We start from the raw sequence: 237,943 nt of genomic DNA on the forward strand, positions 1-237,943 counted from the left end.
ACACACACATACTGTAACTTTCACACATGCATTCAGAATTTTACAACTGAAGAACAGAACAAATAGACACGAGATCTCAGGCTGATCACCTGCTAATGTTCTGTACAGAGCAGTCTGAGGCTGCAGGAAGGTTCTCTCTCTCTCTCTCTCTCTCTCTCTCTCTCTCTCTCTCTCTCTCTCTCTCTGTCTCTGTGTGTATCTCCCTCTCTGTCTGTCTGTCTGTCTGTCTGTCTGTCTCTCTCTCTGTCTCTCTCTCCCCTCTCTCTGTCTGTCTGTCTCTCTCCCTCTCTCTCTCTGTCTGCCTCTCTGTTTGTCTGTCTGTCTCTCTGTCTGTCTGTGTGTCTGTCTCTCTCCCCTCCTCTGTCTGTCTTTCTGTCTGTCACTCTATCTGTTACACTCTCTGTCTCTTTTTTCTCTCTCTCTCTTCCTGTGTGTGTCTCTCTCTCTGTCTGTCTCTCTCTCTGTGTCTGTCTCTCTCTGTCTGTCTGCCTCTCTCTCTGTCTGTGTCTGTCTATCACTCTCTTTGTCCATCTGTCTGTTACTCTGTCTGTCTCTCTCTCTGTCTGCCTCTCTCTCTCTCTCTCTCTCTCTCTGTCTGTCTGTGTGTGTCTCTCTCTCTGTTTCTCTCTCTCTCTGTCTGTCTGTCACTCTGTCTGTCTCTCTCTTTTTCTGTGTGTGTCTCTCTGTCTCTCTCTGTCTGTCACTCTGTCTCTCTCTCTCTGTCTGCCTCTCTCTCTGTATGTCTGTCACTCTTTCTGTCTATCTCTCTCTTTGTGTGTGTGTGTGTGTGTGTGTGTGTCTCTCTCTCTGTCTGTGTCTCTCTGTCACTCTGTCTCTCTCTCTTTTTCTGTGTGTGTCTCTCTGTATCTCTCCCTCTTTCTCTCCCTCTCTGTTTGTCTGTCTATCTGTCTCTCTCTCTTTCTCTGGGTCTCACTCCCTCTCTCTCTGTCTGTCTCTCTAGCTCTGTCTGTCTCTCTCTCCCCCTCTCTGTCTATCTCTCTCTGTCTCTCTCTCACATACACACCCCATCTCACCTTACTTTTTTCCTTCTTTCTGACCATTTTATGTTTGTCTTCTTTCTTTAGTTCTTGTTTTTCTTTCGTTCCTCATCTCTTTCTTTCTTTGTATCTTCCATTATTTATTTATTTATTTATTAGTTTGTTTCTTTGTGTAATCATGTATTTAATTAGCAGGTGATTTGTTTGTTTGTGCACTCACTCATTTGTTGATTTCATTTGTTTGTGCAATTATCGATTTAATTAGTTTCCTTCTTTCTCCCTTATTTGTTTGTTGATGTAATTATTTAGTTAGTTAATTTCTTTCTTTCTTTCTTTCTTTCTTTCTTTCTTTCTTTCGTTGATTTGTTTGTCATCATTTTGTTTCTTCATTTCTTATACCCTTTCCTTCCTGTATTTTATTTGTTTGTTTATTTTGTGTAATTACTAATTTAGTTCATTAATTTAGCTCATTTCTTATTTTTCTTTCTTCTTTCCTTCTTTCCTCCTTCCCTCCAGCAGTGTATGTAACCGTGTTTTCTGTTTGTTTTTTATGTGCTCTGTGCAGCGCGTGGCGCTCAGTGTGGAGGATGACGGATTACCCTGAGGTGGTTTTCTCCTCCCCTCCCTCCCTCCTTCCATCCATCCATCCCTGTGTCCATCATTCCACTTGTCTGGGGCCCTTGGTCTGGTGGGGAGACTGCAGCACTGCACAGCAAGGCACAGAGAGAGCTGGACACACACCACACACACACACACACACACGCACTTGCTCTCTGTGGTGTGAGTGCTATGTGACACACACAGTTTGTCCTTTATCGGCTGTGTAGCTCCTCTCACTGAGACTAGAAACTAACACTAACCTGTAGGTCTTCGAGCTCTGCTCTTCATTACTGCATCTCCAGCAGGAACATGACAAAGTATTCCCTTTTAATGACGACTAACTTTATCAAGCACTGCTTCATTAAATAGATGTTGAGTCATTTTATTTCCGGTGTAAACTTGCAAAGTGTGTGGGCTGCAGGGGCAGGTGTGCGTGCGTGTGTGTGTGCGTGTGTGTGTGTGACCATTTTAAGATAATTTTTGTCGAGATAGAGAGCAAATAATTTATAGATACACACTGTAAATGTGTGATGCAGCACTACAGTGTATTACGTGATGTCTGCAGGCAAGTTTTATGTTGTATTTTTTAAAAAAAGCAGAAAATAAGACAATGGTTATGCCGTTCCTTACAGCAGTCTTTTAGCACCACATCAGATGTATTCAGAGGTCTTCCCTACATAACGGATTCAGAAAGAGTTTTAAGGATCTCAAGATTTTAGGATTTGAGGTTAAAATGTGCACGTGTGTCTTTAGAACACCAACAGCAGGGCTTCCGTGACCTGTCACTCCTGAGCTCTTCCCAGCCCAGTCTCACCATCCTGTTCCTGCTCCTGAGCTTTATTCTGCTCTCCAGTTCAGTGTACACCCTCCAGATCATTTAGCGTTCCTTGCCACTGGAACGGCAGAGGTGTGGGAAGGTTTGTTACATGGGGGTGATGGAATTATAAGCAGGATACTGTAGATGTAGCGTGTGCTATGATGGAACACTCGATAGTCAATCATGTGCTGCTTAGAGTATATTTAAATAATCTTGGGTGGCGTTGAGTGGTCAAGTCAAAGTCCCTTCCATGCCAGAATCTGGTCTTCCCAGGCAGTCTCCTGTCCCAGTACTAACTAGTTCTTTGAGGCGTATGGGTGCAGCACCAATCTCCATTTCTATAGCCCTCAGCCTCTCGCTTATAGAGCTACAGTGGGGCGCTAGTCCTCTGGTAACCACAAGAGTTTGACTTCCCTACCCACATCTGTATTGCAGCATGCCTTGCCAGATGGCAGTAGGTACCATTTTTATGATGGTCTTTGATATGATCAACCGTGACTAGAACTCATAATCTCCTGGTCGAGAGACGGACATGCTAACCACTCAGCCAACTCGTGGTGGCATTGAGTGGTATATCAGATATATTCCATTCAGCTGGCATAATATTGAATGAGTCAAAGACAAATCTGAATGGAATATGTATGACAGACCACGAAAAAAAGCCATTATTATTATTATTGTTATTATACGTACACATTCCTTTCAGGTGTTCAAGGCGTCTTTCTCTTTCAAAATTCTCTCAAAATCTTCCATATTTAACAATGCAAACTTGGCAGCCATGTTTGTTTACAAATTGTCACAGTCGCTCGCTAGCAAAGAAGTTTTACATCTCTGACATGTGACATCATGTTGTCTTGACAACCATGCAATATCGTAAACCATATTCAATGCTCATTCTCCACTGGGTAGAGTCACGTAATACACATAGGATAAGTGATATGCTAACAATATTGCATGCTATCAAACCGAATGAATGAAACCTGCTAGAAGGGAATAGAACACATGGTTTTATTCCATCAAAAAAGTGTGCTGTATGTGCATTATATTATACTACATCTTGGTAAAGATCCTCCAATAAGAAGGCATTGATGAAATTTCTATAAAAGCACAGATGTGACTATTTACAGCTGTATTATAAATGATAGGTTTACATAATTACATACATGTCAACCTATACGGAATGTCCGTATTTTATACGGATTTGATTCAATAAACGTAGTATACGGGCGTATAAATAAAGTTGTACGGATTCTTTAAAAAAACTTTAATATTTATTTAGAGCTATAATCAATTCCCACGATGATAAAAGAGCGCATAACATTTACAAACGTACTGTACATCACAGACAGCCAGTAAAGAGTCTTATGAAATCGCGCGTTATCTTGTGGTAGCGAGACTTCGTTCCACTTTTGATCATGCGCACACCGCATTGCGAGAATCCCGCCAACCGTGAAGTCATAGATAAACATAGACGCCGCCTTCTGCGTAGAATCATGCGTCATCCTCGCCGCCATATTGGATGTGGCAAAGTGGAGATTCTTCAGCCGTCTCTGGTATAGCGTCTAGACAGTAGCCGAGAATAAAGATGCCTCATTCATGTGCTGCGTTTAACTGTACCAACAGGTTTGCCGTCCAAACGAGATCACATGGGATTACCTTTCACAGGTGAGACTGGAAAAATACTTTTCATTGTATTTGGTCATTATAGCGTAATTTTACGAACAGATTTTTCTGACTTTGTGGCTAATATGAAGTCTCGCGCATAATAGCCGCTCGGTGAAACCTGTCTCCAAACAACGAAGTATTTCCTTCGTAACTACGCTGATAACACTTTGTGTTTTTGTCAAACATTGGAGCTTTGTATTCATTCTGAAGGTTTATTGTTATTAATATTGAATAAAAAGTAACTGGGATATATCCTTGTTAATTATCATTCAAATTTTAGGTAAATTATTTTAATTTGCATCTTATACAGATTTTATAAGGGAAATACGGATTTTGGAGGTTGGTTATACAGGTTTGATTGACCAAAGGTTGACATGTATGTAATTAGATTTTAGAGTAAAGCGTTAAAGGTACACTATATGCGCCATGCTAGGTAAAAGATAGGCTTATAAACTAAACCCTTAACAATACAACCCCAGTGACAAGGAAAGGCTTTTTCTGAGAGTGGATGATTACTGCCGCCAACTTTGTTGGAGGAGGTTATGTTTTTGCTTCAGTTTGTTTGTTTGTTTGTTTGTCTGTTTCCAACATAACTCAAAAAATAGTGAACGGATTTTGATGAAATTTTAAGGAAAGGTGAGCCATGGGCCAAGGAACAGTTGATTAGATTTTGATGCAAATCCAGATATGTATACGGATTTCAACGTAACTCAAAAAGTAGTGAATGGATTTTAATGAAATTTGGTGTACAGCTTTAGTATTATCCTACGTTCAAGTGATTTGATTTTGATGTTGATACAGTAATATGTGGCTTGGTGGAGGTTTGTTTTTATCTGTTGTTGGTTATAACATATTTTTGTACTCTTTGTTTGATTTCATTCACACAGCATAGGCTTTGTTTTTTCGTTCTGCATCGCTTGTTATAGTCACAATGCCAGCTTGCATTCGTTGAGTAGTGCACGTCAGGGGAAAGTTACCTAGTTAACCAGCTATGAACTGAGAGTTTGTCATGGATTAGGTTTTACATAATGTCCAGTGACTAAACACGTACTGTACAGTGCTTTGCAAAAGTATCCACCCCCCCTTGGTGTTTGTCCTGTTTTGTCGCATTACAAGCTGGAATTAAAATGGATTTTTGGAGGGTTAGCACCATTTGATTTACACAACATGCCTACCACTTTAAAGGTGCACATTGTTTTTTTTTTTTTTTTATTGTGACACAAACAATACTGGTGGTGTAGTGGTTAGCGCTGTCGCCTCACAGCAAGAAGGTCCTGGGTTCGAGCCCCGGGGCCGGCGAGGGCCTTTCTGTGTGGAGTTTGCATGTTCTCCCCGTGTCCATGTGGGTTTCCTCCGGGTGCTCTGGTTTCCCCCACAGTCCAAAGACATGCAGGTTAGGTTAACTGGTGACTCTAAATTGACCGTAGGTGTGAATGTGAGTGTGAATGGTTGTCTGTGTCTATGTGTCAGCCCTGTGATGACCTGGCGACTTGTCCAGGGTGTACCCCGCCTTTCGCCCGTAGTCAGCTGGGATAGGCTCCAGCTTGCCTGCGACCCTGTAGAAGGATAAAGTGGCTAGAGATAATGAGATGAGATGAGACAAACAATACTCCCATCTCTACTGTGGATCTTTGCAGCTCCCTCAGTGTTATCATTGGTGTCTTTGTTGCATCTCTGATTAATGCCCTCCTTGGTTCCTCTCGAGGTTTCTTCCTCATGTCGTCTGAGGGAGTTTTTCCTTGCCACCGTCGCCACAGGCTTGCTCATTGGGGATAGATTAGGGATAAAATTAGCTCATGTTTTAAGTCGTTCAAATTCTGTAAAGCTGCTTTGCAACAGTGTTTATTGTTAAAAGCGCTATACAAATAAACTTGACTTGCCGGCTCTGTGAGTTTTGGTGGGCGGCCTTCTCTTGTCAGGTTTGTAGTGGTGCCATATTCTTTCCATTTTGCTCTAATGGATTTAATGGTGCTCCGTGGAATATTCAAAGTTTGGGATATTTTTATAACCCAACCCTGATCTATACTTCTCCACAACTTTGTCTCTGACCTGTTTGGAGGCTCCTTGGTTTTCATGTTGCTTGCTTAGTAGTGTTACAGAGTCAGGGTCCTTCCAGAACAGGTTGATTTCTACAGACATCATGTGACAGATCATGTGACACTTTGATTGCACACAGGTGGATCTTAATCAACTAATTATGTGACTTATGACGTGAATTGGTTGGACCAGCTCTTATTTAGGGGTTTCATAAGAAAGGGGGTGAATACTTATGCACACTCCAGGTTTCTGTATTTTCATCTTAATTATTGTTTGTGTCACAATAAAAAAAAAAAAAAAACAATGTGCACCTTTAAAACGGTAGGCATGTTGTGTAAATCAAATGGTGCTAACCCTCCAAAAATCCATTTTAATTCCAGCTTGTAATGCGACAAAACAGGACAAACACCAAGGGGGATGAATACTTTTGCAAGACACTGTACAACATATGAACACAGACAGAGCAGCTGACAAGAAAAAAAGGTGAACAGGATGGAGGTATGGTCATGTCCTGACCTGACTTCATGCTGGTTTTCGTTCATGCTGTGCTTGTCTGAGATCTCTGATGAATTTTAAAAAAAAAAAGAAAAAGAAATCTGATTCAACCAGTCAAACTGAGTCACATACCCAGTAATCAGATTTGAATCTACAAACGATTGCAAAGTCCTTTTTTGTTCCGAAATGAAAATGGGAAAACAAACAAAGAGCTTTTTATTTTATAAATTAACCCATGAATGTCTGATTTTGAAATCTTTCCTGCTGAAATCTTTTGTATATAACCTACTGAAGTTCACACTTTTAACCACATTGACTGTTAATGCCTGAGAGATTAATTGTAAATCACAGCGTACTATCAAATATTCACGAGATTGTTGTTTGACATAGCAGTAGAAAAAAGTTGAGTTGATCACATGTTGAGTGCGTGGGCTTCCTGCACATATCTGTGTCTATTAAGATCAGTGAGCACTCGTTTATTTCTGTAACACTCGTCCCTGCATGACCCAGGACAAATGTAAGGAAGTGCTGTAGTCAAGAGATCAGAGTTGTACATACAAAAATAACTCTATATTCAATTCAGTTTTATTTTTGTAACACTTTTTGATGCCAGAGATTTAAGACAAGAAGAGCATGAATAAGAAAAATAGCACAAGGTCAGGAAATGATCTAGTTTTCATTAAAAAAAAAAATGCTGACTAACCAACTGACTGATGCCAGTTGTTGAAAATCACATATACGGGAGTGATTTGGGATGTCGCACACTAGAAGGAGGTACAGAATAAACCTCAAGTATCAACTAGCAATCCATCAATAATCTCAGACCAGGTGAACTGAAGAAGTTTTTTCCTCCCAAACATTTCCCCCACTTTGTGTTGTTATTAATCCCAATTCTTGCACTCAGAGGATTGTGAAAAAATGGAAACAATGTAGTGACCATGACAGACCCCCTCTCATGCTATAGCGACTGTTCCATTATCTGAAAACTACTGCTTACATGAGTAAGCTCACATTCCGCTATCAGCTAGCTTAGTCATTCAGGTACCATACTTCCTTTATTTTGAGCTCAGTTGAATTTTTTTATTAAACATTAAGAAAAAGTGAAAACATTTTCAAATCTAACCAGACGCGTTAAAAAAACTGACGAGGAAAAAGAGGTAGTTAAAGTAAACATAAATAAACTAAAATAAGCTAGCTGGCTTGCCGCTGTGTAATTGGAATAGCTAGCCAGAGTCCAACCAGAGTAACTAGCCAGAGTGTAACTAGAGTAACCATCCGGATTGTAACTGCAGTAACTAACAGAAGTCTAACTGGAGTAAGTAGCCGAAGTGTAACTGGAGTAACTAGTCAGAGTGTAACTGGAGTAAATAGCCGGGTTGTAACTGGAGTAACTTGCAGGATTGTAACCAGAGTTACTATCCGGAGTGTAACCGGAGTAACTATCCGGAGTGTAACCGGAGTAACTATCCAGAGTGTAACTAGAGTAACTAGCCAGAGTGTAACTGAAGTAACTAGCCAGAGTCTAACAGGAGGACATATCCAGAGTGTAATTGAAGTAAATATCCGGAGTGTAACTGGAGTAACTGGCAGGAATGTAACTGCAGTAACTAGCTGGTGTGTCACTGGAGTAACTAGCCAGATTGTAATTGGACTAACGAGCTGGAGTGTAACTGGAGTAACGAGCTGGAGTGTAACTGGATTAAGTAGCTGGAGTCTAACTGGAGTAACTAGCCAGATTGTAACTGGAGTAACTAGATGGATTGTAACTGGAGTATTTAGCCAGATTGTAATTGGAGTAACTGGCAGGAGTGTAACTAGAGTAACTGGCAGGAGTGTAACTAGAGCAACTAGCCAGAGTGTAACTGGAGTAACTAGCTTGTAACTGGAGTAAATAGCCGGCTTGTAACTGGAGTAACTGGTAGGAATGTAACTGAAGTAACTAGCCAGATTGTAATTGGAGTAACTAGTCTGAGTGTAGCTGGAGTAACTAGCCAGATTGTAATTGGAATAACTAGCCAGAGTGTAACTGGAGTAACTAGTCTGAGTGTAACTGGAGTAACTAGCCAGATTATAATTGGAGTAACTGGCAGGAGTGTAATTGGAGTAACTATCCGGTGTGTAACTGGAGTAACTAGCCAGATTGTAATTGGAGTAACTAGCCAGAGTGCAACTGGAGTAACTAGCCAGAGTGCAACTGGAGTAACTAGCCAGAGTGCAACTGGAGTAACTAGCCAGAGTGTAACTGGAGTAACTAGCCAGAGTGTAACTGGAGTAACTAGCCAGAGTGCAACTGGAGTAACTAGCCAGATTGTAATTGGAGTAACTGGCAGGAGTGTAATTGGAGTAACTATCCGGTGTGTAACTGGAGTAACTAGCCAGATTGTAATTGGAATAACTAGCCAGAGTGTAACTGGAGTAACTAGCCAGAGTGTAACTGGAGTAACTAGCCAGAGTGCAACTGGAGTAACTAGCCAGAGTGCAACTGGAGTAACTAGCCAGAGTGTAACTGGAGTAACTAGCCAGATTGTAATTGGAGTAACTAGCCAGATTGTAATTGGAGTAACTAACCTGAGTGTAGTTGGAGTAACTAGCCAGATTGTAATTGGAGTAACTAGCCAGATTGTAATTGGAGTAACTAGCCAGATTGTAATTGGAGTAACTAACCTGAGTGTAGTTGGAGTAACTAGCCAGATTGTAATTGGAGTAACTAGACAGATTGTAATTGGAGTAACTAGCCAGTGTAACTGGAGTAACTAGCCAGATTATAATTGGAGTAACTAGCCAGATTATAATTGGAGTAACTAGCCAGAGTGTAACTGGAGTAACTAGCCAGATTGTAATTGGAGTAACTAGCTGGAGTGTTCAGATTCATATTTCCTAACGCTTTTTATTTCATGACATGGAAACACGGTATGAGAAACAAGTGGCTTAGTGTAATGTAGAGCTTCTGCAGCTTCATCAGTAAGTTAAGCATTAAACATTTCAGACATTTTGGGGGTCACATCACCATGTGTTGTGTGCTGTATGTTTGCCTTAACTGTGAGACTCCGTGTCCACACCTGAGACCAGAATTTCACACTATTTTTACATTTGAATTGTTGCAGTAGAGAAGAATGCTGCACTGGTCAATCTTATATACATGATGTAGAACAAGACGTGCTTCTGGACTCGCACGGCTGTGCTTCAGCTTCATGTTAACAGTTTTCCTTTGCACTGCAGAGGTTTCAACACTAAAAGCAATGGACTGGTGATGATTTTTAACAGTCTTTATGGACTTCTCCTTACTCTTCCTGACTCATACTTCCAATATGTTTTTTTTTTGGACAATATGTCTAATGGTTAGGACGACGTACTTCGAAGATTTTTACAAATCCTACACAAGCAATACAGGGTAATTTTAATACTTGTCTTTCTCCAGATGAGGTCTGGACATGCTGATGTTTTTTTCTATGTGTACATGGTGGTTTTTACTGTTTAGAGATGAGAGCTCTGCGCATTTTGTACGTAGCCTTTACTGCATTACGACATCACTGGGTTTATCAGGTGCTGCATTAGCGGTCGTTCGTCTTCTTTCAAAGGGATACTTGGATCCTTTGAGTTCAATAAGTATGTGGTAGGCGAATACGTATTTATTGTGTGCTTGTCTTAAGTTCTACACCAAGCATTTAGATGTTGACTAATCCCCAAGCCCTCAGTAGACGTCAGTGCTTTCTGTACTTTTACTCTATGCATATCTAAAGGTAATCCCTGCCTTCCTGCAGTGCAGTGCAGGGTTGCACCGTGCTGCTCCTTTCCTCTCTCTTCACATCACATCATTATCATGTCATCGCATCTCATCACATCTCTCACCACTAACGACAGTTTTTAACCCGTCCTCACTTTTCACTCATCCCAGAACGGTTGTTTTTGAAAGGGCTATCTTTTCCCTCCTTTGGAACAACGAGCTGGAAGCTGCCGTGGAACCATGTGGTGCTCCTTCCTCACGGCTGTGCACTCTGAGAGCAGAGCGCCCCCTACTGATCCGCCCTACAAAGCAGTACTGCTGACTTGCCTGTACGCTGGCTCCCTCTCACCCTCGGTCTTTTGTCATCTGTGAATATAATGAACTCCGCTTTGATTTCCCTCGCGAGATCGTGTACTACTTGAACCAATGTCCAGACTCATCTCTTTCTTTCTTTCTTTCTTTCTTTCTTTCTTTCTTTCTTTCTTTCTTTCTTTTCTTTCTTTCTTTTCTTTTCAATGTTGATGTACAGTATCAGGAAGCAGATATTTTCTCTCAAGGAACCGTTTCTTTAACGTGTTCCTAAAAAAAAACATTTTCTACACTGTTTGTTGCACAAACTTTTCGAGAAGCCTTCTGCACTGTGTAAATGATTACATAGGGGAAGGGACAAGGGGGCGGGTGGGCTGTCCACTGGGCGGGAATCAAGATTTGTAAATACCTTTCATACGGCAGAACTTTTGATAATGTTTTAAACGTTTCTGTAAAAAGATGTCTATATTAGTCTCCTGGAAACAGACGAAAGAGTGTAGACCATATATGAATTTATTTGTGCAGTGAAAGCACTGGATTTCTTTACTACTTGATTGTAACTAAAAATTAATCAGCCAAAGTGTTTTTTTTTCTTTTTTATTATAATTTAATTCGTCCCTTAACAGTAAATCATTGCAGAAGTAGGCATCGATGGTGTATTTAATTCTATATAATAGATTCTGTGTTGAAAGAGAGGATTATGAGTTTAATTTATTGGTGCCTTGTTTGTGTATATTTTTCAATAATGTTATTCTCTTTTTATTCCTTCTTCCTGTGTGTAGGGGTTTTGTGGGGTGTAGGGTATTTGGGGTTAACCTAGCAACACTACTTACACTGTATGGGATATCTGTACTGTATGCCAAAATGGTCTCACTCACGTTTCTATGAAAATCAAGCTGTTGATAAATATCTCTATATATTGATATATTAAATTGTTTTGAAAAAAAAAATCTCATTTTGTCTGTCTTTATGTCACAGTGGTCAGATCTGATCAGGGTCAGCACTTCAGGTGGTCTGATCTGAATAATTATGATTGAGTCTAACGTTTTGAGGAAATTATAATAACCCATTTACGTAGAAACCAAATTATCGGTTGGAAAGACAGTTTATCAGTGGAGCATGTGTGTAAGAGGCTGACTGGCTGTGAACCCCCTGGGTGTTGTGTCTGGATCTCTCGTGATGATGGTGGCTCTTTGTCTGGCATTGACAAGAAAATCTCCTGCCGCACACCACTCTAATTTGCTTAATGTCTCTTGTGTGTGTGTGTGTGTGTGTGTGTGTGTGTGTGTGTGTGTGTGTGTGTGTGTGTGTGTGTTGAATGAACAGTAAAACCCCATCTCTCTCTCTCTCTCTCTGTCAGTAGCCGAGACGTTGAGCATGTGTGATATTCATAGGGTTGCCATGGCATTTATGAGGAGGCGAGTCTCCTTTGTTGTCGGGCCTCTCACTTCTCTTTCTCGTTACAGTGAGCATGATGAGACAGGCTAATGTTCTCATGCCATTTTAAAAAGCCTGGCATTGTTCAAAAAGGAAAGTAAAAATATCAAAGTGATTTCCGCAGTGCCATTTAGCATAATACTAATGCTAAGAATGCTAAAAATATGATTACTACTACTACTACTGTATTACTACTACATTATAGTCACGTCAAATCAGCATATGCTTTCAGAATACAGAGCATACAAAAGCACTGAAATTGTTGTGGTCTAAGAAGAGTAATGCTCCTGCAGCTACAAGCAGCATACAAGGCAACATTAAATAGACAGTTGCACACAGGCTGTGGGGGAAAGGTATGGTATTGCACATTTGGACGTCATTTGAATTCTGTAAATTGTGTAATACGATATTGAAAATACAATGTAGTGCCACGTAGTGATATGGAGGTACAGACTGAGTGGCAAAGGATAATTATTTATATTACATAGACACAAGTGTTTTTCATAGGAGCTCCATCCGGGACATGGAGAATCAAAACCGTGACATAAATGTCTATATGTTAGTCGTGAGGAAATTGATGAATTGTTTTGATAAATTTGGGTACTTTTTGTTTGCGAATGTGTCGATGTAATAAAAAGAAAAAATCACACATTGGCTTGAAGATATGAAGTTTATCTTCTTTAGGGAGGCTGCCGAGAGGCCTACAGCAACACTGAAGGAGCTGCGGGAATTTCTGGCAAGTACTGGTTGTGTACTACATGTGACGACAATCTCCTGTATTCTCCATATGTCTGGACTATGAGGTAGGGTCAAAGAAAAACATCCAGGCCTGGCTAAATTTCGCAAAAAAAAAAAAAAAAAAAAATATATATATATATATATATATATATATATATATATATATATATATATATATATATATATGTATGTATGTATGTATATATGTGTGTGTATATATATATATATATATATATATATATATATATATATATATATGTATGTATGTATATATATATATATGTATGTATATATGTGTGTGTGTATATATATATATATATATATATATATATATATGTGTGTGTGTATGTGTATATATATATATATATATATATATATATATATATATATATATATATATATATATATATATGTGTGTGTGTGTGTGTGTGTGTGTGTGTTATGATCTGATGAAACCAAGGTTGAACTTTTTGGCCACAATTCCAAAAGATATGTTTGGTGCAAAACCAACACTGCGCATCACCAAAAGAACGCCATACCCACGGTGAAGCATGGTGGTGGCAGCATCATGTTTTGGGGTTGTTTTTCTTCAGCTGGAACAGGGGCTTTAGTCAAGGTGGAGGAAATTATGAACAGTTCTAAATACCAGTCAATTTTGGCCCAAAACCTTCAGGTGTCTGCTAGAAAGCTGAAGATGAAGAGGAATTTCATCTTTCAGCACAACAATGAACCCAAAAAAGTTTTGGAACGGCCCAGCCAGAGCCCAGACCTAAATCCAATTGAAAATCTGTGGGGTGACCTGAAGAGGTCTGTGCACAAGAGATGCCCTCGCAATCTGACAGATTTGGAGCACTTTTGCAAGGAAGAGTGGGCAAATATCGCCAAGTCTAAAAACTCGCATTTTTCATATGAAATACAGCACGGATTTGAGTGACATATTTAAATAATATTGGCTGGTGTTGTGGGCGGCACGGTGGTGTAGTGGTTAGCGCTGTCGCCTCACAGCAAGAAGGTCTGGGTTCGAGCCCCATGGCCGGCGAGGGCCTTTCTGTGCGGAGTTTGCATGTTCTCCCCGTGGGTTTCCTCCGGGTGCTCCGGTTTCCCCCACAGTCCAAAGACATGCAGGTTAGGTTAACTGGTGACTCTAAATTGACCGTAGGTGTGAATGTGAGTGTGAATGGTTGTCTGTGTCTATGTGTCAGCCCTGTGATGACCTGGCGACTTATCCAGGGTGTACCCCGCCTTTCGCCCGTAGTCAGCTGGGATAGGCTCCAGCTTGCCTGCGACCCTGTAGAACAGGATAAAGCGGCTAGAGATAATGAGATGAGATGAGAATGGCTGGTGTTGAGTGGTATATCAGATATATTCCATTCAAAGTCAAAGTCCCTTCCCACGCGATATGGTGCATAGGGCTGCGTCGATCTCCATTTCCGTAGCCCTCAGCCTCTCGCCTATTACATAGCTAGGGTTACAGTCGGGGGCTGGTCCTCTGGTAACCACGAGAGTTTGACTCCCCACCCGCATCTGTATTGCAGCGTGCCTTGCCAGACGGCAGTAGGTACCATTTTTATGATGGTCTTTGGTATGACCCGACTGTGAGTAGAACTCGCAATCTCCCGATCGTGAGGTGGACACGCTAACCACTAGGCCCATTCGCGGTATATATATTCCATTCAGCTAGCATGATAATGAACGAGTCGAAGACGAGTAGCTGAATGGAATATATCTGATATACCACGAAAAAAGCCAGCCAATAATATGATTATTTTACATACACATTCATTTCGGGTGTTTAGCACGTCTTTCTCTTTCAAAATTCTCTCAACATTTTCCGTATTTAAAGAAGCAAACCTGGCGGCCATGTTTGTTTACAAATTTCACAGTCGCTCGCTAGCATGGAAGTTTTACGTCTCTGACATGTAACGTCATGTTGTCTTGACAACCATGCAATATCGTAAACCATATTCAACGCTCATTGGGTAGAGTGACGTAATACATATAGGATAAGCGATATGATAACAATATTGCATGCTATCAAACCGAATGAATGAAACCCACTAGAAGAGAATAGAACACGTTTTTATTCCCTTGAAAAAGTGTCCTGTATGTACAATAATCACTGATATTTCACGCCGATGATGTCACTTCCAGTGTTTTCCCGCTGACTGGATGTGCGTTGTCAAAATGGAGAACTGGTTCAAAATTAAAATTATTTTGATGAACTTGTGTATTTTTGTGGATGTGGCCATATAATATAAAGGACATTACATGGTGGTGCAAAGATATGAAGTTTATCTTCTCGTGTTGAAAAATATATCACTTTTTATCGCTTCCTTCACTCATGATGTATGCATTCATTTAAGTTAAAAAAAAAAACTCAGTGTGCTTTACATTTAATAGCTTTAAACTATTCTTTTAAATGAAGTGCTGTAATTAATTCTTCAATAATCAGCTCGAAATATCTAATTACTGTGTAACCTATGAGAATAATTAACTTCATAAAGTCCCAATAATTGGAGTTATTCTAGGTTAAACAAATATATTTTAATCTAGATTTTTTTTTTTAAATCCTAACTATTCAATCACTATTTCAGTCAACCACAGGTGTGCTACAGTGGATATAAAAAGTCTACACACCCTGTTAAAATGATCGGTTTTTCTGATGTAAAAAAAATGAGATGACAATAAATAATTTCAAAATTTTTCCCATCTTTAATGTGACCTATAACCTGTACAATTCAATTGAAAAACAAACAAATCTGTTCGGGGGAAAAAACATTCAAAAATAAAAAATGTACAATAAGCTGGTTGCATAAGTGTGCACACCCTTAAACTAATACTTTCTTGAAGCACCTTTTGATTTAATTACAGCATTCGGTCTTGTTGGGATCACACCCGCCATCAATTAAAATGACTCTGATTAACCCCAAATAAAGTTCAGACATTTACTCAGTTGCATCCTCCAGCAAAAGCCAGCGTTCACAGAGAGCTTACAAAGCGTCAAAGGGATCTCACTGTTGAAAGGTATCAGTCAGGAGAAGGGGACAAAAACATTTCCACAGCATTAGATATACCATGGAGCACAGTGAAGACAGTCATCAAGAAGTGGAGAAAATATGGGACAACAGTGACATTACCGAGAACTGGACGTCCCTCCAAAATTGATGAAAAGACAAGACAAAAACTGGTCAGGGAGGCTGCTGAGAGGCCTACAGCAACACTGACGGAGCTGCAGGAATTTCTGGCAAGTACTGGTTGTGTACTACATGTGATGACAATCTCCCATATTCTCCATATGTCTGGACTATGAGGTAGGGTCAAAGAAAAACATCCAGGCCTGGCTAAATTTCGCAAAAAAAAAAAAAAAAAAATTTTATATATATATATATATATATATATATATATATATATATATATATATATATATATATATATATATGTGTGTGTGTGTGTGTGTGTTATGATCTGATGAAACCAAGGTTGAACTTTTTGGCCACAATTCCAAAAGGTATGTTTGGTGCAAAACCAACACTGCGCATCACCAAAAGAACGCCATACCCACGGTGAAGCATGGTGGTGGCAGCATCATGTTTTGGGGTTGTTTTTCTTCAGCTGGAACAGGGGCTTTAGTCAAGGTGGAGGGAATTATGAACAGTTCTAAATACCAGTCAATTTTGGCCCAAAACCTTCAGGTGTCTGCTAGAAAGCTGAAGATGAAGAGGAATTTCATCTTTCAGCATGACAATGACCTCAAAAAAGTTTTGGAACGGCCCAGCCAGAGCCCAAACCTAAATCCAATTGAAAATCTGTGGGGTGACCTGAAGAGGGCTGTGCACATGAGATGCCCTCGCAGTCTGACAGATTTGAAGTGCTTTTGCAAGGAAGAGTGGGCAAATATCGCCAAGTCTAGATGTGGCAGGCTGATAGACTCCGACCCAAAAAGACTGAATGCTGTAATTAAATCAAAAGGTGCTTCAACAAAGTATTAGTTTAAAGTGCTGATGACACGTTTTTGACATCTTTGGCGATGATTTATAACATAAAAAGTAATTCCCGATGATCCATATATTAATTCACGAAGGCGCCTATTTTACAAGTTATGATAAAAACGCGGCTATTTGGGCAAATTTGATGGGGCTGCAGCACCCAGGAGACGGAGGAGGAGCTATATGACGTCAGCGAAAGAACCTTCCTCCTAACTTACCAGTTTATTGTTGATGCGACAGGTGTTCAGTTTGTCATTGTTAGTATTATTATTATACATTATATATATATATATATATATATATATATATATATATATATATATATATATATATATATATTAGTTATTATGCCTTCGCGTTGTGTTGCCGGCTTTTGCTCCAAAACCCACAAGGATGGAGTAAGTTTATTCAAGTTTTCCAGAGATCCCGAGCTGCATGCGAAGTGGGTGAAGCAAGTCAGGCGCACTCGTGACAAGTGGGAGCCCTCACCAACATCCGTCCTGTGCTCTGAACACTTTGATTTGGATTGTTTTGACACCCTTCCCAGCTTAAAGGAATCTCTTGGGTGTTCAGTTCATCACAAACATGTGTTACTACCATCAGCAGTGCCTACACAGTGTTGCCAGATTGGGAGGTTTCCCGCCCAGTTGAGCGGTTTCAAGTGCATTTTGGTGGGTTTTGAACATATTTTAGGCTGGAAAACATCAGCAGTATCTGTTGCCAGATACTGCTGAAGTTTTCCAGCCCAAAATATGTTCAAAACCCACCAAAATGCACTTGAGACTGCCCAACTGGGCGGGATTCCTCCCAATCTGGCAACACTGCCAGTATTCTGGAGGGGGTCTACTAGTAGCTATGCCGGATCCAAAGACAGTCCTCCTGTCAGAACATGTGTTGTGAAACGACATAAGATAAAGGTACGTAGAGCTATAGATTCTACATGATAATCATAAATGTAATCATAAAGTCGGCGTGATATCAGTCATGTATTTGCTTGTGAAAGCTTGCGGCTTTCATGTAACTGCCGCCTAGCAACGAGAGGCAAAGGGTAAAGAGGGTAGGCTATCATAGATTCTATTCCGAAGAGACCAACACAATTCTAGACTCCCAGAAGAGGAAGAGCTAGCACTAGAGAGTTCACCGGCGTTTTCATGCGCCATTTCCATTGAGTAGAACCAGAGTAGAACCATAGGATGTCTATGAGTAGAACAGCCAGTGAACCGCAGCATGTTCTTCCGCTGACGTCACAACATGGCCGCGAGCCACGGACCCAGTTGTCTTGCGCTGTGCAATTAAAAGTTGGATATTTGCGTAACAACAGCTTCTTTTCACGTAATTATAACAGAAATCTAACATGTTTGCCATGTTGTATAGTTTATTTAAGAAATTGCATAGAGTCATGTTCGTGTCATCAGCCCTTTAAGGGTGTGCACACTTATGCAACCAGCTTATTGTAGGTTTTTTATTTTTTATGTTTTTCCCCTGAACAGATTTGTTTGTTTTTCAATTGAATTGTACAGGTTATAGGTCACATTAAAGGTGGGAAAAGCTTTGAAATTATTTATCGTGGTCTCATTTTTTTTACATCAGAAAAACCGATCATTTTAACGGGGTGTGGACACTTTTTATATCCACTGTATATGTAAGAAGAATATCTTTCATTGGCTGAACTGTGAATAACAGTGAAGCTCAAAAACATACGGTAACCCTGCCTCAGTGCTTGTGATGAGCTATACTGCTTTACGAGATCAGCACAATACACCAGCTTTAAACCATTCATAGCTTCAAGCAGTTTCTAAAAGAGATTCATAAACAGGACTGTGTAGTGAGGGTGGAACTTAGTAGGTCTGAATAAGATGTAATATACTCCATATAATAATATACTCTAATAAGATGTAATATAAGTGTCCAGGCTTATTATTTTACAGCGTATTATTCAGGAACTATTATAAATTATTCAGTAATGACAGTGAAGTAACAGGACAGGTTCATAGTAGTTATGAGAATGTCAGAGAATGCTGATTATTCCTGGGAGTTTGAGAGGTAAGTCTGAAAGCATATACGGTTCCAGTCAAAAGTTTGTACACCCCTATTCTACTCATTCAGATGTTTTTCTGTATTGTGACTATTTTCTACATTGTAGAACAATACTGAAGGCATCAAAACTATGATATAACATCTGGAACAGATATGGAATTATGTTCTAAACAGAAAAAAAGTGTTAAACAACAAAATGTGTTTCATATTTTAGATTCTTCAAAGTGGCGGCACGGTGGTGTAGTGGTTATCGCTGTCGCCTCACAGCAAGAAGGTCCGGGTTCGAGCCCCGTGGCCGGCGAGGGCCTTTCCGTGCGGAGTTTGCATGTTGTCTGCGTGGGTTTCCTCCAGGTGCTCCGGTTTCCCCCACAGTCCAAAGACATGCAGGTTAGGTTAACTGGTGACTCTAAATTGACCGTAGGTGTGAATGTGAGTGTGAATGGTTGTCTGTGTCTATGTGTCAGCCCTGTGATGACCTGGCGACTTGTCCAGGGTGTACCCCGCCTTTCGCCCGTAGTCAGCTGGGATACCAGCTTGCCTGCGACCCTGTAGGACAGGATAAAGCGGCTAGAGATAATGAGATGAGATAATGAGAATGAGATTCTTCAAAGTATCCAGCGTTTACCTTGATGACGCTTTGCACACTATTGGCATTATCTTAACCAGCTTCATGAGGTAGTCACCTGGAACGCTTTTCAATTAACAGGTGCCTCGTCAAAAGATAATTAGTGGACGAGTTTCTTTCCTTCTTAATGCATTTGAGATCAAACAGTAAATAATAAAAATGCAGTAAATAGCCCTATTCAACACCACAACTGTAGTGATCCATATTATATCAAGAATCGCTCAACTAAGTAAAGAGAAACGACATCCATCATTATTTTAAGACATGAAGTGACTTTTAATTCACAAAAATAAAGAAAAGGAATTGAATTAGAAAGCGTGTCCAAAATTTTGACTGGTGAGATTATTTTTATTACTGTATATCATGATTCAAATGTAAGTTTCATGCTTTTGTTTGACATTGTGGACATATATAAGGAACCATTTATTACTTTCCTGTAGGTTTAGCTAGTGTAAGGACATGAATTGCCCTCAGCCCCTTTTCTGCATAGTAACTACATGCCCTTTAGTGCCCCCAGGAGGCTTAATGTCATCACACATCCATCCTCGCTTGGCACAGTGTCATTCTCCAGTGCATTCATCTTTGTCATATTGAAATATCACTTTCCTTTTGTCCATGGCCTTGGAGTATTTTCAGGTTACCCGTGTTCCCTGTTGTAATTCGTTCGTTTCAGCCTGATGGGTGACATTTAGATCCCCTTCCCCCACAAATGCACACACATCTGGAGTCATTACACACTGATAAGAGTGACAGAGCATTGGTGAGATGTAGGAACTGTAACACTTTTAAAGTGATTAACCAGGAAATTTTGAAATTACAGGGTTATGAAATGTCATCATTAGCCAGATATATTGGATGGATGTATTAGGAGACGAAAACGAGGGTGGCGCTGCGTGACGTAGGATTCCACACATCGTCTTCATTCCATCCTGGGTCTGAGACGTTTCGCCGAGTGGCTTCATCAAGTAAAGCGAGAAAACTTCACTCCTGGAAAAAGCAGCAAATTGTGCAGCGAGCATTTTATGGAAGATTGTTTTGTGGAGGACTTGGATGAAAAAAATCACTGGGAAGAAACGAGACACGAGGCAGAAACCACAACTGAAGCCAGACACGATCCTGACTTTGTTTCACCACAAAACACAGACACCAGCAGCATATTCACAGTAGCTTTCCTGCATTATACTGTAGCTTCAGGGTCTCAGGTTCATCTCATCTTATCTCATTATCTCTAATTATCCTGTTCTACAGGGTCGCAGGCAAGCTGGAGCCTATCCCAGCTGACTACGGGCGAAAGGCGGGGTACACCCTGGACAAGTCGCCAGGTCATCACAGGGCTGACACATAGACACAGACAACCATTCACACTCACATTCACACCTACGGTCAATTTAGAGTCACCAGTTAACCTAACCTGCATGTCTTTGGACTGTGGGGGAAACCGGAGCACCCGGAGGAAACCCACGCGGACACGGGGAGAACATGCAAACTCCGCACAGAAAGGCCCTCGCCGGACACGGGGCTCGAACCCGGACCTTCTTGCTGTGAGGCGACAGCGCTAACCACTACACCACCGTGCCGCCCACGGTCTCAAGTTCAATCCTGTGCTATTTGTTTGGAATTTTGAGTATGGGTTTCCTCTGGGTTCCACAGTTTCCTTCAAAAAACACACTAGCAGGTGGACTGAAGCTTATGAATTACCCTGACATATGAGCACAAGTATGAATGATTGAATTGTTAATTGAAACGTGTCACCTCACAGCAAGAAGGCTCTGGGTTCGAATCTCATGGCCAACCAGCGTGGAATTTGCATGTTCTCCTTGTGCTTGTGTGGGTTTCCTCCAGGTGCTCTGGTTTCCTCCCACAGTCCAAAGGCATGCGGATTAGATCAGTTAGCTACTCTAAATTACCCATCAGTGTGAAAGTGAGTGTTAAAGGGGAACTGAAGGCAAATATTTTATTATCAAAATTCTATTTATCTCATGGGCGGCACGGTGGTGTAGTGGTTAGCGCTGTCGCCTCACAGCAAGAAGTTCCGGGCTCGAGCCCCGTGGTCGGCGAGGGCCTTTCTGTGCGGAGTTTGCATGTTCTCCCCGTGTCCGCGTGGGTTTCCTCCGGGTGCTCCGGTTTCCCCCACAGTCCAAAGACATGCAGGTTAGGTTAACTGGTGACTCTAAATTGACCGTAGGTGTGAATGTGAGTGTGAATGGTTGTCTGTGTCTATGTGTCAGCCCTGTGATGACCTGGCGACTTGTCCAGGGTGTACCCCGCCTTTCACCCGTAGTCAGCTGGGATAGGCTCCAGCTTGCCTGCGACCCTGTAGAACAGGATAATGAGATGAGATATTTATCTCATTTTATAAAATGTAGGAATGCATTTTTGATCACTATTCTGTCACTGCTATAGCAAGTTATGAGTGTTTGAAATATGCTCTGTAATATATCAGTCCATATGTCAAAGCAACGGCCGTAAATGAGATTCGTTGAGACCTGTGCGAGACATCGTAGGACGGAAGTACAGCGGAAAATCAAAGTGACCAACATCTGCCAACGTTGTCAAAAGACGCGTGCGCCCTCTTTCGAATGCTGATGTAATCAAGCCAGAAGTTTCCCCCGTGTCCAAAATCGCTCTCTACTCACTATATAGGGCACTATATAGTGTGGACGCCATTTTGTAGTGCTGTCCGAAACCTTAAGGCCAATTTATGCTGACAACGCAGTCCTCGCAGACGGTGGCGCAGATAGCGTCTGCGTAGCCCCCCCACCTTCGCAGACGCTCTGCGCGCACCTCCCAAAAATTGTGACCACCGCAGAAGCCTCGCAGACAGCGTCGCAGACAAGAGGGCTCTCATTGGTCCACTCTACATCCGTTGTACACGCACTTCCGCTTCCCTACTTTCCCGGTTTGGTTTGTTTTCACGACCGCCATTTTTAAAAACACGAGCGAAGATGGAGCAGCACGAAGAGCGGTTGATCGAGGAAGTGAGGAAGTACGTACATCTATACGACTCCAGTTCTAGTCATTATAAGTAACCGGAGGATAAACACTCCACTAACCACACCCATCAACTACTCCTAGCGATTTCGCGACTTCGCGCCCCCTTGCGTTGTAGCGGTGAATAAAATCGCGCATGCCTATTACTCCCCGCTCAACGATAAATTACAACTGTCTGCGAAAAGCTGTCTGCGAAAGCCTTGTCGCAAGAGCATGCAGAGGCCTTGAGTGAGGATCATTTACACCCTACATAGTGCACTCAAAGTATCCCATAATGCATCACGAAAAGTAGTGTATAACTGATGGTCACTAACCAAAGCAATATGTCCCATCATGCATTGCGGTCGCGCTGAAAGAAATCAAATTAAAAGTCTCAGATTTGATTTAATAAAAGGCAGTGGCAAAGAAGAAAGTATTCAGCCTTGGTTTAAAAGAACTGAAAGATGCAGGTACTTTGTATTGATTAATGTGGGAAATGCGCTCAGTATAATATGGATTTACATACATGCGTGTGTTTATTATTTTGAAAACCCACCAGCCGACTGATCCGGCACGTTTAATCATGCGACAGTAATGACGTAAACACCAGTGCGATGGACTAGTGTCCGAAAGCGCTTTTTTCATTTAACCAATGGTTCGGAGTCGTATGAAATAATCATCACTGATGAAGCTGGCAAATCTTGAAATTAATCTAAATTGGAATGATATGGCGATCTGGCTGCTGTGTAAACAGTTTTCAAAATGGCGGCGCTGACACTTCACGTTTGAAGTCTCGCACAAGTCTCGTGAAGATCACGTGGATAAGCGACGCCTGCCGTGGACCAAACAAACTACATTCAGCATGGCTAAAAACTGAATAGGCCGATAAGTGTAATATAATATAATATGCCGATATGAGTCACGATATAAGGTTAATAAAAATGAAAACGTAATTGAATAACACATTAATTAAGAAATAAAGCAAGTTTAAATATGACTTCAGTTCTCCTTTAAAGCGATTAACCAGGAAATTTTGAAATTACAGGGTTATGAAATGCCATCATTATACATTAATACAAGATGTTCTAGACAAAAAAAAAATTAAGTGGACTTTAGCTTAAAAAAACATGTTAAAGTTGTAATATCAGTCCGTTGGGCCGTTTCCCCGGGCGCGGCCAGACTGGATTAGCCAGATATATTGGATGGATGTATTAGGACAGGGGTGTCAAACTCAAATACACAGTGGGCCAAAATTTAAAACTTGAACAAAGTCATGGGCCAACATTGAACAAATGAACCTTTTAATATGGACCCAAACAAGTTTTGCTTTAACATTGAATATGGAACAAGCAACGCTTATTACTATACAATATATATAACATTAGTGCAGACATGCTAAATCGAATTTCAAATAAAAAAAAAAACACATCAGTGCCATTAATTTATTAAATGAAATTTAAATAAAAATCGTATGCCTCTTTTCTATTTGCAGCCCTCTGATTTAAATATCAAAATAAACTTTTTCCACAGGCTAATAATTTTAAAAATAAAACAACAATAATAAATCAATCAACCATTCAAGCCCATGCCTTGGAGTAGCAAGAAAAAGTGCATAAAGAAAAGGTTAATTATTGCTCAGTTTGCTACACACTGATCTAATCTGATGTGCCCAAGCCAGATACCTGGCATCTCTTCTTGGATGCTAGTTCATCAGTGTCTGGGCTCAGGCTCTGAGCTGAGGAAATCCTCAGTATCGAGCGAAGGTATTCTTCCTCCCACCTGTCCAGAAAGCTCTGGTTTTCTGCCTTTCTTTTCGCCATTTTTGGGTAGCACGGTGAAAGTTGTAGCGTGAAGTCGCTATGGCAACTGTCCGCTTGTTGTTGAACGTTTGGACGTCCTACTGCGTTTCTGGGTCCTGTCCTGATTGACACGCCAAAACAACAGCAGAGCATTATGGGATTTGTAGTATTAGCGGTGAATGCGATGTATACACAAATCCGAAGAGTAGTCATTTGGGATTGCCTTGCAGGCCAAATTTGGCCCGCGGGCCAGAGTTTGACACCCATGTATTAGGAGATGAAAACGAGGGTGGAGCTGCGTGACGCAGGATTCCGCACGTCTTCTTCATTCCATCCTGGATCTGACACGTTTGGCCGAGTGGCTTCATCAAGTAAAGCGAGAAAACTCAGTCCCCCCAGGATTCCACAGGCCTTTTTTGTGATTGTTGTGGGCTAAAATGTCTGATGTTGCGGGGGGGTTTCCAAAAAATTGCGATGAAAGTTGCAGTGTTTTATAGGTTTTTGTTGCGATTACATTGCGGGAGGAAGTGAAAGTTGTGAGAAATTGTTGCAATTTTCTCTTTTTGTGATTAAAATTGAGTGATATGTTAAATATTAAGTTATTACTGAAAAACTGTTGATTAAAAAAAAACAAAGACACTGAGAAACGGTCCTATAAACAACTTTACCAATATAAAAGATTAGCAGGACTACAAAAATGCAGAAAAATAGGCTTTACTTATCCAAATGCACCTGTTGGTTCAAAAGTTAAAGTGCAGAGAACCTCACAGCACAACATGAAGTTCCCTTAAAATATAATATAAATGCCTCAGCTTTCATGTAAGAAAAAAACTATTAATACTAGTACTGTGTGTAGGCAGTCTCTCCTGAAGACTAAATTAAACAATAATTATAAACTAATAAAATAAATGGCTCAGGCTTCATAGAAGAAAAAAAAAAATTGAACAGAATCTCACAGTATGATGCTGAAGCTGCCGAAACAATGGAAAATAAAATACCATTTTGGCAAAAATGTTGGCATCCATTAATTTCTTGCATTAAGTAAAAAAAAATAATGTAAAGTGCACGCAGTCCTTCACTGTAAACATAACACACTTTCAGTAACAGAATTTAAGCCTATATAAACACTGACTCGCACATGCAGTGTTGCCAGATACTGCTGACGTTTTCCAGCCCAATTATGTTCAAAACCTGCCAAAATGCACTTGAAACCGCCCAATCTGGCAGCACTGCACGCATGCTGCTTCTCTTGAACGTAGACATGGAAGTAAGGCGGAAAGTAGTTTGTCGATGTCACCTCAAGACGACACCAACGATTGGTCAAATTTGCGGGAAAGTTGCGGTGATTGGATATAATTGCAACACCACCCTGAATTCGTGGGGATTGGTTGAATTTGCGTTGACGTTGCAAATCGCAACATCGCGAAATCCTGGAGGGTCTGAAAACTCAACTCCTGGAAAAAGCAGCAAATTGTGCAGCGAACATTTTATAGAAGATTGTTTTGTGGAGGATTTGGATGAAGAAATCACTGGGAAGACACAAGACACGAGGCAGAAACCACAACTGAAGCCAGATGTGATCTCAACTTTGTTTCACCAACAGCACAACAGTACACCATATCACGCATAGACATATAAACATAGACGCCGCATTCTGCGTAGAATCATACGTCATCCTCGCCGCCATATTGTATATATAGTACTAACCTAACCTAGTATTATAGTATTAACCTAACCTGCATGTCTTTGGACTGTGGGAGAAACTGGAGCACCCGGAGGAAACCCACGCGGACACGGGGAGAACATGCAAACTCCACACAGAAAGGCCCTCGCTGGCCACGGGGCTCGAACCCAGGATCTTCTTGCTGTGAGGCATTGATGGACATTAGTGTCTCATCTCATCTCATTAGCTCTAGCCGCTTTATCCTTCTACAGGGTCGCAGGCAAGCTGGAGCCTATCCCAGCTGACTACGGGCGAGAAGCGGGGTACACCCTGGACAAGTCGCCAGGTCATCACAGGGCTGACACATAGACACAGACAACCATTCACATTCACACCTACGGTCAATTTAGAGTCACCAGTTAACCTAACCTGCATGTCTTTGGACTGTGGGGGAAACCGGAGCACCCGGAGGAAACCCACGCGGACACGGGGAGAACATGCAAACTCCACACAGAAAGGCCCTCGCCGGCCCCGGGGCTCGAACCCAGGACCTTCTTGCTGTGAGGCGACAGCGCTAACCACTACACCACCGTGCCGCCATAAAACTTCCTTCTTCATATAATTTCTGATATGCAAATGAGCATGATGATTCAATGAATATGCAAATTAGTCTATAGCAACTTCTAGTGACTTCTTATGCATTCATTCGTTAATTTCCTCTGGAAATGGTGAGTTGAATATTCTAAACATGAAGTATGAAGTCATTTCAAGTAGAATGAAATGTATGCAATGACATTCACATGTGCCAGCTTTTTTCCCCATGCAGTAATTGCACAGGGTTGCTCGCTGCATAATACAGCACAGGAGTGAACTGGAGGAAGAAGAAGAAGCCTCTATTTGGCACATGTACACTCAAGCAGAGTGAAATTCCTCCTCTGCATTGAACCCATCTGAAGCAATGAACACACACACACACACACACACGGTTGGAGTCTCATCACATCGCTCCTGTAGAGGACGGCCCCATGTGGGCAGTTGAAAGTCGTACCTGGAGGACGCTCTGGACACTTACAGTAATGCTTTTATGGCTGAGGACTACAGTTGACTTGCTAACTTTAGGACTGCAGTTGTCATGAACAGTTTTGCACTCAAGTTTCCATCAATGAAGAGTTTATAACATCAACGAAACTGACTTCATGTTCAAACTGTTAATGTTATAATCACGTTGTCTGTTTTCACCCAAATGAGGACGGGTTCTCTTTTGAGTCTGGTTCCTCTCGAGGTTTCTTCCTCATGTCGTCTGAGGGAGTTTTTCCTTGCCACCGTCGCCACAGGCTTGCTCATTGGGGATAGATTAGGGATAAAATTAGCTAATGTTTAAAGTCATTCAAATTCTGTAAAGCTGCTTTGCGACAATGTTTATTGTTAAAAGTGCTGTACAAGTAAATTTGACTTGATTTGACTTGACATACCCAGAGCAGTGGGCAGCTATACTACAGCACCCAGGGAGCAGTTGGGGGTTAGGTGCCTTGCTCAAGGGCACTTCAGCCATGATTCACTCAACTCCCCTCACACCTTTCCTGCCAGTCCAGGGAATCAAACCCATGACCCTTTGGACTCATGGCTGCCCCCCCCATACAGTCGCCCATTAGATTTGTGTACTTGATATAATGTTTGCAGTCTGGTTTGTAGATTAGCTACCTTGCAAATTTTTACCAGGTAACATTAACACACAGCAAGTGTAAATACTAAAGCAAAGCAATACACAGGTGATTTAACTATTCAAAGTCAAGCCGGTATTACAAATGAGCCTATAGTTTATGTTAACACAGTTCTATTTAAACTATTAACTGAAGCTACCTGGGGAGTTCACAAAAATGTGTTAAATGGGGGATAACAACGAAATAAAACAGGGCCAGGCAACACATCAGCAAACTAAGCTCCTGCCACCAGAGGGCGCCAAAGAGCACTGGAAAAGTGACAAAATGAGCCTCAAGGGAGATTGAAATTATTATTCTCATCTCATCTCATTATCTGTAGCCGCTTTATCCTGTTCTACAGGGTCGCAGGCGAGCTGGAGCCTATCCCAGCTGACTACGGGTGAAAGGCGGGGTACACCCTGGACAAGTCGCCAGGTCATCACAGGGCTGAGACACAGACAACCATTCACACTCACATTCACACCTACGGTCAATTTAGAGTCACCAGTTAACCTAACCTGCATGTCTTTGGACTGTGGGGGAAACCGGAGCACCCGGAGGAAACCCACGCGGACACGGAGAGAACATGCAAACTCCGCACAGAAAGGCCCTCACCGGCCACGGGGCTCGAACCCGGACCTTCTTGCTGTGAGGTGACAGTGCTAACCACTACACCACCGTGCTGTATTCTCTAAGATTTCACTGTTCTGTTCGGTTCCGTTCCATTTCCTTCCTTATTTCAAGTGCACAAAAGCAGTGTGAGTGTGAGGACATGGATGCAAGCTGAAGCATTGGACGTTTGAGCAAGTGACAGTATATGAGTGCAGACAAACAGTTTTGAACAGAACCAGAGCAAATCTGCACATGAGCAGGGCCCAGGTTTGGCGGGAAAACTTTGCAAAATGTGTGCGTAAAATGAATAAATAAATAATCGCTCTCTTTTTGAAAGACCACACTCTTGATTAAAGATCTCATCTCATTATTTGTAGCCGCTTTATCCTGTTCAACAGGGTCGCAGGCAAGCTGGAGCCTATCCCAGCTGACTACGGGTGAAAGGCGGGGTACACCCTGGACAAGTCACCAGGTCATCACAGGGCCGACACATAGACACAGACAACCATTCACACTCACATTCACACCTACGGTCAATTTAGAGTCACCAGTTAACCTAACCTGCATGTCTTTGGACTGTGGAGGAAACCGGAGCACCCGGATTGCTCAGTCAGAATGTAAATTCTGACTGAGCCAACAGGTACACATGAAATATACTTTAAATATTCAGCAGTGGTGGCGTAGTGGTTAGCGCTGTCGCCTCACAGCAAGAAGGTCCGGGTTTGAGCCCCGTGGCTGGCGAGGGCCTTTCTGTGCGGAGTTTGCATGTTCTCCCCGTGTCCGCGTGGGTTTCCTCCGGGTACTCCGGTTTCCCCCACAGTCCAAAGACATGCAGGTTAGGTTAACTGGTGACTCTAAATTGCCCGTAGGTGTGAATGTGAGTGTGAATGGTTGTCTGTGTCTATGTGTCAGCCCTGTGATGACCTGGCGACTTGTCCAGGGTGTACCCCGCCTTTCGCCTGTAGTCAGCTGGGATAGGCTCCAGCTCGCCTACGACCCTGCACAGGATAAGCAGTTACAGATAACGGATAGATATTTACCAGCATTGTTGAAGCAAAAGGTCTGTCCGGTTTGGATTTTTAATCTTTGGAGAGTAACACTGACACCCAGTGGTTCGTCAACATTTTACTCAAAGACTGCAGATAACAGGTTCATTCATTCATTCATTTTTACCCTTCTTCTTCTTCTTCTTAATAATCACATAAACTTAGAATGCTCAGTAACACAGCTGTGATACATAACAAAGGCTTGTTTTCCAGGTAAATACGTCCTGAGGATAAACATTTATGATAATTTCAGAAACGTTCTGAAGCAGTAATGTAACGTTCATACAGCTATATTTTCTTTCATGCTGTCGTTACAGTACTGAGGTGCACTGTGAAGCATTTTAAATGAGCAATAGTCTGTTTTTTATTATTATTATTTCTTCCTTATACAAATAACGTGTAAAACTTGAAAATATATAGAACATGATAAAATAATACATGTTTAAGCCATGTCCTCAGCAGAGAAAACCACTCTAGAAAACTGTGATAGTCTGGAGTGCTTGTTTGTGTTTGGATGGGTGTCTTGTCAGGCATTTTACAGACTCCACCCAAAACACCCCATCATAAATCAGCATGAGCTGAATTTGGTGTTGACAGTGATATACGGTGCCTTGCAAAAGTATTCACCCCTCTTGGTGTTTGTCCTGTTTTGTCGCATTACAAGCTGGAATTAAAATGGATTTTTTTTTTTTTTTGGGGGGGGGTTACCACCATTTGATTTATACAACATGCCTACCACTTTAAAGGTGCACATTGTTTTTTTTTTTTACTGTGACACAAACAATAACCAAGATGAAAAAACAGAAGTCTGGAGTGTGCATACTGTAGGTATCTCCCCCCCCCCCCAAGTCAATACTTTATAGACCCACCTTTTGCTACAATTACAGCTGCAAGTCTCTTGGGGTATATGTCTATTAGTTTAGCACATCTAGCCACTGGGATTTCTGCCCATTCCTCAAGGCAAAACTGCTCCAACTCATTCAAGTTAGATGGGTTGCGTTGGTGTACAGCAATCTTCAAATTATGCCACAGATTCTCAGTTGGATTGAGGTCTGGGCTTTGATTAGGCCATTCCAAGACATTTAAATGTTTCCCTTTAAACCACTCCAGTGTAGCTTCAGCAATATGTTTAGGGTTGTTGTCTTGCTGGAAAATGAACCTTCGTCCCAGTCTCAAACCTCTGGCTGACTCAAACAGGTTTTCCTCCAGAATTGCCCTGTATTTAGTGCCATCCATCTTTCCTTCAGTCCTGACCAGCTTTCCTGTCCCTGCAGATGAAAATATCCCCACAGCATGATGCTGCCACCACCATGCTTCACTATAGGAATGGTGTTCTCAGGGTGTTGGGTTTGCGTCACACATGGCATTTCCCATGATGGCCAAAAAGTTCAATTTTAGTCTCATTTGACCAGAGAATCTTCTTCCATATGTTTGGAGAGTCTGCCACATGCTGTTGGGCAAACTCCAAATGTGATTTTTTTAAGCAATGGCTTTTTTCTGGCCACTTTTCCATAAAGCCCCGCTCTGTGGAGTGTACAGCTTAAGGTGGTCCTATGGACAGATACTCCCATCTCCGCTGTGGCTCTCTGCAGCTCCTTCAGCGTTATCTTTGGTGTCTTTGTTGCATCTCTGATTAATGCCCTCCTTGCCTGGTCTGTGAGTTTTGGTGGGTGGCCTTCTCTTGTCAGGTTTGTAGTGGTGCCATGTTCTTTCCATTTTACTATAATGGATTTAATGTTGCTCTCTGGGATATTCAAAGTTTGGGATTTTTTTTATAACCCAACCCTGATCTATACTTCTCCACAACTTTGTCTCTGACCTGTTTGGAGGCTCCTTGGTTTTCATGTTGCTTGCTTAATAGTGTTGCAGAGTCAGGGTCCTTCCAGAACAGGTTGATTTATACAGACATCATGTGACAGATCATGTGACACTTTGATTGAACACAGGTGGATCTTAATCAACTAATTATGTGACTTATAAAGTGAATTGGGGCGGCACGGTGGTGTAGTGGTTAGCGCTGTCGCCTCACCGCAAGAAGGTCCTGGGTTCGAGCCCCGTGGCCGGCGAGGGCCTTTCTGTGTGGAGTTTGCATGTTCTCCCCGTGTCCGCGTGGGTTTCCTCCGGGTGCTCCGGTTTCCCCCACAGTCCAAAGACATGCAGGTTAGGTTAACTGGTGACTCTAAATTGACCGTAGGTGTGAATGTGAGTGTGAATGGTTGTCTGTGTCTATGTGTCGGCCCTGTGATGACCTGGCGACTTGTCCAGGGTGTACCCCGCCTTTCGCCCGTAGTCAGCTGGGATAGGCTCCAGCTTGCCTGCAACCCTGTAGAACAGGATAAAGCGGCTAGAGATAATGAGATGAGATGAAAACAAAACAACAATTTACACCTTTAAAGTTGTGTAAATCAAATGGTTCTAACCCCCGAAAAATCCATTTTAATTCCAGCTTGTAATGCGACAAAACAGGACAAACACCAAGGGGGATGAATACTTTTGCAAGGCACTGTAATTTGGTTTGGTTTGTCAGTAGGTAGAAAAACACTTGTACATACAGAGAAATAATTAAGAACTTTATTTAAAAAAATGTTCACGCATGAAATGTGACAAATAAGGAAATTTAAAAAAAGAAAATTTAGAGGGCACTTATTTAGTAGCACTATGGTCAAATTTTTAATACCACTTAAAAACATACAGAAAACATAAAACAATCGGTCAACTAATATCCTTCAGACATCATGGAATCGGTGTATAAACATTAGAAAACAGTGCAAGGCTGAAACGATAGTGTAATAGTGTTTACACAGGTACACAGAGTACATCAGAAATAAATATTCAGTCTTACATTTCCTCTGGAAGCATGTGCTCAACCGGAACTGTATACAAAATATAAATAGCTATCAAATACAAAAATAAGCACAAATTTTCTTACAAAGAACTTTGTTTTCTTTTTGGAATACTATGAAAAAGGAAGTTCCTTAAATATCTGTTCATGTGGAAAAAGATACAGCGTCGAACAGCCCGTCGTGGAACGCGTCCGATTTTGGGTAATGGAGTTTTGGTTTGTTTACAGACTGTAATTTAAAGAACTTAAAATTACTGTATTGTACAAGCACAGCAAAGGAATTAGATATTAAATATCTCCGTTAAAGCTGTCTGAGATCACTGGCCATGAATATCACTGACCGGAACATTCCTATTTGTCTCGATTTGATTTATAAATATGAGTTGTGTTCTTCTGTTATTGAGGATCCTGATCCTACACAGAGCAATGTGATCGTTACAAAGACGACTTCCGTGAAACTTTGGGCTGTTTAAAGTATGATGCTTTGGGCTATGAATTAGATCAGAATAGCATCCAAGAGCATCGATCTCTTCAAATAAATCCCTGAAATGCAGCTGAATATATCTGCAACTTGTGCATCCTCTCTGAACAGGTTAGACTGCTGCTGCTGTGAGAAACTCCACCTCGGTCTTCGGCTTTTTCACCGGTCTCTCTGAACCCTCCTCGTCCTCCCTCTGTCGTCTAACGGCGTCCGTGTTTGAGCTGCTGATGCTGGGATCAGGGCTGGAATGAAGCTGGGTGTCTGATGCGGTGCGATCTGAGCCACATGAGGACGTGGGATCGACAGAACGGGAACCTGTAGGAAAAACACAAAAAAAACCCCCAAAAACCATCTGATTAGTTGAGGATGCTCACGTCAGTCAGCTGTGTTTAATCCTCTGAATGGTGCACAGGTGCAGTATTAAGTCTGTTTAAATGGAAACCTGGTGCAGTTTTGCCCTGCATGAACAAAGCAGACAGATGCGAGAGAGAGAGAGAAACAGGAGTGTGTGTGTGTGTGAGAGAGAGAGAGAGACAGAGAGAGAGAGAGAGAAACATAGAGAGGGAGAGAGAGACAGAAAGGGGGAGAGAGAGTGCAAAACAGACAGAGAGCAAGACAGTCAGAGAGAGAGAGAGAGAGAAACACAGACAGACAGAGGGGGAAGAGAGAGAGAGAGACAGAAAGAGAAGGGGGAGAGAGTGCAAAACAGACAGAGAGAAACAGACAGAGAGAGAGGGGGAAGAGAGAGAGACAAAGAGAGAAGGGGGAGAGAGTGCAAAACAGACAGAGAGAGACAGAAAGAGAGAAGGGGGAGAGAGTGCAAAACAGACAGAGAGAGAGACAGAAAGAGAGAAGGGGAGAGAGTGCAAAACAGACAGAGAGAGAGAGAGAGAAACACAGACAGACAGAGAGGGGGGAGAGAGAGAGACAGAAAGACAGACAGAGAGAGGGTGAGAGAGACAGCCAGACAGAGAGGGAGAGACAGACAGACAGATAGAGGGGGGAGAGAGAGAGCGCAAAACATACAGAGAGAAACAGGAGTGTGTGTGTGAGAGAGAGAGAGATAAACATAGAGAGGGAGAGAGAGACAGAAAGGGGGAGAGTGCAAAACAGACAGAGAGAGCAACACAGTCAGAGAGAGAGAGAAACACAGACAGACAGAGGGGGAAGAGAGAGAGAGACAGAAAGAGAGAAGGGGGAGAGAGTGCAAAACAGACAGAGAGAGAGAGAGAGAAACAGACAAACAGAGAGGGGGAAGAGAGAGAGAGAGACAGAAAGACAGACAGAGAGAGGGTGAGAGAGACAGCCAGACAGAGAGGGAGAGACAGACAGACAGATAGAGAGGGGAGAGAGAGAGAGAGAGCACAAAACATACAGAGAGAGAGAGAGAGAGAGAGAGACAGACAGAGAGAAACAGGAGTGTGAGTGTGAGAGAGAGATAAACATACAGAGAGGGAGAGAGAGACAGAAAGGGGGAGAGAGAGTGCAAAACAGACAGAGACAGCAAGACAGTCAGAGAGAGAGAGAAACACAGACAGACAGAGGGGGAAGAGAGAGAGAGACAAAGAGAGAAGGGGGAGAGAGTGCAAAACAGACAGAGAGAGAGAGAAACACAGACAGACAGAGAGGGGGAAGAGAGAGAGACAGAAAGAGAGAAGGGGAGAGAGTGCAAAACAGACAGAGAGAGACAGAAACACAGACAAACAGAGAGGGGGAAGAGAGAGAGAGAGACAGAAAGACAGACAGAGAGAGGGTGAGAGAGACAGCCAGACAGAGAGGGAGAGACAGACAGACAGAAAAAGAGAGGGAGAGACAGACAGACAGATAGAGAGGGGAGAGAGAGAGAGAGAGCGCAAAACATACAGAGAGAGAGAGACAGAGAGAAACAGGAGTGTGAGTGTGAGAGAGAGAAACATAGACAGAGAGGGAGAGAGAGACAGAAAGGGGGAGAGAGAGTGCAAAACAGACAGAGACAGCAAGACAGTCAGAGAGAGAGAGAAACACAGACAGACAGAGGGGGAAGAGAGAGAGAGACAAAGAGAGAAGGGGGAGAGAGTGCAAAACAGACAGAGAGAGAGAGAGAAACACAGACAGACAGAGAGGGGGAAGAGAGACAGAAAGAGAGAAGGGGAGAGAGTGCAAAACAGACAGAGAGAGACAGAAACACAGACAAACAGAGAGGGGGAAGAGAGAGAGAGAGACAGAAAGACAGACAGAGAGAGGGTGAGAGAGACAGCCAGACAGAGAGGGAGAGACAGACAGACAGAAAAAGAGAGGGAGAGACAGACAGACAGATAGAGAGGGGAGAGAGAGAGAGAGCGCAAAACATACAGAGAGAGAGAGACAGAGAGAAACAGGAGTGTGAGTGTGAGAGAGAGAAACATAGACAGAGAGGGAGAGAGAGACAGAAAGGGGGAGAGAGTGCAAAACAGACAGAGACAGCAAGACAGTCAGAGAGAGAGAGAAACACAGACAGACAGAGGGGGAAGAGAGAGAGAGACAAAGAGAGAAGGGGGAGAGAGTGCAAAACAGACAGAGAGAGAGAAACACAGACAGACAGAGAGGGGGAAGAGAGAGAGACAGAAAGAGAGAAGGGGAGAGAGTGCAAAACAGACAGAGAGAGACAGAAACACAGACAAACAGAGAGGGGGAAGAGAGAGAGACAGAAAGACAGACAGAGAGAGGGTGAGAGAGACAGCCAGACAGAGAGGGAGAGACAGACAGACAGAAAAAGAGAGGGAGAGACAGACAGACAGATAGAGAGGGGAGAGAGAGAGAGAGAGCGCAAAACATACAGAGAGAGAGAGACAGAGAGAAACAGGAGTGTGAGTGTGAGAGAGAGAAACATAGACAGAGAGGGAGAGAGAGACAGAAAGGGGGAGAGAGAGTGCAAAACAGACAGAGACAGCAAGACAGTCAGAGAGAGAGAGAAACACAGACAGACAGAGGGGGAAGAGAGAGAGAGACAAAGAGAGAAGGGGGAGAGAGTGCAAAACAGACAGAGAGAGAGAGAGAAACACAGACAGACAGAGAGGGGGAAGAGAGACAGAAAGAGAGAAGGGGAGAGAGTGCAAAACAGACAGAGAGAGACAGAAACACAGACAAACAGAGAGGGGGAAGAGAGAGAGAGAGACAGAAAGACAGACAGAGAGAGGGTGAGAGAGACAGCCAGACAGAGAGGGAGAGACAGACAGACAGAAAAAGAGAGGGAGAGACAGACAGACAGATAGAGAGGGGAGAGAGAGAGAGAGCGCAAAACATACAGAGAGAGAGAGACAGAGAGAAACAGGAGTGTGAGTGTGAGAGAGAGAAACATAGACAGAGAGGGAGAGAGAGACAGAAAGGGGGAGAGAGAGTGCAAAACAGACAGAGACAGCAAGACAGTCAGAGAGAGAGAGAAACACAGACAGACAGAGGGGGAAGAGAGAGAGAGACAAAGAGAGAAGGGGGAGAGAGTGCAAAACAGACAGAGAGAGAGAGAGAAACACAGACAGACAGAGAGGGGGAAGAGAGAGAGACAGAAAGAGAGAAGGGGAGAGAGTGCAAAACAGACAGAGAGAGACAGAAACACAGACAAACAGAGAGGGGGAAGAGAGAGAGAGAGACAGAAAGACAGACAGAGAGAGGGTGAGAGAGACAGCCAGACAGAGAGGGAGAGACAGACAGACAGAAAAAGAGAGGGAGAGACAGACAGACAGATAGAGAGGGGAGAGAGAGAGAGAGCGCAAAACATACAGAGAGAGAGAGACAGAGAGAAACAGGAGTGTGAGTGTGAGAGAGAGAAACATAGACAGAGAGGGAGAGAGAGACAGAAAGGGGGAGAGAGAGTGCAAAATGGACAGAGAGAGCAAGACAGTCAGAGAGAGAGAGAGAAACAGACAGACAGAGAGGGGGAAGAGAGAGAGAGACAGAAAGAGAGAAGGGGGAGAGAGTGCAAAACAGACAGAGAGAGAGAGAAACACAGACAGACAGAGAGGGGGAAGAGAGAGACAGAAAGGCAGACAGAGAGAGGGTGAGAGAGACAGCCACACAGAGAGGGAGAGACAGACAGACGGGAGAGAGAGAGAGCACAAAACATACAGAGAGAAAGAAAAAGAGAGAGAGAGAGAGCAAGACAGGGAGAGAGAGAAAGACAGACAGAGAGAAGGGGAGAGAGAGAGACAAAACAGAGAGAGAGAGAGCGCAAAACAGACAGAGAGAGAGAGAGACAGAGAGAGACACAGATAGAGAGGGGAGAGAGAGAGAATGTTCTCAGTCTGTGTTCAAGTGAAACCTAGTGTTTGAATAAGAGTTTCTTACAGGTTAAATCTGTGCAGTTTGAAACCAAATCAAACTGAAATCAAATCAGAAGTATCAGTGTCACTCTGATTGTCTCAGCAAAACAGACACAGATCGCAACGAAAGCACCCTGAAGCGCAAATCTCCTGCTGCATACAGTTTCTGCAACACTTGGGTGTTTTATCCCCTTTTCTTTTTACCTATTCGTCATTCTGCAGAGTCTGTATGAATTTACTTTAGTTGGTTTTATAGTGTACGTTTTGTGGATTAAATGTCTTTAAAAAACAACAACTGTGTTTACTGTGACTGATTTGAAATGGTTTAAATATCACACACATGAAAATGTCCTAGGTGTACAGTAATATAAAACAAATAAAGCAGTTGGGCCCATGCTGCTGCCAGAAAATAATCAGTGACAGCGTGGTGTGATGTGGAGCATCATGGTGCATCATTTTCTCTGTTGTTCCTAACACTGCCTCAGCAGCCTGTCTTTTTCCTCTCTTTCAAAGTTAAGAAGACAAATAAAGCTCTGCTTGTAGCAGAGAAACAGTAAAGAGCACAGTCTTCTGCCCTGAACACTTTCCTGTGATAGAAATCTTACTGAATGTTCAAGTTCTGACACTGGAGACTCCTTCCACAAATGTTAGTAATTGTCTCTTTACAGAAGAAATCACCATATCAATGATTATATGTTTTTTTTTCAATCAGCCTTACAGCCAGCACTACTGTCAGAGCTGCTGTTATAGAAAATTAATCAACACCGATCAGAAGTGAGAATTCATAGCGCTATGGGAGAAGAAAAGTTAAAGCTCAGCCTCACCATTGTGTGTTGTGCTGCTTGCTTCACAATCTAACTGCTGACTACTGCAGTCGGAAACTCCTGTAGGAGCAGCGGCTGCTCGGCTGACCGTCGCGCTCTCCGTCTGAGCCAGTGTCTGCTCTCTGGAGTCCCTGAACACACACACACACACACACACACAACACAATGTCAACTGAACAATCTGTAAAGCAGTTGTCTTAAACAGTGACTGATGTCCACACTCATCAAACTCTGATGAAGCTGATGTTCTTATACTGTATGCTACTTCACGCAGAAGATGGAAACAAAACAAACTAGAGCGGCGACTACAATTATCAACACTTTAATGATCTTTTGGCCGTTGCAAAAGTAGAAAAGACTTTCAATACGTAAATTGTGCATAAATAGTTACTCAAACTTCCACTGGAAAAAAAAAATGAGTTGATTCCCGATTACTTAGCGAATCAGATCACGTGACACCGTTCCACAATTATGTAGACCTTTGTCCACAGTTATCGAGACCTCTGTCCACAGTTATTGACACTGTTCCACGATTATCGATGCCTTTGTCCACAGTTATCGACACCGTTCCACAGTTATCGAGACCTTTGTCCACAGTTATCGATGCCGTTCCACAATTATCTACACCTTTGTCCACAGTTATCGACACCGTCCACAATTATCTACACCTTTGTCCACAGTTATCGACACCGTCCACAATTATCTACACCTTTGTCCACAGTTATCGACACCGTCCACAATTATCGATGCGTTTGTCCACAGTTATCGACACTGTTCCACAATTATTGACACCTTTGTCCACAGTTATCGGCACCGTTCCACAATTATCAACACCTTTGTCCACAGTTATCGACACCATTCCACAATTATTGACATCCAGATTATTATTTATTTTTTAAAAAATCAGTATTTTGTATTAAGTTAACAAAACATAGTTTTTATTTAAAATTTGTTTTACAAAGACTTATATTTAGTACAAAATATCTTTTATATAAATATATCGATGTCGGTGCTTACGTAAATGAGGAAGTAATTCTAATGTTTGTAAACAAATGAACTGATAATGTTTAACCTGCATCAGAAAATCTTTTTGTTCCACTTTCTAAGTATTTTCGTAGATCGCACTTTGTTCATCATTCATTGTTGTTTGTATTCATTTCTAGTTTTGTCGTTTACCAATAAATGTCAACAGGCAATTGACACTGTAACCGCATGAAAATCCAGGTCAAAGGTCGCATGTCATTCCTCGAACCAAAATATAAAATGTCTTCTGATATTGTAATATGTGGTAAATATTTACAACAAACTACAAAAAAATATATATTTTCTGAATGGAGTAGAAAAATCTGAATATTTCAAGCACGTAATTTTTTATATGCTAGGAATCTAATTCTGGTCTAATTCTATTTATTGCAATCGGATTCCAAATACTCGATAAACATTCCATTCTGTTATGAATCAGAAAAAAAACGATTATAAATCACAGCACTTTTATTTTTAAAGTACTTCATCTACTTCAACAATGTTACACAAAGATCGATCCATAACAGTTGTAAATGTCACTTAATTCCACAGGGTGTCGATAATGGTGGACACCGGTGAAAGCGATCACTATTATCGACACCTCACGTGACTTCTCAAACGCGCGTTTAGATACAAAATGGTGACTGTCAAATGAAAGCGTATGAAACAAAGTAGGTTTCGACAAGGAGATCATGAAATGTCGGTGAATTTGATCAGTAAAAACATGTCCATGATCTTTCCACCATGCTTACCTGCGATGATAACGTCCGGGTTTTCCTCAAATTGCTGAAAAAAAATTCCATCTCAGGTAACGAGCTGTGTCATCAGACGACAAGCTCAAAGAGTGAGGAGGGTCTTCTGGTTGATTAACGAATAATAACTGCTGTAACTGAAACTCACCTTTGTAAAATTGTTTTTTATTGGTAAATCGGAAAAGACGTCCATAATTATGGACTGTTGATAATTGTAGCCGCCGCTCTATCGTTTGTTCTAAATTAGCATATAAACCTGGTGCACTTATATTAATGAGACTTGGTATTTACAGGAACAAAGCATTCATCGAGCAAAGAGACCAAAACTCATTCCAGCTCAGAGTTCCTGAGCCCAAGACTCACATTTCATTAGCTTAACATTAACATTGGTTACAGCTGCAAGTGGGTTATTTTGCTTTATCATAATAAAGTTGACAGTTTAACAATATTACAGTACTTACGTTTATGGCTGAAATATATAGTATAAATCTATAAAATAAAATTATTGCACAGAGAAGGAAATGGAAAGCCTTCTTAGGCAGACACTGAGGATAAATAAGGAATCGTAGCTAAAAAGAAGTTAATAAAATAGATTTTTTTTTTTTTGGTGTTGTAAAATAAAATAGCCATGACATTCTTGAATAAAAATGCAGTTGAGTCATAAAACACGCAGTTTAGTAAAATACAATAAATATCAAATACAGTTTTTACTTCTTACATTTACTCATTCATTGGTTTCAGTAGTGATGTCACTAAATGTATTTTATGGACATTACAGAAGGGTGACTTACGTGACACCAGGATGAAGATCAGGTTTTCTCCTCCAGAGTTTTATCTGTTGTACACAGAAATAATAACAGTTCGATCTTTAATATACAAACTTCAGAAAACAGATCAAGTTGTCTTCTGGATTGGTTTAATTTGAAACAAGTCCTTCCTGTCCCAGGCCCTTAAGGCACACTGAGCAGCGCTGATCTCCGTTTCTATAGCCCTCGGCCTCTCGCCTATTACACAGCTGGGGTTACAGTGGGGGCCGGAGCTCTGGTAAACCACAAGAGTTTGACTCCCTACTCACATCTGTATTACGGCACGCCTCACCACATGGCAGTAGGTACCATTTTTATGATGGTCTTTGGTATGACCCGACCACAAGTAGAACTTACGACCTCCTGGTTGACAGGTGGACACGCTAACCACTAGGTCAACTCGCGGTTTTGCGGGGTGGTGTTTGTTTTTTTGGGCTTTTTTAAACAAGCATTAACTCTAACTCAAGATTTAGAAGAAGAAACCAGAATAGACTGCTTTTAATTTACTCCTTTAATCTTTGCTTTTTTTTATTGCAAAACTAATTAACTAACAAAGTTAATTGCACTTATAATTTGAACCAAAAATTTCGGTCAAAATACAGTACTGTGCTTAGGTATCTGGTTACCACGAAAGAAATTTAATTTAAAATATTTAATAGTTACTTTATTAAATAGATATCTTTTTTTAAAACCTAGGGCTGTCAATTGATGAAAATATTTAATCGTGATTAATCACATTATTGTCCATAGATAACTCATGATTAATCGCAAATTAATAGCACATTTTTTATCTGTTCTAAATGTACCTTAAAGGGATATTTTTCATGTTTTTGTAGAGTGGGCGTGGACAAATCTGATTGCTTTATGCAAATGTACGTGGCCAGATCAGGAAGGATAAGGCTGGACACAGCAAAAACAGTTTTCGTGAGTATTTTATTCCCCCACTGCATTTAAAAAAAAAAATAAAGCAGCGTTAACTTTATAATTTTGAGGGTTTCGCACAATTCAGTGTGATCAAAACAATATGGTACTGTGGTGCTTGAAAGTTTGTGAACCCTTTAGAATTTTCTATATTTCTGCCTAAATATGACCTAAAACATCATCAGATTTTCATACAAGTCCTAAAAGTAGATAAAGAGAACCCAGTTAAACAAATGAGACAAAAATATTATTCCTGGTCATTTATTTATTGAGGAAAATGATCCAATATTACATATCTGTGAGTGGCAAAAGTATGTGAACCTCTAGGATTAGCAGTTAATTTGAAGGTGAAATTCGAGTCAGGTGTTTTCAATCAATGGGATGACAATCAGGTGTGAGTGGGCACCCTGTTTTATTTAAAGAACAGGGATCTATCAAAGTCTGATCTTCACAACACATGTTTGTGGAAGTGTATCATGGCACAAACAAAGGAGATTTCTGAGGACCTCAGAAAAAGCGTTGTTGATGCTGATCAGGCTGGAAAAGGTTACAAAACCATCTCTAAAGAGTTTGGACTCCACCAATCCACAGTCAGACAGATTGTGTACAAATGGAGGAAATTCAAGACCATAGTTACCCTCCCCAGGAGTGGCTGACCAACAAAGATCACTCCAAGAGCAAGGCGTGTAATAGTCGGTGAGATCACAAAGGACCCCAGGGCAACTTCTAAGCAACTGAAGGCCTCTCTCACATTGGCTAATGTTAATGTTCATGAGTCCACCATCAGGAGAACACTGAACAACAATGGTGTGCATGGCAGGGTTGCAAGGAGAAAGCCACTGCTCTCCAAAAGAACACTGCTGCTCGTCTGCAGTTTGCTAAAGATCACGTGGACAAGCCAGAAGGCTATTGGAAAAATGTTTTGTGGACAGATGAGACCAAAATAGAACTTTCTGGTTTAAATAAGAAGCGTTATGTTTAGAGAAAGGAAAACACTGCATTCCAGCATAAAGGCCAATTTATGCTGACAACCCAGTCCTCGCAGACGGTGTCGCAGATAACGTCTGCGTAGCCCTCCCACCTTCGCAGACACTCTGCGCGCACCTCCCAAAAATTGTGACCACCGCAGAAGCCTCGCAGACAGCGTCGCAGACAAGAGGGCTCTGATTGGTCCACTCTACATCCGCTGTACACGCACTTCCGCTTCCCTACTTTCCCGGTTTGTTTTGTTTTCATGACCGCCATTTTTAAAAACACGAGCGAAGATGGAGCAGCACGAAGAGCGGTTGATCGAGGAAGTACGTACATCTATACGACTCCAGTTCTAGTCATTATAAGTAACCGGAGGATAAACACTCCACTAACCACACCCATCAACTACTCCTAGCGATTTCGCGACTTCGCGCCCCCTTGCGTTGTAGCGGTGAATAACATCGCACACGCCTATTACTCCCCGCTCAACGATAAATTACAACTGTCTGCGAAAACCTGTCTGCGAAAGCCTTGTCGCAAGAGCATGCAGAGGCCTTAAGAACCTTATCCCATCTGTGAAACATGGTGGTGGTAGTATCATGGTTTGGGCCTGTTTTGCTGCATCTGGGCCAGGACGGCTTGCCATCATTGATGGAACAATGAATTCTGAATTATACCAGCGAATTCTAAAGGAAAATGTCAGGACATCTGTCCATGAACTGAATCTCAAGAGAAGGTGGGTCATGCAGCAAGACAACGACCCTAAGCACACAAGTTGTTCTACCAAAGAATGGTTAAAGAAGAATAAAGTTAATGTTTTGGAATGGCCAAGTCAAAGTCCTGACCGTAATCCAATCGAAATGTTGTTGAAGGACCTGAAGCGAGCAGTTCATGTGAGGAAACCCACCAACATCCCAGAGTTGAAGCTGTTCTGTACGGAGGAATGGGCTAAAATTCCTCCAAGCCGGTGTGCAGGACTGATCAACAGTTACCGGAAACGTTTAGTTGCAGTTATTGCTGCACAAGGGGGTCACACCAGATACTGAAAGCAAAGGTTCACATACTTTTGCCACTCACAGATATGTAATATTGGATCGTTTTCCTCAATAAATAAATGACCAAGTATAATATTTTTGTCTCATTTGTTTAACTGGGTTCTCTTTATCTACTTTTAGGACTTGTGTGAAAATCTGATGATGTTTTAGGTCGTACGTATGCAGAAATATAGAAAATTCTAAAGGGTTCACGAACTTTCAAGCACCACTGTATATGGCAAGCTTCCTAGTGTTACCACCATTATAAGCAAAAGAAGACTGCAATTCTGTAGACATTGCTATCGTAGTAAGGATGAGGAGGTTAGCCAAATGTTGCTATGGGAGCCAACACACGGAAAGTGACCAAGAGGGCGTCCTGCAAGAACATTTGTTGACCAATTGGTTGAAGACTCTGAAATAATGAGGAAAGACCTGCTGAAAGCAATGGAGAAGAAGAGACAAGTAGCCCATGATGTTCATCTGAGGACGCGCCGACGATGACCCTGCCATGTGGTTTTATTAGGAAATCTGCCAGTCTTTTTGGAGAACTTACTACAGTTATTTTCTCTTGGAAGATAAAACCCCACGTTTTTTGCCATAAAACTAGTCTACCACTTACTACGGATCATTACTTGTTAAAACATGCCAGTCCATTGTAGGGTATCTTACACACATACACACACGTGCACATCTTAGGGTAATTTAGAGTAGCCAGTTCACCGACTGGCCTGTTTTTGGAAGGTGGGATGAAACTAAAGAACCACCACGGAGACAGTAACCTGAGGTCAGGATTGAGCTGGGGACCCTGGAGATTTACATCACTCTATTCCAACTATACAAAGCTTTCCAAATTCACCTTATCAGCTTGCGTGGGGTTAAAATCGTTTCCATAAACTCCATCCTCTTGCTCTAATTCACGTCTTTCCTCCTCAGTCCACACTGGCAGCTCATCTGAAGTGAAAGAGAGTCATTCATAAAATCTTGTGTATAATGTTTCCTGAGTACATCACTGATCTCATGCATGTCCGTCTCAGAAACTGCTCTCTCATTTGGGACATTATGGTCAAAAAATAAATTTTCTAATTTTACTATTTTTTTTGCATTTCCCTAACACTCAATGTTTCTTTTGTCATGTTTAATAAGAATAAAGATAGTATCTTGCTTTATCTGGCCTCCACTGTGGAACATTTTTTTGATTACAATTCAAATGCTTTTGTAAAATTGATTTCCATATAAAATAACTCCATCATGAAGAATTAAAGCCCCTCCTTCATAGATGAGTGAAAATATTGAATAAATTTCCTCTTTTTGATTGCTTGGGTTAAAAATGCCAAGTTACGATGACTGAATTGATTATTCACTTAAATATGAATAATATGATACATTTTGGGTATTTGATATGACGAAATAGGGCACAATGGAAAAATCAAGAACACACCGGAAAGATGAGAATAACGGCGGTGGTAAAAGAACAGCGACTGTAGCGGCTGAAGGTCGCGCGGGTCTCTGCTGCGGCGTGCAAGCAACGGGACATCACTACCGCACCGGACGGAGTGCGAGGCGGGGGCGGGGCAAAATGACTGGCCGTAGATTCTATCAAAAGTGTGATCTAAATTGACCATGGTTGAAAAATATTGGCCAAAAATACGCAAACACTACGAAATATGAAAGTAAGATGAAAAAGAAACATTCTATTGCCTTATACTGCAAGACTAAAAATAAAACTGTCAAAACTCACCTTTTCAGCGATAACGTCCGAACAGATCACTCGCGTAACAGAAAGATCGCAAATGGAAGAACGATCAACTTCAAACTGCTGGAGTGGAAAATTCCATTCTACACATGCAAATTGTTAATGTGTGTCCTTCCCCGCACACAAATAACACGCTACGGTAAAAAATAGACCACAACTCATTTTACAGCTCAGAAATTCATACAAGACCAGCTACCATCGTAACATATTCTGTAAGAAACATATTCTATACCAAACTTTCAGCTTTCGTTTTAAAAAACAAAATTGCAGATTTATAACTAAATTTTTATATGGCATAGTGATTTTAAGTTACTACTTTCGGTGAGGTAGTGACCTTGACCCTGAGGCTTTCCGTTTAGATCAAAACACACGATCGTATTGGTTTTGGGTCTGCGGAAAACGGAGTTACAACAGTGATCAAATATTTTGCATGATGTTTTATTACGGTTATGATTATTCTGCGAGCGCACCAATCCTTAGGTGTATAAAGTTACAACTTAAAATACAATTAGTGATAACTGTAGATTTTTCAGTGGACTACAACCTTTTTAAGGGAATGCGATGTAGTCAACCGTTTATCACGTCCCAGATCAAGCCGCCATTTTTCCACAAATTTGCAGAATTTTTGCCAAATTCTGAATAGAGTATTCACATCAAAGATTTAGTTTTATCTCTATTATTTCTTTCATCATTTTATTTCAAATTAAAACCATTCAAAACCGTAAAGTTTATTGACTGTGAGTATATTTAGTGGGGTACCCCCACAGTACCCAGTTTCTGAGACAGACCCAATAATGAACAGAGCGGAAACAGTGCCACTCTAATACAGCTGTCCTGCTTAGTCTTAAATCATAACCATTTCCATTCCACACACGAAGGTAAGAACATTCGATGCTTACCTTTAACAGGCTTGGGGTTCAACCTCAGTCTTTTTAAAGCTTCTTCTTTATTAAAATTGCATTTTATCAACTCATAGAGAGCCTGTAATACAGACAGTAATCAATGGTTTGAGCAACAAAGCATCCAGCTTCTTGATGTGAGGACAACACTGGACATGGAGTCACCTCCTCGTTGTCTTTAATTAGAGGCAGCTCTGGGACGGCGTCCACTCCAGTCTGCTCTTCGACCCGTCTGGAGGCTTCAGCTAAAAATTCAACCACTTCGTTTTCTGGCAGCAACTCCGGGTTCCACAGAAGCTGATCCTCGTTCTCGTATACTAGGATCGCAAAAAAGGGCATACAGCAAGAAGAAAGTTCTGTGAGCGACACGTACACGACAGAAAATAATGTCTTCGCAAGTAAAGTATCCTGGATATAATAAATTTTAAATTAAATGTTATATTAGATTGTAAATCCTTGAATCTGATTGGTCTGTGCTTATTATAATACGTTATCATTTCTACAGTAACGGCTCTTTCACAGAGACTTCTTCTTCTTCTTCTTCCAAAAAAAGTTCAGGTGACCTTCTGATGTATTATCGAACTTGTAGGATAAATGTAGGACAAAAACAGATTTTTAGAATTGAAATGGTGTTCTATGAAAAGACTTTTATTTAACATTTCTGGAAGGAGTCTCCAGTGTCAGCACTTTGTAGCAGAGATAAAGCTGGACTGTTATATTTTCCAGCATGGGAAAGTCTTCAGGACGGAATGCTTTATGATTTCTGGTTTATCGCAAACGCCAAGTTTCAGTCTTATACACTCACTGAGCACTTTATTAGGAGCATCTTATTGGGCAGCACGGCGGTGTAGTGGTTAGCACTGTGGCCTCACAACAAGAAGGTTCTGGGTTCGAGCCCAGCGGCTGACGGGGGCCTTTCTGTGTGGAGTTTGTATGTTCTTCCCGTGTCTGCATGGGTTTCCTCCGGGTGCTCTGGTTTCCCCCAAAGACATGCAGTTAGGTTAACATGGGGCAGCCATGGCCTGAGGTTGGGCTGAAGTGCCCTTGAGCAAGGTACCTAACCTCTAACACCTTCCCGGGTGCTGTAGCATAGCTGGGTATGGGTGTGTGTGCTCATTGCTCACATGTGTGTTCACTGCTTCAGATGGGTTAAATGCAGAGGAGTCAAATTTATTTTTATAGAGCTTTTAACAATAGACATTGCCGCAAAGCAGCTTTACAGAATTTTAATGACTTTAAACATTAGCTAATTTTATCCCTAATCTATCCCCAGTGAGCACGCCTGTGGCGACGGTGGCAAGGAAAAACTCCCTCAGACGACATGAGGAAGAAACCTCGAGAGGAACCAGACTCAAAAGGGAACCCATCCTCATCTGGGTGATAACAGACAACGTGATTATAACATTAACAGTTTTAACATGAAGTCAGTTTCGTTGATGTTAAAACTCTTCATTGATGGAAACTTGAGTGCAAAACTGTTCATGACAACTGCAGTCCTAAAGTTAGCAAGTCAACTGTAGTCCTCAGCCATAAAAGCATTACTGTAAGAGTCCAGAGCGTCTTCCAAGTACGACTTTCAACTGAGGAATTTTACTGTGTGCTTAAGTCTGTGCTTGAGTGTACATGTGACAAATAAACCCTTCTTCTTCTTCTGTACAAATACGCATTCATCCAATTGTCTAAAAAGCCAATCATGTAGCAGCAGTACAATGCATAAAATCATGCAGATGAGCCAGCAGCTTCAGGTAATGTTTCCATCAACCACCAGAGTGGGAGGAAAAAAGTGATCTCAATGATTTTGACCGTGACATGATTGTTAGTGCCAGACAGTCTGGTTTGAGTATTTCTATAACTGCTGATCTCCTGGAATTTCCACACACAGCAGTCTCTAGAATTTACTCAAATCGATGCAACAGAGAAAAAACAAAACATCCATGGATCGAAACGTCTAGTTGATGAGAAAGGTCAACAGACACCTTGGAAAGCCAGACTGGTTTGAGCTGACAGAAAGGCTACTATAACTCAGATAACCACTCTGTACAATTGTGGTGAGCAGAAAAGCACCTCAGAATGTACAGTATGTCGATCCTTGAGGTGGAGGAGCTACAACAGCAGAAGACCACATTGGGTTCCACTTCTGTCAGCCAAAAACAGAAAGCTGAAGCTGTAGCTGGCAAGGCACATCAAACATAGACAGTTAAAGACTGGAAAAATGTAGCCTGGTCTGATGAATCTTGATTTCTGCTGAGGCACACAGATGGGATGTTAGGGTCAGAATTTGGCACCAACAGCATGAGTCCATGAACCCAATCTGTTTTGTGTCAACAGTCCAGGCTGGTGGAGGTGTTGTAATGGTGTGGGGAAAGTTAACTTAGCACACTTTGGGCCTGTTAAAGCTAGACGGCCTTTCGATTTCATAAAATCAGTGAAATTTAGTTCTATCTGAAATTTGGTCTTTGTGATAGATGTTTATTTCTGTAATATCTCACAAAATATCAGGCCGTTCTGTGGCTGGGAAGTTATTTAATTTGAGGGGATTCCCGAGTAAATAATGTGCACGAAATTGCTCGCTTTGCGCAGTCAAGCAGACAGAGGAAGTCCGTGTGTGTGCGCATGCGCAGGTTTACCTTTGACCGTGCACTGACAGTTCCATCACTCTGTCGCTAAACGAACAGCTGATCACACCGAGGTGCTCGCTGACCACCGACATTTATTAGTTTGGTCCTGCGTTTCCTTTCCTTCGCAACATAACGTCTTTTCTTCTAGCTTTCCGTTACTCTAGTCGGTCTTTCACATTTCATTCGCACACTCAGGTCCTCCATTTTTCTCTCCTGTTTCAAATTTGTATCCCACAATGCCTTGCGCAAACGGGGAAAGCCCACCACGTCATGCATCATGTAGTATCTTGAATTGGGTCATGGTGAAGCAGAAAAAAATAGCGGAGAATTTAGGGCCATGTGGCCAATAACTGTTCTATATATTTTTTTTTTAAAGTAATAAAATTGGAAATCTGTGATTCGAATTCAGTAGCTTTCAGTCCACTAAAAAAAATTGGGTGTCTGGGAAAAAAAATGTTATGACCTACATGTGAAAAATCTGAAAGGCAGTCTACCTTTAATACCAATCAATCATTGCTTGAATGCCACAACACATTTGAGTATTGTTTCTGACCATGTGCATCCCTTCATGGCCAAAAGTTACCATCTTCTAATGGCTTCTTCCAGAATGATTATGCACCATTTCACAAAGCAAAATTCGTCTCAAACTGGTTTCATGAACATGACAATGAGTTCAGTGGCTTTCTTAGTCACTGGATCTGGATCCAGTAGAACATGTTTAGGATGTGGTAGAATGGGAGATTTGCAGCATGGAACTGTACCTGAAAAATCTGCAGGAACTGCGTGATGCAATCATGTCAACATGGACCAGAATCTCAAAGGAACATCTGGTGGAATCCATGCTGTGAAGAATTTGGGTTGTTTTGAGAGCAAAGGGAGGCCCTGCCCAGTGCTCGGTGAGTGTACATAATATGCACAGTTCAAAAGCCAGCATCTGTGATGGTATGAGGGTGCATTAGTGCACATGACATGGGTAGCTTGTACATCTGGGAAGGCATCATTAATGGCAAATGATATATACATGTTTCAGAGCAATATGCTGCCATCCAGGCAAAATCTTTTCCAGGGAAGGTCTTCCTTCTTTCAGCAAGACAATGCCATACTGCTTTCTGCACATATTAAAACTGCATGGCTCTGTAGCAAAAGAGTCCAGGTGCTAAACTGGCTTGTCTGCCGTCCAGACCTGTCTCCCATTTAAAACATTTGGTGCATTATGAAGCGCAAAATACGACAAAGGAGACCTGGAACTATTGATCAACTGAAATTGTATATCAGGCAAGAATGGGACAACATTTCTCTTTCAAAACTACAGCAACTGGTCTCCTCAGTTCCCAGACATTTACAGAGTGTTGTTAAAAGCAGATGTGATACAACACCGTGGTAAACATGCCCCGTCCTAACTTTTCTGAAATGTGTTGCTGATATCAAATTCAAAATGAGCATATATTTTTCAAAAAACAATAAAATTTCTCAGTTTCAGCATTTGATATGTTGTCTTTGTACAACCCCGATTCCAAAAAAGTTGGGACAAAGTACAAATTGTAAATAAAATCGGAATGCAACGATGTGGAGGTTTCAAAATTCCATATTTTATTCAGAATAGAACATAGATGACATATCAAATGTTTAAACTGAGAAAATGTATCATTTAAAGAGAAAAATGAGGTGATTTTAAATTTCATGACAACAACACATCTAAAAAAAGTTGGGACAAGGCCATGTTTACCACTGTGAGACATCCCCTTTTCTCTTTACAACAGTCTGTAAACGTCTGGGGACTGAGGAGACAAGTTGCTCAAGTTTAGGGATAGGAATGTTAACCCATTCTTGTCTAATGTAGGATTCTAGTTGCTCAACTGTCTTAGGTCTTTTTTGTCGTATCTTCCGTTTCATGATGCGCCAAATGTTTTCTATGGGTGAAAGATCTGGACTGCAGGCTGGCCAGTTCAGTACCCGGACCCTTCTTCTACGCAGCCATGATGCTGTAATTGATGCAGTATGTGGTTTGGCATTGTCATGTTGGAAAATGCAAGGTCTTCCCTGAAAGAGACGTCGTCTGGATGGGAGCGTATGTTGCTCTAGAACCTGGATATACCTTTCAGCATTGATGGTGTCTTTCCAGATGTGTAAGCTGCCCATACCACACGCACTAATGCAACCCCACACCATCAGAGATGCAGGCTTCTGAACTGAGCGCTGATAACAACTTGGGTCGTCCTTCTCCTCTTTAGTCCGAATGACACGGCGTCCCTGATTTCCATAAAGAACTTCAAATTTTGATTCGTCTGACCACAGAAGAGTTTTCCACTTTGCCACAGTCCATTTTAAATGAGCCTTGGCCCAGAGAAGACGTCTGTGCTTCTGGATCATGTTTAGATACGGCTTCTTCTTTGAACAATAGAGTTTTAGCTGGCAACGGCGGATGGCACGGTGAATTGTGTTCACAGATAATGTTCTCTGGAAATATTCCTGAGCCCATTTTGTGATTTCCAATACAGAAGCATGCCTGTATGTGATGCAGTGCCGTCTAAGGGCCCGAAGATCACGGGCACCCAGTATGGTTTTCCGGCCTTGACCCTTACGCACAGAGATTCTTCCAGATTCTCTGAATCTTTTGATGATATTATGCACTGTAGATGATGATATGTTCAAACTCTTTGTAATTTTACACTGTCGAACTCCTTTCTGATATTGCTCCACTATTTGTCGGCGCAGAATTAGGGGGATTGGTGATCCTCTTCCCATCTTTACTTCTGAGAGCCGCTGCCACTCCAAGATGCTCTTTTTATACCCAGTCATGTTAATGACCTATTGCCAGTTGACCTAATGAGTTGCAATTTGGTCCTCCAGCTGTTCCTTTTTTGTACCTTTAACTTTTCCAGCCTCTTATTGCCCCTGTCCCAACTTTTTTGAGATGTGTTGCTGTCATGAAATTTCAAATGAGCCAATATTTGGCATGAAATTTCAAAATGTCTCACTTTCGACATTTGATATGTTGTCTATGTTCTATTGTGAATACAATATCAGATTTTGAGATTTGTAAATTATTGCATTCCGTTTTTATTTACAATTTGTACTTTGTCCCAACTTTTTTGGAATCAGGGTTGTACTATTTTCAATGAAATATAGGGTTTCCATGATTTGCAAATTATCGCATTCTGTTTTTATTTACAGTTTACACAGCATCCCAACTTTTTTTGGAACTGGGGTTGTACAACAAGAGCTACAGTAAGTTGTTTTGCAGACAATCCACATTAATAAAAAAAAGTTGGCAAATTGCTATGGTATAAGGGGAATAAAACACTATGGAACATGCTGTCCTGTCTTTACTTAATAGATTCTTAAAAGTGGCGATATTATACTTGACAAGATTCATAAAAACCGAGGTAACACGGTTGTATTAGGTCCAAGTTATATCGTGATATATAGTAATTTCTAAATCATTTCAAAATGAACGTCAGAATGGTTGAACGGTGGCTTTCCAACTTGAGATAAATCTCAAAATGAGAAAAAACGAGGTTTTAATTGCTAAGATAAATTTCTTGCAGTTACTTTAAACAGTTTCTAATGATTCGTCTACCTGTTCGCTTTACTATTTCCCTCTTACCTTTTTCATTGTCTTTATATTTGCACAGCTCAGTCGGTGTCTCAGCCTGGTACATCGGCCCAACCTTTACTTCCTGTTTACCCAAAAATAATCAGTTCATTTGCATGACTATACTTAAAACTCAGTTGCAAGTTTAGGAAGTTTGAAAGTTTACCTTCTTCCACTCCTCAGATGGAATATAATCTTCATCCTCAGATTCGTCAGCATCACCTATGAATCAAAAATGGCCATTAAATGGTGTAGGGCTAGGAAGAAGCCTGATGTGGATTCACTTCAGGTAATCAAATGAGAACTAAACAAACCATCAAAGTAGCTGCATGGTTCAGAGCAGAGGAGCTGAGTGGTGCTGTGTGTCCTGCTGCGGTCAGGAGAGTCCTCACTGGACCATCTCTGGTCCTCGTCCTCTCTGTGCTCCTAACATAAACAAGCACACACAAGAGGAAAACTACTTCATTTAGGTTATGCTAGAGTCAAGATGCTTCATACAGGCTCTTTTGTTTTTTTAATTAACCTTGTTTGTCTTAACGTTCCCATGGGAACTGCTGCTCTGGTCATTCTCTGAAACATCCTGTTCTTCAGGTCCTTCATCCTCTGAATCTGCTGCACCGTAGCCATACATTTTTAACAGCTCATGAAGGGGCATTTCTCCTTCCTGAAAGAAACCAGGTACATACAGGAGGGGGAAAAAAATCTGGAGGATTATTACATATAGGTAATGCTTTACATTAAGGTTCCCTTGGCTAATGTTATTTGCTGCACTGGTTAACACTAACAAATGTTAAACTTTAGCATCACTTACACCACTTATCTTATTTTACTCTCAATCTCATTTCCGATTTGTGACTTTAAGTTTTAAAGCATATTTAACCAGCAGATTGACTTGTTACAATCCTAAAAACAGCAAAAAAAAAAAAAATACAGTGCCCTCCACAATTATTGGCACCCCTTGTAAAGGTTAGTGAAAAAGGGTTTAAAAAAAATCCACCTTTTGGTGAAGTCGCTTCATCTCACACTGAAAAAATGAGAAAAATCCAACCTTTAATTGAAATACATTTATTCAGAGGAAAAACAAATCCCTCATCAAGAAACAATTATTTTCACTAATAACACATGTGCCACTAGTATTGGCACCCCTGGAAATGATAGTGAACACAATGTAACTGAAGTGTGTTTCCCATTTAAATTGTACACGTTTGAGTTGATTTGGAGTGTGTAGGAAGCTGTAATTCATGACTTCCTGATTAACTGGGGAACAAATATGAGGTGACACAGAGGCCAAATTCCCTAACCCTGTCTGAAATCGCTCACTCGTTCACTACTCCCTACTCAATATATAGGGAATTACTATATAGAGGACTATATAGTGAGCTCATTGGTAAAATGAAAAAAAAAAAAACGCTTTCGGATACTAGTCCGTCACGCTGGTATTTACGTCATTACTGTCGCACAATTAAAACGTGCCAGATCAGTCGGTTGGTGGGTTTTCAAAAATAATAAACACATGCATGTATTTTTGTGATAAATCCATATTATACTGAGCGCATTTCCCACATTAATCAGTACAAAGTACCTGCATCTTTCAGTTTTTTTTTTTAAATCAAGGCTGAATACTTTCTTCTTTGCCGCTGCCTTTTATTAACTCAAATCTGAGACTTTTAATTTGATTTCTTTCAGTGCAACCACAATGCATGATGGGATATATTGCTTTGGTTAGTGACCATTGGTTATACACTACTTTTCGTGATGCATTGTGGGATACTTTGAGTGCACTATACAGGGTGTAAATAATCCTCACTAAGGTTTTGGACAGCACTACAAAATGGCGTCCTCACTATATAGTGCCCTATATAGAGATCAGGGAGCGATTTCGGACATAGGGTTAGTCATCCATCAACATGGGAAAGATAAGAGAACACACAAACCAAATGAAGGAGAAGTGTGTTGACCTTCATAAGTCAGGGAATGGTTATAAAAATATCTACTCACCTGAAAATGTCCATTTCTACTGTTAAGACAATAATAAAAAAAGTGGACACCAACTGGAACTGTTACAAACTTGCCTGGAAGAGGACCCAAGTTTACTGTGCCTCCACGTACAGTGAGGATGTATTGTGCCTCCACGTACAGTGATGGTAAGAGAGGCAAAAATCCCCAAGGACCAGTGTGGGTGAATTACAAGAAAAAGTAATACCTTGGGGTCTCCAAGTCTCCAAACCCACTATCAGACTCCACCTCCATACCAACAGATTATTTGGAAGATATACCAGAAAAAAGCCCTTTTCTGTCAGTTAACCACATATGTAAGCACCTAGAGTTCACGAAACACTACTACGACTTTGACTGGAACCGTGTTCTCTGGTCAGATGGAACAAAAATGGAGCTTTCTGGCAATAAACACTCAAAATGGGTTTGGTGTAAAAAGAAGGATGGCTATCATGGATTAAAGAAAAAAAAAATTATATGACTGAAAATTTAAGGGGGGGCGGGGTTATGGGTGGATTTTGATGAAATTCTACGGGGGGGTATGGGTGGATTTCGATGAAATTCTGAGAATGGTTAACTTAGAACTGATAACTTTATTATCAATTAATTAATGGATTAATATATTCAATTTATTGCACTTTCTTTCCATTGCTTCCGTATATTTTTTTTTTTTTTTTTGTGGCAAACCACACAAATGCAAGCGCCTGGAATGTTTAGTTTTTTGCACCATGAACTAAATGGCTTTCCATTTTCACCTATTTCGTACAGCCAAGCCCACCTCCACTTGTTTTTTACACCTTTATTGATGGCAGACACATCAGTGCCTTCTTTCATGTAAAGCGCATCCATGCTGCCGAAACCCAAAGCAGAATGACATGCTCCTCTATGCTCGACGTCAATATAGAAAAAAGTTTGGATCTTCGCTTAAATTAAAATTGGGGTTTGACCTTACTTTGTGTTGAATACGACTTCAAAAACAATTCAAGATTTTATTAAGAGAAATATTGTGGCCAACACGAGTGTTAAGTTACCTAAAAGATCACGTGAAGTTGGCTGCTATCTACTTTGCGTTCATTCTCATTTTTCTCCATCATTTCATACGTCAGAAACAGATGTTTTGACGTAATTTAACTTAGTAGGCTATCATTATTATTTAACCGTAGTCTTCTAGACATTTTGACTGTTTGGGGCATTGAACGCTGGTGTATGATTTTCAGGGAATAAAGTTTAGCGCATGTCGGAACATCATTGCGCTCGCAGCCTCCAACTCCTCAAACGTCCTTTAAATTGTGATATAACGTAGGCTATAAGGCACGGTTCTAACATACCTTACACATTGGCCTAACGAAAATAATAATTGTTGGGGCGTCTGCTGATTTGTTAGCTACAAATTTAGGTCTAATTACTTCTGACAGTCTGCAAGCATTGCACCGTCGGGTCTTCAAGTCTGGCTGAAGCAGAGGAGCGGGCTTTCCGGGGTTTATTTTTTCGTTTTTTTTAACATGCTCTATTTCTATATGTCCAGGTTTGAACTAAGTCATTTTGGCAAGATTTAATTTAATACAAAACAGAAATGGTCAGACAAAAGCACGCCAAGCACATGGGAATGTATTTTGCCAATTTTGACAGTGCATGTTTTTTTAATGCCGCACCGTAGACAGCGAACGTTTAAACATGATCAAACATAGGAAATGAACGACACAAAGCATGGCTCAAAAACAAAAAAGTTAAATAAACCCTGATGATAGCTGATGGTGTTGCAACACATCAGTGTTATAACCCAATCTCTACCCAACCACCCGTCATTTTAATTCTCCTCGGATCAGCACCGACCTCACATTTGGCCTTGGGAGAGTTCAGTTGACGGAAATCCGTCACACGACGGAAAACTTTAATCCATGGGCTATAATGAAAAGAACCCGATCCCAACTGTAAAATATGGTGGAGGGTCTGTGATGTTCTGGGGCTGTTTTTCCTCCAAAGGCCCTGGAACCCTTGTTAGGATACATGGCATCATGGACTCCATGAAATACCAGGACATTTTAAATCAGAATCTGGCTGCCTCTGAAAGGAAACTAAAACTGGGTCATTATTGGATCTTCCAGCAGGACAATGATCCGAAGCACATGTTCAAATCAATACAAAAATGGTTCACTGACCACAGAATCAAACTTCTGCCGTGGCCGTCTCAGTCCCCTGACCTGAACCCCATTGAAAACCTGTGGGCTGAGCTGAAGAGGAGAGTGAACAAGAGAGGGTCGAGGACCCTGGATGATCTGGAGAGATTGTGTAAAGAGGAATGGGCTCCGATGCCCTGCTCTGTATCTCCAACCTTATAAAGTGTTATATGAGAGACTCAGGGCTGTTTTACTGCCAAAGGGAGGGTGTAGAAAGTATTAAATGCAGGAGTTTTTGTTGAAAATAATTATTCCTTGATGAGGGATTTGTTTTTCTCTGAATAAATGCATTTATATTAAAGGTTGGATTTTTCTCATTTTTTCAGTTTGAGATGAAGCAACTTCACCAAAAGGTGGATTTTTTCCAAGCCTTTTTACTGATCTTTAGCCAATAATTGTGGAGGGTACTGTGTCTACTGAAATATGAGTCCGTCTCAGAAACTGCTCTCTCATTTGGGACATTATGGTCAAAAAATAAATTTTCTAATTTTACTATTTTTTTTTGCATTTACTGAACACTCAATGTTTCTTTTGTCATGTTTAATAAGAATAAAGATAGCATCTTGCTTTATCTGGCCTCCACTGTGGAACATTTTTTTGATTACAATTCAAATGCTTTTGTAAAATTGATTTCCATATAAAATAACTTCATCATGAAGAATTAAAGCCCCTCCTTCACAGATGAGTGAAAATATTGAATAAATTTCCTCTTTTTGATTGTTTGGGTTAAAAATGCCAAGTTATGATGACTGAATTGATTATTCACTTAAATATGAATAATATGATACATTTTGGTCCAGTGTTCCGCGACCAGGACGAAAACTGCATTGTTCCTCCTGGATCCGAGGTTCGACTATCGGCCGAATTCTCCTCTCCAGTACCCTGGAGTAAACCTTCCCTGGGAGGCTGAGAAGTCTATACCCTTCATAGGGTGCTCGAGGGTTCATGGGAGTTTGCCCAACCAGTCCACATATGCTTTGTGGATCTGGAGAAGGCATTCGACCGTGTCCCTCGTGGTATTCTGTGGGGGGTGCTTCGGGAGTATGGGGTTCAGGGCTCTTTGCTAAGGGCTGTCCAGTCCCTGTACGAACGGAGCAGGAGTCTGGTTTGCATTGCCGGCAGTAAGTCAGACCTGTTCCCAGTGCATGTTGGACTCTGGCAGGGCTGCCCTTTGTCACCGGTTCTGTTCATAATTTTTATGGACAGAATTTCTAGGCGCAGCCAGGGGCCGGAAGGAATTCTGTTTGGGAACCACAGGATTTCATCTCTGCTTTTTGCAGATGATGTTGTCCTGTTGGCTTCTGCAAACCAGGATCTTCAGCATGCACTGGGGCGGTTTGCAGTCGAGTGTGAAGCGTCTGGGATGAGAATCAGCACCTCCAAGTCCGAGGCCATGGTTCTTGACCGGAAAAGGGTGGCTTGCCCTCTCCAGGTTGGTGGAGAAGTTCTGCCTCAAGTGGAGGAGTTTAAGTATCTCGGGATTTTGTTCACGAGTGAGGGAAGGATAGAGCGTGAGATCGACAGGCGGATCGGTGCGGCCTCCGCAGTGATGCGGTCACTTTACCGGTCTGTCGTGGTGAAGAAGGAGCTGAGCCAAAAGGCGAAGCTCTCAATTTACCGGTCGATCTACATTCCAACTCTCACCTATGGTCATGAGCTTTGGGTGATGACCGAAAGAACAAGATCACGGATACAAGCGGCCGAAATGAGTTTCCTTCGCAGGGTGGCTGGGCACTCCCTTAGATATAGGGTGAGAAGGACAGTCACTCAGGAGGAGCTCGGAGTAGAGCCGCTGCTCCTCCACATCGAGAGGAATCAGCTGAGGTGGCTCAGGCATCTCTTTTGGATGCCTCCTGGACGCCTCCCTGGGGAGGTGTTCCAGGCATGTCCCCCCAGGAGGAGGCACCGGGGAAGATCCAGGACTATGTCTCTCGGCTGGCCTGGGAACGCCTCGGTGTTCTTCCCGAGGAGCTGGCCGAGGTGTCTGGGGAAAGGGAAGTTTGGGCTTCCATGCTCAGACTGCTGCCTCCGCGACCCGGTCCCGGATAAGTGGAAGAAGATGAGATGAGATGAGATGAGATGAGATGAGATGAGATGAGATGAGACATTTTGGGTATTTGATATGGTGAAATAGGACACAATGGAAAAATCAAGAACACACCGGAAAGATGAGAATAACTGCACTGGTAAAAGAACAGCGACTGTACCGGCTGAAGGTCGCGCGGGTCTCTGCTGCGGCGTGCGAGCAACGGGATATCACTACCGCACCGGACGGAGCGCGAGGCGGGGGCGGGGCAAAATGACTGGCCGTAGGTTCTATCAAAAGTTCGATCTAAATTGACCATGGTTGCAAAATATTGGCCAAAAATACGCAAACACTACAAAATATGAAAGTAAGATGAAAAAGAAACATTCTATTGCCTTATACTGCAAGACTAAAACAAAATAAAACTGTCAAAACTCACCTTTTCAGCGATAACGTCCGAACAGATCACTCGCGTAACAGAAAGACCGCAAATGGAAGTACGATCAACTTCTAACTGCTGGAGTGGAAAATTCCATTCTACACATGCAAAGTGTTAATGTGTGTCCTTCCCCGCACACAAATAACACGCTACGGTAAAAAATAGACCACAACTCATTTTACAGCTCAGAAATTCATACAAGACCAGCTACCATCGTAACATATTCTGTAAGAAACATATTCTATACCTAACTTTCAGCTTTCGTTTTAAAAAACAAAATCGCAGATTTATAACTAAATTTTTATATGGCGTAGTGATTTTAAGTTACTGCTTTCGGTGAGGTAGTGACCTTGACCCTGAGGCTTTTCGTTTAGATCAAAACACACGATTGTATTGGTTTTGGCTATGCGGAAAATGGAATTACTGTACAACGGCGATCAAATATTTTGCATGATGTTTTATTACGGTTATGATTATTCTGCGAGCGCACCAATCCTTAGGCGTATAAAGTTACAACTTAAAATACAATTAGTGATAACTGTAGACTTTTCAGTGGACTACAACCTTTTTAAGGGAATGCGATGTAGTCAACCATTTATCATGTCCCAGATCAAGCCGCCATTTTTCCACAAATTTGCAGAATTTTTGCCAAATTCTGAATAGAGTATTCACATCAAAGATTTAGTTTTATCTGTATTATTTCTTTCATCATTTTATTTCAAATTAAAACCAACATCACCATTCAAAACCGTATAGTTTATTGACTGTGAGTATATTTAGTGGGGTACCCCCACAGTACCCAGTTTCTGAGACAAACCCATATAGGAGTGACAAAAGAATGTGACCTGACTACAGCTGTCCTAACATTAATAGCCATCTAGTTCATGTTAATTTAAAAAAAATGCCTGAATAACCCCTTAATCCTGGTCTAACCACTGTAATGTTCTTTAACCATGACAGAAGATCCACCCTTCAAGGATCAGGGTCATGTTTCCTGCTGAAAACTGCAGAACCAGTGAAGCACAAAGAGTCTATATGACAATCAGATTCAGAATCACATCTATTAAACACTGTCTTGTAACTCACTCTTGTGAGGTCGTCTATCTCGGCGCTGAAGTTGGTCTCTCCTTGCATCATCTCCTCCTCTTCCATCGTCTGCTCATCATCAAAGTCATGGACCAGCATGTCTGCAGTGGGCTCGAAATCCCTGTCTTGATCCTGCACGCCTGAAACACATTCAGGTTTAACTAGATGCTATTTCTGGTTTTGGACAGCATTCCACATAAAATATCTGTGTTAGCCTGATTAGTAATTATTGTGTTTATTATTAACTGATTGTTATTTCATGATTCAAAACAAAAGTGAATTCAGTCATCAGGATAAAACATGGACTTTAGTAAGACAACATGGGAGTGACTTTAAAGGAACAGTCCACCGTACTTCCATAATGAAATATGCTCTTATCTGAATTGAGACGAGCTGCTCCGTACCTCTCCGAGCTTTGCGCGACCTCCCAGTCAGTCAGACGCAGTCAGACGCGCTGTCACTCCTGTTAGCAATGTAGCTAGGCTCAGCATGGCCAATGGTATTTTTTGGGGCTGTAGTTAGATGCGACCAAACTCTTCCGCGTTTTTCCTGTTTACATAGGTTTATATGACCAGTGATATGAAACAAGTTCAGTTACACAAATTGAAACGTAGCGATTTTCTATGCTATGGAAAGTCCGCACTATAATGACAGGCGTACTAACACCTTCTGCGCGCTTCGGCAGCGCATTGATACGGAGCTCAGATATCAATGCGCTGCCGAAGCGCACATAAGGTGTTAGTACGCCTGTCATTATAGTGCGGACTTTCCATAGCATAGAAAATCGCCACGTTTCAATTTGTGTAACTGAACTTGTTTCATATCACTGGTCATATAAACCTATGTAAACAGGAAAAACGCGGAAGAGTTTGGTCACATCTAACTACAGCCCCAAAAAATACCATTGGCCATACTGAGCCTAGCTACATTGCTAACAGGAGTGACAGCGCGTCTGACTGCGTCTGACTGACTGGGAGGTCGCACAAAGCTCGGAGAGGTACGGAGCAGCTCGTCTCAATTCAGATAAGAGCATATTTCATTATGGAAGTACGGTGGACTGTTCCTTTAAACTCTTAGTGAAGTAGAATAAAATTATCGGGCTGATTATTGCAAATAATATGGATTGTCAATCGTTACCTTTGGTACTTGCTCCACTTATGGAGAGCTGGAAAAGAATAAATTTATAATTATTTTTCGTTTCAAAGAAGAAGAAGAAGTGCTTTATCTGTAACCCACTATACAAATTGCTGATAAAGCAGATACAATCTGTCTTTCAGTAATCTACATTATTAAAATGTAAAGTTTTATTTGAACACCACTGAGATACATTCCCAGACACCAGGTGGTGCCGATCACTCAGTTTGTAAATACTTACTTCACTAAAACTCAAAGTATTCAGCATTATCGGTTTGATATTTACGTGCGGAAAGTTACACGTAATCACAAATGGGTTAAGCGTATGCTTAAAGCTAGACTGCCTTTCAGATTTTTCAAGTGTAGGTCATAAAATAATTTTCCCGACACCCAGTTATATTTGTTTAGTGGACTGCTAGATTTTTCTGGAGTAGAAGTGTTTTTCAAAAGTATCTAGATCACTGACTTTAAACACAAGCACTTGCCTTTAAGCCAAAAAAATTCAGGGTGAAGAAAAATCCATCTTTTTTCATTGCTGTCAAAAGTAACGCAGAATGTTGTAACAAAAAAAAAGCATAAACGTCTTCAATCAAGGGTATTATATCATAAATAAATAAAAGTGCACTGGTGTAAAAGGAATAAAACACTTCAAGGTGTTATTGGGTGACGTAAAAATAATCAACCTGATGCATTTCTTCTGTTAATTCACTACATTTTATCATAAACATGATCCACGTGTAATACACTACGCTACACTATAGGGTCAAAAGTAGCGGACACCTAACCATCACACCCACATGTGCTTATTGAACATCCTGTTCCAGATTTAGTCCCCATTTTTGGTTATAATAACCACCACTCTTCTGCGAAGGCTTTCCACTAGATTTGGGAACATGGCTGTTGGGATTTGTGATCATTCTGCTACAAGAGCATGAATGAAGTCAAGCCCGAGGGTGCAGTCGGTGCGCCAGTTCATCCCAAAGGTGTTCAGAGGGGTTGAGTTCAGTCAGGGCTCTGTACAAGACACTTGAGTTCTTCCACTCCAACCATGGTGAATTGTGTCTTCATTTCGCTTGCTGAGACCCTGGTCACACTACAGCTTGCGATGGGTTTGCGAATACTTGTCGATGAAAAATTGCTAGCATCACCACCAATCGTGTGATGCACAGCGAATGTTCTCTGAGCTTCACAAACTGTTTTTTGGTGTGTCTCCGCCTTGTGAGTGGCCAAAAACATTGCAAAAAATTTCAATGCATGCATTGAAATTTGGTGGCAATGTTTTCGTTGGCAAACTAAACAGTGAGTACTCGCAGATGGGTTTGGGAATACTTCCCAAAGCTCAAGGAACCTTCGCCAAACTGCTTGAGATGTATTTGTCTGGACTCTATATCCCGATGTGTGCAGGAGCCTCAGTGACACAGTGATGAAGTGTAGCCTAACCTTTGCCAAGACTTGAAAAGTGCATTTACATTCGGGGATCCTTCACCTATGTTCATACGGTAACTGGTTGGCCGAAGGGTTCATGGATATTCAGCAAATGTTTGGCGATGGTTAGATGTTTGGACTGAAGATCAACATAAGCAAAACAGAAGTTCTCTACCAACCTGTTCCTCACATTAAAACCCACCAATCCTGGTGGACAATCAGGAGTTGGCCCGTTGCATATATTTTACTTATCTGGGTAGCATAATTAGCAGCGATGAGAGATTAGATGAGGAGTTCAGTCGAAGAATATTGAAAGCAAGCTCGGCGTTAGTAAGACTTCGAGACAGGGTATGAAACGATCACCATGTATCAATCTATGTCAAGTGTCAAGTCTATCATGCTGTTGTGCTTGGCACATTGCTGTATGGCTCAGAATGCTGGACACTATATTGTAACCAAGTCAAGAAATTATCTGCCTTCATGATGCGACACCTCCGACTGATTATGAAGATCTCTTGGAGGAACAAAATTACAAACGAGGAAGTTCTAGACAGAGCCCGCTTTTCCAGTATGGAAAAAATACTCATTCACGGAAACCTTCGGTGGCTCGGTCATGTCCACCACATGGATTGAGAGCGTCTGCCCAGACAAGTCCTCTACTCCCAGCTCTTACTCGGAAGCCGAGGCAAGGGTAGACCAAGACTACGGTATAAAGACACTATAAAACGGAACCTCAAGCATCTACAAATAAATCTTGACTCCTGGCCCTCCTTAGTGGCCGACCGTTCATCATGGAGACGTTGTACTTCAGACTTCTTCCACACAGATTAGGCAGTCTTCGTTGGTCATCAACGGACAGCAGTTACAGATGATACATTTGTGATGGTCACTGACTGGTTGATGCTGTCGTCACGCGTTGTTAAAATCTATTGAACAACACATCGGTGATCATTCTCCAGCCAGACGCCAAAACCCTCAAGCATGCCTCCAAGGAAAAATGGCAGGTCTCCTCAAAAAAAAAAGAAAAAAGCCAAGCATTCACCTGCTGTGTGACCACAACTTTTAGCTCACCTGTATGAAGTACACATTGCCACCAAAACACCTCATTTTCATCAATAACCCATTGCAAGCTGAAGTGTGACCGTAGCCTTCGCGCACAAGGACAGTGTCATGCTGGAACAGGTTTGGGCCCATTAGAAGCAGATTAGTCTTTTTTCCCCCTGAGATTAGGTCTCAGCCAGTTAGTTAGATGGGTTTGATATTGGAATGATTCCAGCCCATGTTCATGAAGTGTCACCCCCAAGATCTGCAGTGCAACCAAACATCAACAAGCATTCTGGACCTGAAGTCCATTTGTCAAAACAGATTTTCACAGCAGGGGGGCACGGTGGTGTAGTGGTTAGCACCGTTGCCTTACGGTAAGAAGGTTTTGGGTTCAAGCCCAGTAGCTGATGAGGGCCTTTCTGTGTGTAGTTTGCATGTTCTCCCTGTGTCTGCATGGGTTTCCCCCAAAGACATGTGGGTTAGGCTAATTGGTAGCTCTAAATTGACTTTGGATGGTTGTTTGTGTCTATGTGTCAGCCCTGTGATGACCTGGCAACTTGTCTGGGGTGTACCCTGCCTCCTGCCCATAGTCAGTTAGGATAAGCTCCAGCTTGCCTGTGACCCTGAACAGGATAAGTGGTTACAAATGATGGCTAGAAAGTTTTCTCAGCAACTTTTCCAAAAGCCATAGCTTAATCTATTGTTTGTTTGGAGTAGCATGGTGGTTAGCACTGTCACTTCACAGCAAGAAGGTCCTGGGTTTGAGCCCAGTGGCCAACAAGGGCCTCTCTGTGTAGAGTTTGCATGTCACCTCACAGCAAGATAGTTCTGGGTTTGAGCCCAGACATGCGGTTAGGTTAACTGTAATCCATCCATTATCCATAACCACTTATCCTGTACAAGGTTGCAGGCAAGCTGGAGTCTATCCTAGCTGACTATGGTGGGGTACACCCTGGGATAAGTCACCAGATCATCACAGGGCTGACACATAAAGACAAACAACCATTCACACTCACATTCACATCTACGGTCAATTTAGAGCCACCAATTAACCTAACCTGCATGTCTGGATTGTGGGAGAAACCAGAGCACCTAGAGGAAACCCACACGGACACGGGGAGAACATGCAAACTCCACAATGAAAAGGCCCTCATCAGCCACTGGACTCAAACACAGAACCTTCTTGCTGTGAGGCAACAGTGCTAACCACTACACCACCATGCCACCAGTTAGGTTAACTGGGTACCCTAAATTGCCCATAGGTGTGAATCCAGTAGAATAAATATAGTATAAATAATCCAGTAGAAGGCAACAGAGAACCCACTACTGTAATTCTTCCCTGTAAACTTGGATCTGCCAGGTGAAGGTGGGACTCCATCAAGGATCTGCTTTGAGTCCTTTCTTGTTTGCCATAGTGACGGATAGCTTGACGGACAAAGTGAGGCAGGAGTCACCATGGAACATGATGTTTGCAGATGATATTGTGATATGTGGTGAAAGTAGAAAGGAGGTTGAGCTGGGTTTGGAGAGATGGAGGTATGCATGGGAACAAAGAGGAATGAAGGTGAGCAGTAGGAAAACAGAATACATGTGCATCAATGAGAATGGGAATGAAAGTGTAGTGAAAATGCAAGTAGACGTAAAGAAAGTTGGTGAATTTAAGTACCTGGGGTCAACTGTGCAGGAAAATGGAGGCTGCGATAGTGAGGTGAGAAAGAGAGTGCAGGCAGGGTGGAGCAGTTGGAGAAGGATTTCGGGAGTCATTTGTGATAGGAAAGTCCCAGCAAAAGTGAAAGGTAAGATGTATAAGACGGTAGTGAGACCAGCTGTGATGTATGGATTGGAGACCGTACCCTTAACGAAGAGACAGGAGGCAAAGTTAGAGGTGGCGGAGTTGAGGTTTGCGATGGGAGTGACAAGGTTGGACAGGATGAGGGACAGCACATGTGGAGAGCTTGGGAATTAAGCTAAGAGAGATGAGACTGAGATGGTATGGGCACATACTGAGAAGAGATGCAGAGTATGTTGAGGATGGAGCTGTCAGGCACATGAAAATGAGGAAGGCCAAAGAGGAGATACATGGATGAAAGTGGCAGGTGTGGTAGAGAATGTATGCAGAAGACAGGGAGACGAAAGAAAGCACAACTTTATTCATCACACACTTGTGAAATTCCTCTCTGCATTTAACCCATCTGAAGCAGTGAACACACACACACCCAGAGCAGTGGGCAGCCATGCTAACAACACCCGGGGAGCAGTTGGGAGTTAGGTGCCTCACTCAAGGGCACCTCAGCCCAAGGCCGTCCCATATTAACCTAACCGCATGTCTTTAGGGGAAACCAGAGCATCCCCACGCAGACACAGGGAGAACATGCAAACTCCACACAGAAAGGCCCCGCTGGCCACTGGGCTCAAACCCAGAACCTTCTTGCTGTGAGGCGACCGTGCTAACCACGACACCACCGTGCCACCCGAAAACGATCTGCTGTGGTGACCTGTCATCGGGAGCAGCCAAAAGAAGAAGAAGAAACTTGGACCTGCCATCAGGCAGAACACTAAAGAAGAGGAGATTTATTGTGTTCTACATATCTTCCAGGTTATTTTTATTGTACAGCACACAAAAACCATCCAACTTGCCAATGTGCTCGCAAAGCAATTATGTTATAATAATTCATGAATCAAATGAATGCAAAAAAAAATTTAAGTCACGTCTGAAAATGCACAATTAAAGCGTGAGTTGAGGATTTTCAACCCAAACCTTGATCAGAACATTTTAAATGAATTGCAGTCTGGTTTCCAAAAAAAACACAGTACTGTCACTGCCACTATGAAAGTCTTAAATGGGTCATTCCATGCCAAATCAACAAATATCTGACAAATTTATGCTTGACCATCTCAGATTTCAATGAAATTTGGAGGGCTCAGAGATACTATTAAAAGAAGTTAATCCCCAAAATTTGAACTTCCTATCTCCAACGGTTTCATAGATACAGGCATTTGAATTTTTCGATTTTTTTGCATTTTGCTCAAAACATACATATTTCAAAGTGTAATATAATCTTTATTATGCAAGATAGAAACCTAAAATTTTGCACAGAGAGACTCAATGTCTTGTACTACAAGCTTCAACTTAGAATTTCAATGGTCATTGTATATTAGATGGTGATTTTAACAAGGAAATTAAAAAGACAAATTTGCATTTTTTGCATTTTTAATTCATTCTGGAAGCTTGCCTGTGGCAGTAATGCTTAAACTAAGAATGTTATTCAAATCTACACAGAAATATCTACCAATTTCAGTTTTACCAAGTCTCCACTATTCCTAGTTTGTCTGTAATAGGGTTTTGAAATTCGCCGATTTCTAAAACATGCCATTTTCAGTAGCATGGATTCCGATGTGGGATGGCAGTTAGGAACTTGTAAATTTTTTTCAGTAATCTCCTAGACCCATATTTTATATTTCCAAGTTTTTGTTCTGTGTCTCTCAAGTATTTCTGAGTTACAGGTGTTTAAAAAATCCATTTTTTCCAAATTCGAATTTTTGATATTATTTCCATTTTATTGATGATTAAGGACTGATAAATACAACTAAATGATTTGTATAGATAAGGAAACATTTTACTTGTGCTCATGTCACATAAATATGGTTTTAAAAATATCATTTTGAAATAAGCTAAATAATATATGAACACTTCACATTTTTCAGTAAATATAAAAACTAAAGAAGTCAGTAATTTTTCATATAAATCACTTAACTTACAATTTCTGTTGTATGTCAGTTTATGGCAGTCAGAATCTTTCTTTAGTCCAATTCCTATAGAACAGGGAGGAAGTTCAGCCATTTCTAGATGTCTAAGAACAAACTCATTTATACTGCTCTCAAATTGAAAGCAACTACAATTAAATTCCCTAGTCAACTATTCAAAATATCCAATCCTTGCAAAGAAACACATTCAGTTAATAACATTGGTAAATTTTCTCAGTGCTCTGTATTACAATGTATTTAATATAATCCAAGCAATATAATGTTATCCGAACAAGTATGCAGTTTACAGACTCTAAAACTATAAGATATGAGCCACCTGTTCTGGTATCAAAGGTCACCTATTGTGCTGTGTTGATATTGATAAGGCTGGCTGTTGACTGGTACACAATAGCTGGTCATTGATTGCTAATGTTACACAGTCTTAGATTAAAATCAATTTACAAATAATTAATACTGAGCATTAATTGAAATTTTATTTAAAATTGAGGAAGAAACATGTCTCCTAACCTACTTGAGCCTTACTGAAGCATTTATTAACCCTCAAATATCAGTTATATGAAAATATATCAAAAATTCGAATTTGGTGAAAATGGATTTTTTAAACCCCTGTAGTTTAAAAATACTTGAGAGACACAAAAATTTGGAAATATAAATTTTGGGTCTTGGGGATTACTGAAAAAAATTTACAAGTTCCTAACTGCTATCCCACATTGGATTTCTTGCTACTGAAAATGGCATGTTTTAGAAATCGGCGAATTTCAAAACCCTATTACAGACAAACTAGGAATAGTGGAGACTTGGTAAAACTGAAATTGGTAGATATTTCTGTGTAGATTTGAATAACATTCTTAGTTTAAGCATTACTGCCACAGGCAAGCTTCCAGAATGAATTAAAAATGCAAAAAATGCAAATTTGTCTTTTTAATTTCCTTGTTAAAATCACCATCTAATATACAATGACCATTGAAATTCTAAGTTGATGCTTGTAGTACAAGACACTGAGTCTCTCTGTGCAAAATTTTAGGTTTCTATCTTACATAATAAAGATTATATTACACTTTGAAATATGTATGTTTTGAGCAAAAAACAAAAAAATCGAAAAATTCAAATGCCTGTATCTCTGAAACTATTGGTGATAGGAAGCTCAAGTTTTGGGGATGAACTTCTTTTAATAGTATCTCTGAGCCCTCCAAATTTCATTGAAATCTGACATGGTCGAGCATAACCTCTTGTTGATTTGGCATGGAATGACCCAAATGATCTCATAAGTGCTACTGAGTCTAAAGAATATTGTGCTGCATTGTTTTTAGATCTGTCAAAGGCTTTTGACACGGTTGACCACTCGGTATTGTGCCAGAGATTGTGGGATATTGGAATGTCTTCAAAAGCTGTCAAATGGTTTGGTAACTATTTGAGTGGCAGAACACAAAGTGGTCAGGTTGATGGTGTGTCCTCCAATCCTTTGTTGACTCAAAATGGTGTCCCCCAGGGGTCCATACTGGGTCCCATTTTATTTACTATTTATATAAATGCCTTGTATCAAAACATAACTGACGCCAACTTTCACTTTTATGCAGATGACACCGTTTTGTATTGTTCTACTTTATCGTTAGCAAGTGCCACAAAAAAGCTGCAATCTGCTTTTAATATTATTCAGAAAAATCTTACTCGATTAAGACTTGTGCTCAATTCTGACAAAACTAAAATGTGTTTTTCAAAATCAGGGAACACAGATGATGTTTGTCAGATTGTTACACAAAATGAGAAAGTGCTTGAACGAGTCTCAGTCTACAAATACTTGGGATTTTACTTGGATGACAATCCGTCTTTTAAATACCATATTGAGTGCCTTACAAAGAAACTCAGGGTTAAACTGGGTTTCGACTATCGAAACAAAAGTTGTTTCTCCTTTAGTGTGAGAAAAAGACTGATACAGGCAACTTTTTTATTGATACTTGTCTACGGTGACATACATGCATGCAAATCTCTCCTCTCTGAAAATGCTGGATTCAGTGTATCATGCAGCATTAAGGTTTGTAATGGATTTGGGGTTTCGTACTCATCATTGCAGAGTGTTGGTTGGCCTTCTCTGCACAATCGTAGATGGGAACACTGGTACAGTTCTCTTTATCAGGCCATCCTGTGTGACTTGCCTCCTTATTTATGTTCTCTTTTGACTCTTAAAGTCACCACCAAAAGCTGTAGCCTCCGGCTTGACAGATTGATAATGTACGCCATTCCTCGTACGCGGACTGTCTTTGGTAAAAGTGTCTTTAAAGCATTTAAAGCGTGGTATAAATTACAGGGTCATCTTAAATTGGATTACTTCCCAAGTATGGAAGATTTTAAAGCTAGGATCAAAGACTAGTTTGACTACTGAATGTCCTCTTACTGAACGCAGCTGGTGATTATAATGTCTAATCTCATCTCGTTATCTCTAGCCACTTTATCCTGTTCTACAGGGTCGCAGGCACGCTGGAGCCTATCCCAGCTGACTACGGACAAAAGGCGGGGTACACCCTGGACAAGTCGCCAGGTCATCGCAGGGCTGACACATAGACATCCACACTCAGTTTAGAGTCACCAGTTAACCTAACCTGCATGTCTTTGGACTGTGGGGGAAATCGGAGCACCCGCACACGGGGAGAACATGCAAACTCCACACAGAAAGACTCTTGCCGGCTACAAGGCTCGAACTGAGGACTTTCTTGCTGTGAGGCAACAGCACTAACCACTACCTCGTCTCCTTATCTCTAGCTACTTTATCCTTCTACAGGGTTGCAAGCACACTGGAGTCTATCCCAGCTGACTATGGGCGAAAGGCGGGGTACACCCTAGACAAATCACCAGGTCATCACACGGCTGACACATATAGACATCCACAGACAACCATTCAGTCAGTTTAGAGTCACCAGTTAACCTAACCTGCATGTCTTTGGACAGTGGGGGAAACCAGAGCAAACCCACGTGGACATGGGGAGAAAATGCAAACTCTGCACAGAAAGACCCTCACTGCCTACGGGGCTCGAACCCAGACCTTCTTGCTGTGAGGTGACAGCGCTAACCACTACACCACCGTCTCGTCTCATCTAGCCGCTTTATCCTTCTACAGGGTCGGAGGCAAGGTGGAACCTATCCCAGTTGACTACGGGCAAAAGGTGGGGTACGCCCTGGACAAGTCACCAGGTCATCACAGGGCTGACACATAGACAACCATTCACACCTACGGTCAATTTAGAGTCACCAGTTAACCTAACCTGCATGTCTTTGGACTGTGGGGGAAACCAGAGCAAACCCACGTGGACATGGGGAGAACATGCAAACTCTGCACAGAAAGACCCTCACTGCCTACGGGGCTCGAACCCGGACCTTCTTGCTGTGAGGTGACAGCGCTAACCACTACACCACCGTCTTGTCTCATCTAGCCGCTTTATCCTTCTACAGGGTCGGAGGCAAGGTGGAACCTATCCCAGCTGACTACGGGCGAAAGGCGGGGTACACCCTGGACAAGTCGCCAGGTCATCACAGGGCTGACACATAGACAACCATTCACACCTACAGTCAATTTAGAGTCACCAGTTAACCTAACCTGCATGTCTTTGGACTGTGGGGGAAACCAGAGCAAACCCACGTGGACATGGGGAGAACATGCAAACTCTGCACAGAAAGACCCTCGCTGGATACGGGGCTCAAACCTGGACCTTCTTGCTGTGAGGTGACAGCGCTAACCACTACACCACCGTCTCATCTCATCTCATCTAGCCGCTTTATCCTTCTACAGGGTCGCAGGCAAGCTGGAGCCTATCCCAGCTGACTACGGGCGAAAGGCAGGGTACACCCTGGACAAGTCGCCAGGTCATCACAGGGCTGACACATAGACACAGACAACCATTCACACCTACAGTCAATTTAGAGTCACCAGTTAACTGAACCTGCATGTCTTTGGGGGGAAACCCATGCGGAGAACATGCAAACTCTACACAGAAAGGCCCTCGCCGGCCACAGGGCTCAAACCCGGACCTTTTTGCTACGAGGCAACAGCACTAACCACTACACCACCCATGATTATAATGTAATGATGTGATTTGCCAATTTGTTTTCACAGTTTTTAATGTTGTTTTTTCCAAATTGTGTATTTTGTGTGGCTCTACTGTGCTGCTCTCTTGGCCAGGATCCCCTTGCAAAAGAGATTCTGAATCTTTAAATAAACGTACAGAAAGAAAGTGATGTTTAAACAGGATAAGACAATGAATATGACTGAGCATGATATTGATAAACAGGAACCATCACACAGCCGAAATAGCTCAGTTGGGAGAGCGTTAGACTGAAGATCTAAAGGTCCCTGGTTCGATCCCGGGTTTCGGCAGATAAACGTGGAAACTTTTCATTTAATTAAACACGAGTATTATTAAAGTTCAGGGTTGAGGAAACTTCCTAAAGGTGGTTTTATATCAGTATATAAACTGCATGTCTGTATATAATTATTATAATAATAATAAATATATCCAAGCTCAGAGGATGGACTGATGTCGTGAACTTGTATGAGTCGCGTTTAGTTTTCAGACAGGGTTGAGGGTCATACTGCGGTTTAATCCCAAATAGCTCATAGATAGTGCACGACCCAGGGTGAAACTAAATTAAATCAACTCAAATCAATGAGAAAAAAACCAAACTTTTCTGGGACTCAATCCTGAAAATAAACTCAGTGTGACTTGCTCGGTGCCTTAAAAACACTCAGTGACGCAGAATTACACTCAGAAATGATCCCCAAATAACACATTTTAATTTAATTTCAAACATAACTAGCTGCAGAACACTATTCTGAATTACTTTTTAACGTGTTGCTCTGGTTAGAATAACCAAAACTAGCCGGTAATGCTAGCCACATCCAAACATGCTAAGAACATCTTCAGACTGCTTTGTTTGTTCCCCCCAGCTTTAAAACTATTATTTACAGTTTTAAAAAATGGTATTAAAATAAAAAGTGAATTAAATTTCCTCTCCAGTGCAACAAGTTCAACACAAACTGCTCATTTGCGCGCTGTCTACAGTTAGCCAGCTAATGCTAACCGTTTCACTCAGCGCCTGTTAACGGTTTTCTTTTTAAATCTAACGCTGCATGCATACTAACATACTAGTTAGTATTTAATAATCATGCGCGCGCACCCATTAGCGCTTATTGTTTAGCACTATTTCAGCATACTATTTAGTACAGTAGTAGTGATGGTGGTGTTTTTTTTTTAATAACTCCTATCTGATTATCCAGGGGAGAAAGTTTGCCAGGAAGGCTTGGAAGTATATAAACTCAGAAAAATAAACGACTCAGAAAGATCTTGTTGCTGTGAAGCACCGAGAAACGACAGTTTTGTCGGTCTATTTGCTTTGCAAGTGTTTATTTATAAGCGTCATTTCTTTCTTACCTCCGCCATTATTGATTATTGTGTGAACCGGTGAAGGAGGCGGAAGCAGGCAGCGCGCGCGCGGGCAACAGATATTCAACATAAAAGTCCGGGTCAACAACATGAAAATAAAATAAAATAAAAGACTTATAAAATAAATAACAGATTTAGTCATAAAATAAATTGTTTAAATCTAGGCTGTGACTTACAGAGGGATATTTAGCATACCAAGTACCTATAAAATAGTTATTCTTTAAATAAAAATAAATTTTATTTTATTTAAATAAAAAAATTATTGCTGGGGGCGGCACGGTGGTGTAGTGGTTAGCGCTGTCGCCTCACAGCAAGAAGGTCCGGGTTCGAGCCCCGTGGCCGGCGAGGGCCTTTCTGTGTGGAGTTTGCATGTTCTCCCCGTGTCCGCGTGGGTTTCCTCCGGGTGCTCCGGTTTCCCCCACAGTCCAAAGACATGCAGGTTAGGTTAACTGGTGACTCTAAATTGAGCGTAGGTGTGAATGTGAGTGTGAATGGTTGTCTGTGTCTATGTGTCAGCCCTGTGATGACCTGGCGACTTGTCCAGGGTGTACCCCGCCTTTCGCCCATAGTCAGCTGGGATAGGCTCCAGCTTGCCTGCGACCCTGTAGAAGGATAAAGCTGCTAGAGGTAATGAGATGAGATGAAATTATTGCTGTCACCACACAGCAAGAAGGTGCTAGGATCAAACCCCGTAACCGACAAAGGCCTTTCTGTGTGGAGTTTGCATGTTCTCCCCGTGTGGGTTTCCCCCACAGTCCAAAGACATGCAGGTTAGGTTAACTGGTGACTCTAAATTGACCGTGAGTGTGAATGGTTGTCTGTGTCTATGTGTCAGCCCTGTGATGACCTGGCGACTTGTCCAGGGTGTACCCCGCCTTTCGCCCGTAGTCAGCTGGGATAGGCTCCAGCTTGCCTGCGACCCTGTAGAACAGGATAAAGCAGCTAATGAGATGAGATGAATATTATTATTAATAAGGGTGGCACAGTGGTTAGCACTGTCACCTCACAGCAAGAAGGTTACAGGTTCAAGCCCAGTAGCCGACAAAGGCCTTTCTGTATGGAGTCCGCATGTGTCTGTATGGGTTCCCTCCAAAGGCATGCAGGTTAGGTTAATTAGTGGCTCACTCTAAATTGACCAAGAGTGTGAATGGTTGTTTGTCTTTAAAGAAGAAACCTTTATTTGTCACAAGCACAGTGAAATTTATCCTCTGCATTTAACCTATCTGAAGCAGTGAACACGCACGCACACACCCAGAGCAGGGGGCAGCCACACTAGAGCACCTGGGGAGGAGTCAGGGGTCAGGTACGCTGCTCAAGGGCACTTCAGCCCAAGGCCGCCCCACGTTAACCTAACTGCATGTCTTTGGACTGTGGGGGAAACCGGAACACCCGGGGGAAACCCACACAGACACAGGGAGAACATGCAAACCTTTATGTACCAGTCTTGTTCATTTATGGCATGTGTATTTTTTATGACCTAATCAGAGTTCATATTTTGTTATCTGATCTGAACTGTGCTGTGAAATGAGTTGCTTATGAGTTGCTTTGTGAGTTATGTACAAAGCCATGATGTATCTGGAATTGTGTGTGATGTATCTATCCACAAAATGTCCCAAATGCTCTGATTTGCAAGAGAGATTCATGACATATTAGAAACATCTCATCATCTCTAGCCGCTTTATCCTGTTCTACAGGGTCGCAGGCAAGCTGGAGTCTATCCCAGCTGACTACGGGCGAAAGGCAGGGTACACCCTGGCCAAGTCGCCAGGTCATCACAGGGACTTCATCATGATGTTTTTAAATATATTTTTTCCCCAAGGCAGCATGCTGGTGTAGTGGTTAGCGCTGTCACCACACAGCAAGAAGGTGCTAGGATCAAACCCTGTAACCGACAAAGGCCTTTCTGTGTGGAGTTTGCATGTTCTCCCTGTGTCCGCGTGGGTTTCCTCCAGGTGCTCCGGTTTCCCCCACAGTCCAAAGACATGCAGCTTAGGTTAACTGGTGACTCTAAATTGACCGTAGGTGTGAATGTGAGTGTGAATGGTTGTCTGTGTCTATGTGTCAGCCCTGTGATGACCTGGCGACTTGTCCAGGGTGTACCCCGCCTTTCACCTGTAGTCAGCTGGGATAGGCTCCAGCTTGCCTGCGACCCTGCACAGGATAAGCAGCTACAGATCATCATCAAAGTGAAGCACAAAGAAGGAGAGTTAGTCTTATGTGCTCATAGACCCAAAATTACCAAATGACACTAGACATGGATTAGAAATTAACATGCGACTTTGACTTAAATGACTAAAATTCAAATTAACAGCCAATACACATCATCATAACATTAGTCATTGGTTCATCCATCTTCAGGAAGTACTTTATCCTGGTCAGAGTAGATCTGGCATTAATCCTTGGAATCCGGGAAATGAAGCAGGGATAACACCTGGATAGGACACCCTCATTCATTCTGTCCTTGTATTGGTGTTACTGAACATAGGCAATCCACGTACACGCATCCACAGAAACACAGACATGGGGAGAACATTTCATTTAAATAAATAATAAAATGAATAAAAATAAAAGTGGCACGGTGGTGTAGTGGTTAGCGCTGTCGCCTCACAGCAAGAAGGTCCTGGGTTCGAGCCCCGTGGCCGGCGAGGGCCTTTCTGTGTGGAGTTTGCATGTTCTCCCCGTGTCCGTGTGGGTTTCCTCCGGGTGCTCCGGTTTCCTCCACAGTCCAAAGACATGCAGGTTAGGTTAACTGGTGACTCTAAATTGACCGTAGGTGTGAATGTGAGTGTGAATGGTTGTCTGTGTCTATGTGTCAGCCCTGTGATGACCTGGCGACTTGTCCAGGGTGTACCCCGCCTTTCGCCCGTAGTCAGCTGGGATAGGCTCCAGCTTGCCTGCGACCCTGTAGAACAGGATAAAGCAGCTAGAGATAATGAGATGAAAAAAAAAAAAACTTCATTGCAGACCCATGCTTGGGATCCAAGCACAAACCCTGGATCTGTACTCACAGCCTTGTCTGGATGTAAACTATTTGGCTTGAATGACCAAAATAAAAGGGTCAGTGAAATTGCTGGATTGGACACAATTACAAAAAAGGAGTTTACATCAAATCTCAAACTAAAAAGGTAACAGTAGATCTGAAACCATGGACCATACTGGACCAATTAGCAGGAAACACTGTAAAAAGTGGATCTGGATGGAAAACATCAGCAATAGAACCTGATGCATTATTTCATATTGTACATTTCCTTACTGTCTACATGAAACAGCAGGACAAATGAACAAATTAACATACACCAGCACCAGTTACTGAAACACTCAGCAGAATACTTCATATGACTCAAGTACTGACTTCTAGTTTCAGCACATTAATGCAGATGTCTAGTGAAACCATCCGCAAGCGTAGATTGAGATTTGCAGGTCACTGTTGGAGAAAAAAAAAAAAAAGGAAATAGTTCACAACCTGGTGCTGCGGAAGCCGAGGCAGACCAGGGAAAACAAACCAGCTCCAAGAAGATACACATACGAACAGAAGAAACTTGAAAGCAGCTAGTCAATGATCAGTTCCGAGAGAGCTTGCTTCGGTAGATAGATGGGTAGGTAATTCAAGTGTTTGGGGGGGGGGAGGAAAAAAAAAAAAGACGAAATCCAACCAATGGAAAACTGAGGTATTTTAATGACATGCATCCATGCAAGCTCGGTTTTACACTGCTGCAATCACTGAGCTCTTGTTGACATGAACAAAATAATAAAATACAAAAATACAAAAAGAAAACCATGATTAATAGAAAAATACAAAGAGTAAATCCAAGTTGTGTCCATGCCTCAAAGCTTTCAGTGCTCTGTGAGGATCTTTAAAGGAACAGTCCACCGTACTTCCATAATGAAATATGCTCTTATCTGAATTGAGACGAGCTGCTCCGTACCTCTCCGAGCTTTGCGCGACCTCCCAGTCAGTCAGACGCAGTCAGACGCGCTGTCACTCCTGTTAGCAATGTAGCTAGGCTCAGCATGGCCAATGGTATTTTTTGGGGCTGTAGTTAGATGCGACCAAACTCTTCCGCGTTTTTCCTGTTTACATAGGTTTATATGACCAGTGATATGAAACAAGTTCAGTTACACAAATTGAAACGTGGTGATTTTCTATGCTATGGAAAGTCCGCACTATAATGACAGGCGTACTAACACCTTTTTTTTTTTAAGATATTTTTTTGGGCTTTTTGCACCTTTATTGGATAGGACAGTGTAGAGACAGGAAATGAGCGGGAGAGAGAGAGACGGGAAGGGATCGGGAAATGACCTCGGGCCGGAATCGAACCCAGGTCGCCCGCATTCATGGTATGGCGCCTTAACCACCTGAGCCACGACGCCCCCGTACTAACACCTTCTGCGCGCTTCGGCAGCGCATTGATATCTGAGCTCCGTATCACTGCGCTGTCGAAGCGCGCAGAAGGTGTTAGTACGCCTGTCATTATAGTGCGGACTTTCCATAGCATAGAAAATCGCCACGTTTCAATTTGTGTAACTGAACTTGTTTCATATCACTGGTCATATAAACCTATGTAAACAGGAAAAACGCGGAAGAGTTTGGTCGCATCTAACTACAGCCCCAAAAAATACCGTTGGCCATACTGAGCCTAGCTACATTGCTAACAGGAGTGACAGCGCGTCTGACTGCGTCTGACTGACTGGGAGGTCGCGCAAAGCTCGGAGAGGTACGGAGCAGCTCGTCTCAATTCAGATAAGAGCATATTTCATTATGGAAGTACGGTGGACTGTTCCTTTAAAAAGAACTATGAACAAAAAATTACACACATGTATATCACTTTAACATCCTTAAGCTTGAAAGCTGAGCATTTACCTGAAGAAGAAAAAAAAAAAAAAAATCCAACCGAGTGATAAATGTTTTAATGTCTATGTGTCTTGCATGCAGGCAAAAATATACGGACTGGATACAGCCGAATTACAGAGGATTCCAGATGTATAACATCTAGATAGCACTGACTGAACTTGTCTTCACAGTTTGACTCAGTCAAAAAGTACCAATGATATTACTGCTGATGTACGTGGGACATACATCTTTGCTTTTTCCTCTCATCACCCAAATACAGTTCAAAAAAACTATGGAAAATTGGAGTTTTCATAAATCTATAGTAAACGTTTCCTTGTTAATCATGAAAAAAAAAAAAGTACCTGTGATCTGTTTAAAGTGCAAGTATCGCATTGTTCACTTTAGAAGAAAACAGCAGAGCACCAAAAAAAAAAAAACCCACACACGTTACTACATGATCCTAGCAGGTGGAATGTCTACACAGACATTTGATACAAAAAAAATAATAAAAAATCATCATAACCCTTCTATTAACAAAATACCAAGAACATGGCACATTCACGGAAACAAACAAAAAAAACAACAACCGCACAATACTGCCATAAAGGACAATTCATATTGTTTAGCTTGATAAGAAAATATAGAAATTCAAGTTGAGCGTACCCCCCCAAAAAAATAAAATAAAATAAAATAAAATGGCTTCAAAATACAGTCTAAATCTCCCATAAACATATGTTTAAAAAAAAAATTGGAGTGCTAAAGCTGGAGGATAAGTCACTATATCCAAAGTTTTTTCTCTTTCACAATATCACCGCCACACCTCACTTGGCAGTTTAACGTGTCTCTTCTTGCTCAGTTCATCAGTCCGGACACGTTTTTGCTCTTCACATTCTGGGTCATCCAAAGCGAAAACACAAAATGATTCGGTTTCCACGGAGCCTTGAGCTGAAGTGCTGCTCATACAGACACTTTCCCTTTCACCTCAAGCTTGTTGATGCTCTCTCCCTGTTTGCTGCTCTGTTCCTCCGTGAACGTTATGTACGAGTAAACCAGACTACCAGCAATACTGAGGAAACACACACACACACACTTGAAATCTTTTCTATCAGGACCACAAAAGTTGTCGATCAAGCTGAATAACTTACCTGATATTCAGACCTATGAAGTTAGTCCAGGAGAAAATATAATCCCCTCCAAACACCATTCCAATATACGTCACTAATATATTCTGTAAACACAAGAAAAAGCAACACATAACAATATACAAAATCTATTACATCACCAAAAGAAAAAAAAAAAAACGAACCAGGCTTACTTTCAGACAGCCAACTATGGTCGTCGTTAACGCCGAGTTGTACTGAGTGCACAGAACAGTGGAGTACATCAAGATAAACCTAAAAACCACAATCACACAAGCATTAAACATCAGGTTTATAAAAAAAAACCTGAAAAACCCCTATACATTCCCCTATTTGTTTATATTAATTTACCCCATGACGCAAGACAGGACGAACTGTCCAACAAATAATGCATCTGACCAGCCCTCGTAATGCAGGGCCTAGAGAGAGAGAGAGAGAGAGAGAGAGAGAGAACCTGTCACTTTCAGCATGTTCACTGCTTTCTGAAGCATAAAGTTAAAAAATACTTCAAGATTTTTATCCAAAACAATATGTGCAGTGGTACACAGTGTCTTGCAAAAGTATTCATCCCCCTTGGTGTTTGTCCTGTTTTGTCGCATTACAAGCTGAAATTAAAATGGATTTTTGAAGGGTTAGCACCATTTGATTTACACAACATGCCTACCACTTTAAAGGTGCAATTTTTTTATAATTTTTTTTTAAATTGTGACACAAGAGATGAAAAAAAAACAAAAAACAAATCTGGAGCATCATATGTATTCACCCCATTTTATATGAAACCCCAAATGAGAGCTGGTCCAACCAATTCATTAAAGGAATACGCCACCCCCAAGTGAAACTGAGTCAGTCCCTGCAGTCCCTAGAGTTAGATGAGTGAGCCAAAGCGTTTTGTAGCCGACCCAGCCATTGTCCTGATCTGGAAACGTCCCGGTTAGCTTAGCGTAGTCGCTGTAATCCGGCGTGTCCAGCTAGCATTGTCATTGCAAAAGTGAATCAAATAAGATTTTTTCTAATTATTTCTCATGACCTGTACATTCGCATCGAGTACACATATCAATGCAAATTAACACGAAGGGATTTACTAGACCAATTTATATCTGGAACTATTTTTGGCCACAGCACAGGCAAAGCACCGCTGCAGGCGCAAAGACACCACGCAGCACAAAGCGTGCAGGGATATATATATATATATATATATATATATATATATATATATATATGAGAGAGAGAGAGAGAGAGAGAGAGAGAGAGAGAGATATGCAAGTACGAATTTTTCATGGGGTGGGATGGTTTGGAACAGGCCATCTAAAATTGGGATAACATTTACCCGGGACAGGTATTTGAGGCGGGTCGTCTAGCTTAAGCTTGATGAGCATTGTTACGCACGCCAGTGTTTCCCACAGAAATTTTGGAGACTATGGGGGCAGCCCATGGGGGAGGTGCGGGGGTTGTTATGATTGATTAAAAAAACAGACACTGAGAAATGGTCCTATAAACAACTTTACCAATATAAAAGATTACCAAGACTACAAAAATGCAGAAAAATAGGCTTTACTTATCCAAATGCACCTGTTGGTTCAAAAGTTAAAGTGCATAGAACCTCACAGCACAACATGAAGTTACCTTAAAATATAATATAAATGCCAAAGCTTTCATGTAAGAAAAACAAAACAAAACTATTAATACTAGTACTGTGTGCAGGCAGTCTCTCCTGAAGACTAAATTAAACAATAATTATAAACTAATAAAATAAATGGCTCAGGCTTCATAGAAGAAAAAAAAAACAATTTGAACAGAATCTCACAGCTGAAGCTGCCTAAACAATGGAAAATAAAATACCAGTTTGGCAAAAATGTTGGCATCCATTAATTTCTTGTATTAAGTAAAAAAATATGTTGCCAGATACTGCTGACGTTTTACAGCCCAAAATATGTTCAAAACCCGCCAAAATGCACTTAAAACTGCCCAGATTGGGCGGGAAACCTCCCAATCTGGCAACACAGGCGGCAGTAATGGCTGCACTCGTGTCGAGGATGTAAACACAGTTGACGCGGCAACGGACATACATGACATAGTGGATGTAATTTACGTTCACAGCTTTTTTTGCTGTCAGAAATATTTAATATTAAATTTTGTGACTCGACTGACAATAGCCGGCGGCATAACAAGCCATAGCCGGCGATTTGCCGCCGGTGACCGGCTACTTTTGAGACCACTGACAAAGTATGCTTGTTTTGGGAATAAAGGAACTTTACTGAAATCTTTGAATCTTTCATTACAATTCAACTCCACCTTACATATCCTAAGTTTACTGTGACTGTTTTCTCAGTCATTCAGAGTGAGCTCCTTCTAGATGCTGTACATACTTGAGACCAGACAAGTGCCTTCAAAAAGGCTATGAGTGAGTGGAGGGTGTTTTAGTGAGGTCTTTTTGGAATGCTGTGAGTTAAGTTCAGTGTTTTTTTTTTGTTTGTTTGTTTTTTTGTGCCTGATCTTGTAAACCCCTTGTACACTGCACTGTTGCTTTGGCGTTGTGTAAGCACTGCAAGTCAAAATGCGTAGACTTTTTTTTTTTGGTGCCTGAGGTCCTGGGGAAGTGGAATCTTAAGAGATGTTTTAATGTTGAAATGGGAAAAAAAATAAATAAACTTGTTGCAATGCTACACGTGTCGTCAACTTGATTCAAGATAGTCTCTGGTCTCATATCTAGAGTATTTTACTAATTACAGGTCACAAAAGGAGAATCTTTTAAGCTAGCAATGCTTAGTTGTAGAATTTAACAATCCTAATATTAGTATATTTATCTTCAATTCAGTTTTTACTGCTAAGACTTTGTCATGAATTTAAGTGAAATACCCTTAAAATGAAATAAATAAAAATGACTTGAATGGCTAAATGTAAGAAGTACGATCTTGTTATAAGAACTATTTTGAGTTAATAGGGGTGTTCACACGGCAACTTTTACTCCGGTGTAGCGCCGGGGCTGCCCCGGTAGAGCGTTCACATGGTACAAAGTTATACCGGTGTAGCCCCTGAAAGCTGCTTAAACCGGTGCAAATCTAACCCTGCTCGGGAGGTGGTTTAAGAAATTTACTCCGGAGTAAATGCTAGTTTGCGGGGCAGCACCGATATAAAATGGGACGTCTGAACGCTACAGGGGTAGACTCGCTACGCGTGAGGAGAGTTGATTACATACGGGCATTGCATAATTTGCATCCTGGTATTTTACGCTTCCAAAATGGCGAATATCAACAACAACAACAGAACTGCGTGTCTTCCAGTGTTGCCAGACTGGGCAGTTTTAAGTGCATTTTGGCGGATTTGAACATATTTTGGGCTGGAAAACGTCAGCAGTATCTGGCAACACTGGTGTCTTCATCCACGTTGTTTTCCCGGTGCTTGGTGATGCCATGACAACTGGGAAAAAGAAGTACATTTTCACGCATATTTAATTTCCGCATTATTACTATCGTATAGCACGGTCGCAAAAACTGCCGTGTGATCGCAAGTGGGGCTGCACCGGTGCTAACACGCTTCTCTCTAGTAAGCAGGTTTGTGACGTGTGAACGCTCCACAAAATTTACACCAGTGTAAGATATATCGCAACAAAATACATCGGTGCAGCATCGATGCAAATATGTGCCGTGTGAACACCCCTAATCAGATCTTGCATAATAAGTTCCCCAATCTTATTTTGGAATTATTTCATCTAAAAACAGGTTAGATTTTTCATCTCACTTTAAGTAATCTTACCAAGTCAAATTTGACTAGTTCCACTGGCAGATTTTTTTTTTCACCTGATTCAAGCAAATATGCTTTGTTTTAATCTTTTATTTCTTATTTTTGAAAGGCCATTTTTTGCAGTGTAACTGGTAGTGTATAAAAAATTATATTTTGTTTAGGTATTACCTAAAAGTGGAGCTCCTGATATGCAAAATGTGTTAGTAAATAATCCCACGTTTTTTTTTTTAAAGCAAATTAAAAATAAGCGCAAGATAAAAACCCATCTACCTTATGTAAATAAAAAGGTACAAATATTCTCCGGTGGTCAAGAGTTTATGAGATACGTTGCCTTGCACTTATGATCAGGCTCCTTGTGGTGGTCCACGGATGTCGTCTGTATGGTTGCGAAAGGCATTTAGTAAAAAATCTGATGCATTACTCTATTCCCTTAAGTATAGAGCTTCGTTCTGCTATTAAACTTATTTCTCAACTTTTTTTTTTATGTCAAGCTTTATATTTTATTCTATTACCAGATAATTTGGGTGTTCTCTCGAAATATATGCTTAAAACTTGCAAAATTAAATCCACCAACAGAACAAGACACTATCAAGCTTGATTCTAGGAATAGGTTTATTAATCTTATATTTGGTTTACTGTAATCTTTAGGAAATGCTAGAGAAATGTGACCATATTCAAGACATTTTCGTTTGATGCAGTTTTTTCCGTGCAAGGCTTTAAAGTACGCTTTGATATTTACTATGTGAACATTAATTATCATTCAAATTTTTTTTACGCCGCTTTGATTGGCCGAGCGAACTGCAAATAACTGCCTACAAGTAATGGTCTGTACATGTGCAGTTACTTCGTACTTTTGTTAAATGTGGCTCGCATCCCGAAATTAAGAGTGAATTTCGGATTTCTCTCTTATTGTTTGACGTGTCGAAAACAAATTGAATAAAACAAAAATTGAACTCTGTTTTCATAAAATATCATAATGACTTGTTCATGTCTCGCAAGCAGACACTAATGGCCCTTTTCCACTACCCTTTTTCAGCTCACTTCAGCTCGCTTCAGCCCGACACGGCTCGCGTTTCGACTACCAAAAAACAGCACGACTCAGCTCGCTTCAGCCCTGCTTAGCCCCTAAAACTCGCACGGTTTTGGAGTGGGGCTGAAGCGAGCCAAACCGTGCCGAGTGAGGCTGGGGGCGTGAGGAGACACTCCCCTGTGCACTGATTGGTGAGGAGGAGTGTCCTCACATACCCCCACACGCCCCGCGAGCACTCTGGGATCTGTAAACACCGTAAACCCGGAAGAAGAAGAATCACGAATTACGAGAATTATGAAGCCTTATGCGCCTTGCCTCATCTATACGCTCTTGCCAGTATCTGTTGGCGTTGTCGGTGACAACAAGCCACAGAACCAAGACCAGCAACACTAACGCCTCCATGTCCTCCATGTGTATTGTTTACTATCCGGGTCGTGAGACTACCGCTTAAAAGGTCACTGATGTCACTGTTTGCGCTGCTTAACGACATCACGTGACGTCCACCCACTTTCGCTAACTCCACCCAATGTGTCCACCCACTTCCAGCCAGCACGGTTCAGCGCGGTTGTAGTCGAAATGCAACTCCAACAGCCCCACTCAGCTCGACTCAGCACGGCACGGCTCAGCCGCGTTTGTAGTGGAAAAGCGGCATAACAAATCTACTCACCGCTAACAAATCACGATATTTTGTTCAGTCTCGTCCAATAATCGCTTCTGAGTTCAGTAAGATTTACGAAATGCTGTAACTTTAGTTTCGCTAACTTGCATGGATTTATCTTCAGTCATGGATTGGGAGGGGGGAAAAAAACCAAAACAAAACCCACCATTCGTCAATGAGGGTGTTAATATTAATAAAATGAACATTTCAACAAATGCTTTGTGGAAATAGTGGCATGAATATACTTTGTTCAAATGTTAATTAAGGAAAACCTCAAGCAAGGCATTACCATAAGTTTAATATACAGTTGTGTTCAAAATAATAGCAGTCCAACATGACTAACCTGATCAATCACTGCTTTTGGTAGAAATTATATTACTACATGGCAAATAATTTACCAGTAGGTGTAGTAAAGTCATAGAAAACCAACAGACCCAACATTCATGATATGCATGCTCCTGAGTCTGTGCAATCGAATAATTAAGTGAAAGGGACGTGTTCAAAATAATAGCAGTGTGGACTTTAATTAGTGAGATCATTCATTCTGTGAAAAAACAGGTGTCAGTCAGGTGGCCCTAATTTAAGGATGAAGCCAGCACATGTTGTACATCCATTTCTCTCTGAAAACCTGAGAAACATGGGTCGTTCCAGACATTGTTCAGAAGAACAGCGTGCTTTGATTAAAACGTTGATTGGAGAGGTAAAACGTATACTGTAAAGAAGTGCAGAAAATGATGGGCTGCTCGGCTAAAATGATCTCCAGTGCTTTAAAATGGACAGCAAAACCAGAGAGACGTGGAAGAAAACAGAAGACTACCATTCGAATGGATCGACGAATAGCCAGAATGGCAAAGACTCAGCCAATGATCAGCTCCAGGGTGATGAAAGACGGTCTGAAGTTACCTGTGAGTACTGTGACAATTAGAAGACGCCTGTGTGAAGCTAGCCAGAAGCCCCCGCAAAGTCCGACTGTTAAAAAAAAAAAGACGTGCTGAAGAGGATACAATTTGCCAAAGAACACATTGACTGTCCTAAAGAGAAATGGAGAAACATTTTGTGGACTGATGAAAGTAAGATTGTTCTTTTTGGGTCCAAGGGCCACAGACAGTTTTTTAGACGACCCCCAAACACTGAATTCAAGCCACAGTACACTCTGAAGACAGTGAAGCATGGTGGTGCAAGCATCATGATATGGGGATGTTTCTCTTACTATGGTGTCGGGGCCATTTATCGCATACCAGGGATCATGGATCAGGTCGCATATATCAAAATACTTGAAGAGGTCATGTTGCCTTATGCTGAAGAGGAAATGCCTTGAAATGGGTGTTTCAACAAGACACCGACCCCAAACACACCAGTAAGCGAGCAGCACCAGGGTTCCAGACCAACAAAATGAAAGTTATGGAGTGGCCAGCCCAATCCCCGGACCTTAATCCGATAGAAAACTTGTGGGGTGACATCAAAAATGCTGTTTCTGAGGCAAAACCAAGAAATGCAGAGGAATTGTGGAATGTTGTCAAATCATCCTGGGCTGGAATACCTGTTCACAGGTGCCAGAAGTTCTCAGAAACCGTGGTTATACAACTAAATATTAGTTTAGTGATTCACAGGAATGCTAAATCCTAAAGATTTTTCAGTTTATACAGTCAATATTTGAGTTTGTAATGAAAAATGCAGACACTGCTATTTTTTTGAACAGCCCAATGTTCATTTTTCTTCATTTTCTGTAAAGTAATTAAAACACTGATACATTTTTCTTCATGTTTTGATGTAGAATATAATGTGCAGTGTTCCCAATGCATGGAAATAAAAACTATTATAAGGATTTTGAGCTTTACTCACGTTTTTAAACACACTGCTATTATTTTGAACACAACTGTATATATTGCAAACTACCTTGCTTTAATTTCATACACATCTCCATGAGTCGCTATATTCACCCTGTTTCTCCGAGTAGGTACAATGGTGGCTTTGTATACGAGCAGCTCGTGCTCCTCTGAGGGAAAGCTTACTGAATAAACTGAGGCCTTGCTGCGAACACACAGCGCTGCATAAAATGAGCCATTCATGGGGTATTCATCATGATTTGAGTCTTGGAATTGGAGTCATGGCGTATGCATTCAAGGTTGAAAGTTAAACTGAATAAAATCTCTCAGGAATGGAGTTCACACACTTTGGGCAATTTGCTCGGAATGTGTTATCAATGCTTGAACAAAACAATCCCAGAAGGGAATTTCTGACCATCAGTAAATAAAACTCAAGCAGCTCTGAAAAGGAAACCATATATGTACAGTTGCGGTCAGAAGTTTACATACAGTGACATGAATGTCATGTCAATATTTGGGCTTTCAGTAATTTCTCTGAACTGTTCTTTTTCTATGGCAGAATGATTATACAGCATACATCTTTAATTAAAAAAAAAATACCCCACTAGAATTTGGTGCACAAGTTTTATTTTCTTTGGGTTTTCTGAAATCAACACAGGGTCAAAAATTTATATATGCTCACTTAGATTATTAAGGCCAAAAAAAAGTAAACTTTGTTTAGGGTTTCATGCTGTTTTGAGCTTGGCTCGGTAGGTAGGGATTTTTATTTTTATTTTTTTGAGAGATGATAAAATAGGGTCGGGTTTTAGAAAAATTTTTTTTACCCATCGATATTAAATTATTTCACTATCACAACACACGTATTTGTAAATATTAGTAAAAATTGTTTTAAATACACAAACTTGTATTCCGTGACATTCTACTTTAATATCACAGGTATCAGCCTTGGAGGTTCAGGATATCTAAACAAGCAGTGAACCATGTCATGAAAAGATTTAACTGAGTTTTGATGCTGTCACAGTCCTGAATTAACTCTGATAAATTGCAGATTTTTTTCTGTCCAAAAATAATATATGCTGGCATCAACAGACCACCTTACCTGGCAACTTTTTTGCTGGGCAGAGAATAATTGGCACGATGGGATGTAGCTCATCTCATCTCATTATCTGTAGCCGCTTTATCCTGTTCTACAGGGTCGCAGGCAAGCTGGAGCCTATCCCAGCTGACTACGGGCGAAAGGCGGGGTACACCCTGGACAAGTCGCCAGGTCATCACAGGGCTGACACATAGACAACCATTCACACTCACATTCACACCTACGGTCAATTTAGAGTCACCAGTTAACCTAACCTGCATGTCTTTGGACTGTGGGGGAAACCGGAGCACCCAGAGGAAACCCACGCGGACACGGGGAGAACATGCAAACTCCACACAGAAAGGCCCTCGCCGGCCACGGGGCTCGAACCCGGACCTTCTTGCTGTGAGGCGACAGCGCTAACCACTACACCACCGTGCCGCCGGGATGTAGCTTTCATCATGATATCAAATGCATTGGTTCATGCTATCTTGTTTGGGGGTTCGGCAGCTGCTTCAGAATCATTTTGTATACATTTCAACTTCAAAACTTTTAGATTCTTGAAAACACCGAACACATTTTTGAGTGGCTGTCTGTACATTTGGTCAGTGTTATCCAAAGTTGTCCATGGCCCTTTAGCTGATTCTGACATCGATATCTCCAGATTTGTTGTTGACAAACATGCAAAGTCAGATTCAATATCTTCAAATGTTTTACGGGTATCCAAAACATGAAATATGTTCAATGCTCCTCCGTGTTTGCAAGAATCTTGTAAAATATTGACAACATTCTCGGCGTCCATCTTCTCGTGCTAGCAACAGCAACTTCCCGTCTCGTATGTAACGTGGACGCTGATTGGTTGGTGCGCTGGAACAGCCTCAATATGGCGCCGGCGACATTCCAGTCTAACTTTGGTGAAATGTTTGATAAGCATTTCGTTTTTATTTGTCAACGTGTATATGTTTTAGAAAATCTGATAAAATAGTTAGATTTGCCAGCTAATTTCAGGGTCGGTCGGGAAACCCGAAACAGAAATTTTTTTTTTTTTCATATTTTGGCATTTAGACATGCACAGTCGGCTCCATTTCAATGGGTCGGTCGGTGAAACCCGAAACAAAGGTAATTTTTTTTTTTGGCCTAATTCAGAGGTGCTGAAACTTCCAAAATGTCTCTTGTCTTGCCAAGGCCGAGGTCTCTTAACTTCCTGTTAGTGATCATGATTGACTACAGCTGATAGCTTCTCTGTGCCTTCATAAAAAGGGTTTGTTTACAGCACTCACTGGACTGACCAACACACAATACAATGGGAAAGTCCAAGGAGCTCAGTGCAGATCTGAGAAAGAGGATCGCAGATGTACACAACTCCAGAATGTCTCTTGGAGCCATTTCTAAAAACAATTGCAAATTCCAAGATCAGTTCAAACAATTGTATGCAAGTTATTGTGAGGTGTAATCACTTTGCCAAGCCACTTTGCTTCAACAAAACCCAAACTGTCACCCTCAGCTGAAAGGAAATTGGTTTGGATGGTCAGGAACAACCTGGGAACCACCGTGGCACAGACCTGCCATGAAGTGGAAGCTGATGGATCACTGTCTACAGTTCAGACCACCATGGACTAAGAGGCTGCTATCCAAGAAATAACCCCCTGCTCCAAAACTGACACCTTCAAGCTTAACTAAAGTTTGAAGCTGACCACACAGACAAAGAAAAAGCCTTCTGGAGGATAGCTATATGGTCAGATGAGACAAAGATTGAGTTGTTTGGCCACAATAACCACCATGTACAGAGGGACACTGTACCAGCTGGTAGTGGTGGTAGGATCATCATGCTCTGGGGCTGTTTTGCTTCCAGTGGAACTGGTTCATTGCACAAAGTGGATGGAATAATGAAGAAGGAGGACGACCTCAGAATTCTTCAGCAAAATCCATCAGAAACTTGAACACGACTTGGGAGTTACAACAGGACAATGAACCCAAACACGCATTAGAACTGGTTGTGGAGGATAAAGCAGGCTAACATTAAGCTTCAAACAAGTCCTGACTTCAACCCTATTGAAAATATATGGACCGTGCTTATAAGTCACGTCCCTGTCAAGGGAAGGGGGAAAAAAAATTAATTGCACACTATGGGTGATAAAAGAGAGCAACTGGACTTGCTTGAAGATTCTTGAAGACGTTTCACCTCTCATCCGAAAGGCTTCTTCAGTTCTGTCTGACTGGTAGGGAGTATCAGGTATTTATCCTCTCATGGATGAAAAGCTCATCTAAGATGTCGTTGAGTCATCCTGTTGGTGTGTCGAGGAGTCATCCTGGCTCCTCTTGTTGGGAATACGCTACATCACGTCAAAAACTCCCAAGATTTTGCTACTAAAGTTGCAGACCTCAAACTAGACTTAGATGAAACCATGGTTTCTTATGATGTCACTTCTCTTTTCACCTGCATTCCCACCACAGAAGCAGTTGAATCTGTTAGAAAATGACTCCTTCAAGACAACACCTTACTGGATAGAACGAACCTCACCACGGACCAGATTTGCACCCTGCTTGACCTCTGCCTGACTACCACTTATTTCCAGTTTAATGAAAGTTTCTACAGACAGAAGCATGGATGTGCCATGGGCTCACCGGTGTCCCCTATAGAGATCTTGCATGTGATGTCTCAGCCGATCCAGATTGTGACAGACGCCATCTTGTAGGTCAAACGCCATATTCCGCCTTCTACTTCTGCTTTTACTTCTACCTTTTCTTCTGGAAAACCCTACTATATACAATTCTACTACAACGGCTGTGGCTACAAGCTCTCCCTACCTGTGCACGGTTTTTATGTTTTTTGTGTGTATTTTTGCGTGTTGCTCGTCTGTACCGGACTTCAGTATCCACTACAACCGTATGGACTTACTGGACATTGGTTTCCAGCAGAAAATGACGGTTTGTAGCGATTTCCATCGCATGCACAACATTCCGGACGAGAAAAAAAAAACAAAAAAACACACACATTCCGGACGAGACCAGATTGCGAGACCAGCGGGGTCTCCGTGGATTGTTATCGGAAGCAAAGCGAAGGAGGCAGCGCCGGGAGCCGAAGCAAAAGCGAGGCTACAGGCAGAGCCGGCCTGTTGACTAAGCTCAGAAAACAGCCACTCAAATCTCCACTGCCAAGCCTCTACCTCTCCAACGCCAGATCCATGTAAACACGGACGATTTGGAATTACCTTATTCTATAATCGGCTGGTCAGTGCTATACTCAATACTTAAGTGACTTACCCATCCAGTGAGGATCATTTTTTTGTTTACAAGATGCCACATCTGAGTCGCTGACAAATCCTGAATTTCTATAAAGATAACTGTCCAGAGATTTATAAGCACGCAGTGCTTCACCACTGAACAGCGAGAGAAAGTTGATGAGGTAATCATACACGTCCGGGTATTCCGCTGGCAGTTCAAAATCCGGCCGTGAAAACTCCGTCCGGAAAGCCATAAGGGTCACAAATCTGTAGATCGTTTATTTTAGACATATATCTAGTTATCTGTTCATTAGAAAAATGAGCCGTGTAGTCCGTTGGTTGAAATTGATCCATTCTGTACACAAGTGCAGCAGTATTCAGCGGTGTTTTTGACCGACACGATGGCGGTTGTGTACTTTCCAGTCACGTGACTGCAAGATCTCTATTGTGGCCAATCTTTACATGGAGGAAGTGGAACATAAAGCTTTGACCACTTTTTCAGGAGTTGCTCCCAGCCACTGGTTCAGATACGTGGATGACACCTGGGTTAAAATCAAAGCCCATGAAGTGGAAGCCTTCTCTAAACACATCAATGCAGTGGATATCAACATCAATTTCACTCGGGAGGACGCAAGTGGGAATAATCTAGCCTTCTTGGATTGTGATGTACACATTAGACAAGACAGAAGCCTTAGCATCGAGGTCTACCGGAAACCCACATACACGGACCAGTACCTACTCTTTGATTCTCACCACCCACTGGAACACAAATTGGGGGTCATTAGGACCTTGCAACACAGGGCTCAGAACATCCCTACAACGGTAGAGGGAAAAGAGAAGGAGCAGAATCACATCAGGAAAGCACTTCAGAACTGTGGGTATCCCAACTGGTCTTTCTTCAAGAGCAGGAAAAGGAACATAACGGACAAGGAGGATAACAGGAACAAACGCAAGAACATTGTCATTCCCTACATTTCTGGTCTATCTGAGAAACTCAGGAGGATCTTCTACAAACACAACATTCTGGTACGTTTCAGACCCAGTAACACCCTGAAGCAGAAATTGGTCCACCCTAAGGACAGAATACCCAGACACAAACAGGACAACGTGGTGTATGCAATTCAGTGCAGTGAGCAATGCACGGACTCGTATATTGGTGAAACCAAGCAACCGCTTTACAGGCGTATGGCTCAACACAGGAGAACCAGTTCCTCAGGCCAGGACTCTGCTGTCTACCTTCATCTTAACAACAAAGGACACTCATTTCAGGATTCCAACGTACGCATTTTAGCCAGAGAGGATCGTTGGTATGAGCGAGGAGTTAAAGAAGCCATTTTTGTCAACCTGGAACGGCCATCACTGAACAGAGGTGGGGGTCTAAGACATAATTTATCAGCCACCTACAATGCAGTCCTTGGCACACTTCCCAGACAACTGAATGCACACCAAAACCCAGCTGTTTTCAGTGGCTCACAGGAGGACAGAGAGAATCAGCATTCCATTGATCACCTTAACGGGCAATCCATTGATCACCCTAACGACTCTCGAGGCCATTCACATTCAGCCCCCAGTGACCCACACCAACAGGATGACTCAACGACACCTTAGATGAGCTTTTCATCCATGAGAGGATAAATACCTGATACTCCCTACCAGTCAGACAGAACTGAAGAAGCCTTTCGGATGAGAGGTGAAACGTCTTCAAGAATCTTCAAGCAAGTCCAGTTGCTCTCTTTTACCACCCATAGTTACTATGACCTGGATGACTGAGAATATTCACAGACATAATTGCACTCTACCAATTCTATCATGAAATATCCAACCAGAATTCTGCCAGAAGCTTGTTCATGGTAAACAAAAATGTTTGGTCAAGGTGAATCTTGCGAAGAGACATTTTACCCAATATTAGGTGTGCTGTATGTATATTTTTGACCCTGTGTTGATTTCAGAAAACCCAAGGAAAATTAAAACTTGTGCATCAAATTCTAGTTTTTTTTTAATTAATTTAAAGATGTATGCTGGACATTCTGCCACAGGAAAAAGAACAGTTCAAAGAAATTAGTGAAAGCCCAAATATTGCCATGACATTCATATCACTGTATGTAAACTTCTGACCAGAACTGTATATGTGACCTCTAAGCAGGGGAGCAGATGGTCCCTCACTGAAGCTGCCAGATATCTCTGGTGATGACGGACTGTTGATGGACGTCCACCAGTCAGTCATTTCAGGTTATTATGGAAGTCCTTCAAGAGAAACTAGTCTACTATTCTTTTGACCTTTAAACGGCTTAAATCAACTGTTCAGCGTGACTCAAAGTCGGCTCTATATTACAGTCTGCTTACCTTGTCCATGTCTCCAGTGACGTGTGCCAAAAGGAGTGTTGGCAGGATCATAAATAAAGCGTTGTAATAGAGTAGACCGTACTTTCCCAGCTCCTGAGGAAGGCGAGACAGGGAAACAGACAGTTATTTATGGTACATTCCAGCATGCAGATGTCATGAATGCGTTCCTCATATCCCCGTCTCCATTTCTGGCACTTCCAAATTAAAAATACACATCTGACTTGCGGATCAACGGTTCTACCCACAAAACACACAAACCCTTCTGTCCATGTCTCCCCTCCTTATTCTCCGAGCTGTATCTTCTTATTCTTAAGCTCAATATGTGAAATACCTGGCTGTATATAAACGTCCTACTTTACAACAGGAAAGGTTGAAAATTAATCTTACGGGGTAGTAATTCAATTCAAAACATTCCACAATCTAGATAAAATGGAGTAAATGGTGAAGAATCAACCTTTTAGACCTATGAATAAAATACATTTCGCTATATTTTGTACCTGACCCAACTACACACGTCCTAATACGGAGTACTGGTATTTGACTCATTTCTGTCTTGTACCATCATTAATAATAATAATAATAATAATAATAATAATTTTCAAAGCATCTCAGTCTCAATGTGCTAACAAAATAATATATGAACAAATAAATTATAACAATAAAAGCATATGTTTACATGTATTAAAATTATGAAAACTAAGATTAGTATTCAAATCATAAGAAAGATGTTCATAATTAATAATCTTGTTCAAAAAGTAAATGACTTGAGACCAGTCTTGATAGTTTCATATGACAAACCCCCCCCCCAAAAAAAAATAAACTCCTTTATACTGACAGATAATATCAATATGGTACCGTCAGTGGCGGCGGCGCTCACTCTGCCCCCATCTAATCCAAAAAGAACGATCTAAAAGTCGGCCACCTTGCACAATAACACGTTGTTGCAAGCTATATACAATCTATATATACAGTTGTGCTCATAAGTTTACATACCCTGGCAGAATTTTTGCTTTCTTGGCCTTTTTTCAGAGAATATGAATGATAACACCAAAACTTTTTTCCCCACTCATGGTTAGTGGTTGGGTGAAGCCATTTATTGATAAACAACTGTGTTTTCTATTTTTAAATCATAATGACAACAAAAAACATCCAAATGACCCTGATCAAAAAAAAGTTTACATACCCCAGTTCTTAATACTGTGTATTGCCCCCTCTAACATCAATGACAGCCTGAAGTCTTTTGTGGTAGTTGTGGATGAGGCTTTATTTTCATCTTTATTTTCTCAGATGGTAAAGCTGCCCATTCTTCTTGGCAAAAAGCCTCCAGTTCCTGTAAATTCCTGGGCTGTCTTGCATGAACTGCGCGTTTGAGATCTCCCCAGAGTGGCTCGATGATATTGAGGCCAGGGGACTGAGATGGCCACTCCAGAACCTTCACTTTGTTCTGCTGTAGCCAATGACAGGTCGACTTGGCCTTGTGTTTTGGATCGTTGTCATGTTGGAACGTCCAAGTACGTCCCATGTGCAGCTTCCGGGCTGATGAGTGCAAATTTACCCCCAGTATTTGCTGATAACGTGCTGCATTCATCTTTCCTTCAACTGTGACCAAGTTTCCTGTGCCTTTGTAGCTCACACATCCCCAAAACATCAGCGATCCACCTCCGTGCTTTAGAGTAGGAATGGTGTTCATCATTGGCCTTGTTGACACCTCTCCAAATGTAATGTTTATGGTTGTGGCCAAAAAGTTCAATTTTGGTCTCATCACTCCAAATTACCTCGTTCCAGAAGTTTTGAGGCTTGTCTCTGTGCTGTTTGGCATAAATTTTTGTTGGTCTACCTGACCGTGGTTTGGTTTTAACAGAGCCCCTGATTTTCCATTTGTTAATCACAGTTTGAACACTGCTGACCGGCATTATCAATTCCGTGGATATCTTTTTGTATCCCTTTCCTGGTTTATACAGTTCAACTACCTTTTCCCGTAGATCCGTTGACAATTTTTTGCTTTCCCCATGACTCAGAATCCAGAAACGTCAGTGGCTGGATGAAAGATGCGAGAGTCTGTCTGGATCCCAGAAACTCACTCAGCTTTTATGCGCACACACTGATTACAAGCAAACAGATCACAGGTGAGGATGCTACCTTTAGTAGCCATTCAAACCCATTTGTGTCAACTTCTGTGCATGTTATCAGGCCAAAATCACCAGGGTATGTGAACTTTTGATCAGGGTCATTTGGGTAGTTTCTGTTGTCATTATGATTTAAAAAGAGAAAACACAGTCGTTTGACAATAAATGGTTTCACCCAACCACTAAGCATGAGTGGAAAAGATGTTTTTATGTTATCATTCATATTCTCTGAAAAATGGTCAAAGAATCAGATTCTGCCAGGGTATGTAAACTTATGAGCACAACTGTAGAAGCGATATCCACCCTAGGAATACCAACCTATTCGCCAGAAAGAATCCAAAACAGCAAGGAATTGACCGAGAAGAAGTGATTTTTGTTGAACTGCTCATTAAGGCTTAATTAGTCCATAACTTCATTAATGATTGTAATTAAGCAAATCTGGGTAGAAGTTATATGCACCCTAGGTACCCCTACCTTCATGCCAGAAAGAATCAAAATCAGTGAAGAACTGAGGGAGAAGTAGTGGTGATGTGTGGAAACTGCTCATTAGGGCTTAATTACTCCATATCTTCATTATTAATTGCAATTATGCAAATTTGGGTTGAAGCCATATGCACCCCAGACCTACTTTCCTGCCACAAAGAATAAAAATCGGTGAAGAATTGAGAGAGAAGAAGCGATTTTCGTGAAATGTGGACGACGCCAGATAGACAGACGACACATGATGGGATAAGCTCATTGCTGGTCAGCCAAATGAGCCAACAAGACATGTTTGAGTATTCATTTGTTCGTATTTGTACCTGTACACTGTGCACAGATTGTTTCTCCTTTTAAAATAAAACTTTCGTGTGCTACCATCTTACTTTCTCTGAGGTACAAATAAATATCACGCTCTTCTGAATGCAAACTACGCGAGAGAATCCGAGATTGTGACGTCACTTACCACATGACTTACCGAGGCTGAGATCTAGTGAATACAGCTTCATAAACAACCCTGAAGATGCCTGAGTGTCAAGGATTTGGATGTAAAAATAAGCCTGAACGTCATAAAGGGAAGTCTGGTTCCCCCAATCCTATAACGGATATTACTCTGAAGGAGCAATTCTGGTATCACTGGACTCACTTTGACCGTTTGTTTCTTCCTCTCTGGTTTCATCATCATCTTCGCCTATCCAGTGTGTTCTGGGTTGGGTCCCTTAGCTAAGTAAGTAGAGCTGGCTAGCCACTCCTCTGCTGCACTGCTTTTGGTCACAGACAATTTAGAGCAGGGGTTCTCAACCTTTTCTACTTTGAGGCCCACCTATTCATACTTGTAATGAGTCAGGGCCAATTAAAAACGATCCCCAATTACTTTGGCTCATCTATTCTATTAGAATCTATTAATGGGATCCAACATCACTCGCTGTTACAGATGGGAGCCCAGGTGTGAAATAAATACAGTAAAAACAAACTGTTTTTAATTGTAGGTATTGTATTTACAACTGTATGGATGTGCCAGAAGCCAAACCATGTATGTCAAAAGGGATTAATGATCCAAAAGTGGAGTCTGGTCCATTAACACAAGAACTTATTGCCATGTTTGTATTCAGCAAACAAGCAAGTTATTAAAACGAAGTAGTACACTCAAAAGAAACGGATATAGAAACCACTCAATGGGTATTAGATCCTTACACATTAACAAAGAAGGATTTTTCCTATGAAAGAAAAATTTACTCGCTAAATTTGACATTAGTAGAATAAATTTTGATCCTACTGTAGCCAGAACAACATACAAAGACAATACTTATGCATACTATTAATTAACTTAATGTGAAGATAATCAAATCAACAGATTTCAGTTTTTTTTTTTGTAAGATTGTGTATATGTGGCAGATCACAGAATCCAGGGACACATGTCCGCCCGGGGGCATTTTGAGTTATTGACAGATTCAGAAAGTACAGTTTCTAAGCTTTCCAATGATGCCTTCCATGTGGAGATCTGACAATATTTGAAGAATGTGTGGCCTTTTGAAAGTGTATACTTCTTAAAACAGAAAAGGGAGAAAATCGCCCTCAAAGTTTTCCATCTCAGCTACTCTGGCTGCAGGGCGGGCACATAATGGTGCTCATTTGCATGACATTAAGGAAAGCCCTACCCCCTACGAGCTAGCACGATGCTACTTTCATGTAAACAAAGATCACCACGTCAATTTTCCTTCCATGCAAAGTATGCCCAACACAATTATGAAGTACAAAAATAAGTCCTAAAGTATACTTTAACGTTTTGTGGTTGAAAAATTACTCACACCGTAAGAAAGAAAGATAGCACGATGATGACACAACACTAGTTTCATGTAAAGCCTCGGTCACAACCGGCCGTACTGTGCTCCTATGGCCGGTCTACACGCAAAAAACGCAAGAAACACACGGAGAGCGCGCATGAAACGCACGAGAGCGCGCGTTTGAAAAGCACGAGAGCGCGCGTGTGATGTGCTGATTTTCGAGCCGCAGACCGGCTGCAGAGGTTCTTTGTCATGTCAAACAAACTCTACGGGCGCTTATGTTTTTTTCAGGTTGCAAGACAAACTTACGGCCAACGCGCGTCTTTCTCCATGAACAAAAAAAAACCGCAGCGATTTGGGAAACGCCAAAAATCACACGGCCAAAATATCATACGTCCGGTTGTGACCTAGGCTTAACCAAACCACAACACTCTCCGTTACATGCAAAAATAACCACACAGCCTTAGATTAATAAACTTACCGCATCAGAAAGAGAAACGGCGCCTTGCACACACCAATGCCTCCGATGGAATGTAGTCCTAGAACGGTCCGTGTATCATCCGATCATTCAAGTATTCCATTCAATCTGAAAAACGAGGTTGCGTTTTTTTTTGCTAGAAATGGTGATCTCCGATGTAAATACCGTGTGTCTGTTTGCTTCACGGTGTTTGCTCCTCTGCGCTCTGTTTAGTAACTCATTCCATAGTGAAATCACACGCCTGTATGCAGTTAAGTAGCCATGCGCTCAACTCGGATCATACAGCTGATTCGCGGAAAAAAAAAAACAAAAAACAAATGACTTAAATCATCATGTGAATGGCCCATATGGTAAATTTACCCACACCCCCCAGCAGGCTACAGTCCTGACAAAAACGAGACAATCTGCAACAAAAAATGTATGCTTTTCCAACAAAACAATCTATTATCTGAAATACTGATTGCATTCTTCAAGATCTCAACTTGCACATGATGGAAAAAACCAAAAATCTCAAATTTCGAAAAAAAATGCTTCTTTTGTGATTATCTCGGATTCGTTTTGGCCGACGTGTCCCTGGATTCGGTGAGGGGTCACATATTTTTAGTTTTTTGTATTTGTACATGCACGACCTCACCAGCTCTGCTCATCAACTTTCATTATCTCTAGCCGCTTTATCCTGTTCTACAGGGTCGCAGGCAAGCTGGAGCCTATCCCAGCTGACTACGGGCGAAAGGCGGGGTACACCCTGGACAAGTCGCCAGGTCATCACAGGGCTGACACATAGACACAGACAACCATTCACACTCACATTCACACCTACGGTCAATTTAGAGTCACCAGTTAACCTAACCTGCATGTCTTTGGACTGTGGGGGAAACCGGAGCACCCGGAGGAAACCCACGCGGACACGGGGAGAACATGCAAACTCCGCACAGAAAGGCCCTCGCTGGCCACGGGGCTCGAACCCGGACCTTCTTGCTGTGAGGCGACAGCGCTAACCACTACACCACCGTGCCGCCTGCTCATCAACTTATCGTGTATAAATAAAGTTATTCATCCATTCATTATGAGTTGGAAAATTATCTATCCGTCGAGTTCCCTGAAATCTCAAACTACCTGGTGCTGCAGACATCGTTCTACATGGACACACAGATGAAAACCTGAAAGAGCATGGAGAACAACTTTTTTTTTTTTTTATACGTAGCTGGATTAAAGATCTGGGGATCAGAACACTACAAGATAAATTCTGTATCGTTTTTGCCCGGGTAAATAGGAGTTTCTGTGCTTTTTGTACGCGTCTTTGCAGTGGTTGCTAGGACACTACGAGTTTTAGTATCCGGTGTAAATAAACAGGTGCTCGATTCTAAATCCTCCCTGCACTTCTCTTCCGACAGGCATCAAAGAGCCATATAATTTACCCACAAATGTATTTATTTATTCTGCTCACTGCATGTGCATGCTCTCCCCCCCCCCGTCTGTGTGTCTGCACGCACAGGTTAAATAAGGAATGTGACACAAAAATAAATAAATTAATTAAATAAAGGGCTTGTTCTTAAATTTACCCACAAATGTATTTCAGGGCTGTGAAATGGAAAAAGTGAAATCCGAGGACAACTCATTCATACATACATGCATGCATGCATGATGGCTGTTGACTCGATAGACAAATATGACAATCGCTGACTATAATCTTTTTCGTTATGTGAGCGACAATGGCTTTTGAAGCCAGCAAGAGATTTGCAATGCTTGTTGAATAGACGACAAACGTAGTCATTATGCACTGGTCTTGCATCAGGTGGAGCCTGTTGTTCTTGTTCGTGCACTCTCATGTGTCGTCTTAATCTGAAACAGCTTCTACATACCTTTAGACAAATTTGACAAGTCAGGTCATAGTGTTGAGTATATTCATCATAGTTGAGTGGAACTCTGTCAGCATGGCTTTTTTGGTGGTTCAGTAGCCCAGCCTTAGAGAGACCGGTCCTGCCACGTTGTTAACATCTTTGGCAAGATGGCGGCACTTGTATTGCAGAGTGAGGCTCAGCGTCTCTTCAGATTTTGCAAATTAGGAAGGTATGGCCAGCGGGGGTAGATTCGGTACGCCAGGACAGGTTTAACGACACAGATTGGAGTGTGTTTGCTTCCCAGGCTACCTGTGGCTCCCATCGGTGTTAAGGACACAGTCCTTAACACCAGCAAAACAAAAGAAATCATCGTGGACTTCAGGAAGGAGAAGGGAGGCACCCACACACCCCTCCACATCAACGGCATGGAGGTGGAACGTGTCTCCAGCTTCAAATTCCTGGGGACCCACATCTCAGAGAACCTGACCTGGTCTACCAATACCTCCCACCTCATCAAGAAGGCCCATCAGCGTCTCTTCTTCCTAAGAACACTGAAGAGAAACCACCTGTCTGCTGTCATCCTGGGCAACTTCTACCGCTGCGCAGTAGAGAGTATCCTGACTAACTGTGTTACAGTGTGGTATGGAAACTGCTCTGCTGCTGACCGCAAAGCACTCCAGAGGGTGGTGAAAACTGCCCAACGCATTATAGGTGCTCCACTTCCGGACATTGAGGGAGTCTACAAGAAGAGATGCGTGCGCCGGGCACGTAGCATCCTCAGAGACTCTTCCCACCCAGCCAATAGACTCTTTCAGCTCCTCCCACCCAGGAGGCGATTCAGGAGTCTGCAGACCAAAACAAGCAGATACAGGAACAGCTTCTTCCCCACAGCCGTCACCCTACTGAATTCTGCCAGCAGATGATCCTACACCCTCCTTCTACCCGTGTTGACTCTTGTTGCACTTGATAACTGCACATCTGGTTCCATAGTTGTACATATTCATCAATATTCTCTACTGTTGGATCTATTTACACAGCCAGTCTTGCATGTGTGTACACATATGTATATGCTTACATCCACACTTAAGTTTAGGTGTGCATGTATAGGTGTATATATGTATGTATATATTCTGAATGCCTATTTAACTCCTTTTATATTCACAAGACATCTGCACAGCAAGTTAGCTACTTCTGTATATAGCCTTAAGGATAATTATAATTATAACCACCCTTTTTTATAGCCCTACCTGTAGTTACTTCTCCCTTAACTACCGTACATATACTGCAAAGAGCTATTGAACATCCTATTTATTTTATCTGAACATTCTCTACTCACTATAACCATCTCATTTGCACTAGCTGTACATAACTGCATTCATCTGTACATATTGCTCATCTGTACATACTGTATTATACTGCACTTCTGCAATTTGCACTTCTGATTAGATGCTAACTGCATTTCGTTACCCTGTATGAGTAATGACAATAAAGTTGAATCTAATCTAATCTAATTCATATTGAGCGATTGCAGGATCAATGATCTCACCTTTCCTTGCCGCTCGTTTGACTTGTGCCCACCTGACTGCATTCTCATGGAACGTTTTACACCCGTTGTAAATGGTCTGTCTCCACATTCCCTGATCGCAGGCCGGAGTTTCCCAGTCATTGTCTATTTTGCACCCTACTAGAGATTCTTTAATGCAGTCTTTGAATCGCTTTCTAGGCTTGTGCTGTGGCCGAGTGCCCTGTAGCAATTCACCATACAGCATCTGCTTTGGGATTCTGTTATCCTCTAGGCGTATCACATGGCCTGTCCAGTGAAGTCTGTGACGATGAATCAGTGCTTCGATGCTGACAGAGTTAGCACTTTCAAGCACAACTGTGTCAGGTGTATATGATGACCAGTGAATTCCAAGAATTGACCTTAGGCAGCGTTGGTGAAATTCAAGAACATCAAAGTGTCTTCAGTACATGACCCAGGTTTCGCAAGAGTACAACAGGCAAGTTAGAATACATGCGTTATAGACAGACATCTTGGTGACCTTTCTCAACCCCCACTGATTCCATACCCAGTCCTTAAGAGCAGCAAAAGCCTCGGTTGCTTTCTTGGCATGACTTGATATTTTGTCATTGAGCATACAGTGGCGATTGATGGTGCTGCCAAGATACGTGAACTTCTCAACCACCTGCAGTCTGCAGCAATCCACAGAAATTGAAGGTTCAATATAGGGTTGGCCTGGAGCTGGTTGAAACATGACGACTGTTTTATCAAGGCTGATGGTAAGATATCCATGAGAGTCTGCATTTCCTGCTTGCTATGAGAGACCAGGTCACAGTCATCAGCGTAAAGATGATCACGAACCATAGTTTGAAAGGTTTTTGTTCTGGCAGCAAAACGACGAATATTAAACAGTCTGCCAGACGTACAGTACCGGATGTGGATGCCATGTGGACAGTCCTCAAACACGTGGAGAAGTACAACAGAGAAAAAGATGGAGAACAAGGTAGGGGCTACTAGGTCACCTTGCTTCACACCAGTCCCAACCTTAAATGGTTCAGAAAGTAAACTGTCAGCATTGACGGACACTTCCATATCGTCGTGGAAGGACTGAAGTACGTCAACGAAATGGTTAGGACAACCAAGTCACTTTAGAATTTCCCCACATTAAGTCTCTGTTGACCATATCGAAAGCTTTCGTCAGATCTACAAAGACCTGGAAAAAGTCCCTGATGCTGCTCATATAGCTTCTCTTGCATCTGACGAACTGTGAATATCATGTCCATAGTCCCTCTGTTAGGACGAAAGCCACACTGAGACTCTAGTAAAATGGTTTCCACAATGTGAGTGTTAAGTCATAACAATATAATTCCTACCAGGATCTTTCCTGCACAGGACAACAAAAAGTTATACCATGATAATGCCCGCATAGCTCCTTTGTCCCTTTCCCCTTATACAGAGGTATGAGGATGGCATCTTTCCAGTCCTTAGGGACATTACCTTCATTCCAGATGTTCACTATGATTGAATGCATAACTTCGGACACGTGGTCTTCACCATAACGGAAGATTTCCGCAGAAATGCCATCTTTTCCTGCTGCCTTTCCCATGTTCAGCTTACTGATGGCTGTTTTGACTTCCTTTAAAAGTAGGGGAGTCATTCATTGCCTCGACAACAGGCCATTGCTCTAAGTTGTCAAGGGCAGTTAGATCTACTTGGCTATCCCTATTCAGCAAGTCTGAGAAGTATTGTTTCCAACACTTCAAGAATTCAACCATGCTAGTGAGAAGGTCATTGCAGTTTTTTGATCTCCGTGGGGTTACTGTTGCTATTTTAGGGCCAAAGGCTTTCTTCATCAGATTATACAGCTCCTTGCTATTCCCACTATCTGCTGCTGCTTGCATTTCTGCAGCTATGCCCGACCACCAGTTGTCTTCCATCTCCCGTAATCTGCGTTGCGCACGGGATTTGGCCTCCTTGAACTGTTGGTTCAGCTGTTCTTGCAATGCTACAGGAAGGTCCTTCTGAAGTATCCGTTCATGAATCTTGTTTTTAAATCAGCCAGGATTTTTCTAATTGCCTGGTCATTTTCATTAAACCAATCACGGTTCGTGGCTGATACTAGACCAACAGTGTCTTTTGCGGCAGTGTAGATCTGATTGCGAACTGCTTCCCACGAACTTGAGTTGACTGCAGCTGATAGACGGTTTTTTAGAGCTTCCTGGGTAACAGGATCATGCAATTTTGCCACATCTAGATATTTTGGTAGTTTTATAGTCCTTCGATTCCTAGCAGGAGGCTTTATAACCAATCACATTTTGGATCATACAAGTGCGTGGTCTGTCCAACAGTCTGCACCTTTTAGGGATTTTACATTGTGGACATCCTGCATGTCACGTTGGCGAACTATGACATTAGTCTAGCAGACGCCATTGCCGAGACCTTGGATGCATCCAGATTGTCACATGATCGCCTGTGTGTTGAAATTGGGTGCTCGCAATGTGCAACTTAAACTCTGAGAAGAAGTTGCCCATTTCCATTCATTTTCCCCGTTCCAAATCTACCAAGGCAGCTCCACGTCTCCCAGGTCACAACCAACCCTGGCATGGAAATCGCCTAACAAGATGATTTCAATCAGTCCCGGGAACAGAGTTAAGAAGGTTACGGAGTTCTTCATAGAAGGCTACCTTATCAACTACATCCGAAACAAGTGTTGGGGCATACACGCTGATGATTGTAGCATAGCGACCTCCATGGAGATGTAAACGAAGGGTGATTAGCCTATCGCTGATGCCACAAGGTAACTCAGCCAAGCCAGACACCAGATTACCGTGAATTGCAAACCCAACACCTGCCTCCCTATGGTCTTCAGCTTTCCTTCCCTTCCAGAAAAAACAAACCCTCCACCCTGCTCTTCGAGTCGGCCGTCGTCAGGGAGACGCGTCTCAGACAGGGCCGTGATATCAACACCATAGCGACTGAGTTCTCTGGCTACAAGAGCTGTACGCCTAGCAGGAGATGAAGCAGTCTGACTGTCAGAGTGTTCTTACATTCCAGCAAGTGATGTTAAGTTTGATTTTTCTTTTATCCATATGATTTCAAGCGCTTGGAAGGACGTCCGCCAGCCGCACTACACAGGTCAGACTAAGTGAGACAGGCTGTGTTTAGGTCATCTTTTCTAGACCCTTCCAGATACCTGGTGAGCAGTGCTCTCCTAAAAAGGGCTGCTCAGACACCTTTGGAAGCAACCAAATGCCACCTCTGCCTCATGAAGGTGAACAAGCGACTTTATATCTACCAAAGGCCACCATGTGTGCAGGTCAGCAGCTACGTACTGCCAGTCCGTCAGACCTGTACGCGTCGCCACATCACCATCGCCACTGGACTTCTAACGCATACAGACAGAAAATGTTGCATGTCAGCAATGCCCATGCTTGGATTTAAGTCACATACAGCTTGCACAACACTGCAGTGACTCTGACTAACAAAGCTAAAAAACCCAGAGACAAGCAGATGCGAGATGTCCGGATTAGCAATGAGAGCAGGATTTATATCAGAGTTTTCCTTCTCCTAGAAAACTGCCAAAAGGCTAAGTGAGGTGTTGCCCTCAGTGGGCTAACCATGCATCTGGATACCAACCCTGGTATTTCTACATCCTCGCTCGTTAGGCTTAAAATTGCATGTTGGCTGTTGGTTCATGAGGAGCGCATCTGCCCTTTGTCAGGTCTTGTTTTTAATCCTGCAGATGACCGACAGATGGCCTGCAGATGGCCAACCACCAGTCCATGCGACAGGTTGTACTGGGTTACCAGTAGCAAAGACAGCAGTACTGACTCTGACCATACATACATACATACATACATACATACATACATACATACATACATACATACATGTACGTATGTGTGATCATGCTAAGGCTATCATGCTAAATGCAGTTACATGATGATCAGCGTGGCAAATTAAAAATAAGTTAAAACATTAATAAACATTTAGTAAAAAGTATCATGCATGATCAACAGACAAATATGAAAAGATATAAATACCTGGTAATCTGTAATTTGACAGCTTTAATTTCAACAGTTCTGTGCGTTTCTTTCCCTGCACATGATCGACCGAGCATGTTCTTCCTCCCAATCTGTATTTTGCATGCTGATGGCATAACGTGCAGTACGCCTTGCCTGGTTCCTTGATCTTTTGGATGTGTTCATAAAGATATTCGTTTCCGACTTTAAATTCCAGCCACCGCCAATTCCACGGATTCTTGATACCATTTTCCTCGTCTACTTTTTTCACACTGTCATTATTGCCATCTTCCATCTGTACAATGTCTCTCCACGACACAGACATACCGGATAAATCTTATCACTTAATCGCAAACTATATCGTCAACACGTGTTTGAAAAGAGTAACCCGAAAATGGTAAGAAAGACACAGCGTGGTGTCATAAAAAACTTGTACGATGTCGTAAAATACAGAGACACCTGGCATTAGATTCCCCCCATCCAGTAAACAATGTACTCGTCGGTGATTACAGTCCCCAACCACTAGCAGAGTACCCCCACCCCCTACATTTTTTCTGCAAAAATACACGATTTACAAAAATGGAATTTTTGCGATCAAATCCGCAGAATTCCACAAATTTTTCACAGCCCTGGTATTTATTCCACTTGAAAAGTGTACGGCAAACCAGCTACCGGATTTGGGACATGACAACATCCTGAACTATAGACCCCTTTCACATGACGTCACCGCGCCGCGAGATTTTGTTAGGCGCCATATTGGAAGACCAAGTACATGCACTCACAATATAAAACAAAGTACGAGCGAGAGTAAAGTGACACGATGGATGATAATTCTGGTTATGTGAGTACATTACCAGCTGCAGAAAGGGCACGGTATGTGGAGAAACTGGCTGTGATTGATGGGTTTGACCCATATGATAAGACTCGGGGCAAGGGAGAATGGAAACATAAGGAGGACCTGACACCAATTCTGCCATCTGTTTGCTACCCAGACATTGTAAACTATTTGTTGTTTGCACCCAGTGCCTACACTCAGTGTTCGAACTATGCCGATATTTTCGGGGGGTCCCTTTTTTCTCTTGGGGGTGTGTGTGCTTGCGCTTGTCTCAGAGGGCGGATCTCCAAACACATGAGAAGCCTATCTTACGCACATATCACGCGGACTCCACACCTCCACACACGCATCGCGTCTGAAGTCATAACTCATCAGGGGAAATCGTGTCCGCATTGGCATGTTCAAAAAACAACCTCGCGTCAACAATGATACCACACGCAAGAAAAAAAAAAAAAAAAAGTCAGGCTACTCAACAACCAACCTGGCAGCAGCGAGCAAGCCCCAAACCATCCTAAATTATTATTATTATTAAATTGTAGAAGTCTGGGAGGCTTGCTCCTCATACAGTTATCAACTTGGGGCCACTTTAGCATGTTTTAAATCTGAATTTATTGCGTTTGCTTACCTCAAAGTGTCCGCAGATCATGCACAGACTTATCCATTATAGCCACAGTTTTTTGCCAAGTCTCACACAGGTTTCTTTCAAGTCTACTGTTGGGCCAATAAATCATAAATAAAACAGCTCAGATTTGTTTGTTTAAGTCGTTTGCCACTCCACTTTATTCTCGTGGGTTCACATACCGCTGCCGTTAATTCCCCCTAATCACGAGTTTGTTGGTCTTCCAAAATGGCGCAGGGTCTGTTTACTTCCGGTTTCGGGTGACGTCAGTGAAAGGGGTCTATTTAGTATTTGGCTTCAAACTTGAAAAAAATTTGTGGCCCACTAGATGGCACTTCGCTGCCCACTAATGGGCCGCGGCCCAGTGGTTGAGAAATGTTGATTTAGAGTAGCCAATTAGCATATCTAACTGCATATCTTTGGATTGTGGAGGAAACCCTTGCAGACATGGGGAGAACATGCAAACCACACAAAAGGGCTCCCTCATTGGCTGTGAGGTTCGAACCTGGAACCTTCTTCCTTTGAGGCAACAGCATGACCCACTACACCACCATACCACCCACTGGGCTCATATTCTGGTTCAAATAGCTACACAGTTGAATTGCTTTTCATTCAGGCACAGTTTCCATGTTTGCACGGCAAAACAGTCGATGGCTCGGTGTTACTAAGGCAAACGATGTACTAGCGCACAAGCAACTTCAGAAGCGGATAGCCGGTTTCAGTGCAAGGGCCGCACCCAGGTAAGCCTATTTTTTTTTAAAGCAGTATCGCAACTTTTAAGATGGATAAATTATGAAGTTTTACTTTTAATGAAAACATGCGAGGCTACATAAGGGTGTTTGCTGATCATGGCAAGTAGAGTTCATTTTTTGGGTTTTATCTGGCTTTAAATACATCAATTGAGGCCCAATACCAATCAAAAATGATTCATTCTAGAGCTCTAAATATTGTTTACTGTGCAATCTAGGCTTCATACTCGATACATAGAAGATGGCCAGGTCTCATTTGGTTCATAAACCATGAAAGTTTCTACAGCATAGAATAGGACGCATCAGGTTCTTCTTTTCCATGAGGATGTGTGTATATTTACGCACACTTCTGATTACTGGTCTAAAAGTGTAATCATGGGGAAATCGATTATGACAAGTTGTCAATCAGACCATGCCAGATTAATTACTGATTTCAATGCAGGTGATACTTATGAAATCTCATATCATCTCTAGCCACTTTATCCTTCTACAGGGCCGCAGGCAAGCTGGATCCTATCCCAGCTGACTACGGGCGAAAGGCGGGGTATACCCTGGACAAGTCGCCAGGTCATCACAGGGCTGACACATAGACACAGACAACCATTCACACTCACATTCACACCTACGCTCAATTTAGAGTCACCAGTTAACCTAACCTGCATGTCTTTGGACTGTGGGGGAAACCGGAGCACCCGGAGGAAACCCACGCGGACACGGGGAGAACATGCAAACTCCACACAGAAAGGCCCTCGCCGGCCCCGGGGCTCGAACCCAGAACCTTCTTGCTGCGAGGCGATACTTATGAAATGTAAAGTAAAATCATTGGGCACATCTAAAAATTGACCAATATTATGCCTTGATTAAAGATTTGAGACACACAGATTTGTGTAGGGAGGAACGATGTTTGTTCTAAGCTTTCTCACCGCTGGCACATTACAATGAGAATTTATCTGGCATTCCCCAAACAACTATGAGCCAAATCTCTCTCTATATCAGATGGCTCGTAAACACTGTGGTCTTTTTGAAAGTGCCCCACTCTCTGCGATCTTCTGCCATCCTTGACGCCTCTGCCAGGCTTGTGTGTCCACCTAGTGATGTCTCGTTGCCATGTTTGTGGGGGTATGCCTCTTCGTCTCTTTCCAGGTGCTTTTCCTTGGATGAAGACTTTCTCTAGTCCTTCATGTCGGACGGCATGGCCAAAAAACCCCATCTTTCTTTTCACAATTTGTTCTCGGAGCATCATCTTGGTATTCAACGTTTCTAGAACCCAAACACTGGTTCGATGTTCTCTCCATAAGGTTCTAAGCAAGCGCCTGTATGCCCATATCTCAAATGCATCGACCTTCTTCTCAATTTGCTTGGCCATTGCCCATGATTCACATCCATAGGTGGCAATAGCAAATGCGGTTGCTCTGATAATTTTGAGCTTTAAGTTGTTACTGATTGCTTGGCTCTTCCAGATGGTACACAGGCTTTGAATTTTATTCTTCGTAATGGCAAGCCTTCTAATTGCTTCCTGCTTACACCTTTACCTCGGGGTTAATACTTGAGCCCAGGTAAACAAATTCTTCCATTTCTTCTAATGTAACTCCAAAGTTGATGTTGGCTCTGCCATTTCTGTTTGGGTCGATTACCATCATCTTAAGGGGTGTTCACATGGCACATATTTGCATCGATGCTGCACCGATGTATTTTGTTGCGATATATCTTACACCGGTGTAAATTTTCTGGAGCGTTTACATGTCACAAACCTGCTTACTAGAGAGAAGCGTGTTAGCACCGGTGCAGCCCCACTTGCGTTCACACGGCAGTTTTTGTGACCGTGCTATACAATAGTAATAATGCGGAAATGAAATATGCGCATGCGTGAAAATGTACTTCCTTTTCCCGGTTGTCATGGCATCACCAAGCACCGGGAAAACAACATGGATGAAGACACCAGTGTTGCCAGATAATGCTGACGTTTTCCAGCCCAAAATATGTTCAAATCCGCCAAAATGCACTTAAAACCACCCAATCTGGCAACACTGGAAGACACGCAGTTCTGTTGTTGTTGATATTCGCCATTTTGGAAACGCAAAATACCAGGATGCAAATTATGCAATGCCCGTATGTAATCAACTCTCCTCACGCGTAGCGAGTCTACCCCGTAGCGTTCAGACGTCCCATTTTATATCGGTGCTGCCCCGCAAACTAGCATTTACTCCGGAGTAAATTTCTTAAACCACCTCCCGAGCAGGGTTAGATTTGCACCGGTTTAAGCAGCTTTCAGGGGCTACACCGCTATAACTTTGTACCGTGTGAACGCTCTACCGGGGCAGCCCCGGTGCTACACCGGGGTAAAAGTTGCCTTGTGAACACCCCTATATGGCCCTTTTCCACTACCCTTTTTCAGCTCACTTCAGCCCGACACGGCTCGCGTTTCGACTACCAAAAAACAGCACGACTCAGCTCGCTTCAGCCCTGCTTAGCCCCTAAAACTCGCACCGTTTTGGAGTGGGGCTGAAGCGAGCCAAACCGAGCCGAGTGAGGCTGGGGGCGTGAGCAGACACTCCCCTGTGCACTGATTGGTGAGGAGGAGTGTCCTCACACGCCCACACACGCCCCGCGAGCACGCTGGGATCTGTAAACACCGCAAACCCGGAAGAAGAAGAATTACGAGAATTTCTGAAGCCTTATGCGCCTCGCCTCATCTATACGCTCTTGCCAGTATCTGTTGGCGTTGTCGGTGACAACAAGCCACAGCACCAAGACCAGCAACACTAACGACTCCATGTCCATGTTTATTGTTTACTATCCGGGTCGTGAGACTACCGCTTAAAAGCTCACTGATGTCACTGTTTGCGCTGCTTAACGACATCACGTGACGTCCACCCACTTTCGCTAACTCCACCCAATGTGTCCACCCACTTCCAGCCAGCACGGTTCAGCGCGGTTGAAGTCGAAATGCAACTCCAACAGCCCCACTCAGCTCGACTCAGCACGGCACGGCTCAGCCGCGTTTGTAGTGGAAAAGCGGCAATAGTCTGTCTGGTGTTTAAGAGCAGGCCTTTCTCTTCACTAATTTATGAGCTAAATAAATCACTCATATCTCTAATGCTGAAATGCATCACATTTCTGAATAAAACAGCCAAAAAGACTACAATAGTGAGGGATTTTCACACCAATGCACATTTTTTCAAATCTAACTTGGGCAGTTGAATGCACACAAAGAGAAACCAGTCCTACATCCTGTTACAGGATCTGTACTTCGTTCCTGGTGAAGATGAGATCTTTTTAAATGGAAGTTGTTTAACATGTATGGCAACATAGGGGTGTTTCTTTAAGCAAATGAGTGCTTTGCACAAGCAGAGCAATTTAGAACGTGTAACGTTTACCAACACCCATTAAATACACAAGTACTGCTGCGTATACGGTACTGGTGTTAGAAATGCCATTTGTTGAGCATAACCTTTAGAACTTTACACACATTTTGATAAACGAAACCCCTGATCTTCATTTTCGCACTGGAGATCATTAAACAAAGTTTATTTGAAAAAGACAAGCTTATTAGCCCCATGACAAAAATGCAGTAAATTTGACTGAGCATGTCAAAGGCCACATTACAGTTTCAGTTTAACTCTTAATACAGCACACAACTGCTTTATGTTTAAATTAGGGCTATCGAAGTTAACACGATAATGCGTAAACGCAAATTTCTTTTAACGGCACTTTTTTTTTTTTTGGACGCACGATTAACACATGTACATTCTGTGCCCCTTCCCATGTAGTTTGGGAAATCAGGAAGTGACATACCACAAGCGAGCGATGTCATGAGTAGCTGGTTGATGCAAGCTGTGATAAAGTGCACTTATTCAAATTCAAACAAACCCTATTTGTCCCCTAGGGACAATTTAAAGGCGCACAGAGTAGTACAGTTAGACACAATGATAATAAAAAATATATATTAAACGTAAAAATTGACAGTGTGCAAGGTGGCAGTATGAGGATAAATAACTACAGTGGTACAATATGTATAAATATGATAAAAAAGAAAAAAAAAAAAAGAAAAAAGAGTATACACACAACAATATCGTGTGGTGCAGTTTGCTTATGAGGTACTTATGTACAGAATCAACTGATATTGTTGCATTCTGACTGTTTACATAAAATGTGTGTATATTTGATACGCTTTTGATGGTCCAGAGGGGAGAAAAGATGATGTGTGAAAGCATATACCTCACTTTTGTTTATAAATGCCTTCAGACCTCAAGAATGGCATAAGAATAGTTTTAAGCGTTCATATAAATCTAATCGTAAAAATTACTATATTAAAGTGATTCATATAGGTAGCGGTCTGAGTGAATGCCCTTGATGTCTGTAACGTCACAGCAGGAAGTCTATCGGTCTCATCACCATTTCCACTATACTAAGAAACAGAGCTGACTGCAACTCCGATCCTCCATTTTGAGCTAATTTATCGCCATGCCACGTAGATGTGCTGCTGGCGGGTGCAGCAACATGACAGAAGGTGGATTTACGTTGCATTCATGGCCCAAAAATGTTCAAACTGCAAAGATTTGGATGCGTTTTGCGAGAAGTTCATGGGCACACTGGGCGCCTATGAAGCGGTCTCTCCTCTGCTCTGCACATTTTACTGAAGACTCGTACGAAACCTCTGATCTGTTGCAGTGTTGGCTATAAGCCTGTATTGAAAGAGGGTGCAGTACCAACAACTAAATAAAACTACAAAAAAAGTATTTTTATTTTAAAGGAAAGTGAGTTCAGTTGCACCAGTCCTCCCGGAGTGAGCCGAGGGTTGTTGCTAAAACCCAGGACGGAATGGGACGTGACATATCGCTCGGGCAGTGACCTCCCTGTGGTGGTTGCTCAAACCGGTGACATCCCGTTCCGTTCCAGGTTTTAGTAATTGCCTGAGCAGAGCAGTAATGGCGGAGTACTCAGTAATGGAGAGAATGGAGAAAGAGTGGACCAGCCGTCTGATTTCTAAACTGGATATTGCTGCCATCTCTCCCTTACGTGGAAGAAGCGAATAAACGGAGAACTGAACAAACAACTGAAAGTCAGATTGTTTCAAAACAAAATCGGCCACAAGGTCGGCCGTCAAGAAGCGAGAACACAGACGGGTAAGCTCCGACTCTCGTTTGGATAAAAAAAACAACACGTTGTTTACCTGCATTTAGATTAATACATGTAACTTGTATTGTGTGTTTAAGTTACCGGTATAAGATTATTTAATTTGCTTCAGAATGCGATTGTCTCAGTTCGTCTGATTATTTAATTAGCCTTTTACGTTTTATCAGTGAAAATGCATGCATGTACATGTATGTTGCATAAGTTATAACACCCATCCTGTTTTAATGAGAGTCAACCCACAATCAGTGAAGTCAAATCAGTCTTAGTTGAGCAAGTCGGTAACGGGATTTCATACTTTCACCATAAAGTTTTATTTATATGACTTTGGTCGATAGCTGTAAAAGGCCTCGGCCTTAAAACCGGTTCCCGCTGTGACGTCACGCACTCAGGGCTGGCTGGGTCAGCGGGGCAGCGCGAATGCCAACTTTGTGGTTGATTTAAACTCTCAAAAATATATTTTTTTAATTCCCATTTATGCAGCATACAAGAGTCAAGGATGGAGATACTATCCACTCAGAAATTTATTTAAAAATAAAAGTTCTGCGCATCTCCTTTAATGTCCAGGTGTGTGTGTGTGTGTGTGTGTGTGTGTGTGTGTGTGTGTGTGTGTGTGTGTAAGCACAAAGGCTGCACATGAGTGAGAGAGAAACGTGTGAGTGATGTAAAAGTGTTTATAAATGCAGTTTTTGCTCCTGAGTGTACTGTATATTTACCAGTGAGTTTTTGCATTTTATTGGAAAAGATCTTTATGAGCTGTATGACTTAACAAATGGATTTATTGGGTTTTGTATTTTTATTTTCTTTGCTTAAACATGGCCACAACTGTTGTCCAGAGTCCACACCACCGAGTTGTTTAGTTTATTTTATTGTATAGTTTGAGGCTGGAAGTTAAAGGAACAGTCCACCGTAATTCCATAATGAAATATGTTCTTATCTGAATTGAGACGAGCTGCTCCGTACCTCTCCGAGCTTTGCGCGACCTCCCAGTCAGTCAGACGCAGTCAGACGCGCTGTCACTCCTGTTAGCAATGTAGCTAGGCTCAGCATGGCCAATGGTATTTTTTGGGGCTGTAGTTAGATGCGACCAAACTCTTCCACGTTTTTCCTGTTTACATAGGTTTATATGACCAGTGACATGAAACAAGTTCAGTTACACAAATTGAAACGTGGCGATTTTCTATGCTATGGAAAGTCCGCACTATAATGACAGGCATACTAACACCTTCTGCGCATTTCGGCAGCACATTGATATCTGAGCTCCGTATCAATGCGCTGCCGAAGCGCGCAGAAGGTGTTAGTACGCCTGTCATTATAGTGCGGACTTTCCATAGCATAGAAAATCGCCACGTTTCAATTTGTGTAACTGAACTTGTTTCATATCACTGGTCATATAAACCTATGTAAACAGGAAAAACGCGGAAGAGTTTGGTCGCATCTAACTACAGCCCCAAAAAATACCACTGGCCATGCTGAGCCTAGCTACATTGCTAACAGGAGTGACAGCGCGTCTGACTGCGTCTGACTGACTGGGAGGTCGCGCAAATCTCGGAGAGGTACGGAGCAGCTCGTCTCAATTCAGATAAGAGCATATTTCATTATGGAAGTACGGTGGACTGTTCCTTTAAGGACAGAACTAGAGGAAAATACTGCATTGTTTTGTTCACACTGAATTGTGCGAAACCCTCAAAATTATAAAGTTAACACTGCTTTATTTTATTTTTAAATGCAGTGGGGGAATAAAATACCCACAAAAATCATTTTTGCTGTGTCCAGCCTTATCCTTCCTGACCTGGCCACGTACATTTGCATAAAGGAAGCAGATTTGTCCACGCCCACTCTACAAAAACATGAAAAATATCCCTTTAAGGTACATTTGGAACAGATTTATTAAAAAAAAAAAATTAACCGTGAGTTAACTTCGGACAATAATGCGATTAAATCCAGGGTGTTCCAAAAAAAAAAAAAAAAAAAATTGATATAATTTCACAATCTAGTAACTTTGCAACTTCTTGTTCAATTGACCTCAAATTTTAACAGCATGTGTGGAAACAGGTCCAATTTTTATGTTTCTTTTTTGTTTGTATTTTTTTAGGTATAGAAATGCCATTCACTGGAAAAGAAAAGGCGTTTTGTGTGTTACAGTACACTCGAACACAGTCGAACAAGACTGTACAGAGTGCATTTATGAGAGAGTTCTCTAAAAATGCACCGACTGCAATGCAGATTTGGACACGGCACAAAAAGTTCCAAGAGGAAAAGTGTGCGCGCGCGCGCCGTGTCTCAGACGTGACGCATATTGAAAATTTGTGAAATCGTTCATGGAATCCACATAACTTTTTGAATTTCTCATTCAATTTTTGAGAAATAAATCCTACGTCGCTCAACATTAAGCCTGTTCAGTTTCATTTGCCTGGGCTATGTGGTTTCTGGGATATTTACATTTCAATTATTATATTTTTTGAAACGCCCTGCATTTTAATCGATTGACAGCCCTCGTTTAAATGAATGAAAACAAAGAATAAAGCCAGACTACACATTCATTAGTGAAACAGTCTTTTCAAGGATAAAAACAAATCTCCTGTATATACCACCTCCACAAACCTCAAATATCAGGATTTCAATTCTGCCCCTAACTATCAGAACGACCAAAAAGCACATTTTTAGTAAACTTAGGCCCACACCAATTTAATTAGTTGGTTCTCGGATTTTTTCAGGAAAAATATGAAGCAAGCGTGCGAAAAAAAAAAAAAAAATGCTCTGATGGTAAAATTAGCGGTGGAAATAGAGGACTTTCATAATAGAGAAACAAAAAGACAATACATTATTCTTACACATTTCATATGGCTCTTTTAATAGCTTATCTTATTTCCACTCGTATGCATTAAGGGCTAGCTCTGGCTGTACGTCTTATCAGGCAAACCAGTAAACAGATAGGCTAAATAAACGATTGAATTACAGTCAATTGAACATCTACAATGCACTGAAAAAAAAGATCTGACCAGGAGTAGGCTACTTCTGATCGCTAAATACTTCGAATGATTTTTTGTTTGGGGCGGCACGGTGGTGTAGTGGTTAGCGCTGTCGCCTCACAGCAAGAAGGTCCTGGGTTCGAGCCCCGTGGCCGGCGAGGGCCTTTCTGTGTGGAGTTTGCATGTTCTCCCCGTGCCTGCGTGGGTTTCCTCCGGGTGCTCCGGTTTCCCCCACAGTCCAAAGACATGCAGGTTAGGTTAACTGGTGACTCTAAATTGACCGTAGGTGTGAATGTGAGTGTGAATGGTTGTCTGTGTCTATGTGTCAGCCCTGTGATGACCTGGCGACTTGTCCAGGGTGTACCCCGCCTTTCGCCCGTAGTCAGCTGGGATAGGCTCCAGCTTGCCTGCGACCCTGTAGAACAGGATAAAGCGGCTAGAGATAATGAGATGAGATTTTTTGTTTGCCCCTCACATCAATCAATGAAATATATAAATCAAACCCACCTCTGCAGAGTTGTTGTAGTCCGAGTTAGCACGTCGCAGGGTAACAAGCTCACGGCATCTTGAGTACAACTGTGCAAAGTTTTCCCCCTCTTGAATTTCGACACACCTGTCAAAGATTTTACGCTTCCGTTCGCTGAATATCCTAACAATCACAAACGAGGCTTTGCAGGATTCCCCTCCACAGCCATGTTTCTTCCACAAGTCTTTATCTAAAGTGAAAGGGGCGATTTGATTGGTTTTCGACGTCACGTGACCTCAACCTGCAGTCGATTTCGATTTTATTTTTTTTCCCATTTTGCATTTTCTTCAAGCGGTGATTCTGAGAACCAACTAATCGAATTGGTGTGGCCTTAGGCCATAAGTGGTCTTAAAGTCTACTGCCATCATCACACCTCTGATGTTTCTCATGATGAGAGAAGCTTGTAGATATTCCTGTAATGCTTTACTATCATTAGACCCATTAGTAACACACCGTACTTTACTCTAGGGCTGTTGAGTTATAACTTGGGTAAGGAATAAAGCACTGGGTGGTGTGCTGCTGTCGGAAAATAATCAGCGATGAAGGGGTGTGATGCGACTCGACTCAACCCAGCACAGGGTTAAAAGGGGATTAACTGTCCTGTATCAACATTACCAGAACTTATTAGGTTTAGATTTTGAGAAGCATCCACCATACTAGTCCCCGTGTTAGATGTTACTATGGAAACAGTGATGTATTAATATAATTAATACATAATAGAAACCTGTGTTTTGCCTTGCAGCTGGAACTATCTGACCAATCAGATTCAAGAATTCACCAGCGCTGTGGCATTTATGCATATAGCTGTCCAAAAAAAAAATAATAATCTACTTGCACTATTCTATAGTATGCTGTACATCACTGACTACTGTATTAAACTGAGAAATAATACAGTGCCTTGCAAAAGTATTCATCCCCCTTCGTGTTTGTCCTGTTTTGTCGCATTACAAGCTGGAATTAAAATGGATTTTTGGAGGGTTAGCACCATTTGATTTACGCAACATGGCTACAACTTTAAAGCTGCATGTTTTATTGTGACAAAAACAATAAGATGGGAAAAAAAAAAAAAAGAAATCTGGAGTGTGCATAGGTATTCACACCCCCCCCCAAAGTCAATACTTTGTAGAGCCACCTTTTGCTGCAATTACAGCTGCAAGTCTCTTGGGGTATGTCTCTATTAGCTTAGCACATCTAGCCACTGGGATTTTTGCCCATTCTTCAAGGCAAAACTGCTCCTACTCCTTCAAGTTAGATAGGTTGTGTTGGTGTACAGCAATCTTCAAGTTATCCCACAGATTCTCAATTGGATTGAGGTCTGGGCTTTGATTAGGCCATTCCAAGACATTTAAATGTTTCCCTTTAAACCACTCCAGTGTAGCTTTAGCAGTATGTTTAGGGTCATTGTCCTGCTGGAACATGAACCTTCATCCCAGTCTCAAACCTCTGGCTGACTCAAACAGGTTTTCCTCCAGAATTGCCCTGTATTTAGTGCCATCCATCTTTCCTTCAGTCCTGACCAGCTTTCCTGTCCCTGCCGATGAAAAACATCCCCACAGCATGATGCTGCCACCACCATGCTTCATTGTAGGAATGGTGTTGGGTTTGTGCCACACATGGTATTTCCCATGATGGCCAAAAAGTTCAATTTTAGACTCATTTGACCAGAGAATCTTCTTCCATGTGTTTGGAGTGTGCGCCACATGCTGTTGGGCAAACGCAATTTTTTTTTTTTTTTAAGCAATGACTTTTCTGACCACTCTTCCATAAAGCCCCACTTTGAGGAGTGTAAAGCTTAAAGTGGTCCTCTGGACAGATACTCCCATCTCCGCTGTGGCTCTCTGCAGCTCATTCAGCATCATCTTTGGTGTCTTTGTTGCATCTCTGATTAATGCCCTCCTTGCCCGCTCTGTGAGTTTTGGTGGGCGGCTTTCTCGTCAGGTTTGTAGTGGTGCCATGTTCTTTCCATTTTGCTATAATGGATTTAATGGTGCTCTGTGGGATATTCAAAGTTTGGGATTTTTTTTTTTTATAACCCAACCCTGATCTCCACAACTTTGTCTCTGACCTGTTTGGAGGCTCCTTGGTTCTCATGTTGCTTGCTTAGTAGCGTTGCAGAGTCAGAGTCCTTCCAGAACAGGTTGATTTATACAGACATCATGTGACACTGATTGCACACAGGTGGATCTTAATCAACTAATTATGTGACTTGTGAAGTGAATTGGTTGGACCAGCTCTTATTTAGGGGTTTCATACTTATGCGCACTCCAGATTTCTATTTCTCTCATCTCATTATCTCTAGCCGCTTTATCCTTCTACAGGGTCGCAGGCAAGCTGGAGCCTATCCCAGCTGACTACGGGTGAAAGGCGGGGTACACCCTGGACAAGTCGCCAGGTCATCACAGGGCTGACACATAGACACAGACAACCATTCACACTCACATTCACACCTACGGTCAATTTAGAGTCACCAGTTAACCTAACCTGCATGTCTTTGGACTGTGGGGGAAACCGGAGCACCCGGAGGAAACCCACGCGGACACGGGGAGAACATGCAAACTCCACACAGAAAGGCCCTCGCCGGCCCCGGGGCTCGAACCCAGGACCTTCTTGCTGTGAGGCGACAGCGCTAACCACTACACCACCGTGCCGCCCAGATTTCTATTTATTCATCTTAATTATTGCTTGTCTCACAATTAAAAAAAAAAAAAAAAATGCACCTTTAAAACGGTAGGCATGTTGTGTAAATCAAATGGTGTTAACCCTCCAAAAATCCATTTTAATTCCAGCTTGTAATGTGACAACAGGACAAACACCAAGGGGGATGAATACTTTTGCAAGACACTGTATGCGTAGCTAGCCAACATCAGGCAGCACTAAATGTAACTCCACACGATTTATATGTTTATTCATAATTTCTAACATAAAACAAACCAGTTAGCATTTGAAAATATTCGACAAACAGTCTAGATTAGATCACAGGAGCAAATTTTCAGTATTAGGTTCATACTATGCGATGTATTCAAGCACAAAGTTCTTGCAAATTCAACTTATATTAAGCATGATGCAAAAATCTAAGAAAACTGTAGTTTTTCTGTTGAAGCCTGTTTCTTCAGGGCGTTGACCATCTTACCTTAGAGTCCAGTTTCTGTTTCACAAAGGCTCCGTTAGCAGCAGTTAGGACGTCGTTCATCAAGATGAATATATAGCCCTGTAGGTCAAAGGACAGGTCGGCACTGGACAAAACAGAAGCGGGACACAAGCACATACACAGGCATTAATTAAAACGTCAGAGCCACAGCTGAGTATTTTCCGACCATCAAAATCGTGGCGACATGGTATGAAAACCCTTTTGGTACTACAATTGTCTGCAGAGTGAAAAATGCTACAAGTAGCTAATAAAACTCAAATGAGACAAACATTAATTCGGCAATGATGATGTACTGGAATGGCACCATCATCCATCCATCCATCCATTATCAGTAACCGCTTATCCTACGCAGGGTCGCAGGCAAGCTGGAGCCTATCCCAGCTGACTGTGGGCGAGAGGCAGGGTACACCCTGGACAAGTCGCCAGGTCATCACAGGGCTGACACATAGACAACCATTCACACTCACATTCACACCTACGGTCAATTTAGAGTCACCAGTTAACCTAACCTGCATGTCTTTGGACTGTGGGGGAAACCGGAGCACCCGGAGGAAACCCACGCGGACACGGGGAGAACATGCAAACTCCATACAGAAAGGCCCACATCAGCCGCTGGGCTCGAACCCAAAACCTTCTTGCTGTAAGGCGACAGTGCTAACCACTACACCACCGATGGCACTATCATGTGCCTACTATCATGTTTTTATTTAATGGGAGATTATTATATAACAGTTATTTAATTCTGCTCCTACAGAATTAAAAAAAAAATTCTAATAAAGTTTTTATTCTACAGAAGCACAATAGAGAGCTTGCTTTGTTATGGTGTCACAGTTTGGTACACCAGCTGTAAAGGCAAGGCAAGGCAAAGCAAGGCAAGTTTATTTATATAGTGCATTTCATACACAGTGGCAGTTCAATGTGCTTTACAGAGGTAAAAGCAAAACAGTAAACAATAGACAATAAAATTACATAAAATAAAGAGGGAAGAAGAGAGAAAAAAGAATTAAACAATAACAGAAATACAATAATAAAATGAAGTAAAAGTTCAGTAAAAAACAGCAGAATAAAATAGAATAAAAGTTAAGTAAAGTTTAAAACATGCAGAGACTGTAAAAGTTAAGTAAAGTTTAAAACGTAAAGATGACGATATTTATCAGTTAGCAGAAAGCATCTGAGAACAGCTTGGTCTTTAGTCTAGATTTGAAGCTGCCAACAGCAGGAGCATTTTTGATGTCCTCTGGCAGTTGGTTCCATAGCTGTACTGCATAGTAGCTAAAAGCTGCTTCACCACACTTTGTTTTAACAACAGGTTTTACCAGTAAATTTTGCTGCTGCGATCTGGTAGATCTGATTGGGTTAGGCCGCTGCAACATATCAGAGAGGTAATCGGGCCCTGTACCATTTAGAGATTTGTACACCAGCAGCAATGCTTTAAAGTCAATTCCGTAGCTTACTGGAAGCCAGTGAAGGGACCTTAGAATTGGAGTAATGTGCTCTGTTCTTCTTCTTTTCCTTTCGATTACGTTCATTATGTCTTATATTAAATATAGTTAGTTTGTTTTTGTTTTTTTTTTCTCTTTTTTATCAGACATCTAATTTTTGGGTTTGTTTACCTGACATGTTTCGACGTACAACTTCCGTCTTCCTCAGAGTGTCACCGGATGTTAATTGGTGACGCATCTTTTATCAGCTGCTGTTTCTGAAGGCGTGGCCTTCCTGTCTGGTTTGACAGGTCGGTCACGCCTTATACTGTCTGTTCGTCCCCTGCAAGATGTGACTCCAGGTATGGGAGAGCATGTATGCTCCCTCATCCCGGTTGATGGTCCTCGGGCTTCGCTTACGGATCTCTATGGCCTCCCTGATCCAGCGCTGATGTTTGTTATCTTCTGTGCGGATGACTCTGGCATTCCCCCAGTCCATAATGTGGTTTTCCCTTTTACAGTGATCTGTTATAGCTGACTTATAATTTTCCTGTTGTGCCTTTTCTTTTATTGTTCGGGTTTGTCTTGTAGCTGTCTCCTTTTCGCACTCTTTCTTATGTTCATGTTTTCTTGTGTTGAAACTCCTTCCTGTCTCCCCAATATAAGTTTTATTGCATAATTTACATGGAATCTCATATATGGTGTTGCATCTGTTGTCCGGATGTATTCTATCTTTGGGATGCACCAGGATCTGACGGAGTGTTGTGTGTGGTTTGACAGGTGTGTTAACATTGTGTTTCCTCATTACTCTTTGAATGCGTTCAGTTATTCCCCTGATGTATGGTAATGTAACTACTCCCCTGTGTTCTTGTTTGTTAGTTTGTTTTTTCTCTTTCTTCTGTGTTTTGTTGTTCTTAACCTGTTCCGCCCCTTTGGATATTGCCCATTGTGGATATTGACATGCCTTCAGTGCGTGTTGTATATGTTGTTCCTCCTGTTCTTTGTCCTGTGGATCTGTAATTATTGCTGTGCGTTCATGTAATGTTCTAACTACGGATATTTTGTGCATTATGGGGTGTTCGGAAGTCCAGTTTAAATATTGGTCGGTATGTGTGGGTTTTCTGTGTACTTTTATTTTGATGTCCCCATCTTCTGTGTGTTGTATTTTTAAATCCAAAAATGCTATTGACTGCTCCATTTCCTCTTCATGTGTGAATTTTATATTGCCGGTATTGTCTATAGTATTGAGATGGTCGGTAAGTTGTTGAGTGTGTCCCCTCTTTACTTTTTCCAATATGTCGTCCACATACCGTTTCCAGAGTGTTGGTCTGTATTCCGCTGGTATTGTAGTGAGTGCTTTCTGCTCCAGATCCTCCATGAAAAAGAACAGTGCTCTGTTCTTTCTGTTCGTGTGAGAACCCTCGCCGCTGCATTTTGAACCGGCTGAAGTCGTTTGATGGTCTTTTTTGGCAGGCCTGTGACAAGGCCATTGCAGTAATCAACCCTACTAGAGATGAAGGCATGTATACGTTTTTCCAGATCATTTTTTGACACAAGTCCTCTTAGTTTGGAAATGTTTTTTAGGTGATAAAATGCCGATTTAGTGATTGCTTTCATGTGACTGTCAAAGTTCTAAAGCAGAGAACCGGAGAGATTTGCACTCAACAGTTAAGACTGAACAGAGGATTGTGGGGATTAAGCTACCAAAATCTGGACATAGTTCATGCTAACCATGTACGCAAGACGGCAACAACATTATCAAGGACTCAACACATCCAGAACATAAACAGTTTGACCCACTCCCATCAGGCAAAAGATACAGGACCATCAGAACACACACACACGAAGAAGCTGTTCCTCAGCCTATGTGTATGTTCTTCACTGTGTATGTACATGTCTGTGTTGTTCTTCAGAACACACACACACACACACACACACACACACATACACAGTTGTGGTCAGAAGTTTACATACAGTGACATGAAGGTCATCTTGGATAATGAATGTCATGGCAATATTTGGGCTTTCAGTAATTTCTTTGAACTGTTCTTTTTCTGTGGCAGAATGATTGTACAGCATACATCTTTAATTAAAAAAAAACCACTAGAATTTGGTGCACAAATTTTAATTTCCTTTGGGTTTTCTGAAAATCAACACCGGGTCAAAATTAAACATACAGGGTCAAAAATTTATATACGCTCACTTAGATTATTAAAGGCATCACGCAGTGGCGATAAAAGTCGCATTATTCTGCACCAGAATGCTTTCGAGATTCGAAATAAATTGACCGTCGATTTTTCAAAAGCTTCCCGCGGTTGTAATCGGTCCTTATTTGGTCATGCCCATCACTTGAAATTTTCCGCGTCCGCAGCGCCCCCTCTCGGTCAATGGAACAGCTGCGTGACGTCATACCAGTAACCACTCGGTGCAGTTGCAATGGCGGACACACCAGAAAATAGGAGCGATGCTGAGGAAATTAGCTTTGATTTTACCGATACAGAAGAAGAAAATGGCCCACAAGTAGAGATTTTGACAGCTGAATGTCCTGGTGGTATCCAGCCTTACAGATTTGAACCTGAGCGCTCATCTTCAGAAGAAAATGAGGACAGTTCTGACGACGACAGAAATGAAGACGAGAATGAAGAAGACCGGCGACTTGAAGACTTGTTTTGGTTGGTTTCTCTGACTAAATCACTACTTGTGCGTATTTTTAAAGACCATTTTCACTTGAATTAGAATGCTGTGTGATTAATCTATGATTATGTGTAATACTGATAGCTGTAGGGATGAAAGTATAGCTAGAAAGATTGAATTCTAGCAACTTGACAGCTTGCGATCTCGCGAAATGCAGTGGGCCTTCTGATACAGTAGACCCCTTGATATTCCAGTTTTCATCATTTTCCTTTTATTGCGGTTGATTTTAACTTGATATTCAGTATGTTATAGGCTGGGAGTATTGAGCTTTGTATTGTATTGTTTAGTAAACGTACAATCGTCAGTAATAAGTGATAATTATTAGTTAAAGGCAGCTCTGTGGCATAAATCACTAAAATTTGGACACAAGTCCAAATTTGGCCTTTTGGTTTCTATCCTATAGATCTATTTTGCTCTCCCATGATGATCTTAGACCTATTAAAAGCGACATGGGGCGTTGTACATAATATTGCAAGATCATGGAGGTTTAATTGGAGTTTTGTGAAAATGTTTTTAAAAAGCTAGTAAAGGTGGCTTGGGAAGCTGGAAAGCAGACATTATAAACAAACAAAATTTATTTTTAACGCATGTTTTCCAGGTGCAGTTGTGGAAACTGTAGAATTATGCCAACTGCACAGGAATGCAGATGTTGTCGGGAGCGACCCCAAGTCATTGCACAGTTTGAATATTAATACATCATTTCAGAGTGTTTTGAGTGTTCAAAACTATCCACAAACTGAATAAATCCACAAAATCCGCAATGTAAACAAGTCTGGTAAACGCACGCTATAGAGAAAACATGGCGACAGGCCAGCATCACCCAAGGGAGGTTACTGGTATGACGTCACACATAAGTTGACCTAGTTAACGGCTGGCTGCCTAAATTTGGCTGTGCGCGTCAACTTTAAATGCTTGTAGCGGGCGCATCGTGACACTGAGATCGCGGGAAACCGAGGGGCTTGAATAACCCACCAAACCCAACATTTTGACACATGATATAGCCTGATTGCTGAAATTACCGCACGACGCCTTTAATTCAGAGGTGCTGAAACTTCCAAAATGTCTCTTATCTTGCCAAGGCCGAGGTCTCTTAACTTCCTGTTAGTGATCATGATTGACTACAGCTGGTAGCTTCTCTGTGCCTTCATAAAAAGGGTTTGTGTACAGCACTCATTGGATTGACCAACACACAGTAAAATGGGAAAGTCCAAGGAGCTCAGTGCAGATCTGAGAAAGAGGATTGCAGATATACACAACTCCGGAATGTCTGTTGGAGCCATTTCTAAACAACTGCAAATTCCAAGATCAGTTCAAACAATTGTATGCAATTTATTGTGAGGTGTAGTCACTTTGCCAAGCCACTTTGCTTCAAGAAAGCCCAAGCTGTCATCATCAGCTGAAAGGAAATTGGTTTGGATGGTCAGGAACAACCTGGGAACCACCATGGCACAGCCCTACCATGAACTGGAAGCTGATGGATCACTGTCTACAGTTCAGACCACCATGGACTAAGAGGCTGCTGTCCAAGAAATAACCCCCTGCTCCAAAATTGACACCTTCAAGCTGATATTCAGCCATAGTGGATTTTGTTCTTCAATAAAGTTATGTCTGTTTGCTGCATTGAGTTGGTTCTTACTGCATTGATTTCAAGGTATTCCCTCCTGGGGTCCATACGGACCCCGCCTGGTAGTTTGTGTATGTAAAATTGGCTGGTAGGATGAAGGTTAAGTGTGTTCTTTATGCCTTGGGCCCTTTAGTGTATTGCTGTTAATACGAGATGTTCTGAACAAAACTTATCTGGTGATTTTGTCTTTATAAGCTTTAATTTTAAAGAAAAGTATTGGGGTCCAAACGGACCCCACATGGTAAGATTAAGGTGTAAAATAGCATGGTAGGATGAGGGTTAAAGAAGGATATATTGAAAGATTTAAAGGTTTCTAATATGCAAATTTGGGCTGTTCTGATTGGTCTATAAAAGCACAGTAGCATGGCCACACTGTGGACCTGCAATAAAACAAAATGTAGAAGAGCAGCTGATATGCTACAGAAAGCAGCAGATAGACTTTTAAGAGGATGACAAATCAGTTAATATGCAAATTAACATTACCACTACAATCTCTCTCTCGCTGCGTTAGTGTTTTGTTCATTAGAACAAGTTTATCTTTGTTCCTTTTTCTGGTACATGATCATGGTGCTAATGATAAGCGTAACATTAGCAGAGTGGGGTAGTGATGTGTCCTTCCTGAACCATTTGTTCATTTTGAAACAATTATTTTTTTTTATGGGACTCCAAAAGTAATGAGTCGTCGAAGCGAGTGATTTGTTAATTGTTCCCTGGGCAGCGCATGCTCTCTGCTCCGGCTCAGCTTCATTCACCAACAGGTCTCGCTGGTATTAGTCTCTCCTTCACTTTCCACATGAACATTGTGGGGTTTTCTTCCTGTCTTTAATCAAAATTGTGGTCTTTCAGTTTGATTCAGTGTTTATTCATTTCATGTTCAGATTTTGCAACGTTTTTCCTTCTCTCTCAAATAACCCTTGTTCGTGTGCAAAATTGCTCTGCTCCTGCTCAGAATCCCTGCACGCGCTCTCTCTCACAAACAGCCCCTGTGGCTATTAGTGTAGTATCTCACTGGGCTGCGACAGCCTGCAACTAGTTGGAGACAACAACTGCGATAAAATATGCGAATTAGCGACAATTTTCACTTGGAATCACGCTGAATTGATATTCGCATGTTACCGCAATTGTTGTGTCTCCAACTAGTCACAGGCTGTCGCAGCCCGGCTTTCCCTCGGCAGGCAGGGAAGTAGAGGAAGCCTCACGGAAACTGACTTGAGAAGCGTTCGCGACGGCTTTGCGACACCAGAGATGCATTTGCGGCTATTTTGAGAGAAATTTTGTCGCACGAATTTTTTTTTAACATGTTCAAAATTTCAGCGACGAAGGAGCAACACTTTGCGACTCATGCGAGGAAATTGAGAAGCCCCGTGAATGTTTCAAGACATTTTTGAAACTCTCGTGAATGACGTTCGCAGTTTGTCGCAAGCTGTCGCAGCCCAGTGAGATACTGGCTTAACTGTGGCTTTAACAGTCAGTGCGTTTACATGCACATCCAAATCGAGCTACTGTCAGCAATCGAGCTAAGGGTCCCAGCAGGGGTGCCAGAGAAATCCAATCCTACATGCACACAAGGAAATCGAGCTATTGTGTGAGGTACATTGTGCACCCGAGCCACAGGTGGCGCTACACGCCCCATCGTGTTGGTACACTTCCGGTTGTCGTCATGAAGAAGAGCTATTCAAGAATATAAACAAAGTTATCAGTTCTGTGTTCGTTCTCCTTGTTCCTTTTGACCTCTTCTGCTGCTCGCTACTACTACTGTTGTCATGCCGACCGAGGCTGTTGTGTTTCCCGCTTGTGGTCTCGTCACTCGTCACTTCCGGAAGGGGCAGTGCTGAAGTAAGTAGCTCGACTACGTAGCTCGATAGGGTTTACATACACTAAGTAGCTCGGCTACAATCGCATAATCTAGGTCGCGTAGCTCGATTACGAGAAATCCAGTTCGGTTCGATTTCAGCTGAGCTAAGGTGTTTCCATGGCATTTAGAACTTCGATTTCAGTCGAGCTACAGCAGAAATTCGATTTTCTCTATGTGCATGTAAATGCACCGATTGTGGAACATCCAAGAGACATGTTATAACCACAATACAACATATGAGCATTTTCTCATCAGCCTCTCTGTCTCCATCTCTTTCTCAGTCTGTCTCCATTTCTTTCTCCGTCTGTCTCCATCTCTCTCTCTGCCCCGTCCCTTTCTCTCTCTGCCCCGTCTGTCTCTGCCCCTTCTATTTCTCTCTCCCCGTGTCCCTCTTCGTGTCTGTCTCCATCCATATCCATCTGTCTGTTTGTCTCTCCCCGTCCCCCTCCATCTCCCCATGTCCATCTCCCTATCCGTCTCCATCAATGTCCGTCTGTTCCCATCTGTCCAACTCCCCACCTGTCTCTCTCCCCCCGTCCCTTTCTCTCTCTGTCCCGTCTGTCTCTGCCCCTTCTATTTCTCTCTCCCCGTGTCCCTCTTCGTGTCTGTCTCCGTCCATATCCATCTGTCCGTTTGTCTCTCCCCGTCCCCCTCCATCTCCCCATGTCCATCTCCCTATCCGTCTCCATCAATGTCCGTCTGTTCCCATCTGTCCAACTCCCCACCTGTCTCTCTCCCCCCCGTGTCCATCTCTGTCCTTCCCTGCCTGTCTGTCCTTGTCCAGCTCTCTGCCTGTCCATCTCTGTCTGTCTCTCTTGCTTGCTTTCTCTCACCCTCTCCCCTGTAAAGTTGTCTCAAGCACAGTAATCAGTTGTTCATTATATACTGTAATTATTTCAGCTCAGCTGAGAGATTTACCTTGCAGCCACAAAAGCCCCAAAGATCATTGTGAATACAGTGAGCTGAACTGGCCATGAGAATTTCTTCCTAAAAAGAACAGCAAAAATAAAAAAAATAATAATTTCTTCCTTGAAACAGTATTAGTATAGTTATTCAGCGTTTATGATTCTCAGAGCTTACGCACTCACTTTAACAAGAAGCCCTCAGCAAGCATCGTGAAGAAAATGGAGAACCTCCTCAACACTGTAAACATTGGCAAACTGGAGATAAAGAAATAAAAGGTGATCATTCATTAAATCCAGGATGCTACAATACACAACACACAATATTTAACAGTCTGGAGTCTCACAGTAATGTTAATATGACATTTACAAGCCTTTTATTCATTCAGATTTTTTTTTTTGGGGGGGGGCCCAAATTTGATTTTTACATTAATAACTCCTTTGTTTTTGCAAGTGTGAACAGAAATGAACCGAGTATGTACAAGTCAACATGCACAGTTCACGTGCTTCATGAACAATAGAAGCGTCACATTTCCCAGTCCAAAAAATTTGCACTGACGATCAAACAAACTAAGCGGCAGCACAAGCTTTCATCACTGAGAGAATGAAGATCGTATCCAACGCTACATGAGAATGTGGCTCTAATATGATTTGAAAAGACTGGATGTGTGTGTTCACGCTCTCATTAAAAAGTCATAAATGTGACCCCTCATCGAATCCAGGGACACATGTCGGCCGAAACGAATCCGAGATAATCGCAAAAGAAGCTTTTTTTTTTTTCGAAATTTGTGATTTTTGTTTTTTTCCATCATGTGCAAGTTGAGATCTTGAAGAATGCAATCAGTATTTCAGATAATAGATTGTTTTGTTGGAAAAGCATACATTTTTTGTTGCAAATTGTCTCGTTTTTGTCAGGACTGTAGCCTGCTGGGGGGTGTGGGTAAATTACCATATGGGCCATTCACATGATGATTTAAGTCATTTGTTTGTTTGTTTTTCTCCGCAAATCAGCTGTATGATCCGAGCTGAGCGCATGGATACTTAACTGCATACAGGCGTGTGATTTCACTATGGAATGAGTTACTAAACAGAGCGCAGAGGAGCAAACACCGCGAAGCAAACAGACACTCGGTATTTACATCGGAGATCACCATTTCTAGCAAAAAAAAAAAACCGCAAGCTCGTTTTCCAGATTGAATGGAATACTTGAATGATCGGATGATACACGGACCGTTCTAGGACTACATTCCATCGGAGGCATTGGTGTGTGCAAGGCGCCGTTTCTCTTTCTGATGGGGTAAGTTTATTAATCTAAGGCTGTGTGGTTATTTTTGCATGTAAGGAGAGTGTTGTGGTTTGGTTAAGCCTAGGTCACACCCGGATGTACGATTTTTTGGCCGTGTGATTTTTGGCGTTTCCCAAATCGCTGCGTTTTTTTTTTTTGTTCACGGAGAAAGACGCGCGTTGGCCGTAAGTTTGTCTTGCAACCTGAAAAAAACGTAAGCGCCTGTAGAGTTTGTTTGACATGACAAAGAACCTCTGCGGCCGGTCTGCGGCTCGAAAATCAGCACATCACACGCGTGCTCTCGTGCGTTTCATGCGCGCTCTCCATGCGTTTCTAGCGTTTTTTGCATGTAGACCGGCTGTAGGAGCGCGTACTGTACGGCTGGTTGTGACCGAGGCTTTACATGAAACTAGTGTTGTGTTAGTTGTGTCATCATCGTGCTATCTTTCTTTCTTACGGTGTGAGTAATTTTTCAACCACAAAGCGTTAAAGTATACTTTAGGACTTATTTTTGTACTTCATAATTGTGTTGGGCATACTTTGCATGGAAGGAAAATTGACGTGGTGATCTTTGTTTACATGAAAGTAGCATCGTGCTAGCTCGTAGGGGGTAGGGCTTTCCTTAATGTCATGCAAATGAGCACCATTATGTGCCCGCCCTGCACCCAGAGTAGCTGAGATGGAAAACTTTGAGGGCGATTTTCTCCCTTTTCTGTTTTAAGAAGTATACACTTTCAAAAGGCCACACATTCTTCAAATATTGTCAGATCTCCACATGGAAGGCATCACTGGAAAGCTTAGAAACTGTACTTTCTGAATCTGTCAATAACTCAAAATGCCCCCGGGGCGGACATGTGTCCCTGGATTCTGTGATCTGCCACAAATGTGAACACAGCCTGAGGGTGTATTTGTGGTGTAAAAGTCATACTTTAGCCTTTTTGTTCCGAACAGTCCGGTTACTTGATTGCCTACATATAGAAGAGGTAGAGGAAAGGTCTGAAACAGAAAAAAATAAATAAATAAATGTTGCTGATTAATAATCAAGAATCTCCTTGGAGTGCAATATAAACAGAGAAGTTCTGGGTCTCAGAGATGTCGGAAATAATACATGCCATGCCAGAGGGGTTGTCACAGTGTAGGATCAGAGGATTACCCCACTGATGACTTCAAAATGCAGATTAAACCGTATTTTTGATTATTAATGGCGACAACCCCCGACATAAATAAATAAATAAATACACACACTACTCCTGGAGGATCTTCATTCAGCTTTTTTCACTTTGTAGCACAAAAACAATTCACGGATATGAATCAACTATTTTTGTTTAATAGCTAAACACTGAAATATGTTTTACAAAGCCAGAAATAAATTCAATTAAACTGCTGTGATTGATGGCATATTTTTCCCTGATCAAGTAGAGGAACAAATTATGGAAAAAAAAAAACAGAACGTCAAGGATGTAGTAGCTCATCTGGCCTGCCATCAAAACAACCATGACTCCCCCAAAACATCAAACAGAACTGAAATGTGATGATGTGCGAGGACCAACCTCCACAACAAATTGCTTACAACAGGAAAATCAACAAAGGACTAAATTTTGTTGCCCAAGGGAAGATCGACCCAAAACATCGATCAGAACTGAATTTGCATGATAAATGAGAGGAGATACAATTCTAGTCAGAAGAAAATTTGTTAAAGGGTATGTAATGCCTTACTGTAATACTTTAAAATGAATATACATCATTAGTAATGACCAAAATGAATTAATAAAGTAGGAAGAAAAATTTTAATTATTTATGATCAAGCACAAAATTAATCGATAAATCATGGTGTCCGGATCCCGGAAAAAGGCAGCCTTGCCTCAGGGCAACTCTCACATGACGTCACGCGTGGAACCGCGGTTATCTGGGTCATTTCGGTTCATCTGACTCCGTGCTTGTTTACTCACTAAAATTGGATACTGTTGTTGGAATCTTACAAAAATAACGATGTGAAAGCGCCGTGCTGTGTTTGGATATTCAAATCCATATACAACAGCTCATTCAGTTCACAAATTTCCGAGAAATGACACTAATCTAAAGCGACAGTTGGTGAGGTTTGTGCAAACGAAGCAGGCAGATTTCGTGTCACCTACCAATAATAAATCTGATTCATCAACCACTAGAACGACCACATGGGAATTATTTGCGCAAAAAAGAAACCTATTGATTTGATAAATTACATTTGCTCTGGTTCATCAATTCCCTCATCTCTCTCACACACAACACCAGACGCAGGATTATGAGCAACATTTACATGGTTGCGACATTTGAGCTTATCTTATCTGATGCACTTTAACAGGAAGAAAAGTGCACGCACGCAATCATTAATTATTAACTGAAATATATTAAATGCTCTCAGATTGCAATATTGCAAGACTATTTGTTTTTAGCTTTGTTCAGGAAAACATGATACAAGATAACCACCATGTTCTGCACACCTCTCCATCTCTCACACACTACAGAAGAAGACTGTCGTGAACTGACAGTTTCTTGTCTTGGGGGCTCGAAAGGATAACCATTTATTCCGGAATATCCTTGATAATTGTTAGCCCCTTCATCCGACATACAGTGGTGCTTGAAAGTTTATGAACCCTTTAGAATTTGCTACATTTCTGCATAAATATGACCCAAAACAACATCAGATTTTCACACAAGTCCTAAAAGTAGATAAAGAGAACCCAGTTAAACAAATGAGACAAAAATATTGTCCTTGGTCATTTATTTATTGATGAAAATGATCCAATATTACATGTCTGTGAGTGGCAAAAGTATGTGAACCTCTAGGATTAGCAGGTCATTTGAAGGTGAAATTAGAGGCAGGTTCAAATTAACTGCTAATCCTAGAGGTTCACATACTTTTGCCACTCACAGAGACATGTAATATTGGACCATTTCCCTCAATAAATAAATGACCAAGTACAATATTTTTGTCTCATTTGTTTAACTGGGTTCTCTTTATCTACTTTTAGGACTTGTATGAAAATCTGATGTTTTAGATCATATTTATGCAGAAATATAGAAAAATTCTAGAGGGTTCATAAACTTTCAAGCACCACTGTATAAGAATCCCAATCACTATCAGAATTCTCTCAAAAAAATGTGATTTCATATCGAGACTGGTCTAAATCACTGCTGCGTACATGAACGAAATTGATACCTGGATTGTTACGTGTGATGTCATGCACCCCTTCGGGATTGTCCAGTTTAGTCTCGGCAGATTCCGTGAAAATTGGCTGATCTTATTGATTTTCTATCAATTTATGGCCTTTTGGATCAGCTATGGTTCAAAAACACATGGTCAATCAACATAATGATTGTTGCTTTGTACAAGGAAAAAAAGTCGGGTTTAGGGGCATTACATACACTAATTTCTTAAACCCAACAGACCCATACCAGGTCCAATAGAACGCTACTATACTTGACTTCTGTTAAAAGGTTTATATAAATGTAAGGTCCTCTAAAATAACACTGTATTTTATACTCTATATTGGATTGCCCTATTTTCTGTGTAATTAACTCCATTTACCATAATGCCTTGTGGTTTGGAATATTTTCACTGTTCTGATGTGTTGTGACGTTCTGTGCATTCGGACCAATCAGACTTATTTGCTCGTTGTAGTTTTATTTGAATTTTGATGTCAGCCAATAGTAATTGGTATATGTTTAATGCCCGCGAGTTCGCGGGCTTTTTGAGATGTTTCATCACTTCGCGAGGGAGAAGCTCACAGAGTTCCCGCCTGCTGCCGAGCAGAGAGAGATCGCGTTGTTTGTGAGCTCTATTTCAGCACTTATTTTGCAGACAGTTTTTTTTATAGTTTGGTCTGCTTGTGGCCATAAACTCCGGTGTCACTCCAGTGAGTGATCTTGCTGTTTTTTTTTTCTGCGGACACATCTGCCCTCCGTGCTGTGCCCACCGGAGCGCTTTCGTCAGTCCCGGGAACTCACTGTGTCGGGTCTGGGACCCAGCCCGCTACCGAGGGGTTTGGGGTGAGCAGCATCTTATTCGAGCGAGCTAACCCACAGCAATAGCTAGCCCTCTGCTCAGGAGCATCTGCTGCGTGACTGTACCGACATCTGTAACCTGATCCGTCTGGTTTGACCGTGGATTGTGAGTAACGCGAACCCACACTTACACTGACACACACACACACACGCGTTCCTCTGGTCTCGCCTGGATAGCCAGCGTTTTAGAAGGGCATTGCAGCGGTTGCTGTTCTGCCTGCAGTTCACAGAGCTGCCACCTGTGCACCAACGGGCCCCAACTGCGCGCGCGTTTTTCTTTCTTGTCCACTTCTTTTCTTTTGATACTTTACCCAGTTTTATTTTCTTACTATGTACTGCTGGTATACACACTGTTGATGTGCTATCTGTAACATCTCTATTATGTAGGCTAATTGTTTCCGCTCTTCTTGTGCCGGTGTTACTATTTTCTTGGTGATTACATTGCATGCTTCTTTGGGAGCATTTATTGTCAAATACTATTATTATTATTATTATTATTATTATTATTATTGCTTATTAATAAATATAATCATTATTATTTAATTATATCTTGGGTGTATTGGCTGCTCATTTGGTTGTTTATATTTGAACATTCTGACATGCACACTGCAGACTAGCTATTAGTTCTTTCACTCATGCTACTGTTATTTTAAAGTCTGAGGAAATACACCATACACTAGCTTCAAAGGTAAGTGTAGTATTTTCGCAGTGGAGGCACCGCGCTGTTAAATTTATCATTTATTAGATTTATGCTTATTATTCTCTCTCTACTCATACTTGTACCCTTATGGTATCAGGAATCTCAGCCAGCTCACCACTCCACCGCTGAGAACTTAGGACCCTGTTGCGCCATTATTTATTGGGATTTAGGGTAACTCTTTAGTAGCCTATAGCCTACTGTGCTGGGTAATCAGCACCTGTCCAAAAAAAAAAAAAAAAGGGGGTTACATTTTGGAGGCACCGCTGGGATTTTCCTGTTTACCAGAACAAGTAGATCGCTGTGTTTTGCTTAGTGTTTGTGTTGTGTTAGTTATTGCTGTTTGCTGGGCAGTTTTTTTTTTTAAACATGGACCTTAGTCAGGCTGTTGAGTGGAGCCGTGAGGAGAATGTGGAGTTGTGTCATGCCATTTTACTTAGCAGAGTGCCATTGGAGGCCACTGATGATGTGGTTAGCCGTGTGCTCAGCACAGTTAAGGTTCTGGGTAGGACCCGGATACGCGGTCGCCGTGGTGACAAGACTGGTAAGCACCTGTACATTTTAGTCGAGACTTCTGCTGAGTTGGATCAGAGCTCTGTCCCTCCTGAAGTGGGAATTGTAGGTGAGGCAGGTCCATGGGCTGTTCATGTAGTGAGTAGTTTGCTGCCTGCTAGTCCTGTTCTTGAAAGTGATGGATTCGAAGCCAAGCTATTTTCATTATTACAGCAGGAAGGCAAGTCTATGGGTGATGTGAAGGCTGTTTTGGGCACGCAGCCTCCTAAACCTGATGTCAGCATGGATCTTGTGAATGCCATAGGCCAGCTCGTTGATCGCTGTAACCAGGCATCTGTTGATGTGCCTGGCTATAGAAAACTGAGGCTGTTTTCCGGTTTACGGCCCGTTCCCCCAGGCGAGGAAGAATATGAGGCCTGGATGGAGCAGGCTACTCAGATGATTACTGAGTGGCAGTGCAGTGATGCTGCTAAGCGACAGCGCATTGTTGAGAGTTTGCGTGGGCCTGCTGCGGATATAGTAAGGTTTTTGAAAGTCAGTAGCCCATCTGCTACTGCTACTGATTACTTAACCGCTCTTGACACTACTTATGGATCAACTGAGAGTGGGGCAGACCTTATGGCATCGTTTCGCTATACTTTTCAAGAAGATGGTGAGAAACTTTCTGCTTTCTTGTATCGCTTGGACAAGCTTCTCCACCGTGCTCTTTTGAGAGGAGGGATTGAAGCTGCAGGCCTGAATCGTGCACGTCTGGAGCAGTTGTTCAAGGGTGCTCTCACCACTGACATTGTGGCTTTACGTGTGCGACTTCTGCACACTTTGCAAGCTCCGCCTTCTTTTTCCCAGTTAATGCGAAATGTGAGAGAGGAAGAGCACTGGGTAAGTGCAAGGGAGAGTGCAAAGGTTTCTGTGGCCTCATCTACATTTTGCCAGGTTCCTGTGACTGCTGCTGTCGCTCTTCCTCATGTGCCTGTTACTCCCCTGGCGTCTGAGGTTGACAGTCTGAGGAAAGAGGTCAAGGAGCTGACGTCTTTAGTAACTAAACTTTTGACTGCTACTACCGTGGCTCCTGAAAATCCTCAAGTCTCACAGTTTGGTGCAAGCCACAGCACAGAAACCACAGCCCCAGCTGTTCCCACAAGGGCTGTTTCTTCGAACCTGCCGAAGTCTACGACATCCTCTTCTGTTCCTGCCATTTTTTGTTACAAGTGTGGAGAAGACGGCCACACCAAGCGAGAGTGCACACGCCCTGAGAACTTGAGGGTAGTGAATCAGAAGCTGCTTAAGAGGGTCACGCAGCAGGGAAACTTCCCCGGAGCTCAGTGAAGGAACGGCACAGAGCTCCATCACACAAAACACGTTCCGCTCATTGTTCACCTCCAATCAAAGTCAGCCAATCACAACTGCCGTCTGGGTTAGTGGGGCCCTCGGCTGAGGTGCCCGTGCAGATAGAAGGTATTTATGCTAAAGCTCTGCTTGATAGTGGTTCTCAGGTCACCATCTTGTATCATAGCTTTTATAATGCATATTTGAAGCATTTGCCACTGCAGCCAGTGGAAAATCTGGAAATATGGGGTTTGAGCTCTCACAAATACCCATATGATGGATATTTACCTCTTAGGCTTGAGTTCACTGAAGCGGTCACTGGTGTGCCTCAGGTGGTGGACACTTTAGCTCTTGTGTGTCCTGACCCTCAGACAAAAGAGGGTATAGCCATTTTGGTAGGCACAAACACTCACTTAGTGAAGAAGTTGTTCCACTCTTGTCGTGAACAGGCAGGTGACGGGTTTCTTAACACGCTGACCATACACCCGGTGATAAAAGAGGTTTTTGAGTCCATTAAGCACACAGGTGTATCACCGGAGGATGTGAATAAACACGGTACTGTGTGGTTCACGAAACCTAAGCCTGTTGTTTTAAAGCCTGGGCAGGAGCTGCAGCTTTCAGGACTGCCCAAGTTTCCTGGTGAACTCAATGACTCTTTAGTCCTGGTAGACCAGCCTTTTAGTGCTGATGATACATCTGTCCCTGAGCTTGAGGTTCGGCCTGAAGTCCATCCAGTCTCTGCGGTGTCCTGCCGTCGTATTACGGTAAATGTGAGGAATGTTTCTTCCAGGGATGTTCTTGTGAAGAGAGGTAGTCCCCTCGCTCACATATACCCTGTAGAGATGGTGCCACAGTTTCCGTCCACTTGCAGTCCCATAGCTGCTGGTGAGCTTACTTCTGCTTCTTTTGATTTTGGCACTTCTTCTATGCCAGAGGAGGCAAAACATCGCCTCTGCGAGAAGATGTTGCAGAGGAAGGAAGTGTTTTCTTGTAGCGAGTGGGATGTAGGCTGCTCAAAAAGCACTCAGCATGAAATCAGGTTAAATGACTCGCGGCCTTTTCGGGAGCGATCTCGACGTTTAGCTCCTGCTGATCTAGAGGATGTGCGTCAGCATTTGCTGGAACTCCAGAATCATGGCATCATTTCGGAGTCTCGGAGTCCGTATGCTTCGCCCATTGTTGTAGTGCGCAAGAAGTCAGGTAAAGTCAGGATGTGTATTGATTATAGAACGCTTAACCAGCGGACCATCCCTGACCAGTACACAGTTCCCAGGATCGAAGACGCCCTCCATTGTCTCTCTGGTAGTAAGTGGTTCTCGGTGTTGGACTTGAGAAGTGGCTACTACCAGATTCCCATGAGCGAGGCTGATAAAGAAAAGACAGCGTTCATCTGTCCTTTAGGTTTCTATCAGTTTGAGCGTATGCCTCAGGGAATCTGTGGTGCCCCTGCCACATTCCAGAGAGTCATGGAGCGGACAGTCGGAGACATGAATTTTCTGGAGGTTCTGGTGTATTTAGATGACCTGATTGTCTTTGGTAGCACCTTGGAGGAGCATGAGGAGAGACTCTTAAAGGTTCTGGACAGGTTGAGAGATGAAGGTCTCAAACTTTCGTTGGATAAGTGTCAGTTTGGCAGGACGTCTGTGAACTATGTGGGGCACATAGTTTCACAGGATGGCATAGCCACTGACCCCTCCAAAATAGAGGCTGTTGTTTCATGGCCTCGACCACAGACTGTCACTGAGCTACGGTCATTTTTGGGTTTTTGTGGATATTACCGTCGTTTTGTGAAGGGTTTTTCCACATTATGCCGACCGCTGAACGAGTTGCTTCAGGGCTGTCTGCCTCGGAAGAAGAGCTCGAGTTCACAGGCTGCTGACTCGAAACCTTCTTTCCGGCCCTCTGAACCTTTTGGCCCTAGATGGAGCGATCAGTGCGAATCCGCTTTTCAGGAGTTGAAGTCAAGGTTAACTCAGGCCCCGGTGCTAGCTTTTGCAGACCCCCAAAAGCCATATGTTTTGCATGTGGATGCAAGCCTGGATGGTCTAGGTGGTATCCTTTATCAAGAGTACGTTGAAGGATTGCGTCCTGTGGCGTTCATCAGTCGTAGTCTTTCCCCTTCAGAGAGGAATTATCCAGCTCACAAACTGGAGTTTTTAGCTTTGAAGTGGGCTATTGTGGATCGGCTGCATGACTACCTTTATGGAGCCAGTTTTGAAGTCAGGACGGACAACAACCCCCTGACTTATATAACCAAGTCTGCCACATTGGATGCCACTGGTCATCGCTGGTTGTCGGCATTGTCCACTTACGACTTCAGCCTGAAGTACAGGCCTGGGCGGAAGAACATGGATGCTGACGCACTGTCGCGACGCCCTCACGTCAGTCTGTCCCTTGACGATGAGTGGCAAGAGATTCCCGCCCCTGGAGTGCGAGCTATTTGTCAGGTGGTGGCCACACAGAGAGCTGGTTGTTCTCCATTCCCCCGGGTTGCTGATCAGATTTGCAGCCATGAGTCAGCTGTTCCAACAGCATTCTGTCATGTTGCTGCTGTAGCACCTGATCAGTTGCCTACTTTTAGTTCTAGTGAGCTTCAAGAAGCTCAGAAAAGCGACCCTGTTATAGGAGATGTCTGGCAAGCTATAAGTCTGAAGAAGCCTGCTAGTAGTATCCTGACGCGGCATCCTGACTTTAAGATCCTGAAAAAGGAGTGGGCAAAGCTGTCTATTGACAAGGGACTGCTATACAGGACTGTTAAGCAGGGTGGTCAGTGTGTGAGACAACTGGTGCTCCCTAAGCAATTCCATGGTCTGGTTTTTAAGCTGCTGCACGACGATAGTGGCCACTTGGGGTTTGACAAGTCATATAGTCTGGTTCGGGACAGGTTTTACTGGCCTCGTATGAAGCTTGATGCAGAGAAATACTGTAAGACATGTGAGCGCTGCATCAAGCGGAAAACGTTGCCTCAGAGGGCTGCTCCTCTTTCCCACATACAGAGTTCTGGACCCATGGATTTGGTGTGCATAGATTTTCTTTCGATTGAGCCTGACTCTCGAAATGTTTGCAATGTGTTGGTCGTCACTGACCATTTCACGCGTTATGCACAAGCCTTTCCTACTAAGGACCAGACAGCTGTCACAGTGGCAAGGACTCTCTGGGAGAGATATTTTATTCATTATGGCTTGCCCACCCGTATCCACTCCGACCAGGGTAGGGACTTCGAGAGTAGACTGGTGACTGAGATGTTGACAATGTTGGGTGTGAAAAAGTCGAGGACGTCTCCTTACCACCCCCAGGGTGACCCACAACCTGAGAGGTTCAATAGGACTTTGTTAGACATGTTGGGCACCCTAGAGTCACATCAAAAGTCAAAGTGGAGTCAGCATATAGCACATTTGGTGCATGCGTATAATTGCACTCCTAATGAGGCTACCGGGTACTCACCCTATTTCTTGATGTTTGGTCGGGAGGCTCGCCTCCCTGTTGATGTTTGCTTTGGTGTTTCATCTGATGACACGTCATTTGCATCACATTTAAAGTATGTGGCAAAGATGAAAGAGGAGTTGCAAGCTGCTTACCAGCTGGCATGTGCCTCTGCGGATAGGATGAATCAGAGCAACAAGGAGAGGTATGACCAGAAAGTTCGCTATCATAGCCTGAGTCCTGGGGATCGGGTTTTGATTAGAAACTTGGGTCTGAAAGGGAAGCAGAAGCTAGCGGATAGATGGAGCTCATGTCTTTACAGTGTTGATGGTCAGCTTTCTGACCTCCCTGTGTACAGGTTGACGCCTGTTGATGGTAATGGACCAGTCAAGGTGATGCACCGTAACCATATCTTGCCTTTAGGACAGGAGGTAAGACTAGGTCCAGGGGTCGCCACCACTCCAGCCGTGGGCCCAAGAGCTGTGAAACACAGAAGGGCTAGGGAAAATCGTAGGACTGGTGTCTCTGAGGTGTTGCCTCCTGTGGTACATGCACAGTCTAGCACTTCTGATTCTGATTCGGAATATGGTTGTTATGCTGAGGATGCAGTGCAACATGCTCCTCTGACTGCTGGCACGCATAATGCCCAGCCTGTACCAGATTCTACTGCGCCGTGTGTCTCCACCACAGTTAGAAGCCCTAGGTTAGTGCCCACACCTAGAGATGTGATAACTCCACTCAACCCTGCACTCCTTACCTCTCCACATAGGTCTCCTGAGGTAGTGAAGGATTTAGTAGCCACAGACCAGGATGTTAGTTGTCCTGATGTTCACTCTGTAGTTTATTCTGCAGCTCCCACAGACTCCGTTCTTCCCTTAGTACGTAGGTCACATAGGGATAGGAAGCCTACTGACCGCTTGACTTATGGCAAGCTAGGAGTGCAGAGCAGGAATGTTGTAGCATCACACTTTGCACTTGCCGAGCCATTCCCTGCACGATATAAAGTTTCTCATGCCTGGTGGTTTAATCCGCAGGCTCTTTGCAGTACATGCACAGACCGGCCATTCCTTATGCCATGCACTTCACCTGCCTTTACACCCATAGCTAGTTTTTAAGCAATAGGCCATGTTTGTTTTGGGTCTTTGTTTTGTTTTGCTTATTTGTTTTCTTACCTATTTTTCCTGTTCACCTTATAATATATGTAACCCAGCATGGGGGCATGCTGTTTGTTGGTGGGGGGAGAGTGTAAGGTCCTCTAAAATAACACTGTATTTTATACTCTATATTGGATTGCCCTATTTTCTGTGTAATTAACTCCATTTACCATAATGCCTTGTGGTTTGGAATATTTTCACTGTTCTGATGTGTTGTGACGTTCTGTGCATTCGGACCAATCAGACTTATTTGCTCGTTGTAGTTTTATTTGAATTTTGATGTCAGCCAATGGTAATTGGTATATGTTTAATGCCCGCGAGTTCGCGGGCTTTTTGAGATGTTTCATCACTTCGCGAGGGAGAAGCTCACAGAGTTCCCGCCTGCTGCCGAGCAGAGAGAGATCGCGTTGTTTGTGAGCTCTATTTCAGCACTTATTTTGCAGACAGTTTTTTTTATAGTTTGGTCTGCTTGTGGCCATAAACTCCGGTGTCACTCCAGTGAGTGATCTTGCTGTTTTTTTTTTCTGCGGACACATCTGCCCTCCGTGCTGTGCCCACCGGAGCGCTTTCGTCAGTCCCGGGAACTCACTGTGTCGGGTCTGGGACCCAGCCCGCTACCGAGGGGTTTGGGGTGAGCAGCATCTTATTCGAGCGAGCTAACCCACAGCAATAGCTAGCCCTCTGCTCAGGAGCATCTGCTGCGTGACTGTACCGACATCTGTAACCTGATCCGTCTGGTTTGACCGTGGATTGTGAGTAACGCGAACCCACACTTACACTGACACACACACACACACACGCGTTCCTCTGGTCTCGCCTGGATAGCCAGCGTTTTAGAAGGGCATTGCAGCGGTTGCTGTTCTGCCTGCAGTTCACAGAGCTGCCACCTGTGCACCAACGGGCCCCAACTGCGCGCGCGTTTTTCTTTCTTGTCCACTTCTTTTCTTTTGATACTTTACCCAGTTTTATTTTCTTACTATGTACTGCTGGTATACACACTGTTGATGTGCTATCTGTAACATCTCTATTATGTAGGCTAATTGTTTCCGCTCTTCTTGTGCCGGTGTTACTATTTTCTTGGTGATTACATTGCATGCTTCTTTGGGAGCATTTATTGTCAAATACTATTATTATTATTATTATTATTATTATTATTGCTTATTAATAAATATAATCATTATTATTTAATTATATCTTGGGTGTATTGGCTGCTCATTTGGTTGTTTATATTTGAACATTCTGACATGCACACTGCAGACTAGCTATTAGTTCTTTCACTCATGCTACTGTTATTTTAAAGTCTGAGGAAATACACCATACACTAGCTTCAAAGGTAAGTGTAGTATTTTCGCAGTGGAGGCACCGCGCTGTTAAATTTATCATTTATTAGATTTATGCTTATTATTCTCTCTCTACTCATACTTGTACCCTTATGGTATCAGGAATCTCAGCCAGCTCACCACTCCACCGCTGAGAACTTAGGACCCTGTTGCGCCATTATTTATTGGGATTTAGGGTAACTCTTTAGTAGCCTATAGCCTACTGTGCTGGGTAATCAGCACCTGTCCAAAAAAAAAAAAAAAAAAGGGGGTTACATAAAAAAAAAAAAGAAAAAAAAAAAAAAACAGCTGTTTTGGTAAGTTCAATACTTACAAAAATGTTGTATGTACGTACATACTTTATGATATATTTATTGGGGTGGGTGTCCAGCTGTAGTCACAGTGCTGCTGAATGAAAAGTGGCATCTCTGTCCATGGGCCCATTGCCATCATGGTGTTCTCTTTTGGTTTATCCCAATTTACTCAGGTACATGAACAGTCCCAATCCTTTTTTTTTGTTTTGTTTCCGTTTCCGGTTGAGAGTACGTCGTGTGCGTTCTGGCTGCCGCTTCTCACCGGAGCTCTTATTTTATTTCTTTTTCTATTTTTTTTTTCTTTCCTGTGTGTTTGTGTAGTTTGATGTTTGAGTGTTTTGTCCGCCGGTGGTGGTGTAGCTCCGGACCCAGTTTTGGGCGTCGGTTCCCTCCAGGCCTTGGTTCGCTGTGGGTGATGCCTGCGCTCCCAGCTGTGGACTGCAGTGAGCTCGTTGCTCAATTTACATCATGGTTGTCCAGCGCTCTGTGCTTTAATGCATGGTGTGATGTTCCGAGCGATGTTGCTCGGTGGCGTCGCGGCGGCTGTGCAGGCGGTTTGGGACACACCAGCGCTCTGCGTGGCGGAGCTTCTCTGCTCGTTTTGTGGATCCATGGCGTGGTGTTCGAGCGATGTTGCTGGCGGCGGTGCTGGAGATGTGGGACTTGTTTTCGTGCACCTTTTGGTGGGACTGTGGCTGCTACACCACGGGAATTACATCCTGACCCCTACTTGGTGGACTTTTTACTTATTATATATATTTTTTTTTTTCCTTGTCTATAATTGTAAAGCGTCCTTGGGTTTTTTGAAAGGCGCTATATAAATTTAACTTATTATTATTATTACTACTGACACTGGAACTATCTTCTCTGAGCTCTTACAGAGCCATACAGACCAAAATAACGTATATTGACCTCACAATTGTGGCAGTATTTTTGATCATTTTGGATGAGTCTGTCTAGACAAGCCACACCTCCCAGCACCCTAGGGCTTAAAAGGTTAAGCTGACCTAATTTGCTAGCAAAAACTTGACAATACAAGGACCAAGTTTTGTGCAGAAGGTCTAATTCTTTCAAATAAAACTACCTGAACTGAAATCCATTGAGAACTGAGGGAGGAGACACGATTTAACTGAAAATCAAAGTTGGAAACAAATTGTTCACGACAGGAAAAGAAACAAACAAACGACCAAGTTTTGTTCCTCAAGGAAAGATCTACCCAAAACAATCGTAGCTAAAATCGGATGAGACCTGCGAGAGGAGATACAATTCAAGTGAAAAGTCTCATGAAGTTGACCTAATTAGCAGTTTGTTAGCAAAAATTTGACAACGACCAAGTGTGATACAGAATGACTAGTTCTTTCAAACGAAACAATCAGAACCGAAATCTGAAATCAGAACAGAGGAAGGAAATACGATATAATTGAAAAAGTTGTGAACAAGAAGAAAGAAAAATCGACAAACAGATGACTAAGTTTTGTTCCTCATGGGAAAATCTACCCAAAACATCGATCAGAACTGAAATCGGATGAGAAAGAAATAAAATTCTAGTGAGAGGCCTGGAAAACGCGTTATTTGACCTAATTACAAACTTGTTAGCAAAAAATTTGACAAAACAATGACCAAGTTTCGTGCGGAGTGAGGAGTTCTTTCAAACAGAACAATCGGAATGGAAATCCGTGGAGAACTGACGGAGGAGATATGATTTAATTGAATTGTGGACGACGGACGAATGATGGACTCTATGCCATGGCAACAACTCATCAGCCTTATGACCAGATTGTGATTGTTAAAATCACAATTAGCACTTTGTTGCACCTCCTCGGGCATTTATACCTGCTTGAATTCTTTGAAGCATGGACTTCACTAATGAAGAACGATATTCAAAATCAATCAGGTTCCAACTTTCTCGTATAGCGTTTGACAGATCAGCGTTGTAGGATGGATCCTTGTCATGGACCTTCCCGCCCCAATTTCTACTATAAATTTTCAATCAGATTGAGATCCGGACTGTTTGCTGGCCACGTCATTGAGCTGATCTGCCTTTCCTGAAGAAAAGCTTTAACACTCTTCTCTGTGGCAAGATGCATCACCACCACCCCCCTGAAAAATGACTTGGGGTGTTTTCACACCTGGTCCCCTTTAAAGGAACCAGACTCAGTCCTCTTTAAGTGGACCAAAACGTGGACCAACAGAAAAAGAACTCAGTTCTTTTTGTGTTCACACTGTGAATTTATTACAAAGAGGACTGGGTTCTCTTTCTGGTCCAGTTAAGCTTTGATGGGGCCTCAGTCCTCTTTCTGTTCACACCAGGTCCTCTAGAGCCCTCAGACCCCCAGTGCACGGAATTCTGGGTAATTTTCTCTTGAATCAAAATGTCTGCTGCCATGCTTGCCCTGCTGTATTCTTTGATCAAAATAGTACGGATTAAGGAAAATAAATGTAAATAAATATTTTATATATATATATATATATATATATATATATATATATATATATATATATAAATAAAATATTAATATATTTATATGTTTATATATAAAATTGTGGCCGACTCATCAGTCAGTAAGTTCAGAGAACTGTAAAGCGGCTGTGGTAAGTTGCAAAAGGAAGTTGAGTTTCCCTGCTACAGTCACGTGACCAACTACGGCAACCGAAGAAGTTTAAACTACAGTGAAAAAGGCGAAGTGAACCCGGTGCACTTTTTGTTCACAATGCGCAGATTAGGCGAACCGTACCGTTGATTTTTAGCGAACCGTACTGAGACCACCTCCTGAGGTGGTCTCAGTTCGGTTCGCTTTAAAGGGGTCTGGGTACGGTTGGAGTGTTCACATATGCGCAAAAAATGCTGAGTCATCGATCTGAGTTCGGTTAGATGGCTGAAAGGGACCAAGTGTGAAAACACCCTTAAATCACCAAACCTACTTTCAACTGATGGAATGAGAAAAGTGTTCAAAATCTCAATGTACACCTGTGTATTTACTGTAGAGGTAATGACTGCTATCTCCCCAGTCCTTTACCTGATACCCAACCCCAATATCAGTGACTGCAGAAATTTGCTTGTTTTCTTCATGCAGTCATCTTTATATACAGTTAGGTCCATATATATTTGGACACTGACACAAATTTTGTTTTTTTTTACCTGTTTACTGAAACATATTCAAGTTATAGTTATATAATGGACATGGACAAAGTCCAGACTTTCAGCTTTCATTTGAGGGTATCCACATTAAAACTGGATGAAGGGTTTAGGAGTTTCAGCTCCTTAACATGTGCCACCCTGTTTTTAAAGGGACCAAAAGTAATTGGACAATTTACTCAAAGGCTATTTCATGGGCAGGTGTGGGCAATTCCTTCATTATGTCACTCAATTAAGCAGATAAAAGGCCTGGAGTTGATTTGAGGTGTGGTGCTTGCATTTGGAAGATTTTGCTGTGAAGAAAACATGCGGTCAAAGGAGCTCTCCATGCAGGTGAAACAAGCCATCCTTAAGCTGCGAAAACACAAAAAACCCATCCGAGAAATTGCTACAATATTAGAAGTGGCAAAATCTACAGTTTGGTACATCCTGAGAGAGAGAGAGAGAGAGAGAGAGAGAGAGAGAGAGAAAGAAAGAAAGAAAGAAAGAAAGAAAGAACTGGTGAACTCATCAATGCAAAAAGACCTGGACGCCCACAGAAGACAACAGTAGTGGATGATCGCAGAATAATTTCCATGGTGAAGAGAAACCCCTTCACAACAGCCAACCAAGTGAACAACACTCTCCAGGAAGTAGGCGTATCAATATCCAAATCTACCATAAAGAGAAGACTGTATGAAAGTAAACACAGAGGGTTCACTGCACGGTGCAAGCCACTCATAAGCCTCAAGAATAAAAAGGCTAGATTGGACTTTGCTAAAAAACATCTAAAAAAGCCAGCACAGTTCTGGAAGAACATTCTTTGGACAGATGAAACCAAGATCAACCTCTACCAGAATGATGGAAAGAAAAAAGTATGGCGAAGGCGTGGTATAGCTCATGATCCAAAGCATACCACATCATCTGTAAAACATGGCGGAGGCAGTGTGATGGCTTGGGCATGCATGGCTGCTAGTGGCATTTTGTCACTAGTGTTTATTGATGATGTGACACAGGACAGAAGCAGCCGGATGAATTCTGAGGTATTCAGAGACATACTGTGTGCTCAAATCCAGCCAAACTGATTGGTCAGCGTTTCATAATACAGATGGACAATGACCCAAAACATAAAGCCAAAGCAACCCAGGAGTTTATTAAAGCAAAGAAGTGGAATATTCTTGAATGGCCAAGTCAGTCACCTGATCTCAACCCAATTGAGCATGCATTTCACTTGTTAAAGACTAAACTTCAGACAGAAAGGCCCACAAACAAACAGCAACTGAAAACCGCTGCAGTAAAGGCCTGGCAGAGCATTAAAAAGGAGGAAACACAGCGTCTGGTGATGTCCACGAGTTCAAGACTTCAGGCAGTCATTGCCAACAAAGGGTTTTCAACCAAATATTCGAAATGAACATTTTATTTACAGTTATTTAATTTGTCCAATTACTTTTGAGCCCCTGAAATGAAAGGATTGTGTTTAAAAAATGCTTCAGTTCCTCACATTTTTATGCAATCATTTTGTTCAACCCACTGAATTAAAGCTGAAAGTCTGAACTTCAACTGCATCTGAATTGTTTTGTTCAAAATTCATTGTGGTAATGTACAGAACCAAAATTAGAAAAATGTTGTCTCTGTCCAAATATTTACGGACCTAACTGTACATGTTTCATTGGAACAGCACCAGACAAAAGCTCCAGCATCATCTCCTTGACCAATATCGATTCGTGATTCATCACAGAACGTCACTTTAACCAATCGTCTACAGTCCACGACTGCGTCTCTTCAGCCCACTGGAACCTTGTTTTCTTCTGTTTAGGTGTTAGTTTTCATTTGGTTTTTCTGTATATAAATCCCATTTCCTTCAGCCGACTTCTTACAGTTCGGTCACAAACATTGACTTGCGTTTCTGCCCATTTGTTTTGTTGCGCATTTTCAAGGCATATTGTTTTGAGTTTTCTGTCCTGACACTGACATCTTCCGTGGTTTACCTGTACGTTTTCCTTTTACGATCTTCCCATTTAGTTTGTATACTTGCTCCAAATATTAAGCTGCTTTTACATGGGCAGCAGAAACAAGTCGCACCCAGAAAAAGTTGTGCCTACTTTCCTTCATGTTTACACACGAAGTTCCTATCGGTGGCAAACTGGAAGCTTGACAGGTAAACCAAAGAGTGCCTGCACAAATCAGAGATCAGGAGCAAAATGGCGGGTGATGACAAAAGGTGCACTTTCATATTGTTTGACGTTTTCATGGCTCTTATAAGGGAAAAAAAAAAGAAGGATCCAGAACATAAGCACAAATGCACGGTGTGGCATCAGGATGTTCGAAGAACGTCAATGGTGGGAGAGAATCGCTTTTACACTACCGTTCAAAAGTTTGGGGTCACTCTGAAATGTCCTTATTTTTGAAAGAAAAGCACTGTTGTTTTCAATGAAGATCACTTTAAACTAATCAGAAATACACTCTATACGTCGCTAATGTGGTAAATGACTATTCTAGCTGCAAATGTCTGGTTTTTGGTGCAATATCTCCATAGGTGTATAGAGGCCCATTTCCAGCAACTCTCACTCCAGTGTTCTAATGGTACAATGTGTTTGCTCATTGCCTCAGAAGGCTAATGGATGATTAGAAAACCCTTGTACAATCATGTTAGCACAGCTGAAAACAGTTGAGCTCTTTAGAGAAGCTATAAAACTGACCTTCCTTTGAGCAGATTGATGCCATGTACACACGTAGCCGGGTATTTTTAAAACCGAACATTTTCCCCCCCTCCGTTTATAAAAATGTTTTATCCACACCACCTCGTCTTCGAAAAAAATCCCTTCCACACATAACCGAACATCTGCGTTTTCAATCACATTCATAAGCATTCCAAACCTGTAGATGGTTATTTCCCCAAATCCTACCCCCTAATCACATCGCCTGTGCTCTTGGAGCAGTAGTTGGGCTTCTAAAATTAAACATGTAAATAGCACCTGCACAATAATTAACGCTTTCAAGGCACTACTCCGATCCATTACTCTTTAGCTAGCCGCACACTACGCCGATTTTCAGCGTACCGAGCCAACTGAAGTCGCGAGTCAGGCGTAAAGACTAGTTTTCGATGGTACCGACTCATCTCACAGCCGATTCGAAAAACTAATCGGGAGCCAGACTGATCGGCGAGAGTCGCTAGCAATAGCCAATCATATCTTTCGCATATAACACGTGACATCATTAAACACAATTTCTAGCGCGAGAAATACGTGTTGGTAGCACCTAATGCAGGTATATACTGTAATTCCATAGACTGAAGCTTTATCCACAGACACAGTGGGCTGGAAAGCCACTCTGCTCAAGTTGTGTGGCTGAATTCCAAATCGCTTTAACTCCCCTATATAAGTGCACTATTTAAGGTTGGGAATAATAGCTCATGCAGCCTAGATAGTGCGCTACATATTCCGTGTTGTGTCATTTGTAATTCAGCCTGTAGCATCTTCAAGTGTTGGATTTAACAGTAACTATATCCAATAGCCAATCACAAAGCTATTGTCACGTGTCGCTTCAATTGCGACTGCACTCGTCAACAGTCGGGAGTTGGCTCTGAAATGGGTCGGTTCGGTACCGCGTGGATCGCCGTGGTGTGCGGCTAGCTTAAGTCCATGCTTAATCTGGCTTCTGCAGTAAACAAAGGTCGCACGTTTGACGTCAGGGCAGATTTGTTGTCATTTTTTTTGGCGCAGATTGTGACGTTCTAAAACGCAAAACTCCGGTTATCTCTGTCTACACGAAAAGGCATACACGGAGTTTTCAAAAATCTTCACTTTGCCCGGAGTTTTTTTAAATATTCGTTTTTGATGTGTTTTCATGTGGATGACAGGCCAAAACGTAGAAAAATATCTTCGATTTAGCAGATACCCGGCTACATGTGGACGGGGTCTGAGTTTCTGGAGCATCACATTTGTGGGGTCGATTAAATGCTCAAAATGGCCAGAAAAATGTCTTGACTATATTTTCTATTCATTTTACAACTTATGGTGGTAAATAAAAGTGTGACTTTTCATGGAACACACAAAATTGTCTGGGTGACCCCAAACTTTTGAACGGTAGTGTACGTTTACGCTGATGACGGTAGTTCCTCTCCTTGTCCAATCAGTACAACACTCAGTCTGGAGCTACGAAAAGGTACAAATTTGCCACAAAGCGGTCTTATCTGGATGAACGCTACCACACATGCCTAAGCCCTCCTAACTGCCACCGTGTTTACATGGTAAGCAGGAACAAATTGCGCCCAGAACAAGATGTTCCAGAAGAAGTTGCACCCATCAGTGTCAACTTGCTCTGGAACAAATCATGTTTAAACAGGCAACTACACTGGGGCAACCTGTTCCAGCACAAATGCCCATGTAAAAGCAGCTTTAGACACAGCTGACTGGGAACAGTCAACATCTTTTGCCACACTCCACGCTGAATTACATTATTGAAGGAGCTTTATAATCCTTTCCATTGTTTCAACAGACAGCTCTCTTGTTGGGCGGCATGGTGGTGTAGTGGTTAGCCCTGTCCCCTCACAGCAAGAAGGTTCTGGGTTCGAGCCCAGAGGACGACAGGGGCCTTTCTGTGTGGAGTTTGCATGTTCTCCCTGTGTCTGTGTGGGTTTCCCCGTAGTTCAAAGACAGGTGGTTAGGTTAACATGGGGCATCCATGGCCCAAGTTTGGGCTGAAGTGCCCTTGAGCAAGGGCACCACAACTGCTCCCACTGCTCTAGGTATGTGTGCGTGCGCTCACTGCTTCAGATGGGTTACATGCAGAGGTTAAATTTCACTCTGTGCTTGAATAGATTAGAGATTAGATAAAACTTTATTGATCCCTTTAGGAGGGTTCCCTCAGGGAAATTAAAGTGCCATTCCACCATTGGATGTATTTTTTTGGCATAAAATACAATATATTTTATGACAACATGACTAGACAGAGAAATCTTTTAGCTTCAAAATGATATATCAAACCTAATTTTTTGACAACGACAAGTATATTAATTTTGCGACCAAAGTCACCTACCCTTTTAATTTCCGCGCGGTAGTGAAATGTGATGTCATCGGCAGGTTCCCCTTCTTGTGTACCACATCACGTGTGACGTGGCACAGATTATCAGCAATGGCGGATAGAACGCGATTGTCAGCTTCGGAAAAGAAGCGAAGGAAAATAGCAAGTGATGCCCAAAGGAGACGGTCGATGGTGAATATCGGCACAGCAATCGACAAGTGGAAATCGCGTTCTATCCGCCATTGCTGATAATCTGTGCCACGTCACACGTGACGTGGTACACAAGAAGGGGAACCTGCCGATGAAATCACGTTTCACTACCGCGCGGAAATTAAAAGGGTAGGTGACTTTGGTCGCAAAATTAATATACTTGTCGTTGTCAAAAAATTATGTTTGATATATCATTTTGAAGCTAAAAGATTTCTCTGTCTAGTCATGTTGTCATAAAATATATTGTATTTTATGCCAAAGAATACATCCAATGGTGGAATGGCACTTTAAGACATTTTGAGAAAATTTCTCTCAAATTTGACTCTGTGCTTCAGTGTACGTGTGACAAAAGCTTCTTGGCCAGGTGCAACAGCAAGCACTCTCCAAACTGCTGACGAAATTTGCATAGTCAAACTTGCAAAGGTATTTGTTTCAGAAATTCAAATTACAAGATGATCCCATAAGAGCTTGTCAGTCCTCTCTGTTTTTTTATACCAGCACTGATTTCACGTACCTTCGCTTCGTCTCGCTTGTCAATTGTATTCGGCATTTTGAGTAAAAAAGCCGATACGAAAGAGAAACGTATTTTTGAAGAAGAGCAGCGACGATGAACATGTGCAAGTTTCGATAAAATAGAACGGATGTGGGTACTTTTGTAAGAACTGTTATGATTGGCCATCATGCTCTCGCCAGCGATGTTCTGGCCAATTACACTGTAGATAACACGTATTCTACCGTGAGACTAAAGATGGCGAAAATGTAAACATGCAACATCGTCGTAGGAATGAATTACGCTTGAGTATCACGAAGGAACATACCCCAACCCCCCTCAATAAATGAAAAAAAAATCTCAACGGATTTGGCATAATATAAAAAGGTCGATTTTTACTCAGAAAAAGCGGAAATCTGCCGAAAAGCTGAAAACTCTCATCCCTGCATAATTTTTTTTCTCCACTTGTTCAGGGAAAAAAAAATGCCATTAATTACAACAATTTAAATAGTTTGAGGTACGTTTCACAAAGCCAGAACGTTCAGCTAAAAACAGTGCCATATCAGTGAATTGTTTTTTTCTCCCCTCCCTACAAAGTGAAAAGCCTGAATGAACATCCGCCAAGAGTAGTGAGCCCATATTTTTTGCCAGGGTTTTCATTTTTCACCTGATGAAATTCCTTAGTTTAGTGGTTTGCAGCTCTTTTGCATCAGGCTGTGACTTCACAAAAACGTCTCAACTCCCTCCATCTACTTCCCCAAAATCTTCCTAAAATAGCTTGTTTGTTGGTGTTAGGTAATGACTGCACTGCAAGTTTCTTTTCTGTGTAATCTGCTACTGTTATCAGCACATTCCATTGCCACCACCTTGCATGTACAGTACCAGTCAAAAGTTTGGACACACCCAATTCAATGCTTTTTCTTTATTTTTTAATATTATATATCAATCAAGCGTTCCTGTCTCAAAGTAATAGATGTCATTTATCTTTACTTAGTTGAGCGGTTCTTGACATAACAGATTACTACAGTTGAGGAATCGTACGGAAGCCGAGAGAGGCCCTTCATATAATCCTTTTTATAATTCACCTTGTTATCCCGAGATAACGACATAATTAATTCAGGATCTCGAGAAAACAACACAACTAATTAGAGATCTCGAGAAAACAAAATACTTATTTCATGATCTCGAGTAAACAGCTGAGAAATGGTTCATTCAGGTGCGCCAAGAGACTTGTGATATGCTGACTTTGGGGCTATTTCTCATTCTGTATAGACGCAACTTTGGTCATTAGAATGTCTGGAATAATCGATCACCTAATAAGGCAATATTTTGATCAGGGGTTAACACAGGGAGAGATTGCATTAAGTCTTTTTTTTTTTAAAGATATTTTTTGGGCTTTTTTCACCTTTATTGGATAGGACAACGCAGAGACAGGAAATGATCGGGAGAGAGAGACGAGGAGGGACCAGGAAATGACCCCGGGCCGGAACCGAACCCGGATCCCCGGATCCACGGCACGGCGCCCCATCCACGACACCCCCTGCATTAAGTCTTTTAATAAGGAATCATTTCAAAATTAGTCCACGGCACCTCCGCAGAAGACTGGCCCTCTCTCTCAAGGCATCGTAAAAAGCCATTTCTGCTCGCACGGTGGTGGCAGCACGGTGGTGTAGTGGTTAGCACAGTCGCCTCACAGCAAGAAGGTTCCGGGTTCGAACCCAGCGGCCGGCGAGGGCCTTTCTGTGTGGAGTTTGCATGTTCTCCCCGTGTCTGCGTGGGTTTCCTCCAGGTGCTCCGGTTTCCCCCACAATCCAAAGACATGCAGTTAGGTTGACGTGGGGTGGCCTTGGGCTGAAGTGCCCTTGAGCAAGGTACTGAACCCCTGACTGCTCCCCGGGCGCTCTGGTGTGGCTGCCCACTGCTCTGGGTGTGTGCGTGTGTTCACTGCTTCAGATGGGTTAAATGCAGAGGATGAATTTCACTGTGCTTGAAGTGTGCATGTGACGAATAAAGGTTTCTTCTTCTTCTGTTACATGTCCGCCAATTTCTAAGTCTTCGTTGTCTGACCCACAGGGGGGCGCAGCTCTGCTAGAAACCTCAGTTGTTTTCCCAAGATCATGAAACAATTGTTTTGTTTTTTCGAGATCACAAAAGCTAATTGCCCCAATTAGCTTTTGACGAGGCACCTGTTAATCAAAAAGCATTCCAGGCGACTACCTCATGAAGCTGCATAAGATAATACTGATAGTGTTCAAATTGTTTTGTTTTCTTGAGATCTCGAATTAGTTGTGTTGTTTTCTTGAGATCCTGAATTAATTATGTCGTTATCTCGGGATAACAAGGTGAATAAAAAAAGATTATATGAAGGGCCTCTCGCGACTTCCGTAGAATCAGGCTATTTACTGTGTTATTATTGACTATTTACCATTTGATCTCAAAACACATTAAAGGTGACAAGAAATTGCCCCAATTAGCTTTTGACAAGGCACCTGTTAATCGAAAAGCATTCCAGGCGACTACCTCATGAAGCTGCGCAAGATAATGCTGATAGTGTTCAAAGTGTCAAGGTAAACGCTGGATACTTTGACGAATCTAATTTAATATGAAACTTGTTTTTTTTAGTTAAGTTTTTATTTTTACACATTGTTGATTACCACATAATTCCATACATGTTATTTAATCATTTTGACGTCTTCAATATTGTTCTACGAGGTAGAAAATAGCCCAAATACAGAGAAACCCGTAAATGAGTAGGGGTGTACAAATTTTCGACTGGAACCATACATAACTTTATTACACAGTCCAATTCAAGACTGACTTTTTTGGGGGGTCAATTACAGCATTCAGTGGTCTGTTAATTCTTGATATCAGACCACTGTTAAAGCAGATACGCAGAACCTTTATTTTTAAATACATTTCTGAGTGGATAGTATCTCCATCCTTGACTCTTGTATGCTGCATAAATGGAAATAAAAAATATATACATTTTTGAGAGTTAAAATTGACCGCAAAGTTGGCATTCGCGCTGCCCCGCTGAGCCAGCCAGCCCTGAGTGCGTGACGTCACTGCGGTAACCGGTTTTAAGGCCGAGGCCTTTTACAGCTATAGACCAAAGTCATATAAATAAAAATTTACGGTGAAAGTAAGAAATCCCGTTACCGACTTGCTCAACTAAGCCCATGTTTACATTAGACCGTATCAGCGGATCATCAGATTAACGTTTTTAAAACGATTAGCGTGCACACAGCAACACCAATACACGATTTGCGTGCACACAGCAACACCAATACACGGATACGCTCGGCTCCGCAGGCATCCTGCGCTCCAAATCACTCCGCCCTGAACAGCGAGTGCCCTCTGGAGGGTGCGCACTCTGGCCCTGCGCAGCTCATAGAGCGCGCGAGTGAAGTGAACAAGCTGTGATTCGGGACTGAGCCGCTGTGTGTGTGATCCCAGCGTACATCACTTACCACTTGCAAGTGGAAGGATGGCAAGCCTAAAGACAATCATAACTACACAATGGGCAGTATTTGCATCAGTATTTTCATACTTTTATACTCTTTAATGAAAGGTGATACAAGGCGGAAGTCCGCGCCGTTTTTCAGCAGTCGCGTCACATGACCAACGCCAGCGAATCAGGAAGGTGGGTGTCACAGTGACGTTGTCCAATGAGACGCCAGCTAGAGCTCAGCACAGCGTATCCGCATATTCTCAATGTTTACACAGCACCGGACCAGACACGATCTGGATTGAATACGTGGACGCTGGCGGATTCCCGTTTCCCGGCGTTTCCAGGCGGTTTAATGTAAACGGACAGTGCATCCGCGAAGAAAACGAGACAGATACGGTCTAATGTAAACGTAGCCTAAGACTGATTTGACTTCACTGATTGTGGGTTGACGCTCATTAAAGCAGGATAGGTGTTATAACTTATGCAGCATACATGTACATGCATGCATTTTCACTGATAAAACGTAAAAGGCTCATTAAATAATCAGACGAACTGAGACAATCACATTCTGAAGCAAATTAAATAATCTTATACCGGTAACTTACACACACAATACACGTTACATGTATTAATCTAAACGCAGGTAAACAACGTGTTGTTTTGTATCCAAACAAGAGTCGGAGCTTACCTGTCTGTGTTCTCGCTTCTTGAAGGCCGACCTTGTGGCCGATTATTTTGAAAACAATCTGACTTTCAGTTGTTCGTTCAGTTCTCCATTCATTCACTTCTTCCACGTAAGGGCGAGATATTGCTGCTGAAGCAAGCGTATCCAGCGGAGAAATCAGACGGCTGGTCCACTCATTCTCCATTTTCTCCATACTGAGTACTCCGCCATTACTGCTCGGCTCAGGCAATTACTAAAACCCGGGACGTCACCAATTTTAGCAACAACCACAGGGAGGTCACTGCCCGAGTGATATGTCCCGTCCCGTCCTATTCCGGGTTTAAGCAACAACCCTCAGCTCACACTCCGGGAGAACTGGTGCAACTGAACTTACTTTCCTTTTCTTGTAGTTTTGTTTTCCTTTAATTGTTGGTACTGCACTCTTTCAATACGGGCTTATAGCCAACACTCCTTAACAGATCAGAGGTCTCGTACGAGTCTTCAATAAAATGTGCAGAACAGAGGAGAGACCACTTCATAGGCGCCCAATGTGCCCGTGAACGTCTCACAAAACGTATCCAAATCTTTGCAGTTTGAACATTCTTGGGCCATGAATGCAACGTAAATCCACCTTCTGTCGTGTTGCTGCACCCACCACCAGCAACACATCTACATGGCATGGCGATAAATTAGCTCAAAATGGAGGGTCAGAGTTGCAGTCAGCTCTGTGTTTTAGTATAGCGGAAATGGCGATGAGACCGATAGACTTCCTGCTGTGACGTCACAGATGTCAAGGTCATTCACTCATACCGTTACCTATATGAATCATTTTAATCGTAAAAATTACTATATTAGATTTATTAACGCTTAACTATTCCTGTGCCATTCTGGAGGTCTCATGGCATTAAACAAACAGTGAGGCCATGGTTCTGCATATCTCCTTTAAGTATAAAAGACCATTGCTATGGACCACATCATTAGATGAAGCAATAAAATCATTTTTAAAATCAATATTTTCAAAATGATTGATTTCTTTAGTAGGTAGCTAGGTAATACGGGGATAATGTCCATCGAGCAGGTCATGATCGCAAAAGAAACCCCTTCAGGTGGATTCAAGACCTCTCCGCTTCACATCAGAGTCCTCCAACATACACACAGTCAGGGTTTATTTCACAATACTGACAAGCTTGCTGTGTATTATGCCTTACTTATCATACACAACTGCTATCAGTCACACAGAAGAGCATGACATTGCTGACTAGAGCTCAACGAAACCACCATCTACGGATCTTCTCACCAAGCACTCTTGGTTCATCTACTGTGCACGCTCTATTTTTTTTATTTATTGCATTGTCTGTTTGCACCGTGGGTCAGAGAGGACTGTGATTTCATCTGTGCTGTATGTCAAGCATGGAAAGCATATTTGACAAAGTTGACTTGACTTAGGGTTTTTCCCCCCCCTTTGCTCAGCACGCCACTTTCCCTCACAGTCAGTCACTCTCTATCTTTCTATCAGCTAATAACAACAATGCGATAAATACTGACAATGTCAGACATTTTATGGAAAGGCCATTAACAAAAATAACTTCCTAAGAAAGAACACTTATTTGATTATCTTGTTCTTGATTTGGGGGAGAACAAAAAAAAAATTGTGATCAAGGTTGCTTTAATTTTCACAACTTGTTTTTGTGTTGTGTTTTTAAGTTGTCCATTAATACTGTGATACACTAAGGCTACGTTCACACTGCAGGCTGAAGTGACTCAAATCCGATCTTTTCGCCCATATGTGACCTGTATCCGATCTTTTATTGACAATATGAACGACACAGATCCGATTTTTTCAAATCCGACCCAGGCCGTTTGGATATGTGGTCCTAATTAGGGCCCGAGCCCTATGGGCGAAGGCCCTATTGTTCTTGTAAGAGTTCACTATTATTATTCTTCCGTCTTCTTCTTCTTCTTTATTTTTCTCCGCTGTTGGGCCATTTTCGGGGCGCTTGCCATGGGCGAAAACGCACGAAATTTGGCACCAGTTCCGAGAATTGCCACCGCTACTCAGAACCAAAAGCCCAGACTTGGCCGGGGCTCCGGGCCTCTATAGCGCCCCCTAAGTCGTTGTGATTTTGGCCTCCCGCATTAAGGTGCCTGGTTGCCATGTAGTTTGTAGTAGTGGCATGCCATTTGGTACGCATATGTATCTCACTAAGCCGGACAAAAATGTAATGCCAATGCATTAGCCACGCCCAACAGGAAGTGAGGTAATTTCACTTTTGTGCGAAATGCATGGTCACGAAGACGGCGCAACTCCTCCTAGACCGTTCATAGGAATGTCACCAAAATTGATACACATCATCTACAGACATGGCTGACAAAAGTTACTAAATACGTTTCACGTAGGATTAACCGTTCAGAAGTTATACGTCAATCAATTTTCAATGCAAAATTTTACATGCTTAAAAATTCATAAATCTTCTAGTTGCTCAAAACTGCTCATTCTTCACACGCAAATCACTCATTGGGCTTCTGACAGGTTACCCAATTTCTGTGATATTTCGCCACTGGGGGCGCTATTTTTGGGCAAAAAATCCGATCTTTCCTCAAATTTGGTCAAACTTCACGGCCACCCTCTTACTACCTCCCATATCATGTATACCACATTTTGGGAATTTTCGTCCATGGGGGGCGCTGTTTTTGGCCGACGCAATTGCTCCAAAACGGGTTTTTGGTAAATAATTCCTTAATGCTTTTCCTTCACACCACTACCTTGTGATAGTGCGTTGCTGTTGTAGACACTTATTTTTCCAACTCATAATCGCTCATGTACAGCATAGCGCCACCTACTGACATGGGAAAAACCAAAAAATTTATTCTTCAAAAATCTATATCTCATCTTCTATTTACTCAATTGTCATCAAACTTCATATGCAAACTCTTCATAGCTCACCTGACATGTACGCCAAATTTTGTGCACTTTCGCCCCTGGGGGTGCTGGTTATGGCAGAAATGATATTGCAGCTTCTGATTTGTCAAACTTGGCAAGCAAACTCTTTACAAGACCCTTATTGGGGCGCTTGCCATGATCGACAACGCACGAAATTTGGCTCCTTTTTCTTAGACTGCCACCGCTACTGAGAACCAGAAGCCCAGATCCAGGCGGGCCTCAGGGCCTCTATAGCGCCCCCTAACTCGTTGTGATTTTGGCCTCCCGCATTAAGGTGCCTGGTTGCCATGTAGTTTGTAGTAGTGGCATGCCATTTGGTACGCATATGTATCTCACTAAGCCGGACAAAAATGTAATGCCAATGCATTAGCCACGCCCAACAGGAAGTGAGGTAATTTCACTTTTGTGCGAAATGCATGGCCACGAGGACGGCGCAACTCCTCCTAGACCGTTCATAGGAATGTCACCAAAATTGATACACATCATCTACAGACATGGCTGACAAAAGTTACTAAATACGTTTCACGTAGGATTAACCGTTCAGAAGTTATACGTCAATCAATTTTCGATGCAAAATTTTACATGCTTAAAAATTCATAACAAATCTTCTGATTGCTCAAATCTGCTCATACTTCACACGCAAATCACTCATTGGGCTTCTGACATGTTACCCAATTTCTGTGATATTTCGCCACTGGGGGCGCTATTTTTGGGCAAAAAATCCAATCTTTCCTCAAATTTGGTCAAACTTCACGGCCACCCTCTTACTACCTCCCATATCATGTATACCACATTTTGGGAATTTTCGTCCATGGGGGGCGCTGTTTTTGGCTGACGCAATTGCTCCAAAACGGGTTTTTGGTAAATAATTCCTTAATGCTTTTCCTTCACACCACTACCTTGTGATAGTACGTTGCTGTTGTAGACACTTATTTTTCCAACTCATAATCGCTCATGTACAGCATAGCGCCACCTACTGACATGGGAAAAGCCAAAAAATTTATTCTTCAAAAATCTATATCTCATCTTCTATTTACTCGATTGTCATCAAACTTCATACGCAAACTCTTCATAGCTCACCTGACATATACGCCAAATTTTGTGCACTTTTGCCCCTGGGGGTGCTGGTTACGGCACAAATGATATTGCAGCTTCTGATTTGTCAAACTTGGCAAGCAAACTCTTTACAAGACCCTTATTGGGGCGCTTGCCATGGTCGACAATGCACGAAATTTGGCTCCTTTTTCTTAGACTGCCTCCGCTACTGAGAACCAGAAGCCCAGATCCGGGCGGGCCTCAGGGCCTCTATAGCGCCCCCCGAGCACCGTACAGTGCGAGACCCTATTGTTACCATGTGTCCAATTCTGTGCTTTGTCGCCATTGTGGGAGTAATGTCTCTTGCCGAAGAAGCTGTGGAAGGTTTTTCGCGGGGACGCATGCCCCCGCCCCCCTTGGCCGCTGGCGCGAGGGCCCGTCGAGGCCGCTTGCGGCTTTAATTATTCTTCCGTCTTCTTCTTCTTCTTCCGTCTTCTTCTTCTTCTTTATTTTTCTCCGCTGTTGGGCCATTTTCGGGGCGCTTGCCATGGGCGAAAACGCACGAAATTTGGCACCAGTTCTGAGAATTGCCACCGCTACTCAGAACCAGAAGCCCAAACTTGGCCGGGGCTCAGGGCCTCCATAGCGCCCCCTAAGTCGTTGTGATTTTGGCCTCCCGCATTAAGGTGCCGGGTTGCCATATAGTTTGTAGTAGTGGCATGCCATTTGGTACGCGTATGTATCTCACTAAGCCGGACAAAAATGTCATGCCAATGCATTAGCCACGCCCAACAGGAAGTGAGGTAATTTCACTTTTGTGCAAAATGCATGGCCACGAAGACGGCGCAACTCCTCCTAGACCGTTCATAGGAATGTCACCAAAATTGATACACATCATCTACAGACATGGCTGACAAAAGTTACTAAATAGGTTTCACGTAGCATAAACCGTTCAGAAGTTATACGTCAATCAATTTTCAATGCAACATTTTACATGCTTAAAAATTCATAAATCTTCGACTTGCTCAAAACTGCTCATACTTCACACGCAGATCACTCATTGGGCTTCTGACATGTTACCCACTTTCTGTGATATTTCACCACTGGGGGCGCTATTTTTGGGCAAAAATTCCAGTCTTTCCTCAAATTTGGTCAAACTTCACGGCCACCCTCTTCCTACCTCCCATGTCATGTATACCACATTTTGGGAATTTTCGTCCATGGGGGGCGCTGTTTTTGGCCGACGCAATTGCTCCAAAACAGGTTTTTGGTAAATAATTCCATAATGCTTTTCCTTCACACCACTACCTTGTGATAGTGCGTTGCTGTTGTAGACACTTATTTTTCCAACTCATAATCGCTCATGTACAGCATAGCGCCACCTACTGACATGGGAAAAACCAAAAATTTTATTCTTCAAAAATCTATATCTCATCTTCTATTTACTCAATTGTCATCAAACTTCATAGGCAAACTCTTCATAGCTCACCTGACATGTACGCCTAATTTTGTGCACTTTCGCCCCTGGGGGTGCTGGTTATGGCAAAAATGATATTGCAGCTTCTGATTTGTCAAACTTGGCAAGCAAACTCTTTACAAGACCCTTATTAGGGCGCTATTATTATTAGGGCCCGAGCACCGTACAGTGCGAGACCCTATCATTGCCATGTGTCCAATTCTGTTCTTTGTCGCCATTGCGGGAGTAATGTCTCTTGCCGACGAAGCTGTGGAAGGTATTTCGCGGGGACGCATGCCCCCGCCCCCCTTGGCCGCTGGCGCGAGGGCCCGTCGAGGCCGCTTGCGGCTTTATTAGGGCCCGAGCCCTATGGGCGAAGGCCCTATTGTTCTTGTAAGAGTTCACTATTATTATTCTTCTTCCGTCTTCTTCTTCTTCTTCTTCTTCTTCCATCTTCTTCTTCTTCTTTATTTTTCTCCGCTGTTGGGCCATTTTCGGGGCGCTTGCCATGGGCGAAAACGCACGAAATTTGGCACCAGTTCCGAGAATTGCCACCGCTACTCAGAACCAGAAGCCCAGACTTGGCCGGGGCTCCGGGCCTCTATAGCGCCCCCTAAGTCGTTGTGATTTTGGCCTCCCGCATTAAGGTGCCTGGGTGCCATGTAGTTTGTAGTAGTGGCATGCCATTTGGTACGCATATGTATCTCACTAAGCCGGACAAAAATGTAATGCCAATGCATTAGCCACGCCCAACAGGAAGTGAGGTACTTTCCCTTTTGTGCGAAATGCATGGCCACGAAGACGGCGCAACTCCTCCTAGACCGTTCATAGGAATGTCACCAAAATTGATACACATCATCTACAGACATGGCTGACAAAAGTTACTAAATACGTTTCACGTAGGATAAACCGTTCAGAAGTTATACGTCAATCAATTTTCGATGCAAAATTTTACATGCTTAAAAATTCATAACAAATCTTCTGATTGCTCAAACCTGCTCATACTTCACACGCAAATCACGCATTGGGCTTCTGACATGTTACCCAATTTCTGTGATATTTCGCCACTGGGGGCGCTATTTTTGGGCAAAAATTCGAATCTTTCCTCAAATTTGGTCAAACTTCACGGCCACCCTCTTACTACCTCCCATGTCATGTATACCACCTTTTGGGAATTTTCGTCCATGGGGGGCGCTGTTTTTGGCCGACGCAATTGCTCCAAAACGGGCTTTTGGTAAATGATTCCATAATGCTTTTCCTTCACACCACTACCTTGTGCTAGTGCGTTGCTGTTGTTGACACTTATTTCTCCAACTCATAATCGCTCATGTACAGCATAGCGCCACCTACTGACATGGGAAAAACCAAAAATTTTATTCTTCAAAAATCTATATCTCATCTTCTATTTACTCAATTGTCATCAAACTTCATACGCAAACTCTTCATAGCTCACCTGACATGTACGCCAAATTTTGTGCACTTTCGCCCCTGGGGGTGCTGGTTATGGCAGAAATGATATTGCAGCTTCTGATTTGTCAAACTTGTCAAGCAAACTCTTTACAAGACCCTTATTGGGGCGCTATTATTATTAGGGCCCGAGCACCGTTCAGTGCGAGACCCTATCGTTGCCATGTGTCCAATTCTGTGCTTTGTCGCCATTGCGGGAGTAATGTCTCTTGCCGAAGAAGCTGTGGAAGGTATTTCGCGGGGACGCATGCCCCCGCCCCCCTTGGCCGTTGGCGCGAGGGCCCGTCGAGGCCGCTTGCGGCTTTAATTCCGATTCCTATCCGCTCTTTTCATATGCGACTTCAGTCTGAACCGCCAGGTCGCATTCATCCGACTTACACGTCATCAACAAGCCACAAACGTCACTATTCTGCGCTGAAGTAGGCGGCGGGTCTCTCAAAAAAGTTACAACAACATGGCGCATAATCACGGGCGCAGATAGAGGGTGGGACAAGTCAGATTTAAATTCACCTCGTTCGTTCCCCCCCCACTTATAGGGAGGAAAAAACGTCTGTGCTGTCTTTCTTTGTATAAGGCAAACCTCACGGAAAAATCAAAAGACTAATTACCATTCGGTTTATTAAGGTGCACGGCAGTGTATACATAGTAGCAACAACTCACATAAAACAAAACAAAGACTGATATTCGGTTGGTTGAGCTGCGCAGACTGCACAGGTTGCGAGCTCGAGCTTGGTTGCTATGGTTACTAACAACAAGTTTGACAGGCATATTGGGGTTGGGGTTGGTTTGCTGGCAGCTTTGTCCCCCCCAGTTTTTTGTCCCTCCCAGTTCAAAAAACGTATCTGCGCCCCTGCGCATGACATCAATGCGAGGGACGCTTCGGGCTGTGAAGGTTCTGAATCTTCTCAATGGAAGGACGCAGAGGTTAGGGAGCTGATTTCCATTTGGGGGGATGCAGCTATTCAAGCTAGATTGGATGGGTCATACCGCAACCGGGCGGTTTTACTTCCGTAAACACTGGCCATGCTCACTGCGTGTGACGTCGTCGTATCCTGCAGTGCGCATGCGGAACACTTTTAGGTCGCTTTTCGTTCATACTGAGGATCACATACAAGTCGCATATATTTGTTAATGTCAACGACCTCACAAAAAAAATCGGATTTCACAAAAAAATCGGAATTGAGCATTAAGCCTTGCAGTGTGAACGTAGCGTAACTGATATACTTAGCTAAAGTTATCATATATTTATAATTTAAAAAAAAAAAAAAAAAAAACACTTCCGACAACAACAACCTCCTCCTCATGGTCAATAAGAGATTTTTTTTTTTTAGCGGTCCAAATCCTGCACTCTGACTGGCTGGCAAGCGGGTCCATATCCTACGATACGGACCCCGGTTACGGACCTCTGGCAACTCGCTCGTTCACAACAAACATAGTAGAATTTGTCAACATTTATCTTTTTTTTTTTAAATAAGATTTATTTATAAGATTATCAAAAATCTTATAAATCTTTGCCAGCATTTCTCAGGAGAATAGCATTAATAGCGATAACGACAGTGTTCACAGCGAAAGCGAGTTTTACTACCCTGAGGAAGAAGAAATAAAAGAAAACATTTCAGGAGAAAGCTAAAAACCTCTAACTGTTGCTAACGCCGAGCAAAAACATGGCTGAATCCTGAATGACTCGATTTTGTATAAATAGGGGACTACATAGGCGGCAAAATGTAGTTTTTTTCCTGCCATGGAAGTGCACTTGTATACGGACAGGGTTTCCCCAGGTTTGACCACCATAAATTTAAGACTTTAAGACCTTTTTAAGACCACTTAAATGAGAATTAAGACCTACATCGCACCCATTATGCGGTCGTAGAACACCAGATCAAATTCCCAATAATGACAAATGTTTCAAGTAAAAATACTTTTATTATAAAAGTTATATACTTAAAAGTCATTATGTGCATTACTTGTCAAATCTTCACATTCAAGACAAGCAAGACCGAATTTTGTTATGTAAGACGTTTTGTTTTTTCCACAGGAGAATGTTGTAGCGACTTCCGAGTCTGGGAACACAGCCTTAAAGAGTTCGCTTATGCCCTCATTCGAGCTGTACGAGTGGTGTTCCGTAATTGTTTTTAAAATCCAGAGCACCTCTGCCCGAAGTGTCGGGGTTCCACCGACACCCATCATGCCACTGCTCGGCCCTTGTGTTGTTGCTAGCCTTGCCGATGATGTCTGGCTTGGCTGATGCTGCTGATGTTCGACAGCGGTGCTAGTGCCAACTCCAGGTGCATTCGGAGATTGAATCGTGCAGAACTGAGCGATGGGCTGGTGGCGGTGGAGGCCAGCTGCAATGTGCTTTGAGCTCTTCATGTGAGACTCTAAAGCGAAATGACCTATAGTGGACAACTTGAAGGTCTTTCGACAAACACAGCATCTTGCTTCAATGTCGCTTCCAGGAACCTCCCTCACCCAATCACGATATCTTTCATCTGAAAGCCACTGCTGATTAAAACGACACTTCCCCATGCTGCGATTCACGGAGTCTCCTCTCCATCACGGACTCCAACGATTGCGCCGGCGCGAAAATGTATCAATATTGTTTCTTTCTTTGCGCATACTCCAAGAAATTCACTGATGTTACGCAAAACCCACGTTTTCACATTGTAGAATAGTATGAGTAAATTTAAGACCTTTGTTTAAAAAATTAAGACTTGGGCAAAGCAAGTTAAGACTTTTTAAGGCCTTAATTTTGGAATATTAAATTTAAGACTTTAAGACTTTTAAGACCCCGCGGCTACCATGACCGAGGAGGAAGCAATTTGCATTACAGCCATGAATGAGGATTCAAAATGGCGGCTCGGTTTTCCCTTTTGGGCGCTCTCGTTTTCTGTTAGAATTTGGGAAAGAAAAAAATAAAAATATATTATTTACCAGCTTAAGGTCGGTCCGTATGGTGAAATACCATGACCTCGGCCTCGCTCAGTACTTTCAAGACCTCGGTCACGGTATTTCACGATACGGACCTCCCAGCTGGTAAATAACATATTTCTTCATGGTAAAGTCTCAGATATGTTTCACCAAAAAAAAAAAAAAACCTTCTTATATCTTGTAATAAACACTTTCGTCTGAGGGAGTTTTTCCTTGCCACCGTCACCACCAGTTTGATCATTCGAGATAGATTAGGGATAAAATTAGATCAAGTCTTTAATTTTCTGTAAAGCTGCTTTGTGACAATGCTGCTAAAATCGCTTTACAATAAATAAATAAATAAATGAATGAAACGACAACTTATTTTTGGATTGTTTTGTTTCAACATTGTGCTTTTAATATAATCTCTACATCAGTGTGAATGCAGCCTTTCTAACGCCAAAGATTTACATGACTGACTTGCCGTTAGTTAAATAAATCTGTTTAATAAACTGGATACGACTGTATTCTGTACATTGAGTAAAGTTCCAGTGACTAATATTAGCATTTGTTTATTTTTGTAATGAAATTCTGACTTGACTCATGGTCAGTTTTCACTTTAGTTACCCACAATGCTGTTTAACTACCTACCTTGGTGCAACTGAATTTAGGTTGCGCGTCAGCTCTGACAAGTCCTTACCCCTTTTCGACCAACAGGGAACAGGTTCTCGAACCGGTTCCACTCAGGAACCTTAGTGCTAGGTAGTGAACCACCCCAGGTTTTCAATTTGGACCATCGTAATCAAGGATGCATCATGAACGGTGGGCGTTATACAATGCACGATGGGAGTAAACAGCAGGAGCAAGATGGTGGTGTGCACGGATTACCTGTGAACTTTTGTTCTATTAGTGCAAATATTTGTTATCATTCTATTTTTTCCCCTAAAGACGTATCCGTTTCCATTGCTGCGTTTTGCTTCCTCTCCAAACTAATGGCACGCCTACTGATGTCATGGTTTGCGCTGGAAAAAAACAGCTCGATTTTGGTTCCAGCTGGGAACCAATTTTTCAAGTTCCGAACCACTTGATTTTTGGGCAAAATGCTCTGAATGGTTGAAAAATTGGTGCACGAATCAAAACAGAATCTCTTCCCTGTTGGTTGAAAAGGGGTAGCTTAGTTTAATTTCATGCTCAGCACCATCACGCTCATGATCTTGTAGATCAGTGCAACTGGGTCAAGCTTTGAGCCCAAGAACAGAACACTGAACTTCACTGTAAAATGGTGAACGAGAAAAAGAAATTTACGTCCTTTTGTTTTTCGAAGCAGACGGAGAAATTTGACCGTTATCCCTTACGTTATTCCTGACTGTTCAGACAGTGTGAACAAGCACTGTGTGTGAGAGAGAGGGTGTATGCTGTGTGCTCACCTTGCTGAGGATGTTGAACTCCCACCCAGGGAAGGTGATCACCCGCAGAGCCTTTCCAGCCCACAGCACCACCACTGTGGCCAACATCTGTCATCAACACAGCAACACGTCTCACTACACTACCACCAACGATGGGGAACAGAACTACAGGAAGAAATGTGTCTTACCTGCCCGATGCCGAGACATATCAATGAAGGAAACCTATAAACGATAAACGTTTTAAGAAAACTTAATACAGGTAGAACACTCATGCCAGTTGGAGGCTATTATTTGAAACTTAGCAACTCTGATGAAGGCTTAAGCCCCACCCACTGAGCACAATAACATCATGTCCGATATGCCTGAAAAACTTCTGCGATGCATCAGTTTGATCTACATCTCAAATTCCTTTCAAAGAAAACCTTATAAACCACACTAACCAGAGTGCAAACCATTTAAACCAAACTGTATTTTTAAAAACAGTTCTAATAATAAAAAACCCATGCACAACTTTTTCAAAATGATTATTGATGGACTGGTGTCAGATTTTTTTTTTAAACTAGAAAACTTACCAAAAATTATAAATAACATTAGTTGTCACTTTGTGAAAAGACACACACTCATTTCTGTTTATCAACCATAAAGCAAATGTACACGTTTTAAATAGACAAGGCCTCTTTTGCATAAAGAAATCTACAATTGCTTAGGCCCTGGCCATACTACAGCTCACAATAGGTTTGCAAATACCTGATGATGAAAAACTGGTAGCATCACCACCAATCGTGCGATGCATGGTGAATGTTCTCTTAGCTTCACGAGTTGTTTTTTGACATGTCTCCATCTCATGAGTGGCCAAAATAATCATCAAAAATTTCAGTGCATGCACTGAAATTTGGTAGATACACTATATTGCCAAAAGTATTTGCTCACCCATCCAAATTATCGGAATCAGGTGTTCCAATCACTTCCATGGCCACAGGTGTATAAAATCAAGCACCTAGGCATGCAGACTGTTTTTACAGTTTGGAGCTGGCCCCTTCCTCTTCCAACATGACTGTGCACCAGTGCACAAAGCAAGGTCCATAAAGACATGGATGACAGAGTCTGGTGTGGATGAACTTGACTGGCCTGCATAGAGTCCTGACCTCAACCCGATAGAACACCTTTGCAGTGATCCCACAGACCAGGTAGCAATTTGTGGTGCTCCACTGTGCCGATGAGGGAATCGTGCGCGGTGGTGTCGTGGCGGTCGGTGGAGTCGGTCATTGGGGTGTATGCAAAGTGCTTACAGCGGGCGGTGTTCAAACACAGTATTTTTCTTCAGAGTCACCTGCTGGGACTATTTTAAAGCTACAAGAAGCATTTGAGATTATTCAGTTCAATCTAAATTCTTTTAAGTTCTTTAAGAGAAGACAGCTAAAACAAAAGTTTTACCAGAACCCTGCCTGGTTTCATTCCTCGACCCAACTTTACATTACAGGGCAGGCCATTAGTTTGCTGGGCTTGATGTTGGTGGAAAACCTGTCTTTTAAATTTATGAAAATTACTCACCAAAATTGAAGTTAAAGTTTAGTTTTTACTAGAGATGCACCGATTGCAATTTTTTGGGCCGATTCCGATTTTCCATGGAGTGTGACCTGCCGATACTGATTTTGGCCGATTCCGATTTCATTTTTTCAAACCACTTCACAGCACACACAAAGACTATTTTTCTTTTTATCTTTTCTTTAATTAGCCCAAGAGCATTAGCTCAAAATTGAGTCCACCCCGGAACAAATTAGTAACAAGCTGAATTTTTCAGAATATGTTCAGAATACCCTTAGGAATAACATACTAAAAGTCCCCGGGAATCCACCTTGTGCTCTCTGAGAAATTCAAGATGGCGTCCAAAATGGCCACCGATTGGAGATTTTTCAATATCTCAGGGATGAAACATAATATAAATGCAATTAAAATGTTAAATTATATGTTCTCTCATACAAGCAATGCAAATTCACCATTGTCACACTGTTAAAATTAAAATTAACCAAGATTACAAGGTCATTAATGTGGAAATTACATGGAATTTGATGGTTGACATGATTGACAGATTAGCTTAGTAGACTACCTACATACATGAACATAATGTAAGACAACAATTAGACATCAATTTCCTTAATATTTAGTGCATCTTTAAGCTTTGATAAAATATTAAAGGGAAATTAAATTTGAGAACTCTATCTTCTAAAACTACAATGCAAGCTGTTTCAGTACACTTCAACATTCCGGCGACTTTCATGACAAAAAGGTCTGCCTCAATAAAAGCTCTTGCTTATAAACAATGAGTAGACTTAAACACTTCTCAGTGCCTCAGTTGTAATGCTTGGACCTTTGTTGTACCATCAATGAAGTAGGGAATTTATTCAAGCTTGTTTAAGGGTGGAAAAAAATTCATCTTTGAGTTTCTAGCGCCAGTCTTTACTACTAGCAATGCCAGTGTGTTCGGACAAAAAATGACTAAACTCAGCATGACCTTTTAACATGCCATTTTTCATTTTACACCACCAATTTACTTTAATTAATATTAATGAAAATAAGTGCTCCAACCCCTAGTAATTGTGTTTGTTGTTTTGTGAACAGAATAGGATGATACGGAGTGAACGAGTAACCAATGGATCCACACTCTATAATCGGTAGTGTACATTAAATAGCACATGTATAGATTTACAATTATAAGTCTGTAATTATTAGTCCTAAACATTAAGAACTGAAGCCATTTCAAAAACATATGAGATATCTTCATGATACCATAACGATTATTTTGTCATAACAGTCATTGTTATTTCTTCTTGGATGTGAATTTATGGGCCAGGGCGTTTCAAGATTGATACTTGATTCAAGGATCGGACTGAATGAAACCTACACACATTCATAGTACTGTGCACATTCATAAATGTGAACTGGTGAAGTGCCAAAAATATGACAATCTAACCAGACATGGCAAGCGAACACATTATACACAAATATACTGTTATAATAATGTGTACATTGTTATTATATAATGTTAATACACAATGTAATTAATACACATGTTGGAATTTACTCTCCTACCCTACAAAACATATATTCTGACCTTTTAATTGCATTAATATTTTGTTTTGGGCCTGAGATATGGGCAGATCTCCATTTGGCGGCCATTTTGGACGCCATCTTGAATTTCTCAGACAGCACAAGGGGGATTTCCGGGGACTTTTAGTATGTTATTCCTAAAGGTATTCTGAACATATTCTGAAATTTTCGGCTTGTTACCAATTTGTTCCGGGTATAACCCTATTACTCCTGGGCTAAATAGAACATTCTGCCAGATTTTCAGTAATAAATTTTCAACACCTCAAAGGTTGAAAACAAACAAAAAGACATTGTTCTTTGTAAAATCTTTCTTCATGTTTGGTATTAACAAATTAATTCCTGAAATAGGAAATTCACACAAACATTTCTAAATAGGCTTATGAAAGTGTGTTCCATAGCAGCAGGCAAATAATATAGGGGGGGGGGGGGGGGGGGGGGGGGGGTTGTTTTTGTGGCAGATATTGGTTGCACTTGATTCCATTGGAAATTACTCTACAAATACACATTTGACAAAGATGATAGAATGGCTATGGTACAAGTATGACTGGAAATTATTTTTGTATTTTGATACTGAATGAAGAAATGGGTTGTTCTATAAGGCATAAGTTTTCAGATCTAAATAGGCTTATGAAAGTGTGTTCCATAGCAGTAGGCAAATAATATAGGGGGGGGGGGGGGGGGGGAGTTGTTTTTGTGGCAGATATTGGTTGCACTTGATTCCATTGGAAATTACTCTACAAATACACATTTGACAAAGATGATAGAATGGCTATGGTACAAGTATGACTGGAAATTATTTTTGTATTTTGATACTGAATGAAGAAATGGGTTGTTCTATAAGGCATAAGTTTTCAGATCTAAATAGGCTTATGAAAGTGTGTTCCATAGCAGTAGGCAAATAATATATGAGGGGGGGGACTTCTTTTCCCATCCAATATTTGCCACAAAAACAACTCCCCCCCATATATTATTTGCCTACTGCTATGGAACACACTTTCATAAGCCTATTTAGATCTGAAAACTTATGCCTTATAGAACCCATTTCTTCATTCAGTATCAAAATACAAAAATAATTTCCAGTCATACTTATACCATAGCCATTCTATCATCTTTGTCAAATGTGTATTTGTAGAGTAATTTCCAATGGATCAAGTGCAACCAAGGTCGTAAAACAAACAAAGACTTTTTTTCTTTCTCTCTTTGTACAAATCTAACTAGATGTTTGGTAATAGGATAACGTATTAATTCCTGTAATGGGAAATTCACACAACCACAAACGTTTTCTTCTTTTCACATCCAATATCTGGCACAAAAAAGAAATTCACTATATTTGGATATCCAAATATAGTGAATTTTTTTTTTTTTTTTGTTAACGGCGCGTGCGCCGGAGCTCGTTAGGCGCGCAGGACTGCCACTGTTCTGCACAAGCGCAACACAATCACACTAGAGAGCATGTTCAAGCTGCCAGTGTAGCTGCGGTCTTTTTAGTTGCGAATTACAAGTATTTCCTCTTTCATCCCTATGTGATACACAAGTTTTGATCGGCAGAAAATCGGCATATTTTAATTTTGACCGGCCGGTCATGGCCGATCACATGAAAATCGGCCGATTCCGATCAGCAGCCGGTCAATCGGTGCATCTCTGGTTTTGACCTTAGTTTTTTGCCTTTTTAGTGGCAATCTTTCAATCATTCTTTAGTTGACATTCAAGGAATAAATTGCAAAAAACAAGCTGGAGGTTTTTATTTTAAATATTGAACTCAAAACTTACCTCAACCAATACTAAAATGAAATAAATAGTATAATGTAACAAAATAATAATAAAATATCATAATTAGATGTAAGAAACCACTTAAGGTAACACCAAGGCAACTAACAGTAATGAAAAAGCATTACCCTAATTGGTGCAAAGCCTGCATGCCTTGTCAGAACATTTAATTCTGTGTGGCTTCCTGGGAAAAAAAAAAAAAAAAAAACTCAAGTGCCCTATCGTAAGGGAAGTTATTGCTGAAGCGGGATAAACGGGATAATGCAATAAGGCCGGTTCCTCGCGTCAAGCTGCTACTGTCTGCATCAGAATTGGTTTATAGCCTGACTCAGGGATGTCCGTTTCCTGTAAGCCAAGAAGGCTATGATAAAGCTCATCAGGAGAACGACGTAGGCTACCTTTTAAAATAAGGGGTCGGAAGGCGAATTGGGAAGGCTGCATTATTTTTAATTAGCCTAACAGGCCTACTTGCAGTCCGGGTATATGCGAAATGGCAGGCCTGTGTACACATCTCTCCGTCTCTCTCTTCCTCTGTGTGTGGGTGTGCGCGCACGCGTGAACGAGAAGAAAAAGCACTATAAATGAACGGAACGATACGCAACGGAATTTTTTTTTTTTCAAAATCGCGAGTCTGATTGTGTGGCGATAGGAATCCATTGTGTGGCGCTGCGCCACACAATGGTATATGTATGGGAAACCCTGCCTTTGGGATGAATTAGAGCGGAGACTGAGAGCCAGGCCTTCTCATCCAACATCAGTGTGTGACCTCACAAATGCGCTTCTGGAAGAATGGTCAAAAATTCCCATAAACACACTCCTAAACCTTGTGGACAGCCTTCCCAGAAGAGTTGAAGCTGTTCTAGCTGCAAAGGGTGGACCGACGTCATATTGAACCCTATGGATTAGGAATGGGATGTCACTTAAGCTCATATGTGAGTCAAGGCAGGTGAGCGAATACTTTTGGCAATATAGTGTACATTTTTGTCGGCAAACTAAGCAGCAAATACTCGCAGATGGGTTTGGGAATACTTCCCAAAGCTCGGGGAACCTTTGCCACCAAATGCCTCATTTTCACTGATAACCCATTGCAAAGTATCGCAAGCTGTAGTGTGACCATAGCCTTATACTTGTATCTCAAAAATCAACTGATGAAGCTTTACTGAGGTCTGTTGTTCAAGATTTAAAACTGCTATAGGAAAAAGCAACAACCGTAACCCTGGAGTTTCCAAAAAGCAATGTGATCAGATGGAAATACAACCCCAATTCCAAAAAAGTTGGGACGCTGACTAAAACAGAAATAAAAACAGAATGCGATAATTTACAAAATCATGGAAACCCGATATTTCATTGAAAATAGTACAAAAATAACATATCAAAATGTTGAAACTCAGAAATTTTATTGTTTTTGGAAAAACATATGCTTATTTTGAATTTGATGTCAGCAACACGTTTCAAAAAAGTTGGGACAGGGGCAACAAAAGACTGAAAAAGTTGCATAATGCCAAAAAACTAATTTGGTTAATTGGTAACAGGTCAGTAACATGATTGGGTATAAAAAGAGCATCCCAGAGTGGCTGAGTCTCTCAGAAGTAAAGATGGGGCGGGGTTCATCACTCTGTGAAAGACTGCGTGGGCAAACAGTGCAACAATTTAAAGAATGACGTTCCTCAATGTAAAATTGCAAAGAATTTGTGGATCACATCATCTATGGTCCATCATATCATAAAAAGATTCAGAGAATCTGGAGAAATCTCTGTATGCAAGAGACAAGGCTGAAAACTGACATTGGATGTCTGTGACCTTCAGGACCTCAGGCAACACTGCATTAAAAGCAGACACGTGTCTGTAGTGGAACTCACTGTATGGGCTCAAGAATACTTCAGAAAACCATCATCTGTGAAAACAGTTCATTACTGCATCCACAAATGCAAGTTAAACCCAGATATAAACAATATCCAGAAACAACGCCACCTTCTCTGGGCCCGAGCTCTTTTACGATGGACTGAGGCGAAGTGGAAAAATTGTCCTGAGGTCTGACGAATCAAAAGTAGAAATTCTTTTTAGAAATCATGGACACCACGTCCTCCAGGCTAAAGAGGAGAGGGACCATCCGGCTTGTTATCAGTGCACAGGTCAAAAGCCAGGATCTGAGATAGTATGAGGGTGCAATTAGTGCACATGACATGGGTAGCTTGTACATCTGGGAAGGCATCATTAATGCTGAATCATATATACACATTTCAGAGCAATATGCTGCCATCCAGACAAAATCTTTTTCAGGGAAGGCCTTCTTTCTTTCAGTAAGACAATGCCATACTGCTTTCTTCACATATTAAAACTGCATAGCTCCATAGTAAAAAAGTCCAGGTGCTAAACTGGCCAGCCTGCAGTCCAGACCTGTCTCCCATGTAAAACGTTTGGCGCATTATGAAGTGCAAAATACGACAAAGGAGACCCGGAACTATTGAGCAACTGAAACTGTGTATCAGGCAAGAATGGGACAACATTTATTTTTCAAAACTACAGCAGTTGGTCTCCTCAGTTCCCAAACATTTACAGAGTGTTGTTAAAACTAGACGTGCTGCATCACCGTGATAAACATGCCCTGGTGTCAACTTTTTTGAAATGTGTCTCTGACATCAAATTCAAAATGAGTATATACACTTTTCAAAAAAATTACAAATTTCTCAGTTTCAACATTTATGTCGTCTTTGTACCATTTTTAATGAAATATAGGGTTTCCATGATGTGCAAATTATTGCATTCCGTTTTTATTTCCAGTTTTCACAGCACCCCGATTCCAAAAAAGTTGGGATTGTAAAAAGAATCTCTCATGCACGTCTCCTCATGATTTTCCCAACAAAGTCACACGTTGTTCTTACATACTACCAAGTTTACTACAAACATACTAATACATAGTGGTGTGCAAAAGTCTTATGCAAAGAAATGCTGTAGAACAAAGATGCCTTCGGAAATAATGAAATGAAATGTGTCTGCATAAAGGGAAAAAAACAGAGCTGCAAACCATAAACTGAACAAAGTCAATGTTTGGTGTGAGAGCACATTGCTTAAAAATAATCTCAGGTACAGTGAGTGCAGTTTTATAAGGAAATGAGCTGCAAGTTTTTTTGAGCATCTTGCAGAACCAGCCACAGTTCTCCTCAAGACTCATCACACTTGATTCTTGGAATTAAATGTTTGGAAATATAAAATCTTAGAGCCTAAGATTTGTGCACAGTACAGTATATATGAAGAGATGTGCAGTTTGTATGCCTATGATGACTGAGAGAAATCTTTCAGTGAAGAAGTTTTCCTCTGGGTTAAAGCAAATCCCCTGTAGGCTCATGCTTTATAAAGTGCTTTAACACTTACATCCCAGGTTCCCAACCTTGGTCCTGGAGAACCAACCCCGGTCCTGTACATTTTAGTGTTTTCCCTGCTCCATACTCAACACACCCTATTTAACTAATCTGCTAAATGACTGCGCTTCCTGAGTTGAAGTGAGGGTAAAAATGCTATGCAACCAGAGGGTTCTCCAGGACCACGACTGGAAACCATGGATCTGTAATAAAGAGCACTGTAGCGTGAATTTTTTTTCCCCCCTCAATCTCAGCAGGCGCATGAATGGGCTTTTGTAAATGAGAGACATGTTGTATGTGTGTCTTGGCTCCGGAAATACATCTACTATGGAGGCCTGTTTCAGACATTTGAAAATAAATCAATCACACAGTATGCAATAATAATAATAATAAAATCTCACTTGTGTCTTAGTTTCTCATAATATTTTATATGTTATAATTATGATTTAGTTTCTCATAATAATGACTTACTATTTCATAATGACATTTTCTCAAAATTATGACTTAATCTCTCATAATAATGAGATTCCTCATAATTATTACTTAGTGTCTCAATTATGAGAAATTCTTATTTCATGAGATTATGGCTTAGTATTTCATAATTATTACTTGCCATCTCATAGTAATGAAATATGAGTATCTTGTAATTATGGCTTAGTATCTCAATTTATGTAGTCATAATTATGAGTATGAGCCAATGATGACAGTAAGACAAAATTATGAGATACTAAGACATAATTATGAGACACTTTCTCGTATTTCATTACTAGGAGATAAGTCATAATTATTACTTGCCAAGTCAATTATGAGATAGTAAGAAGTAACAAGATACTATGAGAAACCCTCATATTCTATGAGATTACAAGACATGACGTACTAAGCCATAATTATGAGATACTTTCTGATATTTCATTACAAGATACTAAGCCATAATTGAGATATTAAAGCATAATGAGATACTTTCTCGTATTTCATTACTAGAAGATAGCAACTCAATCATTACTTGCTAAGTCAATAATGAGATTGTAAGCAATAATGAGATACTAAGTCATAATTAAGAGAAACTCTATTTCATGAGATTGCAAGAGTTGAGATACTAAGCCATAATTATGAGATATTTTCTCATATTTCATTACTAGGAGATAGCAAGTCAATCATTACTTGCTAAGTCAATAATGAGATAGTAAGCAATAATTGAGATACGAAGTCATGAGATACTAAGCCATAATTATGAGATACTTTCTCATATCTCATTACTGAGATACTGAGCCATAATTCAGATATTAAGATATAATGAGATACTTCCTCATATTTCATTACTATGCACCAAGCAATAATTGAAATACTAATTCATAATTAAGAGAAACTCTCAAATTTCATGAGATTGCAAGAGTTGATGAGATACTAAGACATAATGAGATACTCTCATATTTCATTACTAGGAGATAGCAAGTCATAATCATTACTTGCTAAGTCAATAATGAGACAGTAAGCAATAATTGAGATATGAAGTCATATCATGAGATACTCAGCCATAATTATGAGATACTTTCTCATATTTCATTACTAGGAGATAGCAAGTCATGATTGACTTGCTATCTCCTAGTAATGAAATATGAGAAAGTCTCTCATAATTATGGCTTAGTATCTCATGCTATCTTGCAATCTTATGGGTTTCTCATAATTATGACTTCGTATCTCAATTATTGCTTACTATCTCATTATTGACTTAGCAAGTAATGATTATGACTTGCTATCTCCTAGTAATGAAATATGAGAAAGTATCTCATAATTATGGCTTAGTATCTCATGATATGACTTTGTATCTCAATTATTGCTTACTGTCTCATTATCGACTTGGCAAGAAATGACTGACTTGCTATCTCCTAGTAATGAAATATGAGAAAATATCTCAATTATGGCTTAATATCTCATGATATCTTGCAATCTTATGGGTTTCTCATAGTGATGACTTCGTATCTCAATTATTGCTTACTGTCTCATTATTGACTTAGCAAGTAATGATTATGACTTGCTATCTCCTAGTAATGAAATATGAGAAAGTATCTCATAATTATGGCTTAGTATCTCATGATATGACTTCGTATCTCATTATTGACTTAGCAAGTAATGATTGACTTGCTATCTCCTAGTAATGAAATATGAGAAAGTATCTCATAATTATAGCTTAGTATCTCATGATATGACTTTGTATCTCAATTATTGCTTACTATCTCATTATTGACTTAGCAAGTAATGATTATGACTTGCTATCTCCTAATAATGAAATATGAGAAAGTCTCTCATAATTATGGCTTAGTATCTCATGATATCTTGCAATCTTATGGGTTTCTCATAATTATGACTTCGTATCTCAATTATTGCTTACTATCTCATTTATTACTATCTCAATTATGGCTTAGTATCTCATGATATGACTTCGTATCTCATTATTGACTTAGCAAGTAATGACTGACTTGCTATCTCCTAGTAACGAAATATGAGAAAGTATCTCATAATTATGGCTTAGTATCTCATGATATCTTGCAATCTCCATGAGTTTCTCATGACTTAGTAAGCAATAATTAAGATACGACGTCATAATTATGAGAAACTCATATGAGATTGCAAGACATCATGAGATACTTTCTCATATCTCATTACTATGAGGTAGCAAGTCGTAATTATGAGATAGTAAATCATTATTTTTAGAAAACTCTCTCGTTATTATGGCAGCAGAATCCGGTTTCTGTACCTATCACACCTCATCTCATGAAGTTCTAGTGTTTTGTTTGGGGTTTGTATTTTATGAGACTGACATCTCTGATACTTTATCGCCAATTAAATGTAAAGTTATAACTCGGTGTAGCTGCTACAGCTGGCGGATTATATTACAGTAGCATTAAGTGCACTATGATGTGAATTCGGATGGATCCTAAAAGTTCCTCCCACTCAAGCCGAGTGTCCGTCTGCTTACCTGTAGTTGGTCAGCACGCTTTTGTTTACCACAACTATGAGGAAAGAACTCACGCCATAAAAAGCCGCAGCGAGCAGCCTGATTAACAGCGTCAGGGTTTCGTCCGCCATCCCGGGGTCTGTCTATCTCTCTCTCTCTCTCTGTCTGTCTGTCTGCCTGTCTCTCTCTCTCCTCATAGCCCCTTACACCGCTCCTCTTTCTCCCCACGCTGACGTCTCTCCACTTCCGCCATGTTTCCCCCGGACAGCCTGCGTGTCACGTGTCGACCGACCAATAGGTCACGTCTAAAAACAGCACGCCCAAACAGTGCACTATCTAGGGTTCAGGAAGGATTGTATTGCGCCATAAGTAGTGCACTTCAACAGAAAGCCATGGAGGTATTTGAGATTCGGCCACTTGCTACCCAAAATAGATCCTTCACTCTGTCGCCACCTGGCGGATACAGCCTCAGACAAAAATAGATGTTGTCCACAGGATAGAAAAAAGAAAGAAAGAACAACTTTATTCATCACACACTTGTGAAATTTCTTCTCTGCATTTAACCCATCTGAAGCAGTGAACACACACATGCACAGCAGTGGGGAGCGCCCGGGGACCAGTCGAGAGCCTCACTCGAGGCCATCCCATATTGACCTAACCACATGTCTTTGGACTGTGGGGGAGCACCCGGAGGAAACCCACGCGGACACGGGGAGAACATGCAAACTCCGCACAGAAAGGCCCTCGCCGGCCGCTGGGTTCAAACCCAGAACTTTCTTGTTGTGAGGCGACCGTGCTAACCTCTACACCACCATATGGAAGCCTCATCTCATCTCATTATCTGTAGCCGCTTTATCCTGTTCTACAGGGTCACAGGCAAGCTGGAGCCTATCCCAGCTGACTATGGGCGAAAGGCGGGGTACACCCTGGACAAGTCGCCAGGTCATCACAGGGCTGACACATAGACACAGACAACCATTCACACTCACATTCACACCTACGGTCAATTTAGAGTCACCAATCAGCCTTACCTGCATGTCTTTGGACTGTGGGGGAAACCGGAGCACCCGGAGGAAACCCACGCAGACACAGGGAGAACATGCAAACTCCACACAGAAAGGCCCTCGCCGGCCGCTGGGTTCAAACCCAGAACCTTCTTGCTGTGAGTCGACCGTGCTAACCACTACACCACCGCGCCGCCCAACTGTAGCCTAACTGTATGGAACCCCGTTTCTCAAAATTATGACTTATAATAATGACTTGACATCTAATAGTAATGAGATGATTTTCACATAATCCTGGGATCGAGATGCTGCTCCTCAGACCTGCCTGATCCATCCTGATGCTCTACAGTTAGGTCCATAAATATTTGGACAGAGACAACATTTTTCTAATTTTGGTTCTGTACATTACCACAGTGAATTTTGAACAAAACAATTCAGATGCAGTTGAAGTTCAGACTTTCAGCTTTAATTCAGTGGGTTGAACAAAATGATTGCATAAAAATGTGAGGAACTAAAGCATTTTTTAAACACAATCCCTTCATTTCAGGGGCTCAAAAGTAATTGGACAAATTAAATAATTGTAAATAAAATGTTCATTTCTAATACTTGGTTGAAAACCCTTTGTTGGCAATGACTCCCTGAAGTCTTGAACTCATGGACATCATCAGACGCTGTGTTTCCTCCTTTTTAATGCTCTGCCAGGCCTTTACTGCAGCGGTTTTCAGTTGCTGTTTGTTTGTGGGCCTTTCTGTCTGAAGTTTAGTCTTTAACAAGTGAAATGCATGCTCAATTGGGTTGAGATCAGGTGACTGACTTGGCCATTCAAGAATATTCCACTTCTTTGCTTTAATAAACTCCTGGGTTGCTTTGGCTTTGTTTTGGGTCATTGTCCATCTGTATTATGAAACGCCGACCAATCAGTTTGGCTGCATTTGGCTGGATTTGAGCACACAGTATGTCTCTGAATACCTCAGAATTCATCCGGCTGCTTCTGTCCTGTGTCACATCATCAATAAACACTAGTGACCCAGTGCCACTGGCAGCCATGCATGCCCAAGCCATCACATTGCCTCCGCCGTGCTTTACAGATGATGTGGTATGCTTTGGATCATGAGCTGTACCACGCCTTTGCCATATTTTTTCTTTCCATCATTCTGGTAGAGGTTGATCTTGGTTTCATCTGTCCAAAGAATGTTCTTTCAGATCTGTGCTGGCTTTTTTAGATGTTTTTTAGCAAAGTCCAATCTAGCCTTTTTATTCTTGAGGCTTATGAGTGGCTTGCACCGTGCAGTGAACCCTCTGTATTTACTTTCATGCAGTCTTCTCTTCATGGTAGATTTAGATATTGATACGCCTACCTCCTGGAGAGTGTTGTTCACTTGGTTGGCTGTTATGAAGGGGTTTCTCTTCACCATGGAAATTATTCTGCGATCATCCACCACTGTTGTCTTCTGTGGGCATCCAGGTCTTTTTGCATTGATGAGTTCACCAGTGCTTTCTTTCTTTCTCAGGATGTACCAAATTGTAGATTTTGCCACTCCTAATATTGTAGCAATTTCTCGGATGGGTTTTTTCTGTTTTCACAGCTTAAGGATGGTTTGTTTCACCTGCATGGAGAGCTCCTTTGACCGCATGTTTTCTTCACAGCAAAATCTTCCAAATGCAAGCACCACACCTCAAATCAACTCCAGGCCTTTTATCTGCTTAATTGAGAATGACATAACGAAGGAATTACCCACACCTGCCCATGAAATAGCCTTTGAGTCAATTGTCCAATTACTTTTGGTCCCTTTAAAAACACATGTGGCACATGTTAAGGAGCTGAAACTCCTAAACCCTTCATCCAGTTTTAATGTGGATACCCTCAAATGAGGCGGCACGGTGGTGTAGTGGTTAGCGCTGTCGCCTCACAGCAAGAAGGTCCGGGTTCGATCCCCGTGGCCGGTGAGGGCCTTTCTGTGTGGAGTTTGCATGTTCTCCCCGTGTCCACGTGGGTTTCCTCCGGGTGCTCCAGTTTCCCCCACAGTCCAAAGACATGCAGGTTAGGTTAACTGGTGACTCTAAATTGACCGTAGGTGTGAATGTGAGTGTGAATGGTTGTCTGTGTCTATGTGTCAGCCCTGTGATGACCTGGCGACTTGTCCAGGGTCTACCCCGCCTAGTATTAGTCAGCTGGGATAGGCTCCAGCTTGCCTGCGACCCTGTAGAACAGGATAAAGCGCCTAGAGATAATGAGATGAGATGAGACCCTCAAATGAAAGCTGAAAGTCTGGACTTTATGTCCATGTCCATTATATAACTATAACTTGAATATGTTTCAGTAAACAGGTAAAAAAAGAAAATTTGTGTCAGTGTCCAAATATATATGGACCTAACTGTATGTCTGGTTGGAGTCTCATCATGTCGTTCCTGTGCCCCATATGGACAGTTGGAAGTCACACTTGGAAGATGCTCTGGACTCTTACAGTAATGCTTTTATAGCTGAGGATAGTGGCCTAGTGGTTAGCGTGTCTGCCTCTTGATCAGGAGATTGTGAGTTCTGCTCACGGTCGGGTCATACCAAAGACCATCATAAAAATGGTGCTGTCTAGCAAGGCATGCTGCAATACAGATGTGAGTGGGGAGTCAAACTCTCGTGGTTACCAGAGGACTAGTCCCCCACTGTAACCCTAGCTATGTGAGAGGCCGAGGGCTGTGGGAAGGATTTTGATTTATGGCTGAGGACTACAGTTGACTTGCTAACTTTAGGACTGCAGTTGTCATGAACAGTTTTGCACTCATATTTCCATTAATGAAGAGTTATAATATCAACGAAACTGACTTTATGTTAAAACTGTTAATGTTATAGTCATGTTGTCTGCTGTTGCCCAAATGAGGATGGGTTCCCTTTTGGGTCTGGTTCCTCTCGAGGTTTCTTCCTCGTGTCATCTGGGGGAGTTTTTCCTTGCCACCGTCGCCACGGGCTTGCTCATTGGGGATAGATTAGGGATAAAATTGGCTCATGTCTTGGGTCATTCAGATTCTGTAAAGCTGCTTTGGGACAATGTCTATTGTTAAAAGCGCTATACAAACAAACTTGACATAATTATAATTTTCAACCTCATAATAATGGCTTAGTATCTCATAATTATGCATGGTGCAGTGGCGGCTGCTGGTTTTTAAAACAGGGGAAGCCCATTTTACGCATTCATCGTAAAACCTGTAGGCCGGATATCAAAGCATAGAAAGGTGTGCCCCATTAGCATAGTGAACTAGACAACCCTACCTAGTGGCAGAAAGTATTTTTGCTTGTACATTTCATGTTATAGTCTGGCTTGCCAGGCTAGTGCCTCATATCCTTAATCAAAAAATATCAAACATCCAAAAATCACTGGCTATTCAACGAAGAGCCTTGAACATCATACCCTGATATGCAACACAGAGTCTTTAACACAACACCCAGCTGTGCAACACATCCTTGAACATCTTCTGCAACACAGTCTGGAAATTCATAACCAGGTAGGCTATGCAACACACAGAACCTTGAATATTATACCCAGGTATAACCTATAACACAGAGCCCACCATTCTCTTAACATTACTGAACAATATACACACTTCAGATTCATGAACATGAACACTATTTATACACAAATTCTGCCCTCCACTCCTTTTCCAGAAAATGGTCTGTGACCCTGTCATACCAGCTGGTTGTGCTTTCCAGAGACTTCACCAATTTCTGTTAGCAGCTAGCACTGCAGATCCCAATAAGGCTCAAGCTAGCCTACAACCAGATTGAACTACAAATGAAATAAACGAGTGAATTCACGAATGATCAAACTGATAGAATGGATGAAAGTTAACGGAGCACAACGAGTAATATTTACATTTATTTACAGAGTAATGTACAGAGACATCAATGAGAAGAACCGTTTATATGAAAAGAAATTCGGACAGCACTTTGGCACACAACTGCACTTTCTCGACATCCGCTAGGGACTGACTAATCATACTTCCGTGTTCCTCGCCGAAGTACCGCCCTCCTCATGTCTTTCAAACACTACCTCCAATAATCCTTTATCAGCCCGGCTTCTTGTCCCTCCCACTGTCTCGTTTAGTCCCAGAGAAGCCCGGCTTCCCTGGAAGTGACGATTTTGTTGATTTTAACCAATAACAACTAGCCGAAATTGGCTGTTCAGAGCCGTCTCGTAGACTGCAACGGATACCCGGCTGCCAGTCAGTGTTGCCAGATACTGCTGACGTTTTTCATCCCAAAATATGTTCAAAACCCGCCAAAATGCACTTAAAACCGCCCAATCTGGCAACACTGCTGCCAGTCCATAGAGCCCATTGAAATAAGAAAGGTTACAGCCTGGCAGCAAAGGTGATTCTCGTAGCGAACTGCAAGTTCGTCAGACATCACTCAAATAAGTTACAGGATAGTTATGAACATAAATACAATCTTGGGCATATATTATGTTATGCAAGTTATTGTTTTAATGAGAATTCAACGTCATTGACGCCGCAGTTTGTGGAGAGAATTTTAGGGGAAGCTCGGCTTCCCTTGTTGTCTCTGAGAAATCGCCCCTGGCATGGTGGTGTAGTGGTTAGCACTGTCGCCTCACAGCAAGAAGGTTCTAGGTTTGAACCCAGTGGCTGACGAGGGCCTTTCTGTGTGCAGTTTGCATGTTCTCCCTGTGTCCGTGTGGGTTTCCTCCCACAGCCCTGCGATGACCTGGTGACTTGGCCAGGGTGTACCCCACCTCTCGCCCATAGTCAGCTGGGAAAGGCTCCAGCTTGCCTGTGACCCTGTGGAACAGGATAAGTGGCTACAGATAATGGATGGATGGAATTATGCCTTAGTATCTCATAAGTGAATTAGCATCTTGTAATTATGCTTTAGTATCTCATAATTGACTTAGGATCACATAATTATATCTTAGTATCTAATAATTGACTGTCATAAATGATGTAATATCTCATAATTATGCCTTGGTATCTCATAATTGAATTAGCATCTCATAATTATGTCTTAGTATCTCATAATTATGCTTTAGTATCTAATAATTGACTTACTATCACATAATTATGTCTTAGTATCTCATAATAGACTTAGTATCTCATAATTATGCCTTAGTATCTGATAATTATGCCTTAGTATCTCATAATTGACTTAGCATCTCATAATTGTGTCTTAGTATCTCATAATTGACTGGGTTTGTCATAATTATGTCTTAATATATGATAATTTACTTAGTGTCTAATAATTATGTCATAGTATCTCATTACTGACTTAGTATCTCATAATTATGCCTTAGTATATCATAATGATGTGTTAGTACCTCATAATTGACTTAGTGTCTAATAATCATGCCTTAGTATCTCATGATTGACTTAGTGTCTCATAATTATGCATTAGTATCTCATAATTGACTTAGTTTCTTCTAATTATGCCTTACTATCTCATAATTGACTTAGTTTCTAATGATTATGCCTTAGTATCTCATGATTGACTTAGTGTCTCATAATTATGCCTTAGTATCTCATAATTGACTTAGTATCGAATAATTATGCCTTAATATTCATAATTGACTTTGTGTCTCATAATTGTGCCTTAGTATCTCATAATTGACTTAGTGTCTCATAATTGACTTAGTTTCTCCTAATTATGCCTTACTATCTCATAATTGACTTAGTTTTTTTTAATTATGCCTCAGTATCTCATAATTGACTTAGTTTCTCCTAATTGTGCCTTAATATCGCCGAATATTGAGATGTTACCATAATTTTGAGAAAATGTTCTCATTATTATGAAAAAATAAGTGATTATAAAGACATAATTCATAATTATGAGATAAATTCTCTTTATTATAACATATTATGTGACTTCATTTTTTTTTCCATAATAACTATGGAAATCCCCTCCTAGAACTGCCACCTTATTGTGGTGGAGGGGTTTGTGTGCTTGAATGATCCTAGGAGCTATGTTGTCGGGGGCATTATGCCCCTGTCAGGGTTTCCCAAGGCAGACAGGTCCTAGGTGACAGGCCAGACCAAGAGCAGTTCACCAAAAACCCCATGGAGAAAAAAGCAAGGACCATGACGTCGCCCGGTATGATGCAGCCGGGGCCCCACCCTGGAGCCAGGCCCGGGGTTGGGGCTCGTATGCGAGTGCTTGGTGGCCGGGCCTTTGCCCATGGGGCCCGGCCGGGCTCAGCCCGAAGAGGTGACGTGGGCCCGACCTCCTGTGGGTTCACCACCCACAGAGGTAGCAGTAGGGGATTGGTGCAGTGTGGATTGGGTGGCAGTCGAAGGCAGGGGCCTCGACGACCTGATCCTCGGACACAGTGGCTGGCTGTTGGGACATGGAATGTCACTTCGCTGGGGGGGAAAGAGCCTGAGCTTGTGCAGGAGGTTGAGAGGTACCGGCTAGAGATAGTCAGGCTCACCTCCACGCACAGCTTGGGCTCTGGAACCCAGCTCCTCGAGAGGGACTGGACTTTCCACTTCTCTGGAGTCACCCGTGGTGAGCGGCGGCGGGCTGGTGTGGGCTTGCTTATAGCTCCCCAGCTCAGCCGCCATGTGTTGGAGTTTACCCCAGTGAACGAGAGGGTCGCCTCTCTGCGCCTTCGGATTGGGGAGAGGGCTCTTGCTGTTGTTTGTGCCTACGGGCCAAATAGCAGTATAGAGTATCTGGCCTTCTTGGAGTCCCTGGGAGAGGTACTGAGGGGTGCTCAGACTGTGGACTCCATTGTGCTACTGGGGGACTTCAATGCTCACGTGGGCGACGACAGTGACACCTGGAGGGGCGTGGTTGGGAGGAACGGCCTTCCCGATCTGAACCCGAGTGGTGTTTTGTTATTGGACTTCTGTGCTAGTCACGGTTTGTCCATAACGAACACCATGTTCGAGCATAGGGGTGTCCATAAGTGCACGTGGCACCAGGACACCTTAGGTCGGAGGTCGATGATCGACTTTGTAGTCGTTTCATCTGATCTCCGGCCCTATGTCTTGGACACTCGGGTGAAGAGAGGGGCTGAGCTGTCAACTGATCACCACCTGGTGGTGAGTTGGATCCGCTGGCGGAGGAGGAAGCTGGACAGACCTGGCAGGCCCAAACGTATGGTGAGGGTCTGCTGGGAACGTCTGACCGAGCACTCTGTTGAGGAGGTCTTTAACTCCCACCTCCGGGAGAGCTTTTTCCAGCTTCCGAGGGAGGCAGGGGACATTGAGTCTGAGTGGACCATGTTCTCTACCTCCATTGTGGACGCAGCTGTTTGGAGCTGTGGCCGCAAGGTCTCCGGTGCCTGTCGTGGCGGCAATCCCCGAACCCGGTGGTGGACACCGGAAGTAAGGGATGCCGTCAAGCTGAAGAAGGAGTCCTATCGGGCCATGTTGACCTCCGGGACTCCTGAGGCAGCTGACGGGTATCGGCAGGCCAGGCGTGCTGCAGCTCGGGCAGTTGCGGAGGCAAAAACTCGGAACTGGGAGGAGTTCGGGGAGGCCATGGAGGACTATCGGTCGGCCTTGAAGAAATTCTGGCAAACCATCCAGCGCCTCAGGAGGGGGAAGCAGTACTCTGCCAACACTGTTTACAGTGCGGGTGGGGAGCTGTTGACCTCGACTGGGGACATTGTCGGGTGGTGGAAGGAATACTTTGAGGATCTCCTCAATCCCACCGTCATGTCTTCCACTGAGGAGACTGAGGCTGATGACTCAGAGGTGAACTCGTCCATTACCCAAGTCGAAGTCACTGAGGTGGTTTGCAAGCTCCTCGGTGGCAAGGCACCGGGGGTGGATGAGATCCGCCCTGAGTATCTCAAGTCTCTGGATGTTGTGAGGCTGTCTTGGTTGACACGCCTCTGCAACATCGCGTGGCGGTCGGGGACAGTGCCTCTGGAGTGGCAGACTGGGGTGGTGGTCCCTCTTTTTAAGAAAGGGGACCGGAGAGTGTGCTCCAATCATAGGGGAATCACACTTCTCAGCCTCCCAGGGAAAGTTTACTCCAGGGTACTGGAGAGGAGAATTCAACCAATAGTTGAACCTCGGATCCAGGAGGAACAATGCGGTTTTCGTCCTGGTCGCGGAACACTGGACCAGCTCTATACCCTTCATAGGGTGCTCGAGGGTTCATGGGAGTTTGCCCAACCAGTCCACATGTGCTTTGTGGATCTGGAGAAGGCATTCGACCATGTCCCCCGTGGTATTCTGTGGGGGGTGCTTCGGGAGTATGGGGTTCGGGGCTCTTTGCTAAGGGCTGTCCGGTCCCTGTACGAACGGAGCAGGAGTCTGGTTCGCATTGCCGGCAGTAAGTCAGACCTGTTACCAGTGCACGTTGGACTCCGGCAGGGCTGCCCTTTGTCACCGGTTCTGTTCATAATTTTTATGGACAGAATTTCTAGGCGCAGCCAGGGGCTGGAAGGAATCCTGTTTGGGAACCACAGGATTTCATCTCTGCTTTTTGCGGATGATGTTGTCCTGTTGGCTTCTTCAAACCTGTTAGGACTGGGACTGTTTTGGCCTCTAGAGGCCGCTGTTATTTCATTTTCTTGTCATGTTTGTTTTGGCCTCTAGAGGCCGCCACTGTTTCTGTGTTTTATGTTTGTTGTTTTCCATGTGTCTTGTGCCCCGCCTAGTCCTCATTAGTGTCACCTGTTGCCTATTTTAGTTTGTGTATTTATACCCCTGAGTTCAGTCCTCTTGTCACGGAGTCTTTGTGCTGTTATGTTTAGCTCCAGTTTCCTCTGTACCGTGTTCCTTGTCTTTTTGGTTTTGCACTTTGCTTTGCTTTTTGGACCTAGTATTTACTGTGTTTTTGGATCTTCTGAGCGTTGGTATTTTTGCCTTTTCTTTTCTGTTTTTTTGGCTTTTATTTTGTACTTTGGATATTTCTTATTTTTTCCCTTCATCTCCTGAGCTTTTTGGATTTTTGTATATATTGTAAATAAACCTTTTGTTACTTTTTCTACTTCCACCTCACGCCTCTGCATTTGAGTCATCCCCCTGGTGGCCTAGTGGGGGTTTGCTGGATTATCACACCAGCGAACCAGGTTCGAATCCCAGCAAAACCCTAACAGAAAGACTCCGTCATGACCGACTCAGCAGAGGCTGATTCAACTGTCTACCCGGCCAACCTTCAGGGAATTATGGCAGCTTTGACACGCTTCAGAGCGACCATGGAAGCTCATGGACGAACGCTCACCAGCCAACGTGAGGCCCTTGCTCGCCACGAGGAACTGCTTCAGCAAATTGGGAAAACCCTGGCACAGCTGACACCTCTGCCTGCATCTCCTCATCCTGATCCAGCTCCTGTTCCTGCTCCAGTGCCTCCCGCCACACTGTCTCTTTCACCTCGCGAACCCAGCCTTCCTGCACCACAGAGGTGTGACGGCAAGCACGGTGAGTGCCGGGAGTTCCTTACCCAGTGCCAACTCACCTTTGAGCTACAGCCTTCCTCCTACACTACGGATCACCGCAAGATCCCCTTTGTGATAACCTTGTTAGCTGGTAAGGCACGAGCTTGGGCAACAGCTATCTGGCAGAGACGGGGATCCGAGTGCTCTGATTTTGAACTATTTACTGAGGAGATGCTTCGGGTCTTTGACCAGGCGAACATCAGTACCGACGCAGCCAGAAAGCTCATGTCCATCCGGCAAGGAGGAAGCATCGCAGATTACGCCATCTCATTCCGGATGCTCGCAGCAGTAAGTGGATGGAACGAGACTGCCCTGGTGTCAGCCTTCCACCATGGTCTGTCTGACCCCATCAAGGACGGCCTGGCCTCTATTGGATGCCCAAGTGACCTCGAAACTCTCATCTCACATTCTACTCGTCTGGACAACAGGATGAGAGAACGCCGCCAAGTCCTGAGCCCCCCCAGCCTCCCTACCTCTACCTGGAGCCCGTCTACCTCCTCCAGTGACTGTCCAGAACCCATGCAAGTGGGTTGTACTCACCTCTCTGCATCTGAGAGGGAGCGCAGAAGGAGGGGCAAGTGCTGCATCTACTGTGGCAAGCCTGGTCACTTCCGAGCATCATGTCCTGAACTCTCGGGAAAAGGACCGCCCCGTCCAGCCAAGGGAGGGTTGTGACGGGGCCTACCCTCTCTCCCGGACTCCCTGGCCAAGGAATCTACATCCCGGTCTCCATCTCCTGGGGTGAGTCTGTCCACTCTTGTCAAGCTTTGTTAGACTCAGGGGCGGCTGGGAACTTTATGGATATTCACTTCGCCCAAAGTATCAATGTCCCGACTGCACCTCTTGAAGTCCCACTGTCTGTGTCTGCCCTGGATGGCCAAGCCTTAGGTGATGGAAGAGTCACCCAAGTAACTTCTCCAGTCTTCCTCCAGTCTCAAGGTCACAAGGAAGAAATATCCCTGCACCTGATTCCTTCACCAGAGTTCCCAGTTATTCTAGGCCTTCCTTGGCTTACTCGCCACAACCCTCACATAGACTGGGTAACAAGCCAGGTTGTGGAATGGGGCCCTGCATGCCATGCCTCTTGTCTGCTCTCTAGCTCTCCTGCGTCTCCTGCCGAGCCCCCTGATCTCACCGAGTTATTTCAAGTTCCCACAGAGTACTGGGATCTCAAGGAGGTCTTCAGCAAGAGCAGGGCCGCCGTTCTTCCTCCGCACCGGGCCTACGACTGTGCCATCGACTTGCTCCCTGGGACTACCCCTCCTTGTGGCAGACTGTTTTCCCTCTCTCAGCCAGAACGCAAGGCCATGGAGGAATACCTCAAAGATGCCCTGGTCTCTGGGTTCATTCGACCCTCCACCTCACCTGCTGGTGCCGGCTTCTTCTTTGTCAGCAAGAAGGATGGGGGGCTCCGACCATGTATTGACTACAGGGGCCTGAACAAGATCACTGTGCCCAACCGATATCCCCTTCCGCTGATGTCCACAGCCTTCGACCTGCTCCAAGGCGCCACCGTCTTCACCAAGTTGGACCTACGGAACGCATACCACCTCATCCGTATCCGACAGGGAGACGAGTGGAAGACTGCCTTTAACACCCCGTCTGGGCACTACGAATACCAGGTGATGCCCTTCGGACTCACCAACGCACCAGCTGTTTTTCAGGCCCTAATCAACGACGTCTTGAGGGACATGATTAACCTGTACGTTTTTGTCTACCTTGACGACATCCTTATCTTTTCCAAGACCGTGCAGGAGCACCGCCACCATGTCTGCCAGGTTCTCCAGAGGCTGCTACAGAACAATTTGTTCGCCAAGGCCCAGAAATGCGAATTTCATGTTCCCGAGGTCTCCTTTCTGGGTTTTATCATACAGACAGGCCAGCTCCAAATGGACCCAGCCAAGACCCTGGCCGTCTGGGACTGGCCCACTCCCAAGTCCGTCAGAGAGGTTCAGCGGTTCTTAGGATTTGCTAACTTCTACCGCAAGTTTATCGGGAACTTTAGTTCTGTAGCAGCACCCATGTCGGACCTCACCAAAGGGACAGGTGGATCTTATGTCTGGTCTCCTCAGGCGGAAAAGGCGTTCAAAGACCTCAAGGATCGCTTCTGCACGGCACCCATTCTGGTCCTCCCGGACACCTCCCAACCATTCATCGTGGAGGTGGACACCTCGGACAGTGGTGTCGGCGGTGCTCTCTCAACGTTCGGAAGGAAAGCTGCACCCCTGCGCTTACTTCTCCCACCGCCTGAGTCCTGCAGAGTCCCGGTACGATGTGGGGGATCGAGAACTGCTAGCGCTCAAATTGGCCCTTGAGGAGTGGAGGCACTGGCTGGAGGGAGCGCAACATCCATTCCTGGTTTGGACTGACCACAAGAACCTGGAGTACCTCCAGCAAGCCAAAAGACTGAACCCACGACAGGCTAGGTGGGCCCTGTTTTTCAGTCGGTTTGACTTCACCCTCTCGTACCGCCCCGGCTCCAAGAACACCAAACCTGACGCACTGTCCAGGCTGTTCTCGGCCACTAACAGGGAGAGTGAAGTCGGGCCTATCATCCCTGTGTCCCGGATTGTGGCCCCTGTCCGCTGGGGTATTGAGGAGGCCATCCGACGAGCCCAACGCCAGGACCCCGGTCCTGGGACGGGGCCACCGGGCCTCTTGTATGTCCCACATCAAGCCCGGGCCAAGGTTCTCCAGTGGGGTCACTCTTCCCCTCTCACCGCCCACCCGGGAGCTCGGAGGACCCTGGACTTCCTGAAAAGATGCTTCTGGTGGCCTAACATGGAGAAGGAAGTAAGGTCATTTGTCCTGTCCTGTGAGGTCTGTACCAGAACCAAGAACCCGTGACAGCGTCCCCAGGGTCTCCTGCATCCTCTGACCATTCCCCGGCGTCCCTGGTCCCACATGGCAGTTGACTTCATCATGGGTCTCCCTGAGTCTCAAGGTAACACTGTCATTTTGGTTTTAGTTGACAGATTCTCGAAGGCCTGCCGCTTCATACCACTGTGCAAACTCCCTTCTGCTCTTGAAACAGCGAAACTTATTTTTAATCATGTTTTCCAAGTCTTTGGTCTCCCACAGGACATCGTCTCAGACCGAGGGCCCCAGTTCTCCTCCCGAGTGTGGCATGGGTTCTGCAAGGTCATCGGAGCCACTGCCAGCCTCTCCTCTGGGTTTCACCCACAGTCCAACGGCCAGACGGAGAGGCTCAACCAGGACCTGGAAACCACCCTGCGAGGCCTGGCTATGGATAACCCGACATCGTGGAGCACCTGGCTGCCATGGGCAGAGTACGCCCACAACACCCTGCAGTCATCGGCCACCAAGCTGTCGCCATTCCAGTGCCAATTCGGGTTCCAGCCACCTCTGTTCCCGGACCAGGAGGAGGACGCGGGGGTGCCCTCGGTCAACCAATATGTGAGACGGTGTCGCAAGACCTGGAGCAAGGTCAGGAAGACCCTCATCCAGACCTCCAGAACCAACCAGACTCAGGCCAACCGCCATAGAAGACCTGCCCACGCTTTCCGCCCTGGGCAGCGGGTTTGGCTGTCCACTAAGGACCTTCCGCTGCGGGTGGAGAACCACAAGCTGGCTCCTCGCTACATTGGTCCCTTCAAGGTGGTGCGCAGGGTGAACCCTGTCTCCTACCGGCTCCAGTTGCCCCGGACTCTGAGGATCAACCCCACATTCCATGTTTCCCTGTTGCGGCCCGTACTGACGTCCACGTATGCCCCTGCCCCTAGGAACCCCCCACCCCCCCGCATCTTCCAGGGTCAGACTGTGTTCACCGTGTATCACCTGCTTGACTCCCACCGGGTCCGCGGCGGGCTGCAATATCTTGTGGACTGGGAGGGCTATGGTCCTGAGGAGCGCTGCTGGGTTCCCACTCGGGACATTTTAGATAAAGAACTGTGTCGGGACTTCCATTCGGCCCATCCGGATCGCCCTGGGAACGTCAGGAGACGCTCCTAGAGGGGGGGGTCCTGTTAGGACTGGGACTGTTTTGGCCTCTAGAGGCCGCTGTTATTTCATTTTCTTGTCATGTTTGTTTTGGCCTCTAGAGGCTGCCACTGTTTCTGTGTTTTATGTTTGTTGTTTTCCATGTGTCTTGTGCCCCGCCTAGTCCTCATTAGTGTCACCTGTTGCCTATTTTAGTTTGTGTATTTATACCCCTGAGTTCAGTCCTCTTGTCACGGAGTCTTTGTGCTGTTATGTTTAGCTCCAGTTTCCTCTGTACCGTGTTCCTTGTCTTTTTGGTTTTGCACTTTGCTTTGCTTCCTGGACCTAGTATTTACTGTGTTTTTGGATCTTCTGAGCGTTGGTATTTTTGCCTTTTCTTTTCTGTTTTTTTGGCTTTTATTTTGTACTTTGGATATTTCTTATTTTTTCCCTTCATCTCCTGAGCTTTTTGGATTTTTGTATATATTGTAAATAAACCTTTTGTTACTTTTTCTACTTCCGCCTCACGCCTCTGCATTTGAGTCATCCCCCTGGTGGCCTAGTGGGGGTTTGCTGGATTATCACACCAGCGAACCAGGTTCGAATCCCAGCAAAACCCTAACACAAACCAGGACCTTCAGCATGCACTGGGGCGGTTTGCAGTCGAGTGTGAAGTGGCTGGGATGAGAATCAGCACCTCCAAGTCCGAGGCCATGGCCATGGTTCTCGACCGGAAAAGGGTGGCTTGTCCTCTCCAGGTTGGTGGAGAAGTCCTGACTCAAGTGGAGGAGTTTAAGTATCTCGGAATCTTGTTCACGAGTGAGGGAAGGAGATCGACAGGCGGATTGGTGCAGCCTCCGCAGTGATGCGGTCGCTTTACCGGTCCATCGTGGTGAAGGAGCTGAGCCAAAAGGCGAAGCTCTCAATTTACCGGTCGATCTATGTTCCGACTCTCACCTATGGTCATGAGCTTTGGGTAATGACAGAAAGAACAAGATTGCAGATACAAGCGGCCGAAATGAGTTTCCTTCGCAGGGCGGCTGGGCGCTCCCTTAGAGATAGGGTGAGAAGCACAGTCACTCGGGAGGAGCTCGGAGTAGAGCCGCTGCTCCTCCACATCGAGAGGAATCAGCTGAGGTGGCTCGGGCATCTTTTTTGGATGCCTCCTGGACGCCTCCCTGGGGAGGTGTTCCAGGCATGTCCCCCCGGGAGGAGGCCCCGGGGAAGACCCAGGACATGCTGGAGGGACTATGTCTCTCGGCTGGCCTGGGAACGCCTCGGTGTTCTTCCCGAGGAGCTGGCCGAGGTGTCTGGGGAATGGGAAGTTTGGGCTTCCATGCTTAGACTGCTGCCTCCGCGACCCGGTCCCGGATAAGCGGAAGAAGACGAGACGAGACGAGATGAAACTATGGAAATCTAGAGTATTTCTTTAAATAGGTACAGAATAAAACACTTGGGGGTGTGCTATTATTAAAAAAAATTATCAGACACTAGATGGCGATTAATTTCCAATAACAGTGCACACTGAAGTGTTTTATTCCTCTTATACTACAGCGATTTGCCTACAATGATTATTTTTCTTTAAAAAAAATAAAAACAACACTACATAAATTCTATCCCTTTATAGTTACATTTAATGTTGTGGAATGTCTGAAAAAATGTAGTTCTTTTATATTAGCTGTGAGCAACTTTCCCTTACTTTGTCTTGAAGTTAATAAGATTAAAAATATGTAGCTCGTTACCACAAAACACATCATCCATTCTCCTGGAGAGTTTCCTGTCGCAGAAACCTTGCACAGATTAAAAACTGTTACAAAGCACTGACACTGGAGGCTCCTTCCAAAAATGTTAAATAAACACCTCCTTACAAAAAAAATCACCCTATTATCAATCCGATTATCAATGATTACATGCTTTTTCTTTATTAAATAACAAGATGGTTTTTTGTCTGTTTATTATCAGTCTTAGATTGTATGGAAGACCCTGTGAATTAGCTGTTGCTATCGAAATGATAGAAATAGTGCTTTATTAATATCTCATCTCCTCTCATTATCTCTAGCCGCTTTATCCTTCCACAGGGTCGCAGGCAAGCTGGAGCCTATCCCAGCTGACTACGAGCGAAAGGCGGGGTACACCCTGGACAAGTCGCCAGGTCATCACAGGGCTGACACATAGACACAGACAACCATTCACACTCACATTCACACCTACGGTCAATTTAGAGTCACCAGTTAACCTAACCTGCATGTCTTTGGACTGTGGGGGAAACCAGAGCACCCGGAGGAAACCCAGGTGGACACGGGGAGAACATGCAAACTCCGCACAGAAAGGCCCTCGCCAGCCACGGGGATTGAACCCGGACCTTCTTGCTGTGAGGCGACAGCGCTAACCACTACACCACCGTGCCGCCCTTTATTAATATAAACCTGTGATTTGCCTTCTAGCCTTCAGCACTACTCCTTGAGCCATGCTGTTATAGAAATGTAATTCATTACATGCTTTCTGACCAATCAGAGTCAAGAATTCAACAGCGTTGTGGTGTAATCTGGAATATTGCATTTCTTGTTTATTTTTGCAGCATGACATGATCAATTATTTAAATGCAACTTAGAGAGAATGCAGAAAAGTTATGCGAGATGCTTTAATCCAGATAGTCAGCAGCTGGAATGTTTATTGTCTCTGGTTGGCATAAGGAAACACTGCGCTTGTGAGTTTTCTCAATAGTAGTAGTTGAGGAAGTTGAGATCATATCAATGTCCAGAGTCTCTTGGGGTGATGCTGTCATGTCTGCACCACCGCTCCTTCTGGAGACGCTTGTGTCATGCACACTGAACATATCACAATCCGTAATGTTTTTATACGGCTCTTTTGCTGCTTTGTGCCAGTCTCCATGATGAAACTGTTTCTCTCTGATAATGCAGCTCACACCATTTTGACTACACGTTAGTGGTCTGGAGAGTGACAGGAAATCCGTTTTGTTTTGTGAGCTGTTCCAACAAGATTGTGGCGTTGAAGTGTGAGCACTGCTGCGTAGCCCTCTCCTCAGGGAAACAGGCAGTGGTTTACAGAAGGCTGGAGATATTTTTCCAGAGTCACAAGTTTGATTAGGGTTCATTCCATTAATCACAGGGCCAATACAAGGAGATAAAACATTCTGTTTTGGTATGAGTGAGATTTTGTTAGAGGATGTGGTAGACACTGCAGGAGTTTCATCATGATAATGAAGAGGAAGTTGGGTGAGATCTGGAGATCTGATGATCTTTCCATCAGCTGTGAGCACACACATGTTGACAAAATTAACTCCTGTCCTTTTCACCTTGAGCTCTGGCTGGGTATATGGCCTGTGGCTGTGAAAGCCATCATTTCTCTGTCTTTCCCTCATACTGCGAATCACGTACTTTGCCTGTATGGCCTCTGTGTAGAGAATGATAGCTGAGTGAATGTTCCTCTTTCTGATCTGTGGTGCAGGATCCAGAGAGTGGAAGCCTGGGCTGCTGAAAGGCTCATAGTGACGTTGCTGAGTGCTGTACACCACAGGATACGTTTCACTGGCTTTCTGTTGAGGCTGGGGAAATTTAAAAACAGCATGAAATACTGATGGATTATTAAACCAGGAAGCTCATTTCAAAATGTTTATTACAATTCATTGCATTGCATAAACTGGAATGAAACCTGAAAACGTTCTTACAGATACACTACCGTTCAAAAGTTTGGGGTCACCCAGACAATTTTGTGTTTTCCATGAAAAGTCACACTTTAATTTACCACCATAAGTTGTAAAATGAATAGAAAATATAGTCAAGACATTTTTCTGGCCATTTTGAGCATTTAATCGACCCCACAAATGTGATGCTCCAGAAACTCAATCTGCTCAAAGGAAGGTCAGTTTTATAGCTTCTCTAAAGAGCTAAACTGTTTTCAGCTGTGCTAACATGACTGTACAAGGGTTTTCTAATCATCCATTAGCCTTCTGAGGCAATGAGCAAACACATTGTACCATTAGAACACTGGAGTGATAGTTGCTGGAAATGAGCCTCTATACACCTATGTAGATATTGCACCAAAAACCAGACATTTAGTAGAATTTAGCTAGAATAGTCATTTACCACATTAGCAATGTATAGAGTGTATTTCTGATTAGTTTAAAGTGATCTTTATTGAAAAGAACAGTGCTTTTCTTTCAAAAATAAGGAAATTTCAAAGTGACCCCAAACTTTTGAACAGTAGTGTGTGTGTGCAAATCTGTTTTACTGATGCACTGATATGCCAGTGTGCACATTTACTATTTCCTTACACTCTCAGAAAATAAAGTCCATTATTGTACTGTACCTTTGTACCATGAGCTGGCCTAATGGTTAGCGTGTCTGCCTCTTGATTGGGAGATTGCAAGTTCTACTTGTGGTCAGGTCATACTTATATCCATCCATCCATTATCTCTAGCCACTTTATCCTGTTCTACAGGGTCGCAGGCAAGCTGGAGCCTATCCCAGCTGACTATGGGTGAGAGGCAGGGTACACCCTGGACTAGTCACCAGGTCATCACAGGGCTGACACAGAGACAAACAACCATTCACACTCACATTCACACCTACGGTCAATTTAGAGTCACCAGTTAACCTAACCTGCATGTCTTTGGACTGTGGGGGAAACTGGAGCACCTGGAGGAAACCCATGCAGACGCGGGGAGAACATGCAAACTCCATCATACCTATATCATCATAAAAATGTTACCTACAGCTGTCTGGCAAGGCACACTGCAATACAGATGTGAGTGGGGAGTTAAGCTCTCACGGTTACCAAAGGACTAGCCCCCCACTGTAACCTGAGCTGTATAGACAAGAGGCCGAGGGCTATACAAACAGAGATTGGTGCCACCCAGTGCGCCTTAAAGCATATACGCAGAACCATGGCCTCACTTTTGTTTATAAATGCCTTGAGACCTCAAGAATGGCACAGGAATAGTTTTAAGCATTAACAATAAATCTAATATAGTAATTTTTATGATTAAAGTGATTCATATCTAGGTAGCGGTCTGACTGAATGACCTTGATGTCCGTAACGTCACAGCAGGAAGTCTAACAGTCTCATCACCATTTCCGCTATACTAAAACACAGAGCTGACTGCAAATCCAATCCTCCATTTTGAGCTAATTTATTGCCATGCCACATTGATGTGTTGCTGGCGGGTGCAGCAACATGACAGAAGGTGGATTTATTCATGGGTTTATTCATGGTCCAAGAATGTTCAAACTGCAAAGATTTGGACGGTTTTGCGAGAAGTTCATGGGCACATTGGGCGCCTACGAAGTGGTCTCTCCTCTGCTCTGCACATTTTATTGAAGACTCGTACAAAGCCTCTGATCTATTGGAGCGTTGGCTATAAGCCCGTATTGAAGAGGGTGCAGTATCAACAATTAAAGAAAACTACAAGAAAAGGAAAGTATTTATTTTATTTATTTTTTATTTTTTTAAAGGAAAGTGAGTTTAATTTCACCAGTTTTCTGGAGTGAGACAGAGGTTGTTGGTAAAACCCGGGATGGAACGGGATGGGACATATCACTCGGGCAGTGACCTCCCCACGGTTGTTGCTAAAACCGGTGACATCCCGTTCCGTCCTGGGTTTTAGTAATTGCCTGAGCCGAGCAGTAATGGTGGAGTAGTCAGTATGCAGAAAGAGTGGACCAGCCATCTGATTTTCTCCACTGGATATTGCTGCCATCCCGCCCTTACGTGGAAGAAGCGAATGAACGGAGAACTGAATAACCAACTGAAAGTCAGCCTGTTTCAAAACAATCGGCCACAAGGTCGGCCTTCAAGAAGCGAGAACACAGACAGGTAAGCTCCAACTCTTATTTGGATAAAAAAACAACAAAAACAACACGTTGTTTACCTGCATTTAGATTAATACACGTAACTTGTATTGTGTGTTTAAGTTACCGGAAGAAGATTATTTAATTTGCTTCAGAATGTGATTGTCTCAGTTCATCTGATTATTTAATTAGCCTTTTACGTTATCAGTGAAAATGCATGCATGTACATGTATGTTGCATAAGTTATAGCACCTATCCTGCTTTAATGAGAGTCAACCCACAATCAGTGAAGTCAAATCAGTCTTAGTTGAGCAAGTTGGTAACGGTATTTCTTACTTTCACCATAAATTTGTATTTATATGACTTTGGTCTATAGCTGTCAAAGGCCTCGGCCTTAAAACCGGTTACCGCAGTGACATCACGCACTCAGGGCTGGCTGGCTCAGCGGCGCAGCTCGAATGCCAACTTTGTGGTTGATTTTAACTCTCAAAAAATATATATATTTTAATTCTCATTTATGCAGCATACAAGAGTCAAGGGGGTGGCACGGTGGTGTAGTGGTTAGCGCTGTCGCCTCACAGCAAGAAGGTCCGGGTTCGAGCCCCGTGGCCGGCGAGGGCCTTTCTGTGTGGAGTTTGCATGTTGTCCGCGTGGGTTTCCTCCGGGTGCTCCGGTTTCCCCCACAGTCCAAAGACATGCAGGTTAGGTTAACTGGTGACTCTAAATTGACCGTAGGTGTGAATGTGAGTGTGAATGGTTGTCTGTGTCTCTGTGTCAGCCCTGTGATGACCTGGCGACTTGTCCAGGGTGTACCCCGCCTTTCGCCCGTAGTCAGCTGGGATAGGCTCCAGCGTGCCTGTGACCCTGTAGAACAGGATAAAGCAGCTAGAGATAATGAGATGAGATGAGTAAATATGCTCACTAATGAATCTTTTCATCACCATGTTTGTTTCTCTTGCTTGTGCCACTATCTACAGCCTGGCTGGCATGGAAGTTAAATGAAAATTGATATCACTCAGTGCTTTTCTGAAAATTCAAGATAAGGAAAATCACCAAGTATGAAAGCATTTTTAATCTTCATTCATTATCTCTAGCTGCTTTATCCTGTTCTACAGGGTCGCAGGCAAGCTGGAGCCTATCCCAGCTGACTACGGGCGAAAGGCGGGGTACACCCTGGACAAGTCGCCAGGTCATCACAGGGCTGACACATAGACACAGACAACCATTCACACTCACACCTATGGTCAATTTAGAGTCACCAGTTAACCTAACCTGCATGTCTTTGGACTGTGGGGGAAACCAGAGCAAACCCACGCGGACACGGGGAGAATATGCAAACTCCACACAGAAAGGCCCTCGCCGGCCACGGGGATCGAACCCGGACCCTCTTGCTGTGAGGCGACAGCGCTAACCACTACACCACCGTGCCGCCCCTGGTCTAATAATCACAGATAAAAGTATTGATTTCAGGGTATGTGACAGCAGACTTTGCTAATGGTGCTTTACTCAGAAAGGATTGATAAGACTTTTTCACCCACAGTCAAGGGTGCATTATGAGTCACGACTCTGCTCCCATTTTTATAAAAAAAAAATCACCATGACTAATTATCAGTTGGGGTTCTCACTTGTAAGGTGCGTTGGGCAACAGTTATTCAAACATTTGGAACAACAGAAATAAACAAATATTAAAAATGATATGAGTATGAAAATACAGGGCGGCACGGTGGTGTAGTGGTTAGCGCTGTCGCCTCACAGCAAGAAGGTCCGGGTTCGAGCCCCGTGGCTGGCGAGGGCCTTTCTGTGCGGAGTTTGCATGTTGTCTGCGTGGGTTTCCTCCGGGTGCTCTGGTTTCCCCCAAAGACATGCAGGTTAGGTTAACTGGTGACTCTAAATTGACCGTAGGTGTGAGTGTGAATGGTTGTCTGTGTCTATGTGTCAGCCTTGTGATGACCTGGCGACTTGTCCAGGGTGTACCCCGCCTTTCGCCCGTAGTCAGCTGGGATAGGCTCCAGCTTGCCTGCGACCCTGTAGAAGGATAAAGTGGCTAGAGATGATGAGATGAAAATACAGTGTCTTGCAAAAGTATTCATCCCCCTTGGTGTTTGTCCTGTTTTGTTGCATTACAAGCTGGAATTAAAATGGATTTTGAGGGGGGGTTAGGACTATTTGATTTGCACAACATGCCTACTACTTTAAAGGTGAAAATTGTTGTTTTATTGTGACACAAACAATAATTAAGATAAAAAACAGAAATCTGGAGTGTGCATAGGTATTCACCCCCTTTCGTATGAAACCCCTAAATAAGAGCTGGTCCAACCAATTCACTTCATAAGTCACATAATTAGTTGATTGTGTGCAATCAGCCCTGTGATGACCTGGCGACTTGTCCAGGATGTACCCCGCCTTTCGCCCGTAGTCAGCTGGGATAGGCTCCAGCTTGCCTGCGACCCTGTAGAACAGGATAAAGTGGCTAGAGATAATGAGATGAGATGAATGTGTGCAATCAAAGTGTCACATGATCTGTCACATGATGTCTCCATAAATCAACCTGTTCTGGAAGGACCCTGACTCTGCAACACTACTAAGCAAGCAACATGAATACCAAGGAGCCTCCAAACAGGTCAAAGACAAAGCTGTGGAGAAGTATAGATCAGGGTTGGGTTATAAAAAATATCCCAAACTTTGAATATCCCACAGAACACCATTAAATCCATTATAGCAAAATGGAAAGAATATGGCACTACTACAAACCTGACAAGAGAAAGCCGCCCACCAAAACTCACATACCGGGCAAGGAGGACATTAATCAGAGATCCAACAAAGGCACCAAAGACAACACTGAAGGAACTGCAAAGATGCACAGCGGAGATGGGAGTATCTGTCCATAGGACCACTTTAAGCTGTACACTCCACAGAGTGGGGCTTTATGGACGAGTGGCCAGAAAAAAAGTAATTTCTAAAGAAAACACATTTGGAGTTTGCCCAACAGCATGTGGCAGACTCTCCAAATACATGGAAGAAGATTCTCTGGTCAGATGAGACTAAAATTGATCTTTTTGGCCATCATGGGAAACGCCATTTGTGGTGCAAACCCAACACCCTGAGAACACCATTCCTACAGTGAAGCATGGTGGTGGCAGCATCATGCTGTGGGGATATTTTTCATCTGCAGGGACAGGAAAGTTGGTCAGGACTGAAGGAAAGATGGATGGCACTAAATACAGGGCAATGCTGGAGGAAAACCTATTTGAGGCAGCCAGAGGTTTGAGACTGGGACAAAGGTTCACGTTCCAGCAGGACAATGACCCTAAACATACTTCTAACACTACACTGGAGTGGTTTAAAAGGAAACATTTAAATGTCTTGGAATGCCCTAATTAAAGCTCAGACCTCAATCCAATTGAGAATCTGTGGCATAACTTGAAGATTGCTGGACACCAACGCAACCCATCTAACTTGAATGAGTTGGAGCAGTTTTGCCTTGAGGAATGGGCAAAAATCCCAGTGGCTAGATGTGCTAAGCTAATAGAGACATACCCCAAGAGACTTGCAGCTGTAATTGCAGCAAAAGGTGGCTCTATAAAGTATTTACTTTTTTCTTTTTTTTTTTGGGGGGGGGGTTGAATACCTATGCACACTCCAGAATTCTGTTTTTTCATCTTACTTGCTTTTTGTGTCACAATAAAACAGCAATATTCAACTTTAAAGTTAGCTATGTATCCTTCCTCTCTTACTGACAGAAGAATATAATGTTCAGCTCAAACTAAGACCTGATTATTGTCAGTAGAATGGCAGGTGGTGGTGGCAGATTTCATGCATATCTAAAGACAGATAAATGAGACCCACAACCTAGGGCGTAATTTTGGGTAGGGATACTAGGGACGTGTCCCTACCAATATTCAGCCGCTACTGTGTAATCACGATCAATAAAACTGATGTCCTAACCTGAGCAATGATTATATGGCACACAAAGGGTTAAATGTATGACACTGCTAATAATCCCCCCTCTAACGTAGATATACATTCTCTGATTAGCTACCTGTTTCTCGCTAACTTACATGGTTGGCTATCCCAGCTGTCACTCACTCCATCTGCTGTAAAAGCAGCACACTTCCCACAGCAGCCGTGACTACCCGCCCATCAACCCCCCGTATCTCACACGTACACACCTGACCTACCCCACGCACCCCCTACTCTCTGTCAGCCTACAAATTGAGCTGGACTTCGATGTCCATGCATGCTTGCCCTACGACTCGCATGCTGACTTGAGTATCATGGATGACGGCCCCCCTCCCAAGAAATGAGACATTCGTTCATTCTTCTTCAAAGTCAAGAATGTAAGTGCAGGGTTTCCGTCGAGCTTTAAAAACTCAACAAAATCCTTTTGATGTATGGAAACCCTTCATAAAAGTATTGCTGCGGCTCCTTAGGCAGGTTTAGCAACGTGACAGGACACATCAGAGCTAGGCTACTGCATAGCTGCAGAGAAAAGGAATGCTGGAGCAATGTAACTTGGTGTTAGATAATATCCTCGATGAATGAATGTTAAATTTATAGACCTAATGGTTTTACAGAATGTAAGTAGTCAGATGTAGGCTACTGCATGGGCATGCAGATGTGCAACTTGCATTTCAGAATCAACAGCGTGACAGCTGCTGAGTCTGCTGCTGAGTCTGCTGCATTCACCGTTTTACAGAGACCTCTTTCTACTACTACTAGGCTAAGCTAGATACAACAAATCCATGGTCCTTTACTGCCACCTACAGACGAATATTGGTAACTGCCTTGGATCACTTTTGTGTCCCCACCAATGTGAAAATCAAAGTTACTCCCTTGCCCACAACTTAGAGAGGGAAATACAAGTGCAAAAGTTTGCATAACCTGAGAACATTATGTACACTCACCGGCCACTTTCATATGAACTTGTTCTTGATTCTCAGATTCCTGTTCTTGGCTACAGGAGTGGAACCCAATGTGGTCTTCTGCTGTTGCATGCTGAGATGCTTTTCTGCTCACCACGGTTATAAAGAATTGCTATGAGTTACTATATCCTAACTGGCAGCTCAAACCAGTCTGGCCATTTTCCTCTGACCTCTCTTATCAACAAGGCGATTGTTTCCACCCACAGAACTGTTGCTCACTCAGTGTTTTTTTGTTTTTTTGCACCATTCTGTGTAAACTCTAGAGACTGTTGTGTGTGAAAACCCCAGGAGATTAGCAGCTTCTGAAATACTCAAACCAGTCTATCTGGCTCAAACCATCACCCATGCCACAGTGAAAGTCACACTTTGAGATCACAATTTTTCCCCATTCTGATGTTTGAAGTGAACATTAACTGAAACTATTGATTTGTCTCATCTCATCTCATTATCTCTAGCCGCTTTATCCTTCTACAGGGTCGCAGGCAAGCTGGAGCCTATCCCAGCTGACTACGGGCGAAAGGCGGGGTACACCCTGGACAAGTCGCCAGGTCATCACAGGGCTGACACATAGACACAGACAACCATTCACACCTACGGTCAATTTAGAGTCACCAGTTAACCTAACCTGCATGTCTTTGGACTGTGGGGGAAACCGGAGCACCCGGAGGAAACCCACGCGGACACGGGGAGAACATGCAAACTCCACACAGAAAGGCCCTCGCCGGCCCCGGGGCTCGAACCCAGGACCTTCTTGCTGTGAGGCGACAGCGCTAACCACTACACCACCGTGCCGCCACTATTGATTTGTATCTGCATAATTTTATGCATTGTACTGCTGTCAAGGGATTGGCTGAGTAGATAACTGCAGAAAACAGCAGGTGTATGGGGTTCCTAATAATGTGGCCAGTGAGCATATAGTAGTAGTAGTAGTGCTGTCCATCAATTCCGATGATGACTAAATCTTCCTCTGAATCATTGCTCTCCAAGTTGTTCTTTGATTGGACAGTTGCTGCCAAGAGTTAAGAGGAATGTTCCTTTCTTTCAAGTTGCATTTTACTGTATCTTTGAACCGGAGCTTGAGACGACCAACTCCTCTGGTACCATCTTCCAGTTGGGAGAAGAGGATGAGCTTTGGCAGTCTGTAGTTGGGCATTCTGTTAACATGACCAGTCCAGCGAAGATTTCTACTAATCAGAATATCATAAATGCTGGGCAGGGAGGTCCTTTCGAGAATGGTACTGTTAGAGACATAATGCCACCATTTTATGCCCAGGATTTGACGTAGCTGTCGCATCATATATGCATTGAGTTTTTGGGCTGAGGCTTTGTAGACTGTCCAGGATTCCACACCATAAAGAAGAGTGGAAAGTACGATGGCGCAGTACACTGCACATTTGGTATTTAAAGTTAAATCCTTATTATACCAAACCCTCTCCTTCAGCCTACCAAATGCTCTAGATCAGGGGTTTTCAAAGTGTGGGAGAGTCAGCCCCCTGTCGGAGAGCAAATAAACAACAGCGCCCCCTCCCTTACAATTTTTGTTGTTGCTATACTTAATGTTCCATTCGTATTTTTTAAAAAAAATGGTTGGTTTACACATTATTTTTTTCTTTTACACATTTTAAACATCTCATAGCATAGTTAGCTAGCACCTCTTGGCAGACAACACACTGTAGCAGTGGAGCATCTTCAGATCCAGTCCATGAAAATCCAAACTTTAAATAATCGTGGTCATACTTCCTTCTTTTTCCAGTCCCCCAGGATTCCGCGGGCCTTTTTTGTGATTGTTGCGGGCTAAAATGTCTGCTGTTGCGGGGGTTTCCAAAAAAATTGCGATGAAAGTTGCGGTGTTTAGGTTTTTGTTGCGATTACATTGCGGGAGGAAGTGAAAGTTGTGAGAAATTGTTGCGATTTTCTCTTTTTGTGATTAAAATTGAGTGATATGTTAAATATTAAGTTATTACTGAAAAACTATTGATTAAAAAAAAAAGACACTGAGAAATGGTCCTATAAACAACTTTACCAATATAAAAGATTACCAGGACTACAAAAATGCAGAAAAATAGGCTTTACTTATCCAAATGCTCCTGTTGGTTCAAAAGTTAAAGTGCAGAGAACCTCACAGCACAACATGAAGTTACCTTAAAATATAATATAAATGCCTCAGCTTTCATGTAAGAAAAAAAAACTATTAATACTAGTACCGTGTGCAGGCAGTTTCTCCTGAAGACTAAATTAAACAATAAAGTAATAAAATAAATGGCTCAGGCTTCATAGAAGGAAAAAAAAAACAATTTGAACAGAATCTCACAGTATGATGCTGAAGCTGCCGAAACAATGGAAAATAAAATACCATTTTGGCAAAAATGTTGGCATCCATTAATTTCTTGTATTAAGTAAAAAAAAAATAAAGTGCACACAGTCCTTCACTGTAAACATACACACTTTCAGTAACAGAATTTAAGCCTACATAAACACTGACTCGCACATCATGCAATGTTGCCAGATACTGCTGACGTTTTCCATCCCAAAATATGTTCAAAACCCGCCAAAATGCACTTGAAACCGCCAATCTGGCAACACTGCGCGCATGCTGCTTCTCTTGAACATAGACATCCGGAAGTAAGGCGGAAGGTAGTTTGTCGATGTCACCTCAAGACGACGCCAACGATTGGTCAAATTTGCGGGAAAGTTGCGGTGATTGGATATAATTGCAGCACCGCCCTGAATTCGTGGGGATTGGTTGAATTTGCGCTGAAATTGCAAATCGCAACATCCTGGAGGCTCTGTTTTTTTGCTTGGCCGTCTCCTCACTCCCTGTAGCTTTAGGTACTAAAAATCGATCCATTTTGTCTCTCACGTTGCGCCCCCCCTGAAGAACTCTGGCGCCTCCCAGGGGGGGCGCACCCCACACTTTGCAAAGCCCTGCTCTAGATGCATGGGACATGCGGATCTCGAGTTCTGTGTCAATTCTATTATTTGAGGTTACAGTTGAGCCAAGATATTTGAATCTAGTGACCTTGGCAAGATTTACACCATCTAATACAATATCCTGACCAGTCTCTGTAGTTCCAGGGGGAGGTTGATATAGTACCTCAGTCTTTTTGATGTTGATCTTCAGCCCAAACTCCTTGGCAGCTTTGGCAAAGTGAGATATTGTGTCCTGGGCATCACTGTAGCTATGGGCAATGAAGGCCGCATCATCAACATACATAAGTTTGCATACCAGCACCTTTTGGGTGTATCTCACAGATTTGAATTGGTTGACATTGAATAGGTCAGCACCAGGTCTGCTTTGAATCCAGACACCCTGCTTGTAATCTTGGAAGGCATGGTTTAAAATCACAGCTAGGTAGATAGAGAAAAGAGTAGGGGCAAGCACACACCCTTGTTTTACTCCATTGTTAACTTCAAAAGGAGAGGAGAGCTCCCCTTTCATGCTAACTGAATAGTCGGGTCATAATGTAAGGTTCTGTGACCATCCTCTGGCAACAATGTTTTGATGATTGATTTGACCTCTATGGACCCTTTAGAAAAGATTTAGCTCCCATGTCCCTCCCAAAAATCCCAGCATTTTTTGCTACAGAGCCAAATTCAAAATGGCGCCCGGCGCCATCTCTAAAAAATAACTTTTCATCTGAATGACCTAGAATCATGTATGAAGGCACTTTTTCATACAAGCCAACCCTGAGGATTCCAAATCTGACATCATTTTAATAATCAAAACTAGTTTTGATATTGAAATTCAAGATGGCCGGCATTCAGTAGAGTGAAAATAGCCAGATAGCCAGCTGGGGGACTGCTCCCTTTGGGCCTGCCATCCCGCCCTGAACCATTCTTCGTCAGGCCCCTCACCAGAGACCAGTTTGTCATGGGAGGCCCTACCAAGAGCACGAGGCTCCAGACAATATAGCTCTCGGGTCATAGGGACGCACAAACCCCTCCACCACGGTAAGGTGACGGTTCCCGGAGAGGGTTTTTTTTTTTGTTTTGTTTTTTTTTAGTTTTTTTAGTTTTGTTTTGTTTTTTTGTTTGTTTTTTTGTATTTTTTTAATGCGGAGGTACCACCCGCTGCATTATGTGGAGAGGTAGTTATCATCACCAATAACGGCAACATACGGCAACCACAAAACACGTATCAGTCTGAATCAGAGCATTCTGAGTCACTGCCTTCTGAATCATCGGATTCAGATGACTCCACCCTCTTCTGTGCAACATCCTCCTCCTCATCCTCACCTCTTTCAACTTCCTCGTCCCCTTCAACCAGCCCTGGTGCAGGTAGGTGTGTGGGGAGTGCAGGCCGAGTGTGGCGGACAGGACGACAACGACCACCCACCAACTCCCAACCATGTCCGAGTGGCGACGGGTGGTCCTTCAGTGTGGGGTGGCGCACTAGATATGCCAAGTAGTTGGCACGGAGGCAGTGTTGCCGTAAGCTATCTGCATCTGGAGGGAGACGGATAAAAGACTTTCTCTACATGGTCTTCCACTTGGAAGCACGGGCTTCAGCCATGGTGCTACTCTTCTTGTCTCCATAGATCACCTGTCTCGTGAATGCAAATAGCTCTTGTTCTACCTCCTCTTCAAGGTGAAGGCTGTCTCCACAGCGGGAGAGTTGCTGCCGTGCCACAGAGCTCTTTGCCACCTTCTCATACACTGATGATTTCCCTTTGCCATAGAAACCTGAGTTGGCATCACAGCCTGTAAAACAGTGTAGCTGCACAATGCAGTGTACCATCTCTTCTGTCAACATGCCACGACAGAGGACTGTCTCTTTATTCCTTTTGATGCAAAGCATGCCAGGGAGCTGCTGTGAGATGACCGATGCTGCGATGTATACATCAGTATCAGCTGCATCAATAACAACAGGGCCACTATAGCCTGATTGCCGTAGACCCTGTTGGTGTATTGCTTTCTTCCATATTCAAGCAGTTGTGCATGCAGCATGAACACTGTCTTTACATTTGTCTTTACAGATCAAATATCTAGCTCCTCTCACTGTGGGCTCAAAAGAATGACTGAGGCAACAAGTAGCAGCACTAAACAAACAGCATGTGATGATGCTATGAGAGATATGTTTCTGACCACGGTGCAGAGCTATAGTTATGCTGAAAAACAATGATTTTGTCACTTAAAAGACAAGCTTTTTGCCATAATGTCGCCAAAGCCAGTAGATGAGGTTTTTAGAATTGCCAAAAAGTCGCCAAAGTAGCTAGATGAAGTTTTTAGTCGCCAGAGACGTCGCTAAAGGACATGTCAAGGCATGAAAGGTAAAGAGTTAGAATCAAGAAAACTGGGTGTGATGTGCACAATATAAAATGAACAAAATAGTATGAGTGCATTATTCACTGGCCTTTTTTTGCTTTTAAACAAAAGTTATGTTTTCTAACCTATGGGTCGAGACACAAGGTGTTTTTTTTTGGGGGGGTGATAATGTAAGAAACTCAAAGTAAAAGCACCTTGGCTACTCGGTAGCGTACTGTAGGTCGCTCTTGATGTACTGTATGTACTTTCACATAAATTGGGGGGTCACAGCCTGAAAAGGTTGAGAACTATTGTACTAGATGACAGCCATCTTGAATTACGTGATCAAAACAAAGTTGTATTATCAAAATGGTGTCAGATTTGGAATCCTCATGGCTGACTTGTGTGAAAAAGTGCCTTCATACATGATTCTAGGCAGTGTGCGAAATGCCCATCGATATTCGGGGGGGGGGGGGGGGTCCCCATCTCCGAATTTTTGCGCAAAAAATTTTTTCTTCAATGCAAAGTTGTAGGCCTATATTACAGTGCAGACGCAATAACAAATGCTACCTATCTGGCGCGTTTACAAAAGCGACTGAATAAATGATAAAGGTTTCGTCACGCAACCGGTGCACTTGAAAGCCTGCAGTGTGACCAATTGTATGACACTATTTAACCATCCATTTAGCGATTACGATCATTTAGAAAGATACGTCTTTGTGCAAATACAAACTCAAGGTGAAAAAAAAAACACCACAGTGGATGCTACAGACAGCCTACAACAAGCCACACAGCACCACGGCGGGTGCGCTCTTTCTCTGTCCTCTCTCTCTCTCTCTCTCTCTCGCAAACACACACACACTCACGCACACACACAGGCCAACACACACACATAGGCCAATGCACAACCACCCCACTTCTCCAACTACAAGGCTAAGCTGCTTCAACCAACCACAAGGCCCACAATCAGATCTATCACAGTTCAGTCACTGCAAAGATTGAAAATTAGCCTCTTACTTTAAGTTAGAATAGACCAAATATGCCTTGGCTCAACTTCTTGTGGTTGCCGTCCTGGTTTCCAGGATGAAGAGAGGCGATGTGATGAACCCAAAGTGTGCTAGTGATACACTCTGTAGCTTTCGCTTGCTAGCCATTTTCAATACGGTACTCAACTCAACTCTATTACCTCTATCGTCTGTTTGGCGCGTGCACCTCAGCGCATGGCTAATTTACATACGGGCACTAGACAGCTGGCTCGCTTGGCCAGTGATTGAATTCTGAATAGGCCTATGGCATTGTGAGCTTAGAAAACATTTTAATGACCATTAGTAACAATAATATGTACTATTATAATTTTATTTTATTTATTTTAATGAAATTTGAGACCCCCCCACAATTTAGCATTTGAGGCTTTCAGGGGGTCTCATGGGTTAATCGGGAGGGTCGGACCCCCCCGCACCCCCCCATATTTCGCACTCTGATTCTAGGTCATTCAGCTCAAAAGTTATTTTTTAGAGATGGCGCCAGGCGCCATTTTAAATTTGGCTCTGTAACAAAAAATGCCGGGATTTTTGGGAGGGACATGGGAGCTAAATCTTTTCTAAAGGGTCCATAGAGGTCAAATCAATCATCAAAACATTGTTGCCAGAGGATGGTCACAGAACCTTACATTATGACCCGACTAGAAGCTTTCATACCTGTATGTAAGGCAGATACAAGGTTGGTAAAGTGATCAGGACAACCAAGCTTTCGCAGAATAATCCACAAGGCTATTCTGTCGACAGTATCAAATGCCTTCGTGAAGTCAATGAAGACCATGTAGAGTTGCATTCTTCGTTCTATACATTTCTCTTGAATTTGCTTCAAGGAGAATATGTCAACTGTGCCTTTGCCTGCATGGAACCCACACTGAGCTTCAGGTAAGAAAGTTTCTGCATGCTTGGAGAGTCTGTTGAGAAGTATGCATGCAAATACTTTCCCGGGAATTGAGAGTAGAGAGATTCCACGATAATTCTCACATAGGGGACGATCACCTTTTTTGAATAGGGTGATAAGTTGAGCATCCTTCCAGTCATGTGGACGCTTACCAGAGTGCCATGACTCTGAAATAATCTCGTGCAGAGTCTGAGTTAGCACCAGACCACCACTTTTTAACACTTCTGAATGGATCCCGTCAGCTCCTGGAAATTTTCTGCCATGTAACAAGTGGTTAGACCCAGCTTGGAGCTGGTCTAGAATGGAGAAGTAAGACGCTTCCTTCCCTCCACTAGTCTGGGTGCTCACCTTGGGCAAGTGTCAGCACACCCTAAGCCTCCCATTGCTGGGGTTACGGTGTGCATATTTACTCTCTTGGTGAGACCCCTGGCAGGACTGTTTGTCATTGCGGCATTAGTCCTGGCACAACAGCTACAGGATCGTAACGTCCTCCGAGGGCAGTTGCATTGGTGAATTCCACCTCTCTTCTGGCCAGTCACTGTGACCATTTGAGACATTGAACTCGTCCTGGTCTCACCTTGCCAGTTCATATCATTCTCAACTGGTGGAGAGGGCTGCCTTGGCAATCTGCAAACCCCAGAGTAGCCTTACAAATATTTTGCAAGCAAATCTAAATCCAAATTCATGAACTCTCAAAGACAAAGAAAGTGAGCGTATACTATACAGTATATAGAAGCTCACAGAAACTGGATGGTTGAAGACTGAAAAAAGACCAGGAGACATTTTTTTTCAATCTTCAACTATCCAGTTTGGGTGAGTCTGTCCCCAGTGTAGCCTCAGATTCTTGTTTTTGGCTGACAGGAGTTAAACCTGATGTTGTAACCCATCTGCCTGAAGGTCTTGATGTGTATTCTGAGATGCATTCTGACCTCCTCTCTCATCAACAAGGCATTTCTTCATGCAGAAGTCACTTAATGTTGTTTTTTTTCTCACACCATTCATTGTGTAAACTCATATTAAAGTGTCTGGTCCCCAGACCACCATCCATCCATCCATCCATCCATCCATCCATCCATCCATCCATCCATCCATCCATCCATCCATCCATCCATCCATTATCTGCAGCAGCTTATTCTGTACAGGGTCTCAGGCAAGCTGGAGCCTATCCCAGTTGACGATGGGTGAGAGTCGGGGTACACCCTGGACAAGTCACCAGGTCATCACAGGGCCCAGACAGAGATAAACAACCATTCACACTCACATTCACACCTACGTTCAATTTAGAGCCACCAATTAACCTAATCTGCATGTCTTTGGACTGTGGGGGAAACCGGAGCACCCAGAGGAAACCTACAGGGAGGAAACCCACGGGGAGAACATGCAAACTTCACACAGAAAGGTCCTCGTCAGCCACTGGGCTCAAACCCAGGACCTTCTTGCTGTGAGGCAGCAGTTCTAACAACTACACCACCATGTCCACCATATATGCCTTCATAACTGCCTTTACATTCGTAGGTCGTCTCAGTTGTAATATTCATCCTCTCTACTCTGCCACATCACAGATCAGGTCTGGAGACAGAAGGTTTATGACACAACTCTGACTTCTTGCTTTTGGTTCTTATTGTGCTATTGTAACTTAGTTTTGGATTGTTATCTAGTGTATCTAATGCCACATTTCATTGATAAGCTCTTGGAGTATTTATTTCTGGATAATATGTAATAACATAGATGTACATTTTCTTTTTTCTTTCAAGCACATGAGAATGCACATTTTTCTCCATGACTGTATAAAATAATTTGCTTTACTGTTTAACCAGTGTTTACTCATGCACTTGATACAAAAGGCATTTACCAGGAAGGCTTTTTGAGGACGAGGAGCAAGCACTTTCACATCTTTCCTCTGAAGTAAATCATCAAAGCTAAGAGGAACAGGCTCGACGCAGACTTCCTTCTCAATCCTGTTAAAAAAGAGAGGACTGAGCTCTGATATTCGATCAATATTGATCCTATTTTTAAATATCTCATAAAGGGATAAATCATCCATCCATTAGCTTTAGCTGCTTATCCTGTACAGGATCGCAGGCAAGCTGGAGCCTATCCCAGCTGACTATGGCTGAGAGGCAGGGTACACCCTGGACAAGTTGCCAGATCATCGCAGGGCCGACACAGAGAGACAAACAACCATTCACACTCACATTCACTTTAGAGCCACCAATTAGCCTAACCTGCATGTCTTTGGGGGAAGCCAGAGCACCCAGAGGAAACCCACACAGACACGGGGAGACCACGCAAACTCCACACAGAAAGGCCCTCGTCAGCCGCTGGGCTCGAACCCAAGACCTTCTTGCTGTGAGGCGACAGTGCTAACCACTATACCACTGTGCCACCAGGATAAACCGTTGACTGTATAAAACATGGACAGTGCATTATCTCTAAAAAGTGAAGCCACCGCAAGTCTAGTGCCTCCTGCTGGCTGGTTGCAGTACAATTTTTAGCCCTGCCCATCCCCCTGAATTTCAATGACAAAACAGCCTTTATTTCCATGTCACTTTTCTCATCCAAACTATCTTTCCATCTACAGTGTCTAATTCGAACAGTTAGTTTTCCCCAAGCTGATATCTGCACTTTTTAAAAATTTTCCCTCAGAAATTAGTGTTTAAATGTTATTCTACTATAAAACGAGACCGTCAATGATGGCGTAGCTCACTCCTGCCGCATGTAGTCCAGAAGGAACAATCTAAAGTGGGCCACCTTGCGCAATAAATGTTGCAAGCTATATACACTATATATATAAGTTATATACACCCTTGGAATACCTACTTATTTGCCAGAAAGAATCCAACACAGTGAGGAATTGACCAAGAAGAAGCAATTTTTGTTGAACTGCTCATTAAAGCTTAATTAGTCCATAACTTCATTACTAACTGTAATTAAGCAAATCTGGGTAGAAGTTATATGCATCCTAGGTACCCCTACCTTCATGCCAGAAAAAATCAAAATCGGTGAAGAATTGAGGGAGAAGAAGCGATTTGTGTGGAAACTGCTCATTAGGGCTTAATTACTCCATATCTTCATTATCAATTGCAATTATGCAAATTTGGGTAGAAGCTATATGCACCCCAGGCAGACCTACCTTCCTGCCATAAAGAATAAAAATCGGTGAAGAACTGAGAGAGAAGAAGTGATTTTTGTGAAATGTGGACAATGGCAGATGGACGACGGACAACATATGATGGTACAATCATCCTGTTGGCTGGATGAGCTAAAAACAAGTATGGCTACACGTGGGAATTAAATGATTGATGGCCTTGGCCTGGAAGAGACCAGCTGTAGCCATCAAACTAACTTCATCACAGAATTTACTGTCCTATATGTACTTACTTTTCTGTACGCATGCATTAATACAAACTGTTAGCTATTTCTATTTGAACATTCGAAACATTGAGAGGTTTAACAGGAAAAAGGCTACTTTAATCATGCTAGCTTGTACAGCCACAGTGATAGCAATATTCTTTCAGTATTAAAAACAGCCAGCCAGCCAGGTATCAAAATTTGCACAAAAATCAAACCATTAGTATGGATTTTATAAGTTTATGTCCCAAATAATGTTTTTAACTCACCATGCAGTACAGACTGCATGCTAAACCAGCTGCTCTTCTTGAAACCACAGTTAAACTGTTGGTGAATGTCCAGTTCATGTCCAAATGATAAATTTAAACTATTTACAGTAACTACTCACTGTATACGTAGATGTAAGATTGATTACCACCATGAACACATTCTGCAATGCGGTGCAAGGGGGCAGGTCTACCAAAAGATTGGGGTGTACCTCACATTTGCCTCTCATCTCTACTACACAAACTTGAGAAGAAGAAACTCTCTACTGCACAGACTGTTTTTGCAAATTTGACAACATGGTCATGGCATGGTGATGTGAGTGGTTAGCACTGTCATTGGGCGGCACGGTGATGTAAGTGGTTAGCACTGTTGCCTCACAGCAAGAAGGTTCTGGGTTTGAGCCCAGTGGCTGACGGGGGGGCCTTTCTGTATGGAGTTTGCATGTTCTCCCTGTGTCTGTGTGGGTTTTCTCTGGGTGCTCTGGTTTCCCCCACAGTCCAAAGACATGCAGTTAAAGGAGAACTGAAGTCATTTTTAAACTTGCTTTATTTCTTAATGAACGTGTTATTCAATTACGTTTTCTGTTTTAGTAACCTTATATCGTGATTTGTATTGACAACTACAACCCCAATTCCAAAAAAGTTGGGACAAAGTACAAATTGTAAATAAAAATGGAATGCAATGATGTGGAAGTTTCAAAATTCCATATTTTATTCAGAATAGAACATAGATGACATATCAAATGTTTAAACTGAGAAATTTAAAGAGAAAAATTAGGTGTTTTAAATTTCATGACAACAACACATCTCAAAAAAGTTGGGACAAGGCCATGTTTACCACTGTGAGACATCCCCTTTTCTCTTTACAACAGTCTGTAAACGTCTGGGGACTGAGGAGACAAGTTGCTCAAGTTTACGGATAGGAATGTTAACCCATTCTTGTCTAATGTAGGATTCTAGTTGCTCAACTGTCTTAGGTCTTTTTTTGTCGTATCTTCCGTTTTATGATGCGCCAAATGTTTTCTATGGGTGAAAGATCTGGACTGCAGGCTGGCCAGTTCAGTACCCGGACCCTTCTTCTACGCAGCCATGATGCTGTAATTGATGCAGTATGTGGTTTGGCATTGTCATGTTGGAAAATGCAAGGTCTTCCCTGAAAGAGATGTCGTCTGGATGGGAGCATATGTTGCTCTAGAACCTGGATATACCTTTCAGCATTGCTGGTGTCTTTCCAGATGTGTAAGCTGCCCATGCCACACGCACTAATGCAACCCCATACCATCAGAGATGCAGGCTTCTGAACTGAGCACTGATAACAACTTGGGACGTCCTTCTCCTCTTTAGTCTGAATGACACGGCGTCCCTGATTTCCATAAAGAACTTCAAATTTTGATTCGTCTGACCACAGAACAGTTTTCCACTTTGCCACAGTCCGTTTTAAATGAGCCTTGGCCCAGAGAAGACGTCTGCGCTTCTGGATCATGTTTAGATACGGCTTCTTCTTTGAACTATAGAGTTTTAGCTGGCAGCGGCGGATGGCACGGTGAATTGTGTTCACAGATAATGTTCTCTGGAAATATTCCTGAGCCCATTTTGTGATTTCCAATACAGAAGCATGCCTGTATGTGATGCAGTGCCGTCTAAGGGCCCGAAGATCACGGGCACCCAGTATGGTTTTCCGGCCTTGACCCTTACGCACAGAGATTCTTCCAGATTCTCTGAATCTTTTGATGATATTATGCACTGTAGATGATGATATGTTCAAAGTCTTTGCAATTTTGTGCGAGACTTCGAAACGTGAAGTGTCAGCCAGGTGTCAGTGCCGCCATTTTGAAAACTGTTTTCCAAACGAAATATTGCACAAAAACGAGTTTAAACGATGATTACTACCTACTTTTTTCAAACTTTCCTGATTGCTATCAAAACAAACAAAACTTCCAGCTTGATTACATCACCATTCGAAAGAGGGTGTGCACGTCTTTTGACAACGTTGGCAGATGTCGGTCACTTTGATTTCCACTGTACGTTTTACTTCCACCCTACGATGTCTCACACGGGTCTCAACGAATCTCATTTACGGCCATTGCTTTGACATATGGACTGATATATTACAGAGCATATTTCAAACACTCATAACTTGCTATAGCAGCAACAAAATAGCGATCAAAAATGCATTCCTATATTTAATAAAATGAGATAAATAGAATTTTGATAATAAAAAATTTGCCTTCAGTTCTCCTTTAACATGGGATGGCCTTGGGCTGAAGTGCCCAAGAGTGGTGGTGCGCATGTACACAGAGGCTTTGTTCTCCTATGATGAACTAAATTTTATTGTACATTTGTGCAACGACAATAGCATTGTGCAGTGACAATAAAGGCGTTCTATTAACATGGCAGGGGTATTTTGACTTCATTTCAATTGAATGGGTGTGAATGGGAGTACACCATCCATGCTTATACAGTTGATGGGATAAACTTACTTGTTGTGAAGTATACTGGTGCCAATTCTAATATTATCAATGTTCTCTTGAAGTTCCTGAGTATTCATCAATCCGTCTGGCATTTGTGATTTAAATGCATCCACTTCTGGGAAACATACACGTCAACCATGTTAGGACGTCAGAGGTCAGTTAGCTCAAAGTGAATTGCTGAGACCATATTTTTTCAGATAACAGTATTGTTGAGAGTCATACCACTATGAACTGAGCTGGAGCACCAGTGACAAACGTCTTTGTCTCCAAGACTGATGCCTATTAAGGCCTTGCTCCTGTTCACCTTGGTTAGATCATGCAAAGAGGGAACCTTCTCAACCTGTAAGCAAATTATATCTTTAGCTAATGCATGTATTGCTGGTGGCGGCATGGTGATGTAGTGGTTAGCACTGTCGCCTCACAGCAAGAAGGTCCTGGGTTCGAGCCCCGGGGCCGGCGAGGGCCTTTCTGTGTGGAGTTTGCATGTTCTCCCCGTGTCCGCGTGGGTTTCCTCCGGGTGCTCCGGTTTCCCCCACAGTCCAAAGACATGCAGGTTAGGTTAACTGGTGACTCTAAATTGACCATAGGTGTGAATGTGAATGGTTGTCTGTGTCTATGTGTCAGCCCTGTGATGACCTGGCGACTTGTCCAGGGTGTACCCTGCCTTTCGCCCGTAGTCAGCTGGGATAGGCTCTAGCTTGCCTGCGACCCTGTAGAAGGATAAAGCGGCTAGAGATAATGAGATGAGATGTATTGCTGGTCTTCCTGTCAAAGTTCATACATATTAAATGTACTGTACACCAGTCAACCATAACATTATGACCACTGACAGGTGAAGTGAATAACATTGATTATCTCATTACAGTGGCACCTGTCAAGGGGTGGGTTTATATTAGGCAGCAAGAGAACAGTCAGTTCTTGAAGTTGATGTTTTAGAAGCAGGAAAAATGGGCATGCGTAAGGATCTGAGTGACTTTGACAAGGGACAAATTGTGATGGCTAGATGACTGGGTCTGAGCATCTCCAAAATGGCACATCTTGTGGGGTGTTCCTGGTATGCAGTGGTTAGTGCCTACCAAAGGTGGTCCAAGGAAGGACAACCAGTGAACCGGCGACAGGGTCATGGGTGTTGAAGGCCCGCTGATTCACATGGGCCATGAAGGCTGGCCCATATGGTCCAATCCCACAGAACAGCTACTGTAGCACAAACTGCTGAAAAGGTTAATGCTGGCTAAAATAGAAAGGTGTCATCATTAATTTTTTCATCAGTTTGTGCTACAGTAGCTCTTTGGTGGGATTGGACTATATGGGTGAGCCTTCCCATGATCCTGTCACCAGTTCACTGGTTGTCCTTCCTTGAACTATCTCTACAGGTTCCCCAGTTGGAGATTATTGGTCGGCAGGCTGTTTCTTAGCAATCTCCAGTGATCTAATATTTGGTCAGTCGTGATCCTACAGTAGGGTCAGTTCATCTGCAGGCGGGGCTGCTTAATCTGGTAAAATGAACACTGAGTGTATGCTTGGTTGAGAATAAAAAAGAAACCTTTATATCAGAACTGTAATTCTGCATAAAGAGTACTGTATAGAGCAGAATTAAGAATGCATGAGAAGAGACTGAAATATTTAATTTATCAGCACCTCTCTCGACAACGCCATTCTGCGTGGAGATTGACTGTAGGGCTGGAGAGTCTGTGGCTTCTTAGGCATAATCAAGAAACGTACTCCTACCTCTTCTTTGCCTTTAAAAAGAACAGCATACATGGTGCAAACATGGAGAGTCAAAAGTACACTGCAAAACCACAATTGTTGAGCTTGATTAGCTGTATTGTTTTGTTTTGACTACTTAATTTGAATGAATGTTTAACTGAAACAAATAAATGTAACTGAATAAAGACATGAAGCATAACACCACAAATATTTTTTTAACAATTTGCAACAAATGGAACAATATGTTTGGTATAAAATATGATGGACCAAAAATGGGCTTAAAGAACAGATTTTTTAAATACAAACGCTGTTTATTTTACAAACATTATTAATATTCATACATATATATTAAGTGACATCAGGACTCTCTGACTTCATTAGTTTTGTAACGGTTTTTACAGGGTAAAAAATATTATTAAGACAAATAAAGTTCTAAAGTACTAAACTCTCAATCTGAATAATAACCCTGCATTTTGTTTAAAACAAAAATAGAGTAATATAGATATTTAGTCACTGCCTTAAAGCAGAGTTCCTGATGAGTGTATGAGCAAAATACTTGCAAGGGCACAAAATCGATCTGAATAGAATAATAATATTATAGCATATGAACCATCGAATTGTGCAGTGTAGTGTGTTTCACATCAATAAATTGCTGCATTGTCTTGTGGCAGTGAGAACAGTAATGAGATACGCATCTCACTTACAAATCCATATACAACCCCGATTCCAAAAAAGTTGGGACAAAGTACAAATTGTAAATAAAAACGGAATGCAATGATTTACAAATCTCAAAAACTGATATTGTATTCACAATAGAACATAGACAACATATCAAATGTTGAAAGTGAGACATTTTGAAATTTCATGCCAAATATTGGCTCATTTGAAATTTCATGACAGCAACACATCTCAAAAAAGTTGAGACAGGGGCAATAAGAGGCTGGAAAAGTTAAAGGTACAAAAAAGGAACAGCTGGAGGACCAAATTGCAACTCATTAGGTCAATTGGCAATAGGCCATTAACATGACTGGGTATAAAAAGAGCATCTTGGAATGGCAGCGGCTCTCAGAAGTAAAGATGGGAAGAGGATCACCAATCCCCCTAATTCTGCGCCGACAAATAGTGGAGCAATATCAGAAAGGATTTTGACAGTGTAAAATTGCAAAGAGTTTGAACATATCATCATCTACAGTGCATAATATCATCAAAAAATTCAGAGAATCTGGAAGAATCTCTGTGCGTAAGGGTCAAGGCCGGAAAACCATACTGGGTGCCCGTGATCTTCGGGCCCTTAGACGGCACTGCATCACATACAGGCATGCTTCTGTATTGGAAATCACAAAATGGGCTCAGGAATATTTCCAGAGTACATTATCTGTGAACACAATTCACCGTGCCATCCGCCGTTGCCAGCTAAAACTCTATAGTTCAAAGAAGAAGCCGTATCTAAACATGATCCAGAAGCGCAGACGTCTTCTCTGGGCCAAGGCTCATTTAAAATGGACTGTGGCAAAGTGGAAAACTGTTCTGTGGTCAGACGAATCAAAATTTGAAGTTCTTTATGGAAATCAGGGACGCCGTGTCATTCGGACTAAAGAGGAGAAGGACGACCCAAGTTGTTATCAGCGCTCAGTTCAGAAGCCTGCATCTCTGATGGTATGGGGTTGCATTAGTGCATGTGGCATGGGCAGCTTACACATCTGGAAAGACACCAGCAATGCTGAAAGGTATATCCAGGTTCTAGAGCAACATATGCTCCCATCCAGACGACATCTCTTTCAGGGAAGACCTTGCATTTTCCAACATGACAATGCCAAACCACATACTGCATCAATTACAGCATCATGGCTGCGTAGAAGAAGGGTCCGGGTACTGAACTGGCCAGCCTGCAGTCCAGATCTTTCACCCATAGAAAACATTTGGCGCATCATAAAACGGAAGATACGACAAAAAAAGACCTAAGACAGTTGAGCAACTAGAATCCTACATCAGACAAGAATGGGTTAACATTCCTATCCCTAAACTTGAGCAACTTGTCTCCTCAGTCCCCAGACGTTTACAGACTGTTGTAAAGAGAAAAGGGGATGTCTCACAGTGGGAAACATGGCCTTGTCCCAACTTTTTTGAGATGTGTTGTTGTCATGAAATTTAAAATCACCTAATTTTTTTCTTTAAATGATACATTTTCTCAGTTTAAACATTTGATATGTCATCTATGTTCTATTCTGAATAAAATATGGAATTTTGAAACTTCCACATCATTGCATTCCGTTTTTATTTACAATTTCTACTTTGTCCCAACTTTTTTGGAATCGGGGTTGTATGTTCCTTTCTTTGACACTGTATGCCACGTGCCAGAAACAACACCATGACATTTATTATGGTGTGACTCTGCTGGGTGCCTGGAACATTTTTCACGTTGACGCACACAGCACCAACAGGACTAATTACCATGCACCTGTTCCTGATTAGAGCGCCATCACAGCGAATACATATAAGGACTCTCAGTAACACATTGACTTTGCGAAGTATAGACCCTTTTCAGTCACGTGACCTTCGTAAACGCGACCCCCATTTTGGACATGTAGTGGACTTTGGCTCAAATCGGTTTGAATGCGAGGAAGGCGACAAACATAAAAGAAAAAGGAGCGAGATGCAGAAAACTGTATTTACTAATTTACTGTAATTATGATCTGGCAGCTATTTACACCGGATCCAGTGTAAATAGCTGCCGGAGCCAACGTCCGGCTGGGCCGCGAGCGAGCGCGCGCCGGCTCCGGCCGGGCCGCGAGCGAGCGCGCGCCGGCTCCGCGGCCGCTGGCTCCGGCCGGGCCGCGAGCGCGCGCGCGCCGGCTCCGCGGCCGCCGGCTCCGGCCGGGCCGCGAGCGCGCGCGCGCGCCGGCTCCGTGGCCGCCGGCTCCGGCCGGGCCGCGAGCGAGCGCGCTCCGGAACCTCGGACGTTGGCTCCGGCGGCTATTTACACTGGATCCGGTGTAAATAGCTGCCAGATCATAATTACAGTAAGCTAGAATGGAATGTTAACAGCAATGTAATGCCTTTTCTGGCTAATTTTATTCGTCTTACCTCCAACAAAGTGGTCACTACACAAGCGCTGGTATGCCGCTATCCATCTTCTCCGTCGGTCAGCATCTACCGGGATCCGATAAAATGATAACCCTTGCCTTGTTTGTTGATGGTTACTACATCCAGGTGCACAACAATATAGTGGCATGATGGAAGTCTTGCTGAAAATAAACACTTTCTTTGCTGCCGTTCCTCAATGCTGGCTGTGGTAAACTACTGGTAGTACATGTCCAAAATGGTGGCCGCGTTTGTCGTGAGGTCACGTGAAAAGGGTCCATACGCTCTGTACCCTGCGTCTAACATTACCAAGCCTTGTATTTTGTATCACTTTTCTGGTTTTGACCCTGTCTGTGTTTTTGGAATTTGAGTATTGTATTACCTCTGATATTCTGTCTGTCTCACTCGATCACTACCTGTTTTTTGACTCTGCCTTTGTCTAGGTTTTGGATCCGTTTGCTCGTGTGCTTTCAATAAAACAAAACTCTTCCTGCACTTACATCCATTTATGGCCCTTACATGACAGAAGCTGTCAACTATCCAACAAGCTAGTGCACTCATAAAACTGTTTTAACTAGTTTTATATGAAACTCTTGTGAATATTTTACATAGAATGTGTTGGTAAATAAATAAAGAAATAAAAGATATGCATTTCACTGTCCGGTGGTCAAGTGTTTATGAGATACATTGCCTTGCACTTATGATCAGGTTCCCTGTGGTGGTACGCGTTTATCATTCATCGTACGGACGGATATCGTATGGTCAAAAGCCATCAAAAATTAGGTCGATGCATTACCATATTCTCTTAAACATGGGGCTCTGCTCCGCTATAAACTAGTCTCCGTGTTATATTTTTAATAAATTAAAAAGTCCTTTGCTGTTTGACGCTTCTTTAACCAGTATTTCCATAGATTTAACTATTTTTCGTCATGCATTCCTTTGCTAATAGCACATCTTACCTCTGCACATGGAGTGTCTTGTTGATGACTTAACATTAGTTGTCTGTTTTTCAGGCTGTATGATAACTCTGCTACAGCCAGCTTCGGCTGATTTGCTGCAGGAACTGCCTTTCATGGTGGATCCCACAGCTAAAGACTTCCTAAACAGGACACATCAGCCTGAACAAAGTGATTCCTGGCACATCCTGTTCAGTTCAGGGGTGGGTTTCCCAAAAGCTTCTTCATGCTAAGAGCATCTTAACTAGGAGAGAGAGAGAGCATTCATTGTGCTGTTCATGCTACCATTTAACGATGATCTTTGTGCTGTGATGCTTTTGGGAAACCCACCCAAGTGTGGTAGAATGCTCTGTGCTGAGTTTCCCAAAAGCATCATAGCACAAAGATCATTGTTAAATGGTAGAGCGAGCAACATAATGAACACTCTCTCTCCTAGTTAAGATGCTCTTAGCCTTAAGAGGCTTTTGGGAAACCCACCACTGTTTTTTCCCTAGTGTGATGACAGTGATGTTAATGGGAATTCTATGTTGGAACAATCCAAAGTTTGATCACAATAACCAGGATTGAGTTCTGAGGACACATTAACGCCACCCCTCATACCCCTTTTCCACCAAATCAGTTCCAGGGCTGGTTCAGGGCCAGTGCTGGTGCTGGTTCACAACTCCAACTTGCGAGCCAGCTGAGAACCAGTTTGCTTTTCCATAGCTCGGGGTGCTAAGGGGAGCCACGTCATTACGTCACTGTATACATCAGTTACGTTAATGCGTTTGCATAAACCTTAGCGCAAACATCGAAGCAACAACAACACTGAGAAAAAGAAGAAGAAGCAACAACAACAACAACAACAGTAATGGATGACTGCTGCTTTACTGCATCCATGATATCTCGTTGCTTATTTAAAAATGGCGCCCTCTCGCGGTCTTGCTATTGCTGTTGGTCTTAACAACTCCGCCCCCCCGCTGACGTAAGCAGTTCTTTCCTCTAGCCCAGCAAAGAGCTGGTGCTACCCTGGAACCGGTTTTTCTGGCCCAGAGCCAGTTCTTTGTCAGTGGAAACAGAAAACCCGGTTCCAAACTAAGCACTGGCCCCGAACCAGCCCTGGAACTGATTTGGTGGAAAAGGGCTATCAGTGGTTCAGTATCCAGGTCATTTATGATAAACCTTACCTTAGTCGTTTATATAGAAGATTGTGTTCATCTCTGACAATTTCTTTGTTTGCTTTGGGCTTTTTTCTGGCACTGAATTCACGATGAAGACCCAGTCCTTTTTCAGGTCTACCATAGGCAGAATACTGTGTTGATACTTGTGTTAGCTGGCGATTTTTCTGAAAGGAAGGATGAGATTTTTAATGTATTTACACTATTTTAACTTGTTCATATACACATTATGCTATAAATACTGCAAAAGTGCAAAAGAAAATAAGTTGTTGGACAAGGTGGGTAGGAAGTTACCTTGAAAGTAGGTAGCACTTCAAGAGTGGTCTTTTTCCCTAAACTTGGTTGATACCATAATGCCACGTAACATTAACAGTACACATAAGTGCAAAGAGTGTGACAGTCATCGTTCCCATGAGATACCATAATAAAATGAAGTACTGCTGCATTATGATGCAACATGATAGAGTTTGGTAACAATATTTCACATGAACTGTCATAGTCACACCGCAATATATTGTAATAATTCATAGTAAACTACAAAGGATTATTGTCAGAGTTATAATTACCTTTGCAAGTCTTTCCAGCATGCTCTTGGAGTGACTGTCTAAGGTGTCAAAAGCCTGGAGCACTCTCGTTGTCATGTTTCACGTATCAACTCTTATTTAACACATACATAGACACATACAAACACACATACAGTACAGTATTGTGCAAACAATTGTTTTAGTACAAACTTTGCTACAGAGTTTTATTTTATGACTTCTACATTATCAAGTTAGTACAAAAACATTTTAGATTTCCAGCACAAAATTAAATGTTACAGAAAAATGTTTGTATAAGAGACCACTTTTCAGCATTTTTATGCAATAAAACAATGAAGGCTGCTGGGTTTTGCTGCAAAAAAAAAAAGAAGAAGAAGAAGCAAGTGTTACAGTCACAGTCTCCAGAAGATCTGTGGCTGCTTCTGTAAGATGCTCAGTAAAACTTACCACCAAATATTGATTTTGTTGCATGACCTCCGCCAACTTTGTTGGAGGAGGTTATGCTTTCGCCTCCATTTGTTTGCTTGTTTGTCTGTTCCCAACATAACTCAAAAAGTAGTGAACAGATTTTGATAAAATTTGGAGGAAAGCTGAACCATGGGCCAATGAGGTTAGATTTTGATGCAAATCTGGATATGTATGTTGAACCAGGATTTTTTTTTTGTCTGTTCCCATCATGACTAAAAAAACTACTGAATGGATTTTGATGAAATTTGATGTAGAGCTTTATCCTCAGTTCAAGTGATTTGATTTTGATGTTGATAATACAGTATGTGTCTTGGCGGAGATATGCACTCTACCAAGTGCTCTTCTAGTTTATTACCATTTCCTGCTCTTTTTATAGTATTTTTGTAAATGTGGAAACATTTAATTTCATTACATTTGCTCTACAACATTTCTTTGCATATGCCTAAGACTTTTGCACAGAACTGTATGTACATATGTGCATATATATATATATATATATATATATATATATATATATATATATATACATACACACATGTACATGCATACACTTAGACATTCATTTATGCATCCATCTACACACACACACACACACACACACACACACACACACACACACACACACACATTTATACCAGCATCAGTAACTTACATAAACTTCACAACTCTGTATAAACACATCAGGGTATTCCGTTCATTCACTTTTCGGTGAGTCGGTTAACTCACTCAACTAGATTCACTGATCACTCTCTAAATGTTGTTGGGTTTGTTTGTTTGTTTTTCCCCCCCCAGCAATCAGAGACTGGATTTAAATTGCAGACACTTCCAGTGTCTCCCTGAGCTACAGTGAAAATATAATACGTGTCACTGTGTTGTGACCATAGCAACAGCAGCACAAGCCTCTCTCTCTCTCTCTTTCTCTCTCTCAATATTTTCAAAAACAAACTATTCATATTTCAATGACTCGATGTTCCTACATTATCACAAGTAATAAAAATGGTCAAGTACTATACTACAGTATTAACAGTTAAGTGGGTGAATACTGGTTTAGAATAGAATAGAATGCCTTTATTGTCACTATATACATGTACAATGAGATTAAAAGCAACTCCAATAACATCACTGATACACACAGCATTTATTATCTGTTTATAACCAATGAAAATACACAAATTACCCAAACATTAAATCCAAAATACAGTAGTGCATGTGTCCTCAATGCCCAAACATGCTGTCCCAAATGACCAAATACAGTAATTGTCATAAGTGACCAAATACAGAATGTCACAAATGACCAAACACGCTGTCCCGAATTACCAAATACAGAATGTCACAAATGACCAAACACCCTGTCCCGAATGACCAAATACAGTATGTGTCCCAAATGTCCAAGCACGCTGTCCCGAATTGCCAAATGCAGTATGTGTCCCAAATGTCCAAGCACGCTGACCCGAATTACCAAATACAGTATGTGTCCCAAATGACCAAACACGCTGTCCCGAATGACCAAATACAGTATGTGTCCCAAATGACCAAACACGCTGTCCCGAATGACCAAATACAGTATGTGTCCCAAATGACCAAACACGCTGTCCCGAATGACCAAATACAGTATGTGTCCCAAATGACCAAACACGCTGTCCCGAATGACCAAATACAGTATGTGTCCCAAATGACCAAACACGCTGTCCCGAATGACCAAATACAGTATGTGTCCCAAATGACCAAACACGCTGTCCCGAATTACCAAATACAGTATGTGTCCCAAATGACAAGGCACACTGACCTGAATTACCAAATACAGTATGTGTCCCAAATGTCCAAACACACTGTCCCGAATTACCAAAAACAGTACGTGTCACAAATGACAAGGCACGCTGACCCGAATTACCAAATACAGTGTGTGTCCCAAATGTCCAAACACGCTGTCCCAAATTAGCAAATACAGTATGTGTCCCAAATGTCCAAACACACTGTCCCGAATTGCCAAATGCAGTATGTGTCCCAAAATGTCCAAGCACGCTCTCCCGAATTGCTAATGCAGTATGTGTCCCAAATGTCCAAGCACGCTGTCCCAAATTGCCAAATACAGTATGTGTCCCAAATGTCCAAGCACGCTGTCCCGAATTGCCAAATACAGTATGTGTCCCAAATGACCAAGCACGCTGTCCCGAATTGCCAAATACAGTATGTGTCCCAAATGTCCAAGCACGCTGTCCCGAATTACCAAATACAGTACGTGTCCCAAATGACAAGGCACACTGTCCCGAATGACCAAATACAGTACGTGTCCCAAATGACCAAACACGCTGTCCCGAATGACCAAATACAGTACGTGTCCCAAATGAACAAACACGCTGTCCCGAATGACCAAATACAGTATGTGCCCCAAATGACCAAACACGCTGTCCCAAATTACCAAATACAGTATGTGTCCCAAATGACAAGGCACACTGACCCGAATTGCCAAATACAGTATGTGTCCCAAATGTCCAAGCATGCTGTCCCGAATAGCCAAATACAGTACATGTCCCAAATGACCAAACACGCTGTCCCGAATGACCAAATACAGTATGTGTCCCAAATGACCAAACACGCTGTCCCGAATGACCAAATGCAATATGTGTCCCAAATGACCAAACACGCTGTCCCGAATTACCAAATACAGTATGTGTCCCAAATGACAAGGCACACTGTGGCAGCGGGGGTGTGGTCAAGCGCCGGTCTGTGACAGGAGGGCGGAGTCAGGGAAGGTGAGTGGCAGAATCACTACACCTGACGGCAATTAACCTGTGTTTGTGTGTCTTCCCAGTGACCGCGCCCTATTTAAGGAGGGAGAGCGAGAGCAGAGCAGGACTTCCCTGGACGAGACGCAAGTGTGTGTCTGTCTCTCTCTACGTTACAAAATATTGTTAGACTGAAAAGTGTGGCAATAAAGCCTTTTGTTCACCTGATCTCTGTCCTGCCGTCCTCTGTGCTCCACCCACCCATAGGGAACTTACCACACACACTGACCCGAATTACCAAATACAGTATGTGTCCCAAATATGCAAACACGCTGTCCCGAATTACCAAATACAGTACGTGTCCCAAATGACAAGGCACGCTGACCCGAATTACCAAATACAGTACGTGTCCCAAATGTCCAAACACGCTGTCCTGAATTACCAAATACAGTATGTGTCCCAAATGTCCAAACACGCTGTCCCGAATTGCCAAATGTGGTATGTGTCCCAAATGTCCAAGCACGCTGTCCCGAATTGCCAAATGCAGTATGTGTCCCAAATGACCAAGCACGCTGTCCTGAATTGCCAAATGCAGTATGTGTCCCAAAATGTCCAAGCACGCTCTCCCGAATTGCTAATGCAGTATGTGTCCCAAATGACCAAACACGCTGTCCCGAATTGCCAAATGCAGTATGTGTCCCAAATGTCGAAGCACGCTGTCCCGAATTGCCAAATGCAGTATGTGTCCCAAATGACCAAGCACGCTGTCCTGAATTGCCAAATGCAGTATGTGTCCCAAATGTCGAAGCACGCTGTCCCGAATTGCCAAATGCAGTATGTGTCCCAAATGACCAAGCACGCTGTCCTGAATTGCCAAATGCAGTATGTGTCCCAAAATGTCCAAGCACGCTCTCCCGAATTGCTAATGCAGTATGTGTCCCAAATGACCAAACACGCTGTCCCGAATTGCCAAATACAGCATGTGTCCCAAATGTCCAAGCACGCTGTCCCGAATGACCAAATACAGCACGTGTCCCAAATGCCCAAGCACGCTGTCCCGAATTGCCAAATACAGTACGTGTCCCAAATGCCCAAACACGCTGTCCCGAATTGCCAAATACAGCACGTGTCACAAATGTCCAAACACGCTGTCCCGAATGACCAAATACAGTCCGTGTCCCATATGTCCAAACACACTGTCCCGAATTGCCAAATACAGTACGTGTCCCAAATGTCCAAACACGCTGTCCCGAATTGCCAAGTACAGTACGTGTCCCAAATGTCCAAACACTCTGTCCCGAATTGCCAAATACAGTACGTGTCCCAAATGTCCAAACATGCTGTCCCGAATTGCCAAATACAGTACGTGTCCCAAATGTCCAAACACGCTGTCCTGAATTACCAAATACAGTACGTGTCCCAAATGACAAGGCACGCTGACCCGAATTACCAAATACAGTATGTGTCCCAAATGACCAAACACGCCGTCCCGAATTGCCAAATACAGTACGTGTCCCAAATGACCAAACACGCTGTCCCGAATTGCCAAATACAGTACGTGTCCCAAATGACCAAACACACTGTTCCGAATTGCCAAATACAGTACGTGTCCCAAATGATCAAACACGCTGTCCCGAATTGCCAAATACAGTACGTGTCCCAAATGACCAAACACGCTGTCCCGAATTGCCAAATACAGTACGTGTCCCAAATGATCAAACACGCTGTCCCGAATTGCCAAATACGGTACGTGTCCCAAATGACCAAACACGCTGTCCCGAATTACCAAATACAGTTTGTGTCCCAAATGTCCAAACACGCTGTCCCGAATTACCAAATACAGTACATGTCCCAAATGAACAAACACGCTGTCCCGAATTACCAAATACCATATGCATCATAAATGACCAAATAAAGTACAGTTAGGTCCATAAATATTTGGACAGAGACAACATTTTTCTCATTTTGGTTCTTTACATTACCACAATGAATTTTGAACAAAACAATTCAGATGCAGTTGAAGTTCAGACTTTCAGCTTTAATTCAGTGGGTTGAACAAAATGATTGCATAAAAATATGAGGAACTAAAGCATTTTTTAAACACAATCCCTTCATTTCAGGGGCTCAAAAGTAATTGGACAAATTAAATAACTGTAAATAAAATGTTCATTTCTAATACTTGGTTGAAAACCCTTTGTTGGAAATGACTGCCTGAAGTCTTGAAATCATGGACATCACCAGATGCTGTGTTTCCTCCTTTTTAATGCTCTGCCAGGCCTTTACTGCAGCGGTTTTCAGTTGCTGTTTGTTTGTGGGCCTTTCTGTCTGAAGTTTAGTCTTTAACAAGTGAAATGCATGCTCAATTGGGTTGAGGTCAGGTGACTGACTTGGCCATTCAAGAATATTCCACTTCTTTGCTTTAATAAACTCCTGGGTTGCTTTGGCTTTATGTTTTGGGTCATTGTCCATCTGTATTATGAAACGCCGACCAATCAGTTTGGCTGCATTTGGCTGGATTTGAGCACACAGTATGTCTCTGAATACCTCAGAATTCATCCGGCTGCTTCTGTCCTCTGTCACATCATCAATAAACACTAGTGACCCAGTGCCACTGGCAGCCATGCATGCCCAAGCCATCACACTGCCTCCACCGTGTTTTACAGATGATGTGGTATGCTTTGGATCATGAGCTGTACCACGCCTTCGCCATACTTTTTTCTTTCCATCATTCTGGTAGAGGTTGATCTTGGTTTCATCTGTCCAAAGAATGTTCTTCCAGAACTGTGCTGGCTTTTTTAGATGTTTTTTAGCAAAGTCCAATCTAGCCTTTTTATTCTTGAGGCTTATGAGTGGCTTGCACCGTGCAGTGAACCCTCTGTATTTACTTTCATACAGTCTTTTCTTTATGGTAGATTTGGATATTGATACGCCTACCTCCTGGAGAGTGTTGTTCACTTGGTTGGCTGTTATGAAGGGGTTTCTCTTCACCATGGAAATTATTCTGCGATCATCCACCACTGTTGTCTTCTGTGAGTGTCCAGGTCTTTTTGCATTGATGAGTTCACCAGTGCTTTCTTTCTTTCTCAGGATGTACCAAACTGTAGATTTTGCCACTCCTAATATTGTAGCAATTTCTCGGATGGTTTTTTTCTGTTTTCGCAGCTTAAGGATGGCTTGTTTCACCTGCATGGAGAGCTCCTTTGACCGCATGTTTTCTTCACAGCAAAATCTTCCAAATGCAAGCACCACACCTCAAATCAACTCCAGGCCTTTTATCTGCTTAATTGAGAATGACATAACGAAGGAATTGCCCACACCTGCCCATGGAATAGCCTTTGAGTCAATTGTCCAATTACTTTTGGTCCCTTTAAAAACAGGGTGGCACATGTTAAGGAGCTGAAACTCCTAAACCCTTCATCCAATTTTAGTGTGGATACCCTCAAATGAAAGCTGAAAGTCTGGACTTTATGTCCATGTCCATTATATAACTATAACTTGAATATGTTTCAGTAAACAGGTAAAAAAACTAAATTTGTGTCAGTGTCCAAATATATACAGTATGGACCTAACTGTATTTGTCCCAAACTACAAATATGCTGTCCCATATTATCAAACACAGTATGTGTCCCAAATGACCAAACATGCTATCCCAAATGGCCAAATACAATATGTCCCAAATTTTTTTGCTTCACATGTAGATAATAAACACCTTGAGAATTTCAGAAATATATCATGTGTTTGGGTATTTATTGTATTAATAACAAGAAAACTTAGATAATATGTAAATTAAATTCAGTTAATATATCTGAATTAACCCAGATTAAAATATCACTTCAAAAGTTTGCAACTACCATCTTCATTGTCTTGATCTAGCATACACATATATGCACACATGTCTAAGCTTTTCATAATTAAGGCTTAATGGAAAAAGAAATCTTCTGCATTTGTGTGCCAATTAGTTATGTTACAAAGAACATTTCCTCTCAAAGAAAGTAATGTACAGATTAAATAATAGATCACTTTTCAAATACAAAAACAGTCTGCTGAAGAACTGTAGTGATTTCTCCATGATATTCATTGTACATTCTAGGTGAATTATTTTCTTGAACTAATCCCCATTTTATGATTAAAATGCCATAATATTATTTCTCTTTGAGAGAACATTATTTTCAGTCCCCTGTAGAGCATTTTGCTTGCTCTTTACAGATGATTGTCGAAATCCAGAATGATTCAACATCCTAAATTCTTATAGGAATTGCCAATTGCTGATTAAATTAAATTTCAATTCAATGTTATTTCTGTTGTAACACTGACATTTCCACAAAGCATCTTCACAGAAATTCAGATGTAGATATATTGTAGATCCTGCTTCAGCAAGCCAGAGAGGACAGTGGCAAGAAAAGAAACAAAACTCCTTGAAATGAGATAGGGAAGGAACCTTGAGATGAACCAGATTCAAAAGGAAACCTATCTTCTTCTGAGTGACACCAGATAGTTGTGATTATGAGTCATTATTCTTCCACCACTGTATGGTATAACATCAAACAGTACTACTGAGTGTGTTGAAAGAAACTTCCATACAAACAGCAGTGTCTTTTTTTTTAAGTACTTTTAGCTTTAAATCTATAGTATCCATATGATGCTATGAAACTGATAAAAAATAAGACTTGGGCATAAAGTGTTTTCAGAAGTACAGAAGTTTTCAGAAGTTCAGAAGTTTCAGAAGTTAAGCTATCCAAGTGAGACCATCCACAGCAATCTTCAAGGTATCGATGCAGAGCCATTCCAGCAGTGCATGATTCTCAGGTGAAGGAAGCTCCAAGCAGAAGTAGAACATCAAGATGGATCAGGCAGGTCCAGAGGGCAGAAGGAGTCAGGGTCAGGTATCAAAGAGATGAGGGGATAAAGCGTGAGAACAGATTATAAAGTACAACATATTCTTTTGTCCTATAAAAAGATGTACATTGTGTGCAAGCAGGGACTACAGGTTTGCTTGAAATCATAACTAACACCTTCTAACATGATTATTTGGTGATCTGATTAGTCAAATGGAAATTCAGCATGTTTAAGTAATGCAGTATCTTGTAGTCAAATGAATTACTGATTTCTACAGTTTTACTGCCTCATGATTTGTATGAGCTTCTTCTCAACCATCCTGGCTTGTCCCTCGATGAGAACCCTTAAAAATTCAATGTAGACCCCTACAAGAGAGGATTTCGCTATCAGCATGAGATCTAGCTCTTTAGCATCTTTTATCCATCTCAAGACCCTTTGAGAAACATTTCTTTAAGACTGTAGGCCTGATCTTGCACCCAATCACACGTGTGTGATTAAAGAGTTAAGGTGTGAATTACAGCAGGTGATTTGAAATGTCTGCCTTTAAAAAAAAAAACCTACCTCAAAATATGTTTATTTGGAACTTTGGTTTTGAAGACGGTAGACTAGACTGACTTCAAAGCGAACACTGATTCTGTTTTTCCGTTAGAGAATTGAGGTCAATAGACCACATAACCTACTCTTTGTGTTCTAAAGGGCTTTTTGCAACTGCTACAACACGGCATTTCATTTTTAGATAAATGACCATGCTTGTATCTTCATGTACTGAAAGAACATTTTTTTCTGAACAGACATTTGTTAGATCTTTTTTAAAGTGATGATGAAACAGCATTTTCTTTCATGCTACACATGACTAACACCAGCTCACAGAAGATGCAGACTATGCAGAAAAACAAGTTTATACTTCGTTACATGCAGGTTAGGCTATGATAACGCATTGCTGTCTATCTTACCCCATCTTCTCCACACTGCACTAGCTCCCAATAAAATCTCACATTGATTATAAAATACTATGAATAACCTACACTACTGTTCAAAAGTTTGGGGTCACTTTGAAATTTCCTTATTTTTGAAAGAAAAGCACTGTTCTTTTCAATGAAGATCACTTTAAACTAATCAGAAATACACTCTATACATCGCTAATGTGGTAAATGACTATTCTAGCTGCAAATGTCTGGTTTTTGGTGCAGTATCTACATACAGTTAGGTCCATATATATTTGGACACTGACACATTTTTTTTTACCTGTTTACTGAAACATATTCAAGTTATAGTTATATAATGGACATGGACATAAAGTCCAGACTTTCAGCTTTCATTTGAGGGTATCCACACTAAAATTGGATGAAGGGTTTAGGAGTTTCAGCTCCTTAACATGTGCCACCCTGTTTTTAAAGGGACCAAAAGTAATTGGACAATTGACTCAAAGGCTATTTCATGGGCAGGTGTGGGCAGTTCCTTCGTTATGTCATTCTCAATTAAGCAGATAAAAGGCCTGGAGTTGATTTGAGGTGTGGTGCTTGCATTTGGAAGATTTTGCTGTGAAGAAAACATGCGGTCAAAGGAGCTCTCCATGCAGGTGAAACAAGCCATCCTTAAGCTGCGAAAACAGAAAAAAACCCATCCGAGAAATTGCTACAATATTAGGAGTGGCAAAATCTACAGTTTGGTACATCCTGAGAAAGAAAGAAAGCACTGGTGAACTCATCAATGCAAAAAGACCTGGACGCCCACAGAAGACAACAGTGGTGGATGATCGCAGAATAATTTCCATGGTAAAGAGAAACCCCTTCACAACAGCCAACCAAGTGAGCAACACTCTCCAGGAGGTAGACGTATCAATATCCAAATCTACCATGAAGAGAAGACTGCATGAAAGTAAATACAGAGGGTTCACTGCATGGTGCAAGCCACTCATAAGCCTCAAGAATAAAAAGGCTAGATTGGACTTTGCTAAAAAACATCTAAAAAAGCCAGCACAGTTCTGGAAGAACATTCTTTGGACAGATGAAACCAAGATCAACCTCTACCAGAATGATGGAAAGAAAAAAGTATGGCGAAGGCGTGGTACAGCTCATGATCCAAAGCATACCACATCATCTGTAAAACACGGCGGAGGCAGTGTGATGGCTTGGGCATGCATGGCTGCCAGTGGCACTGGGTCACTAGTGTTTATTGATGATGTGACACAGGACAGAAGCAGCCAGATGAATTCTGAGGTATTCAGAGACATACTGTGTGCTCAAATCCAGCCAAATTGATTGGTCGGCGTTTCATAATACAGATGGACAATGACCCAAAACATAAAGCCAAAGCAACCCAGGAGTTTATTAAAGCAAAGAAGTGGAATATTCTTGAATGGCCAAGTCAGTCACCTGATCTCAACCCAATTGAGCATGCATTTCACTTGTTAAAGACTAAACTTCAGACAGAAAGGCCCACAAACAAACAGCAACTGAAAACCACTGCAGTAAAGGCCTGGCAGAGCATTAAAAAGGAGGAAACACAGCGTCTGGTGATGTCCATGAGTTCAAGACTTTAGGCAGTCATTGCCAACAAAGGGTTTTCAACCAAGTATTAGAAATGAACATTTTATTTACAATTATTTAATTTGTCCAATTACTTTTGAGCCCCTGAAATGAAGGGATTGTGTTTAAAAAATGCTTTAGTTCCTCACATTTTTATGCAATCATTTTGTTCAACCCACTGAATTAAAGCTGAAAGTCTGAACTTCAACTGCATCTGAATTGTTTTGTTCAAAATTCATTGTGGTAATGTACAGAACCAAAATTAGAAAAATGTTGTCTCTGTCCAAATATTTATGGACCTAACTGTATATACTCAAAGAATGGAAAATCATTATTACAGTGAATAGTATTAATAAGTTAGCAATAAGACAGTCCTTATAAAATGCTTTAACCAGAATGTGAATAATTGCCACGTTATCAACTTGAAAAGTTCTTTCAAGGAAAGAATTCATAAGTACGTCAATAAATTACAAGATAAGTATGAGTAATTTAATAAAGATAAAAGGAAGGTGATCTTTACTTACGTTTTAAAAAGAATTCACTATGAGTAATTATTAGCCATAATCATCATTATAGATATTTGTATGAGTGGAAAAAAACAAAAAATGCAGTTTTAGTGAGGGGATTACCCAAGATCTTAGACATACATGTACCAGGGGAAAAAACTAAATAACTCTCATTTAATATTTGTACTATGTAAAAGCAGATCAATATAAATCTGATTAGAGAATAGAATAAAATAAATCAAATATTTCAGAGAAAGGTTTTTTTTAGGAAACAGCTTTGGAAGAAAGAAAGAAAGAAAGAAAGAAAGAAAGAAAGAAAGAAAGAAAGAAAGAAAGAAAGCACAACTTTATTCATCACACACTTGTGAAATTCGTCTCTGCATTTAACCCATCTGAAGCAGTGAACACACACATGCACACACACATGAGCAATGAGCACACACACATACCCAGAGCAGTGGGCAGCCATGCTAACAGCGCCCGGGGAGCAGTTGGGAGTTCGGTACCTCACTCAAGGGCACCTCAGCCCAAGGCCGTCCCATATTAACCTAACCGCATGTCTTTGGACTGTGGGGGAAACCGGAGCACCCGGAGGAAACCCACAAAGACACGAGGAGAACATGCAAACTCCACACAGAAAGGCCCCCGTCAGCCACTGGGCTCAAACCCAGAACCTTCTTGTTGTGAGGCGACCGTGCTAACCACTACACCACCGTGCCGCCCATCATGTTTTGAGCATATAAAAAGAGGAAAATAAAAAGTCAGGTATGAAAAATGCAAACTTTTAACTATACTTTGAATAATTTAGGGATTCATTTCAAGTCACCAAATCAGCAGTCTACAGTGGATAAAAATATGTTTACATCATGAACAGTTTTGTGGTTTCATCATTTCCCCGTCCCTCATTTTATTTAGAACTGTGGTTATCACTTTCCTGAGGCTTAGAGTTGTGAGTTTCACACAAGCTATTAACAAACATGTCTCACTACTCATGTACTACACAGTACAATATAAACATCAGCTCCACTCATACAAATATCAGGGATGCAACCTTTTTTTTTTTTGCATAAATTCTATTGGTATATAGGTTATGGGGTTTTCCCCATAGGCTCTTTGAGGATGATGATGAAAAGAAAATCTGGTGTAAGCTGAGTGATGCTTGTTCACTCATTCCTACATTTACACATAAATATGTGAGGGCACAGTGGGGAACAGATGAAGGCAAGGTATAGTACCGCTTTTATTTACAGTCACAGCTGTCACAAAATGAATGGGAACATGATTGAATGCTTATTGTAATTGATGCTTAGTTAGACTGCATGTTCACCTTAGGTGTGGGTCAGATTTTAAAGAAAAATATTTGATTGATTGATTGATTGATTGATTGATTGATTGATTGATTGATTGATTGATTGATTGATTGATTTTGGGGGCGGCACGGTGGTGTAGTGGTTAGCGCTGTCGCCTCACAGCAAGAAGGTCCGGGTTCGAGCCCTGTGGCCGGTGAGGGCCTTTCTGTGTGGAGTTTGCATTTTCTCTCCATGTCTGCGTGGGTTTCCTCCGGGTGCTCTGGTTTCCCCCACAGTCCAAAGACATGCAGGTTAGGTTAACTGGTGACTCTAAATTGACCGTAGGTGTGAATGTGAGTGTGAATGGTTGGTTGTCTGTGTCTATGTGTCAGCCCTGTGATGACCTGGCGACTTGTCCAGGGTGTACCCCGCCTTTCACCCATAGTCAGCTGGGATAGGCTCCAGCTTGCCTGCGACCCTGTAGAAGGATAAAGCGGCTAGAGATAATGAGATGATTGATTTTGATTGATTGATTGATTGATTGAAGCCATGACCTAAAGATTAGAGAAGCAGCTTTGGGACCAAAAGGTTGCTGGTTCGAGTCCCTGGACCAACAAGAATGGCTGAAGTGCCCATGAGCAAAGCACCTAACCCCCACCTGCTGCTCTGGGTATGTTGTACTGTATGTCACTCTGGATAAGAGCATCTGCTAAATGCCAGTAATGTAATGATTTATTGATCTGTTTTGAATTCATTTACAAGATTTTAAAAAAGTTTTATACCACATCATTGAAGTCAGAACTGCCAACCACCTTCAAGTGTAGACTGAAGATTCACCTCTTTGGGCTGCACCTCTCTCCTGCTTCCCTGCCCACTGTGTAACTGCGCTTCGGTCTTGACCAACCCAGGCTATGTATGGTCTAGCCTGGGGTTAGCCATTTGAGTTATATATTTAGCTGTACTTTATATGGTTGGTTTGTTTCCTTGGCTGTTTGAGTATTTATACAATGGATGGATAGACAGAATATTACACTCGGTATTGCTGACACTTGTTCAGTTGGCACTAGAACTTTCTTGTCTAGAAGTTCAGGACCTGATTTTTGCACTCATTGTACGTTGCTCTGGATAAGAGCGTCTGCTAAATGCCATGTCATGTTATGTAATCATTGTTCAAGCCTCTAATTTGATTGATCAGAAAAGTCGATCAATTTTCTATAAGAGCAGTTCAATAGTGCTGTCTGTAAAAAAAAACCCAAATCACTTTTATTTCATTTTATTTAAATGTGATTTATTAATTTATATGGATTGATATAAATGACATTTTAAATAATAATCCAAATATTAATTACAGGCATTCATATCCAGAGCAATGTACAACATACCCAGAGCAGCCTGGGGAGCAGTTGGTGGTTAGGTGCCTTGCTCAAGGGCACTTCAGCCATTCCTGCTAGTCCAGGGAATCAAACTAGTGATTTTTTTGGTCCCAAAGCTGCTCATGGCTTCCCATATCACTTTAATGGATTATTTTATGACTGTCTAATTGCAATGGAGCGTCGAACCACAATTTAAGGAAAATAGTTTGCACTGGTTCTGTCGAGTCAGCATGCACTGTCCTGTGTATTTCTTATATGTATATTTTGCACTTGTCTCACACAGTTGTATATTTACACTGTATGTGGTCCTGTGTGCTGTGCTGTTGTACAGTATTGTTATATGCTGCATCATTTCTTCAGTCCTGATGAATTGACATTCCGTTTCAATGTATATGCTTTATATAGAGGAATGGGAATAAAACACAACTGACTTCATTTCAAGAACTAGCAGGGCAATCAGTAGAGTGCATACTGCCACCAGGCCACATATTCAGATTTGCATCAAAATCTAAGCAATTGTTCATTGACCCATGGCTCAGCTTTCCTCCAAATTTCATCAAAATCTGTTCAATACTTTCTGAGTTACATTGGGAACAGACAAAAAAAACCTTGGATCCACATACTGTACCTATCTGGATTTGCATCCAAATCTAATCAATTATTCGTTGGCCCATGGCTCAGCTTTCCTCCAAATTCCATCAAAATCTGTTCAATACTTTCTGAGTTATGTTGGGAACAAACAAACAGATCCAAAAACATAACCTCCTCCAACAACATTAGCGGAGGTAATAATAAAAGTATTTAAAAACTTGTTGCTATTTAACAAAGAAAAAAATGTATAATTGTGGATTATGTGGAAGAAGTCTAGTGTCAGCAGTCAGAAGTAAAGCTGCAAAGGATGTTGTTTTTTTCAGCTTGTCAGTAAGAGGTTTCATTTTTATTTTTGTCTTATTAACTTCTAGAGAAAATGAGGGAATGACTGTTCATATCTGTTATAATGTAAGTGCTAACAGGAACGAATTTGTTTTTCATGAATAGTACCCAATTTGAAATGCAACTACAAAGAGATAAAAAAAGCATGATATCATTCTTTACCAATGAAAGGTTTAAACTGTCTGCAAATTGCTGTGGAATAAAAGGAAGAAAACACTTGCGTAAAAGACCTGCTGGTTTTGAATGATAATCCACTTTGGAGTATGTAGCAGTAACTCAGCTTCACTTTAGGACACATCACTCTATCGTTGATTATTTTCCTATAATACCATGCTCAAGTATTTTATTTCTTACTCCAAACACATGATCACAATGGGTAATCAGACTTTCCCAGATATACACTCACTGGCTACTTTATTAGGAACACCCATCCATCTGCTGTTGTATTGGCTCTAATCAGCCGATCCCTTGACAGTAGCACGATGCATCAAGTCATGCAGATACAAATCTTCAGTTTATGTTCACTTCAAACATCAGAATGGGAAAAACTGTGATCTCAAAGTGTGACTTTCACTGTCGTATGGGTGTGTTGGTTTGAGCCAGATGGACTGGTTTGAGTATTTCAGAAACTGCTGATCTCCTGGGGTTTTCACACACAACCGTCTCTAGAGTTTACACAGAATGGTGTGGAAAACAAAAAACACTGAGTGAGTGACAGTTCTGCGGATGGAAATGTCTTATTGATAAGAGAGGTCAGAGGACAACGGCCAGTGGGGGGGGTCCCAAAAACCTCTTAACACCAAGAGCATCTTATCTAGGAGAGACAGTGTTCATTGTGCTGCTCGGTCTACCATTTAACGATGATCTTTGTGCTACAATACTTTTGGGAAAATTGGCACAGATTGGTTTGAGCTGCCAGGAAGGAT

General features: G+C 42.4%; 4 protein-coding genes and 1 non-coding gene across 7 annotated transcripts in view; 2 read left to right on the forward strand and 3 right to left on the reverse strand.

Annotated features, from left to right (window-relative positions):
- Positions 1-1,639, forward strand: part of lrp8 (low density lipoprotein receptor-related protein 8, apolipoprotein e receptor) — a 685,503-nt gene extending 683,864 nt beyond the window's left edge. The window contains exon 19 of the mRNA XM_060920013.1: positions 1,564-1,639. Coding sequence (XP_060775996.1) covers positions 1,564-1,602 — 39 coding nt within the window. The 3' untranslated portion in view covers positions 1,603-1,639. The remainder of the gene's footprint in view (positions 1-1,563) is intronic.
- Positions 1,640-31,849: 30,210 nt separating this feature from the next.
- On the reverse strand, positions 31,850-72,594 carry mier1a (mesoderm induction early response 1a, transcriptional regulator). Of its 2 annotated transcripts, XM_060920015.1 has the most exons (14): positions 72,564-72,578; positions 67,138-67,191; positions 60,913-60,940; positions 59,776-59,915; positions 52,576-52,716; positions 52,367-52,478; positions 52,219-52,274; positions 52,065-52,137; positions 46,005-46,156; positions 45,840-45,921; positions 44,044-44,138; positions 40,246-40,289; positions 37,680-37,810; positions 31,851-32,896 (listed from the first exon to the last, which is right to left on the reverse strand). In XM_060920015.1, exons 4-14 carry the CDS (start codon positions 59,872-59,874, stop codon positions 32,694-32,696), a joined length of 1,188 nt encoding a protein of 395 aa, XP_060775998.1. In that variant the 5' UTR covers positions 59,875-59,915; positions 60,913-60,940; positions 67,138-67,191; positions 72,564-72,578; the 3' UTR covers positions 31,851-32,693. The 2 variants fall into 2 exon arrangements, with proteins under 2 accessions (XP_060775997.1, XP_060775998.1); XM_060920014.1 differs by lacking the exon at positions 67,138-67,191 and having other exon boundaries at positions 31,850-32,896; positions 72,564-72,594.
- Positions 71,437-71,509, forward strand: trnaf-gaa (transfer RNA phenylalanine (anticodon GAA)). Its single transcript has one exon. It is a non-coding gene; the product is annotated as a tRNA-Phe (tRNA).
- A 4,741-nt stretch (positions 72,595-77,335) lies between the features above and the next one.
- Positions 77,336-176,859, reverse strand: slc35d1a (solute carrier family 35 member D1a). 2 transcript variants are annotated; one of them, XM_060920016.1, is made up of 12 exons: positions 176,600-176,859; positions 165,577-165,610; positions 165,410-165,496; positions 129,363-129,430; positions 127,336-127,407; positions 127,166-127,234; positions 118,636-118,738; positions 92,443-92,535; positions 78,897-78,964; positions 78,722-78,800; positions 78,552-78,634; positions 77,336-78,472 (listed from the first exon to the last, which is right to left on the reverse strand). In XM_060920016.1, exons 1-12 carry the CDS (start codon positions 176,707-176,709, stop codon positions 78,364-78,366), a joined length of 975 nt encoding a protein of 324 aa, XP_060775999.1. In that variant the 5' UTR covers positions 176,710-176,859; the 3' UTR covers positions 77,336-78,363. The 2 variants fall into 2 exon arrangements, with proteins under 2 accessions (XP_060775999.1, XP_060776000.1); XM_060920017.1 differs by having other exon boundaries at positions 176,653-176,729.
- A 16,590-nt stretch (positions 176,860-193,449) lies between these two features.
- On the reverse strand, positions 193,450-221,893 carry LOC132884506 (uncharacterized). The gene is made up of 4 exons (XM_060918357.1): positions 221,826-221,893; positions 220,663-220,802; positions 216,554-216,654; positions 193,450-194,481 (listed from the first exon to the last, which is right to left on the reverse strand). The coding sequence occupies exons 2-4, from the start codon at positions 220,775-220,777 to the stop codon at positions 193,558-193,560; spliced, it is 1,140 nt and encodes a 379-aa protein (XP_060774340.1). The 5' UTR covers positions 220,778-220,802; positions 221,826-221,893; the 3' UTR covers positions 193,450-193,557.
- Between the last annotated feature and the right edge of the window lie 16,050 nt (positions 221,894-237,943).

The sequence above is a fragment of the Neoarius graeffei genome, chromosome 4 (genome assembly GCF_027579695.1).
Source record: "Neoarius graeffei isolate fNeoGra1 chromosome 4, fNeoGra1.pri, whole genome shotgun sequence".
Taxonomy (NCBI): domain Eukaryota; kingdom Metazoa; phylum Chordata; class Actinopteri; order Siluriformes; family Ariidae; genus Neoarius; species Neoarius graeffei.

Coding starts and splice junctions, on each gene's coding strand:
- mier1a (XM_060920014.1), bottom strand. Junction 59,916..60,912: donor AAGTGGAGCAAGTACCAAAG/GTAACGATTGAC, acceptor AATGTGTTTCAG/GCGTGCAGGATCAAGACAGG. Junction 46,157..52,064: donor ATATAAAGACAATGAAAAAG/GTAAGAGGGAAA, acceptor TTGCGATCCTAG/TATACGAGAACGAGGATCAG.
- slc35d1a (XM_060920016.1), bottom strand. CDS start 176,709: ATGGCGGACGAAACCCTGACGCTGTTAATCAGGCTGCTCGCTGCGGCT. Junction 165,611..176,599: donor AGCGTGCTGACCAACTACAG/GTAAGCAGACGG, acceptor TATCGTTTATAG/GTTTCCTTCATTGATATGTC. Junction 127,235..127,335: donor GCTGAGGGCTTCTTGTTAAA/GTGAGTGCGTAA, acceptor TGTTCTTTTTAG/GAAGAAATTCTCATGGCCAG.
- LOC132884506 (XM_060918357.1), bottom strand. CDS start 220,777: ATGAAAGGCAGTTCCTGCAGCAAATCAGCCGAAGCTGGCTGTAGCAGA. Junction 216,655..220,662: donor AAGACACTCCATGTGCAGAG/GTAAGATGTGCT, acceptor TTCTTTTTAAAG/GCAAAGAAGAGGTAGGAGTA. Junction 194,482..216,553: donor GAATGGCGTTGTCGAGAGAG/GTGCTGATAAAT, acceptor AAATTTCCCCAG/CCTCAACAGAAAGCCAGTGA.